This window comes from Tursiops truncatus, chromosome 13 (genome assembly GCF_011762595.2).
Source record: "Tursiops truncatus isolate mTurTru1 chromosome 13, mTurTru1.mat.Y, whole genome shotgun sequence".
NCBI lineage: Eukaryota > Metazoa > Chordata > Mammalia > Artiodactyla > Delphinidae > Tursiops > Tursiops truncatus.
In genome coordinates, this window is record NC_047046.1 from 56,730,329 (window position 1) to 57,018,686 (window position 288,358).

At 36.8% G+C, this 288,358-nt stretch overlaps 1 protein-coding gene and 1 pseudogene across 10 annotated transcripts; both read left to right on the forward strand.

The window, feature by feature from the left end:
- Positions 1-81,829: 81,829 nt before the first annotated feature.
- On the forward strand, positions 81,830-236,856 carry PIK3C3 (phosphatidylinositol 3-kinase catalytic subunit type 3). 10 transcript variants are annotated; one of them, XM_019930360.3, is made up of 25 exons: positions 81,831-81,988; positions 84,979-85,167; positions 90,370-90,513; positions 96,274-96,403; positions 133,214-133,300; positions 135,281-135,376; positions 138,002-138,073; positions 142,299-142,403; positions 143,213-143,305; positions 151,600-151,818; positions 160,041-160,195; positions 161,793-161,883; positions 165,582-165,649; positions 172,065-172,170; positions 173,651-173,767; positions 179,110-179,241; positions 181,423-181,551; positions 182,210-182,279; positions 184,457-184,521; positions 187,188-187,272; positions 197,258-197,332; positions 218,548-218,716; positions 224,824-224,914; positions 229,269-229,394; positions 236,224-236,856. In XM_019930360.3, the coding sequence occupies exons 1-25, from the start codon at positions 81,921-81,923 to the stop codon at positions 236,236-236,238; spliced, it is 2,697 nt and encodes an 898-aa protein (XP_019785919.1). In that variant the 5' UTR covers positions 81,831-81,920; the 3' UTR covers positions 236,239-236,856. The 10 variants fall into 10 exon arrangements, with proteins under 10 accessions (XP_073646775.1, XP_073646777.1, XP_073646779.1 ...); XM_019930361.3 differs by having other exon boundaries at positions 151,600-151,785; XM_073790674.1 differs by lacking the exon at positions 133,214-133,300 and having other exon boundaries at positions 81,830-81,988.
- LOC109549190 (integrin beta-1-binding protein 1 pseudogene) lies at positions 161,894-164,668 on the forward strand (annotated as a pseudogene).
- Positions 236,857-288,358: the final 51,502 nt, after the last annotated feature.

Consider the following 288,358-nt stretch of genomic DNA (forward strand, 5'->3'; position numbering starts at 1 on the left):
TTTTTCACAGAACTAGAACAAAGTATTTCACAATTTGTATGGAAATACAAAAGACCCTTAATAGCCAAAGCAATAATAAGAAAGAAAACAGGAGCTAGAGGAATAAAACTCCCTGACTTCAGACTATACTACAAAGCTAGAGTAATCAAGACAGTATGGTACTGGCACAAAAACAAAAATATAGATCAATGGAACAAGATAGAAAGCCCAGAGATAAACCCATGCACATATGGTCACTTTATCTTTGTTAAAGGAGGCAAGAATATACAATGGAAAAAAGACAACCTCGTCAATAAGTGGTGCTGGGAAAACTGGACAGCTACATGTAAAAGAATGAAATTAGAGCAATCCCTAACACCATACACAAAAATAAACTCAAAATGGATTAAAGACCTAAATGTAAGGCCAGACACTATAAAACTCTTAGAGGAAAACAAAGACAGAACACTCTGTGACATAAATCACAGCAAGATCCTTTTTGACCCACCTCCTAGAGTAATGGAAATAAAAACAAAAATAAACAAATGGGACCTAATGAAACTTAAAAGCTTTTGCACAGCAAAGGAAACCATAAACAAGATGAAAAGACAACCCTCAGAATGGGAGAAAATATTTGCTAATGAAGCAACTGATAAAGGATTAATCTCCAAACTATACAAACAGCTCATGCAGCTTAATATCAAAAAAACAAATAACCCAATCCAAAAATGGGTGGAAAACCTAAATAGACATTTCTCCAAAGCAGATATGCAGATTGCCAACAAACACTTGAAAGGATGCTCAACATCACTAATCATTAGACAAATGCAAATCAAAACTACAATGAGGTATCACCTCACACCAGTCAGAACGGGCATCATCAGAGAATCTAGAAACAATAAATGCTGGAGAGGGTGTGGGGAAAAGGGAACACTCTTGCACTGTTAGTGGGAATGTAAATTGATACAGCCACTATGGAGAACAGTATGGAGCTTCCTTAATAAACTAAAAATAGAACTATCATACGACCCAGCAATCCCACTACTGAGCATATACCCTGAGAAAACCATAATTCAAAAAGAGTCATGTACCACAATGTTCATTGCATCTCTATTTACAATAGCCAGGACATGGAAGCAACTTAAGTGTCCATCAACAGAGGAATGGATAAAGATGTGGCACATATATACATTGGAATATTACTCAGCCATAAAAAGAAATGAAATTGAGTTATTTGTAGTGAGGTGGATGGACCTAGAGTCTGTCATACAGAGTGAAGTAAGTCAGAAGGAGAGAAACAAATATCGTATGCTAACACATATATATGGAATCTAAGGGGAAAAAAAAATGTCATGAAGAACCTAGGGGTAAGACGGGAAAAAAGACACAGACCTACTAGAGCACGGACTTGAGGATATGGGGAGGAGGAAGGGTAAGCTGTGACAAAGTGAGAGAGTGTCATGGACATATGTACACTACCAAACGTAAAATAGATAGCTAGTGGGAAGCAGACTCATAGCACAGGGAGATCAGCTAGGTGGTTTGTGACCACCTAGAGGGGTGGGATAGGGAGGGAGATGCAAGAGGGAAGAGATAAGGGAACATATGTATATGTATAACTGATTCACTTTGTTATAAAGCAGAAACTAACACACTATTGTAAAGCAATTATACTCCAAAAAAGATGTTCAAAAAAAAAAAAAGATCTTACAACACGAACAAGTGGGGTTTATTCCAGGAATGCAAGGCTTCTTCAATACACACAAATCAATCAGTATGATAAACCATATTAAAAAATTGAAGGATAAAAACCATATGATCCTCTCAATAGATGCAGAAAAGTTTTTGACAAAGTCAACACCAATTTATGTTAAAAACTCTCCAGAAAGTAGGCCTAGAGGGAACCTACCTCAACATAATAAAGGCCATATATGACAAACCCACAGCCAACATTGTCCTCTATGGTGAAAAACTGAAACCATTTCCTCTAAGATCAGGAAGAAGAAAAGGATGTCCACTCTCACCACTGTTATTCAACATAGTTTGGGCAGTCTTAGCCTTGGCAATCAGAGAATGAAAAGAAATAAAAGGAATCCAAATTGGAAAAGAAGAAGTAAAACCATCACTGTTTGCAGATGACATCATACTATACATAGAAAATCCTAAAAATGCCACTAGAAAACTACTAGAGCTAATCAATGAATTTAGTAAAGTTGCAGCATACGAAGTTAATACAGAGAAAAATCTTGCATTCCTATATACTAAGAACAGAAGATCAGAAAGGGATATCAAGGGAAGAATCCCATTTACCACTGCAAAAAATGGATAAAATACCTATGAATAAACCTACCTAAGGATGCAAAAGACCTGTACACATAAAACTATAAAACATTGATGAAAGAAATCAAAGACAACACAGATAGAAAGATAAACCAATGTCTTGGGTTGGAAGAATCAATATTGTGAAAATGACTGCCCAAAGCAATCTACAGATTCAATGCAATCTCCATCAAATTACCAACAGTATTTTTCACAGAATTAGAACAAAAAATTGTACAATTAGTATGGAAAAACAAAAGACCCGAAATAGCAAAAGCAATCTTGAGAAAGAGAAATGGAGCTGGAGGTATCAGGCTCCCTGACTTCAGACTATACTACAAAGCTAGAGTAATCAAGACAGTATGGTACTATCACAAAAACAAAAATATAGATCAATGGAACAAGATAGAAAGCCCAGAGATAAACTCACACACATATGTTCAACCTTATCTGTGATGATGGAGGCAAGAATATACAATGGAGAAAAGACAGCCTCTTCAATAAGTGGTGTTGGGGGCTTCCCTGGTGGCGCAGTGGTTGGGAGTCCGCCTGCCGATGCAGGGGACGTGGGTTCGTGCCCCGGTCCGGGAGGATCCCACATGCCACGGAGAGGCTGGGCCCGTGAGCCGTGGCCGCTGGGCCTGCGCGTCCGGAGCCTGTGCTCCGCAACGGGAGAGGCCACGGCAGTGAGAGGCCCGCGTACCGCAAAAAAAAAAAAAAAAAAATAAGTGGTGTTGGGAAAACTGGACAACTACATGTAAAATAATGAAATTATAACACTTCCTAATACCATACACAAAAACAAGCTCAAAATGGATTAAAGACCTAAATGTAAGGCCAGGCACTGTAAAACTCTTAGAGGAAAACAAAGGCAGAGCACTCTATGACATAAATCACAGCAAGATCCTTCTTGACCCACCTCCTAGAGAAATGGAAATAAAAACAAGAATAACCAAGTGGGACCTAAGAAAGTTAAAAGCTTTTGTACAGCAAAGGAAACCATAAACAAGATGAAAAGACAACCCTCAGAATGGGAGAAAATATTTGCTAATGAAACAACTGACAAAGGATTAATCTCCAAACTATACAAGCAGCTAATGCAGCTCAATATCAAAAAAACAAATAACCCAATCCAAAAATGGGTGGAAAACCTAAATAGACATTTCTCCAAAGAAGAAGACATACAGATGGCCAAGAGGCCCATGAAAAATGCTCAACATCACTAATTATTAGGGAAATGCATATCAAAACTACAATAAGGTATGACCTCACACCAGTCAGAATGACCATCATGAAAATATCTATACACAGTAAATGCTGGAGAGGGTGTGGAGAAAAGGGAAACCCTCTTGCACTGTTGGTGGGAATGTAAATTCATACAGCCACTATGGAGAACAGTATGGAGGTTCCTTAAAAAACTAAAAATAGAATTGCCATATGATCTAGCAATCCCACTACTGGGCATATACCCAGAGAAAACCATAATTCAAAATGACACATGCACCCCAATATTCACAGCAGCACTATTTACAATAGCCAGGACATTGAAGCAACCTAAATGTCCATTGACAGATTTATGGGTAGAGAAGATGTGGTACATATATACAATGGAATAGTACTCAGCCATTAAAAGGAACAAAACTGGGAGATTTGTAGTGATGTGGATGGACCTAGAGACTGTCATACAGAATGAAGTAAGTCAGAAAGAGAAAAATAAATATTGCATATTAACGCATATATGTGTAATCTAGAAAAATGGTACAGATGATCCTATTTGCAAAGCAGAGATAGAGATACAGACATAGAGAACAAATGTATGGACACCAAAGGGGGAGGGGGTGGGATGAAATGGGAGATTGATATTGATATATATATACACTACTATGTATAAAATATATAACTAATGAGAACCTGCTGTATAGCACAGGGAACTATACTCAGTGCTCTGTGGTGACCTAACTGGGAAGGAAATCCAAAAAAGAAGGGATATTTTTATACAAATAGCTGATTCACTTTGCTGTACAGCAGAAACTAATACAACATTGTAATGCAACTCTACCACCCCCCCCCAAAAAAAATAAAGGAAAAGAAAATTATTCCAGAACCACTAAAATTAAAAGCATTTTCTCTTCAGAAAACTCCAGTATAATACTGCTAGTTCTAGGAAGGCTAACAAATGAATCAAATAGTAGTCATTAAGCATTGGCAAAGCTGGACCCTAAGGAAATGGGACATGTTGCTCATACTGGGAAAAGTAGAGTCTGAATCCATGAGTGCTGCCTAGGGAGACAAACATATAGGTGGCATAAATATGGGTCCTAACAAAACCAGGTTACAACTTGAGGAAAGCCAGTAGCTGAGTTACTGAAGGAAAGAAAAAAATAAAAGAAGAAAACCCAAAATGAGCCACCTTACTTCATAATTTGAACTGTGGTGAACTTTGGATGATCCCCATGAAAATCATAGGCTAACACAAGCTTAATGATTAATTAAGCGAGTATTGATTTCATACTTCCTCTGTGTTACATTCGGTGAAGGAATACAGAAGGGAACCTCAGGTATGTGTTTCTTTCCTTAAGGATAGCAAATGAGTAAAAAGACAAAAAGCTAACAACAAAAGAAATGCAATGGCTACAGTTTAGAAGTATGGCCAACCAGCTGTGGACAAAGAATGTTGGCATTTCAGTAAACAACAAATGTGGCCATCAAACCATCAACCACTGCAGCTGCCCTAGATTATGTGCCCTGTGGACACTTCAGGATGGAGAAAAACAGGATACTGACCCTAGATATACAGTTAGGTTGCATATCAAAGGAATAATTTCTATGAGCCCAGACTCTTGCATCTTCCCATATGTAGAAAAGCACTAAAATCATTAACTTAAGATATCTGTTTTTTGTGATCAGCAGATGTTCAACTACATGTTTGTTTGTTTTTCAGCAAAAACTTCTATATAACCTGACTCCTCCCTTACCTCTTTGGAACAGCTCCTCAGAGCTATCTGAGACTCTGTCTCCTGGGCTATAGTCTTCAGTAAGGTCCCCAAATAAAACATAACTCTCAACGTTTAGTGAGTTATATTTTTTTTCAGTCAATACAAGATTCATTGAACCTTAATATGACTAAGGCTGTGATTTAAATATGTGGGAGTTCTTGATGCCCTCATAGTCTAATGATAGCAAAGATAACCTTGGTATACAAATAGCCCTAGTAGGATGGGACATGAAGTCCAGGCAGGAGATATAAGGAAAACCTAAGCCATAATTGTGTGTGTTTGTGGTAGAGAGGAGGATGTTACTTCTACTGCAGAAAGTCTTCATTGTAGATGTGTCACTAAACCTAAACCTGAACTTGAAGGAAAGGTAGACCTCAGTAGTTGAAGATCAGGGATGGAGCTTTAAAGAAGGCCATGGCAGCAGATATACAATATATGTTTTCAGGACTGTGAGCAATCCTGTTGACTGGGATGAAGAAAACAATTGAGAATTTAGGTGGGTCTTATATGGTCTTGGAGACCTTGTCCTTTTTCTACTTTTTAGGCATCAAGGAAACCTTGAAGGGCTCTTAAAGCCTAAGCATATTTCTCTAAAGTAGTAGAGTGAATTAGAGCCAACTACAAGGCTTGGGTTCCTCATTTAATGTGTAAATGACTCAGACAAATCATGTAACCTCCCTTAGCTTGTTTCCTCATCTGTAAAATGGAGAAATTTTTACTACTGGCTTTGTAGGGTTATGAGAGCCAAATAAGATAAAGTTTAAAAAAAATCCTAGACAGTTACACAAATATTCATTATCACCATTATTATGGAAATGTGCCTAGCATGCCTGGTGGAAGCCAGCACCAGGGCAGGACACTAGTCTGTCCTGAAAAGACCTCATATTCTGGGAAAGTAAATATCTATCTAAAATAGATATTTTAGACCTGACCTTCTAGAAGTGTTCAGATAGACAAAATGCTACAAGTGCTTTCATAAAGAACAACCAATAGAAATATTTTTCTCTACTTCTGATTGGCTAGTACTCCTTTGTATGTCATAATGCTAATAGGATTAAGTCTTTCAATACAACCAGTGTATTTTCTAATTACAGCATAAATACAACGCACAAGGTATTATATTTTCCTTTACATGTGCTTCAAAGACCTCAAGTACATCTCTGAAGAGTCTTGGGAAATCTTAAGGATAGTCAATGACCACTTCTGGGTGAGTGAAAAATAGATTGAGTGGTAATAACTGTGGAGATCTTTAACTTATTATAAAGATATTCCAAAGGATCTAGATAACAATATGTTCTCTTTTGATGTAAATGTCTCCTGTTGCTTTAATTAGCCCCATCCCTACTCTTCCTAATGAATACCATTATCTGCAGATTTCCCATACATTTTTAGAACAAATGAAAGGCAAGGGTGTAATCAGGCTTTGGGAGCAGTCACACAGGGTCCCACATTCAGAAAGGTTCCATACATAGTTTAAAGCTCTTATTCTTAATAGTAGTAATCTTTTCTTTGAACTTGTGTTTTATAAGCAAGTCTGATGGAACAATGGAGAGTAAGTTTGAGCAGAGGAGAATAAACAAAGGAAAAGAAAAAGTTTCACAATTTAATACCTTTCAATGGTGTATTTTGGCCTGAATTGACCAATGGCTATATTTGCAGAACAGCTCTTTCGACAGGATGCAAGACCACCAGGCTGACCTTGCAGGTATTGTTTCCTCATCTCCCATTGGGCCTTGTTCTTAAGGCCCTGCTATGCCTCTAGCCTCTTCCACTGGAGCCATAATTTGACACTCTGTGACCCAGACTGTATCTTCTTTTGACCACAAAGCTATGCTACACTTTCAGAACTATATTAGGGTGGTAATATGTATTAGCTTTGTATTAGCTTTTTGAATCGTAAGAATGGTGTTAATTTTCTGTTTTAATCTATGATGAAGAAATATTCCCTATCAAAATCATTCCAGCCATGTTTTCCAAAGTAATTCCTGAAAATAAAAGCCAAAGAAATATTAAACAACTTAGAAATTCAAAGTAAAAACAGTGAGTTAAGATTAAAATTCTGAAATGCCAAATTAGCTTCTGTTTTGGCGGGTTCTTATCTAATTCCCTTCATAGGACTAAACTTGGATTTCTTTTTCATTTTTAGTACTTCCAACACATTCTGATTTGTTTTAAATGGGTGCAGGACACACAGACACACACACCTATCTGTGCATTTGTTAAATTCGCAGTCTGTAGTTATTGATGTTCTATTTAGAAGCAAGTCAGACAATATATAAAAGCTGTACGGAAAAGTTTCTTTGCATAACAAAAGAGCTAATGCATCAAGTTATGTTTGTTAATAACATTCAATTAACATAACTATTGTTAGTTGATTAAAATTAACTGTGAATAACCATTTAACATTTAGCACTTACAAATGTTCCCTGATTTATTAAAATTGTGGGAGCTAAGGAGTCTGGGGAGAAACTAGAAATATTTTGATTTTTTAATGAAAATTTTAGGCACAATGTGCACTATTTCTTCCTAGTAAATATACATTTGCAAATCAAGCTTCATGTTTTAACCCCCTGTGAAGAATTTGCAGACCTCCTGTTTTAAAGGCACTTGAGAAATAAATACCTGCCAGGGAGAGAAATCCCATCAGTTTTCTTGCTGTTCCTATAAAGATGGTAGACCATACTGTGAAATTTGCTGTTCTTCGATTGCTCCATTCTGCACATGCCCCAAGGAATCTCAAAATTGTAGAAACTAGAGATGTAGTAGACTAAATAGGTCATCTATTCTAATAGAAAATTTACCAGAGTTATACAAGACTCTTTTGAATTTACAACACAACATACTTCCAAGGGGGTCCAAATGCTGAAAAGAAAATTGGCTTTTATTTTCCAGCCACCCTAGTGTCCTATATTATGTTCTATCATTAATCATGTGTTTCTTTTGTGAAGATAATACACTAGCAGAATGTGCACATGGAATTGCTTTCCCAACAAAAGGATTAGACTTGCAGTGATCCGTTTCCAGGCTCTCATCTGCACCCCCATCCCAAACCCAAACCAATGACTGTATTCTCAAGACAGCTATCTGAGGTCTCAGGAGTATTTCATGGCCTCAGAAAAATAAATGTACAGATAAATGACCTATGTATGCATAATATTCAACAGTTTGGTGTCTTTAAAAATATACCCTAACCAATCAAAATAACCAGCTGCAGACATATTACATAATTACTCCAAAATAATTTCAACATATGTTTGAACACCAAGTGTGTGTAAAGAATAGTCAGGGAAACAAAAAAATTGAAACACAGTCTCAAGTCTTAAAGTTTGCATTCTTAGGTGGAGGAAAAACCATTAAATACATGAGAATTTCATGTGGATGTCCATTGTTTTGTCTGCCTGCCTTCATTCTTCTGTTCCTACAGGGAATATTCTCTCTGTGGTTCAGATGGAACCAACCCCACAGTAACTCATACATGTTGCCATAACAACTGGTGCAGAAGTGATCAGCAATCTAAGTCGGCAAATCAGGGTTCTCCCAGGAATTTCATGCTAGAGGTCTCTAGGAAAATTTCCCTCCATCACCGGAAGTCCTAAACTTCCTAAACTGAGAGATGCAGAGTGAGAGGCTGCCAGTGGCAACTTAACAATGGGGAGCCCATCTGAGAAAGAAGCAGGGGTGAGAGAAGCCAAGAAACTGTGAGTCTTAACAATATCTTCTAAATTCAGCTGCTCCTGAGTCTACATCCAAATTTTTAATTTCTCTGTTCTGTGAACTCCCACAAAAGATCCCCTTCCTCTAGTTAAGATAGTTTGAGTTGGATTTCTAACACTTGTAACTGAGAAAGATCTAACTAATATGTAGAGACACCTGCCAAGTGAGATAACGAGAGTTATGGGAGTTCAGGGTAGAAGTTCAAGGGAAGATTTTCTAGAGAAGATGGAGCTTGAGCTATGCTTTTAAGAATTCGGGAAGATAGACAGGAGAAAAGAGGCACTGCAAGTGAGATGGTGTATAAAAATGCTGAAAAGTACAACCTGGTTTCAAGGGTCAGAGAAGATAAGTTTGGGTGAAATGGAAGCTATGTATAGGATAAGAACTGGAGGTAAGGACAAGAGTAGAAATAAGCTTAATAAATGTGGAATGTAATTGATAACCTAAAAGAGACAATGTTTTTGAATAAACTTTGAAGAGAATAAAATGTTGAACAAGTATCATTTCATCATTATTAAAAACTACCAAAAATTAGATTCATTCACAAAAGCTTTACCCTGCACTCTCTTTTCCCCTGAGAGGATCTTGGGAGCGAGTCTTGAGAAAGCAGCTTGTGGGTAACCAGCCTTGCACACGCACTCTGGCTCATCTACAGAGTCCAGGGCCATCTACCCAACATTTGTCATGATGACATAATCCTTTTAGAAAGACCAGTAGAATCGACTCCCTGTATGGATTGTAATTTTTCTCCTCTTTTGGTCTCTTATCCCTGGAAAATTATTCAGTTAGATACTCTTTCTTCTCCCTCACACCATCCTGATCTTTTGTTTTTCTATGTCTTACATTCCATACCCTAACTTTCTCTTGACCTAGTGTGTTGTTGCATGCACAATACAGAAGAGAAAGGTTTATAATGTTTTCTTCATCTGCATCTGAAAAGTTCTTTTGTACTTATATAAAGCATGGAAAACATATGTCAAATGTAAAAATAATTATCTAGCCATCCTGATTTTTGGGAGTAGTGGTGAGGAGTTTGCAGTAATTTATAAAGACAAATTTTGTAAGCCTCATTAATAGGAGCATATAGTTAGATATATATGGCTATGGCTATGGATTTGGATATGGATATGGATTTAGTTATATAAAGATATAGATGTAGGTGTAGGTAGAGGTAGAGGTAGAAGAAGAGGTAGGGATAGGGAGAGAGAGAGAGAATGAATATGTCTGTGATCTGAGATTACCAAGGTGATTTATACTGCCTTCTTCTCATCTCCCCTTTCCCAATGACTTCTGGTCAAACTGTACTCCTTTTAGTTCTATAAGAGCTGTTAAATATCCTATGTCTTTTATTAGAGTGAGCTCACTCAAGGAGGTAGTATATCTTCTGTATGTTAGACAATATTGGCAGAAAATTTGAACCAATCACTTGAACCACTTCATAATGTTGGCTGGGGAAAAGCAAAGGTTCAGCTATGTCTGACCAAGAAAAACATTAGGCAAAATCTTTTTCCACAAGTATCATTTTTCTCATCTACACACTTAGAGTTCATCCTTATGCACACATATCTAATCACCAGAGAGAAAAAAATTTGCAGTGGAGGCAGGGATTGGGATGAGAAATGGAAGCCAGTTTTACAATTTCTAAACAACTGAGTTATATTAATAATTTAGTTAACAAACATTGATTGAATACCTACTGTGTTCTAGGCATTGTTGGGGAAGAAGAAATTTTCCTCTATCTTTCTAGGTTCTCTGACTGGTCTAAGAATTAAATTGACACGAGACAGATTAACAGGAGAAAATCATATGGAGTTTAATGTGTACCTGTGTACATGGGAGAGACCCAGAAAAACTGAGTAACTCTCCAAAATGGCTGAAACTCTCACCTTAAATACCATCTTCAGCTAAAGACAAAAGAGGATGTTGAGGGTAAGGGTCTGGGACTTCAAAGGGGAGAAAGTCAATTGTCATGGAGGCAGCAAAGCATATGTTTGGTCAACAAATGTTTGTTGGGCCAGGCAGAGACAATGGAACACACAGTAGACTCTTATCTCTAGGCCCTGCCCAAGTTTCCCCCACCACATCAAGCCCATGTTCTTTGCAGATATTTCTAGTGATAGCTATATTCTTGTAATAGGCCCTCAATATAAATTCTTCAGACACTTAGGAAGAGGGTCAAAATTTCTTCCTGAATCTTTTGGGCCTTGATTGTTTTCAGCTTGAAATAATCTGCATGCTAAAGACATTTTGGGGTGGCAAATTTTTATTCCTCTACAACATCAAATTAGCTGCATGTTCATGCACCTGAGTTCCAGACCGTGAACTTGCTGAATGATCTACCCTGTGTCTCTCCAGTTTTGTATCATAGAACCAAAGCAATGTCAGATATGTGGTAGATGGTCAATATTTGTTCAACAGATTAGTGGTTTGATGATTAAATTATATTAGGCATGCAAATTATAGAATTAGTATTCCATCAATGTTACTGTCTTTAATATTGTAACATTTAAATAGTAGATAAAAGAAGAAGAATCTGCAAAGACTGAGAAGGAAGCGATAAGGGAATCAGAAAACTGTAACGTCACATAAGCCATGCCTTCTGGCATCATATATTTTCTTCTGTGGAATGCCCTCATAACCTCTTTTGTCTGACTTCTTTCTTTTTTTTTTTTTAAGTTTTACAACTTGTTTTTTTTTACAAGTCAAAACATTGCAGGAGTTTATTAGAGATCATCCAACTGGTATGGAAATGAAAGTTCTGGGTTTTTTTTTAACATTTTTATTGGAGTATAATTGCTTTACAATGGTGTGTTAGTTTCTGCTTTATAACAAAGTGAATCAGCTATACATATACACATATCCCCATATCTCCTCCCTCCTTCATCTCCCTCCCTCCCACCCTCCCTATCCCACCCCTCTAGCTGGTCACAAAGCACCAAGCTTATCTCCCTGTGCTATGAGACTGCTTCCCACTAGCTATTTATTTTACATTTGGTAGCGTATATATGTCCATATATACACTACCACTCTCTTACTTTGTCCCAGCTTACCCTTCCCCCTCCCCGTGTCCTCAAGTCCATTCTCTAGTAGGTCTGCATGTCTGACTTATTTCTACTCATCCACTAAGACGCAGTTTCCATGCCAGTAACCACCAGTCTGGGTTACATGCTCTCCTTTTCTAGTGGTGCCAGACTCCACATCTACCACCCTACATTCAGTATTTATAGTCTCTGGAGACCATCAGAGTTAAGATAATGAAGGCAGAAGTCTGATGAGTTTGTTTATTTAGATTCTCTGATGACCTCATTTATTTATTCGGACTATATTTATTGAGCACCTACGATGTGATATACACATCTCAAGGTCAGCCCAAAGAGTAAGCTTTTCAAAAAGTTCTATGCTAAGCCTATCTTCACACTTCACACCAGCAGCTTTTGCAGGTCACTCCTATTACTATAACGACGGAAGCCCATAATCAGCAGCATTATAAGGAAATTGAAGAAATCTTTTCATTTGTCCACAGGCATATTCAATAAAGTTAAACATTTCTGAGAAGTCAAGTAGCATGAGGCCTGAAAAGTCTTCTGGATTGAGACTCAGATGTTTGTTCACACTCTCTGTCAGGAATGTTGAAGTGAAGTGTGTAGAGATGGAAATCAGAAGGCAGTGGCTTGAACGTGAAGTCAAGAAACTTAACTCTCATCCAAAGGAGTGCGAGAAATGGTTTCTAGAGGGGAGTGTGGAATACAGAGAGATTGATCTGAAGATTTTTTGTTTGTATGTTTTTAAGATAGAAGAATCTTGAGCACATTTATAGGATAAAGAAAAAGAACCAATAAAGAATGAGAGGTTGAAAATGAGGAGAGAGGCAGAAAATGACAATGTCTTAGGGGACACATATGGGGAGGGATTCACCTGTTCCTCAGGAAAGGAGAGGAGCCTAGGTGAAAATGTACCTTTCTCAGAAAGTGTAAGTCAAGGTGACCTGCTATGGCAGGGGCAGATTGGGGGCTGGGGACTTTGGAGACATGATGAAGTGACCCTTCAGGATGTTAGTGCTTTGGGAAGGCCAGAATTAGGCCTTACCTTTGTAGAGATGCTAACCTTACCATGGAGCTAGGCTGGCCAGGGAAGGAGGTAAAATCATGCTGGGTAGCAGACTGGGAAAAAAGGAGAGGGATTGGAAGTCCATCACTTTAGGAAGGATGGAGGAAGGGTCAGAGACCACAGAGCCAGTTTAAGATTTTAGTTGATTAAAAGAAACAAAAACCCAAGGTATGATCTTAGAATTATGAACCTGAGGTAGAAGGGATAAATATCATTTTAAGTTTGAGACTAGAGTAAGGGGGTTAAATATGTTTTGTTTCCTGAAGTGCTACGCTGACATGGGTGTTGAAGTCACCTAAGATTTTAGAGAGAAGAGCAATGGGGTGAGGCAGGAATCGAAGTCCCCAGTGACAAAGAATGGATAGATGCTGGTTGCATGAACTCAAAAAAGAAGGGACTTTTTCCTGTAATCGTGTAAGACAAATGATCTCAAAACAGCAAAGGGAATTAACAAAATACTGACAAAACATTAGAAGATAAGCAGTTCTGCTAGGATAAAGGAGATGATGGCCTTAGGGGAAATTCAGTTTTCCATTAAGAACATTGATGGCTTTGGGTTTACCATGTAGAAAATTTGGTTTACTTTTGTGCATAAATCACTTAGGTGTAACAAGAGCCCTGAATCTGATCTGTGGGGGAAAAAAATTTGCCACCCCAAAATGTCTCTTTGGCATATGAATTATTTTGAGCTAAAAGCAATCAAGGCCCAAAAGACCCTGGAAGAACTTTGACCTTCCCCCTAACTGCCTAAAGAATGCAAGTGGAGAACCTGTTCCAGTAAGGAAGCTATCACCATAGATATGTATAGTGTGAACTAGGTGTGTAGACAGGGAGGAACCTAGCAAGTCTGTTTGTTAGATTTCTGCTCTGTGTCTCATTGTCTTTGTCTGGCCCAGCAAATATTTATTTACAAACATTTGCTTTTCTGTCTCCATGTGAATTGCCTTCCTCCCCTTTGAGGTCCTAAAACACTACCCCCAATATCCTCTTTTGTCTTAAGCTGAAGATAGCATTTAGGGTGAGGCTTTCAGCCATTGTAGTGAGTTAGTCAGTTTTTCTGGTCTCTCCCACGTAAGCATGTTATTAAACTGTGTTTTATTTACTCCTGTTAATCTGTCTCGTGTCAATTTAATTCTTAGACCAGCCAGAGAACCTAGGAGGGTAGAGGAAAATTACTTCCTCCCAGACAGATTGTACGTGGGTAAAGTGGGTAACAATCATCTGAAAGACCACTCTAAAATGACACTCTTTGATTCAAAAACTTTCATTGAAAACCCATATTCCTTAGCCTGGTTTCAGTCTAGTTTTACATTTTTTTCCCACCACTCCCCTAGCTAACTTTCTGCCCTAACCAGGCTGATGTGTCCACAGCCAATGCCTATTCCCACCTTCTCATGCTCATTCCCTCCTTTCAACATCATCCCCATCTCAGGGGCCCTTTGTTTCTTTCTGGCAATTAAGATCTTTCCTGCCCTTTCAAGCCTAGTCCACCACCGACTTGTTTCATGAGCTCTCCCTTTGATACCAGAGAATTATGACATCACTCTCCTCTGTAATCACTTGCACCCATTTTTTTTCAGTTGTCACTTTTTTCATCACCAACAACCCTATTAGATCCTTGCATGAAAGAACAATCCATGTCTCCTACTTCGTTTCATCCCTCGCAATACCTGACATATACTAGATACTCAGTAAATAACTGATGGATAAATGAGTGAATGAATTAAGGAAACAACACCTATATTACTTCCACCCTGTAAGTTTTACCTTCTTAAGGGAGTGGAATGTGGGGGGTGGGGGAGAGGGGTTGATGGACCGCATTTGGGATCCAGAGACTTCAGCATGATTCTAATAGGGAGAGGGAGGCAGAAATTCAACTTTAATCTGACAGCTGCAGAGTGGCAGTGGGAGGAGCTATAACCATCTGAAGGACAGGGGTGAGGAGGGGCGCAGCCTCTCCCCCATCGTCAATCACCAGAGAGTGTGCAGCACTTCTGGCAAGCTCCCATTATCCCATCACTCTCTCAGATGGTGGGCAGTGGAATCGATATTCCCAAGGCTTTAAAAAGCTCCCAAATGTGCTGCCATTCATTCAACAACAGGGGGAGAAATAAGGGAAGAAAAAACTGATGTTGGCTTCTTATTTTGCTTATGTTGTTAAAAGCTGCTCCGATGCTGTGGTTCTGGAATAGGTCTCCTCTTCCTTTGAAAGCATGCTGTGTGATAGACTGTCATTTGTCCCCTGCCTCCAGAAGAGCCAGCTGGCAGCTAAGTGCCAAAGCCAGTGACTTGCATGTGTTTTTCTGACATTTAACAAATGGGAACAGCTTGCAAATCTGCATTAACTCACTCTGTCTCACAAATAATCAGGGCCTATGCAGTGTAGACGCTGGGAACATTAGCTCTGACACAAAAGAGTGAGAGGCTGGGGGATGGGGGGGGCAACAGAAAACAAGTCAGCAAATAACGGATGTTTTAACGAAGAGATGAATGTAACATTCTGGTTCAGAGGGAAGAGTTTTGAAGTCATTTTTGTTTTTCAACAAGCCACTGCTAATGGTGCTAAATCTGTCTGTCAAGGCCCAGCTTTGCAGCTTGAAGTCATCTTGCCTGCACTTCACAAATGCTGATCTGTTGGTTGCTTCCATCTTGCAAATAGCGTTTCAAATTCCTTATGCTTCAGAGCCAAGGATCTTTCAAAGGGGCTGTGCTTGACCGCAAGTGGACTTTTGCAAGTCTGCACCACACAATTAGATTGCTGCCCCTACTCTGACCCTGAATGAAGGAAAGAAAAGATATCACAGTTAAAAGGGCACACACAAACATGCATTTGCAGGAAAGTTGTTAAATGCATGTTCAGGTGTCTGTTATATGACTTCCTCACACAAACATGTCCCCATAAATTGAGGTACAGGTCCAGCTCATGTTAGCACTGTGCATTTATGATAAATTTAGGAGCCTTTCTCATCACGGGTGATTTGGCATTTGGGGAATGCACTATCATTCCCTAATGTTTCATTCCATTTAGAAGATAACTGTATTTGTGATGTTCCAACATCTAGCCTCAAATATCCAAAGAAAATAAATCCCTAATCATGGATAAATAGAGAAATAGATACACTGGGGACTGTATTTGGCAAAGGGCTTGGAAAATCTGTCTTCTAGGAGAGGAGAAATAAACTTGTACTTTCCTTAAACTTTCAGGAAGGGTTACTCTGGAGCAGCATAATCCCCATCCTCCTATTGGGGCCTGTGAGACACCGAGACAGGCCCTCAGACCCTCTGGAGGAACCCATGAAGAGGACTAAGGGGATCATAATTAGATCACTGGACCACAGAGCTAGGAGATTTTCACAAAGAAGAGGAATACAAATACCCCAATGACAGGCGTGAATGCCTGGGAAGACAGTCGCCTGGCCCGAGGGAGGGAAATGTCATAGAGCATGGCCCAGCCTGAGGCCTGGTCATGGTCAGAGCTCTTGAGGTGCCATCTCTCTGTGCTACCCCGGGACACAAGGAGAGTTTCCCAGTGAGGACTTTCCTCCTTCCCAGGTGCCTTGATAGAGGGAACAAAATCCTTGAAGACCAAAACAAACTTTCAGGGATCGAAAGACCAGGAATTAGAATCCTAGTTGATCACTGCCAGTTGAAAGAACAGCCACACTCAGAGGCAGAGGGGCAGCTGCCAGTGGAACAGATAGCGATTGGCAGCCCTACAGCTGAGGCTGCAATATTTTGGCAAGAGCTCCAGCTCAGCAAGGAAGCAGAGGAGAGTACAACACAGAGTTGAGGTTCAAGGGCATGAGGCCAGGTAGTCAGGATTAGGGACCCTGTGGCCTTGAGACTCTCCAGCTTTTTCTACAATGCTTTTGAGTCATTTGTGATGCTGGGAAGAAAGACCAGAGAAAAGTGTGGCCCATTCCCTTAGTGCAGGGCATAACGCATGCAGCCACCATGGCACTGGACATGACCCAAAGGCCTCTCTGCAATTCCCATGAATCCTGATTCATTCCATGATAGGAGTCTGGGGTAAATAAGGGTTACAGACAATTTTTATACATAAAAGATTAGCAAATTACAGATCTTGCTCGACTTACAATAAGGTTAACCTTACAAATAGGGTTACATGTGAAAAATCCATTGTTAACTGAAAATATCGTAAGTCAAAAATGCATTTAGGGGCTTCCCTGGTGGCGCAGTGGTTGGGAGTCCGCCTGTCGATGCAGGGGACACAGGTTTATGCCCCAGTCCGGGAAGATCCCACATGCCGTGGAGCAGCTGGGCCCATGAGCCATGGCCACCGAGCCTGCGCGTCTGGAGCCTGTGCTCCGCAACAGGAGAGGCCACAACAGTGAGAGGCCCGCGTACTGCAAAAAAAAAAAAAAAAGCATTTAATACACCTAAGGTACAGAACATCATAGCTTGGCCTAACCTACTTTAAATATGCTCAGAACACTGACATTTGCCGACAGTTGGGCAAAATCGTCTCTCACAAAGTCTATTTGACGAAGAAGTGTTGAATATCTCACGTAATTTATTGAATACTATACCAAAAGTGAAAAACAGAATGTTTTTTTGGGTACAGAATGGTTGTTTACCCACATGAAATGGTTGTTTACCCACATGATTGCATGCCTGACTGGGAGCTGCGCTCACTGCCACTGCCCAGCATCCAAGAGAGCATATCACTAGCCCAGGAAAAGATCAAAATTCAATATTCAGAGTACTGTTTCCACTAAATGTGTATCGCTTTTGCACCATCATAAAGTCAAAACATCGTAAGGCGAACATCATAAGTAGTTTAAAATGCAAGACAGCTGCGATATATATCCCTGCAGCTAGATCAAGCAGAGCTTGTTACAACATAATATATTTCAAAAACATTATATCCTAAAATAAATAATTGTGGGTCCAAATCCTTTATTTTCCCTGCCCTTGCTCTCAACCCAAACCTTGTGTTTTGATGGCTTTTATTTTAAATAATATTCAGACATACTTCTTCATTTCTGTTCACACTGTGCTAGACTAAGATGCCATCATTTTACTTCTCTACTGCAACAACATTTGAAGTCATCCTCTCCAATTCCACTTTTGCTTCTGAACAATCCACAGGCCAGAGGGGTTTCTTCAAAACAAAGGCTCGGCATCCGAATGTTCTAATTAAAACCTTTCAATTGGTATTTCTCAAAATGTACTCCATTAAAAACTCACAAGAGTGTTCTGGGATATTTTTAATTTTTTGAGGGAAACAGCAATACTCTACATCAGACACTACAATTTCAACATTAGATCACACTACATTTCTTTCAATGACATCATATCTTTTAGAAGTCATTTGCAATGATGGTTATGATAAGAAAGCCAATACCATATGAAAATCAATGTGGGACAGAAAATAAGGGTGGAGGTGTCCAATCTGATTCCAAGATTTGAGAAGCTGTGTGGTGTCCATCTGGCAAAACATCCAATTGATAAGTCAGGACACAGACTGCTACACCAGGCCTGGGTCCTGTTAGGGAACTAGCAATGCCTAGTGTGAGCATAACACTATAGTTTCCTGTAGTTAACACTCCCTGCAGCCAATCCTTTATCCATATGATTGGCCTTCTGGCCTGGTTTCTTGCTTGTATTCTTGCCTGCACCCAGAATGAAGTCTTGCTGTAAACCACCAAGCAGGCAGCCAGGGTCCTCAGCACTGCTTCCCCACTCTGCCTGGGCCTTTCTCCCGGAACTGGTCCCCATATCTCTTCTCCCAGATTAGTCCTCTTTGAACTGAAGCAGTGAGCCAGAAACTGCAATCTGCTGCCACTGAGAAGCCCTTTCTTTCCACTGTACCCCCCATCTTTCAACAACAATAAAAAGTTATTGAGAACTACTGTGTGCCAGTCACTGAAAAAAACGTAATATTCATACAAACAAAATTTAAATATGCACAGTGCTGGAGACAGACAATAAGCAAGTACAAAGAAATAATGTCACTTTCCAGTTGGTATTAAATGATCCCATTTGTTCATCAACATCAGCTTGGACTGCACTTGAGTTAACTCTGCCTTCCATCCCTGGTATTTTCTACTTCTGTCTCCTCCCAGAGAGATAAGAGACTGCTGCAGCTGCCACAGCCAGCTTACTGCCCATAGCTACTGGGCCAGTCTCCCTCATTTATTTCTGCTATGAGCTCCAATATCCTACAAACTCGAGTTCAAATTATTTAGAATACCCTTGCAGTGGTTAATTTTATGTGTCCACTTGGCTGGGCCACAAGGGGTCCAGATATTTGGTCAAACATTATTCTGGGTATTTCTGTGAGGTGTTTTCCTACTATGTGCCAGGCATTGCGCAGGATGCCAGTAAGATTGCAGGTATTCCATATAAACAAATAATCAATGCAAAAGCCAGAAGACACTGAGTTTAGAAACACACACCTCAGTTGGAGAGGCAACCTAGTATGCTAAACCAGGGGGCTAAGGTTCTAAATTTGGACCTGCCTTTAAAAATCTGTCTATATTTTTATTTTTTATATAAAAATTTAGGCAACAGGACTGAATGAGGAATGTTCTTTCTAGCTCTAAAATTTTAATTTAGAAATCTATTCAAGATCTCCTGAAACTACCCATGTTCCATTACATAGAAAAATAATTTACTTGTACTTTATTTCATCTCATATTGGCTATCAATGTTCTCTTCATTATAGTGCTATTCTACCTTTCTAATAATTAGATAAAATCTCCTATAATTTACCTCTTATACCTACACTAATTTGCCTCCCAGTTTAACCCTTAACAGTATCCTAAAATCATCTCACATTATCCCATCCAAATGCTTTTGCTATCACTGTTCTTTCAATCTGAAGTGTCTTTTCCTACCATCTCTATCAAAAGGCCACACTTTTCTGTGTGACTCAACAAAAAATGTTTCCTAATCCATAAACTTTGCACTCCTTGCTTCAGTTAATAATGAGAAAGAAAGAAAGAAAGAAAGAAAGAAAGAAAGAAAGAAAGAAAGAAAGAAAGAAAGAAAGAAAAGAAAGAAGGAAGGAAGGAAGGAAGGAAGAAAGAAAGAAAGAAAGAAAGAGAGGAAGGAAGAAAGGGAGGAAGGAAGAAAGGGAGGGAGGGAAGGAATAAAGGAGCTGCAAGGAGAAGGGTGCTGGATGGGCTGGTGGTGTGTAATCCCCTCACTGGCTCTCAGCTCCCTTCTGTTGATGAAATAAGGCTCTCTCACTGCCACAGATGACAGGAAACACCACTGGGATCTTGGGCAATTGATCACCCAGCAGGGATACTCCTCTCAGAATTTTGCCATGGAAGCTGCTACATTTTCAAGAAGCTTGTTTCACATTCCCATTTTTTCAATAGTCTATATTATAATAAGTAATTACCAGAAGCATGGACTATTTGGTCAAGCTATATCCCCATCTGAAAGCAGCAGAGGGTGGGGTTTTTCCTCCCCATCAGTCATCCATATTCAGCAGGTAGCCCTCTGTCTTGATAAGTGGTCCCTTAGTGTTTTGGATGAGGTTTCTCCTGAATACTACCTTAGCCTTCAACTTACTCTTAACATTTTTGTTAATACCCTCCTCTGTCATAACCTTTGGCAGTTTACAAGGAAACTTAGGCTTTATGATATATTGATATTATGCTCTGACAAATACAAATAACTTTCTACTTTATAATTTCCACTCATAGCAATTCATTCTCATAAGCGATGTTTCTAATACTTTCCCAAGATGATGCTGTAGGTAGTAAAAAGAATATACACATGCTAGTGGTGGTGCATGAAGTAAGCACAGTAACACAGTTACATACAATCAGTGATCTGGGTCTGCCTTTCCTACAAAACAAAGAACTCATGGACGTTAAGCCCACGCTTCCCAGACCTCATAAATCCATGGAAAATGCAATCATAAAATATCTGATTTAGAACCCCTGTCAACAAAAAGATTGTTAAAACCCTGCCTACCTCTCACACTACACCCACATCCTTTTGTCTCTCCTCACTGATTACCTCACAAGTCCTACACGTAGCCAGTAGAGAATGGCTGTAGGACTAAGATTCTCAGGTAGACAGAAATATGTACACTTTAAAAATGATGGTATGTTGAAAACCATTCATTAGCACCAAACTGAATCATCATCCTGACCCAGACAAAGTCAGTGAGCCCCCACCCCTCTGTATAGGAATAACTATTTTACACATTGCTTGCTTGAAAATTTCAGCACTAGGGGTAGACTGTGATGAGTGCCACCCTCTCTGGAATATCTAGTCATTCCTTATACAAAAGTTTCCTGAGGGTCCAGCCAGCAAAAGGTGTCCATATTGTCCAACCATAATACCCTTTGGGATTCTCCCTAGATAGTGCAATAATTATACACATGAAAGGAGGAAATGGTCTTATTGTATCATCACTGACCTGCAGCTTTCAAAGAGCCAACTGCTTCCAGCACTGCCTAGGAAGCACTCAACAACAATTTATGAGGCAACCCACACGACCCCCATTTTTCACTACCATGTAAATGTAACCCATCTGTGTCTTAGAATTTAGCCCATCTCAGAATCTTCTGAAGAAGTCAACAAGAAGGGTATTTTTAAGAGAGAAAACAAAAATAAAAAGAAGAGAGTATTTTTCCCTTGGTATATTTACTTCTGAAATATTTCATGTTGTTCTGAAAGATCCAGAAAATACATTTAAGATTTTTAAGGAAATAGAGAGTTCCTCTATAATGTCAAACTGCAAAATCCAAAGGAAGTGCAAGAACTGACAAGATATAGTTGAAATCAACTGGGTTTTTTTAATCATATGTCATATTAGTTTTACTCCATTACAGTTTACCATATAGTTTCATGTATGTTAAGTAATTGCTTTTCAGAGTCTACGCAGAAGGCAGAATTTATCTCTATTTCTCAGAGGTGGAAACAATGTCAGAGAAGTTAAGTGAGCTTCTCATATTTATCCAAATAAGTGTTGGTGGAACCAAAATTGGAGGACCTTCTAATTCTTAAACAAATGTGCTTCCATTTCACTACAAATCCTTTTTCACAAAAGGTTTGGAGTGGTGGTGGAGAGGGGGTTTATAACACTGCAGAATATCAGAATTTGGAAAGGTAGAGTGAAGAGATTTAAAAATAGAAAGAAACGATTTTAAGATGAATAGACTTGTTATTAAAGCAGTTTAGCAAACTTATCATGCAGACAAATTCTGCAATCAGAATACCTGTTTTAGGATTCCAGCTCTTTCATTTACTTTAAGTGTGTTCTAAGGCAAATAACCTTCCCAAAAGTCTCAATGTGATTGTCTGTAAAATGGGGGTTATCAGAGTATCATCCCTTTCAAGGTTGTTATAAGGATAAAATTAGACGATGCACATAGTGTAGTGAATCACATAGTGTAGTAAAACATAATAAATATTTCATACACTTTAAGAATTATCATTGGCATCTCACAAGTTGTAACACCAGCTAGAAATTTAAAATAGCTCAAAAGTGGTTGTTATGAATTCATAGATAACAGATCTAGAGATGTTCTTGAGAAGAATCAGAGTACTTGGAAAATGTTCCTAACTTCTTAACTCCAAGGAAAAGGGCTACAGCCCCCAACAATCTCTCCTTTTGTGCCTTGCTAGAATAAATCCTAGGTGGATGGAACAGAGCTTAATATATGTATTTATAGAAAATTTTTGTCTTGGTTAATACATACTTAATGCTATTGACTTCTGGAGGGCAAGGACGCGGAGTCTTCCTTAGATCACCTAAACCCCTCCCAAAGACCAATACACTGCTCTGCATGCAATGAAATGATTTTAATCACATATTTATTGATGGGAAAACTATGAGGTATTTGGAGACATGCCAACAACAACTGATTGTGAAAAACAGCAATTAAACTTTATCAAGCAAAATCAATGGCAGGCAGAAACCGAGGAAATAAGCACTAGAAATTTGGAAATTGAGGCAACAATTGCCTGATATAGAAAATTACCCATAGAGGAGCATTTATTCTGTAATTTTACATTAAGCATTACAATTGATCCTCTTGATAGCCCTGAAAGGTAGGGTAATGTTTTCACATATGATTCTGAGATTCAGAGAGAGAAAATGACTGGCTTAGTGGTACACGGCCAAAAAATTGATATAAAAAGATAAAGCCAGATTGGTTCGAGATGGCAGAGTAGAAGGATGTGCTCTCACTCCCTCTTGTGAGAACACCAGAATCACAACTAACTGCTGAACAATCATCGACAGGGAGCCACAGGAACCCACCAAAAAAGATACCCCACATCCAAAGACAAAGGAGGAACCACAATGAGATAGTAGGAGGGGAGCAATCACAGTAAAATCAAATCCCATAAATGCTGGGTGAGTGACTCACAAACTGCAGAACACTTATACCACAGAAGTCCACCCACTGGAGTGAAGGTTCTGAGCCCAACGTCAGGCTTCTGAACCTGGTGGTCTGGCAATGGGAGGAGGAATTCCTAAAGAATCAGACTTTCAAGGCTAGCGGGATTTGAATGCAGGACATTAACAGGACTGGGGGAAACAGAGACTCCAATCTTTGAGGGAACAAACAAAGTAGTGTGCGCATCAGGACCGAGGGGAAGGAGCAGTGACCCCATAGGAGACTGAACCAGACCTGCCTGCTAGTGTTGGAGGGTCTCCTCTTTGGGGAGTGGCTCTGTCTCACCATGAGGACAAGGACACTGGCAGCAGAAGTTCTGGGAAGTACACCTTGGCATGAGCCCTCCCAAAGCCCACCATTAACCACACCAAAAAGCCCGGGTAGACTTCAATGTTGGGTCGCCTCAGGCCAAACAACCAACAGGGAGGGAACCTAACCCCACCCATCAGCAGACAAGCAGATTAAAGTTTTACTGAACTCTGCCCACCAGAGCAACAGCCAGCTCTACCCACCACCAGTCCCTCCCATCAGGAAACTTGCACAAGCCTCTTAGATAGCTTCAGCCACCAGAGGGCAGACAGCAGAAGCAAGAACTACAATCCTGCAGCCCATGGAACAAAAACCACATTCACAGGAAGATAGACAAGATGAAAGGCAAAGGGCTATGTACCAGATGAAGGAACAAGATAAAACCCCAGGAAAACAACTAAATGAAGTGGAGATAGGCAACCTTCCAGAAAAAGAATTCAGAATAACAATAGTGAAGATGATCCAGGACCTCGAAAAAGAATGGAGACAAAGATCAAGAAGATGCAAGAAATGTTTAACAAAGACCTAGAAGAATTAAAGAACAAACAAACAGAGATGAACAATACAATAACTGAAATGAAAAATACACTAGAAGGAATCAATAGCAGAATAACTGAGACAGAAGAACGGATAAGTGACCTGGAAGACAGAATGGTGGAATTCAGTGCTGCAGAACAGAATAAAGAAAAAAGTATGAAAAGAAATGAAGACAGCCTAAGAGACCTCTGGGACAACATTAAATGCAACACATTTGCAATATAGGAGAAGAGAGAGAAGAGAGAGAGAAAGGACCCGAGAAAATATTTGAAGATATTATATCTAAAACTTCCTAACATGGGAAAGGAAATAGCCACCTAAGTCCAGGAAGCACAGAGAGCCCCAAACAGGATAACCAAAGGAGAAACATGTCAAGACACATAGTAATCAAATTGGCAAAAATTAAAGACAAAGAAAAATTATTGAAAGCAGCAAGGGAAAAACGGCCAATAACATACAAGGAAACTCCCATAAGGTTAACAGCTGATTTCTCAGCAGAAACTCTACAAACCAGAACGGAGTGGCATGGCATATTTAAAGTGATGAAAGGGAAGAACTTATAACCAAGATTACTCTACCTGGCAAGGATCCCATTCAAGTTCAATGGAGAAATCAAAAGCTTTACAGACAAGCAAAAGTTAAGAGAATTCAACACCACCAAACCAGCTCTACAACAAATGCTAAAGGAACTTCTCTAAGTGGGAAACACAAAAGAAGAAAAGGACCTACAAAACCAAACCCAAAACAATTAAGAAAATGGTCATAGGAACATACATATTGATAATTACCTTAAACGTGAATGGATTAAATGCTCCAACCAAAAGACACAGGCTTGCTGAATGAATACAAAAACAAAACCCATATATATGCTGTCTACAAGAGACCCACTTCAGACCTAAGGACACATACAGACTGAAAGTGAGGGGATGGAAAAAGATATTCCATGCAAATCGATATCAAAAGAAAGCTGGAGAAGCAATACTCATATCAGATAAAATAGATTTTAAAATAAAGAATGTTACAAGAGACAAGGAAGGACACTACATAATGATCAAGGGATCAATCCAAGAAGATATAACAATTATAAATATATAAGCACCCAACATAGGAACACCTCAATACATAAGGCAACTGCTAATAGCTATAAAAGAGGAAATCAACAGTAACACAATAATAGTGGGAGACTTTAATACCTCACTTACACCAATGGACAGATCATCCAAACAGAAAATTAATAAGGAAACACAAGCTTTAAATGACACAATAGACCAGATAGATTTAATTGATATTTATAGGACATTCCATCCAAAAACAGCAGATTACACTTTCTTCTCAAGTGCGCACAGAACTTTCTCCAGGATAGATCACATTTTGTGTCACAAATCAAGCCTCAGTAAATTTAAGAAAATTGAAATCATATCAAGCATCTTTTCTGACCACGATGTTATGAAATGAGTTACAGGGAAAAAAATGGAAAAAACACAAACACATGGAGGCTAAACAATACGTTACTAAATAACCAAGAGATCACTGAAGAAATCAAAGAGGAAATCAAAAAATACCTGGAGACAAAGGACAATGAAAACACGACAATCCAAAACCATGGGTTGAAGCAAAAGCAGTTCTAGAAGGGAATTTTATAGCTATACAAGCCTACCTCAAGAAACAAGAAAAATCTCAAATCAACAATCTAACCATACACGTAAAAGAACTAGAGAAAGAAGAACATACAAAACCCAAAGTTAGCTAAAGGAAAGAAATCATATAGATCAGAGCAGAAATAAATGAAATAGAAACAAATAAAACAATAACAAAGATCAATAAAACTAAAAGCTGGTTCTTTGAGAAGGTAAACAAAATTGATAAACCATTAGCCAGACTCATCAAGAAAAAGAGTGAGAGGATTGAAATCAATAAAATCAGAAATGAAAAGGAGAAGTTACAACAGACACTGCAGAAATACGAAGCATCCTAAGAGACCACTACAAGCAACTCTATGCCAATAAAATGGACAACCTGGAAAAAATGGACAAATTCTTAGAGAGGTATAAACTTCCAAGACTGAACCAGGAAGAAATAGAAAATATGAAAAGAGTAATCACAAGTAATGAAATTGAAACTGTGATTAAAAACCTTCCAACAAACCAAAGTCCAGGACCAGATGGCTTCACAGGTGAATTCTATCAAACATTTAGAGAAGAGCGAACACCCAGCCTTCTCAAACTCTTCTAAAAAATTGCAGGGGAAGGAACACTCCCAAACTCATTCTATGAGGCCACCATCACCCTGATATCAAAACCAGACAAAGATACTACAAAAAAAGAAAATTACAGGCCAATATCACTGATGAATATAGATGCAAAAATCCTCAACAGGGATTCCCTGGTGGTGCAGTGGTTGAGAGTCTGCCTGCTGATGCAGGGGACACGGGTTTGTGCCCCGGTCCAGGAAGATCCCACGTGCGGCAGAGAGGCTGGGCCCGTGAGCCATGGCTGCTAAGCCTGCACGTCCGGAGCCTGTGCTCCGCAAAGGGAGAGGCCACAACAGTGAGAGGGCCGTGTATCTCAAAAAAAAAAAAAAAAATCCTCAACAAAATATTAGCAAACAGAATCCAACAACACATTAAATGGATCAGACACCATGATCAAGTGGGATTTACCCCAGGGATGCAAGGATTCTTCAGTATACGCATATCAATCAATGTGATGCACCATATTAACAAACTGAAGAATAAAAACCATATGATTATCTCAATAGATGTAGAAAAGGCTTTTGATAAAATTCAACACCCATGTATGAAAAAAAGCTCTCCAGAAAGTGGGCCTAGAGCGAACCTACCTCAACATACTAAAGGCCATATATGACAAACGCACAGCAAACATCATTCTCAATGGTGACAACCTGAAAGCATTACCTCTAAGATCAGGAGCAAGACGAGGATGCCACACTCTCACGGCTATTATTCAACATAGTTTTGGAAGTCCTAGCCACAGGAATCAGAGAAGAAAAAGATATAAAAGGAATCCAAAATGGAAAAGAACAAGTAAAACTGTCACTGTTTGCAGATTACAAGATGCTATACATAGAGAATCCTAAAGATGTCACCGGAAAACTACTAGAGCTAATCAATGAATTTGGAAAAGCTGCAGGCTACAAAATTCATGCACAGAAATCTCTTGCATCCCTATACACTAATGATGAAAAATCTGAAAGAGAAATTAAGGAAACACTCCCATGTACCACTGCAAGAAAAAGAATAAACTATCTAGGAATAAACTTACCTAGGGAGACAAAAGACCTTTATGCAGAAAACTATTAGACACTGATGAAATAAATTAAAGATGATATCAATAGATGGAGAGATATACTATGTTCTTGTATTGGAAGAATCAATATTGTGAAAATGATTACACTATCCTAAGCAATCTACAGATTCAATGCAATCTCTATCAAATTACCAATGGCATTTTTTACAGAACTAGAACAAAATATCTTAAAATTTGTATGGAGAAACAAAAGACCCCAAATAGCAAAAACAGTCTTGAGGGAAAAAAATGGAGCTGGAGGAATCAGACTCCCTGGCTTCAGACTATACTACAAAGCTACAGTAATCAAGACAGTATGGTACTGGCACAAAAACAAATATAGATCAATGGAACAAGATAGAAAACCCAGAGATAAACCTATGCAACTATGGTCAACTAATCTATGACAAAGGAGGCAAGGGTATGCAGTGGAGAAAAGACAGTCTCTTCAATAAGTGTTGCTGGGATAACTGGACAGCTACATGTAAAAGAATAAAAGTAGAACACTCCCTAACACCATACACAAAAATAAACTCAAAATGGATTAGAGCCCTAAATGGGAGACTGAACACCATAAAACTCTTAGAGGAAAACATAGGAAGAACACTCTTTGACATAAACCACAGGAAGATCTTTTTTGATCCACCTCCCAGAGTAATGGAAATAAAAATAAACAAATGGGACCTAATGAAACGTCAAAGCTTTTGCACAGCAAAGGAAACCATAAACAAGATGAAAAGACTACCCTCAGAATGGGAGAAATATTTGCAAATGAATCAATGGGCAAAGGATTAATCTCCAAAATATATAAACAGCTCATGTAGTTCAATATTAAAGAAACAAACAACCCAATCCTAAAATGGGCAGAAGACCTAAATAGACTTTTCTCCAAAGACATACAGATAGCCAAGAAGCCCATAAAAAGCTGCTCAACATCACTAATTATTAGAGAAATGCAAATGAAAACTACAATGAGGTATCACCTCACACCAGTTAGAATGGGCATCATCAGAAAATCTACAAACAGCAAATGCTGGGGAGGGTATGGAGAAAAGGGAACCCTCTTGCACTGTTGGTGGGAATGTAAACTATTACAGCCACTATGGAGAACAGTATGGAGGTTCCTTAAAAAACTAAAAATAGGATTACCATATGACCCAGCAATCCCACTACTGCATATATACCCAGAGAGAACCACAATTCAAAAAGACACATGCACCCCAATGTTCATTGCAGCACTATTTACAGTAGCCAAGTCATGGAAGCAATGTAAATACCCATCGACAGATGAATGGATAAAGAAGATGTGGTACATATATACAATGGAGCATTACTCAGCCATAAAAAGGAATGAAATTGGGTCATTTGTTGAGACGTGGATGGATCTAGAGACTGTCATACAGAGTGAAGTAAGTCAGAAAGAGATAAACAAATATCGTATATTAATGCATATATGTGGAACCTAGAAAAATGGTACAGATGAACCTGTTTGCAGGGCAGAAATTGAGGCACAGATGTAGAGAACAAATGTATGGACACCAAAGGGGGAAAGTGGTAGGCGGTGGGGGTCGGGTGGTGTCATGAATTGGGAGATTGGGATTGACATGTATACACTGATGTGTATAAAATGGATAAATAATAAGAATCTGCTTTATAAATAATAATTTTAAAAAAAAGAAAACTAATATTAGAGAAATGAGACTACCTCTGTCACTGATGTAGCCTGTGGTTAGTTAATAAACCAGGAGATGAAACCACACACACACACACACACACACACACACACACACACACACATACAGAGAGAGAGAGAGAGAGAGAGAGAGAGAGAGAGAGAGAGAGCGCCAAAGCCTTGAATTTGAAAAAAAAAAAAAGGTAAACAATGTTTGGGGAAATGATCCTCTTTCAAATTTTTGTGTTTAAAGGCATCTATACTGACAATAGTTTTCTGGTACTTTAACTGTCAAGCTAATAATACTTTTCAATAGCAGGTGAATTTTGTTTTTTAATGTAGTTATAGTTGCTAAGGTATAATATTTGATAACTGCATGGCATTGCCCTGAAAACCTGACCCCATAGCCTGAAATGTTGAAATATAAATGTAAATATATATGCATATTCTCACCTACCACCACTTCAGTCCACTCTTAATAAGGTCATGTGAGAGAATAATACTGTGAAAGACCTGGGAGCCCCCAGCAGAGTAACCTGAGCAGGGAGGAGTCCTGCTCCTCTCAGCCCCACATCATGGAGTCCCACCCAGCAGTGCTTCTGAGGGCCATGCTGATCTGATCTGATCTGCCCAACTGTCCTGAAAGCCCCTTAATATCAGGTACAATTCCTTCTCCTTTTGCTTAGACAAGAGCAGGTACTTGGCAAATATTTGCTGATGAATATGTTAGGGATGGGGAAATCTAATGAAACTTATTAATTCTTTGTGGGGAAACGTGAAAGAATACTATACAAATACAAATAAAGAAAAAAATATTTCTGATTCAGACTAGACGTTATAACATAGCATTTGAACTGGGCCCTAAGGGGTTACTGGATCACCACAGAATGAGGACAGTTAGGTAAACAGAGGTCTAGATAGAAGTTTAATGGTAATGCAGTCCAGCAATGCTTTTGATATGATAAAATCCCTCCATAATTTGAAAAGTGAACTCAAAATTTCCAATCACATAAAATGTCTAGGCTGATTATTGTGAAGTTAATGAAATAACAAGTGTGGCATTTCATTTGGTGGCATAATCTGGATCTATCCAGATCCCAGTTATGGTTTAGTGCCACCTGATGGTGGTTATCTATTCCAGATTAACATTAATGAGACAATTCAGGGCTTGGGGCTGGCTGAGACGTCTAAGATTGCTGTAGCAATTCCTGGAATCATTTAATGAAATGACATCTGTTCCTTAGGTCTGGTCAGGAGAGATTAGACCAGAACATAGTCCTGCTTTCCTGGATGGGTTGCCTCCTATTTCCCTACTTAACTTCCCTCCCCTGTTTACAGCCCAGTGATATCTCCGTTCCCTCCACCTCTAAAAGATAACAAATTTAGCCAGTCCATGTTGAAGAAAAGAATGGACAAAGGGGTCAATTGTCAAGTATATTATATTTTAATCCCTATCCTCATGGAGTTTATTATCACAGGATTTTACTATATTTGACTCTCTTATAAGAGATCAGTCAAGTTACTCTGTACACCCCAGTTACAAAGCAACCCATTCCATCCATGGATGCTTTTAATTGATGGAAAGTCATGGCCTAGACACTACACTATTTTAACATACATACATTAGTACTAGCTCTGTGATCATTCAGAAGGATGCTACATCCTTCAAATATTAGAAAATAACACATATTTGCTAAGTTTTCTCTTTTACAGGCTAGTTCTCAGTTCCCTCTGGAATTACTTGTCTGGTGTGTTTGCTGTTGTATCCCAAGAGCAAAGAGAAGTGCCTGGAACACAGGAAGCACTAGTAAAAATGTACTGAATGAGTGCTTGAGCCGAGGAGTGGTTCCAAATGCTTTTGCCCTATGATGAGCATGCCCTCTTCTGTGTCTGTTCCTCTTAGTGTAGCACCCAAAATAGAACGTAAAAGTCTCAGTATCATCCAGCAAGCACAGAGAACCAGAATGATCTTCTCTCATCCTGGATACTAAACACCCATGAACACGACCTAAGACTGACTTCACTTTTTGAACAATCCTTTTACTATGGATTCATATCAAGTTTATAGTCAGCTAAGACCCCCCTCCTGAGATTTTTTTCACAGATCTACTGTTAAACTACATCTCCTTCAATTGAGTTTTCAGACTAAAGTGCAAGACCTCACATTATTCCCTACAAATTTCATATTATTGAATTTAGACCATTACACCAGCATCTAAAGACCTTTTTGAGCTCTGATCCTGGCATATTAGATATTCATATTAGATATTTAGCCTAGCTTTGCACCACTTACACATTTGATCAGCATTTTCTCACTGTCTTCAACAAGTAGCTGGACGGTGTCCTGGTCAGAGCTCTGAGACTTGCTTCAAGAGACTTTCCTCCAGATTCATGGACATATATCTTGCAGCTGCATTATTGTCTAAGGCCACATGGGAAGTCATAAAAAAGCGAAATAGTATAGCACCAGAGCTTAAACAGACCTACTTTGTAGGTCTACCCCAGCTTATCATTAACTAATTGTGTTTCTTCTGCCAAGAGATAAGGAAAAAACACAGTATTTATTGCACATTTATGGTTCATATGTCAGATATTGGTAAAGGGTTTTGAACTCATAAGTTCATGCCATCATTAGAACAATTTACATAAGTATCATGATACAGAAAATTAAGGTTTAAAAAGGTGAAATAACTGTAACTATTTAAGTAGGAGAGAGCAAAGGCAATATTAGAATCCAGATCTTCCTCAGTTTAAAGCCTATGTTCTTTCCACTAAATCTGTGCTCCATACAAATCTAATTTTATAGGACAGACAATTTAGAAAACTTAGCAGTGGAGGAACCAACAGACACAACCTCAGTATAATCGTATATTAAATCTTTGGGGCATATATGACATCTTTCGGCCTTTGGGGTGTTTTTAAAATCTCTTGAACATTTTTTAACTTTAGAAATAAATTCTGGCTTTAAGAAAAAAAATTCTGGGAAATTAATCATGTTACCCAGAGACATAGGGTGGTTGGTAACAAAGCCCATTTGGCAAACACCTAATGAGAAACAGACTTCCATCTCCTTCTGACTCTACCATGCTTCAGGATAGGAAAACATCTGCCTTATCTTAGGTGGAGATCAAAATCAATCAACAAATACTTGGCAAGTATATTCTTTGTACAAATTTCTTCCTTATGAGTTTCTGAGAGCACACAGAGAATAGTAAGATATGGACTCTTCCTTCAAGATGTTCACATTCTAAATGGGGAGATATAATATACATGATTTGATGCTATCTTATCTACATAATTCAACACCCTTGTATTAATGGTCTACCACAGGTAAGATGGGATGAATTGTACAGGTATAAGTAAGAGGCAGCTCCTGTGGGGAGAATTTTTATCCACCAGTAAAGTACTTAAACTAAGTAAACCATAGGATGAGGTATAACAGTATACATGTACCCAAGAGATATAGGCAAAGTGTTCCAAGGACTCAAGGAAGAAGTAGAGGCCTTCCTAAGATCTAGCGTGGTGCCTGGATCTTTTTTGGTACTTGTGGCAAAAAGGGTTTTCACAGTAACAAAAATATTAGCTCAGTAGGAAATATTTTTGACCTGCAAAACATAGGAAAAAATATGATGGGAAAAGGAAGTTTTATTTTGATCTTGAGAAACTGGTAAGACTTGACAATACTGGAAGGCTCTTCATCTGCACTGCCCAATGGCTACTTATGGCAATAAATCACTTGAGATGCAGCTTGTCAAAACTGAGATGTGCTATAAGTGTAGAATGCATATCAGATTTAGATGACTTAGTACAAAGAGAAGAATATAAAATATACCATTAGCAATTTTCTATATCAATTACATATTGAAATAATAATATTTTGGATATATTGAGTTAAATAAAATATATTCTTAAAATTAATTTCTACTGTTTAAATTTTTTTATGACTACTAGAAAATTTTAAATCTCACGTGTGGTTTGCATTCTGTTTCTGTCAGACAGCACCAGTGTTGAGAGTGTCTGGCACAGAAAAGATGTTCACTACATGTGTGTTGAACTGGACTGAGACATAGGAAGACTATTCCAAGAGATGCAAACAACAAAAGCAGTGGCACAGAATCAGAAAACTAAGGCATTCCAGGGGACAGGAAAAAAATTATGATGTGATGGTGCTTTGGAAAAAAGATAAGCTATGAATGCACCATTTTCTTTCCATTTATGTTTATATAAAGATTGCCTCCATTTTTCACCTATTATTGGGGCTCATTAATTGGGAAAATAACTCCCTTAAGTGATAACAAAATAATTTCTTTTAAAACAAGTTTTTATGTACAAGTTAGCGTATCAAAAGAAGACAGGGAGTTCTGGTTCTTTGCAAACTTGCTTTGTGACATTGGCTAAGTTGGACTTAAGGTCCCTGCATTTTACTGTGGAGGGGTAGGTTTGGGCAAGGGGTTAGGGAGTAGACTATGGGGACAAAAAACAATAAGTTACCTTCTAGTTCCATCTGATGCATGTTTTTCTTTCCTCTAATCTTGCTGCTGTTAAGCTTAAGCTGCCTTGGACTCTAAAAATCCTCCTTCCATTCTACTTTTTGCTCTTGTTAGGAGAAAACACCTGAATATTTTCCAGCTCAGCACACTGCCAATCATCATGGTAGTTAAGAAAAAAATCCCAGTAATTGATGAAAAACACATTCACTCTAAATTCCCCTATGAAAATGTGGTAAATTGTTGCAAATATTATTTGATTCCATCCTAAATAATACCTCTTGCAGGGACAACTAATACATGTGCTTCAGGTCATAAAATGATCATGAGTCAAGATGACCAAAATTTGAACTGTAGTTATATTTTCTTCTAAAGACATTGACTATTGTCTCTATTAGAATAAGATGGCAAGCTGAGCCAGAGGTGTAAAATAATTTACTTAATGAAATTCCTAGTAGCAACACATGTGCCATATTAGAAGACCCAGTTGGACTGGCTGGGGATATATTAGTCAATATTCTCATGCTTTCCAGTAAAAGAAACCCAACTCAAATACTTTAAGCTAAAAAAGGATTGCATTGGATCATATAATTGGGAAGATCAGAGATGGAACTACTTCATCATCTTTCCCTTTGCTCATCTCACATCCCTGTTTCTCTCTGCAGCCTCATTCATTATAACTTCAGACAATTTTGTTTCATGTATTGATTGAGGAGAGGAAGTAGCAAGACCACCAAAAGTTCCAGGTTTGCATCATCCCAGCTTTACTATTCCAGAGAAAGAGATATCATTTTTCCATATATAAAATCCCAGGGAAGAACTCTAATTGGCTGGTTTTGGATTGTAAACCAGTTATATGCCAGATACTATGATTGATGAGGCCTGGTAACATGCTTAACCCATAACCAGAAGTTTGAGAGACTGTGATGCACATGATTCTCAAGCTTCTCATGCATAATTTTCAATGTATTTGCTATTTCACGTTCTTATATGTGTCCCTCCCCAAACTCCAGTTCTGGCAGTTTACCAGTAATTCAGCCCCTCTATTTCCTAATCAAATTGAGCATATTTGGTGCTATGGAAACCAAGAAACTAACTAGGTTCCTGGTGGTACATTAATTTATGTGGTCAGGGATGGTTTTGCAAAAAAAATTTAGGTAGCCTAAATGATGGCTTCACAGAGGAAGATATCACTGGCATTGCTTGCAAAAACTTACATTCCTACCATCAGAATTTGATTGCACTGCTTATGAAATTCTTGCATTGTCTCCTGTTAAAATGGAAATCTTCAGTTGAAATTAGTTTATCAATCCTCTTCCCAAGGCATGATTTGATAAGAACTTGGAAAAGCATAAAAGCTCCAACTAACCAAAAAGAGGACCAAAGGATGCCATCCTGGAGGTCAAAGGCATAGGACCACAGACACTAAAGACAGCTCCTTCTCTGGCATTGCACTGTCCCAGCACATACAGTTCTGTTTCTGATTTCCCTTTATTCCTATGACCTAATCCGTTATTTTCCTTTTGCTCTATTGGGGCTCCCTGAGGCCACCCTAATCTTCTTTAGGACAGATGCCCCTTTTATATCAGATCTGGCGATACTTCGAAATGTGTGCTTACAGCAGCTTAGGCTAAACAGGAAAAAGCTGAGGCTACTGAAAGGCCAGATTAGATGAGACCCAAAAGAGATCAGCATCAGCACAGTGGTGACAAGCTAATGGGGTTGCCAGAGCTGTAACTGCCAGATTGCCAGCATCTTACCTTCCAGAAAGGGAGTTGTGTATTGCTAGGTGGTTCTAAATGTTGATTATAGCTCCAGGGCCAGAGAAATAAAGGACACAGGTCAGACAAGATTATCAGTTCCACTGGCCCTCCATTGGGCTGTCTTGCATTATTAAGGTTTTGCTCGTTTGCTATTCTCTCTCTTTTTTTTTGAGGCTGTGTCCTACACTGGTCTAGATATGGTTGTTGATGATGTTCACAGTTGCTATCACCCTTTGCATTATCTGAGAATGTCCTGATGAGTTGGAGGCAGCAATGAACAACCAGGCAGCCAACTCTCATAAAGATGAATCAAACTACGGTGATCTGATAAGAATACTTGTGAGATCCATGTTTTTCACCCAGAAGGGTAAGAGTTATTATATCTTCTGAAATCGTCAGTGTGATAAAGTAACCAACTGGAAAATACGCTATACATGCTTCACCCAAATCCACTGACTGGGTAAACAGAGAAGCATGGCTTGTACCACAACCATAAATTTAAAGATAGTATTTCAGGTCTATATCTAAAGAATGACAGAATATCATCTCTCCTGATTCATCCAGCAAAAATGCATCATCCTTTTTCTCCCGATCTAATCAGGAGCACTTCTGCCATGTTCATTTTTCTTTATAAGTCAAAAAAACACAGAAGAGATTTAAGCCCTCTCTTCTACACCTCTCTTGACTCTGGGTGGGGGAGGAAGCAGGCTGCATCAGAGCAAAACCTCTGTTTCTACTCTGACCGCACCATAGGTACTCGTTTTAATAATTTCAAATGCTGTACACAAGTGCCATCTAGTGGTTAGTAAAATTCACATGACTCTTCAAGAAGGAAGGAAAGATTTAATGCTTCTCATGAATAACCAAACATCTTTTTACCTTTTTCACTTAAACAGGAAGATTTTTTTAATTTGTCTTCTTTTTTAGAGGAAATTGTTTCTTTCATCTGTTTCTCTTTGGTCAGAATAGAAGTATCTTGGCTCATCTTCTGTCAAAGTGTGCTTCGAGCCATAAAATGTATGCTGGGGTGTATTCACAAGGAAACACACTGAGAATATTTTCTTTATTGCCAGTCAGTACCCTGAGGAATAAAATAGAGGTGCTTCCATTGACCCTGAACTTTACTTTAGCAGACAATATAGGAATGAGTGGCTAGAATGAAAGAGAAAAATAAGAAATGGGGATGGAGCAAACCACAGTCAATACCTTCAGTGGTATTGTATATCGGATGACAACAAAATCTCCCACCCCAAAGTCAAAATCTCTACAGTCTGACTCACATTCACTTTTCTAGCCTGTTTCTCCTTCTGCTCCCCAGTGTAAAGTTTTATCTTCACGTTAGCCTATCCACTGACTCCTGAATAAATAGAGTTGATCCTTGAACAACCCTCCCCGTAGTAGAAAATTCCCATATAACTTATAGTCAACCCTCTGTATATGCAGTTCCTCCATATTTGTGATTCTGCATCGCAGAATTCAACCAACCACTGACTGTGTAGTAATATAGTACTTACTATTGGGAAAAAAAAAGCATTTATAAGTGGACCTGCACAGTTCAAAACCATATTGTTTAAGGGTGAACTGTATATATTTTAACTGCTCTTCATTTTCTTACTATTGTCCCTTCTCCCCAGTCTGTGGTATTCTTCCTCTCCTTTCCCTGCTTATTCAACTCTTTTCATCCTTCAAGTTACATATTACTGTAATAGGATATCAAAATAAAATTATTTTAGTCTTGATTATCACTGAAACCTGTATCAATTAGTTATTGCTACATAACAAATCACCCCAAAACTTAGTGGCTTTAAACTACAAGCTTTAAGTATTGTCCACAAGTCCGTGGGTTAGGTAGGCAGTGCCAATCTCAGCTAGACTTACTCACATATCTGTGGTCAGTGGTGGGTCATGATGGCAACTCTGCTATTCTTTGTCCAGCTCTCTCACATGTACATTAGTATGAAATAATAAGAACTACATATTTGGTTTCTGTTTGTGGTTCCTGACACAGAGCTCCTAAAACCCTTGGAATATCCTTGGTGATAGAAGAGTCTTTTGTTCTAAGGAGACGGCTCTTGGTGGGCTTCCAGGTAGCTTCAGGATGGAGGCTGGTTACCAGAAAGACCAAGCCATGATTAGAAGCTTGGAACTTTCAGCCTTACCCCACAACCTCCGGGGATGGGAGAGAGGTTGGAGATTTAATTAATAGTCTATCAGGCCTACATGACGAACACTCTATAAAAATCCCTGAACTATGAAGTTTGGAGAGCTACCAGGTTGATGAACACATCCATATGCTGAGAGGGTGGCACAACCCAACTCATGGGGACAGGAGGTCTTATACTCAGGACGCTTCCAGACCTTGCCCTATATAACTCTTCAGCTAGCTGTTCATTTGTATCCTTTAAAATAAATCAGTAAATGTAAGTTAGCGTTTCCTTGCATTCTGTGTGTCCTTAAAGCAAATTATCAAACCTGGAGAGAGGGTTGTGGGAACCACAGATTTATAGCTAGTTAGTCAGAAGTACAGGTGACAACCTGGGACTTGTAAATGGTGTCTGAAGTGGGGGGCAGTCTTGCAGGACTGAGTCCTTAGCCTGTGGGATCGGCACTAACTCTAGGTACTTAATGTCAGAATTGAATTGTAGGACACCTAGTTGGCATCCAGAGAGTTGTAAAATTAATTGACGTCAGGAAGAACCCCACATACTTGGTGTCAGAAGTGTTATAAGTATAGTATAGAAAAATAGTTCCCTACTTAATTAACTAGCTGACTCTAGGCTGGTCTACGATGGTCACAGCTGGGACAACTGAACTCTTCTTCTAATGCTCTCCCATCTTCCAGTAGGCTAGCCTGGGTTTGTTCACATGGTGGTACAAGGTACCCAGAGATAACAGAACCATTCAAGACCTGTTGAGTTCCAGGCTTGAAACCAGCACTCTGTCATTTCCACCACAATCAGCTGGCCAAAGCAAATTACAAGATCAGTTGAGATTTCAAAGGAATAAATGCCACCTGCTGATAGTATCAATATGAACTACAAAGTCACTTCACACAGGGTGTGGATACAACGAAAAGTGAAGAAAAATGGGTATTTTAGCAATCAATCCACTTCAACGTCCCCATAGATGCTACATTTCACAGTGACCTGAAAGTTCCTCTGTAGAATTTTAAAGGGATTCTCTGAAATTGGGATGTAGTTTTTTTTTTTTTTTTTTTTAATTTTGGGCCATTCTTCTCGGCTTGCAGGATCTTAGTTCCCTGACCAGGGATTGAATCCACGCCCTCGGCAGTGAAAGCGCGGAGTCCTAACCACTGGACTGCCAGGAAATTCCCAGGCTTGTCGTTCTTAATTCTCACTCTCATCCAGATTTGGAGCTCAGATGAGGTGTTGTGCTTTGAATATAACTAACACTCCCTCCAACACACACACCAAGATTAAGTGTGAGAAATACCTGCCCTTAAACTGAGGTCTACAAAAGAGGTAATTCAGTTGGAGCTTTTAACAACCTTGAAATGTGTCTCCTAAAATCTGGAGGATGCTGTGAACTGGTGTCTGACTCAACATGGATAAGTATTAAATAAGAACAGTTGGATAAAGCACTGTGGTTTGTGAAATTACTGCATTCCGGCCAGTGAGGGGTCACACATGCAAGGCTTCCTGTAGGAAATATGTGAACCAGAGATTTTCAGAGAGATGATACAATGTTGTCTTGGATCTCCCTCTAGAGGGCCATGAAAACCTAAAAACTGTGAAGAACTCAAGCATAAGAAAGCAGAATGTGCTCCACAGAATGCCTGGAAGTTAAGTGACCAGCTGGGAAAAAATGTAATTACCCATTTTGAGGAACCTGATGATCAGAGATGCTCAGATTGGGAGGAGGGGGGAAAAGGTGGAGTTCTCAAGAACAACAGGCACACTCCTATGAGAGAAAGAATCAGCCTTTGGTAAAGAAAACTCAGATCACAGTGATACTTCTAGTCAAGTAAGAACTTTCCTGCTGCCACTGACTCTCCTTCTTCTCCTCCCCAACCCCCAACCCATTATAATTCATATTAAGGAAGATAAACAAGAGGAATAGCACTAGGTGAAGAACCACAGCAACTTCACTCTTTGCAAGACCTAGTCTTGGGAGAGGGAGGCAGAGGAGCTGTAATTTCAAGAGAAGTTTTACTTTTTTATTACTGTACTAGACATACTAATTACTGAGCTGGAATCACTTTTATAGCCTCAGATCTAGAAAGTCATGGACCATGCCTTAGTTTCCACTCAAAGGTAAAGAAAAATATTAGTCCTGCAGCATGTGTTTGAATGGGCATTGGAGCAATAAATCAATTTTTTTTTTTTTTTTGCCGTACGCGGGCCTCCCACTGTTGTGGCCTCTTCCGTTGCGGAGCACAGGCTCCAGATATGCAGTCTCAGCGGCCATGGCTCATGGGCCCAGGCGCTCTGCAGCATGTGGGATCCTCCCTGACCGGGGCACGAACCGGTGTCCCCTGCATTGGCAGGCGGACTCCCAACCACTGCGCCACCAGGGAAGCCCCAAACTGTTTTCTAATTACATCTCTCGAGTGCTGCAAGTTCACTGTAATGATTTCCTTAAATTTCCTCCTTAGTGTAGCTGTCCCAGGTGTCTCTTCAGCCACTGTCCTCTCTGCCTTCTCTGGTTTGGTCTGAGCTTTTCTTAAAAGAAAGCATAAAGTCTATATAGAGCTAGAGAATCTAAATTGGAATTCTAAATTGGAATTATAATTTATTATATGACTGTGAGCACATCCCATAACTTCTCTGATCCTGTATTTTCTTCCTTTTATTAAAAGTAAAATTAGTAAAAGTAAAATATGATAATAATACTCATATTCATGGTTATTGATAGTATTAGATGAGGTAGTACAAATGAAAGAGACTTTAAAATATCTACTGTTTTAGCCATTAAAATATGTTTTTAAAATATTTATTAAGTCATTTACAGGAACAATAATAAACCCATTACATATTTATGCAGTATAAGTAATATATTTGTATGAAAAGTAACTATACTTTCCAAAGCAAAATAATTTAGGGAGATGAATGTCATTGATTTCATTTTTACAAATCTTTTTAATGTCTGCCCTAGTAGAAGACAGCTAGATTCTTATATCTGCTTTTGCATTAAATACTGCAAAGTGTGATTTTTATAGTACATGAAGAAAATAGTACATTTTATAGTACATGAAGAAAATTTGGCCTCAGACAGGTAGGTGAAATAAGGAACAGTATATTAATAACAACTTCAGATAATTCTAGATATTCTTCTTTGATACTACACCAAAACTCAACAAATGGTTATTTCTTTAAAGTTAGTTACAATGTGGAATCCAAACCCTATCAATGATTTTTGTACTCTACATAAAAATTCATTGGTTTATTGTGTACTTTGAGCAGATTTTTTAACCATGATGATTTTATAACATAATGTATTGGCCATTTGGAAAATACTGGCTCATTGAGTTATACAGATCATCCAAATGTTGACACATTTCATTATACAATATTTTTTAAAATCACATTTGTTAATAATATCACCACTGACCTCATCAGAAAGTTCTTTAAGTATTGGGACGCTATCATGGTCATGTGGCAGATATAAAGGGTTCATATTGCCAATTTTTGTTTAAAATCTCAAATGTTTTCACTGGCAATAAATATTGTTCATGTTTTCTTGAAGTGACAGATTTACATTGTTCATTTTCAGAAAATATCTGCCAAATTCTCGAGTCTGAATAATCATAATTTGTCTGTCATGTTTGATTTCAAGCAAAATGGTGTCTCATGAAAAAAGCTGCTAGTTAGATGATTGCAAAAGTGCTTTTCCAGTGGGAAAGGGAACATCTACAATGTTGGACACATTGTTCATGCCTCTTGGCCAAGTTAACAGTGGTGGCCTTCAGTCATATGGCTCAGTAAGAATTTTATTTTGGCTTGAATCATCTAGAACAGCCATAGTAATAATGCCAAATTTAGTGAATCACAGAATTAGAAAATATTTTAAACATCATCTAGCCCTTTCTGAAAGAAAATCTTCTCTACAGCAGGCTTGAAGGTCACTCAGCTTCTGATCAACTACTTCCAGTGATTTGAATCTCAATAGTTCTCTAAGCAGCCTATTCCAACATTCTTGGAGAGCTTCAATTATCATTCAGATCTTTGTCATACTAAGCCAAAATGTTCCGTTTTTGGTTACATGATGCAGAAGAGAATGAATCTACTTTCTCTTCCATATGGCTAAACTTCAAGCACTTAAACCTTAAATTTCTTTGAGTTTTAAAGACCACATTAGTACATACCCTTTCCCACTTCCTATCCGCCCCTGCCCCCCACCCCGCTGAGACACACACACACACACACACACACACACACACACACACACACACACACACAACCTTCCCTCATCATGCTATTTCTTCTCAAGGACAGAACCTGGATTCTTTAGTACTCATCCTCAAATAACAGTTTCTAGCTCCCTGTCATCTTGTCATCCTGGACTCTTTCTGTTCACTCACGGGCCTCTTCAAAATAATGCCAGAACACTGTTAAAAGACTCTGAATTAAGTATTTCTGGATCAATTCCTTTCCTTCCTGTACACTTGTACTGATGCAGTCTACAACTGTATTTGCTTTTTTGTTTGATTTTGTGCTTGTTTTTTAGGAAGCACCTCAAACTGTGGGCTCTAATTAGTCTTCAAGCAAAATCTCCAGCTCTTTTTCTTGTATGAACATTGTTAATTTGTCTTTCCTATTCTGTACTTGGGCAATTCATTTTTTTTTTTTTTTTGGCCTAAATGAAGGTACTTATACACTATAAGATAAATTTTTATCTTGTAGGTTTGCACCCACTTAGAAAGTGTAGACTGTTTAAATTTTTATCAATTTCAATTTTGTATTTATGGCAGAGAATACTTGCTAACCACCAAAACCTAGTCTCTCCTTCCCGGGCACATGACTGGATTACATTTCACAGCCCCCTTTGTAGTTAGATGCTGCACTGAGACTGTTTTCTAGCCAACTGAATGTGGATAAAATACTGTACTTCTTTGGGGGGCTTTAGGGTAGCAGCATGCCTACTTCATCCTCTCTCCCTCCTTCTACTCTTGAACCCAGACATGATGACTCACCTTAACTATACTGTTGACAAAAAATTGGGGGGGGTATGACAAAGCCATAGGCAGAAGCAGCCTAGTTCCCTGAATCTCTGTGCAGAGAAGAGCTGCATCCTGACATGGGATACCTGTCCTGGAATTACAAACAAGAAATAAACTCTTCCTTAAGTCACTACATTTAGGCTCTATTTATTATAACAGTTTAGCTTAATTAACTAGTATAATATGCAACATATTAGTTGTAGGTATGATTATTAGGATATTTGTCTTCAACCAAATTATGTTTTTCTGTGGTAGGAATAATGGAGAGAAATGTAATGCTCACTAATAAAATTAGGCCTTCTATATGTCTATGCTTCATTTCAGCTCATGAAACCTGTCTTTTTTTCTAGAAGATACCCTAAGCCCCTGATTCTGGTTGTAGTGCTTTTATTATAAGAAACCTCCTCTTTGAAGTCTCTTCTGTCTTCCCCAGGCAGAGTCAGTACCTGTCTCTACCAATGCTCCCACTGAAACTTTGCCCAAGCCTCACCACTCGTTAATTCCATTAAAAATGTTTGCCTGCTCTCTTTTCATTAGACTATGTGCTCCCAAGGATAGGGACCACATTTTATTTATCTGTGTATTCTCAGTGCTGTGTCACAATGTCTGACACATAATGAATACTCAATAAATGCTTGAGAATGAATAAGTAAACAACTGGATACTTTTAGATTTGTACCTATAAGAAAAAGAAATCATCAGGAGCCATTGGTTCTAATATCACTATGTTTCTATTACTGTCAAAAAAAGACTGAGTCCCTGAGTACAAATTTACAGAAACAGAGCAGTTAGTTCTCTGGAGAGTCTCTCTGGTATTCTGAGTTCTTTAAATTCTTTTCTAATCCTATTTTTGCTTTGGCTCTCTAGAACTAGTTATGGTGTCATCATCACCTATGACTAGTCAATGTTACATGTTGCAATGAACAAGCCTCTGAAAACCACAGCATATTTTTCAAAACTTGTACAATCTCTTAAGATGGAACATACTATCTCCTTAGATATTTTTTACTTTTGGTTCGATTTATTTAAGACTATTCATGATGGCCATTTTGTCCACACTAATTTCAGACAATTTATCACGGTGCCCAGCTGTTGCATTAAATCTATTTCTTAAAGAAGAAAAATAATTTATTATTTTAACAAGAAGAGAATAGAGCACCAGACCTGCGAAGTAGCCTAGATGTCAGTTCATGGCTCCCTGATCTTTACAATCTTTATCTAGAACTTATCCGATTGGCTCAAACTCCATTCAGTATCCTGTGAAAATACAAAGCCCTTACCAGATTTTCTCCAAATTCTTGGAAATATGGGAGTGGGGGGGCAGAATATGTCCTAATGGTGACCTCTTGCTTGGAGGTTTTCCTTCGCAACATCTCAGGTATACTCTACCTTCTGCATAATGTCAACCCAGGTATGGAGTTAAACTCCTTTCTCAATTCCCTCTAAAAATCCCATCAAATGTTATCGATGATATGGGGGAAAGGGAAGGAAAGCCAACATTATTGAATTGCAAACAACTTCAAAATGAATGTTAGCCTTTCAAGTAGCCTTGCTCTCTCAATTTTTTTTAACACACCCAGGGATTTTTTGCAACTGGTCACTTCACCTGCTGTGCATTAACCCTGTGTCTTCTCACTGGCTCTTCTCTCCTTCCCGCTTCTTAGACCTCTTCTCTCTCCCATCTCAATTTCTATTTCTTTCTAACTCAGAGCAATGTGGTTGTTTCATTTTTGGTTTGGGTTTCTACAGACCCAGTTAAGATCTCACCTTTCTCTCTTAATCTTACCAAGGTACTTTCCCAAATAATAACATTATTTTTTTTAAATGAATTCCAGACAATAAAACTTAAAGCCCGTTACAAACATATCCTGGGTGGTGGGGAAAGATTACTGATATCTGGACCTCAGTCATTCTGTATAGAGACTTGTCCAGGAGAAGCCTAAAGTATATCAGCTGCAGAACATAGCCCTGCCTCTGGGCCCCCTGACTCCCAGCCGACTCCTCACCACAGACCATATCACCAGCCTCTGCAGTGTGGAGTGAGTGACCACTACCCTAAGCCCAATCAACATGCCTCTATCCTCCTCCCTTTATGCCCCAAGTTCAGTAACAGTGCACCTTTCTCATTCTCTGATCCCATGTTCCTGTCTTCACAACCTGCTCACTACCTCTGTCCATCTAAGACTGGGACTCTGATACCCCAATGCATCCAAGATTAGAACCACAGTACCAGCTCTTGTTATTTCACTGTTCCCAGATATTATGATATTTCCATGTCCTAAATTACTATAGTTTGTTCATGTTTTTCAAAATCAGATCTGTATGATTTACATCTTGAGTTAAACTTAAAAATCATTCTGACTGTATCTTCTCCCTCTTTAAAATCCCTACATTGTATCTTGTTATTTTAATTCACATATCCTGAGTAAGTAGGGAGGTAAGGCATGTTTTCTAATCTGTATTTATTGGTCATTTGAATTCATTTAGGACTAGATGACTAGATTATAAATTGTTAGAAGTTGGGATGGAGATGGGGGAAGCCAAGAAAAAGGAGAGGTGGTTATATTGTTTAATTAACCATTACCAGGATGAAATATTCAATATTAGATATCCAAATAGGGTTGGGCATTAGATAATCAGCCTTCATACATATGCTGAGATAGAATTACCCACATTTTGTCAATAAAACCACATATAATATGGACTGTACATAAACATTCCTCTAAACTATATCATATATGCTTTATCTCAGAGATGGGTACAGGAGGGGTTAATAATTGTTTCAACATGACATCAATATGTCTCCTCAAAAAGTTCATACACACACACACACACACACACACACACACACACACACACACACATCTTCCAGATGTGTTACCTTCATGTTCTGGGCACCTGGCTGTTTCTAAATAGCTGAGTGCATGGGCTCCTGCAGGTGGAACATCTGGGTGATTGACTGTATTCTTCCTTATTCATCCAAAAGTTTTGGCAGCTACCTGCAGTCAGATTGAAAATCTTCCCCTGAAACAAGCAAGAGTAGCCTCTGTCAGCTGAATATTGACAGGATCCATTGGAGAGTTTCTTTCCCTAGTCTTGGCTACCATCAAAATGTTATTTTCCAGCTGCTAAGTGCTGATCTTATATATTATAACTCAAGAACAATTATATTCAGAATGAAACATGAAAGATAAATTTAAAAAAAAAAGAAAAGAAAAATACATTTAGTGAGATTTCAGTCCTCTCAGAGGTGTTTAGGTAACAGATAAAGTCATAGAATGGTACATAGGGCAATGTGTTTGTGAATATCAGACTATTTGACATCTGAAATATTCCTTCATGACTAATTTAGGCTTTATGTATTTAGGAAGAATTGTAATTGGTCATCTATTGGCAATTAAATTTATGTTGGTCCAGATCTGTGTGTGTCCATTTATTCTCATAAATTGTGAAATACTAAATTAAGGAATTTTCTGAGTTCCAATGGAATAAACAGGTGTTTTTAGTTGATTACAGATTGTCTGGCATTAGCAATCACAAATAAATTGTGTGAAATATACCTATACAGTAAAATATACATATATTTTTTCCTGCATATGCATACATTATTTAGCTGTATGGTTTTGTGGGTAAGAACATCTGTTTAGCAATCAAGCTGGGGTTGAATTTTGGCTCTAACATCTACTATCTACATGAACTTGGGCAAAGTACTTAACCTCTGTGTGACTTTACAAAATGTGCATAACAGTAGAGCCTGCATCATAAGGTGATTTTATGAGGGTTAAATGAGATAATATGTGTAAGCCATATGGGAGGTGCCTAGAACACAATAAACTTTCAATAAACATAATAGGATTGTATCTGTGAGTGTGAATAAGACAGAAAGGGAGTGTGTGTGTGTATGTGTGTATGCTTACGGTCTAGATATATACTAATTTCTTCTGAATAATGAAAAACTTTTGGCATTGATTTTCTAAATTTTACCCTTCGCCTGCCAATGCGGGGGACACGGGTTCGAGCCCTGGTCTGGGAAGATCCCACATGACGGCGGAGCAACTGTACCCATGAGCCACAACTACTGAGCCTGTGCATCTGTAGCCTGTGCTCCGCAACAAGAGAGACCGCGATAGTGAGAGGCCCACGCACCGTGATGAAGTGGTCCCCGCTTGCTGCAACTGGAGAAAGCCCTTGCACAGAAACGAAGACCCAACACAGCCAAAAATAAATAAATAAATAAATAATACAGGAAGAAAAAAGCAAACTTAAAGAATGGAAAGAAATTTTGTTCAAAAGCAACACGCTATTAGAGCTTATCTCTAAATTGCTAATCTTTCTTAAATATCACTCTGATCATTTCACTTCCTGGCTCTAAAACCTTCAGTGGACTTTGATCAAGTTCTTGCTTGGCCACTTAAAATATATTTGACTTTGGGCCAGCTACTGTATCCTCATCAACGGATGAGAATGGGAATCCCAATCCTACCTGCCTCTTGGAACTGTTGTGAGAATCACGTGGGAAGCTTTAACAGATATTTGCTGCTCTTGTGTGCCTAGCTCCTTCTTTCCTTGGAGGAACTGCCCTCTTTCTCCATTTGCATGTCTCCTGTGGGATTGATCAGCACGGGGCATGCTTTCTCCTCATCTCAGACCTGGGCACGTGGTAGAGGCCTGATCAGTTGTGGTACTCCATTCCCTTGTCCTCATCACGTAGTCCAAGGAATAGACATCCAAGGAGAATAAAGAATAGTTTACCCATGAATTTAGATACAAACAGACCCTTGGTGAGAAAACATCCTCTTCTTGGATCACCATTTGTATAGAGGATGGAGGCTGGATCTTTTGCTATCACTTCCCCAGACACATAAGGGAAGCTCTCAATAATAGTAGAGAAAGAGGGCAACCAGTAAAAAGAAGTAGATATGAACAAAAGGACACAGAACAAGTCCATAGCAGAACCACTTTTCCAATCTTGCTATAGAGCTACAAGGCATCATTTACACTATTTCTCGCTACCCTATATCATGCAGCCTACAGGTTTCTGCCTTTACTCAGCACTGCTCTATTACCACTCCTCTCCCCACACCCCACTTCCAACACCTAAATCTCTTTTCCTGTTGCATTTTTAAATCTTGGACACTTTAAATTCTAGATTTCTTTTACTTCTCCACCCCTTACTGATTTCCTTCTCCTCTGAAATTTTACCAAATATTACCATGTACTTCATATTTAGACACAATGATATTTATGCTATAATGATACTTTTGGATGTTTCATGTATCAGTCTGGGTTTCTGATGTACACCTGCTTCTGTATTCCAGTCCCAAGACTTCTCTTCCTCTGTAATAGAAGTCAAGGCTGCTTGCTTGCCAGCTGCTTCCTAACTTTTAAATATCCAATCCTGTTCACAGCAAAATTAACAGGTCTTTAATAGATAGTGCTTAGTTAGAAAGTTTTAAAAAACCTAGAATGTTAAACCAAACCATTTACAGACATTAAACATACTCACAGACAAACAAAACATGCATCTTATAAAAACAGATATAAACAAAAAGGTATATATTATACAGAATAAAGTGGATGTGGAAGAAGGGCATAATTGTAGGAGTAGGGTATGGTGATGAAAGACTTCTTACATGAGTTAATGGTAATGGTGTGCTATAAACTGAATTAATGGTGATGGTGTGCTGTAAACTGAGGAGGATTAAAAAAATGTCAACTCTCCACATCTAAGATCCTAAATACATTCATACATGTATACCTATATTCTGGGTCACAAGTATTACAGAATCCCTCAACAGTTTGGAGAATTGAAATCAGAACCTCCTCACGTACATGTTTTGTTACATATACCCTGTTTATACAATGAAGCAAAGAGATTGCACATTAAATGGATGTCAAACTTGAAGAAAATCTAATGTAAGAAAATATGGATTAAAAATTCTAAAACATATATTAAAAAGGTTGGGAAGAAATTATTTCTCCTGCCAAAAAAATGTGTCCTATTTAATAGATAACTTGCTGCAAGCTTAATTTAAAATTGAGCAGTCCAGTTCATGTAAAAGCATGTTTCAGTTAAATCGTTCTATTTTAAGAAATTTCACTCACACCAATATTTCATAAAAAGGAGCAGCTCTTTTTGTTGTTGTCGAAACTCTGCTTTTCCAACTTTAGTGTACATGTTTCACACCTTAATAATGAAGAGTATGCTGTATAAACTGTATACTAGAGAAGTCTGAGAACTTTCATTTTAAAAGTAATTTAACCAATTTTAAAATACATTTTCCAGGGCTTCCCTGGTGGCACAGTGGTTGGGGGTCCGCCTGCCGATGCAGGGGGCGCGGGTTAGTGACCCGGTCCGGGAGGATCCCGCGTGCCGCAGAGCGGCTGAGCCCATGAGCCATGGCCTATGCTCCGCGGCGGGAGGGGCCACAGTTGTGAGAGGCCCGCGTACCGCAAAAAACAAACAAACAAACAAACATTTTCCAAGTATTTGTTGAAACTTATTTTTCCATTTTTTGTTTGTTTTTTGGTTTGGGTTGTGTGTGTGTGTGTGTGTGTGTTTTAAATGCTGTATAACAAAGGCTCTCAAGAACAAAGGCACATGGTGCCTTTTTTGTGTGAATCCAGATTTGCAGGGTCTGATGATGGCGATGATCACACTAATGATGTTAATGACAATAATAATGTTGGTGGCAGAGCAGTCAAGACTGGCAAAATGAAAAATCTTACATTTGAAATGGGCCTTTTTAAATTGTCATTTCTTCCTTCTTTTTTTTTTTTCTTTGTCCTTTTCTCCATTGGCAATAATAGATAGAGAATCACAGATAATTTCAAACTATATTATGTTCCTTGACACAGGAGAGACCATATCTTAAAGCGCAAGTTGTCATAACATACTCATTTGCTCATAACGTACTCATTTTTCGTAACAACTGTGAAGTACTTTAAAATAAATCATAGTGTGTGATATAAGTAATTAGACATTAATAGGGAAAATACTTCAAAATGTGATTTTTAATAAAACAGTGTCTTTAAGGCTCTACCATGAACAATGTCACTTTCATTCATTTTCTTTCAAATATGCTCTTTTGAGAGAGGAAAAAATGAAGATATAACTAGTATGTTAAAAATTGCACATAAAGCCTTTCTATTTTGTCCATACCACAACCCCATGCTGAAAACCTTCATGGATCCTCATTTTAAATGTACTGTCATCCCCCAAACAAGGAAAGATTCCAGCATTCATGTTACTATCTCACAATCTAAATCTAACGATGTGCTTCTCAATGGTAGAATTGGCACAAAAATCTTTTGTCAAATTCTAGATCCTGAATTTTTTTTTGAAAATTATGGTCACCATGAAAATCTGCTAAAAATAATACAATGTTTGTTTATTGCCATATAAAAGAGAAACAGAACCAGAGAACCACTATGCAGACATTTAATCAGATATAAATCAGGCATAAACCAGTAACATATGAAAACCCAGGTTAAAAAAAATTCTCTTCCATCAGAGCAATGCATTTAACTGATAATTTCAAGAATCCCCATCTCCAAACTCTTTTTACTGTGTCTGTTAACAAAAAAGAAAGAAAAAAAAAAAAGAAAAAGGAGAAACTGCAAAGGTCATTCAAGCTTCTAAGAATTTGTAAGACCAAAACGGGAGACATTTAGCTATATTCATACCTGCAATAGAGTGCCAGTCATTTGCAGTGCACTGAATAAAGAACTGCCATTTTCAATTCACACTGGGGAGAGAGAATGGGAAAATTCTAGAGGCAAAAAGGAAAATGTCACATTCACACAAAATACTAAAGATATAAAGTTGAGTGAGAAAAAATGTGGGAAGAAAAAGGGAAAAGAAGACTGTGGGTGTTGGGGCAAGACGGAAGGAGCAAAGAGACGAAATTGAGTTTTTAATTTTAAGAGGAGGAGGAATTAAATTCTCCACCAGAAAAATAAATCAAGGGAACTTTTATAGGATGCCTAATACATTAATAACCTACAGGAAGAGCTGAGCTCTCAGGCAAAGCCAGTTCAAGGACAAAAGGGCGAGCTCTCACTCTTCCAATACTGTCAAGGGATCTTCAATGAATTCACAGAGCAGAGACACAGAATCCAGAATTCTTAGACATGCTCATCTGTGTCCAGAGCATCTCTTGTGTACATCTCTGAAAGGCCTTATTATTGACTAATGAGCTTGTCTGAACCACCTATTTGCTTTATTATTTGCAGGCAAACATACAATTATGCCTGAGCTAATTTGAGATTCCAACTTTTCATTTTTTATGCAGCTTAGTTAATGCATAAAACCTTTCACAGTGTTCATGACAAAAAGGTTACTCTTTATTCCTTTGTGCCAGTGATTTTTTCAAAGCGAGCTTCACTGGATGTCATTTTCTCTACAAACTTTTTTCCCTCCTTCCATTAGTGGAACAGTCGAATTACTGCATAATAAAAAAGAGAGGCACACAGGGCTGCCTGGCTTCACCACATCCACACAATGGTGCCAAATACGTCTTAACAGTCCAGTGAACTGTCAGCCGCAAATATAATTGGAAATTGGGGGCTATTTCTTCATGTACTGGTAATGGGAGTTGTGCTTGTTAATAGGCAAATCACTCTCCAGAAGTAGGGAGTCTATAGTTAGTTTGTAAAGACTCTTTATAATGTTAAAAAAAAAAAAAAGGAAAGAAAGAAAAGAAGAAGAAGACACTGCCTTACTCCCTCCTAAAAATTTTTTTTCAATTACATATTAAATAACTTGGCATTGAGGTAATGTTATCTAGCTTTAATTCACCTGTTAGGAAATTGCCTCTCTCTAGAACCTGGGGTTAATAGAGTACAAAAGACCATTCTTATCAAGGGGTGGGAGAAAGGTGATTAATTTACACTATAAATTAAAACATAGAAAATGGAAAGAAAACAGACTCCAAGTTCTGGCCTCACTCCTGAAAAGCTATTATGTTTTGTTGTTTTTTCTGTTTTTATTCTGTCATTTTTGTTCACTTTAGCAGGCCTCTAATCATTCCAGGCAGAACACACAGCATGGATGAAACTACATGAAAGAATATGCTTCAGGAAGCAAAATTAATTGACATTTCAGGGAACATATTCACAGAGTCCATGGAGTTACAGCTGTGTGACTTCTATTCACATCACAGTAGAATCATTTGTCTGTTTAATATTTGCAAAAATGCATTGGAAAAGGAAAACCATGAAGTGCTAAGTAGCCTTACTGACAAGCATGAATCTTCTTTATCATATTTCATCTTTAATAAAAATAGTGCTGCTTGTAGATTTTTGAGTCTGTCATACAGAGTGAAGTCAGAAAGAGAAAAACAAATACCATATGCTAACACATATATATGGAATCTAAAAAAAAAAAAAAGGTTCTGAAGAGCCATGGGGCAGGACAGAAATAAAGACACAGACGTAGAGAATGGACTTGAGGACACGTGGAGGGGGAAGGGTAAGCTGGGATGAAGTGAGAGAGGGGCATTAACATATATACACTAACAAATGTAAAACAGATAGCTAGTGGGAATCAGCCTTATAGCACAGGGAGATCAGCTTGGTGCTTTGTGACCACATAGAGGGGTGGGATAGGGAGGGTGGGAGGCAGATGCAAGAGGGAGGGGATATGGGGATATATGTATACATATAGCTGATTCACTTTGTTATACAGCAGAAACTAACACAACATTGTAAAGCGATTATACTCCAATAAAGACATTAAAAAAATATAATGATGCTAATACTGATTTAATCCATTTGTATCACATTCAGAACCCATTGCAAAGCAATGTAGGTCAGAAGATGGTTTCCCACAAGTGAGCCTGGAAATAATTGTTTATGGACCACTATGCTGCTGTTGGTGAAGATCAGTTGTTATAAAGTCTCTGGTGAATTAATAGTAAAATAATAAATAAATAAAGACGGACACATAAGCTATTCATTTTCATTTCAGGAGACAGGCCTTTGCTCTCTACTTCACCTACCTCTAACAACTAAAGGTAACAGCAAATCTGATCATGTGCATATATAAAATATGCAAACATCACATGGTTTCCAGAACAACATAATATTTTAGACTGGTTTAGTTTTCTTCCATGATAAAGCACAGATTACTTAGACAAAGGATACATGCTATCAGTAAGGTATTCGAGGATATACAATTATTATTAGCACTTGAGAAAACATGGAATGGTCCCCATCATTGTTGCCTGGGACTATGTGAATTGTAGTTGGTTAATAATGAGTCACTCTTCAACTAACTATTTCAAATGGTAGTCCAAATAGATCCCTTTGGCATCCATTCTAATCGGTCTATTGTTGAAAACAATGACTTTTTAAAAAATTAAGACTGTAATTAAGAAATTTCAATGTATCACAAAGTAAGTATTAGAAGGTAGAAACTTTAAAATGTCCCTGATAAATTGGGAAAATTGTCTTTAAAAATAGTACAAAAATCAATGGGAATAAGGAGATACTTTTAGAGAAAATAAAGAAAAAGAACTGGATAAAGGAAAAATCGCAGAGGAGAAGAGGGGCTTTTAAAGAAAATGAATTTTGATTTGAATAAAACTCCATCACTTCTTAGTTCTATAGCTTTACATACATTACTTAGACTCTTTCAACCTCAGTTTTCTTATCTTTAAAATGGAAATTATGTCTCTGCAAGTTTCTACTGAGAATTAGAATAATAAATATTCCAGGCACAGAGTAGCCACCCAGTAAACAGCAATAGTGGAAGAACGGGTGGTGGCGGCAGCAGCAGTAGCAGAGAAGCAGCAGTAGGAGTAGACTAACCTTTGGGGAGTCATATTTAACTATAGGCTAAATACAAAACAGCAATTTCATGCTGTAGGGAAAAAAACTAGTATTCCGAAACGTAATTTTTAGGCATGTAATGGAAGGGGGAAAATCAAATGGCTAATAAACATATGAAAAAAAAGTTCAATTTTACTCGTCATCAGGGAAATGCAAATTAAATAATGAGGTACCATTATGCACACATCAGATTGGCAAAAATTAAAAAGTGTGATAATATCAAATACAACTGAGGATATGAAAAACAGGAGCTATGAGAAGCACTTTGGAGAGCAATATGCAAATCTACTTTAAGAGCTGTAGGTCCTCCGCTGCTCTCCAGCGGCATTGCTCCACTGGAGACATGCTCTCATCTGAGCAGGAGGACAAATGTACAAACATTGCTTATAACAGAATTAAAAAAAAAAAAGGAGAAAACCTAAATGTCTCTCAACAGGAGAATGGATATACAAAAATGGTATAATCATTAAATGGAATGTGTTAGAACATTTAAAATGAATGAATCAAAGCTATGTGTATCAACATGAATAAACCTTAAAAACAATGCTAAAATGAGAAAAGCATGTTACTAAATAATAAAAAAATTAAACTGCTTTATATTGGTTCTGGAAAAGTACAAAAACATGAAATGGTACACACTAGATTCAGAATGCTAGTTTTTCCCAGGAGGGAACGAGAAGAACAGGAGTATAGACTCCATGATATTTGATTTCTTTCAAAAAAATCTGAAGCAAATATGACAAACAGATAAGATTTCTTGAACTTGGTACTATGTGTGCAGAAAGGCCCATATAATCACATCACGTAGACAAATCTCTGGGGCTTAGAATCACCATCTGTAAAATGAAATAACTGGACCAGCTAATCACCAAGTTCCCTTCCAGCTGAGATATTCCATAACTCAAAAAGTGATAAGAAGGACTTATAATGATGGGGTGGGCCAGTCAACTTGTTCTCTCTGGCATAGAAAAGGAAAATCAGTTTAAATTTGAGGAGAAATACTAGAAAGCTACAGTAATCAAGATAGTTTGGTACTGGCATAAAGATAAACATATAGATCAATAGAACAGATTTGAGAGTTCAGAAATAAGGCCTTATAGCTATGGTAACTTGATTTTCAACAAGGGTACCAAGACCATTCAATGGGGAAAGAATAGTATTCTCAACAAATGGTACTAGGACAACGGGATATCCACAGGCAAAAGATGAAGTTGGACCAGTACCTCACACTATACACATAAATTAATTCAAAATATATCATAGACCTAAACATCAGGGCTAAAACTATAAAACTCTAAGGAAAAAAATTATGAATCTTTGTGACCTTGGATTAGGCAGTATTCTCTTAGATACGACACCAAACGCACAAAAGGCAAAAGAAAAATAGATACATTAGATTTCATCAAATTAAAACCTTTTTCATTTCAAAGGACACCATCAAGAGGATGAAAAGACAACCTACGGAATGGGAGAAAATATTTGCAAATCATGTGTCTAATAAAAGTCTTGTAACAAGAATAAATAAAAAAGTCTTATTACTCAACAATAAAAAGACAAATAACCCATTTTTTAAATGGGCATGAGATTTGAATAGACATTTCTCCACATACAAACATACACATGGTATACAAAGGAGCAATAAACACATGAAAAGATGTTCAACATCATTAGTCATTAGAGAAATGCAAACTGAAACCACAGAGGGATACCACTCCATACTCACCAGGATGTCTATAATAAAAAGATGGCCAATATCAAGTGGCAAGGATGTAGAGAAATAGGAAACCTCATGCATTGCTAGAGGGAATGTAAATTGGTACAGACACTTTGGAAAACAGTTTGGCAGTTCCTCAAAAAGTTAAACATAAGAGCTATCATATTACCCAGCAATTCCACTCCTAGGTATACACAAAAGAATTAAAAACACATGTCCACACAAAATTTGTACATAAATGTTCATAGAAGTATTATTCACAACAGACAAAGAACAGAAACAATCCAAATATCAATGAACTGACGAATGGATAAACAAATTTGGTATAGCCATACAATGGAATATTAGTTGGCCTTAAAAAGTAATGAAGTACTGATACATGCTACAACATGGATAAACCTTGAAAATATGATGTTGAGTGAAAGAAGATAGACACAAAAGGTCATATATTATATGATTCAATTTATATGAAATGTTCAGTATAGGCAAACCCATAGAAACAAGAAGTAGATTACTGATTGCCAGGGGATAAGGGAAGGGGGGGATGGGTAGTGACTGCTAATGGGTACAGGATTTCTCTATGAAGTGATTAAAATGTATTAAAAATTAGATAGTGGTAATGAATGCACAACTTTGAATATGCTAAGAAACACTGAATGGTATTCTTTAAAGGATGAATGTTACAGTATGTGATTTATATCTAAATAAAGCTGTTATTTAAAAATTTAAGGGGGAATCTGGGTTTTTTAAAGAATATCTTAATTAACAAAATTATTAGCATTATTAGAATTTCCATGGAAAACTCTGAGCAAATATGTGGGAGCATTGCAGAGGAGTTTCAGAAGAGAATGTCTTACTGTCTTAATGCCTTTAGACATTTTTTTATCTGAAGACATAATGTTGGTTCATAGAATTTTATAAGATTTCTTCCAGTTTCATTCAATAATGAACCTAAGACTTCTGTTACCAAATACTGATTTTTTTTTTTGTTTCCCTCTTGGGTTTTACTTCTAAATACAAAATGTATTCTGTTTCTCATCAGATTTGAGGAAAATTCTTTGTGGAAATCAAAATTCAATGATACTATATTCACCTGTCATCATTGAGGAAGGAATTTTTCCATATAGGTAAATATTACAAAATAACTGAAATTTATCTGCAGCCAAGCTCCACACTGTGTTTTCCTTGATCACACCTGATAGAAATATCTCAAAAATGCTTTATTTCCCTGACTTCTGAAGCAGAGAATAGTGAACATACCCCTTTTTCTTCATGAAATGGGGTCAGCATTATGGATACCTATCCCCTGTAATGCACTGCCAGGCTCTGCATTGGTTTTGAGTGTCTTATCCTCCCAGGCTGTCAACAGTCACTTCTACTGTCATTACAGAATGCCTTCCGTGAAGGCTTTTCATAGACTAACAGAGGGATTATTTCACTTCTCCCTAGCCTTCTCCCATGTATCATCCCAATAAACTCTTTCATATCAGTCACTTTTTGGGGTGGCGGGCGGAGGGCTTTTTATAGAGATAAAATGAAAATAGAGGACAATTGCCCTGCACTCCCATAACTCGAATTCATCTCAGCTTAACTGATAGGTGTAAGGCTCTTGAGTTCAGCTATTATTCCTCTTAGGATGGATGGCTTATGGTGAGCTCAATGTTAACAAATGGATGAATTCCCATCTTTTCAGTCCCAGGGAGAGCCAGGGGAGTTGAGATGGATACCAGGACTTTATCCTAATAAAGTGGATATAATGCTACTCCCAGCAGCCTCATTCTATGACCAAGACCACTTCTCCCACCTTCTTTCTCTTCTCACAAGTGTTGGTATCATCTCCCTAAAGATAGTAAGGGGCGGGGGAGGTTTAGAGAACAAGGGGGCACAAAGGAGGCAGAAACAATGTTCTTAATATTGACATTTCCTTCTAAGACATAAGCAGAAGCATAGGGATTAATTATCATAGTATTAGCTTCTTAATCTTACCTAAAGACACAACTTAAATAAATTAAGTAAGTAATTAAATAAATTCCTCTGCTACATCATGTTGACCAGACAGGACTATTTTTTATTCATGTACTGTTTTTCATCTTTGAACCCTGAATACTGATATTGTCTTGGCTTCTAATTTTTCTAAAGGAAGAAAAAAAAAATCTGCAGTGAAAATTTTCTCCCAAACTGGCCGCCACCTATTTTCCTTCTTTTGTCTTCCCAACACTTCAGTGTTAGAAAATTACAAATAAAACTTTAATAGCTCTTGCATCTTCATGGGTAGGAAATAATCAGATTAAGTATTATAACAAGTATTTTCGAATCTCAGTATTCCTGTTCACTTTTTTTCTTGGTCCACAGAAAGGTGAGTATAGCTGGAGTCTTGTTTCTAAATAAATCAGATATTATATTCCAGAAATTATTTGGAGGGAACAAACCTAATTTCAGTAATTAAGGTTACTGAGTGTTCCAGATGGTACAGCTATTATTTTTTCAAGTGTTGGTTCCTGATCGTGTGGAAGAGAAATATCTGCTGACCTTTATTAGAAATGTAACATGGGGCTTCCCTGGTGGTGCAGTGGTTAAGAATCCGCCTGCCAATGCAGGGGACATGGGTTCAAGCCCTGGCATGGGAAGAGCCCACATGCCACAGAGCAACTAAGCCCATGCACCACAACTACTGAGCCCGTGGCGCCTAGAGCCCGTGTTCCACAAGAGAAGCCACTGCAATGAGAAGCCCTCTGTAACAAGAGAAGCCACTGCAATGAGAAGTCCGCGCACCACAACGAAGACCCAATGCAGCCAGAAATAAAAAGAAATAAATTAAAAAAGAAATGCAGCATGAACAAGCAATGAAGATTTGTTGAATGATTGATATTTCAAGGTAATTTGTTGCCACAACATAACCTACCAATCTTGACTAATGTAAGCAAGAAGTCTAAAGATAGAGAAAATCTGTATGAAAAGGGCATTCAGCTTCATCTTTGTCAAGACTGGTTGTTGTTTGGAAAGAAAGAAAGCATTTGAGGCTAAAATATACAATTTGAATTCTTGCCAGGAACATCCCAAGAGAGATGACATTTGGGTGCTGCTAAGGTCAGATTCCCCCACCAACCCAATCATCTGTAGGCCAAAATGGACGATCACATCACACTTACAGGGATGCTGGGAGCTCACTCTGTGAATCAAGGATTTCCCACAGGGCCATGGCCTTGTGGACAGACTGGCCCCCAGAAATTGCTCACTACAAAAAGTAGATAAGGGCTTCCCTGGTGGCGCAGTGGTTAAGAGTCCGCCTGCCGATGCAGGGGACACGGGTTCGTGCCCCGGTCCGGGAAGATCCCACATGCCGCGGAGCAGCTGGGCCCGTGAGCCAAGGCTGCTGAGCCTGCGCGTCCGGAGCCTGTGCTCCGCGACGGGAGAAGCCACAACAGTGAGAGGCCCGCGTACCGCTAAAAAAAAAAAAAAAAGTAGATAAATTCATATATACTAGCTTGTACAACAATGCAATGTAAATAATATGATAAAAGCTATTTTAGAAAATTTTACTTTGAAATTAATGAGCAGACTAGATCAAGATCAACATAGATCAGAGACAGAATAGATCAAGAAACATACATGTGAACATGTATCCTAGTAAAATTAACTGCTTATTTCAAAACAAAAGTAAATATGAAGGAAAATTCAGTTAAATCCTATCAATAATCATGATTATTTCTTGTTTGATATTCCAGGACTTGAATACTGAGTGGACAATATATTATTCAGTTAAAGTCATATTTTTTAATGGAGCCAATCAAGTCAGTTCCTCAAATTTTAAAGATAAATACACACAGACCTCATAACATTAGTAAATGAAACATTAATGCTTTCTACCTGGTTGATAATGAGAATTTCCTCCTATCCTTAAACATTTAAGTCAGAAGGGTTTTATGTTTAACTTTTCAAGCTATGAATAATACATTTTCTCATATATATTTTTTCATTTGGAATTTATATCTTCTTTTGATTCAATCTTGCAAGAAATGATAGTTTGATAAGGTAGAGAGGGCCCTAGCCTGATAGTTATAGACTTGCTCTGAAATCATAATTCTACCTCTCTTGGTTTGGAGTCCTTGAGCAAAGGAATTAGGCAGTCTGAATCTTTGTATCCTCATAAAGGTATTGATTTTTAAAAATATTTAACAAACAGGGCTTTGAGCAACACCAGAAAGCATCATTTAGTTCAGGCTGGACACCAAATGCAGAGAGTTGCATATGTATGGTCTCCCCATTTCCCATGCCATCCTGTGGACCAGTGTGATTGGATGAGTTGCACTGGTCCCACCATAAGGCTGGACTCCAAGAGAAGGATTCTGCCCTCTGTAGCTGTATTCCCTTCCTGTGGTTCTCTGCATTGTGGAGGATGGCGATATAGTCTAAATGAGGACAACAGAGTCTGAACTTAGGTGCAACTGTTCTGGAGTTGCTGAATGCCAGCAGCCCTATGCAAAGCTACCCATAGGAAGTTGATCTTTTCATAAAGCCAAGCCTTAATTACTTGCAGATGTGAATAATTTTCCTATTCCAAGGTAGCAGTGTCTGTCACTATTTATCAGCAAATATAAAGACACACATGATCTAAGTATTCTTTGCTGCCGTCACTTGATGATAGATTGGCACTTATGTTTTCAAATAAACATATGTTCTCCCAGATCTACAGTACTGTAAGCCATGACTCCATTTGGCACATCTTCTACTGACATCTCTTTTCACATGGTCATATCAATGTTAGTGTCCCCCATTGAACCCTGAAACCCCAAGGGAAGATAATTTGCCTTTTTCCCCTTTGTGTTACCTGAACATTTTACAGTGTTTAGAACAGGATATATTAGATGTTCAATAAATATTTATTAGACTAACAAAATACAAAATGTTTCCTTACAAAACAAATATCTAAAAGAAAGAAATGAAGGGAAACAGAGATTTAAAAAGCAGGCAAACAAGTAGCTTGAGACGTTAATAAAGTTCCAAGTGGATTTCCACCTGCCCTAGGAAGTGGTTTTTTTTGTAAAAAGGCCAAAGGGATCCTTCAGCAATATGATGTGCCCTTTCTTTCTAGTCCAGTTGCTTTTACCCTTTTCAGCTAATTCCTATAATTAGAGGGTGTGTGGTTCTTTGGATTTACTGTATTTGATATTCACTCAGCTCTTCAGTCTGTAGGTTTATATCTTTCACCATATTTGGGGAAATTTCAGCTATTTCTTTGATTAAGTTTTTAGTTGTATTCTCTCCTCTCTTTTGGGGACTCTAATGACATAAATGTTATCTCAGGTTCCTGAGATTCTATTCATTTTTTTTACCCTGTTTTCTCTCTATTGTTCAGATAAGGTGAATTCTACTGATCTATCTTCAAGTTCACTGATTTTCTTTTCTGTCATCTCCACTCTACTACTGAGCTCATCAACAAGTTTTTCATTTCAGTTACTGCATTTTCCAGTTCTATTAATCTCCATTAGATTCTTTTTTATATCTTCTATTTCTTCACTGAGATTTTTTATTTTTTCATTTGTCTCAAGAGAATTCATAATCATTTATTGAAGCATTTGACAATGGCTGCTTCAAAATCTTTGTTAGATAATTTCAGTATATTCATCTTGGTATTAACAAGTGTTGTCTTTTCTCATTCAGCTTATGATTTCCTGCTTCTTGGTATAACAAGTGATTTTCAAATGCATCATGGATATTGGGATATTATAGACTATGGATACTACTTAATCCATTTTTTTTTTAAACAGGTAATCCACATGTTAAGGTGTAGTGAGAGGTGCCTGTTTCTCTAGACACCACCTCCCATCTCCACACCCTCTTAGACCACTCCTGCAAAAGTGCACCCTGATTCCTATTGCCTCTTTGCAGATGTATGAAGTGGAATCTCATCTCTCACTTTTGCCAGGTTGATACCTACCCAGGAAAGAGAGATAACACTAGCACCACAGCATTGCCTCCAGTGGGACTATAAACGCTGGGCCTCCTGCTGACACTGGAAAAGGAGAGGAGAGAAAGTAGATTGCCAATTATCCCTGCCTCCTATCAAGTCACTCTGCCTTGTCAGATGTCAGGTGATGGTGGAGATTGACTCCTCACCAGGCCTTACAGATCAGAAGATGGAAGGGAGAGGGATGTGGGAGCAGGAGAGGAGGAGGGGAGAAGGGAGGCTAGTACAGACTAGCCCTGTTTTGCACTGTTGCATTCAGTCTCATTGCAGCCAGGTGGATGTAGATGTTCAGCTCCCCACTCAGCCCCACTGACATGGGTTAGGCTGGGGAAGAGTAAAGCGTGGTGATGCTGAACCACCACCTCCACCTCTCCAAATCCCCCACACCCGCCTACCTCACACCATCTCTTTAAGTCTTGTTGCTGCCTGCTTGGAGTGGAGACTCAGGACCATAAGGATCCTGCTGACAATACCCTGTTGGAAAGCTTCCTTCCCTGGGAGGGAGGCAAGGAAGACCAGTTCCCCATTCAGCCTTGCTGAAACCACAGTGGAGGCCACTCTTTTTGTGATTCTTTGGCTAGGAGAAACAAGCTTTTCTTGCAGCTTTTTTGTCTCCAACTGTTTGTGGTTTCAAGGTTGGAAGTTCCTGCCAGCCAAATCCAATCCAGGGATATATGGAAGACAATAAGGAAACCCAGGGAACTAATTGTCCTGTGGTTGCTCAAGTCCCAAGGTCCCTAGGTCATTTCTTTCCACCTTTCAGAGTCTCCTTATGCTTGTTTGTTTTGCTATGTCCAGGGTATTTCAGTTGACCTTTATTTCAGTCAGTACCAAAAGTGTGAGGTATGATACTTTAATTCAGACAACTGAGACACTCTCCAGATTCACAGGTGGGAGCCAGCCCAACCAACAACCTTCTTAAGCAAAAATATTTTAGAGGAACGAATGAATGCATGCATGCATGAATATCATATGCTCTAAACTTTTAGTTGTTACCACATAATTTGAAGAGAAGTTTCATCCCACTATCATCCACTTTCATGTATTTTTAATATAACCATTCTTACTTTCACTCTAACACAAAAAAAAGACATTTTACTAAAACAACCAGACAGATTAACATAAAACATGCTCCAGTTAATTGTGATGTGTATATATATATTTGTTTGTTTGTTTGTTTTATTTTGTTTTTGCGGTTCCCGGGCCTCTCACTGTTGTGGCCTCTCCCGTTGCGGAGCACAGGCTCCGGACGCGCAGGCTCAGCGGCCATGGCTCACAGGCCCAGCCGCTCCACGGCATGTGGGATCCTCCCAGACCGGGGCACGAACCTGTGTCCCCTGCATCGGCAGGCAGACTCTCAACCACTGTGCCACCAGGGAAGCCCGAAGTATGTATTTTAATATTTTAAACAGCAAATGCTGGAGATGGTGTGGAGGAAAGGGAACCCTCTTGCACTGTTGGTGGGAATGTAAATTGATACAGCCACTATGGAGAACAGTATGGAGGTTCCTTAAAAAACTAAATCTAAAAAAAAAACAAAAACAAAAAAAACTAAAAATAGAATTACCATATGACCCAACAATCCCACTACTGGGCATATACCCAGAGAAAACCATAATTCAAAAAGACACATGCACCACAATGTTCATTGCAGCACTACTTACAATAGCCAGGTCATGGAAGCAACCTAAATGCCCATTGACAGAAGAATGGATAAAGAAGATGTGGTACATATATACAATGGAATAGCCATAAAAAGAAACGAAATTGGGCCATTTGCAGAGACGTGGATGAATCTAGAGACTGTCATACAGAGTGAAGTAAGTCAGAAATAGAAAAGCAAATATTGTATATTAATGCATATATGTGGAACCTAGAAAAATGGTACAGATGAAGTGGTTTGCAGGGCAGAAATTGAGACACAATTGTAGAGAACAAACGTATGGACACCAAGGGGGCAAAGCAGTGGCGGGTGGTGGTGGTGGTGGTGTGATGAATTGAGAGATGGAGTGACATGTATACACTGATGTGTATAAAATGGATGACTAATAAGAACCTGCTGTATAAAAATAAACAAATAAAATAAAATTCAAAAAAGAAAAATAATAAATACTTAGTTATTGATCAAATGCTGAGCTTGTCTCCAAATCTGATTTAAAAATCTTTTTTCTTTAACTTTTAAAAAGCTCATTTTAATTTTTATTAGAAAGGTAATACATGCTTACTATGGAAATCATAAAAGTATAGAAAAGTTTAAAGAAGAAATTAAAGGTATCTTTAATCTTACTGCTTTTAATATTATACTGCTTTTAATATTATTCCTTTCTAATCTTTTTTTTGTATGTGTCTACTTAGGTGCATTAATTGGATTAACACAGTACATATAGATTTAAATCCTCCTGTTTTTCATCTAATACTGTATCCTGACCATTTCTTATGAGACCAAACTTATTGGGAAAATTCATTTTAAAGGCAACAGAATTTTCCATCTCAGAGATAAATCTGAATTTATTTGGACAATCCCCTTTTGTTGAACACTTAGATTGTTTCCTTATTTTTTGCTACTACAAATTGTGCTGCAAAGAATAATTTTTAAATAAATGTTTATTTTTATATAATTGTGATTATTTCCTTAGGATAGATTTCTTGCCTTCAATCTTTATTTTGAAGGGGAATTTCATCCCATAAGTTAATGCCAGTGTTTTGGTCTGTTCAGTAAAGGTAGAAAAATAGTCAAGATCCTAGTTCTGAACTTTTCAATATGTTGTAAAAGCATATAAAAGTGTACACATTTACATGGAAAGCGAGAGCTTCATGTTTCTAGTACGTATTTACATCTTTATGATTAGATGCTTTAACAGAGCTCATGATACTTTGATACTTTCAATAGTCTCTGTACTTATGTAGAATTAGTGATGAGTGGCTCTTACCTGACATATTTGATTTTCCCACTGCAGTGTGAGGATTGCATTTGAAATAGCAAACAACATCTTAAAGATATACTTGAACACATTTTTTTTTTCAGTTTTAGGTCTTGATGACATCATGAGAAAAATGTAATAATTTTTTCTTGAATTATGTGTAGGAAAAACATTGTTGAACACAAGTTGTTTGAGAATAGTCATAGGTAGCATGTAAGTTAGTGGAATTTCTAAAGGCCTTTGGCTTATAAGAATCATATGGTTTTTAAAAGAAGTGAATTTGTTTATCATTGTAAAGCATAATAATTAAGCTTTAGTAGAAAGTGGTACAAGGAATATCACAAAACATGAAAAACACATTATTTGAGTTCAGCTGACTTGAGGATGAAAACAAACTGGTTATAAGGTAAAGTTCTTCATTTCCTAAAATGCTTAATGGTAGAGGAAATATTCACATAAAAGAGTTTAAATATTAATTCACTTTGTTATAAAGCAGAAACTAACATACCATTGTAAAGCAATTATACTCCAATAAAGATGTTAACAAATAAAAAAATAAATAAATAAATAGCCTTAAAATACCTTTCCTTCCTTTAGAAAATAGACACAATATGGCTCTTTATAGCAACACATCTCTTCTGTAATTGAAATGGTAAATAAATGGAGCTGGGCAAAACCCAAGGTGGTTAGGAGTTTGAGCTAGCGTATTGCATTTACACTTTCCAAGCTTCCTTTCTTAACTTGTGACTCTGGAGCTGAAATAATGATCTCTTTTTTTCCCTTTAAAATAAATCTTTCCCTGCTTCTAACTACCAGGGGAATATTATGAAAACATTCAGAACTAACATTACAGAACTAACATAGCTAAAAACCGTGCATCAGCATTGTGAAAAGGCCTATAATCCCAGAGAGAGAAAAACTCCAAACACTATCAGCAGTGCAGGGCTCTGTTGATTCTGAGAAACAGTAAGTTTGGGGTTCATTTAGCAAAAATAAACTTTAAAAAGGAGAAGGAGGAGGAGGAAGAAAAAAGAATAAACAAAAGGAACCACATAGAAAACACTTCCTTGTGCTACCCTCCACCTTGGTACTTCATGACCAAACTCTCACAGAATGAGAGTGGATTTAAAAGATGGTACGGTGGAGAGCATGAGCAGAGGGAGGGACAGAGTAGAAGCATCAAGCTTCTGGGGTGTTGCTTCCTCCTCCATGCTGCTTTGCTCATCCAGAAAAGAATATATATGTCAGACACCAGTTTTATTCCGCTATGCCTTCCCAGCCGGTGTAGAACTGAGCAGGGGATCTTAAGCAGCTCCAGTTAGAAAAGATGTTCTCAGAACAATTATGACTTCCACCTACCACACACACACGCACACACACACACACACACTAAACCAAATGCTTACATCTCACCATGAGTTCTCTGGTTCCTTTTGGTATTTAGTTACTGTCACTATAGTTTCAAAGTCCACTGTGCATATCTCTATCACAGCATGCACGACTTGTGCGTGTGTGTCTGTGTGTGTGTGGGGGGGTGTTGGGGGGAGGGGTAATTCTTTGTTTCACTGTCTCACCACTTGATTATGAACTCCTTAAGAATATCCTTGAATCCCTAAGATGTTGCAAAGTACTTGGCATGTAGTAAGCATTCAACAGTAATAATAATTCTCATCTATTGAACAACTACTCACTCCCAGGAATTGTGCTAAGTAATTTTAACATAGATCATAAACAGAGGTTTAAAGAAATGAAATAACTTGTCCAGGGTCAGCAACTAGTGGGGGCAAGTCTAGCCCCAGGAGCTAAACTCCTGACAAGCAATAAACCCTCACACATTCGTTGAATGAATATAGGAAGCTCTCTACCTCTACCCCCATTGTGATAACTAACTATGACTACAGATAGCTGATAGTTTTAATTTAAGAATCTGAAAAATCTATCTTTTCACTATCATCAAAACACTATTCGGCACTTATATATACTGAGATTGCCTTAGAAATGTTTCCTGCCTTCTAGGAAGCTAGAATCCAGGGTAATTACATTATGGGAAGCGTAGACACATAAAGGGTATACAGCCTGAGAATAAAAGCATTATCCTATACATTAATGAACCATAATCTACTACTCAGAGGGCTTCACTTTTCAAATTACACTTGAAACTACAGCAGGAACATCTGATATATATTTATATATATATGTATATATGTATGCATATATAATATCAATCTAAACACACTTCTGTGTATGTATATCTATACTTCTGTAATTATATACACCTATGTATATATGTATATACATATATACACATTTCCCTTGCTATCCAAAAGTAGAGCATGTCTATGAAACTTTTGTAAACTGAAATGGTATAAAGCAAAGAAGCAATTACCTTAGGACACATCTTGCTAACACATGCACAAAATAAATCAAGATAAAGCACAGATGCTCACAAACACAGCTCAAAGATATGGTGTCTTGTTGCTGAGATGCTGAGTATTGTTCCCAGAAAGGAGCTTGGCAGTGCCCCTCTTGCTGCTCTGGGTGGGAGCTGCCTCTATAACAGCTCGCCGCAAAACAAACATTGAACACTAGCTATTTTCATTTTTCCCCTTTTTTCATAAAACCAAAAATCCTCTTCGGATTTCTTTTGGTTATTGAAAGCAAGTAGTAATGTAGGTCTTTTGTAAAATAAAATGGCCTAAAGCAAACTTTGGAAAAGCAGGGGATACCTGTATGCATACATATACGTATACATGTGTATATATACATATACACACACATGACAGAGTCATTATTGAGGAGTGGCCCCTAGACAAGTAACTACCTCTTTATTTCTCTGATCTCTCCCCTGTAAAATGGGTTGTTGTGAGAATTAAATGAGATTAAAGCATAAAACTGTGCTTTGAATGCAGTCTGTACCCTCTCAGTCATTTTACAGATTATCACAGCAGGAGGGAACAGTCCCTGTGTGGTTAAAGTTAGCAGTCCGGTGAGCTGAACTCCCAGAGTAAGTTTTCCAAGGACCATCTACGTACTACTAAACAGCTCAGGACTTCTCCAAGCACATAGTGCCTCACATTCAAGTTTCCCCTCCCACCAGAAATCCAAGTCATCTATTATCACCCTAATTCTCATTTCCATTTGGCCACACTACCCCTAATCTGACTCAATTCCATCTCTTCTCCTCTGAATCCTTTCCCTGGGCCTTCTGGAATCATCTTCTGTAATTAAACGGCTGCAGCCTCATTTCTGAAACTTTCCTTCACCTCTATACCTACGGGTAACATATTTGTCCTTGAGAATCCCATTCTCCCTTTCAGATGAAAGCTGCTGTTTCTTTCTTCCTCTTACACACCACTTACTTCAGGGCCAGGAGGTAGATCAGATATACTCTTGATCCCACTGCTGCCTCCAACCATTTCTCCATCATCCCCCTTCAAACAGAGACTGATTTATCCATTAGGTACAGAAGCACAGGACCTAGAGTCTGTGCTGCTTTTAGAGAACTTAGGAAAATATTTTGATTTCTTTTAAAATCAGAAGGAAAAGCTGAATATAATCCAAGTTGGATTATATTCATCTTTTATTAACACAGTTATAAAATATACATTGTAGTATTTTTTATGAAGGAAGGGGCTAATATGCTTAGGGCCCAGGAAAATAAATAATGTGGCCCTGTTGTAAACCCCTAGCTCTTTCCAAGTTCCTTCCATGAGGGTCTATCACATCTACTCCCCTACTTGTCCATCTAAGGGCCAAAGTTCTGCTCTTATTTACTGAGCACATGATCTCCCATCCACTGCACTCCTCTCCATCCAGAATCTAACATCCAAGATTGGCCTAGCTGAATACTGAGTCATTAATGCAAGAAGCCACGCTTCTAGATCAGCCTCCCCACTAGACTGGAGAAGGTATGTGTTTTGGGGTGGGTGCAGGGGTGAAGACGAAGGAAAGAGTCAAGGCTAAGGGCTGGAAAATTGTAAGTCTTTCCTATTCGGTCCAGATGATCTCAGACTTGGGGAAGGATTGAATCTTCTAGTAGGGGGCCTTGGCAGGCCTGATGAGAAGAGCTAGGAATGGCATACGGAGGAATAGCAACTGAGGCTGAGGATAGTACAGCCATTTGGGGTTCTTCACCAATATTCTCTCCCTTTCTGTAGCCTCAGCTACTCTCATTTACTGGGCTGGGCTGGGTAAGCCAAGCAAGGGATGCCAGGAGGGTGTGCTCATGGCCAGTGCTTCTAAGGGCTTCTTTGTGCTCCAGCTCTGGATCAGCAGACCACATGCCTATGCCTCTGAGTGCCCCATGTCCCAAAAGCCGTGATGTGAATTTTCAAGGTGCTTCAACGCATCCTGTAGGGAAAGCAAATGCTCATCACAATAGAGGGGAAAAAAAACTGAATCCTTATTTCCCCTGAAGCTTCCTAAGTTCTTGAAGTGCAAAGTAGAGAGAAAAGCTCAATGTGTGTGCAGAGGGCTCTTCAGGCTGTAAAAGCCAGCCTGAGAGTGGCAGGCGGCACTCATTAGGCAGGCATGGGAGAAAGCCTCTTCTTCAAAAGGCAGGAGGCTAGATAGCAGCTGATGGGGCAGATGTGTTTGTTTTAGCATGGGCTTGGTCCTGGGACTGCTCTGTGGGGAAGGACGATTGCCTGGGGTCAGAGAATAACCTTGCCCCAGGCGGTTCTCTCTCCTTCCCTTTTTCTCTCTTTGTTAAAATACAGATTTATATCAGGAGGAAGCCCAGCTTCATAATGATGGAGACTACCTCCTTGCAGATATAATCTGTGATTGAGGGGTTGTAGGGAGGGAAGGAAGAAGACAAAAGAGAGTTTATGAATTCACTCTAAGATTCAAATCACATCAGGGGCCCTGTCAGTCTCCTTAGGCATAAAATTGGGCAAGGCAGAGAGCAGCAGTGTGTGTGTTGATATTTTGCTTGCTCCCCCTTTGCTATAAATCTCTATTTACTCACTTAACAACCTACTGAACTTTCAGAATGGAGCCTTACTACCCCTTCTTACCTAAGGCGAAACAGAAATAAAGATTCTTGCTTTTTTTTCTTTTAATCACCATTATTCCCTGGGGACACGAGCAAAACTGAACTTATTGGTTCACTTTTAAAGAAACTTTTATCTAAGTTGCTTCTAGTGGGATGTTCTGACGTTACTTAGTTTACTATTTGTCTCAGTATTTAAAATATTAATGTATTAATTACAAATGGAAATTTGCAAATGCTTACTGTCACTCACCTAGAAACAAATACTCAAAAGATAATCAATTTAATATCAATACTTCTTTTTTTTTTTTTTTTGAGTGCCAAGATTTGTCTGGCACTGTTCTGGGACCTTTGGTGAATATAAGGAAATAAAGATTATAGTCCTCTGATCAATGTGGGATGAAAAAGCAAACTGTGAAACAATAGCAAAGAAAGTAGCACCTTAAATTTAAAAAGTACCAACAGGCATAACAATGCACATTACACATTCTAGGTGTTCCACACATGTATTGAATAAATAAGGTTTATATTTTCTGTACAGTAATACTGACCTGTAAATACATTACGCCATTTCATAATGCTGGTTACCTCACCCATATAACATGAAAATCATCTGGTTCAAATGAAATAAAAAAGGGTAAGGTCTTTTTCCTTTTGCTCTGAGATTTGTGATGCTAAGAGAAAAAAAAAATCAACAATCATAGAAAGATTCTAAGTAATGCAGAGCTATTTAAATCAGTGTAAGAAAAACTTGCATTTTAAAGGGGTGTCTTCTGTAGAAAGGGGAATCCATAGCTTCTGTGCATTGCACTGGAAAACACTTTCAGTAATCCTAAAGTCAGCTGGGAACACAAATACTAAAATGCATATCATCAAATGTTCATCTCATACTAAAAAACTTTTTTTGTGCTCTTTATTTTTTTTATTAGTTGTCTATTTTAAACATATTAGTGTATATATGTTAATCCCAATCCCCCAATTCATGCCACCACCCTCCCCCCGCACTGCCCACCACTTTCTTCCCTTGGTGTCCATACGTTTGTTCTCTACATCTGTGTCTCTACTAAATAACTTCTTGCAAAAAGTACCTTTAAAGACAAAATAGCATGTTGTATAATTTTGACTTCAGAATTTTTCTCTTTCTTCACATAATTTTGAACTCTTTTCATTGTACATATATAAAATTTAATTTAATTATAAATAGTTAAATCCAATAAGAATTTTAAATTTTTTATCAGAGGATTGTAGTGCAGAGAGAAATCAGCCCTTTTGCAGTGTCCCAAATGTGATAGATACAAAAACTATGGATGAGACTCCAGGTATGGAATGGGAAGAGAGAAGCCAAATAGAGTTGACATGGGAACTAAGGTTGAAGAGGAAACAATAATTTCACTGAACTTCCAAGTTGTCTATTACATTCTAGATTTCATTCCAATTTCAGGGCTATTAGGAAGCACTTGGAATCTGGGAAGGAAATTACTTTTATTCAGACTATTACTATGGGGAGAACATCGCAGATCTGAAGATCAGAGTTTCTCATCAAGGTGGTTTCATCTTAGACTTTTGTTGGGAGAAGTAGAAAAATTATAGGTATGATGGTCTTGCAGTTTGGATTGCTTTTGTAATCAGGGGGATTTTCAGTCGGTCACCTGAATAGGAAATATTTTTTCTCTGTGTCTAGCTAATTCGGGGAAGATAAACAGTTCAGTTAATCATTTATGAGACAAAAATAGAAGTATAGAGGGACTGTGTCTGGTCTTTTCATAAAGAAAAAGTTGTTTATTAGTAAGTTTTACCTAAGTCACAGAGAGAAAAGTGTGGGTCTTTGTGTTGTAGTAAGCCATTTCCCTGGGTCACAGAGAGTAGAGGTTTTCTTAACCATCCCTGTATTCCAGGAACACAGGGCTCAAGATGAAGTTCAACACTGTCATTCTCAATCTGGTTATTAATTAGAACTAAACTGTCTTGCCTCTTGAGAGTTTACCTACTAGGCAACCTGACTTATTCATGCAGTTGTTCATTTACTGATTTATCATCCACTGAGGGATCCATGCTCCTGTAAAAGGTAATTTTCAGAAAGAGGTAAAATGTTGACTCTCATACAGATATAAAAATAAAGACACGTTAACAATTTTATTCTACTCATTAACTAAGGAGGGAACCAGGAAGACATCCTAACCAGCTCAAAAGAGAATTCAAAGATTACTCCTGATATTTTTAGATCAAGAATATTGACATGAATATGCAAATTAAGGCAAAACTGTTTTTTCCAAAGGTGGTGGAGGGAAATTAATTTGGATTTGTCCGTAGGAATTATTTTGCATTGCTATTAGTTGCCTATAATCTACAAAGTGGTAAACTATCTCAAATACTATGAAATACTAGAATCGTATAACCTGGAGGAATGTCAGCAGAAAATGCATAATTCTTTGTTGAAGCACAGTTTTTGCTACATTACCTTTACAGTGAAGCCTTAACATTTTAGTGTTCTTTACCAGGTCCTGGTCCTATCTCTCACTCTCCTTCATTGCCTTTGCTTGTTGTTATTGGTTGAATTGTGTCCCCTCAAATTCTTACGTTTAAGTGTTAACGCCCAGTAAACTCAAATTTGGAAATAGGGTCATTGCAGATATAATTAGTTACAAAGAGATCACACTAAAGTAGGGTGGGTCCTAATTCAATAAAACTGGTGTCCTTATTAAAAAGAAAAAGGAAATTTTGGACACAGACATACACACAGGGAGAATACCATGTGAAGATGAAGGTAGAGTTCAGGGTGATGCTTCCCTACACTGAGGGACACAGAAGATTGCCAGCAAACCACCAGAAGTAAGGGAGAGATGAGAAAGATTCTCCCCCACAGACCCCAGAAGGAACCAACCCTGCCAACAAGTTGACCTTAGACTTCTAGCTTCCAGAACTACAAGACAAAAAAATGTCTGTTTTTTATAGCACCAACTTTATGATACTTTGTTGCAGCAAACCTTGCAAACTAATATATTCCCTTTCTATTGTGTTCTGTGCTTTTTACAATCATCCTTTTTTGAGAAAACCCAGGCTGTTTCCTCTGCACAGAACACTTTTCTTCCTTCCTTCCTATCTATGTTTCTCCCCAGTCACCTGGTCAACATTTACTCATCCTTCAGATCTCTGCTTCATCCTTTCTTCCTCTGCAAAGTCTTCTTTGTCCCATCTGATCCCCACAAATGTAAAGAAGCACTATATCGCCTTTCATACTTATCATAAACAATGAGTCAGTTCTGGTTATTTGTGGTACTTATATTCTATAAAGTAGTCACAACCAATGAATTAGTGAATATGAACCATTGTTCCTAGGGGAAATACAGGGTTAGGCTCCTGTGAGCCTCTGGTCACATTTTCATCAATCAATACATAATCTTGTTTTATATGTGTTTCTGTTTAAATACACCTTATTTAATATATATTATTGATTCACTAATATTGAAGTCATGACCAATAGCACTGTAACTTATACCTGAATGGAACTTTAAATATTTTCTCCATGAGACACATCACAACCTATCTACACTTAGGAACATATGACAGCACGTCAGCACTACATTTGGGGGCCATTTTAAACAGTGAAGTCTCCAGTACAAAACACAAACATGAAAAACAATGTGACACTAAATAGACTGCAAAAAGAACACTTTACAGTATGCGAGCTGAGGGCAGAGCATTGCTTTGTTTGACCTCACATGGGAACGTGCACTCTGGATGCCTCAAGATTTTTCCCACTCTTCATATGTTTGTGAACAACCACAAAAGTGCTATGAGTATTAATTTGGGGGTTACAGATAAATTTTAGTGGGTAGGTAAATTCATAAGTATAGACTCTGTGAATAATGAGGATTAACTATACTTGTTCAGTTTTCTGCCTTCCTATGAGACTGTACGTTGGAGAGAGCAGAGGTAATACCTACCTATGTCTACTTTATTTCCAGTGCTATCCCTGGTCCATGGCAGATGCTCAGTAAATATTTGCTGAAGGAATGAATGACAGATGCAATAATAAATCTGCATGCTATTGTGCTATGGAAAATACAAAGATAAGTTAATTTAGGCTCTGGGTTACTTCTACAAGATAACAAATGTGCATGCATATGCATGTCAATGAGTGTAGAGGTTTCAAAGGTACCTAAGAGTTTGGAAAATCTGTGCCTGAAGATTAAGGAGGGCTAAATAGAATGCAACTGTTTCTTGAAGTAAGTGGGACAATGATGTGTCAACAAAAAAATCCGTCAATCTAAGAAATAAGTGGAAAATTTTATTTGAGCCAAATTGAAGTTTACAACCTGGGAGCAGCCTCTCAGAAAGCTCCAAGACCTGTTCCACCCATTAGAAGTCACAGCTCCACCCATTAGAAAGCACAGTTATATAAGTGTTTTGAAACAGAGCTCATTAAATGACGTATCACTGACAGTTTACACAATCCAGACCTGCAAGTACAAAGTGGTGAATCATCCTGACTCCTTACGAGATCAAGAAGGAAGGTTATCTTTTAAGGAGCTGTCTTCTTTGTTCTAGGAGAATGTCACTATGGTTAAGGAGGTATTTCTGCTGATAAGAGAGGTTTAGTCAATGCAGGTACATAGCACGCGGTAGAGGGAGAAGGGGGGCTAAAGGACAGAGAAAATTTTTTATGTTTAATTTTTCCTTGTCTTGCCAAAAAATATGAATATTATTTCACAGAGGGAAGAGGTGACTTTTAGGGAGAAGACAGCATAAGCAACAAATATGTGGGGAAATACAGGTTGCAAGAAGACTGCAGTTGTCTGGAGCCTAAGCAGAGGGTCCATCTTGAGAAGCAGTAGAAAACAACATGCCAGAAGGAGGCTAAAGGAAGAATCTGGTAGATAAAGCAGTCCCTGGCAAGAGACCTGATTTTTATTCCATCAAATGTGATGAGATTTTAAGGGTTTTGAACAGGGGAGCGACAAACTTGTAATATATATTAAATGTATGCATGATAGAAAAAAATAGAATGGACCCTTATCCTGACTTATTAGAAACTCTATTAGAAAATTTTGCTCTTTTTAAGAAATATTAAGAAGACCCTCATAGCACAGAGGTGGCCTTTAAAAAATGCAAAGAGATATGCGAAAGGAATGGCACAGGGGAGAAGCAGAGAGAAGCCAAAGCAGATCATAGCTTCCTAGGAAGCGCAACCATAAATTTAATTTGGTGCCTGTTAGCATCAGAGGTCCATCTCCTTTATAAAGTCTTATGGAACACTGTACTCAAGTTCCAACTTTATAATTATCAGTATGACCTTGGCAATTTTCTTTATCTCTGCAGGATTCAATTTCTGTGTTTCTAAATGAACCGGAATGGATGGTGCAGATTAGTACTGCTCAAGACAGACTTAGCCTCAATCACTAGAAATGAAACCTCTCAGGCCCCACCACCCAAACCTACTGAAACAGAATCTTCATTTGGTGAATCATATGCACACTGGTCTAGAGAAGCTCTTCATTCTCTTCTGAGAACAAATACAGTCAAATCTCATTATTCACAAATTCTGTACTTGAAAATTCACTGGCTCACTAACATTTATTTGTATTTCCAAAATCAATACTTGCAGCCATTCATGGACATGCATGGAGCAGTGAAAAATTAGAGTCACCCAACATACATGTCTCCGGCTGAGATCAAACAAAGAAACGCTCTGCCTTCTTGTTTCAGCTCTCGTACTGTAAAGGGGCCTTTTTGCTATTTAGTGTCATGTCATGGCTTTTTTGTTTGTTGTTTTTGGTTTCTGTGCTTTTTATTAGTGATTTCACTGTTTAAAATGGCCCCCAAGTGTAGTGCTGAAGTGCTGTCTAGTGTTCCTACGTGCAAGAAGAATGTGATGTGCCTCATGGAGAAAATACATGTATTAGGTAAGCTTCACTGGGGCATGAGTTATAGTGCTCTTGGCCATGAGTTCAATGTTAATAAATGAACAATGTATATTAAATAAGGTGTCTTTCAAAGAAACATAGACAAAACAACATTACATTTGTTTATGTTTGATAAAAATGTGATCAGAGGCTTGCAGGAACATAAGCCTTTAATTTCACTATGAACAATGTTTCAATATTCACTAATTCTGTGCACTGTGATTTTATAGATCATAACTACCATCAGCAACAAGAATCAATTCTACTACTGGGTGAAGATAAAGGCAAAATCTGAATATAGAATAAGAGAAAGGATGTCATTCAGAATTGATATGTTCAAACAAACATTGAGAGAAAATAGAAAATAATTTCAAAAAACAACTAAAACTTAGCTCCAATTTTAAATAGTCCATGAAGTCCTGGAAAGCCTCCCTTTCCTCTTAACGCCTGTAAAGAGCCCTGGTATGGAATAGTATTTCTGTGTTTTGTCTCTGTTGGTTTGCTTCTGAGTATAATCTGAAACTGGCTTCGTACACGGAGGGCAAGGAGAGACCAAAGAAAGAGGCAGCTCTTGGTAGGTGGTACTCCCAGGAGTGGATCTGGTCTACCCACCAGCATCTTAAGAATTTATAGAGAGGCCTTGATGGGGTTCAGTCACATACACCATCCAATGTGGTCTCAACAACACATTGCTCTCTCAGTGCTGTATCCTTGAACCTGGCTCTCACTGTGGGAACAGTGGGAAGAGCACACGTTCCAAGGATGGGGGAGGGGCAAAGAGCCTCCTATCGCCCAGGTCCAGCTCTAGGAATGACCAGTGGTCAAGTCCTCTCCTGACCTCCTCCAACAGTCTTTTTTTTTATTTTTATTTTTATTTTTATTTTTGGTTGTGTTGGGTCTTCGTTGCTGCACGCAGGCTTTCTCTAGTTGTGGCGAGCAGCGGCTACTCTTCGTTGCAGTGAGAGGGCTTCTCATTGAGGTGGCATCTCTCGTTGTGGAGCACAGGCTCTAGGCACGTGGGCTTCAGTAGTTGCGGCACGTGGGCTCAGTAGTTATGGCTCATTGACTCTAGAGCACAGGCTTAGTAGTTGTGGCACACGGGCTTAGTTGCTCCGCGGCATGTGGGATCTTCCCGGACCAGGGATCGAACCCGTGTCCCCTGCATTGGCAGGTGGATTCTCAACCACTGCGCCACCAGGGAAGCCCCCTCCAACAGTCTTTAAGACAGAAAGAGAGACAAAGTTTCACCTTTGGCCTATAGGCAGACTAATTTTCTTTGAGACGAAAGTTCAAGTGTTTTAGTTCTCACATTCTCTAATTTAGTCTTTCTCTGCCTATTCGCTCATCAAATCCAAACTCCAGCCTAAGCATTCCTCTCTGAAAAGAGTATTAACTTTCATAACTCTCACACTAATGCACAGCTCAAATCCAAGCTGACTTTCAAGCAAGCAATTCTCCTTCTTTTCCTTCCTCTTTTTCATTCCAAGGTTTCTTTTAGTGTTTACATAAGATTTTTGTTTTGTTTTTCACTGAAAGATAAATTCTTACAACACAGTGAAGTCTTTCCTCCTTTTTAGGGTCTCTGCCACTCTTTCCCTGTGCTTTTATAGAATTTGGGTAGGTGGCAAAGTGACTTAGAATGATTCCAGGGATCCTGAGGAATTAGTTGTGTCACTAATTACTGTCTATGGACTCAGGCTCTGATAGCTCCTCTTCCTTTTGTCTCAGAGAAGCAAGTCTGAATGTTGGGTCAACAACTTTTCTGTGATTAAATATTCATGCACAAACACAAATGCATACAAGCAAGGCAATAAGAAGTGCCAAAAATAACAGCAGTATCTCTGTCCTTTGGAGCATGTAGAAGCACAAGGAAAGAATGAACACAGACCAGAATTGCAGATCAAACATAATGTGGGCTGAGGTTGTACTTATTGTAATGGGTTTTCTAACAACAGTGGGTTCTCGGAAATGTCTGAAGTCATTATCATCCCACAATATTTATAGAACAAGGGAAATAAAGCTCTTTGTCACCTATGATATTAGAGGATAGGTTGCATGTGACATAGGAAACATACACAGAGGGATGCCAGGGTTGGCACCACATGCAGATGAGGTATACTATCCTCTAGTGAGATTGGACAGACCAATGTCTAATCCAATGCTTGCTGTAGCTCTTGGCACATTTTAAGCGGTCAGTAAAAATTTGTTAAATAAATGGATGACCTGTAAAGATGCTGAGTGGACCGAAATCTCCTCCCTCCATGGAGTTAATCTGTAACGAGTCAAGATGTTTACCTGAGAATATAATCTATAGAGAGGCAGAAGGATCAATAGCAGTGCTAAATAACACCAAGGATCCTATAGAGACTGCCATTAATATTTTTTCTGTTGCAGAAAGTAAATTTAGGAATTATTCTGGAATATTCCTTCATAGTTTGGTAAAATATCATGTGTTTTGAAGTCAGACACATCTGGCTCTGCCATCTATTAGCTATCAATCATATATAAATCACCTAACCTATATTAGAGTTACTTTTCTGTAAAATAGGGTAATGGCACCTACTTCAATATTTTGTTGAAATAATTAAATAAAGTAATATATGAACTGGCCTAACGTGCTGACAGATAGTAGTTTTTCAAATGCTAGATTCTTTCCTACTTTTCTTATTCAATATCTGCTCTGTGCCAGGAACTAAAGTAGAATACAGTGGTAAATAAAATTCACACAAATCCTTCCCTTGCACAGCTTGTAGTCGAGTGGGACAGCATCGACTGAATAATTATGATAGAAACTCTTGAAAATACTATGGAAGAATAATACAGGAGGAACAGATTTTCAAGTGAGGTGACTTAAACTAGTGTTGGGGAGGAAGGTGAGGTCAGAAGAGGCTTCTCTGAAGCAGCGATCTCAGGCTTGCAATACACAAATCTAATAGTTTTTTAGCAAGGGTAGGGGAGGAAGATGGAGACTCTCTCAGGGTCTAGTACGTTTTGTAAAAGTCCAGAGTTTATGGGGCTCAGAGTTTTTAAAATCTTTAAAAATCTTGAATCAAGAGAATATAAATAACACCAGATATTTCTCACAGCTTTATAATTCTCCTTTCCAAGGTCTGAGTACTAGAGAGCCCTCCTCTTATTAAGTGACGGGGGTGAGGAGGCACAAATCGCTCAACCCACAACCATGTTCCTTGGGTATGACCTGATCATGCTTTCTGGGAGAGATATGATCCAATTCCTCTTTTATAGCTGAGATTCTTGACAGTGATGTCATTCAACTATCAGGATTTTTTCCTCACTTGTGACACTGAGAGAAGAACTTCTTTTATTACAGAGTAGAAGGAGCTCACACACAAAATATACTTTTATTATTTTTCAGAAAATGCATTCTTTTGATCCTTTCCCTTTTGCAGCTGATAGGAATTACCTTTTTGAATGGAACCACCCAGTCTTTGTGGGTTCCTACTCCAGGATCACTAAGAGACATTCTCAAGCCCATCTTTTCCACACTGTCACTTGACAAATGGCCGTAAGTCTTGGCTTACGATGTAGGATTTTTCAAGTTTCCTGACAATGCTGTCTGTTCTAACATGTGATTAGGTTCTAAACTCCTGGAGTTTCTAGAAAACTTGTAAAGGCAATTTTTTTAATTGGAGAAAAAGCAGTTATGAGGTTATTTTAATCTCACAATATCATAGTCATTTTATCTTGATGGAAGGCCAATAATAGATGGTTGCTTTTCTAAGCTACGAGTCAATTTTTTTTGTGTGTGTGTGTGTTACGCGGGCCTCTCACTGTTGTGGCCTCTCCCGTTGTGGAGGACAGGCTCCTGACGCACAGGCTCAGCGGCCATGGCTCACGGGCCTAGCTGCTCCACGGCATGTGGGATCTTTCCGGACCGGGGCACAAACCCGTGTCCCCTGCAACGGCAGGCGACTCTTAACCACTGCACCATCAGGGAAGCCCACGAATCAATTTTTTATTACAAGCTAAAGAGAATAAATTGGGTGCAGAGCTGGCAATTATCATGACATGAATCCTGGGCAACTAGAAGGAACAGACCATTATCAACAAGTTTCTCAACCAACATTAAGATTTGTATTTTGAATCATTAAACATGAAATTGAAAAAAGATGACAAAGGAAACACAGAATAAAAACTGCATCTACAAAGGTGAATTACATGAGACAAAATAGTCAACGAAGTAGCCTACCACACAAAGAAAACACCTATGCAAAAAGTTATTTTCCTACAGACAGTCAGTGGTCTGTGGAGCCGTGGGTTCTTGCAATGCAAACTGTGTTCTATTAATTATAAGTGTCTGTTATATTTATGAGTTCACATGGGAAAGATTACATGGGAAAGAAAACATAATTTCTTTCCTTTCAGAATAAGATGCCTAAGACTTCCATTTCCCATGGTCTTGCTAACTGGAGTCTGATACTCAGGTCTGCTAACCACACCTTCCTGATCCATGGTTGGTCCAGGAAAGGCACTGCCAGTTTTGGTTTCTGTGACTTTTAAAATGCTTCTGCGACCTGCCACAATCCTCCTCACTGGCACATTAGTTTTCCTTGTTTTTTTTTAATGTGTGTGTGGTACGTGGGCCTCTCACTGTTGTGGCCTCTCCCATTGCGGAGCACAGGCTCTGGACGCGCAGGCCCAGCGGCCATGGCTCACCGGCCTAGACGCTCCGCGGCATGTGTGATCTTCCCGGACCGGTGCACGCACGAACCCACGTCCCCTGCATCGGCAGGCGGACTCTCAACTACTGCGCCACCAGGGAAGCCCAGTTTTCCTTGTTGCATTAATGTCTTTGACAGTTACAGTCCAGTCTTCTAAGATTCTCCCATAATACATTCTTAATGTTGTTTTTTTCTTGATGATTACCTTTAAAAAGTTAATATAAGTCTATCCTGGATCCTATGAATGAATATCTTGGAACTAAGTATTGATATTTCATTTTTATATCTTTATCTGTGTTCTGCCTTTGACTGTGTTGGGACTTTAACTGTTATGGGCTAATGAAAAAAGGACAGAGATAGACCTAAGACAAAAAATGCTTTGGGGGGCAAGCAAAGGCCAAATACCATCATGGTACTTATACTAATGAAGAGTTCATAGTAATTTGAATAGAAAATGAGGCAAGAAAATTGAAGTGCCATGTGGTATACAGCAGTATAGATGTCTTGAATTTCAAAGAACCAGTCCTGTAAGAGTAGTCAATGCCATATTCATGTTGCAGGCAATAGAGTTTCAGCAAAAAGGCTAAGCATTGTATTAAGGTTGTTAATTTGAAGTTTTTATATTCAATTTGTAAATTTGATTTTTAAATAATTTATAAGAAATATATACGTGTGTACTTATATGAAGTTTACTCAGGTTTATACATTAAATACCATTATAATAAAAGTAATTTAAGTCAGCACTGGGATCAGAAAATTTAGTTCTTTACAAATTGTCAATATTTTATTCAAGTTTGAGAAACCTGTTTCACATCAGACCTGACATCCACCGCTGGAATTATGACATAGACATGGCACTTGTAACTATTTGTTTTACTGTTAGGAGCTCTGATGATTAGAAAGTTCAAGTTTCTTTGCTTGCTGAAATTACATTTCCTATAAGTTCCAACCATTGGTAATAGTTAAACTTAGGAACAAATCAAGTTGGCTCTCTTTTTGTTGGAACTGTAAGTAATAGGAGAATAACTATCATGCTTTTCCCTAGTGTTGCTTCCACACATATTTCTGAAAATTTACTTGGGACAAAACATTGTGCATTAGCCATTGTTTTTGGATTTCTAGGTTAAACAGCTACACTCCTTTCAATCTTTCCTTGAAAGTTTTTTCTTCTCCCCTAATTATAGTAATTTATATATACTCTAGCAATGTCCCTCTTACAATGTGGCACCTAAAAATAAACACATAGAAAACAGAGAATTTATTGAATATCACCAATAATAATGAATAGGAATTATTAAACGCAACAATGTATTAGGCACCAAGAGGCACACTATTCTTGCCAAGAGTTTTGGATCTAGTTGGAAATGCACATTACAATTTTACATACTATTAAATATAAAAATAAACATTGTAGGAGTTTAGAGGTCAGAAATCTGAGTCCTAGAGCTGTTACTGGATGTTTCTAGGTTCTAACAAGGGTTAGGTCTTCAAAGATATATTGGGTCTGAATACACCCTGTGTAAACAAGCACCCAAGTACTTTGATTAAAGTAGACTATATATTTGTAAGTCCTTCCTCCACTCTTTATAACGGAAAGAGGAAATCTTTGCTTGAGATAGCAAATACATGATTAAATCTACACGTTTTGGAAGGGGCCCTGAAATTTAAACTTGTTAAAACTCTAATTCCTGTGATTGTTCCCTGGTTAACCAACCTCCAGCCAGTGAAAGTCGTGATAATTCTTTTTGAACTGCATTTCCTTTTGGACTGATTTTAGAAATAGCTCAGGCTCAAAAGACAGTTTCTTATTTTCTTTAAAAAACAACAACAAAAAACAAACAAGAAACAAACCACCGCTAACACTGGAAGAACACAGGAAGTCTGGTATGTAATCAAATAGGCGGCGTTCCCGAATTCTATTTACACTCAAGAAGATGGTGGGCTCCCTTTGCACATGCGCAAAGAACGCTTGGAGGGGCGGGCAGTTCCGCTGCGTGGGGTCGCGCTCCCGGCCGGGATTGGCGGAGCCAGGGCTGAGAGGCGGAACCGGAAGAGCCTGTGTTGTGCGGCTCTGCAAATTCAGTGCCGGAGTCGTCCCAGCTTCCAGTTTTCAGCATTTGGTGTAGCTCTTGGCCGGCGGTGTCATGGGGGAAGCGGAGAAGTTTCACTACATCTACAGTTGTGACCTGGACATCAACGTGCAGCTTAAAATGTAAGAGAATTTGGGGACCGGGACTGGGATTGCTGAGCTTCAGGGGCGGGGAGGCAGGGGCCTATGGGTTGGGGAGAGAAGATGCTTATTAGCTTGATGGTCGGCCTGCGGACGGCCCGGAAGGCTGAAGCCAGGGAAACAGAGGTGAACGGGAGTTTGGAGAGGGGCCGTGTGCGCGGACTGAGGACGTGGTCTCAGTGAGCAGGACAGCTGTAGGAATAAATTCGTAAGTCCCACAGGGTTTATTTTGAAGAAAGCGTTTTGCTGTTCACTGCAACCTTTTGTGGGATTATTACTGCCTCATCTTACAGATAAAGAAATTAAGTCTTGGTTAAATCGTCGTCCTGCCGTTAATAATTGGAAGATCTTACTTTAAAACGGGGCTGGAAGGTGGAATAGAGACTGAAGAAATTATGAAGAGGTAGATACAGGCAGATAAGGTAGCTGAGCACATGGAGGTAGTACTAAAAACACGAGAGGTGATAGAGGATTAGGTTGAGTCTTACGACAGTCTGGCATTGCTTAGCCAGGGAAGTTGGGAGTCAGTCAAAGATGAGGAGGGCTCCAGGTGTAAAGGGACTAGAATATATAAGAGAGCCTTGCAGGAAAATCTTGGGATACCACAGTTGAAGTAAAGGTCCAGGGCATGACATCTTGAGATGAGAATAATGGAACTGAGATGGGGAACAGGTAGCACCAAGTTGGAAATTATGTCCATTGGCAGTCTCATAGATGTATTTTCATATGTGAAAACTATTATAAATTATCACAGATTATTAATCCCAACATCATTCATCATATGTTTTAATCAGTATTCAACAAATGTGCCTCAGACATAGGGCTACATACCTGTAGTAAATACATTTTCTGAGTCATTAGACGCTCCTTTGAATGATTGTTTCCAGAAGTTACTTACTTCAGACTCTGACAAGTCCTTTACTGTTCATTTCGTGGTGGTAAGAATAATATGCCAAACTGTACCTTTGTATAATACTTTACACACCCATTTAAAGTAATTTTACAGCATACACCAGTAGATGTTTATACAGGACCTGTATTGCCATCATCTGGTAAAGGACTTTCCTTCAGTCTTATTCCTCTCAGTATTTCTTGGACATATGAATGTTTTTTTTTTTTTTGAAACATTTGAACATTAAAAGGAAAGAAGAACATTTTTTTAAAAATTTGTCCGTTATTAACAGACACACATTGAGTATTTTGAGGAAAAGATAAAGCATAAATTAGAAGTTTGGCAAAATTCAGTACAAACCACCTTTTAGCGTCTGAGACTAGTTTTGGGGAGGGCAGGAAGTATCAGTTTAGAATCATATAGTCAGAGAATAGTAAATTTTAAAATTCTGTTTATTTTCCCCAGGCCGTTTCATCTGTGTCTGTGGTTTTAATAAAACTTGCACTTTGATGTCTCTTTTCTTAGTGCCATAGTTGAATATCAAACTGCCCACAAGACATGGTCACTTTGGATGTCCCAAAGCACTTCAAAAGCAGCTTGTCCAAAATGGAGCACATCATTAGCATGCCCTCTAACTCTTATCTTCTCTCACCCTATTTTGGTGATTGTTAGCATCATTCATTGATTTTGGTTAAGACAGGAAAGGAGTCATACGGATTCACACAGACAGCCCCTCTCACCTTCTCTGTTTAATCCTTTACAAGTTGTCTTGAATCTACCTGCTCAGTGTCTTTGATCCATGCCCCCTTTAAACCCCATTGCCCTAGCCTTAGTCTACCCTTTTCCTTTTAATTTTGATTGAAAGTCTTCCAACTGATCTTGCTTTCAGTCCCACCTATCCATTACTTTCTTATACTCCTGCCAAAGTATTATAAACACAAATCTGATTATATTTCTCTCAATTCAAATTGTTCAGTTAACAGGTTTTTGAATTTTCATTTTGCGTGAGGCACTGTACTGAATTTGATGGCTACTTGGCTTCATTGCCCCCCCTACACTTCATTCTCATCTCTAGCTTCTTCTCCACATGAGCTTTGTGCTTTAGCTATACCAACCTGTAGTTCGTCAGACACACTGTCTTGCCTTTTTTCAGTTGTATATGCTGTTCTTTTATTCTGGGATGACTCTCTGCCTCTGGCTCTCATCTTTCATATATTGTTCAGGCTCATTTCAGGCATCTATCTGGGTTACGAGCCCTACCTCCAAGCCACGTTAGGTGCTCCTGAGACTTTCTGATATATCTTTTGGTAATGGGAAGAACATTGGCTTTGGCTTCCTCTGTCCTGGTTTTTATTCTCAGCTCTGTTACTTACTTTGTGATCTTGGATAATAAGCTTGGTCTCTGAGTCTGCTTCATGTTTTATAACATGGTAATATGGTGAAAAGTAAGTAAGAAAGTCTCTATGAAATGCCTGGCACAATATATGATGTAATCTTGATTTCCAAGTAATGTTCCTACCTCTTTTATAATTTTATGCATATCTTTTACTACTTAAAACACTGTATTTCTTAATTTAAAGAACTGATTAGATATCTACATAGTAAAAAAAAAATGAAAGCATAAAAAATATGCATTAAAAGTAAGTTTTCTCCCTAGAGCAAGGACTTAATATTTTCCTGTAACACTGTATTGTTTATCTTGTCTTTCATTTCTGGACTTCTGTGCTTAGTACAGTAAATGTTGTTGAAAGACTACAGGAATAAGTGGTCAACTTGAAGTTAATAAAATGAAACTAATGCTTGGAAAGCTGGTGACATCTAGAAGGTAGACACAAGAGTTGATGACAGGGTTTAAAATTAAGAAGCCTAAAATAAAGAAATATGTTGATGAAGTTAGGAATGATCTTAGGCATGTTAGTATTTTAGGAGACCTTTAGTAAATGAAAAAATGACTTTAATTTCATCTATAGGAAAATGTTCAGGTAGCATAAGGTTACTGTGACATAACCATAAGCTCTTAGTATTTGTTGTGTTTGTCTTTTAAAAATGTGTCTAAACATTATTGCTTTTATGCTTTCAGAGGAAGTTTGGAAGGGAAGAGAGAACAAAAGAGTTATAAAGCTGTTCTAGAAGACCCAATGTTGAAGTTTTCAGGACTGTACCAAGAAACATGTTCTGACCTCTATGTTACTTGCCAAGTTTTTGCAGAAGGGAAGCCTCTGGCCTTGCCAGTGAGAACATCCTACAAAGCATTTAGTACGAGATGGAAGTAAGTTATTTTCTTGAATATGGTGGGTTCCAGGCTATTCTCCCATTTGTTTATAGATGTTGAAAGTATTATTTGGGATTACAGAGGAATTAAATTCTTTATTTAATACCTATAAGCAGTGATCGAATAGTTTAAAGTAGGAACCTACTCAGATAAAGTAGGTGGAAGTGAGGTGGAAGTGAATTTATTTGCCTAATTGAGGTGGAAGTGAATTTATGTTTGTATTGAGTATATTGACATATTTTTATGAGAACTTGACTGATTCACAAAATGACCCAAACCAAAAACACGTCTCTAAATTTGCTCCCATTCTACGCCCTTGAACACAGAAACACTTTTGGATAGTCTGAGAATGTTGTCTAAGCTGATGTTTGGAACTCAGATCTTTAGAGAGAGATATGTTGTCATCTGTTTGGATCAGTTGTTTATGTTAAATGTGAAACTAACTTTTTTTTTTAAGTTTATTAAGCATGCTGCATTAGCAAGCCATTGTTGGAATTCGAGGTAAATGTAATGAACATGAAGTTCCCGTTTATCCAGGATAGTATTGTAGGTCCTTAATATAATCTCTTGACACTTCTTATTTGATAGATTGTGTGGTGTAGTTTAATGTTTGATTCGTGAGTATTATTCAGTACCCTGGTAGGCTTGGTACAGGATACACAGGTTGTGTGCCTCTCAGTGAAGGAGTTTATGCCCACAGTATTCATGGAGGACAGGATGTGGCCACATGGACTCCCAGGCGGTACTGTTGAGGATACAACCCTTTGTTTACCAAGTGTGGCCCAGCAGACTGGGAAAAGTTTTGTGGAGAGATCAGAAGCCTAAGCTCTGATGATCTGGCTACACTGAAACCAACTGTTTTAATGGTGTAATTTCTTTAGTAGTCTTTTTGTGGCTAGATATATATACACACGAGTGTATATATGTATTTGTACTTATTATTCTGGAAAATTTCAAACCTGTAAAAGTAGAGAGAATAATATAATGAACTTCCAGGGCTCCCTCACCTACCTTCAGTAATTACTTACTCAGGCCAATCTTGTTTCAGCTATACCCAATGTTATTTTGAAGCAAATTCCAAATATTATATCATCTTAACTTAAATATTTCTTTATGTCTGTAACATAGCTACATATCATCATTACACCTAAAACAACCCACCAAAACTCCTATAATTGTATCAGAGGTTCTTAAACTGGAATCAGGAAATCTACAAAACCCTGAAATTGTATGCAGAATTTTTTTGTGTCTTGCGCATTTTTACGGGGACAGAGCTCAAAGCTTTTATTAGACTTTTTGAGGTGGCTTGTGACCCCCCCAAAAGATTTAGAACCACAAATTTAGGTCTAGGAAGTCAACATTTATGGAGAATTCCACTTTTCTTGGGGGAAATTGTATGGTGGTTTTGTTCCATGCCTTGGCAATAAAAGAGATTAGAGCAAAAGCAAATTCCCAGTTATAGGGAGATGAACATCTTTCTCCTCTTCCTCCCATTTACCAGCTCCTCTCTGCATTGTTTATGTATTTTCAAGGATATAAAAACTTTCATATTTGCTCTCTCAAGGTTTGAGGTTTTTAGTTTATATATTTTTTTAATTGTGAAACTAACAAAGTACTCTAAAATAATTAGAATGGCTTTATTTTTTAATTAAAAGGTTTAAAACAGCTGTGTAGAAGATAGATTGAGAAAATACCTTACATTGGGTAAATATATGAGGATAGGTTTTTATCTTTTTTTAAAATTAATTAATTTATTTATTTTTGGCTGCATTGGGTCTTCGTTTCTGTGTGTGGGCTTTCTCTAGTTGTGGTTAGCAGGGCTACTCTTCGTTGTGGTGCACGGGCTTCTCATTGTGGTAGCTTCTCTTATTGCGGAGCACAGGCTCTAGGCACGCGGGCTTCAGTAGTTGTGGCTCGCGGGCTCTAGAGCGCAGGCTCAGTAGTTGTGGTGCACAGACTTATTTGCTCCACGGTATGTGGGATCTCCCTGGACCAGTGCTCGAACCCATGTCCCCTGCATTAGCAGGTGGATTCTTAATCACTGCACCACCAGGGAAGTCCCTATCTTCTTTTAAATATACTCTTTGGGCTTAAGGGAAACATTTGCAGATTTTGTACATCCTGCTCTTTAGTATTTAAGAGTTGAAGTTTTTACCAATTCATCAAAACAAAAATAGCACTTCTAAAATAAATAAGGGCAAACTTTATACAGCCCTTATTTTCTATAAGCACTGACTTAAAAGAAGATTCTGTAGACTGGGGCGGGGGGGAAATAAATTATACCACAAAAGGATCTCTTGCTATCTTAATTTTTGCACTTCAGAAAGTATTTTGGGGTAGTATGAGATTCCAAGTTGTCTAAATCTATTTCTGAGTTTCTGATAGTGAGTTGTGAGAGTTCAAATAATGAGAAGCTCATCCAAAATTCATCCGAATCTCTTCTACCATATTCTATTCTATCCTGTCCTATAATAAGAGAGCCCATGAGGAGGACACCTATACTTTCTTTAGTTACACTTAGGGTAAAATTATCATCTTTAGGTGTGAAATACTGCAAATTTTTAAGTTATATATATGAATATTATTCTGCAGGCAAGTGGTTTAATTTTTTTTTAATTTATATTTTGTCTTGTCACATGGAGGATTTGAAATGGCTTTAGACATAGACTATCTAATATAATTTTAAAGTTAGAAAGTTAGGATTTAGGAGTGCATTAATCACACTAGAGAATTAGTACACTGGTGTATGGGTGTGGGGTACGTGGTGGGAAGTCATACCATCCAGAATCAAGCTTTAGAATCCTGGAATATTTTGAAAGTTGCCAGGTGAATTTAAGCCTAATTAGAGTTGGGGCATGAAAAAGGGATGATTCATGGGAAGGGAGAGAACAAAATGGTGTTCAAAATACACAGTTCTTTGATATCTGACCAGATCTTTTCATAATTTCTAGAATATCTTGAGTAGTTTTCAAACTATTTTTTAGCTGCAGATTCATTTTCTTCAAAAGAAATCTTCTGCAGAAGCCCAGTATGTAAAACAGGTAAAGTGTTTTTGCTTTAATTTAAAGAGGTATGGGGGTCAGGTGTTGGATGGCAAAAGGTTTGAGGCAAATGATTGCTTGCTCTCATGTATTCTCCTAGTCAAAGGACAGAATATAAGGATGAGTATTTTCACAGCTCATTTTGGATATTGTTACTGACTTTTCTCTTTAACTTTAGCCTGTGTTAACTAATCTTTGTGGTTTGTTCATTGGCATAAGGTTACACTGCTTAGTATTTACCTTTTTATTCTGGCCTACCATGTGAATAGTAATTAAATAAATTCATTTAGTTTCTTAAGCTTGTCTGTAGGGGAGAAAGGCTTTTTAAACATGTATTTTATTTCTTTAAGAACTTCATAGAATAAAAGGATTTAATGATGTTTAGAGTCTCCTTTAAATCAAAAGCCATCTCTAATTTTCCTGTAGGTCCTTGAATTTATATGGTGGATGTAAATGTTTTGTTCTTTAATAAGTTCGTGAAATTCTGTTCAGTTTCTTACTGATGCAGGTGTATTTGACCTAGACTGGGATATGCCCTTTGAGAATAATTTTGAGTAAACAGAGAGAAGCAGTTCTGTGTGTCTGCTGGGTATTACTTTGTGTGTTGTTTGCATAGTTTTCTTTTGGGATTTTAAAAGCCATCTGTTGTTTAAGGAAGTTGAGATGATCAGATAAATCCAGTGTTAAGTTTGAATGCAGAAGAAAATTTGCAGAGGTGAATAGAGAGTAAAAAAAAATGGGAGAACTGTGCTGTCATTACTGTTAGTAAGAACAAACATTCCTTAGTGAAATCATATGTAAAAATATGCTTTGAAAGCATTAAAAAAATAGCTAAGCATTATTGGTATTTATGAAATAACTTGAGTGGAAGAAAAATCTCATGTAAAAAGTTGTCACATATCTGTCCAGAGCAGTCTAGTAACTTCATGTTACAAAGTTAGTGGATGGTCTCCTTTGATCTCTTTAAAATTTTGTTTTTTTTCTGCTTTATTGAGATACTGATGTATATTATAGGACCATGTTATACCTAGCAGCATTTTGAGTATAATATGAGTAATTCTGATTTCTTTCTTTTCTTAATAAAAAACTGTTCTGGAGAGTGCTTACAGAAAAAAAAAAAAAATCACAGTTTAGTTCTAAAACAACTTTGGTTCTAATAGGTTTATGTGTTTTCCCAGATTTTTATTAGCTATTATTATATTCTTTGTGTCTTAGTGATATCGTCTGTTTCTCTTTTCTTCATTGAAGTATAGTTGATTTACAGTATTGTGTTGGTTTCAGGTATATAGCAAAGGGATTCTGTTATACATATATATGTGTATATCTTTTTTCTTATTCTTTTCCATTGTATTTTATTACAAGATATTGATTATAGTTCCCTATGCTATACAGTAAATCCTTGATGTCTGAGTTTCTTGATTAAAGAATTTACCAGTGTTATTTTTCATGAGCTTTGTTTTTCAAAATATTTTTTTTCATGTGTTCTATAGGTATATCTTGGAGATATTGCAGGTTCAGGTCTAGATCACCACAATAAAGCGAGTATTGCAATAAAGCAATTTTTTTGGTCTTCCAATGCATATGAAAGTTATCTTTATACTGTAGTCTATTAGGTGTGCAATAGCATTGTGTCTAAACACAGTGTTCATACCTTAATTAAAAATTACTTTATTGCTAAAAAATTCTATCATCTGAGCCTTCAGCGAGTCATAGTAGTAACATCTAACATCAAAGATCACTTACAACAGATCACCATAAAAAATATATTAATAATGAAAACGTTTGAAATATTGAAAGAATTACCAAAATGGGATAGAGAGACACAAAATGAGCAAAAGCTGTTGGAAAAATGGTACCCATAGACTTGTTAGATGCAGAGTTGCCATAAACCTCAATTTGTAAAAAATGCAATATCTGCAAAGCCCAATAAAGTGAAGTGAAATAAAATGCAGATATGCCTGTATTTAAAATTGAAGTTGCGTAGAGCAAAATTGAGGTAAGTGCCACGTTATTTTTTGTACTACTAACTTAATCTTTTGACATTTTCTCTGGACAAACCTTCTTGTATGGTTTGTTAACTTAAAAGAAAGTTATACACATATGTTTATGTTGACTTTCTTTCCTTAGCTTTATGTTTTTGTTGACTTTATTTCCATAGCTGGAATGAATGGCTAAAACTGCCTGTGAAATACCCTGACCTGCCCAGGAATGCGCAAGTGGCCCTGACTATATGGGATGTGTATGGACCAGGAAAGGCAGTGCCTGTGGGAGGAACAACAGTTTCACTGTTTGGAAAATACGGGTAAGCGTTTTCTTTTCCTATGGAAATGTTGTTGCTTTCTGGCCCTTTTCTTTCTTGACCTTAATAGTTTATGCCCAGTCTGGTTCTCTGTGCTAGGAAGTGAAACCTGTTGGATACATATTGGATACATATGATTCTGTAGTACTTGAGGCTGAAGTTGACACATATTTCCTTCAGGAGATGCAGATAGATTAATTAAAAAACACAGTTTGTATTTCTCTACTGTTAATGATTGGTAATGTGATTTCTATTAGGAAATAGTCATTGGAAACTAGAACCTTATTTTTAGGAAAAAAAGCCTATTTGTCATATACTGTAACTGCTTTGTTATAGGGTTTTTCTGCTTTGTCATAATAGTGACGAAAAGGACAATAAACAGGGTTTAAAAAGTACTAAAGCACTAATTTGCTGTAATGGTAATGATTATAATAGGAAAGTTAATTTTGTTTTTAAAAATTTACAGATAATAGAAGTTAATTGTAAAACAAAAACAAAAACATGATAGTCCTTTAGGGTGTTTTTTCTCTATCCCTTTTCTCCTGAGCAGAGAGATCACTCTTCATCTTAAGAAAATTGTTGACATTCTATTCTTTCTATGTTTATTAATTGGAACTTTTCTCTAAAAAACTTGGTCTTTCATCATATATTGAGTTACCTTGGTATACAGTTCATATAGGAAAGGCAGATTAATGTTTAATTTTTTTTCCCCTTTAACAATTTTAAGAATGAATTGGTTGGTGCCTTGGTCACCTTGAAAGTGACGATTGATGGTTTTTTGGTTTTTTGTTCTTAAGTTTCATCATGAACTTTTAAACAGTTTTGAAATGTTTCAATCCATTGTTCTTTTTATTCTTTATAATTCTTAAAAATTCCAATTTTTGGTCAGTAGGAGCCCCTTCAAGTTGATCCCATGTTCTTTTGACAGTATAGCACACCAGTAGTCATTGGTAGCTTCTTTACTTTCTGGAGACAAGCTATTCCAGGCTCATTGGGAAATTTCCTGCCCCAGACCTGGACTTTCTGAAAGAAGTCCTAGTTCCTTTAGGTATCAAATGGTAGAGACCATAATCTAGGTATTATCAAACTTCTTAATTTTTGCCCATTTTAAAATTGAAAAATATTATCTCCTAAATTAATTTTCACATCATTAAATATGAGTGAAGATGATTGTATTGTGATATTTCCCTTTACATTTGTGTTTATGTTTCTGTGAATTGCTTTTTCATATCCTTTGCCCATTTTTTAAAATTGAGGTATAATTCACATACCATAAAATTCTTTGTCTTTTTTTTTGAGTTGTCATTTTTCTTATTAATTTGTAAGGGGTCTTTGTAGATTAGTGAAATTAGCCCTTTGTGTGTTACATGTTACACATATTGTTTTTCCTGTTTGACATTTTCTTTTGAATTATATATTTGTTTGTTGCTTATTTACTTGCAGCTCATGAATCTTAAATTATGATGTTGAATTTATCAGTTTTTTATAAACCAGTGGGGGTTAGGAAGGCAGGTAGAACTAGATTGTCTGGGTTTAAAACCTGGTTCTTTTGCTTATTATCTGTGTACCCTTGGGCAAGTTATTTAATCTCTTTATGCCTCAGTTTCCTTATCTGTAAAATGAGATATTAGTATTTACCTCACAGAGTAGTTGATGATGATAAATTACTAAAGACATGTAATGAGCTTAATAAGTGCTCAGTAAATATTAGCTGTCATTATTTCTGAACTATTCTTGTTAGTTTTGAATACTATTAATTATAAAATGTTTTAATATTAGAGACGGATAATCTTCCTCATTCGTAGTCCTTTCAGAATTTCTCTGGATAGTCTCTATATTTTATCAGATAAATATTAATATTATTTCCTCAGTTAAAAAAAAAAGCTCATTCTTATTTTGTTGGGAAACTGTATTGAATTATATATGTGAATTACAGAGAGAATTGATATCCTTATAATATTGAATTTTTCTGTTCAGGATAGGATGTCTCAGAAAAGCTTCAACTCATGAATAAAATGTAGATGTAATTTCATTGAGAATAGCTTGATTGCTTAGTAATGTGTAGGTATTTTACTTTAATGTATCTATTAAAGAAACATTTATTATTGAAATCCATGCAGGAACAATAATTTAGACATAGTCTGAGACATCGTGGCCTCCAGTTTTAAATATGTTTTTTGATAAAATGGCAGGTTATAGTAGAATGGACATATTACAAAATGAGTATGTTTCTTTTCTGGAATGTTTGTACCTTTTTACTTTCTCTACCAGGGTGGAATTTGCTTGCCATATAGAAAAAAAATGCACAACAGATTATTACTCTTACTGTAGTCTTAGTGGTTAAATCTTCTTGAGAAACAGCCAGATAGACCTCTTGGTTTTTCTTCCTGGCCTCTTCATTAGTGGTTTACCTTCTGAAATAACAGCGGGAGTTTCCCTCATGAAAACACCTCTTTTAACACTCATATATCGATACATTTTCATTGACCTTAGGATGTAGTTTCAGGAGACAATCTGACTAGACTATAGGTGTGAGACAATAGAAATTTCCATAGAAGTACAGTGAAATGACCTGCCTACAGCCAAATCAATTCTCAGATTGACATTTGTGACACGGTTTTACTTGGCCTTTGACAAGTTTTTATAAAGTACGTGAAATCAGTAGTAATCATTGTGTGTACGTGTATGTATAATAACTCATGTTAGATCACCTACTGTTCCCTCTAGGCTGATGCTTATAGTGACCTGCACCTCAGAAAAAGGAAATCTGAGAAGCCCTATGAAATTAAAATAACTCCTTTTTCTCTCTGTGTCCTGGGGCCTTCCCTTGAAGGCTAACTGGGATGCAGTGGAGACAAGCCGAGGCATTCCCTCGCAAGATACTGGACTTCCTGTGCACCTTTGGATTGTGGAAGAATATGATATTCAGGATGTTCCAGGTGCTATAGCAGAGTGCAGACATCCACTTGTACTGCTGGGTCACAGCTGCTTCTCTGCATGGTGTTGCTGACATTCATGGTGAGAAAGTAGCATGAGTCTTCTGTGTGATCTCAGGAGGAAGCCTGTGCAAATTTTTTTCCACCTACCATTAAAAATCATGTCATGTGCCACCACAGTTCTCATGACTTAGGGAAATGCTGCTTTAGACCTTCATTTCCTCAAATGTTTCTTAGGCAATGAAATAACACCAGTTGTACCGCACCTTGTTCCTTAAATAGTCCTGGTATGAACTTATTAGCTATTTAAAAGTGGTCCTCAAAGTGTGTAATAGCTGTGTTATAGTATCGGGAGTCCTGTGACTACCAACTCTTGCTGTTTGCTAATACCTGTTTTGTATTCTTGAGTCAGTGTGAAGCAGTGCTTCTTGGAGGATAGTGTAGTTAATCTAAAGACAGATGTGTTAGGATATGGCTGGAGTAACTAATTGTCCTCATTTTGAAAGTCTAGCTTGTGAGATTCCTAAGTAGCTAAAGAATTGATTGATCATTAGGTTAAATTGGCAAAGGATCATACGCAAGCTGTATATTTCTCTTGCAGATGTTTTTTCCAAATGTGAATTCTGAAGTCAGGCCAGTTGTTGCTGTAGTGGTTTGGCACTGGGAGCTGGAGCATCTACAGCAGCTGTTGCTGGGGCCTCTGTTTGTGTCTGAGGGAGAGCCTGCTGTACCGTTTTCTTTCTTGCCTGTTTGGCTTAATTTCCCAAATGGACTTGATGCTCTGAGCATCTTCTGGCTTGCCACCTGGAGGCTGTGTAACTCTCTGTAAAGGTTCCATTAGTGTCAAAAGAAAGTAATATGTTCACTTGATCATTTGAATCACTTGGCATCACCCCTACCTTCCATGTCCCCTTATCCTTAAATCTCTTCTCCAGATCCATCCCAAGGCACCTAAATTATTTAGTAAACTGGCTTCCTGCCAAATGTACTTATTTTTGATTTAGTTAAGTTCAGCCAAACTATTCACTTGGGGGCAAGGAAGTGGAGAGAAGGAAGGGAAGCTTTCTGCTGTTTCTGAAGGTATATTTAAGGATATTCATGGAAAGTGGTATTATGACCTTACTGTACCCAGTTTCTTAGAGACTAAGGTCTGCTTTATGTTGAATGTCTCTCAGTTGAAAGGGAAAGAAAATGAACTTTATAAAGGCTTTTTAAATAATACCACTTTTTTTTTTATCTTTAACATGATAGATAAATATTGGGTGTATTGAGTCTTCACAACCAGTCAGTACATTTTGTGTTGGGCCTATAAAGTAAGCTTTTGCAAATATGGTTGCTGGATATTACCTGTTTATTTCCAAACTTAGACCTTAACATATTTGGTCCTTAATCTTATACTGCTCATCAGCTTGTAGCTGTCCTTTATAGTTTCCAATCTAAATGTTTATGGCATCATTACTTACATACATTACATAATATTCAGTGAAAATTCTCTTTATTACCTCAGGAAAATCTGCTAAGAAATTTTCCATTGGTCAGATCATGATAATAATGGTTTAAAAATTAATGTGAACCTTTTACAGTTAAGTACAGTGGTTTTAAAGATGGGAAAAGTGCATCACTATATCCATCGTGTACCTAATTAAAAAATTATTTAATATGGGAGTCTTTGGACTTACTACTCACCTGCACACACTTCTAGTCTTATTCTTTTCATTGCGATTGACAGCTTGGCCTTTCAGCTTTGGGAGGATGCTGTTTGAATAGACTTTATATTGTTTGAAAGGCCTTGTTAACACTTAAAAAAAGAAAACACACTAACAGAAGACTATCTCTAAACCTCTTCAAAGAAACAAAACTCAGAAACTTGACAGCGTATTTAAAAAGCATATTTGTCTAGAGCTTCTTTTATGAGTTTGTTCAGCCTTTACTGTGGGTCTTCATGGTAGCTTTTTGAAAGAAGCAGAAGCAGAAGCATGACAATCAGAGGTCATGTAGTCTTTTACTTTAAAGTAGGATCATCCAGCTCAGGCTGAATTTCAACAATATGTTAAATTTCTGACTTGTAGACATGGGTATTTTTTCTTACTGAATCCACTACTGTATTCCCTTTTAGACATCTTTCTTATGGAAAAGAAGATGGGAGAAAAATAAGCCTGTACCCAGTGAAAAGGAAAATAATAGCTAACATTTATCGAATACTTATTACGTGGTAGACACTATTCTAAGTACTTTTTACTTCTACTGGTTTATTTAATTTTTCTAACAACTCTGTGAGATACAGTTCCTCTTTATAATCTCATTTTATAGATGAGGAAACAGGCACAGAGAAGTTAAGTAACTTACCCAAAGTCTTGTAGGTAATAGGTGGCACAGCTGGGATCCAAACCTCGGCAGTTCAACTCCGCTGTCTACTATGCTGAATTGTCACTTAAAGTAGAAAGTTATATAATTATTTTAATTTGGTTTCAATCATTGTAAATGTGACATTCTTTCGCTGGGTAGAAATTTGGTTTCTGTTTCTAAGATCTCCACTGACGTGTTGAAGTGCATGTGGTCCATTACTGATGCTTCTCTGTTTCCAGTTTACCTTTAGAATCTCTGTAATAGTTCTAACTGCTTGGAGGAGAAAAGAATGGCACGTGAAAAACAGTGTTACATGGATTTTAGTTGCTTGGTTAATTGCTTTACAGCCCACTGGAGGCTTAAAGCTTGGCAAGAGAGACATGCATTTCCTTGGTAGAATTCTCTCTGTTTACGAATCTGAAATTTCCCATAATGAACTACATTAATTTAATTCTGTCCTGAACATTCTCTTTTTGCCTAGCATGTTTCGCCAAGGGATGCATGACTTGAAAGTCTGGCCTAACGTGGAAGCAGATGGATCAGAACCCACAAAAACTCCTGGCAGAACAAGCAGTACTCTCTCAGAAGATCAGATGAGCCGCCTTGCCAAGGTAGAAAAGAAGCTATTGGAACAGGTGGAAGGCTCTGAATGATGTCTGTTGTAGTATAAATTGACATTATGAATTCTGTCACATTACTTTTTAATTTAAATTTAATCTTTTAATAATAGTTTTATTGAAATATAATTCACATACCATAAAGTTCACCCTTGGAAAGTGTACAGTTTAATGGTTTTTTAGTGAATTCACAAAGTTGTACGATCATTACCACTATTTACTTTTAGACCATTTTTATCAAAAATATAACCATGTACTCATTAGCAGTCATTCCCCATTCCCTCCTTCCTCCAGCCCCTGTCAACCACTCATCCACTTTTTATCTCTGTAGATATTCCAATTCTGGACATTTCACGTAAAGAGAATCATAATGCATGGCCTTTTGTGTCTGTAATTCCAACAGATTTGAAAATGTAGAGCTTTTGGTGATACCTTCAAGATGACCACCTACTTCTTTGGTAACATTGTCTTAAAGATGCAAGTGCTAGAGATTCTTATATTCTTTGAAAGTGAAAATTTCTTATATTAGCCTGTCTAAATTACCCTCACTCCACCCCACCTCTCTTTTTGTAAATTGACTGAGTTATTACCTCTTTTTTTCAAAATTGTGTTAATGAAGTGTTTTCATTTAATGTTTGTATTTCTAAGTTCAATTCTATTCTCAAATCACAGTAGTGTAACTTATGTTGTGAATATCTGTTCAAAAAGTACTATGTTAGATACTGTTTAAAGATGCTTTTACAATACTTTTATTAAGAGACTTTCTTTTAATTTTTACATGTAATTTTCCTTTGTGATCTTATTAGTTACGGATGACTCTATTACGTCTGGAGAAAGTTTTAATGCCAAGCACTTTACAACTTTTTTGTTTTAGATTCCATATATATGTGTGTTAGCATACAGTATTTGTTTTTCTCTTTCTGACTTACTTCACTCTGTATGACAGACTCTAGGTCCATCCACTTCACTACAAATAACTCAACTTTGTTTCCTTTTATGGCTGAGTAATATTCCATTGTATATATGTGTCACGTCTTCTTTATCCATTCATCTGTCAGTGGACACTTAGGGTGCTCCCATGTCCTGGCTATTGTAAATAGTGTTTTAATGACCGTTGTGGAACATGACTCTTATTGAATTATGGTTTTCTCAGGGTATATGCCCAGTAGTGGGATTGCTGGGTCATATGGTAGTTCTGTTTTTAGTTTTCTAAGGAACCTCCATACTGTTCTCCATAGTGGCTGTATCAGTTTACATTCCCACCAACAGTGCAAGAGGGTTCCCTTTTCTCCACACTCTCTTCGGCATTTATTGTTCATAGATTTTTTTTTTTTTTTTTTTTTTTTGCGGTGCGCAGGCCTCTCACTGTTGTGGCCTCTCCCGTTGCGGGGCACAGGCTCCGGATGCACAGGCTCAGTGGCCATGGCTCATGGGCCCAGCTGCTCCACGGCATGTGGGATCTTCCCGTACTGGGGCATGAACCTGTGTCCCCTGCATCGGCAGGCAGACTCTCAACCACTGTGCCACCAGGGAAGCCCCTGTTTCTAGATTTTTTGATGATGGCCATTCTGACTGGTGTGAGGTGATACCTCATTATAGTTTTGATTGCATTTCTCTGATGGTTAGTGATGATGAGCATCCTTTCATGTGTTTGTTGGCAGTCTGTATATCTTCTTTGGAGAAATGTCTATTTAGGTCTTATGACCATTTTTGGATTGGGTTGTTTGTTTTTTGGATATTGAGCTGCATGAGCTGCTTGTAAGGTTTGGAGATTAATCCTTTGTCACTTGCTGCATTTGCAAATATTTTCTCCCATTCATAGTGTTGTCCTTTTGTCTTGTTTATGGTTTCTTTTGGTGTGCAAAAGCTTTGAAGTTTCATTAGGTCCCATTTGTTTATTTTTATTTCTATTTCTTTAGGAGGTGGGTCAAAAAAGGATTTTGCTTTGATTTATGTCATGGAGTGTTCTGCCTGTGTTTTCCTCTAAGACTTTGATAGTTTCTGGCCTTACATTTAGGTCTTTAATCCATTTTGAGTTTATTTTTGTGTATGGTGTTAAGGAGTGTTCTAATTTCAGTCTTTTAGATGTAGCTGTCATTTTCCTGGCACCACTTATTGAAGAGGCTGTCTTTTCTCCATTGTATTTTTTTTGCCTCCTTTATCAAAAATAAGGTGACCATATGTGTGTGGGTTTATCTCTGGACTTTCTATCCTGTTCTATTGATCTGTATTTCTGTTTTTCTGCCACTACAATACTGTCTTGATTACTGTAGCTTCATAGTATAGTCTGAAGTCACGGAGCCTGATTCCCCCAGCTGCGTTTTTCTTTCTCAAGATTGTTTGGGCTGTTCAGGGTCTTTTGTTTTTCAACACAAATTGTGAAATTTTTTGTTCTAGTTCTATGAAAAATGCCATTGGCAGTTTGATAGGTATTGCATTGAATCTGTAGATTGCTTTGGGTAATATAGTCATTTTCACAATGTTGATTCTTCCAATCCAAGAACATGGTATACCTCTCCATCTGTTTGTATCATCTTTAATTTCTTTCATCAGTGTCTTATAGTTTTCTGCATACAAATCTTTTGTCTCCTTAGGTAAGTTTATTCCTAGGTATTTTATTCTTTTTGTTGAAATAGTAAATGGGACTGTTTCCTTAATTTCGCTTTCAGAGTTTTCATCATTAGTGTGTAGGAATACAAGAGATTTCTGTGCATTAATTTTGTATCCTGCTACTTTACCAAATTCAGTGATTAGCTCTAGTAGTTTTCTGGTAGCATCTTTAGGATTCTCTATGTATAGTATCATGTCACCTGCAAACAGTGGCAGCTTTACTTCTTCTTTTCCGATTTGCATTCCTTTTATTTCTTTTTCTAATCTGATTGCTGTGGCTAAAACTTATAAAACTATGTTGAATAAGAGTGGTGAGAGTGGGCAGCCTTGTCTTGTTCAGGATTTTAGTGGAAATGGTTTCAGTTTTTCACCATTGAGAAGGATGTTGGCTGTGGGTTTGTCATATATGGCCTTTATTATGTTGAGGTAAGTTCCCTCTGTGCCTGCTTTCTGGAGAGTTTTTATCAAAAATGGGTGTTGAATTTAGTTGAAAGCTTTTTCTGCATCTATTGAGATTATCATATGGCTTTTATCCTTCAGGTTGTTAATGTGGTGTATCACATTGATTTGCATGTATTGAAGAATCCTTGCATTTCTGGGATAAACCCCACTTGATCATGGTGTATAATCCCTTTAATGTGCCTTTGGATTCTGTTTGCTCGTATTTTATTGAAGATTTTTGCATCGATGGTCATCAGTGATATTGGTCTGTACTTTTCTTTTTTTGTAATATCTTTGTCTGGTGTTGGTATCAGGGTGATGGTGGCTACCTAGAATGAGTTTGAGAGTGTTCCTCCCTCTGCTATATTTTGGAAGAGTTTGAGAAGGATAGGTGTTGGTTCTTCTCTAAATGTTTGATAGAATTCGCCTGTGAAGCCATCTGGTCCTTGGCCTTTGTTGGAAGATTTTTAATCACAGTTTCAATTTCAGTGCTTGTGTATAGTCTGTTTATATTTTCTCTTTCTTCCTGGTTCAGTCTCAGAAGTTTGTGCGTTTCTAAGAATTTATCCATTGCTTCCAGGTTGTCCATTTTATTGGCATATAGTTACTTGTAGTAATCTCCCTTGATCCTTTGTGTTTCTGCAGTGTCAGTTGTTACTTCTCTTTTTCATTTCTAATTCTGTTGATCTGAGTCTTCTCCTTTTATTCTTGATGAGTCTGTCTAATGGTTAATCAATCTTGTTTATCTTCTCCAAAAACCAGCTTTTAGTTTTATTCATATCTTTTATAGTTTTCTTCATTTCTTTTTCATTTATTTCTGATCTGATCTTTATGATTTCTTTCCTTCTGCTAACTTTGGGGTTTTTTGTTCTTCTTTGTCTAATTGCTTTAGTTGTAAGATTAGGTTGTTTGAGGTTTTTCTTGCTTCTTGAGGTAGGATTGTAATGCTATAAACTTCCTTCTTAAAACTGCTTTTGCTGCATCCCGTAGGTTTTGGGCCATCATGTTTTCAGTCATTTGTTTCTAGGTATTTTTTGATTTCCTCAGTTATCTCTTGATTATTTAGTAGCATATTGTTTAGCCTCCATGTGTTTGTATTTTTACAGTTTTTTTCCTGTAATTGATATCTAGTCTCATAGCATTGTGTTTGGAAAAGATACTTGATACAATTTCAATTTTCTTAAATTTACCAAGGCTTGATTTGTGACCGAAGATATGATCTATCCTGGAGAATGTTCCATGAGCACTGAGAAGAAAGAGTATTCTGTTGTTTTTGAATGGAATGTCCTATAAATGTCAATTAAGTCCATCTTGTTTAATGTATAATTTAAAGCTTGTGTTTCCTTATTTATTTTCATTTTGGATGATCTGTCCATTCGTGAAAGTTGGGTGTTAAATTCCCCTACTATTATTGTGTTACTGTCAATTTCCCCTTTTATGGCTGTTAGCATTTGCCTTATGTATTGAGGTGCTCCTATGTTGGGTGCATAAATATTTACAATTGTTACATCTTTGTCTTGGCTGGATCCCTTGATCATTATGTAGTGTCCTTCTTTGTCTCTTGTGGTAGTCTTTAAAGTCTATTTTGTCTGATACGAGAATTGTTACTCCAGCTTTCTTTTGATTTCCATTTGCATGGAGTATTTTTTCATCCCCTCACTTTCAGTCTGTATGTGTCCCTTGGTCTGAAGTGGGTCTCTTGTAGACAGCATATGTATGGGTCTTGTTTTTGTATCTATTCAGCCAGTCTGTGTCTTTTGGTTGGAGCATTTAATCCATTTACATTTAAGGTAATTGTCAATATGTATGTTCCTATTACCATTTTCTTAATTGTTTTGGGTTTGTTATTGTAGGTCTTTTCCTTCTGTTGTGTTTCCTGCCTAGAGAAGTTCCTGTAGCATTTGTTGTAAAGCTGGTTTGGTGATGCTGAATTCACTTAGCTTTTGTTTGTCTGTGAATGTTTTAATGTCTCCATCGAATCTGAATGAGATCCTTGCTTGGTTGTAGGTTTTTTAATTTCATCACTTTAAATATGTCCTGCCACTCCTTCTGGCTTGCTGAGTTTCTGCTGAAAGATCAGCTCTTAACTTTATGGGGATTCCCTTGTATGTTTCTGTTGTTTTTTCCTTGCTGCCTTTAATTTTTTCTTTGTATTTAATTTTTGATAGTTTGATTAATATGTGTCTTGGCATGTTTCTCCTTGGATTTATCCTTTATGGAACTCTCTGTGCTTCCTAGACTTGATTGACTATTTCCTTTCCCATATTAGGGAAGTTTTCCACTATAATCTCTTCAAATATTTTCTCAGTCTCTTTTTTTTCCTCTTTTTCTTCTGGGACCCCTATATTTCGAATATTGTTGCATTTAATGTTTCCCAGAGGTCTCTGAGACTGTCCTCAATTCTTTTCAATCTTTCTTCTGCTCTGCAGTAGTTATTTCTACTATTTTACCTTCCAGGTCACTTATCTGTTCTTCTGCCTCAGTTACTCTGCTGTTGATTCCTTCTAGAGAATTTTAAATTTCATTTATTGTGTTGTTCATTATTGTTTGTTTGCTCTTTAGTTCTTTTAGTTCCTTGTTAAAACTTTCTTGTTTGTTCTGCATTGTATTTCCAAGATTTTGGATCATCTTTACTATCATTACTCTGAATTCTTTTTCAGGTAGACTGCCTCTTTCCTCTTCATTTATTTGGTCTGATGGATTTTTACCTTACTCCTTCATCTGCTGTGTGTTTCTCTGTCTTCTCAGTTTGTTTAACTTACTGTGTTTGGGGTCTTCTTTCGCAGGCTGCACGTTCTTAGTTCCCATCGTTTTTAGTGTCTGCCCCCAGTGGCTCTGGTTGGATCAGTGGATTGTGTATGCCTTCTGATGGAGGTGACTGGTACCTGTCTTCTGGTGGATGAGGCTGGATCTTGTCTTTCTGGCTGGCAGGACCGTGTCCGGTGGTGTGTTTTGTGGTGCCTGTGACCTTACTGTATTTTTAGGCAGCCACTCTCCTGATGGGTGGGGTTGTGTTCCTGTCTTGCTAGTTGTTTGGCGTAGGGTGTCCAGCACTGTAGCTTTCTGGTCATTGAGTGGAGCTGGGTGTTATCATTGAGATGGAGATCTCTGGGAGAGCTTTCGCTGTTTGACGTTACATGGAGCCGGGAAGTCTCTGGTAGACCAGTGTCCTGAACTCAGCTCTCCCGCCTCAGAGGCACAGGTCTAACACCCGGCCGGAGCACCAAGACCCTGTCAGCCACATGGTTTAGAAGAAAAGGGAGAAAAAAAAGAAAGAAAGAAAAAAATAAAATAAAGTTATTAAAATAAAAATAATTATTAAAAATAAAAAAAAAGTAATTAAAAAAACAGTCAGAAATAACCTTAGGACAAATGGTAAAAGCAAAGTTATACAGACAAAAATCACACAAAGAAGCATACACATTCACACTCACAAAAGGAGAAAAGGGAAAAAAAAATATCTATATATTGAAATAGAAACAGGAAGTGAGCAACCAAATCAATAAACAAATCTACCAATGATAATAAACTCTAAATACTAAAACCAGAAACAAATTAGATGCAGAAAGCAAACCCCAAGTCTACAGTTGCTCCCAAAGTCTGCCGCCTCAATTTTGGGATGATTCAGTCTCTTTAGGTATTCCAGAGATGCAGGGTACATCAAGGTGATTGTGTAGATTTAATCCACTGCTCCTGAGGCTGCTGGGAGAAATTTCCCTTTCTTTTCTTTGTTCGCACAGCTCCTGGGGTTCAGCTTTGGATTTGGCCCTGCCTCTGCGTGTAGGTCACCTGAGGACATCTGTTCTTCACTCAGGACGGAGTTAAAGGAGCAGCTGATTAGGGGGCTCTGTCTCACTCAGGCCTGGGGGGAGGGAGGAGTACGGAATGCAGGGCTAGCCTGCAGTGGCAGAGGCAGGCGTGACTTTGCAACAGCCTGAGATGTGCCATGTATTCTTCCATGGAAGTTGTCCCTGGATCACAGGACCCTGGCAGTGGCGCCCTGCACAGGCTCCTGGGAGTGCAGGTGTGGATAGTGACCTGTGCTTGCACACAGTATTGTTGGTGGCTGCAGCAGCAGCCTTAGCGTCTCATTCCCGTCTCTGTTGTCTACGCTGATAGCTGCGGCTGGCGCCCATCTCTGGAGCTCGTTTAGTCAGTGCTCTTAATCCCCTATCCTCGTGCACCCCGAAACAGTGGTCTCTTGCCTCTTTGGCAGTTCCAGACTTTTTCCCGGACTCCCTCCCATCTAACTGTGGCACACTAGCCCCCTTCAGGCTGTGTTCACGCAGCCAACCCCAGCCCTCTCCCTGGAATCTGACCTCGGAAGCTGGGGCCTCAGGTCCCAGCCCCCAACCGTCCAGGCAGGTGAGCAGACAAGCCTCTCAGGCTGGTGAGTGCTGGTCGGCACTGATCCTCTGTGCGGGAATCTCTCTGCTTTGCCCTCTGCATCCCTGTTGCTGCACTCTCCCCTGTGGCTCCGAAGCTTCCCCCACCCCCGCCACCCCCATCTCCACCAGTGAAGGGGCTTCCTAGTATGTGGAAACTTTTCCTCCTTCACAGCTCCCTCCCAGAGGTGCAGGTCCTGTCCCTATTCTTTTCTCTCTCTCTTTTCTTTTGCCCTACCCAAGTATGTGGGGAATTTCTTGCCTTTTGGGAAGTCTGAGGTCTTTTTCCAGCATTCAGTAGGTGTTCTGTAGGAGATGTTCCACATGTAGATGTATTTCTGATGTATTTGTGGGGAGGAAGGTGATGTCCACATCTTACTCCTCTGCCATCTTGAAGATCTCCAAGAATGAACGTTATAATTCATATAATAATGAAATTCTGAATTTGAGGGGGAATGGTCAGAGTCAAGAAATATAAAGCTATATAGTTGTGCAATTCATCCACCTAGGTTCTCTTATATTAAACAAATTATATAGGCTTCTATTCACATGTTCCTAATTTTTTCCCATTTATTTATTAAAAAATTTTTTTTTGCGGCACATGGGCCTCTCACCATCACGGCCTCTACCATCGTGGAGCACAGGCTCCGGACACGCAGGCCCAGCGGCCATGGCCCACAGGCCCAGCCGCCCCGCGGCATGCGGGATCCTCCCAGACTGGGGCATGAACCCGCGTCTTCTGCATCGGCAGGCAGACTCCCAACCACTGCGCCACCAGGGAAGCCCTCTCATTTAGTTTTGATGCAGATTTCAGAAATAATTTTTGTAACAACTGATTGACATTTTTCAAACAGCAGTAAATGCGGCATTGGAATTTGAAATGGACTCTTTAATGTAGCACAATGTTATAGTATACATTTATCTTTTGAATTTTATAGTAGGAGAAAAAGGTGTGACTTGATAATGATCAGCTTTTTTTATCGTTGCAACTATAACTCCTAAAGAGTTGTTTGGGTTCATATTTATTCTTTTGATTATCATTGTACATTTGCAGCTCTCAAAATGATGAGTAAGCATATGCAGCGCTAAATGAGGTATTGGAAAGAAGCCTTCTTAACAGTTTTGTTAATGGGTAGCAATCATCAACAGTCTAAATTCTTTATATTGGAGAGGATGGGAAGTAAGGTCCTACTTTTTCAAGAGGTATGTATTAAAATTTATACACTGACTGTTACCGAGGGTGGCTAATAGTTTTTAAGTGAGTATTTATGCATTTGTTTCTCAATCTTTAAAATGGGGATAAAAATTAATGAGAATAAGTCTTTCTTATGCAAATTGGAGATGAGCTCCTTTCAAAGTTCTTTTTCCCTAATAGAATTCTATTTCTTACTTCTGAGTGGAGTGGAGCCTTTGGAGGTTGCTGTGCTGTGACAGCTTGCATTAGTGTTTAACTCATGTTCCCCAGAGACTAAATGGAAACCATTAAAACCAATAATTACTCTTCTTAAGGGGAAAAAGGCATCATGTTTGTAGCATTTTTGAAGGAACTGCTCTCCCTTTGAAGGAAGCGTTTTTTAATTTTTTGGCACTTGGGCTAATATGTTTTATTCTTTTCTGTACAGCAGTTGGTCATGCTGTTTGAAGTTTCAGAACTGTTATATCCCTGCTGCTGTTGAAGTTGAATGTGTTTTATAAATGATGCTTTGGTTTGATGAAATTGGAAGCTTGGGCATTTGGAAGCACTTTTCAGTGGGAAGAGCACTGTAGTATGAGGCAGAGATTTGGCCATCCTACCAGCTCTGGGAAAATAATTTCTAAGCCTGTAAAATCAGAAGTTTAGAATGGATGATATTTGAGGTCCCATGTAGCTATTCACATTCTATGATTCTAAAAGTACTGCAATAGTAAATAATTGGGATTTTTTATTTACCTGGATTTTATAGTTACCACCTTAATAGAGAAACAACATGCAGTCATCAGTTGGCAATTATGGAATCGTTGTTCATGACGTTCCTTTTCATCTGTAATACATAAGCCTAGAGTAAAGCATCGTTCAGGACCTGCCTAATGTGAATGATCTGGCTGTGCGCTTAGATTTTGTTTTTGTTGTTTTTCTTTTTTGGTTAGTGACTGCTTCTTAAATTTTTCAGACTGGCTTCCTTAGTATTTCCCTTGCCTTATACCAGAAAAAGTATACTTTAATATTTGTTGTGGTCTTAACTTATAAACTTACCAGAGAGAGTATACTTTGATACTTGGTATACTCTGAATTTAAAATGATACTTTGGTATTTGTTTGTTCCTTAAAATTATGCCACAGTAGCTCTCTCCCTCCTTTTCTCCTCCTCTCATTTTTCTGGTTCCACATTAAAAAGTTTGTTGAGTTAGATTGTCATTCTCTTCCTCAAAACATTTCGAAATTGTCTTTGGTACCGTATTACAATATTTTGAAATTGTTTTTGGTTCTTTAAAAACCTGGAAAAAAATGTCTATGCTATTGTTTCCATTTTCATATAAAAGGAACAGATATTTCATTTTCTCACACTGTCATTTTAAGAAAAGAAATGAGTATTCAAATAGATGAGGTTTAAGTGGTTAGAACTGAATGGTTTCTTTCTTGTTGTACTTTGATTTTTCCAGTGAATTTACTCTGTTTCTAATTGTTGAGAAAGGTGGCTTAAGAGTAAAAACGTGTATATTAATCTTAATAATAGCAGAGCATAGTTACCATGCATTGTACCCATGAGCCAAAATAAATAGCATAGTGATGATTTTCAAACTGCAATTTAAGGGAGTTTATTCAGTTAAAGAACTGCTTTAGTCCTGGCTGCCTGGGGATAATAGGACAAAAGGGCTGTGAAATGAAGATGAGCTATTTAAATGGCCTATAAAGAGACAATGTTAGATAATTATTAAGCAAAGAACCTCAAACTCAAGCTGTACTGAATATTCTTACTCTGACTTATTGATAGAACTGAAAGTTAAATTATAAGTGCAGTATGAATAATGGAATTTTAGAAGACTGATTTCTAGGTTTAACATTTTTTAAAAAGTCAAATCCTTTCAGAATAGTTTTAGTGGAATTAACCTCTAATGATTTTATTTTGTGGACATGCCTAGTTTTCCTTTGAGGAAAAATTGAGTGTGAGAAAAGGAAACAAAACTGAATAGTCTTGGGACTTCCCTGGTGGTGCAGTGGTTAAGAATCCACCTGCTGGGCTTCCCTGGTGGCACAGTGGTTAAGAACCTGCCTGCCAATGCAGGGGACACGGGTTCGAGCCCTGCTCTGGGAAGATCCCACATGCCGCGGAGCAACTAAGCCCGTGAGCCACAACTACTGAGCCTGCGCATCTAGAGCCTGTGCTCCACAACAAGAGAAGCCACGACAATGAGAAGCCCGCGCACTGCGATGAAGAGTAGCCCCCGCTCGCCACAACTAGAGAAAGCCTGTGCACAGAAACGAAGACCCAACACAGCCAAAAATAAATAAATAAATAAATTTAAAAAAAAAAAAAAAAAAAAAGAATCCACCTGCTAATGCAGGGAACATGGGTTCAAGCCCTGGTCCTGGAAGATCCTACATGATGCGGAGCAACTAAGCCCATGCGCCACAACTACCGAGCCTGTGCTCTGGAGTCCACAAGCCACAACTACTGAAGCCTGCGTGTCTAGAGCCTGTGCTCCGCAGCAAGAGAAGGCACCGCAATGAGAAGCCCGCTCACTGCAACGAAGAGTAGCCCTCGCTCGCCACAACTAGAGAAAGCCCGCGGAAGCAATGAAGACCCAACACAGCCAAAAATAAAATAAAATAAGTAAATAAATTTTTAAAAAACTGAATAGTCTTTCGTTTAGTTCTTATTTTTTATGACTTGCATTTCTTAGACTTAGTAGAGAACAGGAAGAAAATTAATATATTGAAATATACTCTTTCCCCCATCTTCCTCGTTATCTTCTCTTTCCCATCTCTAAATTTCCCTAATTAATTTTTTACTAACATAGTAACTTTCTGTTTGAATTGATTTGTGAAAATAATCAAAGCCCATACCTCTTGGGCATTTATTACTCTTTGATTGTCCATGACTGGCCTTTTAATGATTGTGGGCCTTAATTGAGCAAATTTGCCCATTGTTCCCATCTGCTCCATTTTTCAGCTTGTCGTATTGTAAGAGTTTTATGACTAGGATACATATCCACCTGGGGTTTTGGATGTGACTACCAAGCTTTAGTGTTTGATTTATATTTGAATCCATGTCTTTAGACATGAAAGGTTAGTGCAAAAGCATGCTTCTCCACTCTCTTCTCTTCATTTTAGCAGCTCTGCTTGATGTCTTTGGAATGTGCTTTAGTTTCTGTCAGTTTGATTAAGAGGAGGCAAAGAGAAAGCAATGACTATTTGAAAAATGCGTTGTGGTCTGTGTGACGCAGATGGGGTGGAGAATGTTAGGTAGAGTATATAGGTGAGCATTGCTACAGGGAAGTTGTGGTAAGATGTGGTGATGTTTCAGGCTGACCCTCAGAGTGCCTACATGGGGTCATTCTGGGTCCAGGGTCCAGACTCAGGTTTATAACAATAGGAACTGGATTTTTTTTAGTTCATCCAGGAAAAATTAGTATCTTGAGAATAGGTTCATGCCAATCAATTCAAGGGGTTATTTTTAATCTAGAGCTGTACTGTCTAAGATAATAGCCACAATTCACATGTGGCAATTTAAGTTAATCAAAATTAAATTTAATTTAAAATTCACTTGCTGTGTTACCATAATCACATTTCAAGTGCTGAATAGCCACATGTGGCTAGCAGCTACCTAGTAGACAGTGCAGGTGTGGAGTATTCCCATTATTGCTGTTCTATTGAGCAGCCCTGGTCTAGAGTACCAATTTACTAATTTGTATTGGGTGAGTAACCATATCACCTTTCTGGTAGCCATAATACTTGTGTCTGCTATCCAGGACACCATTTTTTAAGGCAGTTTGGAAATTAAATTAGTCTTCAGGAGTTATTAATTTCTTAGTGAGCCATGAAGGAGCCTGAAGGAGCTACAAAGTTTTGTGAGATATTTCTCTCAGTATGGGGAAATCTTAAAAGGACTCTTCCTCTTTCTCTCATGACATTGTCTTTCTAGTTGCAGGATTACGTGAATATGCTGGCTACACTGTATGTTTTGAATAAACATTGACAAATAATCATGATCACAAAATAATCCTTTACAATTGAGATTAATATAACAAGAAGTTTTCTGGTTACATACTTCTGTGAAATGGGATTGAGGCTATTTATTTTAAATTATTTTATTGTACTGTTTGACCTGCCAAAATATTTGCCCTTGAAAGACAATATTTTACATTGAATGCACTGCATTGAATGGGTACTTGTTTTGAGGTATTAATTTAGAGGAGCTCACTGAGATTTTTATTTTAAGTATGTGGAAAAGTCCTCTATATCCACCATCATCACTTGCTATGTTGAAGACACACTTCTAAATGCTGGAGATTTAAGAATTATGTTACTAGGTTGAAGCTGTCATTATTACTAGTGCCATTATGAGGAATAATAATAATAACTATAATAATCTCCTTACATGCATAAAGTGCTTTAATAGCTCTAAAACCCTTTACATGGATCAAGAACTAAAAATGGAGCTGTGATTAAAATCATGGCTTTGGAGACCATTTTTCATTCAGATTCCAGTTGTGTTCTCTTGTTTACATGTGATCTCAGATTAGCTACTTAACATTTACTAAGCCGTGAATTCCTCATCTTTAAAGAGGAATAAGGGTTATATCTACTTTTCTGAGTTACTGTGAAGAATAAATATAAATGAGATAAAATATTTAGTTTTTAACATACTGTGGGACAGTACTGAGCACTAATAAATGTTAGCTGTTGTTACTTGATCTTATTTGCTTTCATTTAATTCTAACAAGTTTAATGATAGACTTGTAATACAGTATGTTTTTTGTCTCCCTTTTATTTATGTATTTATTTATTTAACATCTTTATTGGAGTATAATTGCTTTACAATGGTGTGTTAGTTTCTGCTGTATAACAAAGTGAATCAGCTATATATATACATATACATATATCCCCATAACTCTTCTCTCTTGCGTCTCCCTCCCTTCCTCCCTCCCTATCCCACCCCTCTAGGTGGTCACAAAACACCGAGCTGATCTCCCTGTGCTATGTGGCTGCTTCCCACTAGCTATCTGTTTTACATTTGGTAGTGTATATACGTACGTGCGTGCGTGCCACTCTCTCACTTTGTCCCAGCTTACCCTTCTGCCTCCCCGTGTCCTCAAGTACATTCTCTAGTAGGTCTGCGTCTTTATTCCTGTCCTGCCCCTAGGTTCTTCATGACGATTTTTTCTTCTTTTAGATTCCATATATATGTGTTAGCATATGGTATTTGTTTTTCTCTTTCTGAATTACTTCACTCTGTATGACAGACTCTAGGTCCATCCACCTCACTACAAATAACTCAAACTTCGTTTCATTTTATGGCTGAGTAATATTCCATTGTATATATGTGCCACATCTTCTTTATCCATTCATCTATCGATGGACACTTAGGTTGCTTCCATGTCCGGGCTATTGTAAAAAGAGCTGCAGTGAACACTGTGGTGCATGACTCTTTTTGAATTATGGTTTTCTCAGGGTATATGCCCAGTAGTGGGATTGCTGGGTCAAATGGCAGCTCTATTTTTAGTTTTTTTTAAACTTGCTTTTTAATTAATTAATTAATTTATTTATTTTTGGCTGTGTTGGGTCTTCGTTTCTGTGTGAGGGCTTTCTCTAGTTGCGGCAAGTGGGGGCCACTCTTCATTGTGGTGTGTGGGCCTCTCACTCACAGCCTCTCTTGTTGCGGAGCACAGGCTCCAGACGCGCAGGCTCAGTAGTTGTGGCTCACGGGCCTAGTTGCTCCGCAGCATGTGGCATCTTCCCAGACGAGGGCTCTAACCCACGTCCCCTGCATTGGCAGGCAGATTCTCAACCACTGCGTCACTAGGGAAGCCCATATTTTTAGTATTTTAAGGAACCTCATACTGTTCTCCCTAGTGGCTGTATCAATCTACACTCCCACCAACAGTGCAAGAGGGTTCCCTTTTCTCCACACCCTCTCCAGCATTTACAGTTTGTAGATTTTTTGATGATGGCCATTCTGACCTGTGTGAGGTGATATCTCATTGTAGTTTTGATTTGCATTTCTCTAATGATTAATGGTGTTGAGCATTCTTTCATGTGTTTGTTGGCAATCTGTATATCTTCTTTGGAGAAATATCTATTTAGGTCTTCTGCCCATTTTTGGATTGGGTTCTTTGTTTTCTGGATATTGAGCTGCATGACCCACTTGTAAATTTTGAAGATTAATCCTTTGTCAGTTGCTTCATTCGCATATATTTTCTCCCATTCAGAGGGTTGTCTTTTTGGCTTGTTTATGGTTTCTTTTGGTGTGCAAAAGCTTTGAAGTTTCATTAGGTTCCATTTGTTTATTTTTGTTTTTATTTCCATTTCTTTAGGAGGTGGGTCAAAAAGGATTTTGTTTTGATTTATGTCATAGAGTGTTCTGCCTATGTTTTCCTCTAAGAGTTTTAAAGTGTCTGGCCTTACATTTAGGTCTTTAATCCATTTTGAGTCTATTTTTGTGTATGGTGTTAGGGAGTGTTCTAATTTCATTCTTTTACATGTACCTGTCCAGTTTTCCCAGAACCACTTACTGAAGAGGCTGTGTTTTCTCCATTGTATATTTTTGCCTCCTTTATCGAAAATAAGATGACCATATGTGTGTGGGTTTATCTCTGGGCTTTCTATCCTGTTCTATCTATATGTCTGTTTGTGCCAGTACCATACTGTCTTGATTACTCTAGCTTTGTAGTGTAGTCTGAAGTCAGGGAGCCTGATTCCTCCAGCTCCGTTTTTCTTTCTCAAGATTGCTTTGATTATTCGGGGTCTTTTGTGTTTCCATACAAATTGGGAAATTTTTTGTTCTAGTTCTGTGAAAAAAGCTGATGGTAGTTTGATAGGGATTGCATCGAATCTGTAGATTGCTTTGGGTAGTATAGTAATTTTCACACTGTTGATTCTTCCAATCCGAGAACATGGTATATTTCTCCATCTGTTTGTATCATCTTTAATTTCTTGCATCAGTGTCTTATAGTTTTCTGCATACAGGTCTTTTGTCTCCTTAGGTAGGTTTATTCCTAGGTATTTTATTCTTTTTGTTGCAGTTGTAAATGAGAGTGTTTCCTTAATTTCACTTGCAGATTTTTCATCATTAGTGTATAGGGAAGCAAGAGAATTCTTTGCATTAATTTTGTATTCTACTACTTTACCAAATTCTTTGATTAGCTCTAGTAGTTTTCTTGTACCCTCTTTAGGATTCTCTGTGTTTAGTATCATGTCATCTGCAAACAGTGACAGCTTTACTTCTTCTTTTCCGATTTGGATTCCTTTCATTTCTTTTTCTTCTCTGATTGCCATGGCTAGGACTTCCAGAACTATGTTGAATAATAGTGGTGAGAGTGGGCTACCGTGTCTTCTTTGTGATCTTGGTGCAGATGGTTTCAGTTTTTCACCATTGAGGACAGTGTTGGCTATGGGTTTGTCATATATGGCCTTTATTATGTTGAGGTAAGTTCTCTCTATGTCTACTTTTTGGAGAGTTTTTATCATAAGTGAGTGTTGAATTTTGTCAAAACCTTTTTCTTCATCTATTAAGATGATCATATGGTTTTTATTATTCAATTTGTTAATATGGTGTATCACATTGATTGATTTGTGTATATTGAAGAATGCTTGCGTTCCTGGGATAAACCCTACTTGATCATGGTGTATGATCCTTTTAACATGCTATTGGATTCTGTTTGCTACTATTTTGTTGAGGATTTTTGCATCTGTGTTTATCAGTGATCATGGCCTGTAGTTTTCTTTCTTTGTGACATCTTTGTCTGGTTTTGGTATCAGGATGATGGTCACCTCATAGAATGAGTTTGGGAGTTTTCCTCCCTCTGCTATATTTTGGAAGGGTTTGAGAAGGATAAGTGTTAGCTCTTCTCTAAATGTTTAATAGAATTTGCCTGTGAAGCCATCTGGTCCTGGGCCTTTTTTTGTTGGAAGATTTTTAATCACAGTTTCAATTTCATTGCCTGTTATTGGTCTGTTTATATTTTCTCTTTCTTCCTGGTTCAGTCTCGGAAGGTTGTGCTTTTCTAAGAATTTGTCCATTTCTTCCAGGTTGTCCATTTTATTGGCATATAGTTCCTTGTAGTAATCTGTCATGATCCTTTGTATTTCTGCAGTGTCAGTTGTTACTTTTCCTTTTTCATTTCTAATTCTTTGTTGTGGTCATCTCCCTTTTTTTCTTGATGTGTCTGGCTCTTGGTTTATCAATTTTGTTTATCTTCTCAAAGAACCAGCTTTTAGTTTTATTGATCTTTGCTATTGTTTCTTTTTCACTTATTTCTGATCTGATTTTTATGATTTCTTTCCTTCTGCTAACTTTGGGGTTTTTTTGTTCTTCTTTCTCTAATTGCTTTATGTGTAAGATTAGGTTGTTTATTTGAGATGTTTCTTGTTTCTTAAGGTAGGATTGTATTGCTATAAAATTCCCTCTTAGAACTGCTTTTGCTGCATTCCATAGGTTTTGGGTTGTCGTGTTTTCATTGTCATTTGTTTCTAGGTATTTTTTGATTTCCTCTTTGATTTCTTCAGTGTTCTTTTGGTTATTACGTAGTGTATTGTTTAACGTCCATGTGCTTGTATTTTTTACAGATTTTTCCCTGTAGTTGATATCTAGTCTCATAGTGTTGTGTTTGGAAAAGACACTTGATATGATTTCAATTTTCTTAAATTTACCAAGGCTTGATTTGTGACCAAAATATGATCTATCCTGAAGAATGTTCCATGAGCACTTGAGAAGAGAGTGTATTCTGTTGTTTTTGGATAGACTGTCCTATAAATGTCAGTGAAGACCATCTTGTTTAATGTATCATTTAAAGCTTGTATTTCCTTATTTATATTCATTTTGGATGATCTGTCCATTGGTGAAAGTGGGGTGTTAACATCCCCTACTGTGATTGTGTTACTCTCAATTTCCCCTTTTATGGCTGTTAGCATTTGCCTTATGTATTGAGGTGCTCCTATGTTGGGTGCGCAGATATTTATCATTGTTATATCTTCTTCTTGGATGTATCCCTGATCATTATGTAGTGTCCTTCTTTGTCTCTTTTAATAGTCTTTGTTTTAAAGTCTATTTTGTCTGATATGAGAATTGCTACTCCAGCTTTCTTTTGATTTCCATTTGCATGGAACATCTTTTCCATCCCCTCACTTTCAGTCTGTATGTGTCCCTAGGTCTGAAGTGCGTCTCTTGTAGACAGCATATATACAGCACTCGTTTTTGTATCCATTCAGCCAGTCTATATCTTTTGGTTGGAGCATTTAATTTGTTTACATTTAGCTAATTATCGATATGTATGTTCCTATTACCATTTTCTCAATTGTTTTGGGTTTGTTGTTGTAGGTCTTTTCCTTCTCTTGTGTTTCCTGCCTAGAGAAGTTCCTTTAGCATTTGTTGTAAAGCTGGTTTGGTGGTGCTGAACTCTCTCAACTTTTGCTTGTCTGTAAAGTTTTTAATTTCTCCATCAAATCTGAATGAGATCCTTGCTGGGTAGAGTAATCTTGGTTGTAGGCTTTTCCCTTTCATCATCTTAACTATGTCCTGCCACCGCCTTCTGTCTTGCAGAGTTTCTGCTGAAAGATCGCTGTTAACCTTATGGGGAATCCCTTGTATGTTATTTGTTGTTTTTCCCTTGCTGCTTTTAATATTTTTTCTTTGTTGTTAATTTTTGATTGTTTGATTAATATATATCTTGCCATGTTTCTCCTTGGATTTATCCTGTGTGGGACTCTGTGCGCTTCCTGGACTTGATTAACTATTTCCTTTCCCATATTAGGGAAGTTTTCCACTATAATCTCTTCAAATAATTTCTCAGTCCCTTTCTTTGTCTCTTCTTCTTCTTGGCACCCTATAATTCTAATGTTGGTGCTTTTAATGTTGTCCCAGAGGTCTCTGAGACTGTCCTCAATTCTTTTCATTCTTTTTTCTTTATTCTGCTCTGCAGTGGTTATTTCCACTATTCTATCTTCCAGGTCACTTATCTGTTCTTTTGCCTCAGTTATTCTGCTATCGACTCCTTCTAGAGAATTTTAAATTTCATTTATTATGTGGTTCATCATTGTTTGTTTCCTCTTTAGTTTTTCTAGGTCCTTGTTAAACGTTTCTTGTATTTTCTCCATTCTATTTTCAAGATTTTGGATCATCGTTACTATCATTATTCTGAATTCTTTTTCAAGTAGACTGGCTATTTCCTCCTCATTTGTTTGGTCTGGTGGGTTTTTACCTTGCTCCTTTATCTGCTGTGTGTTTCTGTGTCTTCTCATATTGCTTAACTTACTGTGTTTGGGGTCTCCTTTTTGCAGGCTGCAGGTTGTTAGTTCCCTTTGTTTTTGGTGTCTGCCCCCAGTTGCTAAGGCTGTTTCAGTGGGTTGTGTAGGCTTCCTGGTGGAGGGGACTAGTGCCTGTGTTCTGGTGAATGAGGCTGGATCTTGTCTTTCTGGTGGGCAGGTCCGTGTCTGGTGGTGTTTTTCGGGGTACCTGTGAACTTATTATGATTTTAGGCAGCCTCTCTGCTAATGGGTGGGGTTGTGTTCCTGTCTTGCTAGTTGTTTGGCATAGGGTTTCCAGCACTGGAGCTTGCTGGTCGAGTGGAGCTGGGTCTTGGCATTGAGATGGAGATCTCTGTGAGATTTTCGCTGTTTGATGTTACGTGGAGCTGGGAGGTCTCTGGTGACCAGCGTCCTGAACTTGCCTCTCCCACCTCAGAGGCACAGGCCTGGTGCCTGGCCGGAGCACCAAGACCCTGTCATCCTCACAGCTCAGAACAAAAGGGAGAAAGAAAGAAAGAAAGAAAGAAAGAAAGAAAGAAAGAAAGAAAGAAAAAAAATAAATTATTAAAATAAAAAATAATTATTAAAAAAATTTATAAATTAATTAAAAAAAGAATGAAAGAACGAAGAGAGCAACCAAACCAGAAGACAAATCCACCAATGATAACAAGCGCTAAAAACTATACTAAAAGAAAAAACGGAAAGACAGAACCATAGGACAGATGGTAAAAGCAAAGGTATACAGGCAACATCACACCCAGAAGCATATACATACACACTCACAAAAAGAGAAAAAGGAAAAAATATATATATACCTTGTTGCTCTCAAAGTCCACCACTTCAATTTTGGGATGATTCGTTGTCTATTCAGGTATTCCAGAGATGCAGGGTACATCAAGCTGATTGTGGAGATTTAATCTGCTGCTCCTGAGGCTGCTGGGAGAGGTTTCCCTTTCTTTGTTCACACAGGTCCTGGGGTTCAGCTTTGGATTTGGATCCGCCTCTGCATGTAGTGTCCTGAGGGCCTCTGTTCCAGCTCAGACAGGATGTGGTTAAAGTAGCAGCTGATTAGGGGCCTCTGGCTCATTGAAGCCAGGGGGAGGGAGGGGCACGGAATTTGGGGCGAGCCTGTGGCGGCAGAGGCCGGCATGACAGCAGCCTGAAGCGCACCGTGTGTTCTCCCAGGGAAGTTGTCCCTGGATCACGGGACCCTGGCAGTGGCGGGCTGCACAGGCTCCCAGGAGGGGAGGTGTGGATAGTGACCTGTGCTTGCACACAGACTTCTTGGTGGCTGCAGCAACAGCCTTAGCGTCTCATGCCGGTCTCTGGGGTCTGTGCTGATAGCTGCAGCTCGCATCTGTCTCTGGAGCTCGTTTAGGTGGCGCTCTTAATCACTGCTCCTCGTGCACCGCGAAACAAAGAGGCAAGAAAAAACCTCTTGCCTCTTAGACAGTTCCAGACCTTTTCCCGGATTCCCTGCCAGCTAACTGTGGCGCACTTGCCCCCTTCAGGCTATGTTCACGCAGCCAACCCCAGTCCTCTCCCAGAGATCTGCTCCCCGAAGCTGGAGCCTCGTCTCCCAGTCCCCACTCGTCCCAGGTTGAGTAGACAAGCCTCTCGATCTGGTGAGTGCTGGTCAGCATCGATCGTCTGTGCGGGAATCTTTCTGCTTTGCCCTCTGCACCCCTGTTGCTGCTCTCTCCTCCATGGCTCCGAAGCTTCCCTTCTTCCGCCACCCGCAGTCTCTGCCCACGAAGGAGCTTCCTAGTGTGTGGAAACCTTTCCTCCTTCACAGCTCCCTCCCACTGGTGCAGGTCCCATCCCTGTTCTTTTGTCTCTGTTTTTTCTTTTTTCTTTTACCCTACCCAGGTACGTGGGGAGTTTCTTGCCTTTTGGGAGGTCTGAGTTGTTCTGCCAGTGTTCAGTAGGTGTTCTGTAGGAGTTGTTCCACGTGTAGATGTATTTCTGGTGTATCTGTGGGGAGGAAGGTGATCTCCACTTCTTACTCTTCTGCCATCTTGAAACTCCTCTATACAGTATTTTGTAACTCATGAAATATACATTGTTTTTAAACTCCTGAAAAGATGGAAGCTTAGAGAAGTTAAGTGATTTATGTTAACTTTTCAAATAAACAGTAAGTTATAGAACCAGGATCTAAAATCAGGTCTTTAAATCCTTTATGTAAACATCGTTCCAAAGAAAAGTATCAGTGAAGTGTTTTAGGTTTAAGGATTGTGAAGAATTAGTTTGCATAGAGAACGTGTCGTTCTTATCAAGAAGATTAAAGTGGAAAAATAGGAGAAAAGGCAGAGGGAGTATGAAATGAAACAATATATATTCCTGCAGGTCCTTAGGTATAGCATAAAAGATGGTGCCTAGTGACTCAATAAACAGTGACTTGCCTGTGGTGAATGAGCACCCATTAAATATTTGTGCTATAAATGAACTCGTGTTACAAATAGTACTTAGGCTTCAGTTGTTGTTACTGTTACCTAGTGCAAACACCTAGTGCTTGCCACATAACAGGCCAATTAATGGAGAGACTAGGTGTTGGGGCAAGGAAAAGTGATTTTACTTTGAAAGCCAACAGACTGAGAAGATGGTGGACTAGTGTCCCAAAGAACCATTTTGCCCGAGGTAGAATTTAGGCTTCTTTTATACTAAAAGGGTGTGTCTGGTTGTTACAAACTTTTTTTTTTTTAATTGAAGAATCGTTCATTTGCAGTGTTGTATTAGTTTCAGGTATACAGCAAAGTGATTCAGTGATATATGTGTGTACATATACATATACAGACACATAAACTTTTCAGATTCTTTTCCATTATAGGTTATTACAAGATATTATAGAGTTCCCTGTGCTATATGGTAGGTTCTTGTTGTTTATCTATTTTATATATAGTTGTGTGTATCTGTTAATCCGAAACTCCTAATTTATTCCCTCCCTAATTTCTCCTTTGGTAACCATAAGTTTGTTTTCTATGTCTGTGAGTCTGTCTCTGTTTTGTAAATATGTTCATTTATATCCATTTTTTGGGTCCATATGTAAGTGATATCATGATATTTGTCTTTTTCTTTTCTTTCTCTGTCTGACTTACTTCCCTAGTATGGCTAATCTCTAGGTCTATTCAATGTTGCTGCAAATGGCAAAATTGTATTCTTTTTTATGGCTGAGTAGTGGAATATAACATATATTATATAATATATATAATAGAAAATATATATGCATGCCACATCTTCTTTATCAGTTCATCTGTCTATAGACACTTAGGTTGCTTCCATATATTGGCTGTTGTAAGTAGTGCTGCTGTGAATCTTGGGGCGCATGTATCTTTTTGAACTAGTTTTTATCTTTTCCATATATATGCCCAGGAGTGGGATTTCTGGATTACGTGGTAACTCTGTTTTTAGTGTTTTAAGAAACCTATGTACTGTTCTCCATAGTGGCCACACCAATTTACATGTTCACCGACAGTGTGGGAGGATTCCCTTTTCTCCACACCCTCTCCAGCATCTATTATTTGCAGACATTTTGATGATGGCCATTCTGACTGGTGTGAGGTGAGGTATCATTGTAGTTTTGATTTGCATTTCTCTAATAATTATCAGTGGTGAGCATCTTTTCATGTGCCTGTTGGCCATCTGTATGTCTTCTTTAGAGAAATGTATGTTTAGGTCTTCTGCCCACTTTTTGATTGGGTGTGGGTTTTGTTTTGTTTTGTTTTGTTTTTGATATTGAGCTATATGAACTGTTTGTATATTTTGTAAATTAAGCCCTTGTTAGTCACATTGCTTGCAGATATTTTCTCCCACTCCGTAGGTTGTCTTTTCATTTTGCGTATAGTTTTATTTGCTGTGCAAAAGCTTACAAGTTTGATTAGGTCCCATTTGTTTACTTTTGCTTTTATTTCTTTTGCTTTGGGAGACTGATCTAAGAAAGTATTGCTACGACTTAATGTCAGAGAATGTTTTGCCTATGTTCTCTTCTAGGAATTTTATAGTGTCATGTCTTATATTTAAGTCTTTAAGCCATTTCGAGTTTATTTTTGTGTTTGGTGTGAAGGAGTATACTAACTTCATTGATTTACATGTGGCTGAAAGGACACTTTTTTTTAATGTAAAGAGACATTACAGAGAATACCAACTTTCCCCGGAAAGCCCTAACATAAAATTAATTGAAGGTATCTCTAGGAACTTCATGTTATATTCTGAAAATAGTAAATTACATAATTATAATAAGGGAGACAGATCATTAATAGGTCCTATTAATAATTTATTTTCTTAAACTGATTTTACCCAGAATGTCAGTTTATTCATGAAAATTATTTCACAAAGCTACGTCAGGGTAGAAATGTATTCAGAAACCAAGAAAAGTATACTTAATCAACTTGCTATACTATAAAGAAAATGGTCTCTGAGGTTGTTTCCTTTTCAGAATAGCTGAAAAAAAATCATCATGATGATGACACTGTTATGATTCCTGTAATTAACAGAGAGAGTAGAGTCCAGCTGACCACATTCTATCAATGAAAAATGTCCACAAATACAGAAATAGCTGGTTATTCAATGAGCCACTGTGAGAGCTATAAATCAGGGTTTTTGACTGCCAGTCTTTCTACCCAGTTATAAGGTACCTCATTACTATTTAAATCTTCCATAAATTTTGTTCCATTAATTTTAAAAGCATAAATTAAAAGGTTATGCTTTTAATTACCAAAACACCTCCCTGAAAATTCCATGTTCCTCATTTCTCTAAAATCTAACTACAAATATCATGTGGGTACTGTTTTAAAAGTCCACGTAAGTCATCACTTTGATAATCTATTCTTGGATTTATAAACAAAAATGATATCTAGCTTATAAATCACATTTATAAAACTCAAAACATTTGCCAACCTTACATCTCTTTCTTTCTCTAGGTTCCTCTAACATCAATAGCAGATAAGCAAATAATGTTTGGTTTGGTTTCTGGTTTCAGTAATGTGGAAGACTAAGATAAACTGAAATTCCTCCCCCAACAAACAGCTAATAATATGAAGTAGCAGTAAAATAGGTATAACCACTTAGGAAGGTAAGCCCTACAAAAGATGAGTTTGCAATCTAAAATTTTAAACCAATGGAAGCCAAAATCAGTAATCATAACAAACAACTGGAATATATGCACCAGAAATTCAGATAATGGAATACTGAAAATTAAAAAAAACTATTTAAAAATAAAACAGTAATATAAAACATAAAGAATCAGAACAAAAAGGAACAAGATATTATTTACTACTATAGCTATATAGTGAAACTTAATATTGGTTAGAGTAGTTCTTCCCCCTTTATTCTCCTTTCTTCAAACTCAAGTGGTTTTATAAGCTGGACCTACAAAGCCTGCTGAGCTCAATATGACCGTGATACCAAAGCTAGAGAAGAAAAGTGAAAGAAAGGAAAATTATAGACAGTTCTCAGTTATAAATACAGATGCAAAATTTCAGCATAAAATTAGCAAACTGAATCAAGTGGTTAAAAAATATATCATGCCCAAACAAGATGTATTCCAAGAATGTAAGAACAGTTTAATACAGAATATCTATTAGTGTACATTATTATCACAGTATTGAGTGTTTCAGGGGTCCCCCAAGATGAGATGATGAAAGCACAGGACTTAGAGGCAGTTGTACAGCTAAGATTGATTATAAGCAACACAGTAAGAATATACAACTAGATGGTTCAGTAAAAGAAAAAGATGTAGGTGGGGTCTGGAGAAATCCATGCGCAGGCTTCCTATGCTTCCCCTTCCCAGCCCAGGAAGAGACACTGAGTGTGCTGCTTTCTTCAGGAAGAAAAATGAAGCCTTTTAGAAAAGCCCATTTGAGACTCAGAAATTAGGTTTTTTACTGGGGGTCAGGTCACACAGGCATTCTCTGCCCTCAACTACCAAAATTCTGGCCTCCCAGAAAGAAAGCAGGTGCTTACCATAAATCACAGTGTACAAACAGCCTAGCCACAGTGAAACATCTATACCCGTTAGAGAATGTTTCAGAAGTCAAGTTCTCACACATTTGCTGAGGGTCATCCTTGCAAGCAGGTCCTTCTGAAGATAGTGGCTTCAAACCTGTTGTGTTAACTATCTCCTGCATATTAAATTAAGGAGAAAAAAACATACGGTCAAATGGATTCCCAATCTTACCAACTTTTTAGTGAGTTTCAACAAACATTCATCGTATAAAGTTTTGGTAAAATAAAATAGGACTTTCTTAACCTGATATGAGAAATATACCAAGAACTGATAACCAGCATCTTACCAAATGGTTAAATGTAAGAAACATTCTCATTAAAGTCAGGAACAAAACAAGGATGCTTCTATTACTGTTCCGATTAGACATTGTACTAGAGTTTCTTGTACTAGTCAGTATAAGAAAACCGTATATATAGAGGTAAGAAATAAAAATTATTTACAGATGATGATTACATAGAAAAGTCAGAAGAACTATTAGACAAACTGTTATAAATAATAATGTTGTTAGATACAAGATTAATAACAGAAATCAGTTATTATTCCAAAATTCCTATTATTGCCGTTTTACCAATCTAAAAATAAAATCTTCAAAAGATATTTACACTAGCAACAAAAACTACGTGAAATTTAGAAATAAACCAAACAGAAAATGTATAGATTTTTATCTTGGAAATCCAACAATTTCACACCTAGATTTCTACACTAAAGAAACTCACTTATGGGCATAAGGAGATATATACACGTATATTCACTTCAGCCCTGATAATAACACAAAAAGTTGAGTTTGTTGGGAGAATAAATAATAAACTGATTTACTCGTACAGTGGGATACTATACAACAGTTTAAATGAAAGCATTTGAGCTGTGTAAATTAACATGGATAAGTATCAAAAACAGCATTAAGTTTAAAAAAGCAAATTGAAATGAAAGAATTAGGGAAGTCTTTACAAATATCTGTGATTTTTTTCATCTTTTTTAAAAAGTGTGAAACAAATAAGGCAAACAATACATGTTCAGTTTTGACAGTGAATACATGGATATCTCATATTATTCTGCATACTTTTGCTTTATAATAAAAATAAAAAATTTAATTATATATATACATAACTTTAAAACTCAGACCTAGTACTGGGAAAACAATAAGTCAACAAGTCCCATCTTACTACCTCTTTTCACTAATCTTGGAATTCAGTTACTACTTAGCCAAGTTATTTGGTTAATTCCCTTACGCTGAAGAGCCCTTTGATGAAGAAGATGAAAGTCAACTAACTCAATTAGGTTGTCTAACACAGAACTACTTCTTCAATGTGCCTTTAGTGGGAAGGAAGGGAGGGAGGAAGGGACGGAGGAAAAATATGAATATTCGTTATCTTTAGGGATTTTTTTCTTCTAAATGTCAGACAATTCTTAGTGAAATTATTCAAGGCTGTAAAACTTATTTAGTGGCACCATCTATGTCATCAAAAATGCATCTTGGGCTTCCCTGGTGTCGCAGTGGTTGGGAGTCCGCCTGCCGATGCGGGGGACGCGGGTTCGTGCCCCGGTCCGGGAAGATCCCACATGCCGCGGAGCGGCTGGGCCCGTGAGCCATGGCCGCTGAGCCTGCGCGTCCGGAGCCTGTGCTCCGCAACGGGAGAGGCCACAGCAGTGAGAGGCCCACACACCGCAAAAAAAAAAAAAAAAAATGCATCTTAACTACAGGTTTTTGTATAAATAATAAGTGTAACTTTTATAAACATAATGTATTGGATTTGATTCTGTGTTGCTTTTCTTTTGTGTCATAAAAGAAGAGTTTGGCAATCTCTTATAAATTTATTCCTAATGATACATGGTAGAATCTTTTTTATCAGTCACTTTGATTTGCTTACTGTTGTCTAAGACTGTCAAAACTTTTAGATTTGTCTTGAAATCGATGGTAGCAAGTAGACTAAATTAGTTTTTGCCAGTGAAAGATTGAGCCCTAAAAGAATATCGATTCATGTTCTGTAAATCTGTTGCTGTCTTTACAGCTATAGTTTCTGCCAGAAAACTAGAAAGTAACCTGCTTTTAAGACTACATTAATCTCTGAGGAGTTAAACTGAATGGTTTCATTAAGAGGCAAATACCACTCTTCCTGAATAAGGTACACATGTAAAATTTCAAAGTAAAATTGAAGATTTGAGTCTAAGACTTCATTAATCAGGAAGGTAGAAGCTTTGTAAGAATTAATTATAATAGGTGTGGGTGCAAACTCTAACATACAGATACAACTCCTTTTTTTTGTTTGTTTGTTTGCGGTACCCGGGCCTCTCACTGTTGTGGCCTCTCCCGTTGCGGAGCACAGGCTCCGGACGCGCAGGCTCAGCGGCCATGGCTCACGGGCCCAGCTGCTCTGCGGCATGTGGGATACTCCTGGACCGGGGCACGAACCCGTGTCCCCTGCATTGGCAGGTGGACTCTCAACCACTGTGCCACCAGGGAAGCCCCGATACAACACCTTTTAAAATCTCAGCTTAAGTGAATACTTTTTTTTAACATCTTTATTGGAGTATAATTGCTTTACAATGGTGTGTTAGTTTCTGCTGTATAAGAAAGTGAACCAGCTATACGTATACATATATCCCCATATCCCCTCCCTCTTGCGTCTCCCTCCCATCCTCCCTATCCCACCCCTCTAGGTGGTCACAAAGCACCGAGCTGATCTTCCTGTGCTATGCGGCTGCTTCTCACTAGCTGTTTTACAGTTGGTAGTGTATATATGTCCATGCCACTCTCTCACTTCATCCCAGCTTACCCTTCACCCTCCCCGTGTCCTCAAGTCCATTCTCTACGTCAGCATTTTTATTCCTGTCCTACCGCTAGGTTCTTCAGAACCATCTTTTTTTTTTTAGATTCCATGTATATGTGTTAGCATATGGTGTTTGTTTTTCTCTTTCTGACTTCACTCTGTATGACAGGCTCTAGGTTCATCCACCTCACTACAAATAGCTCAATTTTGTTTCATTTTATGGCTGAGTAATATTCCATTGTATATATGTGTCACACCTTCTGTATACATTCATCTGTCGATGGACATTTAGTTTGCTTCCATGTTTGAATAAACACAACCCTCTATGATCATGCTGGAAAAAAATTAGTCTTGTACATGGTAGTACCAAACATTTTTATTGGCCAGTATTCCTATAAATGTGTCAAGAGAGATTTTGAACATTCACATAGGCCCTCTGAATCTGAAAGTTTTCCATCTGGTGACAAGAGTAGACTGGGTTTTTTTTTTTGTTTATTTTTTCAAGTGGCAGAGGGAAAAAAGGAAAAAAGAAAATACAGCTTTGTCATGTTTTTCTCCTAAGATTTCCTAAGAAAGCATAAGTGTATCTGGCCAAAGCATCACCTATTGCATAGCTACTTATTTTGGAAAATCCACTTATCTTGTAACTCCCCTCTTACAGTTTCTTGATGTGAGTAAAGTTTGAAACCTTAAGCCTGTACATTTTTTTATATAGGAGTTTTTATTAACTGCATATTGAAAAGTGGCAGCTTTTAATTTATATGTTTTTTTTTTTTCATTTAATTTATATGGGTTTTTAGTTGGACCCAGTTGAAAGGCCCTTGGAAGAAATAATTTGAGAGAGAACAATTATGTTGATACCTGGTTTTCATTTCATATGATTGAGTTAAATTAATCAGATGGGTCTTTATTCTTTGAGTTTATTATGAAGTAATGTAACTTTATTTAGCATCGTCTTGATAAATGCTAATCTTTTATGGTTTTCTCAACAGGGTTTTCTCCACAGTTAATTGTTCTTAAAATAACTTTAGTTTTTAAATAACTTATCTTTTGTTATTACAAGCTAACATACATCTACAATAGAAGAAGATTGTTAAAGTTCAAAGACTGTAAAAATCACCTCTAATCCTCTACTCACAATAGTCATCATTAGTATTTTAGTTGATATGCTTTTGGTAAATAAATAAATAAATGTATGTATGTATGTATGGAATGTATGGAATGTATGTGTATTTATTTTTAATTTGGGATCATATTGTGTGTGTGTTTAAATGAATCCTGCTTTTACGCTTAATAATGTTTCAAAATTGTTCCAGGTCATTTAAGATGCTTACATAACATGATTTGTAACGACTGTCAGGTTTTGCATAGTATGGATATGCCATAATTCATTTCAGCAATCCTCTATGGTTGGCTGTTCAAAGTATTTGCAATTCTGTGCTGTTGTAAAGCCTTTATCCACTTTAAACTTTCTACTAGCTTGAAAATAGAAAGTGAGAATTGTTCTTCTAAGTTATTTTTATATGGCTCGCTTGATATGTGCTTGTATGCTGTATTTCCAAATTATCAGACATAGTCATAAGGTGTATGTGGGTGCTTAAAACCAGGATCAGAGTTTGGTGTACATCTTTGAATTCTTTTATCAGTTATATTCTGTCTTATGTTCATCTTATTCTTCATCTTGTTTTCACAGGTAGATAATAAACTCTGTGAATTACCATACCGTGTCTTGATAAACCAACAAAACTAGCCCACCTTTCATAGTATATGTGAACTTGGGCCATGTGTCTCGTATTTTGATTAATACATGTTAATTGATGCCTTTTGTAAAGATAAAGTGGGTATATGAATATGGAAGAAACTGGCCAGGGAAAAATTTGTAAAGCAGAAACCATTTTCTCTCCAGTTTCCTTTTGAGTCTGTCTCTCCCCATTTACCTCCCTACAAATTCCTAGGCAGATTTGAAATAGATAAACATTTTTCAGTTCTTTTCACTCTTCCCTTTCTTCCTTTAGGCTGTAAGTGTGGTATCTACTATAAAGAAAAATCTAGATCATGATGAACCTCAAGAAAGATGATTCCCAGTAAGCATCTTATGTATGTGTAGATCTTCCTACTGTCCACCTCACAGAGAACTTGATTTACTTAAATATTTACCGAGGACTACCATCCTAGTCTCTCTTTAATACCTGGGTACATCAAACTCCCTGATGTGCTGACAAATAAGCTATTTCCTCTGCATGGAAGATTTTCATCCTGTTTGTTTGACTTACTCCTTATCCTTCAAGTCTCTGCTTTAATGTTACTGCCTGAGAGGCCTTCTCAGGAACTCCCATTATTTTCTGTCACATCACCCTGTTCATGACTTTCATATTACTGTTTCAATTTGTATATAGACATATAAGCATTTACCATATGGGCATATAGGCATTACCATACAAATGGCTCACCCCTACCTTAAGTTCTTGAAGGCAGGGAACTTGCTTCTTTTGTTCAACATTCTGTGCTTATCTCCAGAGCAGAGGACCTGATGGAAGTTTGTAACTTACAACAGCAAATTAAGTAATATATATTTATGTTGAAAGTATATAAGTACTAGGGCAAAGTGACTAAGAGCATGAATCATTCTTTTCTCCAGCTTCCTTTTGAGTGTCACTCCCTTCCCCTTGCTCCCCATTTACTCCCCAAAGCTCTTAAACAAAATTGCAGAATATACAAGCATTTGTTTTCTGTTCTATCACCCTTCCACATTAGAAGTCCTGTCAATAAATATAAATATTCATTGAATGGATAAATGCTAGGTTCTGTCAACCATTCATAGCTCTAGCACTCAAGAAGCTTATGGTCTAGTAGGGCAGATACAAATAAGGAGCAAAGAACTGTGACTTGTGGTGATCATGGAAGTCTATCTGTTCCCAGGGATAGCTATCCAGTTTGACGTTCCTTTTCTCTGCTGTTGCTCGTCTATATACAGTGTAGCAAGTTGGCCTACTTTTAGTTCTGTCCTTGGTACTTGTATTGAACACCTACTAATCTGAGGCATCTTCCTCAAGCACGTATCTGTCCTCCCATTAAATCTGATATACATGATTAGTACTCCAAGCAGTTTCCTGGGCATGTTCTTATTTGGTTCTTACACAGATTCTTTTATTTAAGTAGCTTGTAAAACCCCTTGCTATTTAATTCTTGGAGAAGTTAGAGCTCAATAATTATGCTATTATGTCTGTGACAGTGGGCTTCTCTTCCAAGCTCTATACGATTTCTTGTGAATTCTGTAGAAACTTATGTTCCTTAAAAAGAGAGAATGACTCTTTTACTGATATCTTGACCTAGCTGCTTTCTAGGATGGGCACCCTAGTGAGGATTATCTCTTCACAAGCAATTTGAAACAGATTGTACTAGTTTTACCCTGCTGTTTAACAGAATGCAGATTTTCTCATTTGGAAGATCTAGGTCAGACCCCAAATGAAATATAAACTGTTCAAGTTCATTTGTTGGTCTTCATTATCCATAGACATTCTCAAACTGGAGACAAGTGGAAACTGCTTTGGACTGGTGAAAACCACCCAAGTCTGTCTGCATAGTCATCAGCACCTATAGAGATGAAGTGACATAGATTATGGGCTAATAACAGCTGCTTACAGTTTGCATAGTGCTTTATAGTTCTCTAAAATTTTTAGTAAAAAATTTCATCTAATATTAAATTATTTAATCTGCATTGAGTCTTAGAAGTAAAAGGCCTTGCTGTCTGAAGAACTGAAATGGGTGGCTGGAGTGTAATATATCAGTTGGAGAGTTGTAAGAGCTTATTTTGGAGGGGAAGGCAAGGCCTAATCATTTAGGAATTGTGGGAGCTAATTCTAGACTTTACCTGATACCTAAAGTCCAGTCAGGAGCTAGCTTTGCCATCTTCAAATTCTCTCCCCTTGCTCTTCTGCAATTGAGCAATCTACTGTATGCTTAGACTGTCCAGTAAATGCTGTGCTAGCTAGTCTCCAAAGGTGACCCTCAATGAAATATGTCTCCTGATACTCAACGCTTCCATGTTGGATCTGCAGTAGCTCTGTGACTCATTTTAACTAACATGATGCAGCTGAACTGATGCTATGCCTGTTCCAGGGCTAAACTTTAAGACAACTTGAAAGCTTCTGTTTTTTGCACTTTTGGGGAATAATGAGCCACCACGTAAGAAGTCCAGCTACCTAGTTGGAGTGACTATGTTGAAAGACTACCTGGAGAGGGAGCAGCACTGAGAGTGCCTTCAGAAAGAGGGGCCCCACCACTCTGGTTTCCCACCTGTGCCCATCCTTGCCCATGAAGGCGTTGGAAATGTGAGTGAAGCTATCTTGGACATTCTAGCTCCAGCTACCACATGACAACAGTCTCATGAGAGACTGTTAGACTAAGAGAAAAAAAATATCCAAATGTCCTCAAGAAAATGACTTCTTGATGTCTCCAAGAATCATGAAAAATATTAAAATGAGTGGCGTTTTAAGGCACTGAGTTTTGTGGTGCTTTGTTACATAGTATCAGATAAATAGCACAAGTAGCTAGGGGACATTTTGAGTGGTAACTTTCTAGTGCAACAGAAATTATAAAACTGATTCAAGCAGAGAAATAATCTAGAAATTCTGCTGTCAATCTCAAGAGTCTGGTGTGAGACAAACTTGTAAACAAACAGTCATAGCATAAGTGGTACCTCTCATTCTGCAGTTGCTTTTGCATTCAACAGTGTCATAGTGATGTTTCCTAATGGGGTACATGGATTTTTCTTTCTTTTTGATTATAGTATTTCTTAGTGTGTGTGCCATAGTTTGCTTAATAGTTCCCACTATTGATAGACATTTACATTCTTTTATGTCTAAGTTTTCCATATTGCAAACAGTGATGCACAAATATGAATATATCTCAGGTAATTTAAACTTGTACTCCAAAATGGCTTTACCAGTTTATGGTACTACCATCCTTGACCATGCATTCTTTGGTTGCTATTTGTAAGGTTGAGAATGGTCATCTTTTACTATTCAAATACAGAAGGTAAGAATATGCTATATAGGAAGTAATATTTATTGGCAGCAAACATGAATTCTGGAATTAGTGAAATGCCTTCAGAAAACTTTCGATTTGTCTGATTATTTAGTAAGGGAGAGAAAAATGCCCAACACATTCTGCCACATCTAAACTCAATATGCTATTGTCAATTTTTTCCTCAAAGGAAACTAGTGGAGAATCAGCTACTGTATCATAAATATGAAACGTGTGTTTAAAAAATTACAGAAGTTAATTAGACTTAAATCTTTTACTATGAATGCATCAATAGAGGAGATAGCAAAGACTGATAGAAGAAGTATGAACTTTATAGACCTGGGGTTTAAATCCTAGCTCTGCCACTTCAGTGTGGTAGTTGATGTGATATGACCCTTTATATTTTTATTCATTTAAAAAACTAGTTTGGACATGTGGCAAAATGAGTGAGAATATAATTCTTTATAAAGACTGTATGGAATAATACTACCTATCATATTTTGCATCCATTATTCTATTTGAATTTTGCTAGCAGAAATAGAAATTAATACTTCTTTTTGTACATGAGGGTTCAAAAATGACAGAATTCGAAAATGGAGTGCTAGGGTTAGAACCCTGGTCTAATGGCTCCTAGTTTAGCACTCTTTCCTTTAGGTCACATTGCCTGGTGTTCTTTTGGTTCCCTTGTAACTAATTCTTAGTGTTTCCATGTTAGTGTATTTATCTAATGTTCCACCAGAGCCAGCAAAATGTTTAGTCCCTGCTTTGTGAGTAATAATGGTAAACACTTTTTTTTGCCTCATCCATTTTCATTTAGAGATTACCTCAAGTGAAAAGGAATTTGTTATTCAGAAGAAAGCTAAGCTGATAATATTTTTATATTACAGTGATCCTCAGACTTTTTGTATGAAGCTACTATTTTCATTTCTGAAATAGTATGACCATGTAGTTGTGATAAGAGTCCCTTAGTTGAGGAATATAAAGAATATTGACGAAGATTTTTAGTTCTGTGAGAGAGATAATAATTGGTAGAAGTGTTTGGCATCCTTGTAGGAATACCATCATAACTTGTATAATGGAAATGAAGACAAATCATAAAGACAAGCTACCACTGAAGTCCTTAATGCTCAGTTTTGCTTTATGCTATGAATTTGTTTAGAAAGAAAGAAGGGATTTGATACATGAATAATGCTGATGTTTAAAATTACACTTTCTAAGACAAAATCTAGTTTCAGTTTGAGGACCTTGGAAATTATCTTGAATTCTCTGTATATTTGAAGGGTCAATGTATTATTTAATTTGTGAAACCAAGGGTAGGTTAGTATGTAAGACCTTCAGAGGGTTCTACCAACTGCAACTCTAGAAATTCTTTTACCACTGGTTCTTTTATTACTGTTAATTATTTCATTACTCCTTCTTAAAAGTAAAGCACACATGCACACTTATGTGCTTAAGTCTTAGAGTAGTAAATTATAGGCTCCAGAGAAACGCCTTATGTATGTAACTTTGTTATTTTTCATATTGAGATGTGAAAAAAATAGTTTATTTCCAATTTGAAGAACTATCATTATAATTCTCTCCCTTTGTAGTAATCAAAATGCAAGAAATATAGAACATGGAGATACTTTCAGGAAAGGCTTCATTATTTTTTAGCATGTTTAGATGGCAGATTGTAGACCATTTAAAATTTTTTGTTTTTCTGTAAAAACTATGATGATTCGTCTCTAGCCAAGTCCATTTCTTATCTTGATAGTTTTGTGTGGCTTCTGTTGTGTATAGGAATGTATCAAATGTGAAGGTGACATAACACTTCTTTTTTTGATTTTTTAGATTTTTTAAAGATTTTATTTTTGTTGAACAGTTTTACATTCACAGCAATACTAAGAGGAAGGTACAGATATTTCTCATATACACTCTGCCCCAGCACATGCATAGCCTCTCCTATTGTCAACACCTCTCACCACAGTGGTACATTTGTTACAATTTGTTACAATTGATGAACCTATACTGACAACTCATAATCACCCAAAGACCATATACCTCAGTGTTCTCTCTTGGTATTGTACATTCTATGGGCTTTGACAAATGTTTAATGTCATTTGTCCATCATTATAGTATGATACAGAGTAGTTTTACTGCCCTAAAAATCTTCTGTGCTCCACTTATACATCCCTTCTTCCCCCCCAACCCTGGGCAACTAGTTATCTTTTTATTATCTCCATCGTTTTATCAATACCTTTTCTTTAGTTGTAATCATACTGTACCTAGCCTTTTCAGATTGACCTCTTTCACTTAGCAATGTGCAAGTAATGTGTACTTAAGGTTCCTCCATGTCTTTTCATTGATTGATACCTCCTTTCCTTTTAGCACTGCATAACATTGTTTGAATGTATTCATTTATCCATTCACTTGGTGAAGGCCATCTGAATTGCTTCCAGGTTTTGGTTATTATAAATAAAGTCGCTATAAATATCCATGTGCAGGCTTTTGTGTGGGCATTAAGTATTCAACTCCTTTGGGTAAATACCAGGGAGGGCAATTCCTGGACTGTATGGTAAGAGTATGTTTAGTTTTGTAAGAAACTGCCACACTGACTTCCAGAATGGCTCTACGTTTTTGCATTCCCACCAGCAATTAATGAGAGTTCCTGTAGCTCTACATCCTCACCTGCATTTGATGTTGTCAGTGTTCCAAATCTTGGTCATTCTGATAAGTGTTTAGTGATTTCTCATTGTTTTAATTTGCATTTCCCTGATGGTATATGATGTGGAGCATCTTTTCACATGCTTATTTGCCATCCATATCTCTTCTTTGGTGAGTTGTTTATTAAGATCTTTGGCCCATTTTTTAAATCAGGTTGCTTATTTTCTTGTTGTTGAGTTTTAAGAGTTCTTTGTATATTTTGGCCAACATTCCTTTATCATATGTGCCTTTTGCAAATATTTTCTCCCGGTCCATGGCTTGTTTTCTCATTCTCTTCACAATGTCTTTCACAGAGCAGAATTTTTTAATTTTAATGAAGTCCAGCTTATTAATTATTTCTTTCATGGATTATGCCTTTGGTGTTGCATCTAAAAAGCTGTCACCATACCCAAGGTCATTTAGGTTTTCTCCTGTGTTATCTTCTAGGAGTTTTGTATTTTGCAATTTACATTTAGGTCTGTGATTCATTTTGAGTTAATTTTTGTGAAGGGTGTAAGGTCTTTGCTTATATATATTTGTTTGCATGTGCATGTCCAGTTATCCCAGCGATATTTGAAAAGACTCTTTGCTCCATTTTATTGCCTCTGCTTCTTGGTCAGAGATCATTGACTCTATTTATGTGGACTTTTTCTGGACTCCATTCTGTTCCATTAATCCATTTATCTATTCTTTTGCCAGTACCACAATGTTTTGATTACAGTAGCTGTATATTAAGTCTTATAGTTGGGTAATGTATAGCTTCCAGTTTTGTTCTTCAATACTGCGTTGGCTATTATGGAGCCTTTGCCTTTCCATATAAACTTTAGAATCAGTTTGTTGATATCTACAAAATAACATGCTGAGATTTGTTTTGTTTTGTTTTGTTTTGTTTATGGACTAGGATTGCTTTGAATCTATAAATCAAGTTGGGAAGTACTGACATCTTGACAATATTGAGTCATCTTACCCTGAGCCCATTAATTTACTTCTTCTTTGATTTTGTTCATCAGAGTTTTTTAGTTTTCATCACATAGATCTTGTACATATTTTGTTAGATTTATACCAATTTGATTTTTGGGAGGCACTAATGTAAATGATACTGTGATTTGATATTGTGTTTTTAATTTCAAATTTTACTTATTGATTGCTGGTAACAATATATAAGAAAGAGATTGACTTTTATATATGAACCTTGTATCCTCCTTGCTGTAATTGCTTATTAGTTCCAGGAGCTTTTTGTCCATTTAAAAATATTTTCTACATAAATGATCATGTCACCTTTGAATAAAGAAAGTATTATTTATTTCTTCCCAATCTGTATATCATTTATTTCCTTTTTCTTTGCATTAGCTAGTACTTCCAGTGTCATGTTGATGATCATTTCCATTCTTTATCCTCCTTTCTGTGAGATCTATCTCTTAAAATTTTCTGCATTGTATATTTTTTGCAGCTCACCAAAGCTCATCGACAAGGTCACATGGTGAAAGTAGATTGGCTGGACAGATTGACATTTAGAGAAATAGAAATGATAAATGAGGTGGGTTGTATCCCTCTTTTTTATTTCAAAATATTTTCTCCAGAATTTTAACTGAAAAAATTTTTAGAAGACTATTTATTGCCAGGTATCTCTCAAATGTGGGAGCATTGAGGATTACCTCTAGTTGTGAGCTTTATGCTAATAAAAGGAAAGCTTAGGATATCTGCCTTTCTTATATTTTAGTGTTCTCTTGAACCCTGAAATAGGTAGTGGATATCATAAGTGTACTAAATATCATATAAGTGAAGCCCATGTTAATCTTGATGCCTCACCTGTATGTTCTCTCTTTCTCCATATGGCAGTTTATGTCCAAGTTGATTGGATAAATCTGTCAACATAGTGTCAAAACAACCTCTTCACTTCAGTTACCTTAAGTCATCAATAGCAATTCCTCTCCCCAATTAAGATATTCCTTGTCTTATTTAGTACATATAGGGCTGTGCACACTTAATGAGGTTACATGGTTCAAGTAATTCGTGTGCTTTCTTGATCTTGTGTATTGGTCCAGAATATGTTCAATGAAAAGATGGCTTCAGTGAAACTCTTTACAAAAGTTAGAACGACAAAAAAGTTTTTTATGTACACTAGCACTGAAATACTAGATGTTTGGCCTAACACTCTATGTCTAGAGAGCAGAAATAATGCTTATATATTAATCACATTAGGAGAGAGGAATAGCAATTTTGTGAAATGCGTAGCTTATAGTGATCACCACATGGCACAACTGACTTGATTTGTGTTCTTTCAACAGTTTTCAGCAGGTGGAAAGAGAGAAATTTGTCATTTTACAGTGAACACTTAGAAAAATAAAATTTTGACATTGTTCATTTTTTAAAAACAAATTAGTAGTGTCTAACAACATTTATATTCAGTATGAATACTGGGCATCTTTTCTAAATGTATTCATAATACATTCTTATATACTGAAACTGGAAGAAAATTTTACTTTTTTGAATTTTGATAATAGTCACATTCCAAAAATAGTTTAATCAAAATGCTTTTTTCTTTTTCCTATTTTTAATTAAAAAATATTTTTAATTTTTCTATTCTTCAACTTAGATAACCCTGGGTTTAGAAAATGTAACATTAGAGCATACTTTGCCCATCCTTTTTCACTCACTCTATCTGCACTCTTTAAAACATAGGAGGCTATCTATTATCATACTAGATTATAATATGCTTCATAAAGCTGAACAGTTTAAGTGACCTCCTTAGATCTTTATGATTATATACATATAGATTTAAAGCCATTTTTCAAACTGTTTTGGGTCAGGACTAATCACCCTTTTAAATTTAATTTTATTTTCACTTCATTATTAACATAATATTTGCTTTTTTAAGGGGACACATTTATACACACAATCAGCATTTTATATGTTGGGGAAGAAGTAACTATTCCCAGTGTATTTAAAGTATATTGATCAAACTTTACAAATGATTACAAGTTACTTTAAGACCGTTTATAAATTGTGAAAAACTTGTAAATGTTTTATGTGTTAAGCTCAAATGACCTCTGTCCTTAGTTACATGCACTTTGTTTTACTTTTGTTTTTTTGTTATACTTATATTAATTTCTACAGTTAGATTAGTCCATATGGTTTAAGGGTGAACTGTTCTTTGCTTAAAATTATTAGAAATACAAATTTTTTTTTAAATAAAATAATTCTCCTGCAAATGTATATGAAATACCTTTAAAATGTTATATAATAGAATTCATACTACTGAATAAACCAAAAATGTCATTAAGTTTGAGGAGGGAGTTATAAGTGAGTAGTAGACACTTCTGGATAAAACAGTAGTGCTGTATATAAAGAAATAGTAGTGCTGTGTAAAACAGTGCATTTATAATAATGAAATAAAAATTTGTTACAGTTTAAATTATATTTGATAGAATCCATGTATTACTGAATTGGGAATAATGATACAAACTGAGGTTGAAGAAAATCATTTTTCATAAAAAATCTTGTTTTTTTCTTTTAGAGTGAAAAACGAAGTTCTAATTTCATGTACTTGATGGTTGAGTTTCGATGTGTCAAGTGTGATGATAAGGAATATGGTATTGTTTATTATGAAAAGGTATTTTCCTTGGAACTGTTTATGGTCTCTAAAGTAGAAGGGACGGGAAACATTAAAAACAATTTACCGTTTTTCCTGCTGGGATGAATTCTTTGGCTGCAGAATGGCAGCAGACAGCTGTCAGCAGCAGCTGTTTGTATATACACAAATCAAATCATATAGCTACAACAAGATTACAAAAGCTGATCACTCATGTAATGCAGTTCTGGGTTATAGAATTCAATAAATATACAAGAGATTAAAAACTTTTTGATTAATTGTTCTGTAAATTGGCAAGTAAGACATTAAAGCAGTAGCTTCATAAACAATTAGTGTCCATTTGAAAAGTAGAAAGAGGGAATCATATGTTTTATGTGGTAGGCTATTGAATGGTAAGGGTATGTTTGTTATTTGAATGTGTATGTAATGTGTTGGAATTGTATATGTAACAATTCCAACATAAGTATGCTTATGAAATACCTTATAAATGTTCATTTATATAATATATGCAGAATTAAGAAAACCATGTTATCAGTAGGCTGAGTGGTAATGAATATGAAGTTATGAATTTGCTCTGGTCTGTTCATTACCAAAAGAAAGTAGTTATATATTTGATATCTAGCTACTTGAAAAATATCTGTGCCTTAAATGCTTATTTATGGGTCTTCATTTTAGTACTACAGAAATAATAGTATGCATAGTTCAAAACCACATAAATTAGGTACCTTCTGTTATTTTGGAAGTACTGAGACAAGTGCTTATGAGGACAGTGCGAATCAGAATCAATGTGAATGAGGACAGACTTTCGATACATGGCATAATAGAATAATATTTCTTCTAGCATAGAGCTAAGCTATATGCAGTTTATTTGTTCATTAGAAGCAGCACTTTTAAATTACCTTTACACATTAGTGTTATTTGTTAAAGTTGTCACAAGTGATTTTTTAAAAATATATGTTTTATAACTATTAAATTACTATTTGAAAGATGTTTTCATAATGAAGGTTTAGGGTTTGTATAGTTAATTTGTGATCATTTTTCTGGTACTTTTCAAGTTAATGTATTTTTCCCTTTAGCTTGTACCCCTTCCTAAAGTAAAAGGTTAGGAAAAGCGAACTTGTTTCAGCTTTTTATTTTATAAATAATACTCTCTGGGGGAAAAAAAAGATAAGAACATAGACTATTTAATATTGTTTGCTAATTCATTAGAAAGACTACATTAAAAAGGGAAACGTAGGTGAGTGAAATTGTTTTGTTACCAATACATTCTTAATAAAATCACTTTTTACATTTTTACTATATGTAATTTCATTAAAAGCAATATTTCCTGCCTATATGGAGTTTATAGTGCAGAACCATGCTAATGGTTATGGTACTTTCAATCATTAGAGACTTGAAGGATCTTTTGAAAGACAGCTTTGTTGATAGATGAAATAATAACAGAATAGAAATTAGAAGAATTTCAAGTATTTTTGAAAAGGTTCTTGACCCCTTTCTACTGCTTCTTGAAAATTGCCCATAAATTAATGCCTGTCTACCTACCCTGTCATATTTCCACTTAGTGTAAAGATTGCTGGGCCAGTGTATTGAATCTAATGGAAATAGACTTTCTTGTCACCTGTCTTTTGTGACAGATAGCCTTAGTGAAGATTACTTGTCACAGTTGGGCTGATAAATGTGTTTTCTGATGTTGTGACTGAGAACCAGCTTGTTAAACAATGGCTGTGGGAATTTGTGTTTTTTTCTAGGACTCAATTACTGAACCTAAAGTAAAGTCACAATACTTGCCTTCTTTCAGTCTCTCCTGATTTTGTTGTTCATATTTAAAATTGGAAATATGCTAGCATTTGGAAATTGACAGAAAAATTTGACGCTAGGTGTACAGTTGTGAGGAAATGAATTTCAACCTTAATTAGTTTATCCTTTTCCAGGATGTATGTAGTGATATTTATTATGCAGAATTACCTTTCTTGCCTGAATTGGATAAAAGTAAAAGCCAAAATTCTTCAAAAATGATAATACCAACAAAATAAGACAGATTTATTTCTTAAGAATTGATGGATTGATTCTTGCTATTCAAATTTGCATTGCGTTAAGTATCCTCTGAGAAGCAATGCTGCTGAGTTTCTAGTCGTATGTAAGTTTGAGTAATGTTAACCCACATTTAAAATTCTACTTATCTGAGTGGAACTTAATTGTGATAATTTGAAAAATTACCAAAATCCACTTAGTAGTTTTTGCAAATGATGTGACAGATCCATTGTGCCATATTTTAATTATACTCTTTGGTTTCTTGTTCTCAGTTTGAAAATTAGGACATACTATTTTGACTCAGTCATTGTAAACAAAGTTTAAAACAAAATCCGGACAGAGACAATCTACTAATTTCCAGACCTCATATCTCTAAAAACTATAATACAGATTTTTTTTATTGTTAGAGTTTATTTTTCTCAAAATATTTTATCAGCAACAAAAGGTAAAAAATGGATATGTATTTTTAAAATATAGTTGAAAGAAGATAATATTTTAAAGGGAGGAACGATGTTCATTAAAAATTAAAATACATTAGAGTGCACATGATCATGTATGACGTTTTAACCATTTGGTTAAAAATTTTTTTTTTAAACTTGTTATGCTGTAATCCAGGATGGTGATGAGTCATCTCCAATCTTAACAAGCTTTGAGATAGTGAAAGTTCCTGACCCTCAGATGTCTATGGTGAGTCATTGTCAAATTTCTTATGAAAATTCTTTTTTCCAGAGTGATTATGACTTAGATCCGCATCATACACTTTCTTTTTAAAAGCTATATCTGTAACTACATTGGTTATTTAAAGGTGATTCATAAATTCACTTCAGCTATTGATATATGTAATCAGATTCAGATGGAATCTTTGCAAAAAATATTAACACCTTCAAAAAAGGTCAAGATAGTATAGTGTTGGGGAACCATTTTGTTTGAATTATTGAAAAAGCTATGGAATGTAGTCTTGAAGGACTTGGGGTAACAAGTATTTGAAAGATTGTCATCATAACAGAAGGGAAATTTATTTATACCAGAAGATAACACTAAGATCAATGGATGGAAATTTTAGGGAGACTGATTTTGTTGAAAAACAGGGAAGATTATTGTAGCTACTAGAACTATTCAATTTGGATTATGGTGTCTTGGAGGATTTTGATATACCTGCATTGGATTGTTGAGATGATAGCTCTCTCAGGAATAAGAAAGAGGAAGAATTCCTACTTTGCAGCAGAGATTTAATTTGATGACTTCAGATTTAGAAAGTTCCAGGCAAAAAATCCTTATAGCAACATAATAGATACTGTGATATTTACACTTAGAATTCATTTATATCACTCTGAACTATTTTCTCCTTATTTTATACATTTCTAATTAGATTAATTACCTTCCTAATCAGAACAAAGTAGATAAAAAGTAGTACATGGGAAGTTGAAAACATGATGACTGGAGTAAATACAGTTCATTAGAGCAGGAAGTAATGGCTGATGGCCTAACATCAAAGGAAGAAATAGGGGGGAAAAGCGAATAAAAAGTTAGAAAACAAAGGTCATTCGGGAATCTTAGAAACAAACACCTAAGTACCTTCACAGATCCTATGCCTAGCATAATAAAATAAAGTTAATAGATCTAAAATTGACACCGTGGATTGGAAGAATCAACATTGTGAAAATGACTATACTACCCAAAGCAATCTCCAGATTCAATGCAATCCCTATCAAACTATCACTGGCATTTTTCACAGAACTAGAACAAAAAATTTCACAATTTGTATGGAAACACAAAAGACCCTGAATAGCCAAAGCAATCTTGAGAAAGAAAAACGGAGCTGGAGGAATCAGGCTCCCTGACTTCAGACTATACTACAAAGTTACAGTAATCAAGACAGTATGGTACTGGCACAAAAACAGAAATATAGATCAATGGAACAGGATAGAAAGCCCAGAGATAAACCCACACACATATGGTCACCTTACCTTTGATAAAGGAGGCAAGAATATACCAGGGAGAAAAGACAGCCTCTTCAATAAGTGGTGCTGGGAAAACTGGACAGCTACATGTAAAAGAATGAAATTAGGTCACTCCCTATCACCATACACAAAAATAAACTCAAAATGGATTAAAGACCTAAATGTAAGGCCAGACACTATCAAACTTGTAGAGGAAAACATAGGCAGAACACTCTGTGACATAAATCCCGGCAAGATCCTTTTTGACCCACCTGCTAGAGAAATGGAAATAAAAACAAAAATAAACAAATGGGACTTAATGAAACTTCAAAGCTTTTGCACAGCAAAGGAAACCATAAACAAGACCAAAAGACAACCCTCAGAATGGGAGAAAATATTTGCAAATGAAGCAACCAACAAAGGATTAATCTCCAAAATTTACAAGTAGATCATGCAGCTCAATATCAAGAAAACAAACAGCACAATCCAAAATTGGGCAGACGATCTAAATAGACATTTCTCCAAAGAAGATATACAGATTGTCACCAAACACATGAAAGAATGCTCAACATCATTAATCATTAGAGAAATGCAAATCAAAACTACATTGCGATATCATCTCACACCGGTCAGAATGGCCATCATCAAGAAATCTACAAACAGTAAATGCTGGAGAGGGTGTGGAGAAAATGGAACCCTCATACACTGTTGGTGGGAATATAAATTGATACAGCCACTATGGAGAACAGTATGGAGGTTCCTTAAAACAACTAAAAATAAAACTACCATACGACCCAGCAGTCCCACTACTGGGCATGTACCCTGAGAAAACCATAATTCAAAAATAGTCATGTACCACAATGTTCATTGCAGCTGTATTTACAATAGCCAGGACATGGAAGCAACCTAAGTGTCCATCGACAGCTGAATGGATAAAGAAGTTGTGGCACATATATACAATGGAATTTACTCAGCCAGAAAAAGAAACGACACTGAGTTATTAGTAGCGAGGTGGATGGACCTAGAGTCCGTCGTACAGAGTGAAGTAAGTCAGAAGAGAAAAACAAATACCGTATGCTAACCCATATATATGGAATCTAAAATAAAAAGAAAATATGGTCATGAAGAACCTGGGGCAAGACGAGAATAAAGATGCAGACCACTAGAGAATGGACTTGAGGACACGGGGAGGGGGAAGTGTATGCTGGGACAAAGTGAGAGAGTGGTAATATATATATGGACATATATACACTCCCAAATGTAAAATGGATAGCTAGTGGGAAGCAGTCGCATAGCACAGGGAGATTAGCATGGTGCTTTGTGACCAGCTAGAAGGGTGGGATAGGGAGGGTGGGAGGGAGGGAGATGCAAGAGGGAAGAGATATGGGGATATATGTATATGTATAGCTGATTCACTTTGTTATAAAGCAGAAACTAACACACCATTGTAAAGCAATTATACTCCAATAGAAACGTTAAAAAATAAAAATAAAATTGACACTGAATTTTCATTATAAAATCAAATTGTATTTTGCATTCTGGATATTTGAAACACACTAATGGTTACCTTCAAAATGGTTGAGAGTATTCAAGTTTTGTCATACTGGGACCATATTAACTCCTACCAAAATGTCAGGTAAATGAGATGTCTGTATATTTAGTGTATTTTTTTCTAAAGAAAACGCTCGTCAACAATTATAGGTTTAATATTATGGATGCTGTAATTAAAAAACAAAGATCTAGGACCTCTGTCAACAATTTTTAGTTTTAAATACAATCAAGGAAAAACAAAACAAAAAATTAAGAAAAAAAGCTACCCTCCTTACCCCCATGTTAAAAAATTTTAATTTGTAGCCATTAGTATTAACTAAACAGAGGAATATATTTTAACAAACATTGAGTGCCGCTAAGCTGGTATATTACTGTATCAGACAATAAAACAGACTCTACAGTTACAAGTGTGGCAAATGGACTGGTAGAACTGACTAAAAATCCCAGAACTAGATCCAAGTACATATGTAAATTGACGAAGGTGGCATTTCATCACTGGAGCATAGTGTTGGGGAATGAGCCATTTGGAAAAAGATGAAATTGAATCAAATCCACACATCACACCATACATAAGGAAAAACTCCAAATGAATCAGGGATTTAAATATTATAAAATGAAACCTTACTAGTACTTTACTATCAGTGTAGGGAAAGACTTTCTAACGTTGAGTCAAAATCCAGAAGCAACAAAAGAAATGATTGATAAATTTGACTATGTTAAAAAATTTGCATGGCAAAAGCACTGTTAAGTCAAAAGACAATTGACAAACTGGGAGAAACTATTTGTGACATACATCACAGACAAAGAACTGATTTATCTAATGTGTAAAGAACTCTTAAAAACTGAAGAATAAAGGACCAAAAAGCAAAATTAGGAAAAAAACATGAACAGACAATTCACACATGAAAAAGTGAATAAAATAAAGTCTCTTAAGCAAAGACAGTATGTTCAAAACTAATGATTTTGGCCATAGGTAAAATAGTTAAGCATTTTGGTCATTCATTGTCCCTGCCCTCAGTTACTACTGGCAGTTAAACTCTAAGATGATAATACAATTATATCACGAAGTCACTAGTAGCTCATAGGAAGCGGGAGTGCTTTAATCTGAGCTGCCAGGGGAGATTTTGGAATGAAGGTAACATTTGACTGGGTAGAGGGTATAAAACCCTGAATACAATGGAGAGTTAAAACAAGAAACTGGAATGGCATGCTCAAGTGCGCCTGGTGAAGCATAAGTTATGCTTACTTTCCCTATCACCACAAGATACATAGGAGACTAAAGTTGTAACACGAATAAAATGTTAAATATTATAAACTGGTCTTAAATAAGTAACTATTTACTTTTCTATTTCTAAGTGGCTGTTGAAACTGCTTACTGGTGAAATTTACATTGTTGCTTAATATTCTTAAATAATTTATAGGAAAATTTAGTTGAGAGCAAACACCACAAACTTGCCCGGAGTTTAAGAAGTGGACCTTCTGACCACGATCTCAAACCTAATGCTGCCACAAGAGATCAACTGAATGTAAGAGAATTTATAAAATATTAATTTAAAAATAATTAAGTGGGTATTTTGGTTGCAACTGATGCGATAGCACATCACTTAAAAGTGATTCAGACACAGGTTAATGAACCCTATGTAATTTCAACAACTTCACATTTCTGTAGTTTTATATCATTTGGGGGCTTTCAGGAAATATATTAGCCCTAGAGACAGAACTGCAAATAGTATATGCTTTCTTGATATAGTGTTCTTAGAAACTGGCCCTAAGATACATTGCCTGAGCTTCCGCTGACTTAACAAGAGAAATGTTTATCATTTGGGTGTTTTTTTTTTTTTTTTTCTTTTCCTTGTGTGTGTGTTGGGGGGAGGGGACTTTTTCCCTCATTTTTATTTTTTAAAAAATGTTTTATACAATTTTTAAGGGTTACTTTCCATTTGCAGTTATTACAAATTATTGTCTCTGTTCCCTGTGTTGTACAATCCTTGAGCCTATCTTGCATGCAGTAGTTTGGTGGGGGCGAGCTTTTGTTATTTGGATTTGTTGTGTCTTTGGTTGAAGTAAATTAGCTCTGCAATTACATACTTTTTTTCTAATATGGAACTTGACTTTTTTTTATCTTATCTTTTTCTCCTCTTATACTCTAATATACTTTTTGAACTGATAAATGCAGCAAATTTAAGTCTTACTTGGCTGCATGTATATTCTCCTTGCTTCTATAATAGTTCAATTATAGATATATTTAAATGAATGAAAAATTTTGAATGAAATGGAAATATATAGGAAGACTTTTTTTATTTGACAAAAGTAGTTTTTTTTTTCTTTGTTGTAGATTATTGTGAGTTATCCACCAACCAAGCAACTTACATATGAAGAACAAGATCTTGTATGGAAGTTTAGATATTATCTTACTAATCAAGAAAAAGTGAGTTTCTTGAATATTTTCATATATAAAATTATCTATAAACTTTGTTGCTAATGAGCAAAATGAAGTAAAACTGCCATAGAAATACAGACTTATTGTCAAACTTGAAAAAAGAAAGGTTTATAGAGTAATATATATTGTTACTCCATTTTTTAAAAAGTTAAAACACAAAGACACAGGTACCTATTTGTTGATGTATAGACAATATCTGAATGGGTTAAGTCAGAGAGACTTGGGCTCAGTTTCCAGCACTACAACTTATTCTTACTGGGTAAGGTGAGGCAAGTTGCTTTGGAAGGTTTGTTTCCTCGTTTTTCTAATTATGACAACTCTCCTTCACAGGTGAGGTAATACAGATGAATAACCTGGTTGGGTACTTAATGCATAGTAGGTGCAGAGTAAATGTTGACTCACTTTATCTTCATTCTTCTCACCTCTTTGAGCCTGGGTGGCCGGCAAAAGATTTATGTTATTTAAAGAACTATAGAATTCTGGAGGAGATGTGGCTAGAGAGAGAGTATGAGAAATGTAATTTGAAATGGTAAATTGAGTTGGTGGAATGGCATCCAGCTTGGCAAGAGGATAGAGGCTAGGTCAGAACTAGACGTTTGCTTTCCATAATGAAAGTATGGAGTAGATAAAGTTTCTGGAGAGAGAGAATTGGGATGAAGCACTAGACTTGAGTGTAGAGACTTAGTTTTGAGGCTTACTATTTATTACTATTTATTGTCACAAAGAAGCTTTTTGACTGCTTTAGTTTCCTCATATTTAATATGAGTCCATTAAATTATAGTGAATGTTAAGTCTCTTCTAGTTCATAAAATAGTCAGTAAATTCTTAGAACATAGGTTCAAAGACTGTTAAGGTATAATAATAATAACCAGCATTTATTAAACAACCACTGTGTGTCAGAGATATTTGATATCCCACAACAACCCCACAATATAGATATTATTACTATTCTACAGATGAGGAAACCTGAGTCTTAGAGAGATTAAGGAACCTGTGCAGAATCAAAGCTTATAAATGCTGCTGCTTGATAGGCTCACATTTATGAGTTAGTAGAGAAGGTAGTCATAGAAAAGAGGATTATACAGAAAATACAGCATCATGCATGCCGTAACAGGAATTCTGAAATGCATTGTGGGCAAAACAGAGAAGCATCAGGAAAATTAATATCTGTCAGATATATAATTATTTGAGAATGAATGAATGTTTACAATCTTATGAGATTGTCTTTAGCTACTTTGTTAACTTGTTTTTCTGAAACAATTGTATTTCCTTTAGTCTCTAAAGTAAAGATAAAAATCCAGTTACAGCTCACTTTAACTCTTCAGCTTTTCTTCTTTATGTTTTATTGATGCCTTGGGAAATTCTTTGTAGATGAATCATATCCATTCTCTTTTATATCTATAACAAGAATGAGAGAGGAATTTTAAATTTGCTATAGCTTTTGAGTGTTATTCTCTTTATCCCTGCAAAGAAGGAAAGATTCATCAGCAGAAGCACAGGTTTATGATTTTTGTGTTTTATAAAAAGATTGAGTTAGTATCGTGATACTCTGTTAAATGAATAACCTTGGTCACAGAAATTGCATCTTGAATGCAGCACAGTGCTGTCTAAAAATACGCAGTAAGATATTGAATTAAACTTGTTAGAATGTATAGGTTCAAGAAGCATAGAATAGATTTACAAAGCAGAACTCCCTTAGATAGAAAGGCTTCCAAGGAAAACTATGTTTTAACAAGTCGTCACTTCCCACTGAAATTCAATTACTTCTAGATATGTGTAAAAGAAAAATGCTCAAGTGATATAAAGTGTGTGACAAGTTTCATTTAACTAATTGATGTCAACTTTTTGAAAGGTAGGTGATGAAACTTCACTTCTCAGGACATATTACAGGATTCTTAAGATCACTAGAGTAGAGTAAACACTGTTTTTTGTTTAGGAAGCACTTTTCAGAAAGCCAAATATATATTGGTCTTGAAGTAACCAAAGGAATTATTAAAATAGCTACATTTGTATCTTTGTAATAATTTAAAATGGGTTTTGTAGAAAATAAATACTCCTGTACCATTGTCCTTTAATTTATTTATAAAAGAAATTCGTTCAGTGCCAGTTTCTCAGGAACTGTGATTTAGGCTATTTGACAGTTGAGCCCTAAGGCTGAAAAGATTTCGTAGAGAGAAAGCAGTGCTCAGGAAACAAGTTGGTGGAAATTGGTTCTTACAAAGTTGTACTTCTTATTTATTTTTTTAAATAAATAATTTAAATAATAATAAATTTGGTCTTTCCACCTATTTTTTTCTAAATGACCTGTCTTAAGTATTTCGGATAAAAAGCCCTCTAGTCTAGACTTGATGTTGTACCTGAAAAGTTCACAGTAATAAGTTTGTCCAACAAAATCAGTTGAATTTATGAAGTATTTTTAATTTTGTGGTCCATAGCATATAGGAAGTGACTCATTTTTGCAGAACTCAAAATGTGACTATTGTAACTTTTTAAATTCAACTTTAAAAAAAAATCAGCTTTTAACATGGTAAATGGCCTTTCTTATTAAAATGTTAATGAAAAATAACCGTTATATTAATGCCTTTCCATTATGCTTAGGGAACAAAAATAGTAGGAAGAGTCATAATGGTGAAGGTAATAGTGATGCACACTGAATGCTCTTATGAGGCTGCTTCTGAGACAGTGACATCATGACAATAATATTTGTGCCTCCTGGCAAGAAGTTGATGGCAGACAATAGCAGAAATGAATTCAATTCAGCAAGCATTTGGTATCAACTCTTGGCCTAGAGTTATTTAAGGCTCTGAGCTTCGAGGTATTATGTCCCTGTAAATTTCATATAAATTAAAACTGTTTTGGGGAAACTGTTAAAATTAAACTGTTTTGGGGAAAACCAAAATAGAGAAGTAGAGGATAGTAACTGATAAAGGGTCACTGTCTTATTAGTAAACAGTTAGGTAATTACTATAGTAGAGATGTGAAGGAGAACAAGATCAGTGTGCTAAGATATGAGGGAGGTTTTACAGAGCCAAGATTTGTCTTGAAGTTTGAACAAACTTTGATGGTCATTCTTATTTGATGATCATTTTTCATGGGAAAGAAAAGCATGAATAAGGCAGAGTGCTAGGTTCAGGAGACAGAAAAGTTTGTATGAAACATTCTTTAAATAGAAAAGCTGGAATCAGATTGTAATGAGCCTTGAATTCTGTGGTTCGGAGTTGGATATCACTGGCAATAGGAAACCCCTAAAGCAAACAGAATGTGTCTAAGTAAGTGATGTTTTAAGGAAGATGAACCAGGTGGATTGGAGCAGAGCTGAGAATGAAAAAAGAGACATAATTAGGAGGCTTATGTATGGATTTTGAGAGCTGTATTGGAGAGCAAAGGAAGGGGAGGATAATGTGTAAAATGACTTGGAGGTAATTCCCAAGAATTAGGCCTGAGTGACTGAAATAAGGAAATATGGCAAGTGGAAGGGGCAGAGTTAGGAGATATTTCGTTTTTGAATGTTTTGAATTTAAAATATTAGAATAGCTGTGATACGGTGATATAATAAGAAATCATATATTTGGTCTTCATCTCTGGTTCCTGGCACAGAGTTTCTAAAACCCTAGGAATTTCATGAGTAGTAAGGATGAGAGGAGTGTCTTTTGTTTTTCATAATAAGCCCCTTTCAACTATACTTGTATTTATGGTAATGAGGTGACTCTTGGAGAGTGGGGCTCATTGCCAAAAGAACCAAACCTCTGATTAGAGGGTTGGAATTTTCAGCCCCACCCTTGACCTCTGTGGAGGGAGGAGGAGAGATCGTAAAGGGGCTGGGGATAGAATTAATAACTCAAGAATGGCTAATGATTTAATCAATTGTGTCTACGTTATGGAATCTCTATGAAAACCTATAGAGCTTTTGGGTTGGTGAATGCATCAGTATGCTAGGAAGGTGGCACATTCCTAACTATGGGGACAGAAGCTCCTGTGCTTAGGACCCTTCCGGACCTCGCCTAATGTACCTCTTCACCTGGTTATTCATTTATATCTTTTATAATAAATTATATCTTTTATAATAAAAGATATATCATTTATATCTTTTATAATATATTTCTCTGAATTCTTTGTGCCATTATAGCAAATTATTGAGCCTGAGGAAGGGTCATGGGAATCCCCAATATGTAACCAAGCTGGGCTGAAGTATGGGTACCTGAGAATCCAGTGTTTGCTCTTGGCATCTGAAATGGGAAGCAGTCTTATGAGACTAACCCCTTAACCTCTGCAATCTGCACTGAGTGTCAGAATTCAGTTAAATTGTAGAACACTTAGTGTCTGCAGAGAATTAGGGATTTGGTTCATGTGGACAACCCACACATTTGATGTCAGAAGTGTCTTGAGTAGAACAGGTTTTCCTTTAACAACATGGTAGTAATTTCCAATATTTAGTTGGTAGAAGTTAATATTAGAAATATATATGACAAATACAGTGTTTTCAGCTCTGAAATGTGATCATGATTCTAAAAGTAGGAGATAACAATGAAGTGATTCTAAGATCAGAAAGGAGGTTAACAAAATATTTATTGCTATTCATATAAAACATGGTAATACATACAATAATGTTAACATTTGATGCTGGACTCAACAACAAAAATAGAACAATAATATCAGAGTTGAAATAATTAACATTTATCAACTATTTATTATATATATATATATATATATATATCCTGTTTTAAGCATTTATATTCATTAACTTATTTAATTTTTACCACGACCTTATGAGATAGATCACTTAAAAGTTAAATAATGTGCTCCATGTGACACAGTAATAATTGATGGAGCTGGAAATTAAGATTTAAACCCAAACACCTTGGCTTAGTCTAAAGCCTATACTATCTGTGGAAGCTCTAGGGATAAAATTGCATTTGAATCCTATACCTTTGTTTTACATAGATCAATAAATCATCTTTAAAGGACCTGAGATTAAGTATCATCATTATTATCGCTGTCTTCAAATTGTTACACTTCCTTTCTTTCTCATTACTCTTCTTGTTTCCTCCTTCATTCTATTATCTCCTTGTTTACATTTGTAACATTTAGCATTATCAAGTTGTGAAATCTTTGTACAGTGTCTTAAGTTCCCTGGCAGCATTGTATTCCGTAAATCTTACTAATAAATCTATAAATCTGAGAATCTGGGAGTTAGATTGTTTTGGTTGCTGAACTGAGTACATCGGCCTGCTGCAAGATTTGCTTATAATAAGTACATACCTGCACATTTCTATTAAGACTACTGATGTACTGTGAAATGGCAAAGCTTTCACTGTAGTTGTTTAAGAAGTATTGCTTTGTTTCCACATTCAGTCTAGAAATACATTTTGGAAGTGAAAAATAAATGCATAGAATAAGTTAGGAGGGCAGTCCATGTTTTTATATGGAGAGCAAGCACTGCACCAAATGGTGTGCAGGAGGTGCAGAAGAAATGGATAGCTATCCTTGGGGGATGCAGACTCCAGTTGTAGGCATAAGAATGCCCAGAAAAGCGTTTGGTAGTTAGAAGAGCATCATTTAAATGAAGATAGTAAAACTGAGGCAGCTACTAAAAGAAGAGCTGAAAGTTGCTGAAAACTGCCTGGAAAAGTTGAGATTTTGACAAGCTGGCCTTAAATAAGATGACACTAAAGTTTTGGCGAAGAGTATAAGGAAGGAAGGAACTCCTTGTAGACGGAAGTTAGACAGTCATTATAAAATAGGTTAGCTTGGTTGAAGCATAGAGGGGCAATGAGAGCTTAATGAGAGTTACAGATTTGGATTGTGGTGAAAGGTATCAAGGAATGTTTTGAGAAAGAAGCCAAGGTTTAAAAAACAACAAAAATGATTTCACTGTCTAAATACAATGAGTACTTTGGAAATTAGTCACTGGAATTACTTAGGTAAATATTGGGTCTCTTTTGGTCAGAGATATTATAAGGTAAATTTCTGCTGACAGTGGAAGTTTGTGCTAATAAAATCACTTCCAGCTTGAGTGTCTGACAGTCTGTGAAATGATTAGAAAAGAAACTGGTGTTGAAGCTCTTAGCTAGAAGGCTGTGCCAAACTCTAGGTGTTTGGTATAGTGAGAGTCAATCTGAGGGGAACAACAGGAAATATTGCCAGGAAATAATTGACCGGAATTGGGAATGGATTTGAGACAGGAGGGAAGTGGGCAGGGCACAACCATTAAAAGAATGATACAACCATTAAGAACAGGATACCACAAAAACTGGTTAGAACCTAATAGGCCCAAGATGGCAGAAGATTTGACTTCCGGGAGACCTTGAGCCTCATTATATACTCATTGTAATACATTAGCTAAATGACACACCCACAGGCGCCATGACAGTTCTGAGGCCAGCCATAAAAGGCCAGAAAGTGGGCGGTGGCCCAATTCCTGGAAATCTCTGCCCCTTCCCTAAAATAGTTGGAATAATCCTCCCTTCTGGTAGCCTATGAAATTACCCAGCCCATAAAAACTAACCACCCTCACATTTCTGGGCCACTCTTGCCTTTTGAGACAGACTGTGTTCTGTCTATGGAACGTGTATCTCCCATGACCACTCTCCTCAGACGGCCCACTCTCTGTCTGTGGAGTGTGTATCTCTCTAAATAAACCTGCTTTCACTTTACTGTGTTTGGCTCTTGAATTCTTTCCTGTGCGAATCCAAGGACCCTCACTAGGTGGCCAGTCCCAGGGACTCACTCAAGACCTGGGACATGACCCTCCTCTTGCACCCCATTTTTTTCCTACAACAGATTTAGGAAATAAGTGTTGGTGGAGTAATGGCTCCAAGGGGCATGGGCCTAGCTAAGTAGGAGATGCAGTGCCTTAATGATAAGGAGGAGCCATCTGGTGTAACATGCATAGGCTGGGGGTCAGTGGATTTAGATTCTGGGTCTAGCCTGTCACCATTTTGAGACGATGGGCAAGCCACTTCACTGAGATTATATACAAATTTGAGCACTGGACTAGATCATCTCCATAGTGCCTTTTTCCTTAATTTAGTTAAATTAAGAGTAAGTTAGGGAATGGGAATGAAGATTCCTTTTATGTCATACTAACGAGTAATTGTGTTTTATTGTCCAAGTGAACATTTTTGAGAACTTGATTAGTTTACTAATGAAAATATTTTTAATTGGGCAGAGCAGGAATTTAAAATTTTGAAGTTATCTTTGTTCAAGAGATGAATTCATAGAGGAAGAGAAAAGAAAATGTCTTGGGATCAGCCAGGAAAGTGTTGCCAGTAGGGAGATCTGGCAATAGGGACTGCTTTTTATGGAAAACAGGTATAAACCTTTCTTTAAAGAGCATTTATTGTTATGCAGCCATTAATGATATGCTCAAAGGTAGTTTACTTACCCAACAGTCTTATGAAGACTTCGCTACCTTTCTAAAGAAGTGAGGCTCCAGAATGATTCTGCAAACAGCCAGCTGAATCAGAATATATATACAGAAGCTGGAGCTTCTATGTATTTATCTATTTTTATTATTGTTACTGTGGAATTTTTGTCTTTTTTTAAATGTTTTTTTAAATTGTGGTAAAAATCACATAATATAAAATACTATTTTAACCATATTTAACTGTACAGTTCAGTGGCACTAATAAGTACATTCACATTGTTGTGCAACTCTCACCATCATCCATCTCCCGAATTTTTCACCTTCCTAAACTGAAACTCTGTCCCCATTAAACACTAATTCCTCAATAGTTACTTCTCTGTGTAAAAGAGACATACATATTTGACTTCATTTGAGTCCTTGTATGTGAGTATCTAGGAAAACCATTGACTCTGGGAGGTGTTCAAGTGTGGGGTTCTGCCCTTCTTGACTTTGGGCTCTCATTCACTGGCTGCAATCTCTTATGTCTCACATGTCGATGTTGTAAAATGAAGGTTTTCTCTAAGGTATCTCAGAGTTCGTGAGACATGCATCAACTATTTCCCTGTCTTGAGGTCTGCAGTGTTTTAAAATAACGAAAGCAAAATGAAGAAAAGCTGAAGAAAATTTAAAAATTCACAGTGGTTTGACCTGAAAAAAACATAGTTACAAGGAACATGATTTTTTTTTCCTCGTTCTGCAGTGTTTTTCTAGGATTGTGTGTATACTAAACACTAAACAAAGTGTTTATGTAAGGAGTCAATCGTTGACTTTGTGACTCTGCCATCAAGTCCAAGCTGAGCTCTGCCTAGTCACCCTTGACCCTTCCTATCCCAGAATAAGCTGTTACTTCTAATTCTTAAACCTTTTCTGATTTTAGGCTTTGACGAAGTTCTTGAAATGTGTTAATTGGGATCTACCCCAGGAGGCCAAACAGGCATTGGAACTTCTGGGAAAATGGAAGCCAATGGATGTAGAGGATTCCTTGGAGCTGTTGTCCTCTCATTACACCAATCCAACAGTGAGGCGTTATGCTGTTGCCCGGTTACGGCAGGCAGATGATGAGGTCCATTGTTATTCATTACTCCTCTTCAACTGGGTGAATTTTAAACTAGAGCCTGATTATGGACTCTGTGTGTGTGTGTGTGAGAGAGAGAGAGAGAGAGAGAGAGAGAGAGAGAGAGAGAGAGAGTGTGTGTGTGTGTGTGTGTGTGTGTGTGTGTTTGTGTGTATGAGAGAGAGAGGGGGAAATTTTTAAAAGGGAACTGGATATACTATGTGTGTTTGCAGAAGCAAAATTAAACTATTCCTCCAAGGACTCCTCTGAAATGAAAATTTACTTCCTGATCTGTTACGTGATAGGCCAGTCTCTCCCAGGACATTTACCTGGCAGTAGAGCTTGTATTGCTCTGTCTGGAAAAAGGAATTCTAGTGAAAAATGGTTTAATGCAGTACCAGCTAGGGAATAATTCGGATTCCCTCTATCAGTCAGTCTACAACAAGCCACATTTAATTGTAGCCTTGAAAAGCCCTTGGGGCCTTTAAAGCATAGAGGTGCATGGTCATCGTATTCTCTTTCAAACCCCTCCTTTAAACTTTGAGCTACTGACAATTATGTGTATATGTAGATTTTCTGAAGGTGGTTTTGAATCCTCTGGAAAGGAAAGACTACAAACATTATGGTGGCTATTTATATACATATAAGGCCACCAGGGAAGGTAGAAAACTCTGTTGACCCAAAGCATTGCTGGATTTTGAATTTTAGTAATTTCCTAATACGGTAGATGAATTCACTAATTTTTTTACTTACTAATTTTTATAGAGGGAATGTGTTCTCAAACATAACCTAATAGTTTATGCTAGCCTGCAAGGCTTATGGAATATGGGATGACTCTTCTCAAGCCTCAATATATATAGGAGTGCCAATCATTATTTTGAATTCAAAGTGGTATCTGAATTTCAAGAAGCAAAATGCAGCATTTATTAAGGTTGATAGTTGTATATGTATTTAATTACAATAAAATTTAAACACTGAAGTAAGTAGTATAGTGAATGCTCATACATAATTTACCCATCTTCAGCAGCTGCCAACTCATAGACAATTTGTTTCATCTCTAACACCAATTATTCTCTCCTCCCCATTCCCTACCCTCCTCTAGATTATTTTGAGGTAAGTCTCAGATATTGTATAATTTTATTGGAATAGGATGTTTTTCACTCTCCTATCAAAGAGCAATTCCTAGCATTGTGATTCAGCATATTATCTTCTCTGTTATTGTTTTTACTATATCACAAGTAAAAAATTATTACAATATTTATTTAAAATAGTGAAATGTTTGTTTTGAAATTCATTAGAAATTTCACTTTAGTCATTAAGTCTTTATCTACGTTTGACATGAGTCAAACAGAAAGGCCTCTGGGCTATAGTTAAGATAGTCCCCCTCAACATGGGTTCAGACTTTAAATAGAAATACTGTAAATCATTGTTTTTGATTGCCTGACTTTGTTGCCTTACAAGCTTAGAGGCTAAGCATTTGATTGTCTCTGGAGTTAACAGTATTCATGCAAGTACTGAACTATTTCTAGACCATTTTATAATTTTTGTTATGACGTAAAGAATAATGATAGAAATACTGCATGCATCCTAAACTGCAAAATATGGTTGTTAGTTTTGGGTTTTTTTTTTTTGTTTTTTTTTTTTTGCGGTACGCGGGCCTCTCACTGTTGTGGCCTCTCCCGGAGCACAGGCTCCGGACGCGCAGGCTCAGCGGCCATGGCTCATGGGCCTAGCCGCTCCGTGGCATGTGGTATCTTCCCAGACCGGGGCACGAATCCATGTCCCCTGCATCGGCAGGCAGACTCTCAACCACTGCACCACCAGGGAAGCCCTTGGGGTGTTTTTGAGGTTTGTGTATACTTAGCTTAAAAATAAAAGGTCTTTTAGTTCAGTTTCTACTGACTCTTCAGATGGATATTAAGATTTGAATTTTGTCTTTTCTCTGACTATGTACCTGTATGTCTTTGGGAACATATATTATTCTCACCTCGGTTTCCCATCCAAAAAATAGTGATAACAGCTGCTTATGTCACTTGACAGTTATGAAGAAAAAATTATCTGGGGCAGAATTTTGAAAATTGTACTCATACAGTTATGCTGAAGGATTGTAAATTTATATTATGTCAATTTTGTACTAAAATCATTCATGTTGTACCTTTCATTTCTAATCGTTTTAAAATTTCTCCTTGCTTTTGCTTTGTCTGTGGAATAGCATAACATTTATGGTTTTATAAACTTCAAATGTTTTTTGGTATTTCAGAGGATAATATAACCATATATTGGGTTGGTCAAGAAGTTCCTTTGGTTTTTAAGTAAAAGACACATTTTTCATTTTCACCAAGAACTTTATTGAACAGTGTATTCACCATTTTGTTCCACCACCATCTGCCATTTTTCAGGCAACTTCATAATTCCATCTTCCCAAAACTTTTTATCTTTTTGAGCAAAAAACTGTTCCAGGTGCCTTTTACAGTCTTCCAGGGAATTGAAATTTTTTCCATTAAGAGAATTTTATAATGACCGAAATAAATGGAAATCCGAAGATGCAATGTCTGGTGAATACAGCAGATAAATCAGAACTTCCCAGCTGTAACAGTTTTTGACTGGTCATCAAAGAAACATGCGGTCTTGCATTATCCTGATGGAAGATTATGCATTTTCTGTTGACTAATTCCGGACGCTTTTCGTTGAGTGCTGCTTTCAGTTGGTCTAATTAGGAGCAGTACTTGTTGGAATTGATCGTTTGGTTTTCCGGAAGGAGCTCATCATAGAGGACTCCCTTCCAAACCCACCATATACACAACATCACCTTCTTTGGATGAAGATCATTTAGCCTTTGGTGTGGTTGGTGGTGGTTCATTTCACTTTTCCCACGATCTCTTCCATTCCACATTATTGTACTACTTTTCATCTACTTTTCATCTCCCGTCACAATTTGTTTTAAAAACAGAACGTTTTCGTTACATTTAAGTAGAGAATTGCATGTGGAAATACGGTCAAGAAGGTTTTTTTTGCTTAACTTATGTGGAACCCAAGCAACAAAGTGATTAAGATAACCAAGCTGGTGCAAATGATTTTCAACGCTTGATTTGGATATTTTGAGTATGTCAGCTATCTCCTTCATGGTATTATGTTGATTGTTCTCAGTTAATGTTTCGATTTGATTGCCGTCAACTTCAACTGGTCTGTCCGACCATGGAGCATCGTCCAGTGAGAAATCTCCAGCATGAAACTTCGCAAACCACTGTTGACACGTTTGATCCATCACAACACCTTCTCCATTCACTGCACAAATCCTTTTTTGCATTTCAGTTGCACTTTTACCTTTCTTGAAATAATAAAGTATAATATGACGAAAATGTTGCTTTTTTTTCTTCCATCCTCAATATTAAAATGGCTACACAAAAATTCACCAATTTTGGTAAGTTTTTTTTTTAAAGGCACACTTGATATGACAGCTGTCACAATACGATCTAACAAAATTGTTTTGAAAGAAGTTAAAGACAACTAAGTGCTACTAAAGCCATCTTACGGAAAAAACATGAGCAAACCTTTTGGCAAACCCGTAATGATATATAATATAATTATATAATCATAGCATCAAAGATACGTCAAAGGTCACTTTGTCTAAATATCCACATCTTGGATGACCAAAAAACTTGAATGAAAAATACTGTGTTTTATATTTGGGCAGTCTGATATTTTCAATATGCTGTAGTCCTTCCAGTAGCTAGGCCTGCCAGGCCTTTATATATGCTACTTCATTGTCTTAGTGGAGTCTTCCTGCTGTTCATCCTTAAAGCTGTAGCACAGACCTCAACATCTCTGAGAAACCTCTCTTAACCATTCCAGGAAGCAGATGGCATTTTTGTTTGTTTATTTCCTGATCCCACAGCATTTGGTTTGTTCCTTTACTATATGATATTATCATCTTTTGTTTTCTGATGCTCTTTGCTTTTAAATTGTAAATGAAATAGTAACATAGAAAGTAATATTCCTTTAACAACTCCACTTCTCCAGCCGTTTTTTATCCCTAGAAAGGTAGCCACTCTTTTATCTTTTCATATATTTTCTATGCAAATTGCAAGCATATACATGCATGTATGGTATATATTTACACCTCTTTAAAAATTAAGAAAAATAGGAATATCCTATACATATTGTTAAAACCTTGCCTTATTAATTGAACAGTATAATCTTGGATATTTTCTCATCTTCAACACATATATTTGGTGTCCATAAAGTCTGGAAACATAGGCAAATGAATATCAAGGCAAATGATGTCAAAGGCACGTTTAATCTGTAGGAAAGCACTGTGTTTTTAGACTTAATGGAAACCTGTAGATGTACCTTATTCCTTTCAAACAGCAGCATAATATTTTGCTGCAAATTTATTTTATAATTTATTTAACCAGTCAGCTCCTTCTGGTAGGCAGTTGTTTTCTAATCTTTTGCTGTAACTATTTTAGTGAATAGACTTTTGAATATATGTTTTTCCATATTCTTGAATAAGTAGCTTACATTGGAATTATTGTCACAATATATATGCCTTTTACATATGCTTTTTTCTGATAATTCTTTGTGAACCTTCTGTTTTTATGCTTGTATCATACTTTTAAAAATTGCAGTTGTTTCATAATAACTTTAAATATATGATTGGATAAAACCCCTCCCTTTCTTTTTTTCTTAAACAATTTTCTTTATAATTTTTGTATATTTATTCTAAATTTAGAACAATTTTGTCATTTTCTTAAAACTCCACCAGAATCTTACGTGGAATTACATTACATTTATATATTATATTAGGGAAGATTAACATCTTTATGAGATTAAATCTTCCCTCCTGGAGATACACGATTATTTCAGTCATAATTTTATAAATTTTTTTTCACATTTTAAAACATTATATTTATTCTGTGACAATTGTTACTATTATGAACTACCTCACCCCTTTTATCTCTTATTTCTGTTTGTTGGTTAAATGTAAAACTGTGTTTTTATTTTAATATTTATGTTTTATCTAATTTCTGTAGTGATGTTTCTTGATAGTTCTGTTAAGTGTTAGGTGGGTCCCTGTAATTTGTAGGTATAGCATCATGCTGTCTGAAAAACATTGATATTTAATAATACTATGCATGAAATAGATGCTGAATTCCTAATGTTAAACTCACCATACATTTATAAAATAAATATTAATCAGTCTTTTAATATCTTTCTGAATTTGATTTGTTTAATGTTCTGTTTCAGAATTTTTAAAAGCCATATTTCTTACTATTGTGTGGCTCAAAATGAGAGAGATTCCCCATTAGAATTTGAGGAAGAAGTGGCATTTGAGATAGACAATGAAGGAAGAGAATTTTCAGAGTTGAACATGAGTTTACATGAGCAATATGAGCAAAGGCAAAGAGATTGAAAAGTACAGGAAAAATAGAAAATATTTCGCTTTAACAGAAGTGTGGGATATATGTGGCTGTCTGGGAAGCAAGGTCAGAACCCATGTATCTAACTGTAACTGTCGAACTGTAAATGTCTATATGAAGAGTTACGCTTAATTCAATAAGAAATGGGAGTGATTTTGACAGTGAACGTTGCATTTATATTCTGAAGCATTAGAATTAACTTTTTCTTGAGAAGAATGGTGATTGCTATCTAGATAGTATTTCATAGCTCTTGGGAAATTTTTACTTAATTGCCTGAGATAGAAATATGATTTTTTGTTTGTTTTGTTTTACTTGTATGCTTATGTCCTTCATGCTTGGAGGAATTTTATATTTTCCAAGATGTGCCTGTTTAATGAGCAAACAGACTTTGTACTTACTACTGAAGTTAATTCATTTTCATACAAATGAAGGAAAGTGTAGTTTGAATACAAAATACCAGATGGCTAACATAATCAGATTGTGATGAATGACTTAAAAAGAGGAGTTTTCTTCCAAATTTCTCCTTCCTGGGGAATTTAATAGCAATGCAGCGTTTTTGATTTCATGTAGTAAGTCTTTTCTATACTTGGGAAAACACACTAGGTGATACATTCAGCAGCATTTCCAAAGCATTCAAGGCTAGCAGTGAAACTGAATTACTTATACCTCCTAAGGAGGATACTTGATTAATCTATTTTCTGTTATGTAATTTTGTTTCTTAAAATAAGCATATAAGCATACCTAGCTGTTAGATGCCATAAATCTCAAATAAAATAATAGAAAATCAAACATTTATTGATCCAATTAAAAATTGTTTATAGAAACAGAACACTATAGAGATGCTTTGGTAGTCATTTGATTTCCCTGGCCACTGATGCTGATATATTTGAGTAAGAATTAATAAACCAGTTAATGTTTCATTTAATTTTTTGAGAAAAAATGGTATTTAGTGGTAAAATCATGTATATTGCTTTTCGTAATTAAAAGAAATGTTGACTGTCAATATAAGAAAAAAATATGAGAAGAATATATTTTGATTTAAGTAAGGGAAAATACATTTTTGGGAAGTAGTCTGTCCTCATGGAATTTATAAAATAGTAGAAATGACAAAGAGTAAATAAACAAGTAATTACAAATGCCATAGTTGTTATAGACATGAAAGGAAAGAGTGGTCCATGAAATATTTACAAGGGATTTAACCTGGTTTCTGGGGTTAAGGAAAGGTGACTAAAATTGAACTGATAGTCACGAAGTCTCAAATTATCTAATTATGAGTTTTAAGTGCCTGAGTGGCAATTGGAACTGGAAGACAATAGATGCTTTAAATTTTTTTTTTGAGTTTTGTGAGTTTCTTCAATTTGTAATTATTTTTTGTTTTGTTTTTTTTAAATTTGTTTATTTATTTATTTTTGGCTATGTTGGGTCTTCATTGCTGCGTGAGGGCTTTCTTTGGTTGCGGTGAGCAGGGGCTATTCTTCGTTGCGGTGTGTGGGCAGCACAGGCTCTAGGCACAGCAGGCTTCAGTAGTTGTGGCACGTGGGCTCAGTAGTTGTGGCTCACGGGCTCTAGAGCTCAGGCTCAGTAGTTGTGGTGCACGGGCTTAGTTGCTCCACGGCATGTGGGATCTTCCCAGGCCAGGGCTTTAACCAGTTGGCAAGGCAGATTCTAAACCACTGCACCACCAGGGAAGCCCTGTAATTATTTTTAAAAGCAAAATTTTTGGAGTTTTCTTAGTAGTCATTGAGAAGGGCTAAGAACTACATTTATAGAGTAAGATAGGAAATATTTCCATTCTGAAGATTAAACCTAGAGTTTTTTTACATTAAGGGAAAAACTCAGGTAAAAACTACTCTGTTGACACTTTTTTAGTCCAAATTATTTCGATTGTCAGTAGAAGTATGAGAAATTTAGATTTAGAAATTTGTTTTCTTCAAGCCGTTATTGGTAGTTGGCAGGGAAGTACACATTTCCTTTAAGCAAGAGTGTTAAAATGTCTGTTTCATTGTATTTTCCATTTAAGAAGCAACCCAAATTCTCTAAACTCTGAACTCTTTAAACTCCAAGTTCTCTTTAAAAAAAAAAAAAAAAAGGTAATATTTTTAAAAATCCCAACCAGAAAAGATTATGAAACAGAAACTTAGAAAACTTGAAAATTTGGAGTTTCTTATGTAATCTTAGACCTAAAATGCCATTATCTGATCTATTGCTGAAAAAAGGAACCTTTGTTAATTTCTCAGTTTTATATGAACCATCTCAATCTTTTTTCTTTGTTTTCATTTTCACCTTGATTTTGAGATACTATTTTTTTTTAATTTTTTATTTTACATTGGAGAATATTTGATTAACAATGTTGTGTTAGTTTCAGGTGTACAGCAAAGTGATTCAGTTATACATATACATGTATCTTTTCTTTTTCAAGTTCTTTTCCCATTTAGGTTATTACAGAATATTGAGCAGAGTTCCCTGTGCTATACAGTGGGTCCTTGTTGGTTATCTATTTTAAATATTGCAATGTGTACATGTCAGTGGGATACCATTTTAAACAAGACATTTACTGGTCACTTAGTCTGTGCCAGGCACTATTCTGTGACTTTTTTCTATTAATTGATTTAATCCTCACAACTCAATCTCTAAGGTTTATATGATTATGGCCATTTTAAAGGTGAGGGCCCAGTGAGGCACCAAGAGGTTAAGAAACCTAGTGATCTGCCCAAGGTAACACAGCTGATAAATGGTAGATAAAAGTAAATTGTTAGCTTGATATTTAGGAATAATTAGACGTAACTTGTGTATAATCATATTGCATTTTTTCTAATATTAGCTTATTTTTTGTTTGTTTTCCAGGATTTGTTGATGTACCTATTACAGCTGGTCCAAGCTCTCAAATATGAAAATTTTGATGACATAAAGAATGGATTAGAACCCACCAAGAAGGATAGTCAGGGTTCAGTGTCAGAGAGTGTGTCGAATTCTGGAATAAATTCTGCAGAAATAGATAGGTACGGATATACAGGGAGGAATTATTTTCAAATCTGATAGTTTTCCACCTTTTCAGATTGTCTTCTTTTCTTTTTCCCCAGATGTACTGAACCCTAAGTTGGAAGTTTTACCAGTGAATATGGCATGTGCACTCACAGAACACAAACCACTATATTACAGGGCAGTGTTTTGCAAGCTATACAGTCAGAATTCCTTAGTTAAAATCTTTATTCTGCCACTTACTAGCTGTGTAAACTTGTGTAAATTAAATATTCTCTGTGTGGCCCCAGTTTCTCATCTTAAAAACGGGGATATAGCAATAGTAACCTTTAAGGATTGTTGAAAGATTAAATGAGTTAATACATAAAGCATTTAGAAAAGTGTCTGACACATGGTGCTTTGTGTCAGATATTGCTATTCACGCAAAAAAAAAAAAAAAGAAAGATGCGGCAAGTTAGTGGACTCAAATATTTTATTGTAAAGTTGTATTTTTTACTGACTGTTTTTCACCTCTTCAGTAGTTAAAACAACCTGTTAGTTGAATTGAAAGTCAGCTATTAACAGTAATAACAATTAAGAACTCCCACCTCTGTAGCAGACACCAAGAGATGGTCCACATATATTAAACCTGTTATTAGTAGTCCTCTGAGGTAGGTATTCATATCCCTAATTTAGATATGAAGGACTTAAGGAGAAGTTAAGTAAATTGCCCAAAGTTTTTTATTTTGCAAATTAGGTAGAGTTGACTCCATAGCCCTTGTTCTTTCTGTTTTGCCATTTTGCTTTTCATAAAATCTTAAAATTTGAGATAAATAGGAACATTTGGGTGAGAAATCTGAGGCTAAGGTATAAAGTTGTTTTGTGAAGGTCATGAGATTTGTCAGTGACAGAGGAGGTCTAGAATTCAGATTATCTGAATTAGTACAATTATTTTGATTATCATGTGAGTTCAAGGTTATATTTCTGAATTTTTCGTAATGATAATGCTGTTTTTATCTTCTGTTTTTCATTTGCAGGAGAACTGAGAAACAGGAAAAAAGCATTTTTTCTTACGTAGGCTGCTTTGTGTTTTTCTGTTTTTATGAGAAGAGACCCCTTACATTTTCTTCCACTGTACATTGGAGGCTTTCAGTCTCTAGTGATGCTTATTTAACTTTGTCTTACTTATGCCCCCTAGAACGTTTTATTGGAAGTCTATTTAAAATTTCATGATAGGTTGTAAACTATAACCCAGTATTTCCCAAATTATGGTCTGCTGGTCACTAATATGTATGTTTTCTAAAAAGGTTAAAAAAGGTAGGGGTTGTCTTGTGGTCAAATATGTTTGGAAGATACTGGCTTAAAGTAAAATGTACTTTTTTAAAAAAACTATAGTATTTATCAGAAACTTTAATACATGCAAACTTGCACATACATCCAAAGAGGCTATTACCCATATTCTCTGACTATGCAGCCTCTTTTTCCAGAACATAATGTGACTCTAGTGCTGCACAGAACATACTTTAGGAAGTAGTGCTTTAACCAGACACAGTTGAGGTGAACTATGCTAAAAATGTGTATCTTCTCTTACAGAAAGAATATTTTACATATCAGTGATATCTCCTATTATTTTTTCAGCTCCCAAATTATAACCAGCCCTCTTCCTCCAGTGTCTTCCCCTCCTCCTGCATCTAAAACAAAAGAAAGTTCAGATGGTGAAAATCTGGAAGTGAGTACAAAGCTTTTCAGGTTTCCTATAGGAGAGATCCTACAAGATAAACGTTTAATGTTGGTCTTGAAAATATTGATTTTGATTAATAAACTAAATATTACAACTTTATTAAATAACCTGGTTTATGATGCATGTTTATAACTTTTCCTCCCAACAAAAAGTGCCATCTTCAGTTCAAGGCATTTTATTGGTGCTTTGGACATATAAATGAATTCAAATGCAGTGTGAAAATAAACTGGGCTTAAATATTTTTTTAAGGAAACTCAGAATATTTATTGTTAACACATTTATGAACATTACTGTAATTGTTGGTGTTTGTGATTACATTGTAGAAATGTATGACTTTGATACTAGGGGAAATACACTAAGCTGCTGTTTTTAGCTTATACAGAAAAATTAAGTTCTTTTAGCTAAGCAGAGTAATTTTTGAGGTACGACAGGTCTTTTTGGCTAGTGCTACTCTGAAAATTATATTTGGGAGTGCATTTGCAGAAGTTGATCTAGTATGTATTGTTGATTTTTCTCCCTAAGACTTCTAATTTGAGAAGAATCTTTCATACCCCTGATGTTGAAAATAAATAATACATACTTGATATTAGAAAGAAGATTGATTTTCTAAATGTATATATTATTGCTTTTAGTAAAATTTTAGGAGTTAATGTTGATAACTGAGTGACGTTTGTTTTCAGTATTAACTGTTAACCAGAGTTTGCTTGTCTACCTACCTCTTGATGTATTCGAAAATACTGAAAAAAAGAATTTTAAATTACAGGATCATAGAATCCTTAGGGGAGCCCTTTGAGGAACCATTCACCTCCAGTTTCATTATTTTGCCCTTTCAGAACTAAGGGATTGATTCAGTAATCAGTTCATTCACACGTTTTTGTTTTCTTTGCTTTTTTTTTGTTTTTTTTTTTGCGGTACGCGGGCCTCTCACTGTTGTGGCCTCTCCCGTTGCGGAGCACAGGCTCCGGACGCGCAGGCTCAGCGGCCATGGCTCACGGGCCCAGCCACTCCGCGGCATGTGGGATCTTCCCAGACTGGGGCACGAACCTGTGTCCCCTGCATCGGCAGGTGGACTCTCAACCACTGCGCCACCAGGGAAGCCCGAAAAACTAACTCTTCATGGTTTGGATGATACCATACATCCCTTGTTTTCCTCTTCACCTCTCTGGCTGTTCCTTCTTGGTTTCCTTTGTCAGCACTTTCTCCGCTGCTTGACACTTTATTGTTCCTCAGGGTCCTCTTCTTTTCTCAATTTATCCTCTTGCACTAGGCTGTAGTGATAAACTCAAATTTATATTTTTAGCACATTTCTCTCATCTGAGTTTTAGATTCATATATTCCAAATATGATTTCTACTGTATATCTGACAGGCATTTCAAACTTGATGTTTCAAAATACATCTCTCTCCCCCACACACTCTTGCCTGTTTCTCACCTGGAATTTCCATCTGTGATGTAACAAATCAACCCGTTTGCTAAATCCATAAATTTGGGAATTACTGTCAATTCTTTTTTTCTTCCTACTTCCTCTCCATCAGCAAGTTCTATTAATTATATTTCCAAAATATTTTAATGATCTGTTACTTCACTCTATCTCCACTCTCACCGTTTACTCTTCTAGACTACTGTAATAGCATCCTGACTGATCTCAGGTCTGTACTATTCAGAGCAAATAGAGTCATCTTCAGAAAATGTAAACCAGATCATCTCACTCTCCTGCTTTAGATCTTTTGTTGAGTAGCGATTGCCTTGAAAATAAAATCCGGAATGGGGGTGGCTGCCGTGGCTCTGGCTGCCCTGGCGATGGGTGTCTGACCCTGATCGCAGGTGGCGGTGAGGTACCTTGTTTTTCTGACAAGAATTGACCATGTTGGAAGGAAAGGAAGCTATCTGTGCAGACTGCTGTCTGTGGAACCTTTGAAGACGATAAAATAGTGTTCGATTCTGTAGGGGGCGCCTCTGGATCAAGCTATGGTGGAAAATGTTCCAGAAAGACAAAAAGCGACAGAGCAGTAGCAGCTCCCAGAATACTGAAATCAGTACTAAGAGCAAGTCTGTAGATTCCAGCCTTGGAGGGCTTTCTTGATTCAGCACTGTGGCAAGCCTTGATATTGATTACACCCAGAGCTCAGTACAAAGCAACAGTCATTCAGATACCTGTGCAGAATTTCGAATAAAGTATGTTGGTGCCATTGAGAAACTGAAACTCTCTGAGGGGAAAAGTCTTGAAGGGCGACTAGACCTGATAAATTATATAGATGTCACCCAGCAAGATGGAAAGTTGTCTTTTGTTCCTCTGGAGGAAGAATTTATTAGTTGTTTCTAAGTATGGTATAAAAGTATCCACATCAGATCAGTATGATGTTTTGCATCGGCACACTCTATATTTTATCATCTGGATGATCTGTTATGATGATGGTCTGGGGGCAGGAAAAACCTTATTGGCTCTGAAGACCACAGATGCCAGCAACGAAGAATACAGCCTGTGGGTTTACCAGTGCAGCAGCCTGGAACAAGCACAGGCAATCTGCAAAGTTTTATCCACTGCGTTTGACTCTGTATTGTCATCTGAGAAACCTTGAATTGTGCAATAAGGGGAAGTAGACTTCATGTGCAAGTTCAGCTGTTTTCTCAATAGTTCTGTTTTCAGTCTGTGGTGTTGAACTATTATAGAAATATGAGCTATCCTTTGCTCTAGATTTTCTGTAGAAAATGCAGTGTATAAAATAGCAATCATTTGTTTTTCTGTTAAAATGTGTCTTTTTTTTTTTTTAATAAAAAAGGGACTTCCCTGGTGGTCCAGTGGTAAAGAATCCACCTTCCAGTGCAGGGGATGCGGGTTCCATTCCTGGTCAGGGAACTAAGATCCCACATGCCGCGGGGCAACTAAGCCTGGGCGCCACAACTACTGAGCTCACGCACCTCAACTAGAGAGACTGTGTGCTGCAAACTACAGAGCCCATGCGCTCTGGAACCCACTCACCACAACTACAGAGCCCATGCACCCTGGAGCCTGCGTGCCACAGCTAGAGAAGAGAAAACCCGCATGCCACAACTAGAGAGAAGCCCGCACACTGCAGTGAAGAGCCCGTGCACCACAACGAAAGATCCCACATGCCTCAACGAAGATCCCACATGCCGCAGCTAAGACCCAATGCAGCCAAAAAAATAAAATAAAATAAATAAAATAAAATCCATACTCAGTAGTGTGACCTTAAAGGTCTTCACAATTTGGCTTTTACCTACCTTTTCAGCATCCTTTACTTTAGTGTTCACCATATTTCAGCTACATTGAGCCTTTTAAAAGTTCCTTGAACAGTTAGGTTCAGGGCCTTTGTACATATCGTCATTTTGGTCTTGCCTAAATATCACATCCTCATTGCTGCCTTCTGACCTCCCAATCTAAACTATTGCTGTGACTTCCTTTAATGCTTCTTTCCTCCACCAAATGTTAAGCTTCCAATAGGACAAGGAACTCTGCAAACCATGGCGTCCTTAGCCTCTCACATATCCCCTGGTTTAGAATAAATACTGGATGGTGGGATGGAGGGATAGATGGATGCATGAAAATATGATCTGTGACATAGATATGTAGATGAAAACCGATAGGCAAATGTAGACTCTCTTATTTCCCCCTTGTTAATAGCAGATGGTAATATAATATGTATACATTTCTTTTAATTCTTTCAGCAAGATCTGTGTACCTTCTTGATATCAAGAGCCTGCAAAAACTCAACACTGGCTAATTATTTATACTGGTACGTGAAATAATTTTTTGTTTATTTTCTCATCACTGTTCAAGACTGTTTTTTCCCATACTGTAAACAAAAAGGTAGTTTAAAATAAAGTATGAGCAATCATCAAAAGCCTATGCAGTATTTATATCTAGCTGTATTTCTTTTTTTTTTTTTTAACATCTTTATTGGGGTATAATTGCTTTACAACGGTGTGTTAGTTTCTGCTTTATAACAAAGTGAATCAGTTATACATATACATATGCTCCTGTATCTCTTCCCTCTTGCGTCTCCCTCCCTCCCACCCTCCCTATCCCACCCCTCCAGGCGGTCACAAAGCACCTAGCTGATATCCCTGTGCCATGCGGCTACCTAGCTATCTACCTTACGTTTGTTAGTGTATATATGTCCATGCCTCTCTCTCGCCCTGTCACACTAGCTGTATTTCTTTACAACTGTGCTAATGGAAATGCTTATTAGCACCACAGTTTCTCTTCCTTTCACTAACTTTCCAGGATCTAAGATAAAACTGGGTAAGATAATCGTTTTTTTCAGTTTGATGTCTGCTTGCCTTTTATGCTATTTAAGTAGTGTAAGTATGATACTTCACTGTCCTTCAGGATTATGTATTTTCACATTATTTACTAAAACACTGGAATCATGCAAGGACAGAAAATTAGAATTTGAAGTTACTTATACATGAGGAAACTGAGGCAGAGGCATGATGTAGCTGAACTTGGTAAAACCTGAACTAGGATTGGATCATTTATCTCACATTTTGCCATTTACAGAGTATTGTCAATGACCTTTTCTCATTTGTTCTGTGAAGTTAAGTAGGGCAAGTGTAAGTATCTATTTTACATGAGAGCAGGTTTCCTGAGTGAGTTACATGAAAGAAAGAGAGGAACTGAGGTATAGAAAAGCTAACTGATTTACTGAGACACAATTAATGTGAAGCATGGCTCCCTTTATCTGTCATAGAATTCTAAAGTGTAAAGAACAAGTACCTTAAGCCACAATGAGAAATATTTTGGTTCAGTTAAAGAAAGCACTAGGATTAAACACTAGACAAGAGAGCCTTATCTAGTTTTATAGAGCAAACAAAGGGCAGAGCCAGTTGGGTAAGCTCTACCTGAAGCTTTCTGTACATTTGAGAGAACATTTTTTTAAACTTCCTGAGAGACTTGATACTTTTTTGTTGTTGTTGTTCTTGTTGTTTTTGCGGTGTGCGGGCCTCTCACTGTTGTGGCCTCTCCCGTTGAGGAGCACAGGCTCCGGACGCGCAGGCTCCGCGGCCATGGCTCATGGGCCCAGCTGCTCTGCAGCATGTGGGATCTTCCTGGACCGGGGCATGAACCCGTGTCCCCTGCATCGGCAGGCAGACTCTCAGCCACTGTGCCACCAGGGAAGCCCAAACTTGATACTTTTTTTAACTGTAGAAATGATCTCTGATCTAATCTTACTGCTCAGTTTACTGCAGTTAACTTAAACAGTACAAATTAATAGCTGTTCATTCTGAAAGGTAATTGTTTTTGAAGAATAGTGAGGTGTTTTGCTTTCCGTGTTTTAGACTGAGTTGGAGAACTGTCCTGTAGGTCAAATCATTAACTTCATTTTCCCACTCTCCAAACATAATCTTATCTGGATACTGCTCTTGTAGCCAATAAGTAGATAAATAAATCAAGGCTCTTTAATAAACGTGGGTGTTCATTACTTACATAACAAATATTTCTTTAGTTTCAGCCTTCACGGTTCTCTTCTCATTGAAGAAAAACCACTTTCAACAGTCTTAACTAAATCACTCATTTTTTCCCCTTTCAACAATCTTAACTAAATCACTCATTTTTCCCCCCCTTTGGGACCTGTAATTTTATTTTTCCTGTTGTCCTTAGTAGTGGAAGGAAAAATAGTTCCTTGCTTTTACTTTAGAATTTAATATAATATTCATAAACCACGTTTCCCTCACCGTAACTTTCAGTGTGTCCTTGAAAATACTTCCACAAAATGTTTTGGCTAGTTGTTAATCACCATTTTTACTTTGAAAATTTTGCTTAGAAATCATTGTATTACCAGATAGGTACTATTTCCTTTTAATGTAACCTCTTGCTTCCTAATTTTCTCCATATTCTAATCTGGATTCTTAAGTGTATGTCTATTCACTGGTGTTATGGAAAAATATTTCCTCATAAAAATCTGGGTAAATAATTCAATGGAAATTAAAAAAAAATGTGTGGGGCACAGTGCCAAGGTTTGAGTAAGTACTTTTAAGCTTCTTAGGTATTTAAAATTAAGGTTTTATATATTTTAAAAATCATTTACTAAGAATTCCTTTATAGATATTTTTATTTCCTTGTGATATTCATGGAAAGTTTACTGTGGCTCAGAATTTATAGTCTAGAGTAGTCACTATTATAAGAGCTATATGTATGTATACTGATTATGTGTTGTTTAAAATTATGTGTTCTTTGGATTTGAGTATAGACCAGATTTCATTGTAAAATTTGAAATTAGTTGCGATAGCATCTTTGATGTCTTATTTCAAGTAGGAAGAGTTTTCAAACCATTCTGAAAGCAGCTGAACAGTAGGAAACCTATTAGATGAGCAGTTTCCAACGAGGCAACAGTTTCTGTTCAGAAAGAGCACTTTGTTTTCTCCATAGATAATAAACAAAGTACAGCCCTAGCTCCCAGTCTTATAAGCATTCCATCAAACTTAAATTTGATTTGTGTTTTCCCACTATGTCTCTGATTCACTGATGCAATAGCATGTGCTATGTCTATTCATTCTCTGAGGAGTAATTGTTTTTCCCATATTTATAATCTGCATATTTCATATTCAGAAACACTCATGGGGAAGAAAAAGCTATTGATGTGGACTTCTGACTTTGGTACACACCACTTTTGTGATTGTAGGGTGAAAATATCGGAAATAATTTCAAATAATTGACTTAAAATAATCATTCTATTCCTTTGAACCTGGACAGAATAGTATAAAAATATTAATCACATTTAACAATTTATATGCCTCTCAGTCTAAACTTACTCTGTTATAACAGATGTATTAAAATATAAATTTTACTTGATTGTGCTATTTCCTTTTGAACATTTTGAATTTCCTTGTTCATTTGTTCCCTTTCCATTGATTTAAACAGGATTCCTGCTATAGTTGAATCCTTAGAGGCCTACAGTAGTATAGACAATCCTTTTAAAATGAATAGTGTCAACATTTTAAACCTCAGAAGGGAGTTATAGTCTCCAGTCTGTAAAGTGTTGGGCATCAGGATCTATAAATTGTTGCAGTTTTTTTTTATTTTTATAGCTATTCCAGTATGTTGAAATTGAAAGTAAACTTTGGCTGCCTTGACATGTTTTTCTGTAACTTTTAAGACCTTTCAAGGTAATAAAGGTTATTTACCTCACAAAATGAAATTGCCAGGAAACAGGTAGCCCACTGATGTCATCATATGATGGGTACCCAGGCAATTTTGTCTGCATTTCTACTTGAAGATGACAGGTTTCAAGGAAGCACCTGAGAGTGCTTTGTAGAGTCTCCTTACTGCTGAGAACAGAGAATTCAGAAGTGACTCAAATCTAGGTCGTCTAGTCTTGATCTAAATTTGTCCTTCATTTTGGAGATGACACTGTCATTTTTATTTTAGATGGACTTTTCCTTTGCATAAGAACTTTGGCTTGAATGATTTTGAGAGGTGTTTGATATGTGACCTTTATCACGTAGCTGCAGCCATTGTGTTTACTTGGCAGTCAATGGGACCTGAACAAAGCAGTGGAGCCGTATATTGTGGTCATCTGTATTACTCCTTTAGAAAGGAGTTGCCGTGTAAACACAGGAAAACACAATGAATATACTAAGGTGATGGGAATAGTCAAGGACTTTAAAGGGTTAGAGAGTATGGACTGGGTTTGAATCTGTATTGACAGTTTCAAGATTGAAAAATGCTTTCTTGAATTTTTGGTTTAGAACTCTCATTCTATAAGGTAGATATAGTGTCAGGGTTTAGTTCCTCATACCACTTTACAGAAAATTCTATTGTTAGGTTATACAACTCTGAGGACTTCCAGATCACCTGGGAAGTCAGTGGGAGAAGGCTCTTAACTTTTATCAACCTTTAAAACATTTCTTTGTGTAAGACTATATTGTGTATGTCAAGGGCTACTAAAGATTTTTAAGATACGGAATCTGGCATCGGTTTCTTCATAATCTCTGAAAGGAGCTAGGAGTAAATGTGTGAAACAGTGACGAGCAAGGTAACATTATCAGCACAAGTTGTATGAGAGGCTGTGCCTGTTTTAGGAAGGCAGAGGAGAAAGAAGTTGTTAGGGTTTGCAGAAACTTCCTGGAAGAGACGGAGTGTCACCTGTATTTGAAGGGTGGGTAGAATAAGGAAAGGTGGAGGTGGGAAGGTGTTTCTAGACAGTACCGAAATATGAGCGAAAGCACAAAGTGGGGGTGGTGGGGAGTCGAGCTGATTGGAGTGTGAATGCATGAATTGGAGATGGTGGAAGTTTGAACCAGAAGCTTATGGCCACAGAAACTGTTTTAAAATAGTAGAAAAGCGGGAACCATTGATGTTTTTGTTAATATAGGTGGGACATGATGAAGGTAGTTTAAAGAAGAAAAATTTGGATGATTGTATTGATCAATAAGGGGTTTGTTTTTAGAGTTAGAGAAGCTAGGTGAGAGGTATCTGCTGGTTGATTCCAGACAGGGCTTGCTAGTGGTACAGTACAACTACAAGAAGCATTTTTTAGGAAAAAATCAACAGGGCCTAGTGACTAATTGGATATAGGTGTTTGAAGTGAGGGAGTGTAACCTAAGTTTGGCTCTAGATGCACAGACCACAAATTAAACACAAAGTGCCGGTTATAGTTTTAGGTAGAACCTGTGTTCTCTGGTTTGGTTACAACCTCACGTGATTCAAACTGTAGCCTAAATGCCTGAAATATTGATAATGCCTTCAATTGAGATAGAAAAATAACTCATTTAGTGTGATAACTTCAGTTTTACACATCTTCAGTTAAAAATGACAAGCAGTGTCTTGAAAAGGGGATCTGCTGCTTGAAAATTAGGGTAGTTGAATATAAAAGCAGATCACCTAATGACATACAAAGTTAGGCCTTAGATGTGGGAAAAGGGATATATATTAATATTTGAGAATTATCAACATTGAGATACTTGTTAAATCCATGAAATTGTAAGCTCTCTGCTCTTATGATGTTTACCTTCTAGATGGTTAACTATTTTCTTTCCAGAAATAGTATAGAGGAAAATAGTAAGCCCTGTGATTTGAGATTTGTGAAATACTATCAGTTAAGGAAGTTGAAAAGTTTCATGTGGTTTTTAAAGGTCAAACTGTGAGAGTAAGCTTAGTAGAAAGAATTCTAGCCGAGGACCCCAGAGTCCAGGGTTCTGATTTCAGCTCTTCAGTCAACCAATTGTGCCACCGTGGGCAAGATACAGCCACCTCTAAGTTTCGCTATTGATAAAATAAGCAAGTTTGAAACTGCACATCATTATCCACTGAAATCAGTTTTAAGGCTCACAGTCTAGCATTTGTTATTTAAAGAAAAGTGAAATAGAACAGAGTAACAAATATTAACATATTGTTCATAGAATATTGCTTTGTGAAATTTTTTTCAGTTTTATGCATCTGTGTGCACACATGGGCTGTGTGTAACGAGTTGTGATCTAAAATGTATTTGTTAGTATGGCTTGTTCCAATCAGAACAGTTGGAAACACTGGATTAGACAACCTCTAAAATCTAATCCAGTTCATTGTTTATATGATTATATGAATTGTATAAGCAGTTTAGGTTTAAGACTATATTTATATTTAAAATTTTTTAACTCTCTAAAACCACAATTTTATGATGGAAAAATTGAAGATTATATATGGAATTTTGAGAAATGGGGAAATTGGATATGAAAGGAAAAATTAAGATTTTAATTTATCTTTCAGAGGTATGTTAATGAAAAAAGCTTCAGTGTTGTTGTTGTTGTTTTTCCCCAGAATAAGAGAGCCTTATGTAATACCAAAAGTATTACATATATTTTGAAAATATTTTTGTTCATGAGTTACTTGGTAGATTTGTGAGCTTATATAATTTCTGAAGATGTTAATGCTCTGTGTACCTCATAAAGCATTAGGAGAAAATGCTCATTTTGATGCCAAATTTTTTAGAAAGTCTAGGATATTGTACACATTAAGGCATTCTGTTATTAATTTACCTTTATAGAAGGTTATATATGTTGTTCCTGAATTTTCAGCTTTAAAAAGAGTGATAATAAAATGTGTTTCATTACTCCCATTAATTATTTTTGCAAATGTGAATTGATCTGTTTTAATGGAAAGGCATAAGTGTTTACAAAATGATTCTGAGTTTCATTTCACATTTACATGAATGACTTAACATTTTTAAGGTATGTGATAGTGGAATGTGAAGATCAAGATACTCAGCAGAGAGATCCAAAGACCCATGAGATGTACTTGAATGTAATGAGACGGTTCAGCCAAGCATTGTTGAAGGTAACCATTTAATGTAGGGGTTGGCAGACATGGTGCATGGGACATATCCGGCCTATTGCCTGTTTTGGTATGCCCTATGAGCTAAGGATTTTTATTTTTAAATAGTTGTAAAAAATCACAAGAGGAATAATACTTTGTGACACATGAAAATTATGTGAAATTCACATTTCAGTGTTCATAAGTAAAATTTTATTGGGACATAGTCATGCTCATTTGTTTTCATATTGTTTGTGGTCACTTTTGTACTCCAATAGGAGATAAATATCTGGTATGGAATCTCTATAGTCAACAAGACCTAAAGTAGTTAATCCTTGGCCCTTTATAGTAAGTTTGTTGACCCCTGATTTAGTAAAATAAACCCATACCTGGAACAAAAAACCCCCAAAGCTTTGCTTTTTTATTTCACTCTCTGTTTTCTGTTTTTATTTTTAAGACTAGGTTTATTTATATAAATCTGGTAATGATCATATTACAGATACTTTCTATATAACTTATATTTTTGCTTTTATAGTTTCTAGAGGTATGTAAGCCATTTTTCGCCCGGTATTCTTGTGATTGTTAAGGCAGTGTCACAGTTCAGCCAGCAGAAGGTGCACAGGCAATGAAAAGAAAACTGTCACGACATTAACTGTGATTTGCTGTAGAAATGTAATATTTTACTTCAGAACATCTTTATCTGCTGTTTCATGTTTCATTTAAATTTTCTTAAAAACTTAAGTCACATCTTATTGAACTCTTTGAGTCTAAACTTTTGTACAGTTCTCAGAGGCCAGAGATTCTCTATATCTAACTGACTAGCAGATAAGCAGTTGGTCCTCTCATAATCTCTGTCACTTATAACCTTTGTCATCCTGTGAGGAAATTTCACTTTCTTTGAGCATAAATTTCCATCTTCGAAATAAGGATGACAATTGCCAAGCTGCCTTTATCAATGTAATTGGAGAGATTAAATGAGAAAATGTTATTTTATAATATTTTATGAACTGAGAATTACTACATGAGACTTTATAGCATTTAGTTTTTATGACTTCTGTTTTACTAAGCAAGCATATCATATTACTCTTTGAGAACTTTTTTTTTTAAGTATATATTTATTTCCTTGAGGATAGTATTGTTTCTACTGTATGCCCAGCACATTTTTGAAGAAATTATAGGCTTCCAGATATTTATTGAACTGGTGAGTGAATACATTTTGGGTGAATGAATTCTGTCTTGTCACATGGTTGCATGTGGGAAAAAAAGTACAATTTTTGATAGACCAGTATTCGCTGAAGATTCAGTTAATTTTCAATTGTGGAAGAGTTGGCGGTGTTTAAGATAACAGATTTATCATTATCTCTGAATAAAGATAATTTTTTTCAATACTACTTTGTGGTGAAGTTTGTGGCTATTAAAAGAATAAAGATCACCCATGCTATTGAAGAAACCCTAATCATTATGCTACATAGAATTAATTTTTCTTTCCTTTGAATCCCTTGAGGGTGATAAGTCTGTCAGAGTTATGCGTTCTTTGTTGGCTGCACAGCAGACCTTTGTAGATCGGCTGGTGCACCTAATGAAGGCAGTTCAGCGTGAAAGTGGAAATCGTAAGAAAAAGGTAAACCTTTGGGCTTTGCTTTCTGTTTATGACTAATAATGTCTTGGTATCATAAAATACTGAGTTTTGGTACTGTCTCTTTGGTTGATATATTTTATGGAATTCTTATCATGCAATTACGGCCATACCTCGGAGATATTGCAGGTTCTGTTCCAGACCACTGCAGTACAGCAAATATCACCATAAAGTGAGTCACATGAATTTTTTGGTTTCCCAGTGCATATAAAAGTTAGGTCTACACTATACTGTATAGTATAGACTATACTGTAGTCTGTTAAGTGTGCAATGGCATTATGCCTAAAGAAAGCAATGTATATACCTTAATTAAAAATATTGCTAAAAAACGCTAGCCATCATCTGAGCCTTCAGAGAATCATACTCTTTTTGCTGATGGAAGGCCTTGCCTCGATGATGTGGCTGCTAACTGATCAGGGTGGTGGTTGCTGAAGGTTGGAGTGGCTGGGGCAATTTTGTAGAATAAGACAACAATGAAGATAATTAATCTTTGCCACGTCAGTTGACTGTTCCTTTCACTAACAATTTGTTTTCACTGTAGCATGCAGTGCTCATTGGCAGCATTTTTACCCATAGTAGAACTTCTTTCAAAATTGGAGTTAGTTCTCTCAAACCCTGCCACTGCTTTATCAACAGACTTTATGGAATATTCTAAATCCTCTGTTTGTCATTTCACCAATATTCATAGCATCTTCACCAGAAGTAGATTCCATCTCAATAAACTACTTTCCTTTGCTCATCCCTAAGAAGCAGCCTCTCATCTGTTAGTTTCATCACGAGTTTGCAGCAATTCAGTCACAGTTTCAGGCTCCCCTTCTAAGTCTAGCAAATCTTGCTAGTTACTTCTTCCACAGAAGTCTTGAACCTCCCAAAGTCATCCTAAGAGTTGAAATCAACTTCTTCCAAACTCCTGTTAATGTTGATATTTTGACCTCTTTCTATGAATCACAGTTATTCTTGATGGCATCTAGAATGGTGAATTCTTTCCAGAACATTGCCAATTTACTTTGCCCATATCCATCAGAGGAATCACTAACACTCACAGCCTTATGATAGTATTTTTTAAGTACTGAGACTGGAAAGTCAAAATCAGACTTTGATCCATGGGCTGCAGAATGGATATTATGTTAGCAGGTATAAAAAACATTAACTCACTGTACATCTTCACCAGAACTCTTGAGTGACCAGGTGCATTGTCAATGAGCAGTCATATTTTGAAAGGAATCTTTTTTTTTCTGACCAGTAATCTCAACAGTGGGCTTAAAATATTCAGTAAACCATATTGTAAACAGATGTGATGTCATCCAGGCTTTGTTCTTTATTTATAGAGCAGGCAGTAGATTTAGCATAATTCTTAAGAGCCTTAGGATTTTTGGAATGGTAAATAAGCGTTGGCTTAAACTTCAAGTTGCCAACTGCATTAGCCCCTGACCAGAGAGTCAGCCTGTCCTTTGAAGCCTTGAAGCAAGGCATTGACTTCTCTCTAGCTGTGAAAGTCCTAGATGGCATCTTCTTCGAATATAAGGCTGTGTCATCTACCGCTTTTGTTAATTATCTTAGCTAGATCTTCTGGATAACTTGCTGCAGCTTCTACGTCAGCACTTGCTGCTTCACCTTGCACTTTGATGCTATAGAGATGGCTTCTTTCCTTAAACCTCATGAACCAAGCTCTGCTAGCTTCAAACTTTTCTTCTGCAGCTTTCTCACCTCTTTCAGCATTCATAGAATTGAAGAGAGTTAGGACTTGCTCTGGGTTAGGCTTTGGCTTAAGGGAATGTTGTGGCCGGTTTGATCTTCTATCCAAACCACTAAAACTGTCTCTGGATCAGCAATAAGGCTGTTTTGCTTTCTTATCATCCGTGTGTTCATAGTAGTTTAATTTCCTTCAAGAATTTTTCCTTTGCATTCACAATTTGGCTGTTTGGCGTAAGAGGCCTAGCTTTTGGCCTGTCTAGGCTTTCAACATGCCTTCCTCACTAGCTTAATTATTTCTAGCTTTTGATTTAAAGTGAGAGATTTGTGACTCTTCCTTTCACTTAAACACATAAAAACCATTGTAGGGTTGTAAATTGTCCTAATTTCAACATTGTGTCTCAGGGAATAGGGGAAGAAGAGAGAGGGAGAACAGCTGGTCAATGGGGCAGTCAAAACGCACGTAACGTTTTATCGATTAGGTTCTCCGTTTTATAGGGGCTTGGTTCATGATGCCCCAAATCAATTACAATAGTAACATCAAAGATCACTGATCACAGATCATGATAACAAGTATAATAATAGTGAGAAAGTTTGAAATATTGTGAAAATTACCAAAATGTGACATAGAGACACAAGGTGAGCAAGTGCTGTTGGAAAATTGGCACCGATAGTCTTGCTTGACACAGGGTTGCCATAGACCTTCAATTTGTAAACAATGCAATCAATATCTGCATAGTGCACTAAAGTGAAGTGCAATTAAATGAGGCCTGTTATAGTAATAGGAGTGGTTAGAAGTACAGATTATGTATGGGACTCTATTTTATGAGTTTATATACATTGATTTTTATCCACACAACAACCCTATAAGTTAGGTACTATTATTATCCCAATTGTAAGGAAAAGTAGGTAGTAGGAGGTTAAGTAATTTGCCAGATGTCCTCAGTTAGTAAGTGTTGAAATTAGGATTTGTACCCAGACATTCTGAGTCCATATTTTTATCTACAGTGCTTTTCTGGCTCTCATTTTAGAATCTTAGTATCTTAGAATACAATTTATTTGACATGGAAAGAACCTCTAGAGATTATTTAGACTAGAATTTTTCTGAGAAAAAGAAGGTCCAGAGTAACTCACCCAAGGTTGCAGAACTAGTGATAGTGACTGGCAATGTGTTCTCATGGCCAGTACATTGATTTTGCTCTCAACGGGGTGAGGTTTCTACTTGATGATAATAGATGAGCATCTGTTCTTCAGATGTTATTTTTCCTGATCTTTTGCCCAAATGATATGAAGGATTCATCTGATATCTTCTCTTTACCTAATCCCATAAATGGAAACTCTTTCTTGGTGACATTTGTAAAACACCACAACACATTTTACTGTCCTTCAGAATTGTGAGAGGAAGGCGGAGAGACTAAAAGGTGAAAAATTGAGTCAGGAATTTAAAGGCAGGGGATCAGGTCTGGCAGAGATGTGTGCAGGGAATAATGTTAACGAGGTTAGGGAGGAGAAAATAGGCTGCAGAGAAACACATGTTTATTGAGTCGGCGTTTTCTTTGTTTTTGAGAAGAATCACAAATCCTGGTTAAATAACTAAATTCCTACTGCTGTTCCTCCTTGAGCCCTTCTCTCCAGAGGTGCCCTGGTGAGGAGCAGTGTGACCCCAGTGCCCACCATCAGAAAGAATGCCTGTTCTTTTGACTGTCAGTTTGGGGCATGTATTTAAACCGCAGTTTGTTCTTATGTGACATACTCTTTTGTTCACCACCCATGAGCCTCTGGATACACCTCAGTTTTCGCTGTTCTGGAAGTTGACTCCCTACTGGAGACAGCACTTATAGTCCCCCCAAATAAATGTTGTTTTTGCCACATATTGCAAAACACATATTGTTTTTTCCTATATTTTAAGTCAGACAGTCCTAAATATAGTATCAACATTGGCTAAAAATCTTTTCAGACAGTTTTTCATGATGTGATAAAAGACAAACATAGTTTTATTTACTTAGTTTTACTAGAAACAAGCCCTCAAGTTTTAGTGAAATGCCAAGATGACTCTCTACCACCATTATTTGTGTTATTACTAGGAATAATGAAATGACTACAGCTAATAATTTGCAATCATATGTAATAGTACTTTTCCATCCCTCATAACGAAGTTGGGAGAGAGTTGCCTTGGTGAGTGCAACGGCGTTAAATGTGTGGCCAGGGGATCCATGAGTTAGGTGTCAGATGGTAAAACAAATAATAATATTGTTGCCACCTTCTTTCCTTTGCTGATCTCATTTAAGGAAAAATTCTCTTGATTGAGGTCTTTGAATGTAGATATTTGAGTTCCAATAAAAATGCATTGATGCCACACTTTTAAAAAACAATTAAAGCTTCCATTTTGAATGTTCAGTAGTCTCTTTTCACTTTGTGTTTCTTTATGTTATAATATTTATTCTGTAAAAATGTATCACATGCCTACTGTGTGCCAGGCACTTTTCTAGGTTCTGAGGATACAGAGGTGAATATAAAAATCCCTACCTTTAGAATGTAAGGACCTTACATTCCTGTTGGAGGAGAAAGTTAACAAAATAAGTAAAATATATTTTATGCTAGATAGCGTCATGTGCTTTGGAGAAAAAGCTGGAAAGGGGAATAGGAAGTGCTGGGTTCGAGTATTAAGGCAGCTTTTCACTTCTCAATGGAATAGTCAGGAAGGCCTCACTGAGAGTTGACATTTGGACAGAAACCTGAAGCAAGTAGGGGAGCAAGCCACTGAATAACTAGAGAAGACTATTCCAGCCAGAGGAGCTGCAAGCACAAAGGCCCTGATATGGGAGCATGTGTGACATGTTTGAGAAATAGGAAGAAGCCCAGTGTATTAGGTCAAGTTTTCTCCCTTTAAGAACAAGCTCACCTGTTTAAAGAATGCAATACTCTCACAGCTTTCAAAGGAAATAGATTGTTATTTTGAAATTGAATAGATGGGCTTGGTCTAAACACTATAGATGCTGCTAAATGACAAAGCTGTTTCATCATGGCTTGAATTTCTCAATTTCTGAAATCTTGGCTCAATGCAGCGTGCATGTGAGCTAAAGGAAATAAATAAATGGTGATATCTTGGGAAAAGTTCGATCAGACAGAGTCAATGAACAGTAAAAGGTAAGGTCCAAATTCCTCCAAGTAAATTGAGTTTACTTTCTAAACCCAATACATGCAATGGAACAGCTAATGAAATTCTTGCTTAATATTTGGTCATGAGAAATTAAGCTTCAAATGAAATTAGTTTCTCCTTGTGACTTCACAGATCCTTTGAAAATAGAAATTGCATCTTTAAGTCCAGCTTGAGTATATCCCTGATTATCAGTTGCAGCAAGAGAAACATATTCCCTAACCTTACGAAAGTCCAACTTTCCATAGGTCAAGGGATTGCTCCTTTTAAAGCATGCTGCTGCTTTTGTCAGGTGGATTATAAGTGCTTGTCTCTCACACATACTCTCTCCTTTATGTTGTATTACTTCGCATATACTTTTATGGTGCTTTGCAAATATTTTAAAGTTAATAGAATCAGTCTTTATGTCTTTACCATATGCTTTAAAAACCCCTTTTCCATTTTAACCTAATTAGTACTTTCTAACTTGTTCTCCTAGAATGAGAGACTACAGGCATTGCTTGGAGACAACGAAAAGATGAACTTGTCCGATGTGGAACTTATCCCATTGCCTTTAGAACCCCAGGTGAAAATTAGAGGAATAATCCCAGAAACAGCTACATTATTTAAGGTAATTGTGGTGGATCTTTAGACACTACCTTTGAAAAAAGATACCTTTTATTTATCAGTGTGTTTTAAGATCTTTTTGTATTATCAGTAGACATTTTTATGTGAAATGTATAAAATATTTTTATATCTGGATTTTTTAATCTTTAATTTTTGAACTATTTATTAATCACCTGATTTTTCTCATGTAAGCTTTTTTTTAAAAAAAATTAAAAGTTAAATCGCAAACTTAGGCGTTATAAGTTCCCGTGGTTAGATATGAGTTCTAGTTAACCTATGACTTAAATTTTTTCTTGTATTTTCAAGTGTAGTAATTCTCTTTAGTCCTTAATAGCATGCCAGACTTTCTTTTGGCTGGCCACCACCTGGATAGTTAGAAAGAACTGGTAGCAGCTGCCTTCTCTAAGCAGGCCAAAGGGCTGAGCATCATTACTTGTGAAGAAGCATCATTATCTGCTGGGCATCATATTGAAAGGTCTCTCTGAGGCATGATGTTTTAGGTCTTCTGATTCTAAGGGTGGAAGGGCATAAGTTGCATTGGGATATTACTTTGTATCAGATAAGAAAGGGCTCATAGATCAACAACTTGGGTATATGAAAAGGGGTGTGATTACAGTAAAAAATGGTTGATTTTTTTAAGGGTGTGTTTAAAGGCAGCCCATGGCAGCCCAGCTCACACAACTGCAACGTAAGTTTCATAAAGCAGTACTTAACCTTACTGCATATTATGGACTCTAATAGTTTCTATTCTTTTAAAAACTGTTCTGTTGCATTAATTTTTAAATGTTTGCAACGTATTTAATTGGTTTTAAAACTCATTATTGAATTATATCTTGCAATTTGAAAAATGCTGGTACAGGAGAGAAAATGCAAGTATTTCTTAGTTCTTGCTAGAACTCCCAAATAAGACGTGCTTCTAATATTCTCATTCCCTTAGGACTAATCAAAACCAGTGAATCAAAAAAGGAGTTTTATTATTTTTTTGCAAACAGGATAAAAAAGAATATCTAAGACATAGAGCAGGAGTTGTAAGAGTGGGGCATAAGAATCTATCATTATTGTTAGGTGTATTCTGGATCCATTTTTTCCTTAATAATATAATTTTATAATTATGTCTTATATACACAAAGTAGATGGTCAATAAAATATCATGGGACATCTTTTTAATCCTAATATTCAGTGCTGATTTTTTTCTTCCAGCTCTTATTAAGTATGTGGGCATTCTTAAAAATTCTGAATTGCAGTTAGCAATTAATGGTTCTAGAGTGTTTACTACATAACTCTAGGATTATAATTCTTAACCATTTTTGAGTCATGAATGTCTTTAAGGATCCAATGAAAGTGATGGATTGGATACTTTAGAATGTTACCCATATGCTTGTACATACACTGAAATGTCTGCACAGAGTTGTAGGGGAATCCATGAATTCCTGTTGTCTTTTTATGAACTCCTTAGAGCTGAAAAGGTTATGCACCTAGTTTTCAGTATTTTTAAACAGTATTTTGTAGACCTTAGCTTAAGAATGAAAGCTAGATCTCCATGGGGAGTGAACCCCTTAAGGCACTGGGATTAGTGCTTAGTTATCCTGAGATTGTCAGCTGCTTGCATTAGATTTCAGATGAAATCTAAATTTCAGAATCAGATCCGAATCTGAAAAGGGAAATTACAACAAAGAACCTCTTGCTTATCATTTATCTTTAGGAAGATCACTTCCAGTTCTTCTTGAGCTTTTGTGAGCTAGGGTACAAGGTAATTTATAAAATAAATTTTGCCTGAGGTGATAAAAGGATACTACAAATTTAAGATAATTTGAAGTTTGGAGTTTCAGTCCACTAGAGGTTGTAGGTTCTAACCATGTATTCTTTGAAGCATTTTTGTTGCCTTTTCCCCCAACATTTTATATGAAAATTTTCAAACATACAGCAAAGTTGAAAGACTTTCACAGTAAACAACTGTATACCCACTTCTTCTATCCTGTTATTAACATTTTACTGTATTTGCTTTGTCACACGTCTGTTCATCCCTCTGTCTGATACTTTTTATGCTATTATTTCTCATGGCCTGTATAAATTAAGGTTATTATTATTTGTTTTCTTTATTAGACTCATTTCTTTTCTTTAGATTATTATAAATTTCCCCACATTTCCATCTTATATAATTTGAAAATAATATTTTTATTTCCAGAGTGCCCTTATGCCTGCACAGTTATTCTTTAAGACAGAAGATGGAGGCAAATATCCAGTTATATTTAAGCATGGGGATGATTTACGCCAAGATCAACTTATTCTCCAAATCATTTCACTCATGGACAAGGTGAACATAACCTTATGTTGGTAGGGAACGTATTTTCATTTTAGAAATTGATGATTTAGTGGATATGCTGTGCATGGACAGAATTGTTTTGTAACATTCAGATGCAGTCCTAGAAAGCTGAACAATCTCCACTTGATCTTGAGCAAATTTAGTTGTTTTTGTACACTGCAGGATGGCTCTTATGATTAGTATAAAATGAAACTGCATGTGTTCCTTTTTATAAAAATGTTTTTCCCAGTTAAGTTCTTTCAGTGTTAAACTTAGTAATTTTCTTCCTCTTAGTCAATTAAATCTTCTTCTTTTTAAAATCCTGTTTCTGTCCCTGGCTTATAAAGGAAAATATTTGTCCTCATTTCCTTTTTCTGTGTTCTAAAATACTTTGTGACCAGTAAGGCCTGCATAAATCCTTGGGAGGAACCCTTCTGTTCATCAAAAACTGACAGTGATCTAGAAAAAGATAAGAAATTTGACATGCCACCGTGTAAAGTGCTTAATACATTTATTTTGATGATCAAAGTTAAATTAACTAATTGATTTAATTAAGCCTTAATTTAGGTTTCCCTTCTAAATCTCTGTGTATTAAAGTTCTATAGTACTTGCGTGCAAAACTATTTTATAACATTCTTTTCATTTGGTTAATATAACTTTTGATCTTAAGCTGCTACGAAAAGAAAATCTGGATTTGAAGTTGACGCCCTATAAAGTATTAGCCACTAGTACAAAACATGGTAAGTTTATTTTATAACATTATTATTTATTTCAGTGTCCAATGAGTATACTTTTCCTCTTTTATTTATTTATTTATTTATTTATTTATTTATTTTGCGGTACGCGGGCCTCTCACTGTTGTGGCCTCTCCCGTTGCGGAGCACAGGCTCCGGGCGCGCAGGCTCAGCGGCCATGGCTCACGGGCCCAGCCGCTCCGCGGCATGTAGGATCTTCCTGGACCGGGGCACGAACCCATGTCCCCTTCATCGGCAGGCGGACTCTAAACCACTGCGCCACCAGGGAAGCCCTACTTTTCCTTTTCCAATTGAAAAGTGTTAAGAATGTTAGAGATTGAACTCATGTGTAACACTGAAGACCACTTGGGCCTTCCTGACTGCTGGCCTACCTTCCGTCTCTCCCTCCCTCCCTCCCTCCGTCCCTCCCATTCTTCCTTCTGTCCTTCCTTCCTTTTATACCTCTTGGAATCATTAAACAACATATTTGGAAGAAAAATTAGCACCTTTCTGATGTATTTCTTTGCAGTAAAAACTTTCAGTAGCTACAAACTACAGTAGTTTTCTTCCATGGTGATCTGTATCTGGAATCATTACTGAGAGTTACTAAAACCCAGAGAGGCTGTGCCCTGCTTATACAAGCCACTCAGCAGATGATGTTGCCTTATCCACTAATTTTTTTTTTAATATATATCTAAGTCTTTTTGATATTGAGTAACCTCTGGAAGTTTGGCAGAAGATTCCCTAGGGATGCTTGCCTAATGCCTATTGTAAATTTTATAATCTTGTTACTCTTAGAGCTTCTTACCCTTAGGTATCTTGAAGAAACAAGTACCTGTTTTATTTTAGGCTTTCTGCCCTTCTCTGGGCCACCCCCAAATCTTTTTGATGGTTTAATTCCTGTTCCCATTTTTCTCTCAGAATGATCTTGTTAAAAGTGCAAATATTCTACCATCCTACATAGATTGATTTATTTAGCTTTCATTTGCTCTTGGGACAAAGACAAAAGCCTTGGCTTAGTTTACAAGTTCTTGCATGGTATGACATACTTCTGCACCTATCTCTGTCACCTCTTTCTTGCCACTCTCCCCCTTGCTTCTTAGGCTTTAGCCACACCAGCCACCTTCCATTTTCTCAAATGTACCATGCTCTTTTCAGTCTTATATGATCATTGTCTTTAATATCCTTTCCGCTTTACTAATTAATCTTTATTATCCTTCAAAACACGGTTCAGATGTCAGATGTCCTCTGATCCCTGTTGTAATATAGGTTTCCCTATGCTATTCTCTTTCGTTCATAGTTTTTATCCCAATAAAACTTGCAAGCTTGTAAGATCTTTGAAAGCAGGGTCAAGGCTCTATTTTTGCTTATCTGGCGAAGTTCTTGCTACATAGTAGAAAAACTATAAACGTCTGTTAAGTGCATTAATGCAGACTGTTCAGTATTTATAAGAATAGATGATACATTTCTTACTCTAAAGAAATATACAGTCTCCTAATTTGCATGTGAATGATTATAATGTAAGACTTACCAAAACCAGATCATGGTTATGATCCTGAAATAGTTTCCATCATTCAACGTTGATTTTTTTTCACAGATTTGTAGTTTTATACTTCTTTTGTTGTCCCTAGACTTACCAGATTTACTTTTTCTCTTTATTCTCCTGTATACTATCTTCTTTCCCTTCTTTTTGGTAGTTTAAGGGATTTATACTTCCCTCTTATATCATTTCCAGGGAATGGCAGAAGATGGAGTATTACACAAAGAAAGCCAATGAATATACTATAATTTTAGGGTTAGGTGATTGATATTCCACAATTCCAGATTTCTTAAAATGATTTTAAATTCAGAATAATTTTAATTGACATATGTTATAATACTATAGAAAGAAATTTTTATTCCAGATTTAAGAAGCCTAGCCTATTACTTTGTGTTCCTTGTGTATAATAATAGAAATTGGCCTTGAGAAGCATACAGATTGTCAGCTAATTTTTTTTTAAAGTTTCCTTGTATTTCCTATGATGTAAATGCCAGTGTATACTAAATACAATGTTTATAGACCTCTTTAAGCTATTAGGTTTGTAGTGTATACATTTTCAAATGAAGACTGTTCTTAGCAGAATCTTTATTTTTATTGCTTCACCAATAGCTATGCTTAATACAATGCATCTGTTTCTGTGTAGGCTTCATGCAATTTATCCAGTCAGTTCCTGTTGCTGAAGTTCTTGATACAGAAGGAAGCATTCAGGTATAGTATCTATTTTAAAGATTTATAAATTTCATGAATATATTCTTATTATAAAAATTTCAATCTTTATAAAAAGTATATAAAGTTAGAAATGACAGTCTCTTTTTATCACCTGTCTTCCCTAAAGTTGTTTTCCTTTCCTGAGAAGTAAATAATGCTAACAGTTAGAAATGCTTCCATGGTAGATGTTCAGTTCCTTAAAATGGGCCTAACATATAATAGGAGATCAGGAATTAACTGGTAAACAAATTTTAAATTTGTTAAAGTTTATGGTTGTATTATATTTCAAAGTATGGAAATACTATAATTTATTTAGCCATCAGTGAACATTCTGATTATTTCCGATTTTTGTTGTTTGTCAGAACAGTCCTACGGTGATATTTTTGCTTGTACATGTTTTGCACAATTATTTTTTTAAGACCCTTATCCCCACCTCCAAAGTCATTTCTCTCCTTTAGTATAAGAAAAGACAAGTTTTTTCTGGGACTAAGCCATGTATATCTTTGGATTTTTTTTTGTACATTTTAAATATGTGAATTAGTGTTTAATTCAGAATTCTTATTACATCTTAATAGTTTATTTTGTTAATTTTTAAATATAATTTTTCTTTTTCCTAAGAAAAATGTATATAATTCACACAGAAAAATTGATATGCCTGAGATGAAAAATAATACAGTGAAAGGCTTGATGGAGGATATTTGCTGTAGTGTGTTTTTGTGTTTCTCAGTTTAGAGTGTCTCAGTAATTCAGTATGGAGTTTAGATTTTCAAGAAAGCGTTACTCTGTTTTGTTGGCAAAACAGGTGGTTGATTCTGTTGTTTGGTTTGGGATACAGTCATGTTCAGTGGTTAAAAGCTCACACTCAAAACATCAAACTGCCTGAGTTTGAAGTTTGGCTCTGCAGCTTTCTAGCTATATTTTGTGTAACCTTGCAAGCAGGTTAGCCTTTAGCTGGTATTTGGCTTTCTGTGAGAACTTGGCTTTTAACTGATAAGGGTGGTTCACATACCTAGACTGTTTGTACAAATAATATGATTTATAGCAAACAACCTGCTTTCCTTCTAGAATTTTGATAGTTACTGAACTAAATAGACTGTAGAGGGTGCCTGTATGACCAGCCCCCAGTAAGTACGCTCAGTGTATGCCTTCACAGAAGACAGGAAGGAGGATTGCACATGGAATTCACAGGCTTTGCCTGTGTATTTTTCCCACGCTGATCCTGTTGTGTATACTTTTACTGTAATACACACTGCTGTGGTACAACTGTAAGTTGAGTCTGTGACCCCAACTAACAAATCAAACCTGTCAGAGGTGTAGGGGACCCCCTAACATACCCTTCAAGTCTCAGTTTTTATATCTGTAAAATTTGGATAATGATGAAGAGTACCTAGCTCTAGAATTGTTCTGAAGATGACATGAAATGTATGCAGAGCTTTAACACAGGTTCTAACTGAAGTAATTGTTTAATAAAGTTATCAATTATTATGTTGCTCTGTGCAATTATGATTTTGTAAATTAAACCAATGACAGTTTGTGTCCTGATTCTTAGTTTCATGTGTGATCTGTGTAAATAATTTTGCTGAGTCATAGCTTATCTTATCTTCAACTTTAGTAGATAATTAAAAATTGTTTACTAAATAATTGTTTTTATAAGCAACTGTTTCTCATTGCTACCCATCTTTGCCTAATCTTGGTATTGTCAAACTTCTAAATTTTGGTATTTATTATTGTTTAGTTTTCATTTCCCTGATTACCTGAAAGATTGAGTATTTAAAAATACGTGTAGGCCATTTATTTCTTCTGTGAAGTGCTTGTTCATATCTTTTGCGCATTTTCATGTTGGGTCATTTGTCTTTTCCTTATTGATTTATAGGAGTTCTTTATATATTCTAGATATAGATTCTTTGTCAAACTTACAAAGTGCTCCAAAAAGCTTAAAACATAGGATAAACTTACTTTTTTAATAGTATGTTAGTTGTATTTTCAAATAATATACACTGTGTATTTTTCTTTAACATCTAGATGTAAGGGAATAGGTCCAGTTGGTAATCTGGGGGAAAAATAAATAAATGCATGATTTTCCCCAGTGTTTCCAGACTCTTTGGACACTCTAGTGTATTTATTGTGCCCCTATAATTCTTTGGTTCAGTCTTCATCTCTTATATTTATCTTTCTATCACTTTCCTCTGAATCTGAAAATTCTTAGCATTGCATTCTAATTATTTTGAAAATTGGAATGTAACTTTATTGAGTTTATTAATGGTAACAGTGTTTCAGTGGCCATACTTAAAAGGTAATTTTTAAAACTCATGTTCACTTTTAGGAGAATGTATGATACCCAGAAAACCCCTCATGTTTACATTCAAGAGAAAGGTGAAACAAACTGGTAAATTAAGTATAGAGATATAGCAGTAAGTTTATTTAATGTTTTCCCCTGTGGTATAGAAGGAGCAGGCTTTTATTTATTTATTTGTTTGTTTGTTTGTCTTAGCCTATAAGCATAGTAATAAGACTGATTCCTGAGGAATATGCTTCCTAAAGTCCACATTTTATAATTACTGACTGCTGTACACCAGACACCTTTTTGTCATTATTTACAATTTTTAAATGCTAATTTGTTTAAGGATTGTATTGAATTTATAAACATGAAAATAATATCTTTTCAGAACTTTTTTAGAAAATACGCACCAAGTGAGAATGGGCCAAATGGGATCAGTGCTGAAGTTATGGATACTTATGTTAAAAGCTGTGGTAAGTATTTCAACTTACTACGTTTCATTGATATGTGGAAATAAAGGAAAACAAGCTATCCTGATATTACCATACTCATACACATTTAGAACATGTTAGGATTTTTTCTAGTCCATTTGGGCTACAATAACAAAATACCAGAGACTGGGTGACTTACAAACAACAGAAATTTATTTTTCACAGTCCTGGGGGCTGGAAGTCTGAGATAAGATGCCAGCCTGGTCAGGTGAGGGCCTTCTTTGGGTCAAAGACGTGTTACTGTATCTACACCTGTTGGGAGGAGCTAGGGAGCTCTGTGGGGTATCTTTTATAGGGGGCTAATCCCATTCATGAGGGCTAAGCACCTCCCGAAGTTCCCACCTCCTGACACCACTACCTTGGGCATTAGGATTTCAGCATGTGAATTTTGAGGGGACACAAACATTCAAACCATAGCAGTTTTAAATGCTGTGCAAGAAGATTAAAAGATAGAAAATGTGAAAAAAGAGGTCATTAGTGTTTTGACATAATAGTAGGAATAAGGTGTAAATTCTGTTTACTCTTTTATAGATGCATCTTTTTTTTTAAACATCTTTATTAGAGTATAATTGCTTTACAATGTTGTGTTAGTTTCTGCTGTATAACAAAGTGAATCAGCTATATGTACACATATATCCCCATATCCCCTCCCTCTTGCATCTCCCTCCCATCCTCCCTATCCCACCTCTGTAGGTGGTCACAAAGTACCGAGCTGATCTCCCTGTGCTATGTCTCTGCTTCCCACTAGCTAGTTATTTTACATTTGAGAGTGTATATATGTCCATGCCACTCTCTCACTTCATCCCAGCTTACCCTTCCCCTTCCCTGTGTCCTCAAGTCCATTCTCTACATCTGTGTCCTTTTTCCTGTCCTGCCCCTAGGTTCATTAGAACCTTTTTTTTTTTTATTCCATATATATGTGTTAGCATATGGTATTTGTTTTTCTCTTTCTGACTTACTTCACTCTGTATGACAGACTCTAGGTCCATCCACCTCACTACAAATAACTCAATTTCATTTCTTTTTATGGCTGAGTAATATTCCATTGTATATATGTGCCTCATCTTTATCCATTCAATTGTCAATGGACACCCAGGTTACTTCCATGTCCTGGCTATTGTAAATAGTGCTACAATGAACATTGTGGTACTGGACTCATTTTGAATGATGGTTTTCTCAGGGTGTATGCCCATAGTGGGATTGCTGGGTCATATGGTAGTTCTATTTTTAGTACTTTAAGGAACCTCCATACTATTCTCCATAGTGTCTATATCAATTTACATTCCCACCAACAGTGCAAGAAGGTTCCCTTTTCTCCACATCCTCTCCAGCATTTATTGTTTATAGTTTTTTTTTGTTTTTTTTTTTTTCGGTAAGTGGGCCTCTCACTGTTGTGGTCTCTCCCGTTGTGGAGCACAGGTTCCGGACGCGCAGGCTCAGCAGCCATGGCTCATGGGCCCAGCCACTCTGTGGCATGTGGGATCTTCCCGGACCGGGGCACGAACCCGTGTCCCCTGCATCAGCAGGCAGACTCTCAACCACTGCACCACCAGGGAAATCCTGTTTATAGATTTTTTGATGATGGCCATTCTGACTGGTGTGAGCTGATACCTCACTGTAGTTTTGATTTGCATTTCTCTAATGATTAATGATGTTGAGCATTCTTTCAGGTGTTTGTTGGCAGTCTGTATATCTTCTTTGGAGAAACCTCTACGTAGGTCTCCTGCCCATTTTTGGATTGGGTTGTATGTTTTTTTCTTATTGAGCTGCATGGGCTGCTTGTAAATTTTGGATTTGTCAGTTGCTTTGTCAGTTGCTTCATTTACAAATATTTTCTCCCATTCTGAGGGTTGTCTTTTGGTCTTATTTATGGTTTCCTTTGTTGTGCAAAAGCTTTGAAGTTTCATTAGGTCCCATTTGTTTATTTGTGTTTTTATTTCCATTTCTCTAGGGGGTGGGTCAAAAAGGATCTTGCTGTGATTTATGTCATAGAGTGTTCTTCCTATGTTTTCATCTAAGAGTTTTACAGTGTCTGGCCTTACATGTAGGTCTTTAATCCATTTTGAGTTTATTTTTGTGTATGGTGTTAGGAAGTATTCTAGCTGTCCAGTTTTCCCAGCACCACTTATTGAAGAGGCTATCTTTTCTCCATTGTATATTCTTGCCTCCTTTATCAAAGATAAGGTGACCATATGCACATGGGTTTATCTCTGGGCTTTCTATCCTGTTCCATTGATCTATCTTTCCGTTTTTGTGCCAGTACCATGCTGTCTTGATTACTGTAGCTTCATAGTATAGTCTGATGTCATGGAGCCTGATTTCTGGGCTGTGTTTTTCTTTCTCTGGATTACCTTGGCTATTCGGGATCTTTTGTGTTTCCATACAAATTGTGAAATTTTTTGTTCTAGTTCTGTGAAAAATGCCATTGGTAGTTTGATAGGGATTGCACTGAATCTGTACATTGCTTTGGGTTGTATAGTCATTTTCACAGTGTTGATTCTTCCAATCCAAGAAAATAATATATCTCTCCATCTGTTTGTATCATCTTTAATTTCTTTCATCAGTGTCTTATAGTTTTCTGCATAAGGTCTTTTGTCTCCTTAGGTAGGTTTATTCCTAGGTATGTTATTCTTTTTGTTGCAATAGTAAATGGAAATGTTTCCTTAATTTCTCTTTTGGAGTTTTCATCATTAGGGTATAGGAATACAGGAGATTTCTGTTCATTAATTTTGTATCCTGCTACTTTACCAAATTCATTGATTAGCTCTAGTAGTTTTCTGGTAGCATCTTTAGGATTCTCTATGTATAGTATCATGTCATCTGCAAACAGTGACAGCTTTACTTCTTTTCCCATTTGGATTCCTTTTATTTCTTTTTCTTCTGTGATATCTGTGGCCAAAACTTCCAAAACTATGTTGAATATTAGTGGTAAGAGTGGGCATCCTTGTCTTGTTCCGGTCTTTAGAGGATATGGTTTCAGTTTTTCCCCATTGAGAATGATGTTGGCTATGGGTTTGTCATATATGGCCTTTATTATGTTGAGGTAAGTTCCCTCTATCCCTACTTTCTGGAGAGTTTTTATCACATGTGGGTGTTGAATTTTGTTGAAAGCTTTTTCTGCATCTATTGAGGTTATCGTATGGTTTTTATCCTTCAGTTTGTTAATATGGTATATCACATTGATTTGCATGTATTGAAGAATCCTTGCATTCCTGGGATAAACCCCACTTGATCATGGTGTATGATCCTTTTAATGTGCCTTTGGATTCTGTTTTCTAGTATTTCGTTGAAGATTTTTTGCATCTATGCTCATCAGTGATATTGGTCTGTAGTTTTCTTTTTTTGTGACATCTTTCTCTGGTTTTGGTGTCAGGGTTATGGTGGCCTCGTAGAATGAGTTTGGGAGCGTTCCTCCAAGTTTGGGAGTGTTCCTCCTTCTGCTATATTTTGGAAGAGTTTGAGAAGGATAAGTGTTAGCTCTTCTCTAAGTGTTTGATAGAATTTGCCTGTGAAGCCACCTGGTCCTGGGCTTTTTTTTGTTGGAAGATTTTTTTTTTTTTTTTTTTTTTTTCTGTTTTACGTGGGCCTCTCACTGTTGTGGCCTCTCCTGTTGCAGAGCACAGGCTCTGGACACGCAGGCTCAGCGGCCAAGGCTCACAGGCCTAGCTACTCTGCGGCATGTGGAATCTTCCCGGACCAGGGCACGAACCCGCGTCCCCTGCATCGGCAGGTGGACTCTCAACCAGTGCGCCACCAGGGAAGCCCTGTTGGAAAATTTTTAATCACAGTTTCAATTTCAGTTCTTGTTATTGGTCTGTTTATATTTTCTCTGTCTTCCTCGTTTTGTCTCAGGAGGTTGTGCTTTTCTAAGAATTTGCCCATTTCTTCCAGATTGTCAATTTTATTGGCACGTAGTTGCTTGTAGTAATCCCTCATTATTCTTTGTATTTCTGCAGGGTCAGTTATTACTTCTCCTTTTTCATTTCTAATTCTGTTGATTTGAGTCTTGTCCCTTTTTTTCCTGATGAGTCTGGCTAGTGGTTTATCCATAGATTCATCTTTGCAATCACTTAACTGTTTTGTAATTATAAGTTATTTCTTCCTGGAAGTTGTAATTTTTCCCTTGATTTTCCCTGAGTTTGAGTAAGCAATTAAGTAGACTGTGGGAAAAGTGTTTCAGGAATAATTATATTTTTGATAAATCTCTAGAGCTAAGATAACAGTGCTCTGTTAGGAGGTGCCTCTCATGGTATTTTAGATTAGTACTTATGGTCCCTTTCTGGAAATAAATAAGTAGTGACATGCCATAGGGATTAATTCAAATGTTTCAGCCACTTATGCCTATTCTCATGAAGTTTATATTCTAGAGGATTATTTTTTATTGTCTTGAGAGATTTTTTTTTTTAATAACTAGATTGTTTAAGGGAGGGTTAATAAAGGAGTTGACACTAGAGTTGAGCCCTGAATAGTATATGGCATATATCATGTTATTCCTGTTTTACATAAATATTATATTTATGTTTATGTCCATATTTCTACTTAAGCAGTCAAGCTTGGGGAAGCAAGTAGAGGATTTTCTAGACATATAACAACTATATTTAAACTTTCCTATCATTTTATGGCTTATAAATTGCTCTCTTATACATGACATTTTTTTATTTTTCACAATGCTCCCATGAGGTAGTATTCCATGTTATTTTGTACTACATAATTTATTCCGAAATTTATACTTGATACATTTTTGGCTGAGAAGTATAAAGAAAATGTAATATTCCTAGGAACTTTTAAAATACTGAAATAAAATGTGTGTATGTATATTCATATTCCTTGTGGTTTTAATTCTTATTTTAACCTAAGGAACATTACATGTGTTACGTGTAACTGTGCTTACCCATAAAAATGATCGCATACAGTGTATTTAGATTTTAAGACTAAAAAAAATTGAAGCATCTAAGAGAAAATGTTTCCCTTTTCTTACTCACTCTGTATTTCTCTCTCCTGTCCCTCTTTCCCTTCCTGCTTTACTTCCTTTCTTCTGTCCTTTTTTCCCTTTTCTCTTCCATTCACTTTTTTCTCCATTAAGTCTGTGTTTTCTAAGATCTGAAAAAATTAATATACTTCTAAAGTCTTGATAGATCACTCACATGGCTGGCAGCTTATACTGTTTTTCAGCAAGACTTGTCAATCAAGGCAACCATACAAGGCTTACCCTATGGCTTGTGTTTCTCAGAGCTGGGTTTCAGAAGGAAGTATTCTAAGAGACAGGAAGTAGAAACTTTTGGTTTCTGAAGGCCTGGATTGGGAAGCTGGCAGTTTGTCACTTCTGTCATATTCTGTTGGTCATAGGAGTCACAGAACCTGCCTGGATTCAAGGGGAAAGGATATAGTTCCCATCTTAAATGAAAAGCATGTTAAAGAATCTTTAATCTGCCACACCTAGTTTTCAGTACTTTATTACCTGAGATATTTTGTATACCCTCAAGCAATTACCTCGTGTCTTTTTACTTAACTTTCTGATAGTTACTGTAAATTTTTTTACCTTGTAAATCTATTTAATAAAGAAATGTTAACTTTTTCTACTTAAAGTATATATGCACACAACCTATAAGTATTGACTAAATTTTGAAAACCCTGCTCACTTAAAAAAAGTACTGGAACAATATTTCATAATATGTGCTAAATGTCATAGTATTGTGTCTTTTATATAATGTTCCATTTTTTCCCATGAGCTAACGAAAATATGCCTTTTTTTTAATGTAAAAAAAAATAGCCATTTAGATTGTACCTGGACAGTTAACTTCAAATTAGATATTCTTCCTAATAAAAGCATTTCATATTTATTCATATCCTGATAACTGATTTGATGGCAGGCCTTCTCTTCATCTTATTTTGAATTCCCTTCTGTTTTCTATATATACTGCTGTGTTACAAAATAATTTTGTGTGTTTCAGTGAGTTTGGTAGCATTCCAGGTAATGTTGCAAGTTGAAAGCCATTTGAATTTTTCATTAGAGGATTCAGTGCTTAATAAGTTGCAACATTGTACTAGAATCTGATTGTTGGGCATTATCACATAGATGCATGTATTATAACTTTCATTTTAAAAAGTAATGTTTTAGGTTTTTGGCAAAGTGTAAGAAGAATGCGATTAGTTATGGTGACTTTTTTTCCAGATTACGCAGGGTGTCAAATCTATATTATGCAAGTAAATGTGGGAACACTGATTATTCTCACACTCATATCTTTACTAGTAAAGGGAGATAGTATTGTTTAGTTGTCTATATTTCTCTGTATTTTGCTTTAAGTCAAAGTTGTTTTATAAAACCAGTTTCAAGATGTTTGTGTGTGTATCTCACATGAAGTCCAAATACTAATGAATAGCATCCTTTTGACGAGATTCTCTTGGACAGGTATAGTGTTTCCATTATAGTTAAAAAATAACTTCATTTTTCCTGAAATTCTTCTGATCTACTCTGTGCCATCTCAAATCATTCTGAGTATTGTTTATATCCTCAAAATTTCGAAGGATCATCCTACTCTTGCCTCAGATACCTTTTTCAAGATGTAATCTTTTATCTTTTAAGTGTTGACATTTGAATTATTGAAACACCCCAAATTCTCATCTCCACCATTTATATATATGAAAGAGAGAAAGATCATATGCTGTCTCACTTGACTTAAAAAACATTTATTGAAATGATCATCCAACATATTTATGACCTTAACACACTGAGGCAGGGTAAAAGGCTCTTTTTCATACATTTTCCATTTCCATTGGAAAATAATCCAGTAATAACAATGAAATATTACTGAAAAACCAAATTTGATGATAAAGAGTAGTTTATAAAAACATCTTGCTGGGCTTCCCTGGTGGTGCAGTGGTTGAGAGTACTCCTGCCAATGCAGGGGACACGGGTTCGTGCCCCGGTCCGGGAAGATCCCACATGCCACGGAGCGGCTAGGCCCGTGAGCCATGGCCACTGAGCCTGCGCGTCCGGAGCCTGTGCTCCGCAACAGGAGAGGCCACAACGGTGAGAGGCCCACGTACCGCAAAAAATTTTAAAAAAACCATCTTGCTTTATCAGCAGAGACAGGCATAATTCATACATGTCTAGTTACATGAAAATTTTAGGTCAAAAATACTGTTGCTGTGTATGTGAATCATTACTTTCCTAGAGATAGCTAAACAACTTGAAACAAAGTAAATAGTGATAAAAATTAAACTAATTGTAATTTATAATTAATAAGAAGGTAACTGGTACCATGTAACAACTCAGATGCACTGATAACACAATGTTGTTCTTTGTGAAAGTTGCAGGAATTTCAGCTATCTTCATATGCATATTATCAGTAGGAGTTTTGTATCCTTGACAAGTGGCAACCAGATTTCTAAGTGAATCCCTTATTAGAGAACTCAGTGTGCTAAGTTCTAATGTGTTCTCAGTTCTCTTTACCAATATCAGATTTAATATCCTTCAGTTAAGTCACTTACTAGTCTTTTAGTGGAGAGCCTTTAGTCATTTGTGGAACTGCATATTTTACAGCAGTTTTAGAGCAGTGCTACTACAAGTATAATCCAACAGCATTAGCTTCACCTGGGCACTTGTTCGTATTACAGACTCTCAGGCCTTTTCCCTGCTGTTTGGATCAGAATCTGCATAGAGGATTCCCAGGGGATTCTTAGATGCATTAGAACACTAGAGAGGGCTTTTCAAACTTTGATATATATAACAATCACTCTCTGGACATTGCCCCTGGAGATTCTGATGCAATAGGAATGAAGTAAGGCTTAAGAGTTTGCATTTTTAACAAGATTCTAGGTGGTAGTGAAACTGTCAGTCTGTGTATCACATTTTGGGTAGCAATGCCTTAGATCAAATGTCAGTCAATTTTTCCCTAAAGCCTTTCAGATAGTAAATTAATTTATACTTTTCAGGCCAGGTGGTCTCTGTTGCAACCATTCAACCAGGCCATTATAGTGCTTAAGAAATATTGAAATAAATGGGCATGGCTCTGTTCCAATAAACTTTCTTTATAAAATATAAAAACAGAGGGGGACCAATTTGGGCCATCAAGCTGTATTTGCTCATCCTTTATGTAAATGACCCTCAAGTCCCCCAGTGGCCCAACTACCAGTTTCATTCAGCATCAGTTAACATAATCTAACTATAGTGGTTTACACACGTAACAGTTATATTCTTTTTTTGTAAGAAGCCCAGATGTAAGCCATTACTGTTGTTGTTTTAACTCTTTAGGGATGTTAGTGTCAACCAAGGTCTCTGATTCTCTTGGTCAGCTCCCTCTATAAAAATACTCACCACAAAACTACATTTGCTTTCTGGACAGGCCTAACTTCAAGTGAGGCTGGGAAATGTAGTCTTTTATGTAGGTACAGTCTTGCCCCAGAAATCTTAGTTTGGTCTTCTTTTAAGGAAGCAGTGTACATAGGATATTGTGTTTTTGGCAAACTAGTAGTCCTTGTCACACTACAGACTATATTTTGAGAATAACTGATTTGTTTAGTCAACTGTAACTGATTTGTTACAGTTAAGTGAAAATTATTAGTAGACCAGTAATATGATTAGAAGCATTTTTTTGAATGATAGTATGCTATCTTTCATTCATTCTCTACATATGGATATATTTTGAAATATATATAATATATAATTTTATCTAGAATCAGGGTATGGTGAGTTATTCTAAACAAATATACTTGAGCTTAAATATCTTGTAGAATGTTGCATCCATCAAAATAACCACTTTGGGAAGGAGGAATTACACAGAGTACAGTGCAAAAGTGGCATAAGCAATGATGTTAGAGTCTAACTTAGGTTTAAACCCCAGCCCAGTGACCTTCGACAATCCTGTTAACTTCCGGAGCCTTAGGTTTTTTAATTTGAAGGATGGTTATAATACTTAACTGACATCATTAAAAGGGTTAGACATGATGAATGTAATGTGCCTAGCTAAGAACCTAGCCTTCAATAAATTGTAACTTTGTTTATAATTATAATTGAAGATTAATCTGATGATGGATGTCATTGCTTAAGCCACTTTTGGACTTCCATAATGGCCTTCAGAACCTGAATCAAATGAACTTTAATATTAATGAATTTAGACAGGATTAATTTGGTTATTAACAGGTGGTCCGATCTTTTTTCTACATAGTGTCTGAAATAAACATGTGTTTGTAAATACTGGCATAGTCATATGTGTGTTTGCAAGTTGCATTTGTTCTTAAGTTACTAATGCGGGAAACAGAACAGAAAAAAAACGGCTTCAAACAGGTGTTGTTTGCTTAAATTTTTTGAGCACTTTCATCATGCGCCAGGTTTCCAGACTTTAGAAGAGAAAGAAAAAGAGAATAAAGGTAGAGACAGTGACTCTGCCCCTTGTCCTGCTCAGGTAATTTTTCTTAATTTAGAGGATTATGCTGTGAACTTCATACATGCCTTTACCACTCACGTGAATTCATTTGTTTTTCTATCTGCTGGCACTTCAAGATTGTTTCTCTAAAGATTTTTTTTTTAATTCTACACTTACTTTTGTTATAGTGTAGATAAGATGGTTGTGGGATGGTTGACTTCATTATGTGTGTTTCTGCAGACACTTTTTCACTGTCATTCTTAACATATCTACTTTGAAATGAGAAACAATAGACACATGTTATAATTAAGGTTTCTGAAACCTCATTTAACTTTTGATTAAAGTGACTTTTATAATTTGACAGAATTCTACAGGGTATTTTCTCTGTTGCAAATAATAATTTGAGTTTCAAGTGATAACCTCTTCATAGAGTCAAAGATTACACATTTAATTTGAGAATTTAGGTAAGAAGTCAGAAAGAGTAGTAATCAATTTGAAATTAAAGTAGCACAAGCTGCTGTTGTATTCAGTTGTATGTATAACCTGGTTTGCATGTGTTTTTCACAGTTCTTTTGTCTTTCGTTTTTGAACTGTTATTGCAGCTGGATATTGCGTGATTACATATATTCTTGGAGTTGGAGACAGGCACCTGGATAACCTTTTGCTGACAAAAACAGGTAACAAATAATGGCTAGTAGCAAATATACATTTTATATGACAGTGATTTTTGCCCTGGAATCTACTTCATAAGAAAATAAGTTGCATAAGTGAATTTAAATTGAAGTCCCTTTATATGGTACCTTGGAAGGACATGTCAGGGAAACTCCCATCCCTTGTAAGAACTGCTTTAGTAGAAATCCTACAGATGGTCATCTAGCCCTTACTTCTCGAAATGCCTCCTTTAGTGGGAAGCCCATAATGTATGCAAGCAGTCCAATCTCTTACTGTACAGCTCTAGTTAGAATGTTTAAATGTTCTTTCTCTTATCAAACAACACTGAACTCACATTAACCTCTATCTTTAATTCTTTACCTTTTCCCCTTGGAGTTAGGTGGAATAATCATTCTCATCCTTCTTCCTAATAACTCCTTGGCCCCATGGCTTTAAACACCATCTCTGTGCAACTTCCAAACTTACTCTATTTCAATCCATTTCATTAGCTGTTTACCTGAAATCCTAAATATTATACAGCTAGTCATAAAAGTTGTTTTCTTCCTCCACTACCTGCCTGATAAGCTGCTCCTCACTTGGTTTCCTCATCTTAATAAATAGTAACATCACCTACTCAGTTGTTTAAGCCCCAGACTTGGGAGTCATTTTTAATTGCACTATTGGCTTCATCTTACATATCGAATCTATTATCAAATTGTATCTACTGCTCACCAAAATAAATCATGAAGTTACCCCCTCTTCATTTCCACTGCTTTTATCCCATTTGAAACCACCAATATCTTTTGCCCAAACTGTATGATTAAAATCTGAACTCTTTACTGTAGCCATTGTGGCTTGCCTACACTAACAGGTTTGAATGTATGAATGTAAAATCACTCCTGTCTTGGGCAAGTACCCTTGTTGGTTCTTCTTCCTGGGAAGCTCTTCTCTCAGATCTTTCAAGACTTCGGTGAGTAAGTCTAAGATTGAATGGCATCTTTTTTTTTTTTTTTTTTTTGCGATACGCGGGCCTCACTGTTGTGACCTCTCCCATTGCAGAGCACAGCCTCTGGAGGCGCAGGCCCAGTGGCCATGGCTCACGGGCCCAGCCGCTCCGCGGCATGTGGGATCTTCCCGGACCGGGGCACAAACCCGTGTCCCCTGCATCGGCAGGCGGACTCTCAACCACTGCGCCACCAGGGAAGCCCTGGCATCTTTTTAGAGTATCCTTTTCTAACTCTCCAGTCAAATAATATTTATATACCTGCCACCCCACCCCTCTCCATTACTCTCTATTTATTATTCTGTTTTGTTTTCTTTATAGCACTTATCACTAGCTGAAGGTATCTTTTTAATATAATTCAACAAATGCTTATTGAGCACCTACTATATTTTAGGTATTGTTCTAGGTGATGGGGATACCAAAATAAACAGGACAGAAATCCTAGCCCTCGTGGAGCTTGTTGACTTCTTAATCATCATCCTCTCCCATTCCGGATGTAGGTTCCATGAGAGCAGGGACCTTGTCCATGCACTTTGCCACCGTGCCTCTAGAGCCTTGAACAATACCTAGCTAAAATGTTTGATAAATCATTGTTGAATTAATTAATAAATATTTCTGTTCTTCTGTGTAGCCTTTTCTTCCATATGCCAAATAATCCAAGTTTCTTCAGCCCTTCACAGAAAATAGATTTTAAAGTACACTTAAAATAGTCTCTCAGGTAAGGACATTATGTAGTTTGTTAGTATTCCTCCAAATTTTGATACCAAAATTGAGTGTAGCCTGACTAATTATTAATATAGTAACCATGTTAATTCATGTAGTCTGGAATTTCATATATTCAGTTTTAAATTATTAGTGTGAAAAATTATCTGGTAAAATTTGCATGTGGGAACCATGTCTGTATTAATGCCAGGCAGTCCCTTTAATTACCAAAGCCTGAAGGAGTATAATCAGATTGCATTGGAGGTTCTTGCCAAATTTACTAATTTAGCAAAAGATATTTATAAAAGGTTATGCTGCTGGGCTTCCCTGGTGGCACAGTGGTTGAGAGTCTGCCTGCCGATGCAGGGGACTCAGGTTCGTGCCCCGGTCGGGAAGATCCCACATGCTGCAGAGCTACTGGGCCTGTGACCCATGGCCACTGAGCCTGCGCGTCCGGAGCCTGTGCTCCTCAACGGGAGAGGCCACAGCAGTGAGAGGCCCGCATACCGCAGAAAAAAAAAAAAACATTATGCTGTGTTTGGAAAAAATTATAATTTGGAAAAAGTTTTCCTGTGTTGTTTTCTTAGCTCTCTTTTTCAGTTGAATCTTTTAACCACAAGAATCAGATTTCCAAAATAATTCCATTTGTTTTTATATTGTTATCATTATAACCACAGTGGAATTCTTTAATGTATAGAGTAACATTAGATCTATGTTATATTCACAAATCTTACTTGTCTCTTCTTCTGGAAATTGATAAATAATAGAACATTTTCTGTTGGACTTTGAGAACTGCTCTGTCTTGTGTGTGTCTGTGTGTATTGATGGGGATACTTTAAGAGTAAGATTTGGAAAGAAAGGTCTACCTAATATACTTTTTTGGCCCAGGTCATAGATACTTGTATGGAAATTGAATTATAAAATTTCAAAAACAGGTTTTAAGCTTCTTGTCACCAGTTTTCCACTAGAGGGTGCTCTAAATTTTGTTTTAAGCTTACCTAAAAATGTGCTAGATAAGAGGCACATTCTCTCTCTTTTAAAACAGCATTTCTTTGAGTTATTTCTTCTTAACTGCTCTTTAATAATTTCATACACTTATATCATACAACAAGCATTTTACATCTTCCTCACTAGGATAAGTGTTTTAAATTTTTGGATTTAGTTTGAATGAAATTGGATTGTATAAGGAAAGACCAATTATGTCAAGACAAATGGAAGTATATAATACATTCCTCAACTTCAAGAAATTTATAATGATTTATTTTAAAATGTTTGTGTGTCTACTCATTTTTTACTAACAGTCCATATTTCAGAAGAGTTTCGAGTTATATTAATTACATATGTTATAATTTGACTTTGTATAGTTTAGACAACTATTAACATTTTTTTTTTTTTTTTGCTGTACGCGGGCCTCTCACTGTTGTGTCCTCTCCCGTTGCGGAGCACAGGCTCTGGACGCGCAGGCTCAGCAGCCATGGCTCACGGGCCTAGCCGCTCCGTGGCATGTGGGATCTTCCCAGACCGGGGCACGAACCCATGTCCCCTGCATCAGCAGGCGGACTCTCAACCACTGCACCACCAGGGAAGCCCTAGACAACTATTACATATTTAAAATGAATTTTGAAGGTGTTTCATTGCAGGAAATAGATTTCAATGCTTGTACTTAAAAATGCCTTGAATATTATGAAGCATCTTCCACTGTATATTTTGGATCCATTATGCCTTCAACACAGACCATAACATATTAAAAACTTAGAACTTTAGATTTTCTTATATAACTCTCCAGTCTCTCAGTGTTGATGGAGCTTTTATTAATGATAAATAGCATTTCTCCCATTCTTCAAAATAAAATACCTTTTGTCTTCTATTCTCATTTTCCAGCTTGGGCAGGTTTGTGTGTGTGTGTGTGTGTGTGTGTGTGTGTGTGTGTGTGTGTGTGTGTTTCTTGGACAGGTTTAGATGGTTTGGAATTATAATCAGAGTACTACTGATTTGTCAGTGCCCAGTTCCCTGATATGAGAGATGGAACAGAGAGGAAGGAGACACCCAGATTTCATTTCACTGTGGTCTTTTGGGGATTCACCCTAAATACACACTGTTCCGCCTGTAAATATAGATGAGACAGAAAAGGGTCAGACTAAGAACTTCAGGAATGTGTGGAGGAAAATGTTTCACCTCTCATAGAGAATTTCAAAATCTGTACAATGGTAATGTACAAAAATGCAAAATATAAGTCTCAATTTCAGATTTCTCAGAAATTTTTTGCCCATGCTTTAATTGGTTGTGGGTATTTTTAACTTGGTTGAAGTTTCCTCAACTTGTGCAGCAGAGGGCGTTGTGTGTCTATCACAAATGTAAAAGTCTGGAAATTCCTTTGTCAATATTATGGTTTTCTACAAGCATATTTTGGGGTGAATGATATTTCACTTATTAATGCATTAATATATTATTTTGGCAAGAAACTACAAAATTTAAGCTGTGATACAGGATAGGAAAAAATGAATTTTTTTCAGAGTTGCTGTTCTTTGAGGAAGTTTTAAGAAGTTTATTCAGGGTAATTCAATTGTGGCAGGACTCAAATGAAATTAGACTTGAGTTTATCTCAACTCTTTGGAAAAAGTTTTGTTTTGCTTTTCTTTTTGAGAATTTGAGGGGGGAAAAAAAGGACCAGTATAACTGAAAAACGTGCTGTTTGTTTATGATATACAGACTGTATGATATAATTAACATATAAAATTAATATGTAAATAATTGAAAAACATTCACAAAAGAGAAGTAGGAACTGGGTATCTGTAGTAAATGGAAAGTTTTTTGTAGGTCATAAAGATGGCCTTGTTAACCTGGGCTTATCTATTTATATAGTGAGAGGAGTGGTAGCTTTTTTGTCTGTGGTGGCACTTCAGAGTAATACCCTTTGAGCCTTTTGTCAGAAAGCTCACAGCAAAGAAAAAATAGTCATTTTAATCCTAATTGCACATTGCTTTCAATACATCTCCTATCCTGATCTTCTTTATCATTCTTTAATTTTATGTACAATTGATTCACTTCCCTTTTTTTAATTCTGGGGAACAATTTCACATAGGAGTTAATATGTCAGGCTCTAAAGTCAAATTCTTTGTGTTTAAGTTGCCCCTCCACCATTGTATGACCGATCAAGTTATCTAATATATCTGTGTCTCAGTCTCTTCTCCTCAATGCATAAATAATAATAGAACTCTCTCCTGATGTGAGGGTTGAATGATTTAATATGGTAGAATTTTGTATGGTACTGTGCACATAGTAAACATTCCTTGTGGGCTAACTATTACGGTTTTGTTTGTGTATTTCACCACCAAGAAATAAGAATGCCTTCCTTATTTAGCTTATTTAGCTGTTATTTGTAATCATAATTTTAGAGATAAGGAAATAATATATCTCAAAAACTTTTTCTACCCTAAAATCCAAACTCCTGTAACTTACTGCCCTCTAAAATCTCTTTTGAGTGGCTCATTATTTTAGTAGTATATGTGCTTGTTTACTCTCTGGAACATGAGAGAAAGGAGTATAAAAAGCTCTGTGTGTAGTAGGCACCTAGTAAATGCTTTGAAAATAAGTAAATGAACTAGGTTTTTTCATGTCATTTTAATCTATGCTCAGGGTTTCAGAAAAATCTGTTTCCTGTCAAAACTTAGTTTTACTATAGATTGTGGATATACTATTACTTACCAGTTTGATTTGTATTTCTCAGTTGATATATGGAAAAGAGAGCCAAGCACATAAGACCTGCCCTTTTTATCGATAAGTACTTTTTTAGTCTTTATTGATCATTACTTTAGATGTTTAAATAACGAGAACTTGTCTTCATGTGAATAATTTTCTTTTTAACATTATTTAAAATCTGATCTTTTGAAAGTTTCTTAAATATTTAGTATCAGGAAGTCAGTCTTTATGTTAACTGAAACCTATCATAAGGAAAATGTTAATTTTTGTAGAGGCTTTTTTTTTTTTTTTTTTTTGCGGTACGCGGGCCTTTCACTGTTTTGGCCTCTCCCGTTGCGGAGCGCAGGCTCAGCGGCCATGGCTCACGGGCCTAGCCGCTCCGTGGCATGTGGGATCTTCCCAGACCGGGGCACGAACCCGTGTCCCCTGCATCGGCAGGCGGACTCTCAACCACTGCGCCACCAGGGAAGCCAGAGGCTGCTTTTTTTTTTTTAAAGTTTGTTTGAGAAGAACATTGTATCTTCTCATTAGAGGTAATAAAAAATGATAAAGGGCTATACTCTTTTTACCTAAGGAGGTGCAAATTACTTTATGGATAGAGTAACTTAGACTGGGTCATGAAGAATGTGTTGGATTTGTATGGGATACAAATAGAGAAAAGCACACATTCCAGTAAAATATCCGGAAGCTGAAATAAGCCATGCCTTTGCAGGTAATATATATAGGCTGGTTAGAAAAATTTGACATCAGATTATGGAGGGAAAGCAATCTACTTCCTTTCGGATTACCTTTTATATGGCAAAGCTTAATTCAGTCACTGAAGTAAAAGTGTAGATTAGCAGTAAATTTTTTAATGTAAGTTTTTTTTGTTGTTTTTTATTTATTTATTTAATTTTTTTTTTTTTTTTTTTTTTTTGCGGTACGCGGGCCTCTCACTGTTGTGGCCTCTCCCGTAGTGGAGCACAGGCTCTGGACGCGCAGGCTCAGAGGCCACGGCTCACAGGCCCAGCTGCTCCGCAGCATGTGGGATCTTCCCGGACTGGGGCACAAACCCGTTTCCCCTGCATCAGCAGGTGGACTCTCAACCACTGTGCCACCAGGGAAGCCCTAATGTAAGTTTTATCAGATGATATATTCCTTAATGCTGGCTAGACACTGTTTTGCTTCGAAATGAATAATTTGGGGAGAGATTACATTTTAATGTATTTTAAAGCATTCAAAGTTTCATAAACTAAAATATTAAAAAAGTTATGTTTATAGTAACCCCAGAACAAAAAGAAGTGCCAAATTTTAAGGTAATGATGTTGAACAACACAAGGAAACTAACCTAGTTAGTCTGAATATGAGTTTTAATTCATTTAGGTGATTCATCTTGCCACTGTCCCTTCCATGATGACCTGACTGAGTCTGAGAGTTGTATTAGTCAGTATAAAGTAGATCAGAAGTCCTCAAGCTTCTGAGTATATTAGAATCATCAAGAGAGCCAGTTAAAATACAGATTGCTGGGCACCAGGCTCAGAGTTTTTGATTTAGTAGGTACGGTAGGGCCTGAGGATTTGTTTTAATAGCCAAGAAAACGATCAGTAATTCTCTGAAAAGGTTATTAAGATTCTTCTCCCCTTTTAAAATCCATTTCTATTTAGAGGCTTTGTTCTTTCACTTCAATCAAAACAATATATCATAATAGATTGAAAGAAGAAGCAAATATGAGAATCCAGCTTCTCCTATTAAGCCAGACATTAAAAAGACGTGCAGGGCTTCCCTGATGGCGCAGTGGTTGAGAGTCCGCCTGCCAATGCAGGGGACACGGGTTCGTGCCCTGGTCTGGGAAAATCCCACATGCCACGGAGCGGCTAGGCCCGTGAGCCATGGCCGCTGAGCCTGCACGTCCAGAGCCTGTGCTCTGCAACGGGAGAGGCCACAACAGTGAGAGGCCCGCGTACCGCAAAAAAAAAAAAAAAAAAAAAGATGTGCAAAATGTAAGGCAGTGCCACTCTTCTCATTAATTATATTTAGTTTTGGAAAGTATTATTAATAGAAAACAAATTTATGTTAAAACATTATTGAATTGTTATTTTTAAGCTAATTAATATTTTTTAAATGTCTCAGTTTCCATTTCAAATGTAGTAAATATCAATATAGGTAGTCCAACTAAGGCATTTTTGGGGTTCTGAATAATTTTTAAGAGTATAAAGGGTCCTGAGACCATGATCTTTTAGAATTGCTTTTTGAAGGCCATTGTTTTTCATCTTCAAAGGGTTAATAACTGTTCTGCTTCAGACATTAAAACAGTTCTCTAGAAGAAAAGAGTGTTTCAGGGAAAAAAAACTTTGTTTTAATGACTGTAGGAAAAATGAAAATATATAACAGTTAAATAATCGTTTTTCTTGAATGGAAATAGACTATATAATCAGAGATATAAATAGACATGGTTTTGCCCCCTTTTCATTAGTTAGCTTAATGTTATCCCTGTTTATAAGAAGCCATCTTAACAATTGAATGTGAAGTGATAATAAATTATGTGAAAAATTTAGCAGGTGACTGTAATGTCTATGCTAATCTGTACTTATGTATGACTTATTGTACTTTGTTACTCAAAAACTAGTTTTGAAAAATATTTCCTCATTACTATACTTTTTAACTGTAAATGAAAATACCTCTAACCAAGTATATCATAAGGGTTTAACTAATAAGTGTTGGGAGCAGTGGGAGTGTAGGTGTAGGGAGCATTTTTAATTCTAAAATATAAGTTCCATTGTATCAATAAATAGTTATTCACACCCTTCTTTTTTTCTAGGGTTTGTGGTAGGGCAACAGGAAAGATATAATGTTCATGTAAGAAATAAAGGCATTCTGGGGAAAAAAATAAAATGTCAGGTTATATACAAAAAAAATTGAGAGTGGGAAACTTACTGGGGAGTAGAGTAGCAGGGAAGAATTTTTGAATTTGGGAATTGTGTGGGATTTTCAAAAAATTAGAGTCTAGTTTATAGGAGAGATTACAGGAGAGAGTCAAGTAGAAGGAATAAGCAGTGTAAAAAATGGAATAAGTACAGTTTTGAGATTGGTTGCATTTAATTATTAAATAGACAAAAGGGAAATTAAATAAATAAATAAGAAACTCTACCACTAAATACTATTAATTTTGGCAGTATCTAGTCTCTTTAATCCAAGAACTACAAATGTCTTCAACTACAATTTAAAAAATATTTTCATTTCACTTATGCAAATAACAGGAAAAATTAATTAACACCTCTTATTCCCTTTATATTGCAAGGCAGGGACAAAAGAAGGTAGTTACAGTTAACATTAAGTTTGTTTTATGTACACTTTGCTCCTTGACTATTTAATGTAATAGATTTGAATAAAACCACATTCCCTGAATTTTTTTAACATTTTTTTAATTTTGTGAAGTGTATTTTAAAAATTCTTAAAAGTTTAATTTACAGATATTAAGTTTAAAAAAGCCATTCCCTTTGGTATGAGGATAAGTTTTCTTAAAACGTTGATAGCCTCTTTTCAAAATACATTCCTCTTTGAACTTGCAAAGCATAGTAATGGTTTCATAGTTAGATACTGAATCTTTTATGCCTTATAATTAAGTAGTAATCCTGTTCTTTGAGAATTTTCTTACAAGAAGGATAGAAGTATACTCTTCATTTGGAGGCAGTGATGCATAGATGACATTGGAATTCCATTAATGCCTGTTAGGAAATGAAGAAAAGTGGGGCTAGGTTTCCTATTAAAAAGCACCAAGCCCGTTAAATAAACTCTGTGTGATGGTTGATACCATTTGATACATGATTTATTAAGGGTAGCAGTTTTGAATCAAAGATTGGTCAAATAGGTTCTCTGCTCAAGTGGTGGGTATCAGTAGGAAATATATTGATAACAAAGCATTATTTAAATAAATAGAACTAAGAAAGGTTTATCTGTACCCACGATATTGTAAGCTTCTAATTTCTTAACTCTTGAAGGGTAGAATGGTATTTGTCTAACAAGGTAGATAATAAATGGGAAGTCCAGGATGAAAATAAGCAGAAAATGAAGTGCTTAGCCTAGTTGAACAGAGGACATGTGTTTAGCTGAAGGCAGTGAAACCTTTAACAGAAGTTGATCATGAACTTTTCACCAAATCATGAAAAATTCAGTGATAGCATCCTCCCTTGAACCTTAAGAGATTAGGAGATGGTGCTTTCCCAGTAAGTACCAAATTTTCAAATTACTTATTCCAAAACTGATTTCTCATCTTTTGGGAATCTTGGACTTCCCTTGGGAAATTGGTGAAGTCTGTGAACTTCCAAAAATACTGATTTCATTGTGTTTAGAGACCCTGAAGCACATTTTGGAATTCTGAAAATGTGTTTTTCAATCAAGAGCAATACGTAGGACTGTTTTAAACAGAAATGAAACCCCCCGTGTTGACATATTACATTTTATAATCTTAAATATGTACAACATAAAACCTGATCTTAACTTACTATGCATCTACTCATACATAACTGTAAAATACAAACAGATTTATAAGATAATGTTACAAACTAACAAAATTTAACCTAACAATATTAATGTGACAGAAAAGGAATACTGAAACTAAATTGCCACTTGCTAGTGTGAATATGGTATAGATAATATAGTGTGAGTTTCAATTCAGAGTGCTGTTAATGTCCTGTCCCATGCTAATATTCTTACACTACTTTCCTCGAACTGCTTCATAACCTTCATTTATTCCAGATGCTGTAATGTAATTTTCAAGGTACTCTGCTTCTGTTAGTATTAGCCTGCAACAATTAAAGTAGGTTTGTTGTTTGATACCAACCCAGTCAAAAACACTGAAATCATAGGACAGTATTAAGGAGTAAGGTAGCATCCAGATGATCCAGACTCAGCCTTTATTAATTTCATTATAGATCTTCACAGAAATGAAGACACAAAATTTTTAAAACATGACAACGTCTATAAGAATTATCAGGTTTCTAGAAGAAAATTTCTCACATCAGTAATGTTATTAAAAGTTGTCTAAGGGCTTCCCTGGTGACACAGTGGTTGAGAGTCCGCCTGCCGATGCAGGGGACACGGGTTCATGCCCTGGTCTGGGAAGATCCCACGTGCCGCAGAGTGGCTGGGCCCATGAGCCATGGCTGCTGAGCCTGCGCGTCCAGAGCTTGTGCTCCACAACAGGAGAGGCCGCAACAGTAGAGGCCCGCGTACCACAAAAAAAAAAAAAAAAGTTGTCTAAGCTGTAAAGGTGAAATTGAGATGTCATTGGTTAAATAAATGCAGAATAGCCAACATTGCATACTCCTGTATGCTAGGCAATATTCTAGGTTTCAGGACTATAACAAAAATAAATGGAACAAGGTTCTTGAGTATAAGACTCTTAATGATTCATTAAAAGTTTAGTGTTGGGGAGAAAGAGGAGTGAACAAATAATTTCAATATACACCTCAGCTAAAGTGTTTTGATAGAAATAGGTGAGGTAGGAGCCTCATTAATAACTGCTTACCAAAAGCATGCTGATTTAGGTAGCCCTAGTGTGAGCTATAGGAAGCTTTTAGCTAACCTGTTACTGCCTTTGTTTTTTGGGGTGGGGAGACAAAACCACTTTTCAATTCTCCACAGGCTCCTTGCTATCTATATCTAATTAGAATTCCTTCTCATTTCACCTCCTCCATTTGTCATTTACTATACTAGATAGATCCAGATATATCCATTTAGAAAAATTCTTAAGAGACTATTGGGGAGGAAGAAATTTTCCTCTAACCTTCTAGTTTCTTCTGGCTGGTCTAAGAACTAAATTGACATGAGATTATTGACAGATTAACAGGAGAAAAACTAAAGTTTACTAACACATGTATATGGGAGAGACCCAGAAAAACTGAATAACTCACCAAAATGGCTGAAACCCTCACCTTAAATACCATCTTTTGCTAAAGACTAAGGAGGATGTTGGGGATAGTGGTTTGGCACCTCAAAGAAGGAGAGGCAATTGACAAGGAGATAGAAAAGCAAATGTTTGGTAAATGTTTGCTAGGCCATGCAGAGACAATAGGACACAAAGGAATTTTTAACAAACTTCGCTAGGTTCCTCCCTGTCTGCATACATAGTTCATACTATAATTAATCTATGGTGACAGGTCCCTTTCTGGAACAGATCCTCTACTGACATTTTTTTAGGTAGCTGGGGGAAGGTCAAGTTTCATCCTTTTGGGCCTTGATTGGTTTCAGATCAAAAATAATTTTCATGCCAGAAAGACATTTTGGGATGGCAAGTTTTGCTCCCCTATAAGACTTTAACCAATTCTCCAGTTTGAACAGAATATTTTAAACCTGGTATATCTTTTAAAAAAAATTAAGATAATTTTGATAAATGGAAAACTGGTATTCAGTGCAATAGTTACATTGATGATGGTGCAGGGGAACAAAATTAGCTACCCCAAAATGTTTCTGGCATGCAGTTTCAAGCTGAAAACAATCAAGGCCAAAAAGCCTCTGGAAGCACCTTTGACCTTGCCCCTAACTGCCTGAAGAATTTAGATAGAGGACCTATAACAGGAATAGAGCTATCACCAGAAATATCTGCAAAGAATACAGGCTAGGTGTGGTGGGCGAGACTCTTGGAAATTTAGAGTCCACTCTGTGTCCCATTGTCTCTGCAAGGCCTAGCAAACATTTGTTTCCCAAACATTTGCTTTTCCATCTTCATGCCTTCCTCACATTTGAAGTCCCAACTCCTACCCCAACATCCTCCTTTGTCTTTAGGTGAAGATGGTATTTAGGGTGAGGGTTTCAGCCATTTTGGGGAGTTACTTGGTTTTTCTGGGTCTCTTTCATGTTTACATGTTATTAAACTTTGGTTTGATTTTCTCCTCTTAATCTGTCTCATGTCAATTTAATTCTTAGACCCGCCAGAGAACCTAGGAGGGTAGAAGAAAATTTCTTCCTCCTGGACAATGGCTACTTTTTCTACAGCCAGGTGATGACAATGTTTAAATCTCTGGTTAGTTGTCATTATGAGCACTCTTTTGTAAGCTGTTATTTCTCTTTGTATATGAACTCCATGTCCCAAATTTAGTACACCTTCTGTCAACTCCAGGTAATTTGCAATATAGTTTTCTTTACTGTTGTGGGAAAATAGTGCCAGTATCTATCTTGAATTTTACTTAAATTTAATATTATTATTGCCTAAAATTTGTACTTTTTATTACCCAGCCTTGGCACATTTGAAGTTCTTTCTCATTTTCAGAGTTTTATAACATTTCCAGTTTAATGTATTATTTAGTTTTTCTTTGTTAAGAAAGATGCCTGAAGAAGTTGCAGAAAATAAGATTGCTTATCTCTTTAATATTTAATTTTACTAATTTCTGGCCGTTGTGATCTCAGGTATCAGGGACATTTTAAGCATGTTTAAAATGTATTTTTTTTTTTTTCTCGGTACACGGGCCTCTCACTGTTGTGGCCTCTCCCGTTGTGGAGCACAGGCTCCGGACGCGCCGGCTCAGCGGCCATAGCTCATGGGCCCGGCCGCTCTGCGGCGTGTGGGATCTTCCCGGACCGGGGCACGAACCCGTGTCCCCTGCATCAGCAGGCGGACTCTCAACCACTGCGCCACCAGGGAAGCCCAATATTTATTTTTGAACAAAGTTCAGTATTTAAAATTTAGAGTGATTACTGTCTATCAAGTACTGTGTTAAGTATTAGCTATATTATCTCTTTTAATTCTTCCATAGAAGGTAATTATCAGTATTAACTTGTTTTGTAGTTTAGAAAGTGAACCTTAGAAAGGTTAAGCAACTTTATAAGGATCACGTACCTGATCAAGTGAGATGTGAAAGTGTTTTAATAAAGGGCCATTATGCTCCTGACTCAGAGTGCCTGCCAGGGCATCACTGTTACCTGGGACTTTGTTACCACAACTAGAGTCAGTTCCATGCCCATTGTTGTTTATGTTTCCAACAGTGACCTAATGATGGTGTATAAAGTTCACAGATAACAGTGTTAATGCTCAGAGGAAGGCATAGACAGAAGGGTATAGCTTAACATTTTAACTGGATAGAGTCACTATCAAAAAATATTTTGCAAGATGGCAAAAGTGTGTAAAAACTCAATATATGTGCCTCAAGAACAATGGCTTGTGCCATTGAAGGAAAGAAATCGAAGCTTCCCCAAAAATGATGGAGGATAGGTTTCCACATAAAACAGGTCAGAATGCATTACAAGATAAATGAAAGTGGGCAGGTTGCATTAGGGAAATTTTGAGTTGGCTTTTTAAATGAATTCATTTCTTTTTTTCTTTTTTTTTATTGGTTCACATGGCTTTATTGGATGAAAATAAGTAAAATGAGCAAAAATAAGAGAGTTGTTAACAAGAATTTTTGCAAAATATTTCAAGCACATAGCTACTACATCAGTAAAAGTACTGAACAATTCATTTGGATAATGTCACAATCATGCTCCTATAGTTATAATAAGAAAATAAATTCTGAACATTAAGAAAATAAATCTCATTTCATATTTCTCTCAAGTTCTAATAAGGTAATGGCTATTTTAATTCATATGTATAGATGCAAATGCATTACACAGAAAAAATATATTTGTTGTAACTTATCAGCCTATCTTGATCTCATTTATAACTGCATACTTGATTTTATTATTAAGATTTTTAAAAATAAATTCCCTCACTAAAATATGTGAAAGAATTATGATAAGCCATTTTAGGAAGGCTTTTAACTATTTGGGGTTGTTATATAATAATCATCACCATAATGTTTTAGAGATTCAAATTCTAAGGAAAAAAATAACTTGTGTATATAAGCAAAAGCTTTTTTTAATTTTTAAATTTTATTTTATTTTTTTATACAGCAGGTCCTTATTAGTCCTCAATTTTATACATATCAGTGTCTACATGTCAATCCCAATGGCCCAATTCATCACACCCCCACCGCCACCCCCCGCCGCTTTCCCCCCTTGGTGTCCATACGTTTGTTCTCTACATCTGTGTCTCAATTTCTGCCCTGCAAACCGGTTCATCGGTACCATTTTTCTAGGTTCCACATATATGCGTTAAAATACGATATTTGTTTTTCTCTTTCTGACTTACTTCACTCTGTATGACACTCTCTATATACATCCACGTCTCAACAAATGACCCAATTTTGTTCCTTTTTATGGCTGAGTAATATTCCATTGTATATATGTACCACAGCTTTTTTATCCATTTCTCTGTCGATGGTCATTTAGGTTGCTTCCATGACCTGGCTATTGTAAATAGTGCTGCAGTGAACATTGGGTGCATGTGTCTTTTTGAATTATGGTTTTCTCTGGGTATATGCCCAGTAGTGGGATTGCTGGATCATATGGTAATTCTATTTTTAGTTGTTTTAAGGAACCTCCATACTGTTCTCCATAATGGCTGTATCAATTTACATTCCCACCAACAGTGCAAGAGGGTTCCCTTTTCTCCACACCCTCTCCAGCATTTGCTGTTTGTAGATTTTCTGATGATGCCCATTCTAACTGGTGTGAGGTGATACCTCATTGCAGTTTTGATTTGCATTTCTCTAATAATTAGTGATGTTGAACAGCTTTTCATGTGCTTATTGGCCATCTGTATGTCTTCTTTGGAGAAAGGTCTATTTAGGTCTTCTGCCCATTTTTAGATTGGGTTGTTTGTTTTTCTAATATTGAGCTGCATGAGCTGTTTATATATTTTGGAGATTAACCCTTTGTCCATTGATTAGTGTGCAAATGTTTTCTCCCATTCTGAGGGATGTCTTTTAGTTTTATTTATGCTTTCCTTTGCTGTGCAAAAGCTTTTAAGCTTCATTAGGTCCCATTTGTTTATTTTTATTTCCATCACTATAGGAGGCGGATCAAAAAAGATCTTGCTGTGATTTATGTCAAAGAATGTTCTTCCTATGTTTTCCTCTAAGAGTTTTATAGTGTCTGGCCTTACATTTAGGTCTCTAATCCATTTTGAGTTTATTTTTGTGTATGGTGTTAGGGAGTGTTCTAATTTCATTCTTTTTTTTTTAAATTTATTTATTTAATTTATTTATTTTTGGCTGTGTTGGGTCTTCGTTGCTGCGAGCAGGCTTTCTCTAGTTGCAGTGAGCAGGGGCTACTCTACGTTGCAGTGTGTGGGCTTCTCATTGCAGTAGCTTCTTGTTGCAGAGCATGGGCTCTATGCACGTGGGCTTCAGTAGTTGTGGCTCACAGGCTCTAGAGCACAGGCTCAGTAGTTGTAGCACACTGGTTTAGTTACTCCGCGGCATGTGGCATCTTCCTGGACCAGGGCTCAAACCCGTGTCCCCTGCGTTGGTAGGAGGATTCTCAACCACTGTGCCACCAGGGAAGCCCCTCTAATTTCATTCTTTTACATGTAGATGTCCAGTTTTCCCAGCACCACTTATTGAAGAGACTGTCTTTTCTCCATTGTATATCCTTGCCTCCTTTGTCATAGATTAGTTGACCATAGGTGTGTGGGTTTATCTCTGGGCTTTCTATCTTGTTGCATTGATCTGTGTTTCTGTTTTTGCACCACTACCATATTGTCTTGATTACTGTGGTTTTGTACTATTGTCTGAAGTCAGGGAGTCTGATTCCGCCAGCTCCGTTTTTTTCCCTCAAGACTGCTTTGGCTATTCGGGGGCTTTTGTGTCTCCATACAAATTTTAAGATTTTTTGTTCTAGTTCTGTAAAAACTGCCATCGGGAATTTGATAGGGATTGCACTGGATCTGTAGATTGCTTTCAGTAGTATAGTCATTTTCACAATATTGATTCTTCCAATCTAAGAATGTGGTATATCTCTCCATCTGTTTGTATCATCTTTAATTTCTTTCATCAGTGTCTTATAGTTTCCTGCATACAGGTCTTCTGTCTCCCTAGGTAGGTTTATTCCTAGGTATTTTGTTCTCTTTGTTGCAGTGGTAAATGGGAGTGTTTCCATAATTTCTCTTCCAGATTTTTCATCATTAGTGTATAGGAATGCAAGAGATTTCTGTGCATTAATCTTGTATACTGCAACTTTACCAAATTCATTGATTAGCTGTAGTAGTTTTCTTGTGGCATCTTTAGGATTCTCTATGTATAGTATCATGTCATCTGCAAACAGTGACAGTTTTACTTCTTCTTTTCCAATTTGTATTTCTTTTTCTTCTCTGATTGTCGTGGCTAGTACTTCCAAAACTATGTTGAATAATAGTGGTGAGAATGGACATCCTTGTCTTCTTCCTGATCTTAGAGTAAATGGTTTCACTTTTTCACCATTGAGAATGATGTTTGCTGTGGGTTTGTCATATATGGCCTTTAGTATGTTGAGGTAGGTTCCCTCTAGGCCCACTTTCTGGAGAGTTTTTATCATAAATGGGTGTTGAATTTTGTCAAAAGCTTTTTCTGCATCTATTGAGATGATCATATGGTTTTTATTCTTCAATTTGTTAATATGGTGTATCACGTTGATTGATTTGCGTATATTGAAGAATCCTTGCCTCCCTGGGATAAATCCCTCTTGATCATGGTGTATGATCCTTTTAATGTGTTGTTGGATTTTGTTTGCTAGTGTTTTGTTGAGGATTTTTGCATCTATATTCATCAGTGATATTGGCCTGTAATTTTCTTTTGTTGTAGTATCTTTATCTGGTTTTGGTATCACGGTGATGGTGGCCTCATAGAATGAGTTTGGGAGTGTTCCTTCCTCTGCAATTTTTTGGAAGAGTTTGAGAAGGATGGGTGTTAGCTCTTCTCTCAATGTTTGATAGAATTCACCTGTGAAGCCATCTGGTCCTGGGTGTTTGTTTGTTGGAAGATTTTGTATCACAGTTTCAATTTCATTACTTGTGATTGGTCTGTTCATATTTTCTGTTTCTTCCTGGTTCAGTCTTGAAAGGTTATACCTTTCTAAGAATTTGTCCATTTCTTCCAGGTTGTCCATTTTATTGGCATACAGTTGCTTGTAGTAGTCTGTTACGATGCTTTTATTTCTGCAGTGTCTGTTGTAACTTCTCCTTTTTCGTTTCTAATTTTATTAATTTGAGTCCTCTCCCTCTTTTTCTTGATGAGTCTGGCTAATGGTTTATCAATTTTGTTTACCTCCTCAAAGAACCAGCTTTTAGTTTTATTGATCTTTGCTGTTGTTTTTTTTTTTGTTTCTAATTCATTTATTTCTGCTCTGATCTTTATGATTTCTTTCCTTCTACTAACTTTGGGTTTTGTTTGTTCTTCTTTCTCCGGTTCCTTTAGGTGTAAGGTTAGATTGTTTATTTGAGATTTTTCTTGTTTCTTGAGGTAGGATTGTATAGCTATAAACTTCCCTCTTAGAACTGCTTTTGCTGCATCCCATAGGTTTTGGATCATTGTGTTTTCATTGTCGTGTGTCTCCAGGTATTTTTTGATTCTTTGATTTCTTCAATGATCTCTTGGTAATTTAGTAATGTACTGTTTAGCCTCCATGTGTTTGTTTGTTTTTTTACGTTTTTTCCCTGTAATTCATTTCTAATCTCATAGTGTTGTGGTCAGAAAAGATGCTTGATATAATTTCAATTTCTTACATTTCCAAGGCTTGATTTGTGACCCAAGATGTGATCTATCCTGGAGAATGTTCTGTGTGCACTTGAGAAGAAAGTGTAATGTGCTGTTTTTGGATGGAATGTCCTATAAATGTCAATTAAATCTATCTGGTATACTGTGTCATTTAAAGCTTCTCTTTCCTTATTTATTTTCGTTTTGGATGATCTGTCCATTGGTGTAAGTGAGGTGTTAAATTCCCCTACTATTATTGTGCTACTGTCAATTTCCTCTTTTACAGCTGTTAGCAGTTGCCTTATGTATGAGGTGCTCCTATGTTGGGTGCATATATATTTGTAATTGTTATATCTTCTTCTTGGATTGATCCCTTGATCATTATGTAGTGTCCTTCCTTGTCTCTTGTAACATTCTTTATTTTAAAGTCTATTTTATCTGATATGAGTATTGCTATCCAGCTTTCTTTTGATTTCTATTTGCATGGAATATCTTTTTCCATCCCCTCACTTTCAGTCTGTATGTGTCCCTAGATCTGAAGTGGCTCTCTTGTAGACAGCATATAGATGGGTCTTGTTTTGTATCCATTCAGCAAGCCTGTGTCTTTTGGTGGGAGCATTTAATCCTTTCACATTTAACGTAATTATCGATATGTATGTTCCTATTACCATTTTCTTAATTGTTTTGTAGGTCCTTTTCTTCTCTTGTGTTTCCCACTTAGAGAAGTTCCGTTAGCATTTGTTATAGAGCTGGTTTGGTGGTGCTGAATTCTCTTAGCTTTTGCTTGCCTGTAAAGCTTTTGATTTCTCCATCGAATCTGAATGAGATCCTTGCTGGTAGAGTAATCTTGGTGTAGATTCTTCCCTTTCATTAACGTATACCATGCCACTCCCTTCTGGCTTGTAGAGTTTCTGCTGATAAATCAGCTGTTAACCTTATGGGAGTTCCCTTGTATGTTATTTGTCGTTTTTCTCTTGCTGCTTTCAATAATTTTCCTTTGTCTTTAATTTTTGCCAATGTGATTACTATGTGTCTCAGTGTGTTTCTCCTTGGGGTTATCCTGTATGGGACTCTCTGCCCTTCCTGAACTTGGGTGGCCATTTCCTTTCCCATGTTAGGGAAGTTTTTGACTATAATCTCTATAAATATTTTTTCTGGTCCTTTCTCTCTCTCTTCTCCTTCTGGGACCCTTATAATGTGAATATTGTTGTGTTTAATGTTGTCCCAGAGGTCTCTTAGGCTGTTTTCATTTCTTTTCATTCTTTTTCTTTATTCTGTTCCACAACAGTGAATTCTCCCGTTCTGTCTTCCAAGTCACTTATCTGTTCTTCTGCCTCAGTTATTCTATTGATTCCTTCTAGTGTAGTTTTCATTTTAGTTATTGTGTTGTTCATCTCTGTTTGTTCCTTAGTTCTTCTAGGTTTTTGTTAAACATTTCTTGCATCTTCTCGATCTTTGCCTCCATCCTTTTTCCAAGGTCCTGGATCATCTTCACTGTCATTATTCTGAATTCTTTTTCTGGTAGGTTACCTATCCATTTCATTTAGTTGTTTTTCTTGGGTTTTATCTTGTTCCTTCATCTGGTACATAGCCCTCTGCCTTTTCATCTTGTCTGTCTTACTGTGAATGTGGTTTTTGTTCCACCAGCTGCAAGATTGTAGTTCTTGTTGCTTCAGCTGTCTGCCCTCTGGTGGATGAGGCTATCTAGGATGGTTGATGGGAGGAACTGGTGGTGGGTAGAGCTGACTGTTGTTCTGGTGGGCAGAGCTCAGTAAAACTTTAATCTACTTTTCTGCTGATGGGTGGGCCTGGGTTCCCTCCCTGTTGGTTGTTTGGCCTGAGGCGACCCAACACTGGAGCCTACCTGGGTTCTTTTGTGGTGCTAATGGCGGACTCTGGGAGGGCTCATGCCAAGGAGTACTTCCAAAAACTTCTGCTGCCAGTGTCCTTGTCCCCATGGTGAGCCACAGCCACCCCCGCCTCTGCAGGAGACCCTCCAACACTAGCAGGTAGGTCTGGTTCAGTCTCCCCAGGGTCACTGCTCCTTCCCCTGGGCCCTGATGCACACACTACTTTGTGTGTGCCCTCCAAAAGTGCAGTCTCTGTTTCCCCCAGTCCTGTCGAAGTCCTGCAGTCAAATCCCACTAGACTTCAAAGTCTGATTCTCTAAGAATTCCTCCTCCCATTGCCGGACCCCCAGGTTGGGAAGCCTGATGTGGGGCTCCGAACCTTCACTCCAGTGGGTGGACTTATGTGGTATAAGTGTTCTCCAGTCTGTGAGTCACCCACCCACCAGTTATGGGATTTGATTTTACTGTGATTACACCCCTCCTACCGTCTCACTGTGGCTTCTCCTTTGTCTTTGGATATGGGGTATCTTTTTTGGTTTGTTCCAGTGTCTTCCTGCTTATGATTGTCCAGTAGCTAGTTGTGATTCTGGTGTTCTTGCAAGAGGGAGTCCATTTCTTCATTCAACAATGATTGCTTAGTATGTGCTAGAAACTATTCTGAGGCTGGGGAAACATCAATATACAAAATGCATAAGTCCTTGCCTTGGTGGTACTTAGATTGTAGAATCCAGGGTGTTACTTTTAGTGTTATAATGTATGCCTACTTTATACCTACTTGTAAATCAAAAGATGCTTTATGATTTCAGTGGTGAATCATTCTCTAAGGTGATTGATCAGTCACATTCTTACATATGTGACCTACGAGTTTAGATGACTGCTCAAGGGTTTGTCTTCTTGGGCACTATAGCTGTATTCAGCCCTTGACAGAGGTGAATACTGTGCTTGGTTTCCTAGTCTGCAGCTAATGAGTAACACAGATTAGTTCGAAATGATTCAAATGAAGCTAACAATATAATTTGAAATTTGGGGGGATGTTTTTGAAGGTGGGGAGAATAGTGATAAGTTAAAGGAAGGATTCATCTCAGGAATACTTAAAGAAGTGATCTTCCTTTAGCATAAGAAATTTGCTACAAGATACTAATTTCTACTAATACCTTTAAAAGTTGTCCAGCCTTTAGCTATCTTTGGTTCTGGAGATCTAAAAGTAGGATTTAAATTTTAAAATATTACTGTGGGATGATTTTAAGTATAGTTTCATCAGAATGAATGTGAACTGAAGGGAAATAAAATATGCTCTGAAGGCCACTCCCTAGCCTGTGGATACAGGATCAGACAATTTAATAGACTTCATCATGAACTAATATTCTTTATGAAGAGACACTGCTTTACCAATTATATGACATATCTATTTCCCAGTTCCTTAATATAAAATTCTGGAAACAAATGAGTTTTTTATCAACATCCAGGCAAACTCTTCCACATAGACTTTGGATATATTTTGGGTCGGGATCCAAAGCCTCTTCCTCCTCCTATGAAGCTGAATAAAGAAATGGTGGAAGGAATGGGGGGCACACAGAGCGAACAGTACCAAGAGTTCCGAAAACAGTGTTACACAGCTTTTCTCCACCTTCGAAGGTAAGTTGATTTGCTTGACATAGAGAATTTTGGTAAATTGATTTCACAGAGCAAGAAAAATATTTGTTCAAATGTATACATTCTTTAGCATCACTCTTTTTAAAATGACACAGGCAGCAGTATTTTTTAATGTACATTTGATAACTATTTTGATAAACAGTCTGATATCAAAGGAAAAAGACAGTTTCTTGCTTTCTCACTAATTATTTGACTGCTAAATCCCACCAGGTGGGAAGCTAGCATTACACAAGAATGAAGCATTTAGCTCACTTGGAGTGATTAGTCAAGTAATTTTTATTTTTTAGCACCTTTATCAACCTTAGTTTGGAGCATTCCGAAACAGTTGAAGAATAAACGTTACATATGATTTTGTCTCTCTTCAGCACGTCATCAGTCATTCTGCTTAAAAAAAATGTTGATTTTTTTCTCTATCCCTTTTTCTCTAAGGCCACTGTATCTCTGCTTCCTTCATCCAAATTTACTTAGGACTGGACATCATATATCATCAGGAAAAAGATAAATTAAAAGTCATGTTTGTTAAATTCAGGACATGGCTCTGATGGTTAGTCAAAAATAATGGATCATTTTATTCTAACTCCATTTTCAACTTAACTATGCAAAATGAATATTCTTAGTCCACCAGAAAAATCCCAGCTCAGGAGACACCTGTATGCTCTTCCAGGTGAATATGTAACCAGTAGAAGTGAGTTGCCTATGCATGTGGGCCCTGTCTTTTCTGTCTTTGTAACCTCAGCTTATAGACAGTATATGTATGTTGAATAAGAACCTTCAGTATTTGTACGAACAGTTCTGCATCACATCTGGAGTGAGGCCATGTTCCCTGGTGATATTGATACTACTGGTCCCAGGTGAATGGCTGTCTTATATTAATAAGGTTTCATCTTTGCAGTGGCTCAATAGGCCTTCACTGTTAACTCAGTCTCGACCGCAGGTCACAAACTTTAACGTACATTTTACAAACAGCTGCATTATTATCCTATGAGTGGTAGAGTGGCTCAGTTTTACTCTCCAGAAATGCTAAAGGAATAATGAGAAGATGGGTGTCTGGATGCAGAAGCACTTTCAGAGATGAAAATTCCACTTTAATACCTAGGATTTTTAATTTAAAATAGAGCCTACAGAAAGCTAGATGAAACTATGGTGATCTCAATGAGGAGGCAGACAAGATGATATGCAATGATAACTAGAGAAATGTCAAAGGTGCTCTATCTTATTGAAAGCAGAAAGAAAACAATGTGTCTTATAAACTGTCATTGATAATGGATTAGTAGCAATTCAGCAAAATGAGAAAATAGGCAGATTATTAGTACAGAGCCAAAAGTTAACTTTCCTCACTACTAAGAAAAATCATAAAGAGATTAATCTACCTCACTTTATGTTAAGTCTTCATGAAAATTGTTTTACTTTTTTATTTTCAAAAATTTCACTGTTAAGATTAGCTAGACCCTAATATTTTGATAAACATTTATTTTTTAATGTTGTATTTTAGAATATGGTTCAGTTAGTAAAAATTTCTCTTAGGACATAAGAATTAACCAGATAGCCAAAAATTTGTTTGGAGGTAAGGATATTTGACACACTTATTATTAGAGTTTTTAGGTGTGACCAACTGTGTTCTTTTCATGGTTTTTGTTGATTGCTGATCAACAAGAAATCATTGAATAAACTGTGGACCACAAACAGAGCAGTCCCTTTTGAATTAAGTTATGAATGTTACTTGTACAGGTGCCGGAACACACTTTATGGTGTGATTTTCATATAACAAAATACACTGTTATACCAATAATAAATTAGAAAATTTATTTTTTGAATACTCTTATGGCAACTCTTTAGTAATGCTAAAACATTTTAAATATTAAGTGTTCAAGGAAAACATAACTTCTCTTAATCCATGTTTATGCCAAACACCATGCTAGACACTGATGATACAAAGAGGGCCTAAACTTTTCAGTAAAAATATTGAAATTTGGAATGCATTTTGCTGTATCAAGCAAAGTTCTTACATTGTCTTAGAGGATGTTTGCCTAGTCACCAAACAGCAGTGAATCTATTGATCACACTACTTTTCATCATTAATCTCATTGTTTTCCCTTCTAGAAGTAGTACACTTGTTAAATAAATATTTTTATAGGATTCTACTCTGATATTTGTTGCATGCAAAATGGATAGATTGTAGGGGAAACAAGATGTCTGAAATGCTGTTAAGAACCTCACTTGTTGTAGTTAATGCTTTTTATTCTTAGTATTGAAGGTTTTTACTGAAAAATTTAGACCATCTTTGTATACCCAGTGAGTAGCATGGTGGTTGGCATAAACATGGGTATGAGAAAGAGTTCATTTTCCTTGAACTCTGTACTTAACCTACTCCTTTTTAAAAATCTAATTTATATCACATCCATCCTTACATCTTTGTTTAGACTTGGTTTTGCCCACTTTGCCCACTCTATCATTTTTTTAAACTTAACCTTATATTTTCTTTTGATAATGGCTTTAAAGATTTCTGGTAACCTTTCTGTTTTTCTGGATAGCATTTGAATGACTAATATATAATTTCTGTTTTGTGTAACTGGTTCTGTCTTAAATGGAAAATGCAGGTTAATGGCAACAGATGTAAAAGATTAATACAGTTAAGGTAGTGACAGGTTATCCACAAAGTAATTGGATGTTTAAGCTTCTTATAGAATATTCCATTTTATATTTATTTACATTGTTTCCCTTTGCCATAATAATAGAAGCATGGGTGGTTATATGTATACCAGCAGATAATGGAGAAAACATTAATATTTGCCTTTTACAAAAGGAACACACATGCTTCCATAAAGGCAGACATTTTAACATAGATCCTGGCTGACCGTTAAAATCACCTGGGGTTCTTTGTGGGCTAAGGGGGGACCAAAACAGTTCTGAGCCCCATCAGATTTAATTGGTCTGGGATTTGGCCCAGTCATTGGTATTTTCAAAGAAGCTTCCCAAATGAATTTAATGGGCAGCCAGGTATGGGATATACTTTGAAATATCCCTTTCAAAACTGAACCTTGTATTCCTCTCCCTGTGTTACCTTGTGGTAGATTCCTGAGATCCCCCTATGGTAAGGTTGGGACAAACCCTATATAGTCAACAAAACAGAGTATGAATAATTAAGGGTTCATTGAAAGAATATTTTTTCGTAACATAATATGTAGCAGTTGGTTGTATCCTACTGACACCAGTCCTTACAAGCCTTCTCAGTGGACCCTTTTCTCTATTTCCATTTCCTACATACCACAGAGCTTAGAGAACGGCCTGGTGCCCTTTTTGCTCCCTAATGCCACTTCCGAACCATTTCTTCCCATTGCCTTCTTAAAGAAGGAAAGCCTAGACACACACCGTGAAATCAGATGAATTACCTACTGCTGACCATCAACTGCCTATTTCCCTGTCATTTTCATTCATTGAAAATTTTGTCTTCTTCTTCAGGCCTGCTTCTGTGACTTCAACATCTGCATAAATGGTCCAGCCATGACCGGACCCCTCTCGGGGCTGTGTCCTCCTCATGTAAAGCCAACCTTGGCCACTCCCTCTCATCAGTAGTAAATTTACCTCTCCAAAATCTTGATCCCCCACTTTTCACTTACTAGCCTCCTTTCTTCCTTCAGGTTTCGCCAGTAAGTCTTCCAGTCCTACTCTGCTATTGAAACTAATTTTATCAAAATAAACAATTACCTATACCAAATCCAGTGGCCACTTTTGCTTCCTAGAAGCTTTGACACAGTTGACCATGTCTTTGTTCCTAAAAACATTTCTTTTATTTGGTGTAACCTACTCCTCTATTTTCTTTTTGCCTTACTGGTCACTCCTGCTTCTTTGCTGGTACCTTCCCTCTTCTTCCTGACCTCTATATATTAAACTATCTACAAGTTCCATATCAGTATAAAGAGTTCTGGATCTTTTTCCCCTAAACTCTCTCCTTAAGCATTTACATCTAGACTTGTGACTTTAAATAGGATCCAAATGCTGATGATTCCAAACTATTACCACCAGCCCTATTATCTCCTCTGAAATATGTCTAACTGCCTATTTGACATCTCTACTAAGAATGTAGTAGGGATCTCAAACTCAATATGTGTCTAAAATGGAACTCTTGATTCCCTGCCCCAAATCCTGTTCTTCTTTCATTCATTTTTTTTTTTTAATTTTGATAAATAACCATAGTTCCCCATGTAGGCTAAATCCTTGGTGACATTCAGGTTCTCTGTTCTCCCCTTTATTGAAGGCATCTTGAAGCAAGTGATATCCAGTCCATCTCCAAAATATAGCCTGATAATGTCCATATTATTTATTTTCCACCTGGACATCTGTAAAATAGTTTCCCTTCCTCCATTCTTATTCCCCACAAGATAGCCAGTGTGGGCTTTTACAAAATGCATATCTGAGTATGTCACTCTACTCTTTAAACTCATTTATTTCAGTACCGTTAGAATAACATCATACCTCCCTAAGATGACTTTTCTCCCCACCCCATCAGTCTCTGACCCATTTTGCTGTTTTTTCTTTATTTTTAAAAATCTTTTGTCAGTCAAGTACTCATGAAATTATCTTCTTTGTCAGTTTATTGTGTGAGTCCCCACCCTCCTCCAGAATGTAAGCTTCATGAGTATGTAGAGACCTTGTTTGTTCAGTTCACCACTATACCCATAGTGCCTAGAACAGTGTTTAGAGTGAGTACTCAATAAATATGTGTTGGTTGAATGAATAAAATTATTATGTGGGTAGAAATGGAATAAGCTGTGACATGGTTTTTATCAGTTCCCACAAGGAAATCAGTAACTTTTAAAACTATAAGTTCAAGCTGTTTAGCTATTATCATACTTTTTTTAAAAGAGTATAATTGAGTTAGGGCCTAATTTGATTAGAAGATTATATCAAGGTAGAATTTTTTCATTATAGTGCCTGATTTTCATGGGTAATATAAAATTCAAAAATGATGAAATAGGTAATTTGAGGTTCATATGGCTAGTCATTTTTGTCTACAAGTTCTATTTTCATTACAGTTCAAGTATTAGTTTTTATGTACTTTTTTATATTATGGATAAGTAGATGGCTGGAATAAAGGTTCTGCATAACCTAAAGTCCTGACTTCCATCCACTCGAGAAGACAATGCAAGGCACTTGTGTTGACACTTCTACCAAGACCAGCTAGAAACCTTCATTGCCTAAAACCAAAGCTTTCTTCACTTACATCCATCCCCAAAGTCAAACCTGGACCTCCTTTTATCACTACAGTGCTGCAGGGCCGCTCAGGGCATAACTGTCCAAGGGGAGAGTGTTCTGGAGCAGGAGGTGGATTGCACCCAGTGTACACTTAATGATACCTTTCCCCACATGGCTGCACTCCTGGAAATGAGATTTGGAATAGTAACATTCTTTATTCTTGTTTGGAGGAGGATGAAAAGTTTGATGATTGATGAGGATAAACCTTTAGTTCCTACAGGGGCCAGCATACTCCAAAGGTGAAGTTATTTAGATATCTTGCACATATTTAGTGTAGAAGAGTACAAGCTATTTTCTCCTCTGTTTAGGGTTGCTTATATCCAGGCCAGTCATTATATTTTCGAAGATGGTGGGATTAGTGTCCCTAGAGGATATTTATGAATGATTAGTGAACTCACACTATTTCCCTTTGACTCATTTACCCATGACATACTGAGGTAGTCTTAAGGTAGCAGATTCTTGTCAGCATTGAGCAAAGACAGATCTTCATTGCTTAGTAATGCTAATTAATGGTATAAAGCAGATTCCCCTTAGATCCCTTCTAAAAAGAATATACTTACTAAAGAATGAAAAACTGTCATTATTAGATGGTTACTCCAAAAGTGTGTTCCCTAGTGGGGGACCTAGAAATGGCATTATATCAAGACCTTAGAATAAGATATGTTTTCAAGGCTTGCTTTTCATTGAGACAGCTGGTGAATAAGCTCACATTCTATTTTCCATAGGAGTAATAGTAATCATTATAAAGCACTACTTCTAGGAGTGCTCTTAATATGAGAAAGAATGGCAAAATTCTAACACATTGCTATTTATTTTTCTTTCCCACTCTCCTTTAGGTATTCTAATCTTATTTTGAACTTGTTTTCCTTGATGGTGGATGCAAACATTCCAGATATTGCTCTTGAACCAGATAAGACTGTGAAAAAGGTAATTTTTATACATCCTCAGATATCATAGTCTACTTTTCATATGTAAAAAATAACAGGGTTTTAACAACCCATTTCCCCTTGTCCTGACCCCTAGACTCTTAAGTAACATGAATTAAGAAAGAGACCTTGTGTATATTTTTGTTTCACATTCCAGAATATGACAGCCTCTCAAGTCCTCTGCAACAAGTTTTATCCCCTTGCCTGTTTGTACCCACAGTCACATGAATAGGTCACTACACCAGGAGAGGGAAGCTTACTATCACAGCCCTTGCTCTTTGTCCTGAAAGTTTAGCTTCTCTTTAATATTCCTACTGGGATACCTGATTCCTGGTACTCCCAGACTAAGCCTACTAAGCCCAGACTCAGAAACAAAATATTGTAATAGTATGGAGAAGCAGAAGCAAACAGCCATTCTTTATCCTTCCCATTCATACCCTTGCTTACAGGGGTTTCTTACTGTGTCAGGAGAATAGAGACCTGCCTTAACTTAACCTGCAAAGAGAAGAATGAAGGAAAGCCATCACGTAGATGAGCAGTTATTCAGAACAATCGTACCCTGAGTTGCAGCAGGAGATGGGAGGAAGGGTAACAGATTTGAAGATTTTTATTCAAATTAATTTCTTACTCTCTGATTAATTGAGAGGGATGTATGTAGTGTACTTTATTTATCCAAGGTAACATAAAATGATCTTAAATATCAGTGTGGTTATTAATACTGAACTTCAAAGTTAGTGTAGTTTTTTAACTTACAGAGGTATAAAATTACTAAAATTAAAACAGTCTCATAGATGGAATTGCCCTGGTGGTTAAATTAATAATTGGCACCAAAATCCCTAAGTTCTGATGTAATTGACTCTGAGCATTATTAGAAAGGTACCTCTGTGGTTTCAACATTGTCTTGGTCCATTTGGGCTGCTATATATAACAAAATACAAGAGACTGCATGGCTTGTAAACAACAGAAATTTATTTCTCATGCTTCTGGAGGCTAGAAGTTCTAGATCAGGGTGCCAGAATGGTCAAGTTAAGGCCCTTTTTGGGTCGAAAACTTGTTGCATCTTCATAGAGTGGAAGGCACTAGGAAGCTCTGTGGGATCTCTTTTATAAGAGCACTAATCCCATTCATGAGGGTTCCACCCTCATGACCTAAACACCTCCCAAAGGATCCACCTCCTAATACTATCACATTGGGCATTAGTGTTTCAACATGGATTTGGGGGATACAAAAATATTTACATCATTGCAAACATGAATGAAGCTAATCTCTTTTACCTAATTTTATGAGTCATTGGCAAGCAATGAGAGGGATTTTAATGTAAATATTTTATTGCTTAACGATTTAAGGAAATTATGTTCTTATTAAGATTTCATTTATTATTATCCAGGAAGCACTGTTTCAGCACCCCCCACCCCCAAACTAGGCAATGGACTACTTATCACACTAGGTTTTGGCCTGGGTTATTTTTTGTCAATTTAAGCTCATCCATCAAGAAACATGGTTGATGAACGTTTTCTTAGCTAAAGTTGATGACTGCACCAGATTTCAAATGTTGTTGCCTTTTTTTTTTGCTTTGCTGTTTTCAGGATCTGTTTTTGCTGTTTATTTTAAACCCATCTATCTCTGTCATATGTTCACTGTTGCCTGACTTCACTTGTGTTCAGAAGTCATTTATGAAAGTTCTAACAGTATTTGTCAAACGGAGTCTTCCAGTTTCTTCTGCCAGTTATATAGTTACTGTTCTTTTGTTTCAACTTTTGCTTCTCTTTTAGAGAATCATGATTTTATTGTTTAATTTGTTACCAGCTCTCTTTATGGCATCATCCTTTAACACATGAAGCAATTAATTTATGGGGAAGAAAAGCATGTACCTTAGTCATTTTTCTTTACACTGTTTACTCCCTAGCTGTTTATTCTAGTTTCAATTAAGTGAACCTTGAACAAAAAGTATTTTACCATATTTTTACCCAAAAGGGTATTCCATAAAGATTTATTTGCTTGCTACTGTTTTATCAAGAATGTGAAGTAACCAATTGCAACATAAACTTGACTTTAAAGTAATAATAATATTGGAAAGTTATGCTGCAATAGACTAAAATTTATGTTTCATATTGTTTGGCTTTTTTAAGAAGTAGAAATAGGTTTTAATACTTTGTGAAATAACACTTGCTGGCATTACTTTGAAGTCTTACTACCTAGAAAATTTTTGCATTGATCTCATGAATGAAAGCCAGCTAAAGAAACAGAGTAGCACATTTGAGGCTGAAGTCTTCAGAGAAGTACATATTATTCAAATTATTTAATCATAACAAAGTTCAACAATATTTTCCTTTTTTCTAACATATTTTAGTACATATATATCAATTTCTTTTTACTTCTTTTTAAACTGTCTACTCATTTTATGGTGCTTCATAGATAATTGCGTTTCTTACAGATTTTGAAGGTTGTAGCAACTCTGTGTTGAGCAAGTCTGTTGGTGCCATTTTTCCAACAACATTTGCTCACTTTGTGTCTCTGCATCACATTTTGGAAATTCTCACGATATTTTAAACAAAGGGCATCTTATCTACCTTTGAAAGACAGTGCAGAGGCTGAGATTTACAAGTGTGTATCCTTTTGCTTAAAGGCACTCTCCAGATTGTTTTGAGTGCAGCCTTACTAATGAGGTATGAAAGGAGAGGGTTTGGAGCTGGTAGGGATAGCCAAGAAGTCAGGGGGGAAATTCTGGAAAGGTGAAAGTCACAGAGGTGACTTAGGGGACAATAACAAGTAGCCTAACATAAGTCAGTATATACGAAAACAGATCAACCATTTATATGTTGTTAACCTTCTTTGTTATAAAAGAGAATATCTTCATATTTGGCAAATAACATTTTCTTTATATGCTAAATACATATCTTCTGTTTGTAATTTAAGTACTTATGTAAGTATGCAAGTTTTGATAAATTGGGTTAAAGTTTTATTTTGATTCTCCTGCCCTACAGTTTTTTGACGTTCTTAAAAAATAGTTCCAAAATTGTCAGACGTGACCTCTCTAAGTAGAAATCAAGGAATATAATGGATTAAACTCTTTAACTGGGACCCAGAAATGGGAGAGAGAGTTGATTGAAAGTATACTTTTAGGTCTCCCTCCACCAAATTGTCCTTCACTTATTATATTAACCTCTCTTTTACCTCCTCTATCCTGAGGCTGAGGGCTGTCGGATCAGCTGGTATACTTCCAGTGCAGTGAAGAGAAAAGAGCACTGAGCAGGGCCATGGGTTGTCATATTGTCTGCCCTTTCTTCTTCCTGGTTTTATAGTAGTTAAACTCTATACTTAAAAGGAAATACTAAATGTGGACCACTTTTTAATCCACTTGGAAATCCCATTTTCTCCTAGCCTGTCTTTTCAGAAATATATATGGGTTATTTATAAGAGGAGAAAGGAGTTAGTACAATGGTTAGTGCAGTAGGATGCAATTGTCTGGAAGTGCAAGCCACTTATCATCAGTTAAAGGTCCCTGGATTGGCTGCATAAATTCTGTGTCTCAGTTTCTGCATCTTATAGATGGAGATATTATCTACCTCAGAGCCATCTGAGAGTTGAGTGAAATACTGCATGTAAAGTGCTTTGCACAGTGTTTAGCACAAAGTAGTCATTCAGTAACATTGGCTTTTGTGTTTTAGGGAACTATTCTGATATATATCTCTACTAAGTTTTCTAGTACTTATTGCTATTGAGAATCAACTGTATGTTTTAATATGAAACAATAAAAAAGTCCTCTGTCTTTGGAAATTATAGGCCAGTTGAAGTAGTTCTTTGCAGAAGTACAGGGAACTCCTATAGGAAAGGGGACATTTTAGAAGATCTAGTTTAGTTCATTTTGCCAGCAATTGACATAGTTCCTGTTCTTGTGTAGGCAGAGAAGGTGAGGGAGAATAGTAATATAAGCTTACCTTGCTATATCCATTTCATAAAGTGAAGGGGATTGTTAATAATTATTATGTCACAATTTAAATCTTATAATTCTAGCTTTGAAATGCAAATACTAAAGCACACCTTTGAGTTAAAAGAACAATTTTTGTCTCTTTTTAAATTTGCAGGGTCTAACAGAATTATATTTTCTATTCACTTTGTTAATTTTTTTCTGCAGAAATATTTACAACCAACAAAGATAGGGTGATATAAAGAGCATATAGCAAAAAGTAAAGTTCCACATTCAAGAGAATAGTATTCAGAACTCCTTACAGGTTATGAATCATTTCTTTGGCATAGAATAGTTCATTGTAATAATATCTATATCTGTTTGTTCTTGTCTTTTCGAAATGTGTGTTTTTCTTTATTCGAAAGCTAATAAGACTGTGACCTTGTAGGTTCAGGATAAATTTCGTCTAGACCTGTCTGATGAAGAGGCAGTGCACTACATGCAGAGTCTGATTGATGAAAGTGTCCATGCTCTGTTTGCCGCGGTGGTAGAGCAGATTCACAAGTTCGCCCAGGTAAGTTCTCTGAGGGCAGTGTGTTCATCTCAGCTTCTCCGTGTACTACCCTAGAATCCTCACAGAACCATACCTTTCCCTGCCAATGACATCTTTTCTGTTTTTTTTGGTCAAGCCTTCTTGACATCTCACCAACCTGCCAATGTGAAAGTGTTCGATGCACTAGTAACATGCACTAAAACATCCCACTGAAATGTTCTTAGTAACTAAATTGTGGAGTGTCAGCATAGGTGTATCTGTCCTTTTTAGTCAGTGGTGACTATAAACCCTTCTTGAGAATAATCTTGGGTCTAGCAGAGGCCTTGACAAGTGAGACTTGGACATTCGTTGGATTTTGGTAAACTGTGAAGTGCTAGGAAAGGAGTTTAGAAGCTGAGAAAAGCGATGTGTAGCACATACAGATCTATTTGTAGACTTTTGGTTAGCAGACTCTTTCCTATAAATGTTTGAGGGAAGACTTTTTGATGATAAACCTCAGATTTGAAAACTGTTTTAGTTTTAAACTTCATAATGAGGTTGATGCTGGAAGTGATCAGCAAACAGAAAAATTAGGCCGCTTTCCTCTCCCACATCCTCTCACTCCTCTCCTTGTAAACTCCTTCCTGACTTTACACATTCAGTTAATAATAATTTTACAAATAACCCAAGCTCAAAGCTTGTCTGTTTTAACTTCTCCCTCACTCAGTATACAGAATGTTACCAAGTCTTGCGAGTTTCTTTAAGCATTTTTTAAATCATCGTTTTCTGTCATTTTCCCATTATAGACATTTTAACCCAGTTGTTTTTCACTTTATGATACCTTTGGTAACTAAAATCCTTCATAACTGTTCTCTCTGTTTTAGTATTTTTTTTTCTTGCAGCATTCTTATCTTTATTATGCTAAATATTTCAATTAGATATATCTTCACAAAGTACTGTTTTACACTGGGTTTTGTTTTGTTTTGTTTTAAATTTAAATGTGAAAAGTGTTTCCCTAGTGCCTAAAAGTGACATCCAATCTCTAGGAACTCAAGGCCTTCCAGACTGCTGTGTTCTAAACTTCTTTCTAAGCTATTTTCCTAATACTCTCTTTCTCTCAATATTTTTATCCTCTTCCATTTCTCTGGCTACTTTGCTGTTCTATTTCTTCAGCCCAGAATATCCATCTTCTTAATAATGAATCATCTGTAAACTCCTGCTTGCTAAAATCCAGTCTGTCCTTCCAAGATCTATTCTTAATGCCACTCTGATTCATCTTCCTCTGAATATTAATAGTACTTTGTACTTTTATTATAAGTTGAACTTATATTTTGTTTTCTATTACAGATATTTGGATACTTACCTTATAACTCCTAAAATGCAAACTTCTTAAAGGATGGGATGTATATCAGTGACCCAGAAACACAGTGCCTTTAAACACTTAAGAAATATCTAATGAGCATAAGGGAATTTTTTTCCTGTAAATGTTAGCTGATACTCTTTCTCTCTCTGAACAAAACATGTTTCTTCTCTCTGAACACCAGTCTGAGTCATATTTTATTATAAGTGCCAACTCAAGGTTTGATTCACATGTCATTAATCATAGTCACTTCTCAAGAGAGTAAACTGTGACTCAGATAGTAAGTAAGTGACTTGTCAGAGCCACCAAGCTAGCTAATGGCAGATCTGGATCAGCATATAGCACAGCAGAATATTTTAGAGCTGTAAGGGAAAAAGACCCAGAGATGTATAATGACTTAACCAACTTCATGTGTCTAACAAGGCACAGAATCAAGGCTTGAACCCAGATCTTTTGACCCCCCATATCCAACCAATGATAATCTAGATTACTTTGTAGTTTGCCGAACTCGAGTCTTCTTTATCAGAATCCCATATTCTTTTTTATTTTCTACTGAGGTATAGTTGATTTACAATGTTATATAAGTTTCAGGTGTACAACATAGTGATTAACAAGACTCCCATATTGTTTATCCCAAGAAGTTAACCTGAAAATATCCATGCTCTTAGGTTTCTTTAAATATGTCATCTCTGCTCATACTTTTGTACAACTAAAACAATATCAACATAAGAGTAACATAAGAGGGCTTCCCTGGTGGCGCAGTGGTTGAGAGTCCGCCTGCCGATGCAGGGGACACGGGTTCGTGCCCTGGTCTGGGAAGATCCCACATGCCGCAGAGCAGCTGGGCCCGTGAGCCATGGCCGCTGAGCCTGCGCGTCCGCAACGGGAGAGGCCACAACAGTGAGGGGCCCGCGTACTTAAAAAAAAAAAAAAAAAAAAAAGAGTAACATAAGAATATTAAATTTAATTGGAACTTGCTTAGGCATTGAAGGGTACCAGAGATACTAAATGAGGTCTTAATTTCACATAAGTCTTTTCAAATTATAAAATTATAGATGCATACTTGTTTCTTAACTAATCTCTGAGGAAGTTTATTTTCCCTTCGAAATTCACATTCCTAAATATACATTTTCTAAATATTGATACTAATAAATCACATGCACACTCAAATTTTGATGATCAACATCTGTTTTTTGTCACTCATAGCATTTATTATAAGGATGCATTTTGCTAATTGAGTTACGCTAATTTTAGTGTATTCCTGTTAATCATTATGGATTATAGAACCCAGTTTTTAGAAAATGGAGGTAGACAGATACATGCTAACAAAAGTTCTTTCTACATAAAAGAAGTATTCTTTAAAATGACTAAAAAATTGCCAGATACAACTATTATGTTGAAATGCTGAAAAGGCTTATTTTATTCCATCACGCCAATTGCTAGTAAGGGTAGAGATTAAACATTGCAATATTTGTTGCCTAGCAACACCCACCTATTAGTGGTAGAAATTTTCCACTGAAAAACACTTTTATTTGGGTCATTGTCTTTGAAATTGCATCATCAGAACTCTTCTTCCCAGCAGAAAGGTGGAGGTCACTTAGTTTGGATCACTTCCTGCTCTAAAACTATGCCTTTCAATGGAAATCTCTCACATTGCAGCCCATTCCTTTCCAGTTTCTGCTTTTTCCTGTCTCTCTTCACTGATTGATGGTAGAAGTTTGGAGAAAGGGGATGTGATTTTCATTAATCTTAATACATATTAAATCTAATTAAATGAATCTTTATAGATTAGGGTTAGAAATATATATTTTTTTGCACACTAAATGTTAAAAAGTAAGAACAGATTGCATTCAGAAATTTTACCTAAGTCCCAGCTCAGGATACTAAGAACAAAGATCACTGTCATCCATCTGGCAAGGACCCTTCCTTAGCCCCTGGATGTTCAAGGAGGAGGACCACAGGTCCGAGTGGAGGGTCACATGAATGTGCAGTCCCATCTGTGCACCTTTAACTTAAGAGAAGCCAGCTATACACACACACTCTTACACTTGAGGGGGTTAATAAAAACAACAGTGAAAGGAGGAAAACAGTGTGTTCCTTATGCCTGATATTTCCCATGTGTCTAGTAAATGTGTCAGGGACTCCCTCCGAAGTGTTTCAGATCCGACGTTCCTGCCATAACGTAACTTCTTACAATGCTGAATGTCATTCCAATATTGAGGGTTCTCATTTTTTTTTGTACAACATGGCCTCAGTACAAGCCATCTGCCCCATCTACTGTTCAAACAAAGAAATAGGTTTTTTGCATCAGTGCTGAGGGGAAAGCTTCCTATTTTGGACTCTTTGAGAAATGACTCCAGTATGTTGCCTTCTGAAGGGCTTTTCTTGAGTAATTTTGTTTATTTATATTCTGTTTTACCTTTAGGTACTGATCTTAGTTCTTAAACCCAGTGTAGGATGTTTCCACTGTAACTGTTCTACTCTCATCTACTTTAAGAAGGCATGGATGCAAAAGATGCCCTAAGGAGAAGAGACTAGAGCATCATTTCTGATTTTACATTATATGGATCTTATTTTACCATTAGGAATAAAGAAGAGCAATGTAAAATATTTCATTGATCAAAACTTAAAAGTATTGAATTATGTGACCAAATAGAAATTCTTCAGTTCTAAAACAAAGTGATTTTTAATTTAGTAAATATTTTTCTAAAGAGTCAGATGATTCCCAGATACGTGGCTTAAATAAATAACACCAGTATATCATACAAAACTATTTTTTATCATTTTGTGTGCCAGATCTAGCCCTAATATATTTGAGTTATCCTGTAAGGAATAAGAAGAAGAACAACAACAAAAACACAATAGTAGCAATAATAGCAGCCTATTGAACACTTAAATGTGCCAGAAATTATGTAAACTTTTCTCTTCAGTACCTCCTTTAATCCTCATACCTGTAGAGTAAATGTATCACTAGGCTTGTTTACAGATGAGAAAGCTGAGGCTTAGATAGGTTAAATAACTTGCCCAAGGTCTCAAGGTGAACAGGTGAAAAAGTCCAGATTCAAACTCAAACCCTGGATTGTAGAAATAGACAGTAGTTTCTAAATAATGTTTTTCTCAATTTACATCTATGTCTTAATTTATTAGGTATGAATAGATTATGTGGTGAGTGGTGAGTTTTAAAAATAGACTTGTAAATTTTAAAAATGATCTTTTAATTTTCTCTCTTTAATCTTTCATCTGAGCATCAAAAGAAAAAAAATCCATGCAGACAGCCAATAGTGTATGACATAAAAAGGAGTTATTGGGAACAGTTAATCCCTGATAAATATGATAAATATGGGATATCACTTATCTTTATCTTGTACATTGGCCAAAACCCAGTCTTGAATTTTATCGACTCACATGTTCTCTCTTGTTGCACTGCAGTCAGTACTGCTGCATAACTATGTTAAAACCTATGATGTTATAAACTATAATATAGGCACTTGGTACATTACAAATGTTTTAAGGTTTTAAGATTAGTTATCGTAATAGCAGCACTCAGCAGAATGCTCCATAACTTTCAGCTAAAATTCCCTACAGTTTATTTTTCATCAGTACAAATTTAATTTCCTTATCTTTTCTAAGGAAAGTTTTCAGACACTTGAATGCACTCCATGGTAAGATTTGCCTGTTCGGTTCATTATCGGCTTTAGTAAGTTTATTTGTAATACTAACTATTGTTTTCCCTCCCCTCTGTTATATCGAACTTTTATGTAAGTTCTTTAAATGTGAAGGGAGTGGAATATTTTGGGCTGGCTCTACTACATAGTGTTACTAATTTTTTCCCCCATAGGTACAGACACTTTGAAATATTTATGAAATCTCTTAGAGACCATCTGTTTAGTAGCAGCATTTTTCTCGCATACAAACATACGTATACACAGGTGTGGATACATAGGTGTGGTTTTTCTTTGTTTCCAGGGTATTTAGACTTCCTAGCATGTCAGTGAGGAACTTTCGCAGTTTGCCTTTAATCTGCATTTTCAACTTTCATCATCTTCTACCAGCCTTCTAAAAGAACCTTCTTTGTAACCCTGATGAGCTACCCCATGACACTTCCTATACCCAATATCCCTACTTCCCCAAGTAGTACACCTTTTTCTTTGCCTAGAATGAGTCCCCACCCATTTGTCTAACTTTCAGGTGTGTGCAGGGGAGGGGTTGCGGGTAGGGGTAAATAACTGTTTCTTTATATAAGCATTTTGTCTTAAAGTAACTTGGGGTCTCCCATAGAAGCTGAACTGTTCCTGGTACATAGTACCAAATAAATGTATGTGATTTTATGTAAGTGCCAAGGACCATTTGAGAAGTTTATTTTCTCTGATACTACCTTTAAGAAAATACTTAAATAGCTTCTTAAATTATAAATTACATTCCTTTTATTAGCATTAAAAATAAATCTTACCATATTCTTTCTAGAATTGCCACTTTAAATTATATAGATTAAAATCAGTCAGCATCTTTCACATTTATAAGCATATACATGCATGTGCACATACATACACAAACCCACTTGTCAGCACGGTTCTTTTTCCTTCCCGTTTTCTTTCAGAGTAATAATGAGGTGAAGTTCATAGAAACAAAGTTTTGTGACCCATAAAAAGCATTCTTAATTCCTCCAAGATAAGCCAGCATATATTTGACTGAATCAGAGGGCACATGAGGTGTGGATGACTCACCCCAAAAAGGTGCCCAGAGTTGTTCTTACTGAGAGAGTGGGTGATTGTACATGTTAAAGACAACAACCTTTAACTGTTGTACATTACTTTGAGATAATTGTGAGGGTGCCTAGCACAAAATAGGTGTTAAAAATGTTGATATCTTTTATTTTAACTTGATATTTTAATATTGAACACTATTAATGTATTGGCCCCAAAACAACTCTTGACTGGGCCTTTCTTATTCTTTCAGGACTGCTTCCTTTGATTTTTTTTTTTCCAGACCATTTCTGTACTCTGTATTGTGCATTGGCTGCACTCTGGAATAAATTATACATTTTCACAGTCTCTAAAAATGTCATACCAAGAACTAAGCTCACTACTCAAAATATTAATCATCTGTCACTGCAGAATTCAGTGGAATTTTTGCCTTCCTAGTGCTAGATTTGTCTGCCGTGTAATAATGAGATCATCTTGAGCTTACAGTTAGCAAACATTCCCTCTCCCAAATATTTGCTCATATAAACTGATTTTTAAGCCAAGTCTTAGGAATCCTGTACATTGTAGTTAATTTAAATCCTCTTCATGACATGTAGTAAAGTAATAATTTCACCTTTTTTTTTTTAATAGACTTTTTTTTAAAAAAATTAAGGACTGGAATTACCTGAGGGTGTTTTGGGTTTTTTTTTTTCTATTAAAGAATTATATGTCTCTTTCTAAGCAGTTTTTAGAACTATAAACTTGTTTCTCTTTCTTTGTGAACAGTGAAGCTAATTATTTTCTGTTTCTTTGTTTTTAATTTTTGTAGTACTGGAGAAAATGAAATTGGTTTGGCCCATCAAGATGCTTGTCTCTGTAAGGAAACTACTTTAGAAACAACATGTGTATAACGAAGACTTCAGGCTAACGAGCAAGGAAGAGAATATTAGTCTTCAAAATACCATATATCCTAAATGTTACAGGCATCCTAAATGCCTGAATTCTGTTTCCTTGGTTGTCCTTGCTTAAATATGGTCCTGAAGGGTTTGTTCTGATATATTGTATATATTTATTTTCAAATGTACACATTGTTAATAAGCTAAGAAGTAAAAATTTTGTTCCAGAACTACGTACATATTATGAGAGCTCTGAAGGAATTTCATGTTGACATAGTAAAACATTTTAGTCTTCAAGTTTGAAAGTCCATTTTTTTCTTCATCTTTTCACATCAGATGAGCAGTTATATGAATCTGGACTGTCTTAGTTTTGGTTGGTTGTTTGTCTCTCCCTCCCTTGTTCCCTTTCTCTCTTCTTCCTTCTCCTCTCCCCCTACATTTTTTATTTTTTAATTTTTTGTCCTAACCTATAACACTTAAAGTTTTACACTTTATGGCCTATTCATTTATACGTTGAGAATTGTATATATTTCAAATAAGATAGTCATTTTTTTTTACAAATACTGTATTTTGTTTCTTATTTTTTTTGTGGTTCACATTTCTCTTAGGTTTTAAGTACATAAAGCAGGTTATAAAAATGTGGCTATCTGAATAATTGGCCAAAAGGTAATATGGCAGCAGCTTTTCATATTGAGCCTAAAATATTTTTACATGTAAGCATAAATTGTCTTTCTGCAATAATTTTTTTTTTGTAATGAAAACTTAGTTTTCAAGAGCTTCTAAAAATAGCTCCCCTAGACCTGTTAATGTAATATATCCTTTCTGATTAAAGCAAAATAATTTTTGGTCTTTTAAGACTAGAAGTCCTACTAATCCATCTAGCTTTTTTGCATCATGGAACTTTAGGGAAAAGGAACAAACACAAACGAAAAGAGCAGCACAGTAATAATCTTTGCAAATTAATGTGTTGCAAGGTCATGTGATTTTGTTTTGGAAGATAAATAATATCTCATTCTTCTGGTGCTGAATAAATATTTAATATCAAATGACAGAAAAGATTAAGAAGGTTAAATTTAGGCAGAGTTTCAGAGAATGTCATTAATTATAATGTTTGTCACCAAATTCATATCTGTGAGTCTGCCTTGTTGGGGTGGGGTTCCCAGCTGGAAAGCAAGCATATAATTAAGAGATATCTTAGAAGCATATGGAATGTGACTTGTATAAAACATACATCAGATTAGAAAAATGGTAAAGATGAAAAGGCCTTTGCAAATTATCGTAAGAGAATAATGATTAACCTAATTGGCAAGCTTCATCCTCTCTTGCTTTTTCTTTGCTTCACATATTTCCATCATTTTTTGTTGCCTAGAAGTTTATAACCGATCTGCATTCTTATTCTTTTAGTCCTATTTCTATTGGTACCAAAAAGTTCTCAAAATGGCGTTGCTGAAAGTGACCACTCCAACTTTCTGAACTCTTTTAATTCTTTATTTGTAGCTTTTTAATTGACACTTAGTGGGTAGTTTTGTTATAGTTACAGAGGTTGGCCCTTTTCTCTAAAGGGCCAAGATAGTAAGTATCTTCAGCTTTGGAAAGCATATGATCCTGGTCACAACAACTGAACTCTGCTTTATGAGTAAAACAGTCATAGACAACATGTAAACAAATGGCATGGCCAGATTTGACCCTCAGGCCATAATCTGCTGACCCCTGTTTGAATTAACTATAGGGCAAACTGGGTCATTTTAATTATCTTTATAAAATCCATAACATTTTGCATAGATAGTAACATGTATATTTATATTACATGCTCTATATTTTTTGGACTAGTATGAAATTGTATAATGGCAAACACTGACAACTAGTAAGGAGGGTTGATCATGAGTAACCTTGTAGTCCATGCAAACTTGGTAGGGATTATGAGGGAGATAGAGCTTTCTAGGAAGGAAGACATGTATTGACCGAAGATAGATAGCGGCTTTGGTTTTGCAAAGTATTTTGGCTCTGGGTGGTGAGCCTACATCAGAAAGAAAAATGATTCATCAGTTTCAATTTCTATTGCTCACAGCAACCTCTGTGCTCTTACTATTTTCCCCAAATGCCATTGTTTTTTATAACGTAGTCTGTATTTTCCTTTACTATCATTGCCATTCAGATTCTTTGGCAAGTTTTACAGTGTTTCAAGCACAATGCTTGCTTTGAGTTTGAAGAAAGTGTTTGTGAGGACACAGTGCTTTAATTAAAAATTATGAGTGTACTATAGTATTCAGAGTGGTATTTCTGAGTTAGGGAAAGAAAGTGTGGATAGCAGCCACTGTGAGTGGGGCTACCAGAAAAAAGTAAAGTGTGGTTCACATCCCTAAATAAGGGGTTGATACAACCTGATTTTTGTTATTCTCCATATACTAGGGTTGTATGTTATTCTCCATATACTAGGGTTGTATGTTCCCCAGCTCATTTGTTTTATGTTTTGGGTATATATTATAATAATAATAGTCAACATTATTTATAAGGGCTTACTATTACATATCAGGATTATGCTAATTGCTTCATATGCATTATATCACTATTCTGTATAGCAGTCCTGATGGAGAATTGTCTCCCCATTTTCCAGAACTTTAAGGCAAGTGAATCATCTGCCCAACGTAAGGCTGCAAAGTGAGAGCAGAGTTAAGTGTTTTAAGTTGAGTTACTCAGATTCCAGTGAGCACAGTCTTGACCATCAAAATCTCCTGGCCTTCATTTCTCACTGAGAGGTAATGGTACTGACCTCTAGTATGCGCATGTATGTGTACGTATGTGGTTCATTAGACTTGAATCCCCCCAGACAAAGCCTGTTCCTTATTTTTTTTTTTTTTTTGTCATGAACAGGATTACCAAAGGTATGGGCAGTAGTCAACAAATTAAACAAATTTCTAAGAAACTGAGTTGTGTCATCATGCCACGTGTTCATACTTGCCTTGAAATAGGAAATAAGTCATTCAGTAAAAGCATACAGGCAAAATAAATCTTAAACATGTAACTGTTAACCTATAATCACAATGTACTTTATATTTTTGCACATAGATCTAACATTGCAATTAAAAATAAACAGATTGAGACTTAGGAGGATTGGGGGGTTGGGGGTAGGCAGGTAAATTTCAAAAACAACATGAATTTTCTATAATTAATACAGAAAATACACTGGTTTTTCCAAATGAATAATTTGATATGTTAACACTTCACCATAAAGAATGCATGCCACCTGGATAGGATCCTGGCACAGGAAAAGGACATTAGCTAAAAACTAAATAAATCTAAATAAAGTGTGGACTAGTTAAAAACAAAACAAAACATAGAATTAGTAGCCTCAAAGGCAGGGAACTTCCCTGGTGGTCCATTGGTCCAGTGGTTAAGAATCTGCCTTCCAATGCAGGGGACACGGGTTTGATCCCTGTTCAGAGAACTAAGATCCCACATGCTGTGGGGCAACTAAGCCTGCATGCCACAACTAGAGAGACGCCTGCAACGAACAGCCCGCACACCCCAACAAAGACCCAGCACAGCCACACACACGTGCAAAAAAAGTATAAGGCAGTTACTTTGTAGAAAACCCCAGTTTGAGTTTGTCTAATTTTCCTCAAGATTTGTTCATTTTTGGTGGGCCAAAAATGCCATGTACTTCTCAAGGCCTCTTATCAGAAAGCACATGATGTGAATTTGTCCCATTCCTGTTGGTAGTTACTTTTATTACTTGGTTAAGATGTGTCTTCCAGCTTTCTTCACTCTGAAGTTAATTTGTATTTTATACTTACAAATTAGTGAGCAATTTGTAAGTGTTTTATGGGGAGATACTTTGAAACTATGCAAATATCTTGTTCTTTACCACACTTGTACCCACCAGTTTTAGCATAGATTGATGATTCTTGCCTGAATCAAGTATTACTATGGTGAAAGCCAAATGGTGATTTTTTTTTAATTCAATTGTTCTTTCTACACTTGTTAGTGATCTCCTGTTAGGTAGAGCTTTCCTTTCTCCATTATTTATTCATTTATTTATATTAGGATGGACTCTTTTATTTTATTGTACAATGCATTCCTATCATCACTTATTTTGTTGGTAAAATTACCCCAGGACTGACCTGACTTCAATCTGGTGCATATGTCCCTGACATGACTCGGATGTTCTTGAGCCCTTTCTTCCTTTTTGGCACAAGATGATCCAGGCTCACCTTATGCTTTATGTGCCCCAGCCCTGGAGTAAGCCATTCCTCTAAAGAGTCCTAGTTCTTTTCTCGTTCGATTTTACCAGATAGCTCCCCAAATAAGGTGTCTAACTTTTCTAAAATAGCAGTTATTATAGCATCCCAGTATTGCCATTCTAAAACTCTGGAGTCTAAACAGGGGGGGATGTTGATATAAATAAGCTCAATAGTAGAGTAATCCATATCTGAATGAACCATAGAATTTAGCTATTTCTTCAATTCTTCTCAGCTTTAGATCATCACCACCACTATCTTCCTTGAGACCATCAGGGCCAGTCATCATGTTCTTTATCTCTGTTTGTTAGCACAAAGAAAACGAGACCTCTGTAGGTCAATGAGAATGGTCTCTCATTCCCGTACAGCTTTGTACAACCCCCATCTCTCAAACCTCTGGAGTTCCTTGGACCATCATCAACAGAATCTATCAGTGTCAAATTTACCTTCCATGCTGTAAAACTAGATACTACACACATTTTTTTTTTCCCTGTTCTCTCTTTTTAGAAGAAAAATACAAGTAAAACCAAGCAAGTTAGTTTAAGGAATTCAGTAAAGTCAACTAAAAAAAAATCTCAAAAAGTATATCCATCCTAATGTACACACAGATTTCCAGCCATCAAGGAAAACCAATGATGTGTAGTTAACTTTAATATTGAATGGTTAGTACAATGGCTAGCTCAAAAAGTGTTTGAAAAATGAGTAAAAGAGTGGTTAATTCCAAATTAACAAGAACATTAATTAGAACTTCCTTCACCAACTTTAGTTTCAATAGGCTAGTTTCTTGATCAAACATTTTATTGTCAATCTAATAAAAAGAGATCTGAGACATTGAGAATAAAAAAAGGTTTAACATAAACTTAGTATACAAAACTGCAATTCCACTCCTAGGTATCTACCCAAGGTAAATTAAAACATATCCACATAAAGACTTGTATACAATTATTCCTAGCACGATTCATAGTAACTCCAAAGTGGAACAACTCAAATGTCCAACTGATGAATGGCTAAACAAAATGTGATACATTCATACAATGGGTACTATTCAGCACTAAAAAAGAACTACTTATACTGCAACAATATGCTAAGTGAAAGAAGCCAGACACAAAAGACCACATACTGTAAGCTTTCATTTACCAGTGAAGGTAAATCTTCAGCAGAAAGCACATCAGAGGCTGCCAGGGGCTGGGTATGGAAATGGGAATTGATTGGAAACGGACACTGAGGGAACTTTATGCAATGATGGAAATGTTCCAAAACTCGAACATTTACTACATGTGCTAAGTTTACAACTACATTTACTAAAAAACATAGAATTATGTTTTATGACATATAAGTCATACATCAGTGATGCTGGTTTTAAGATAAGCGATCCTAAGCAACTCACGGTCTAAAGCCAGGAAACACTGGCTTTCTACCTCACAGGAGCCAGGCAGACGTAGCTCGCGGCAGTCCCAAGAGGTACTTTCACGGCGACTTCTTCCCAAACCACCCCTTCCAGCCCGTGTCCGCCTGGACGTCACCAGGATCTCCAGCTTCACCTGCGATGTAGTCGCTGCCCTGGCAGACACCGCCTCCTCCAGCACTGCTCTCCCAAGTCGTGGGAAAGCGACACGATACACATTTCCAGGGTTTCTGACATGGCAGATAAGGACCGACCAGCCCACGCCGCTGCAGGGGAAGGAGAGGAGCCCAGGAAGCGATGGAGGAGCCGAGCGGGGTGTGGGGCTACACAAGCCCACAGACGCCCAGTTCCTTAAAAGTCCACCTGGCTCAGTGCAGGATACCAAGTCCAGTTATGAAAAGAAGGCCGATTTGGTATTCTAGGACAATTGTAACTCTTCTTTTTGGACCAGGTGAGAAATTTGTATGGCATTCCAAAACATATGCTAGGAATGCCCAGGGTGCTGGTCCATTTACAGTGTTACTGCTGTAAGCAGCTACCATCAGCTGCCGGGTAGAGGTTTTGTCTTGTCTTTCCTTTGGGAAAAAAGCCACAAACACATGCTGCCACAGAACCAGCAGAAACAGAATTAGCCTTCAAATAGATGCACCTAACCTCAAGAGCATCTCTGTGAATCCAAAGGCTATTTAAGAACTTGTTCTCAAATGCAAATCAAAACCACAATGAGATATCACCTCACACCTGTCAAAATTGCTATCATCAAAATGTCTACAAATAATAAATGCTGGAGAAGGTGTGGAGAAAAGGGAACCCTCTTACACTGTTTGTGAGAATGTAAATTGGTGCAGCCACTATGGAGAACTGTATGGCGGTTCCTTAAAAAAACTAAAAATAGGGCTTCGCTGGTGGCGCAGTGGTTGAGAGTCCGCCTGCCGATGCAGGGGACACGGGTTCGTGCCCCAGTCCGGGAGGATCCCACATGCCGCGGAGCGGCTGGGCCCGTCAGCCATGGCTGCTGAGCCTGCATGTCCGGAGCCTGTGCTCCGCAATGGGAGAGACCACAACAGTGAGAGGCCCGCGTACCGCAAAAAAAAAAAAAAAAAAAAAAAAAAAAAAAACCCTAAAAATAGAGCTACCATATGACCCAGCAATCCCACTCCTGGACGTATATCTGGAAAAGATGAAAACTCTAATCTGAAAAGATACATGCACTCCAATGTTCATAGCAGCACTATTCATAATAGCCAAGACATGGAAGCAATCAGTCAACAGATGAATGGGTAAAGAAGCTGTGTTACATATATACAATGGAATATTACTTAGCCATCAAATAGAATGAAGTGTTGCCATTGGCAGCAACATGAATGGACGTAGAAATTATCATACTAAGTGAAGTAAGTCAGACATAGAAAGACAAATACTATATGATATCACTTATATGTGGAATCTAAAAAATAATACAAATGGATCTATTTATAAAACAGAAACAGACTCACAGACAGAAAACAAACTTATGATTACCAAAGGGAAAAGGGACAAATTAGGAATATGGTATTAACACACTACTATATATAAAATAGATAAACAACAAGGCTTTACTGTATAACACAGGGAAAAATACTCAGTATCTTGTAAGAAACTATAACATAAAATAATCTGGAAGAAAATTATATATATATATATATATATATATATATATATATATATATATATATATATATATATATATATCTGAATCACTTTGCTGTATACCTAAAAGTAACATCATGTTGTAAATCAACTATACTTCAATTAAAAATATATGTATAAACTTGTTCTCAAACATTATTGTGCTTCCCTGTGAGAGCACTAATATCCCAGTCCACCTCAATTAAATGACTCATTTCTGCCTACCCACCCACAGTACTGGTAGTTATACCAGAATCTCAATAGTGAGCCCCTCACACATCAGTGCCATCCCATTTAGTCTGTCACTGAATGGGAGTCCCAAAAAATGCAATTAGAGAATCGTGGCCAGGTAGTCTCATGTCTTCCTACCTTCCTGGCTGCTTTCTCAGTCTCCTTTGTGGACTGTTTCTCCTCTGATCAATCTCTAAATGTTGAACTAACACAGTGCTTGTGGCTGGGACCATTTGTTCTTTCTATCTTCTCTCTCATGGGTGATCTCATCCAGTCCTGTGGAGTTAAGTGCCAATTACATGCTGATACCCAGGGCCAGCTTCATGGGCATAGCACTACCTGTGCAGTTGCACACGACTCCACATTCACAAGTCCCTGAGCTTAGTTTAGTGGTATGCTGATTCTGTGTTAAAAGCCTTAGTAATTTTATCTTGGTGTTTTGTTAGTAAGTCTGATGGGGTAGTGCAGCATGTGCAGGGGGCAGAAGAGATACCTGTGATATGTGGTCTACCACCATTCCTTGCCATCCGTTAGCATCTGCAGTGCCCCAGGAGCACAGAATTCTGGTAGGCCCACCATACACAGGGTTCAGTGAGACTCAAAGAGAGAACAAGATGATTGTGGTATATCTATGACTGAAAGTGGGAGCACTGACTGCTTCAAGAAGCCACACTTACCATTTGAACCAGAACTTACTTTGAACACAGAAAAAAGACAATGGTGTTCTAAGAACACAAACAGCCAAGAAACTCTACACACATCCTGAAATGTCAGGGAGCTCTGTGTGTGTGTGTGTGTGTGTGTGTGTGTGTGTGTGTGAGTGTGTGTGTGCGCTGTGGGGGCCAGATGACAGTATGAAGGTTAAGGCCCATCCAGTGCACAGCAGGGCCCAGTATGAGACTTCCCTCTGCAACTATATATATATATATTTTTTTTTTTAATTGAGGTATAATTGACACATAACATTGTGTAAATGTAAGGTGTACAATGTGTTGGTTTGGTGCATTTATATATTGCAATATGATTACTATAGTAGCATTAGCTAACACTTTTTTCATGTTACATATTTATCATTTTTTTATGTGATGAGAACAGTTAAAATTTAGTGTCTTAGTAACTTTGAAATTCATAATACAGTATTGTTGACTATAATCACTATGTTGTGTATTAGTTCTCCAGAACTTATTTATCTACTGGTTATAAATTTGTACCCTTAAAACAATTTCTCCCCAATTCCCCCACCCCCTTATAACTTCTACCCTCTGTTTTTACAAGTTCAGTGTTTTTAGATTCTACATATAAGTGATATCATACAGTATTAGTCCTTCTTTGTCTGACTTATCTCACTTAGCATAATGCCTTCAGGGTCCATCCATGTTGTCACAAATAGTAGGCATTCCTTCTTTGTCATGGCTCAAAAATATTCCATTGTATATATATACCACATCTTCTTTGTCCATTCATCCAATGACAGATACTTAGGTGTTTATCTTGGCTATTGTGAATAATGCTTCAGTGAACATGGGTATGCAGATAACCCTTCGAGATACTGATTTTAACTCATTCAGATATATATCCGGGAGTGGGATTGCTGGATCATATGGTAGTACAATTTTTAGTTTTTGAGAAACTGTCATACTATTTCCCATAATGGCTGCACCAATTTGCATTCCCACCAATAGGTTTCTCCACATCCTTACCAGCAATTGTTATTTCTTTTTCATAAAAAACATCCTAACAGGTGTGAGGCGATATCTCATTGTCGTTTTGATTCATCTGCAACTCTTTTAATTTCACATACTCCTGGGTTTAGTCATTTTCTTCTAGGACCAACAGCTGTCAACTCCCTAAATCAAGCCAAAAGTCCCCTCCCATGCCTTCCTGGTGTACATCAGTGTAGCACAGTGGTTATGAACATAGGTGCCAGAGCCAGAGTGCCTGCATTCTAATTCCAGGTTTACTCATATCTTGCCTGGGTGACATTGAGGAAATTGCTTATCTTCTCTGTAACCAGATTTCCTCTCTTTAAAAAAATAGGATAATAATAGAATTTACCTCATAAAGTTGTTGTGAGGTTTAAATAATTGTTCCATGCAAAGGGCATGTAACAGTGCCCAGCCTATACTAAGCATTATGAAACTGTCCTCTATTATTAATCTTTAATGGGTAAAAATGAGACATTTATTCAAGTACTGATTTAATGAGCACTTATTGTGTGCTTAGCACTGGGGATACAATGGTAAAAAGAACAGACATGGTTCCTAGCTGCATGGATCTTACAACTTAATGAGAGAGACAGAAAATAACCAAGCGTATAAGCAATTAAATTAATACAAAGTATAATAAATGTGTTAAAAAGAACAACTGTGTGCAGTGAAAGAAGATATGAGAGAGACCTAATTTAGATATATAGTCACCAAAGAAAAGTTCTCCTAGGAGATGATACTTAAGCCAAGAACAGATGGGTCAAAGGAACTATCCATGGAATAGTAGGGAGTTGAGGTGGCAGGAGGAGCATTTTATTCAGAGGAGACAGCATGTCTCAAACCAAGAAGAAGGTTGTCTTGTGTGAGAACCTAAAAGAAATCTGGTATGTCTAGAACCTGTGAGCAAGGGGAGACAGCAAAAGACAAGGCAGGAAAGGTAAGTGGATTCAAATCATGCAAGGGCTTATATGTCATGGGAGAGATTTGAGATTTCATTTAAGTGTAAAGCACATCAGTGAAAACTTTTAAGAGGGGGACCAAAATAATCTGCTTTAAGTTGTTAAATTATCACTGTTTCTTGTGAAGAAAAATGGATCTTTTGGGAAAAATCAGGGAAACCAGTTAGTAATCGAGAAGACAATTATAATGGCTGGATTAAGGTTTTAAAAGTGGATATGGGAACAAGTGAATAAGTTTGAAGTATGGTTTGGAGGAAAGATGGGTGGGACTTGCTGAACGATTGACTGTGGAGTGAAGAAGAGGGAGGAGTGAAGACTGACTGTCAGTTTCCTGCATGAGCAATGGGGTTAATTGTGGGGACACGTATAGTAATTAAGTGTAGGTGGCAGAAGAAATGCGATGGGGTGAGTTATGTGGATGAATTTTCTGTTTCATTTGGACAGTTTGAAATAGCTGTGAGACAATTCATTGGGACTGCCAATTAAAGGCATAGCTTCAATATGAGTCACAGCTTCAGAAAATGATTTGGGTAATATAATTTGGGAGTTGTCTGTTTATGAAATGGTATTTAAAGGACAAAAAATGATGAAGTGCAAGTGATCAAAAATGCCCAGAACATTCTTGAAAAATAACAAATTTAGAGGACACAAACTTCCTGATTTCAAAACTTACTACAAAGCTACAGTAATCAAGTTAATGTGGTATTGGCATAAAGATAGACATAGAGATCAATGGAATATAATTGAGAACTCAGGAATAAATAATTAATTTATATTCAATTGATTTTTGAAAAGAGAGCCAAGAAAATTCAACAGGGTAAGGGGGGAGGATAGTCTTTTCAACAAATGATGATGTGACAGTTGGATAGCCATGTGCAAGAGGATGAAGTTGTAACTGTAACTCACACTATACACAAAAATTAATTCAAGATAGATCATCGACCTCAATGTAAGAGCTAAAACTTGTGACACTGGATTAAGCAGTGACTTTTTAGATATGAATCCAAACCCACACACAACAAAAGAAAAAAAATAGGTAAACTGGACTTTATCAATATTAAAAACTTTTGTGCTTGAAAGTGCACCATTAAGAAAGTGAAAAGACAATCCACTGAAAGAGAGAAAATATTTGCAAATCATATATTTGATGACGGTCTTGTATCTAGAATATATAAAGAACACTTAAAATTGAACAATAAAAAGACAACTCAATTGAAAAATGGGCATTTTTGGTTATTCTTAGTCATTGAGGAGATTACCACTTCATACCTACTAGGATAGCTGTAATAAAAAAGACAATAACAATTGTTGATGAGGATGTAGGAAGATTGGAACCCTTATACTCTGCTGGTGTGATTGTAAAATGTTTCAGCCTGCTTTAGAAAATGGTTTGGCTGTTTCTCAAAATGTTAAACAAAGAGTTTACCATATGACCTAGCAATTCTACTCCTAGATATATCCAAGATAAATGAAAACATATGTCCACACAAAAACTTATACACAAATGTTCATAGCAGCATTATTTATGATAGCCAAAAAGTGGAAACAGCTCAAATATCACAAACTGATGACTGAATAAACAACTGTGATATACAAAACAATGGAAATTATTCATCAATAAAAAGGAATGAAATTCTGATACATGTTACAATGGATGAACCTTGAGAACATGCTACGTAACAGAAGCCAGCTGCAAAAACACCACATATGATAGGTTCCATTTATTTGAAATATTCAAATCTATAGAGACAAAATGGATTAGTGGTTAGCAAGGGGTGGGGGGAAGAGAGAATGGGGGTTGAGTGCTTAGTGGGTATATAATTTCTTTGGGGGATGATGAAAATATACCAAAATTAGGTAGTGGCTATGGATGTACAACTCTGTATTATGGTAAGTGAATTACATTTCAATAAAACTATTATTTAAAAAATTGATGCCATCACATTTGGAGAAAAATGTTAAAAAAGGGTACAGTCTTATGGGTACATAAGACTGATGTGTGAGAAACTACTATATATGGAGGTCGGGTAGGGCAGAGGGGCAGGAGAAGGAAACTGAGATGGAGTGGCTAGGGAAGTAGGAGAAATACATGAGTGTGTGACAACACAAGCCAATTAAAGAGGGTCTCAAAAACAAAGCAGTGGTCAATGTGAATGGGGGAGGAAAGGTATAGGAAGTTTGAAGGGAGAGATTATTTAGTGAAATGATTGCCACAATAAGGTTAGTTAATATATCCATCATCTCACATAATTACAGTTGTGTGTGTGTGTGTGTGTCTGTGTGTTGAGAACTTTTAACATCTATTCTCTTAGCAACTTTCAAATACACAATACAGTATTGTTAACTATAGTCACCATTCCCAGAATTTTTCTTCTTATAAGTGGCAGTTTGCATCCTTTGATCATTTTCACCCATTCCCCTACCTGTGGCAACCACCAATTTACTCTCTATTTCCATGAGTTCATTTTTTGTAGATTCCGCATATAAGTGAGATCATACAGAATTTGGCTTTCTGTGACTTATTTCACTTAATATGATGCCCTTAAAGTCCATCTATGTTGTTGCAAAGGGCAGTCTTCCCTTCTTTTTATGTCAGAATAATACTCCATCCATCCATGAACACAGTTTGTTTCCATTTCTTGGCTATTGTAAATAATGCTGCAATGGACATGGGAGTGAATATATCTCTATGAGATAGTGATTTCATTTGCTTTGGACACATACCCAGAATTGGAATTGCTGGATCGTATGATTGTTCTATTTTTAATTTTTAAAGGAAACTCCATAATTTTTCCATAGTGGCTGTACCAATTTACAGTCCTACCAACAGGGTTTAAATGTTTCTTTTTGGGCTTCCCTGCTGGCGCAGTGGTTGAGAGTCCGCCTGCCGATGCAGGGGACACGGGTTTGTGCCCTGGTCTGGGATGATCCCATATGCCGCGGAGCGGCTGGACCCGTGAGCCATAGCCGCTGAGCCTGCGCGTCCGGAGCCTGTGCTCCGCAAAGGGAGAGGCTGCAACAGTGAGAGGCCCGCGTACCGCCAAAAAAAAAAAAAAAAAAAGTTCCCTTTTTTCCACATCCTCACTGACACTTATCTCTTGTCTCTTTGATAATAGCCATTCTAACAGGTATGATGTGATATCTCATTGTGGTTTTGATTTGCATTTCCCTGATGATTAGTGACGTTGAGCATTGTTTTTCATGTACCTGTTGGCCATTTGAATGTCTTATGTGGAAAAATGTCTATTTAGGTTCTTTGCTCATTTTTAAGTCAGATTTTTTTTTTTTGCTATCAAATTGTATGAGTTTTTTTAAAAATATATTTTGAATATGAATCCCTTATTAGATATTACAAATATTTCCTCCCATTCCATAGATTACCATTTCATTTTCTTGATCATTTCTTTTGCTATGCAGAAGCTTTTTAGTTTGATGTGGTCCCACTTATTTATTTTTGCTTTTGTTGCTTGCACTTTTGGTCATATCAAAACATAATTGCCAAGACCAATTTCAAGGAGCTTTTCCCCTATATTTTCCTTTAGGAGTTTTATGGTTTCAGGTCATATGTTTATGTTTATACTCCATACAAGTTAATTTTTGTGAGTGGTGTAAAATAGGGGTTCAATTTTATCCTTTTGCATGTGAATATCCAGTTTTCCCAATACCATTTATTGAAGAGACTATTTTTTACCCATGGAGTATTCCTGGCTCCCTTGTCAAATATTAGTTGACCGTATAGGCATGGGTTTATTTCTGCGCTCTAAATTCTGTTCCATCATTCTGCATCTGTTTTTATGCTAGTGCCATACTGTTTTAATTATTATAGCTTTGTGATACATTTTGAAATCAGGACGTGTGATGCCTCCAGTTTTGTTCTTTTTCAAGATTACTTCAGCTATTTGGCATCTTTTGTGGTTCCACACAAATTATAGCAGTTTTGTTTTCTGTAATGATGCCGTTGGAATTTTGATACGGATTACATTGAATCTGTAGATGGCTTTGGGTAGCATGGACATTTTAACAATATTAACTCTTTGATCTATGAGCAAGGGATATCTTTCCATTTATTTGTGTCTTCAGTTTCTTTCATCAATGTCTTGTAGTTTTCAGAGTAGAAATCTTTCACCTACTTGGTTAAATTTATTCCTAGGCATTTTATTATTTTTGATGTTATTGTAAATGAGATTGTTTTCTTTATTTCTTTTACAGATATTTTGTTGTTAGTGTATAGAAAGACAACTGATCTGTATGTTGATTTTGTATCCTGCAACTTTACTGAACTTGTTTATTAGTTCTAAGAGTTTTTTTTTTGGGGGGGGGTTGATTTTGTTATTGTGGAGTCTTTAGGATTTTCTATATATAAGATCAAGTCATCTGCAAATAGAGATAGTTTTACTTCTTCCTTTCTGATTTTGATGCCTTTAATTTCGTTTTCTTGCCTTATTGCTCTGGCTAGGACAATTACTCCAGTAAATAATTGTCAGTATTGATTACCCATTTCAAGATTGTGATCATGAATAAGGTGAAGACAGTTGTGCAATCTCTCCTTTTCTAACAAACTTCAGCTGCAAGCACAGAAAATCAGATTGTTGGGGTTGTCCAGAGCTTGAGTTTGGTCTCATGAAGGCCAAGAAGGTAGGGAAGAATAAGAGAATTCAGTATTTTTAAAGGGACTGCTTGAATTGATGAGGCATATCATCTACGCTCCTCAAAGAGGAATGTGAAGCTAGGATAGTGGGTAGATTGTGAAAGTGATGGAACCAATGCATTGGAAGTATCCAAGAGATTTAAAATGTTGTAGTGGCAATGGGTGAGCAGGTGAGCTAAAAGGTAGGTGGTAATAATCATGGAGTGGTATGTTTCATGCCAATATTTTAGAGACAATGGAATTTTAGGTGTTGACACTGCCTATGTAGGATGGAGCAGTGTGAGTGTGTAGCTAAGAAAGAGTTGAGGGAAAAAAGATAAAAAGTATTCAACTGAGAGGCCTGGGAATTGGATAGACTATCTATGTGCATATGGAAGACAGTGAGAATTATGACCCCTTAAGCTACTAATGGTGGAAGTGGACTGCTCTCTCAAAATCTACTTAATGGTGACACCTAAGGTGGCCTGAACAAAGAGCAACTCACAGCATCTTTATCTAAAGAAAATTGGCCTCACCATTTGCACATCGGAAATATTTTCTGGTAGTCATATCTAAGTGTGTACCAAGGACGTTCATGCAGTCTCATTTAAAATTTAGAAAATCTTGAAGATTTTCTTTGTGGAATAGTTTTAACAATCCCTGTCTGAAAAATGACACTTTATTATTCTGTGGTCCTCTCTAGTTCTATAGTTTTCCAATTCATTCATTCATTCATTTGACAAATTTTTAGTCCTTGCATATGCTGTGTCAAGAATGTGCTAGCACTGAAAGTTCAGGTGAAAAAGATATACATAGTGGTGGCCCTCAGAACTCCTGGTGTGATAAACTGTAGTGGTATCCATTGTGTGATCAAGTATTATGTATCATTTGCATAATTCTCTTGTGTTGGTTAAATTTGTGGTTTGTGCATCAATAGATGCTTTATAACCCATCGTTAGGAACTGAAGGTAAGTAGAATTTTTTTGTAGTGTTGACATCACCATACCCGGCCATATTCATTATATGTATTATTTTTTCAATGTTTGCTTTGATTTGTTTGATTTCTTTGCCTTCTAGACTTTGACATTTTACTGGAAGACAGTGAACTAAGAATGTCGTGGAGTGACAACACATGATGGTCTTGTCCTAGAGTGTGTGTCACTGAAGTCTGCAAAATTGAAAGATTTTCTAAATCAGCTGTCAGGAACTTGTTGCTAGAGCTACTTTCCCTGATTTCAAATCAGGGTCATTGAGCACATTTCCAAATGCTCCTCAGGGTTGTACAATTTGCTGAGAAAGTGGAAACACAGATTCTTTCAGCTCTTCATATGAGGCAGTCTGAAGCTGCCTTTGATGATCAAAAATTCCTTCTTCTTTTCAGCCATTTAAAATGTTACTTCAGCCTGCCCACAGTTCAAATGTTCAGCCAGGGAAGCCAGCTCTTTTCAGTATTTCAGTCAATCAAATATCAGCTCTTTTCAAGGTCCCAGTCAATCCAATTTCTTGGCACATACTATAGAATCAAGCTTAGCAATGAAAGGCAATTTGTTCTTCATTCAACTTCTTTAGGGATTTCATTTTGCAAACCCACTCCTGCCTGCTCTAATAAAAAGGAAAGAGTTGTAAACGTGTTTGCACATATATTACCCTTGTCCCTGTATCCTAGTATTCCTTTGGACTTCAAAAAATGTTTATATTATGCTTTGTAAGGGAGATTTTGATAAAGAAAACAACTCTCTCGCCCTCCTCATTCTCACCATTTTCCTAAAGTTAACTCCCGCAGATTTCCCACTTGTACATATTTCTGCTTAGTTGAGAATACTTAATGGTGATTAAAAATGAATGTGACATTGAAATTTATCATGCTATTAAAGTATTTCCACAGATCTTTATACAGAATTTATCTTCACCTTATCAGTGGGATTTAAAATTTTTCAGATCTCAAGCAACTTAGATCTTGAGAATAAAGTACATACTGGGGTAAATAAGTTTGCTCATATTGCTTATAGATATGAATCTTCAACTTCTTTACACATGAATTGAACTTTCCACCATTTTCCATAAAATGCCAGGTAGAATGTTCATTGTCAGAGAAAATATTTTTAAAGTACTATTTTCTTATGGCAAATGATTTGAAAAAGTAAACAAATTAATCTTTATGACCCATAATTGCAATGCCTGAAATCATAAAATGATTAGAAATCATGGAGTCCAAACTCTTTATTTTCTGGAAGAAACTGAAGCCCAATAAGGTTAATTGAGTGTCTGAGTCATAGGGGAATTTGTGCGGGACTGAGACCAGGTGATGTTTTCCCAGTTCCCAAACTAGCTCCTCCCAACATGGTGAAGAAAGCCCTTCCCTATGCTAGTTGGTTCACTGATGATGGATGAGATATCATTTCCTAATCTGTAAAATGAAGGGATTGAGTTAAACCTCTAAGATTCTAGCCTGGCTAGAGAACAGTTGATCTTAGTCTCTGAATTTAATAAGAAATAATGTAAGTGACCGGAGGAGAATGTGTGAAATGGGGCTGCTTGACACCATCTCAAATTTTAGTCATGTTTTTTCTCTTCCAAATAATAATACATTTTTGTTTTACATTTTTGTACCATTCTGTGCAGATTTAGGGGACCTTTCAGTTACAGTGCACAGCACCCCCAGCAACAGAGATGGCTATGTGACTCACACCTGCCCTAATCATAGTACCAAACTTGTAACATACATATGGGATTTTATGTGCAGTCACTGGGAGAGACAGTTAAGAACTTTCCTCCAGGATGATGTAAACCTGGAGCTATCTGTGGATCTGTAGTCTCAACCCTCCATGCCCAACCCCAGCCCCAAATCTCTTGACATGAAGGAAATCTAACTGGTGGAGGAGAAATAAAGGGCAAATGAGAGAAAGGGAAGGAGGAAAGGAGGGAAGGAGGGAGAGAGAGATAGAAAATATGAGAAAAAAGGGAGAGAAAGAGAGATAATCATTTGAACCCATGGATTTATCTATGCCTGAAGTGTCTTCCTGGTCTTCCCAATTACATGAAGCAATAAATTACTCCTTTTTTGCTTAAGCTAATTTGAATTGGTTTTCTGTCACCTTTATCTGAAAGACTCCTGACAAATGCACTTACCTATGCCCAATATAAGGAAATTTAAACTGGGTCAGGAAAAATGCTTAAAAAAAATAATCCCAAGAATAGTGAGCAATATTGGTTGTGATCCTTAGTTATTTTTATTTACTCATTCATTTACTGAGCACTTTCCAGATGCAAAGCACCCTAACTTTGGGGAGTTAAACTGAGAACAGAAAAAAAAAAAGAAGCAGCAGAGCAAGTCAGAATGTGATGTGACCAACATCCCAACTTCAAGACACATAGTCTATGGAAGGTGGGAAGCAGTATCAACTGGGAAATCTGGGGAAGGCCTCCAAGAGAAGGTGAAGACCCATTGGGACACACCCAAGTGATTGGGCTGAAAGCAATTTGGTTGAAATGAAGATTGGTGAAAACAAAATAAAACTCTTTTGGCTAGGATTTTCTAGTATTGGTAACTGTGGTGCACCATGGGATAGTTTGATAACTTTTAAAGTGACCTTAACCATTTTTTTTCTACTCAGAATTTATGTAGTTTTCTTCTATCTTGCTTTAAAATTTTTTATTACTAAATGCTATTCTTAATGGAGAAAAGCTGGTACAATATAGTTGTGTAACAACTGATGGATTTTTAAATAAATTAAAATAGGTCATAAAACATACTGGATTGCATAATCCCATTTTTGAAGAAATTAATACATGTATATACTGAAGGATCTAAAAGGAGATGCACACCAGTGTATTAGCAGCTGGTGACTCTGGGTGGGTAGGTGGGCATCTTGGCTATTCTTTTTTTTTTTTTTTTAACATCTTTATTGGAGTATAATTGCTTTACAATGGTGTCTTAGTTTCTGCTTTATAATGAAGTGAATCAGCTATACATATACATATATCCCAATATCTCCTCCTTCTTGCATCTCCCTCCCTCCCACTCTCCTTATCCCACCCCTCTAGGTGGTCACAAAGCATCTAGCTGATCTCCCTCTGCTATGCGGCTGCTTCCCACCAGCTATCTGTTTTATATTTGAAAGTGTATATATATACATGTCACTCTCTCACTTCGTCCCAGCTTCCCTTTCCCCTTCCCTGTGTCCTCAAGTCCATTCTCTACATCTGCATCTTTATTCCTGTCCTGCCCCTAAGTTCTTCATAAAATTTTTTTTTTTTTTTTTTTTTTTAGATTCCATATATGTGTGTTAGCCTATGGTATTTGTTTTTCTCTTTCTGACTTACTTCACTCTTTATGAGAGACTTTAGGTCCATCCTCCTCACTACAAATAACTCAATATCGTTTCTTTTTTATGGCTGAGGAATATTCCGTTGTATATATATGCCACATCTTTTTTATCCATTCATCTGTCATTGGACACTGAGATTGCTTTCATGTCCTGGCTATTGTAAATAGAGTTGCAATGAACATTGTGGTACATGACTCTTTTTGAATTATGGTTTTCTCAGGGAATATGCCCAGTAGTGGGATTTCTGGGTCATATGGTAGCTCTATTTTTACTTTTTAAGGAACCTCCATACTGTTCTCCATAGTGGCTGTATCAATTTACATTCCCACCAACAGTGCAAGAAGGTTCCTTTTTCTCCACACCCTCTCCAGCATTTATTGTTTGTAGATTTTTTGATGATGGCCATTCTGACTGGTGTGAGGTGATACCTCATTGTAGTTTTGATTGGCATTTCTCTGATGATTAGTGATGTTGAGCATCCTTTCATGTGTTTGTTGGCAATCTGTATATCTTCTTTGCAGAAATGTCTATTTAGGTCTTCTGCCAATTTTTGGAATGGGTTATTTGCTTTTTGATATTGAGCTACATGAGCTGCTTGTAAATTTTGGAGATTAATCCTTTGTCAGTTGCTTCACTTGCAAATATTTTCTCCCATTCTGAGGGTTGTCTTTTCGTCTTGTTTATGGTTTCCTTTGCTGTGCAAAAGCTTTGAAGTTTCATTAGGTCTCATTTGTTTATTTTTGTTTTTATTTCCATTTCTCTAGGAGGTGGGTCAAAAAGGATCTTGCTGTGATTTATGTCATAGAGTCTTCTGCCTATGTTTTCCTCTAAGTGTTTGATAGTGTCTGGCCTTACATTTAGGTCTTTAATCTATTTTGAGTTTATTTTTGTGTATGGTGTTAGGGAATGTTCTAATTTCATTCTTTTACATGTAGCTGTCCAGCTTTCCCAGCACCACTTATTGAAGAGGCTGTCTTTTCTCCATTGTATATTCTTGCCTCCTTTATCAAAGATAAGGTGACCATATGTGCGTGGGTTTATCTCTGGGCTTCCTATCCTGTTACATTGATCTATCTTTCTGTTTTTGTGCCAGTACCATACTCTCTTGATTACTGTAACTTTATAGTATAGTCTGAAGTCTGGGAGTCTGATTCCTCTAGCTCCGTTTTTCTTTTTCAAGATTGCTTTGGCTATTCGGGGTCTTTTGTGTTTCCATACAAATTGTGAAAATTTTTGTTCTAGTTCTGTGAAAAACACCAGTAGTAGTTTGATAGGGATTGCATTGAATATGTAGATTGCTTTGGGTTGTATAGTCATTTTTACAATGTTGATTCTTCCAATCCAAGAACATGGTATATCTCTCCATCTGTTTGTATCATCTTTAATTTCTTTCATCAGTGTCTTATAATTTTCTGCATATAGGTCTTTTGTCTCCTTAGGTAGTTTTATGCCTAAGTATTTTATTCTTTTTGTTGCAATGGTAAATGGGAGTGTTTCCTTAATTTCTCTTTCAGATTTTTCATCATTAGTATATAGGAATGCCAGAGATTTCGGTGCATTAATTTTGTATCCTGCCACTTTACCAAATTCATTGATTAGCTCTGGTAGTTTTCTGGTAGCATCTTTAGGATTCTCTATGTATAGTATCATGTCATCTGCAAACAATGGCAGCTTTACTTATTTTTCAATTTGGATTCCTTTTATTTCTTTTTCTTCTCTGATTACTGTGGGAATCACTTCCGAAACAATGTTGAATAATAGTGGTGAGAGTGGGCAACCTTGTCTTGTTCCTGATCTTAATAGAAATAGTTTCAGTTTTTCACCATTGAGTATGTTGTTGGCTGTGGGTTTGTCATATATGGCCTTTATTATGTTGAGATAAGTTCCCTCTATGCCTAATTTCTGGAGCGTTTTTTATCATAAATCTGTGTTGAATTTTGTCAAAAGCTTTTTCTGCATCTATAGAGATGGTCACATTGTGTTTATTCTTCAATTTGTTAATATGGTGTATCACATTGATTGATTTGGGTATATTGAAGAATCCTTGCATTCCTGGAATAAACCCCACTTGATCATGGTGTATGATCCTTTTAATGTGCTGTTGGATTCTGTTTGCTAGTATTTTGTTGAGGATTTTTGCATCTATGTTCATCAGTGACATTGGCCTGTAGTTTTCTTACTTTGTGACATCTTTGTCTGGTTTTGGTATCAGGGTGATGGTGGCCTCGTAGAATGTGTTTGGGAGTTTTCCTCCCTCTGCTATATTTTGGAAGAGTTTGGGAAGGATAGGTGTTAACTCTTCTCTAAATGTTTGATAGAATTCGATCTTTGCTATTCTTTATATTGTTTTGCCTGTCTGCATTTTCTGATATTTTTGTAATTATTATGTGTGCTGAATTTTTTAATAAAAACATGATGAGAAACACAGACATTAGAAAATATAAAAATGGAAGAAAACTGAACACAAACAACACAGCAAGTAGCAAGGGCTGGATTAATGAAGGGTAAATGTGGAAGGGCACAGGCAGACATAAGATGTGGAAGTGTCACAGGCAGAGATAGGATGTGGTAGTGGCACAGGCAGAGATCTGGGCACAGGGCAGGGGGTGGGGAGCATCTTGTGTTGGGTGTTTAGGAGGAAGGAGAAGCAATGAGCAGGACTTTTTCTGTTATACCTGTTTTGGGTCATCAGCATTTTAAATAGTAAAATTAATTTTATTTTGAAAGGAAATTTTAAATGAAGAGATATCAGTAAAAATGCACTGCTTTGGGCTAAGAGGGGTTAGGGCAGGTTGAGACTACAAGAAAGGGTCATAAACTGAGGTGGACATTACCCCTTGAATGGAGGCCACTGCCTTTGTCACCTTGCTCTTGACTTTGAGATAAATACAAAACCCAGTGACAATTTGAAACAAGTCATTTAGAATGAGAGACTGAGAATCAGGAGCCTCAACAAAAGGGGACGAGGCTCTGCCAAGGGTTTGTTAGGACTCCAGAGTCTCCAGAACTTAAACAACGACTTGGGTTGCTGGAAAGGAAGTGCGTCTCTTTGAATGTGACTGATGGAAGGGATCAACAGCAAGAGTCACCACAGGTTTGTGAATCTAAATAACCTGCCAAATGTTGCTGAATACCAGAAAAAAACCCAAACCAAAAAACAACCACAAAACCTATTTTAAGCTTGCTTCTTGAAAGTTCAAATAGAGAAGAAAGGCAAATTAGCAGGGACAACTCTCTGTGGACTGAATAAGAGCATCCTAACAGAGATGGGAAAAACTAAAGTCTTCGCGATAACGTTCTCTATGTAAGATTTAAAAAAAAAAAAAGAAAAGAAAAACAAAAAAAAAACCAGGAAAATAAAAAGCTTAAAATGTTGGAACAGGCTTTGAATGTATATCCCTTGGAACTGGTGATTATGCAAACCATGTTCTAAAATCTACAAATTATCTGTCAATAGTAGAGTTTCAAAAAATGTTTACTTTGGGGTCGCTTCTCTAATTGTGGGTTAGAAAGAGCACAGGAGTGCTTAATTGAAGAGAAAACAGAATTTGAGATTCAAAAGTGTTAAGTGAAGAGTCTGTGATATCAGACTGTTAATTGAGAAGATACTATAACGTTTCTTAGCACTGCACAATTCCATAGTCAGGACAAATCCCTGCTGAGTTAACAAGGTTGGAATCTATGTAACTCTTGATGGGACCCAGAGTTCCCTTCCTCCCGCTACTGCCCCACCCTTCATTTTCTGTGACTCAGACTTAAGTCCAAGCCCTTGTACTTGTGCCTACTGTTGGGAGACAGTACTACTGCTCCACTCATTTGCCCTCTTCAGACCCTGTTATGTGAGATACTGTTTTTGTCAAGGGACACCTGTGGTCACGCCCCTCTCAGTGCAGTTCAGCCTATCAGATTCTCAGCTGGTTGCCCAGAGACTCTATATTTTACTCCACAACAAAGGACCTCCACATGTGGACAAGAAGGCTCTTGCTCAAATGTCCGCTGTCGTATTCTGAGTACTTGTTCAGATCAAACTGCTGTTGTTTCCTGGCTGTCAGCGTTTTTTAAGACCCAGAGAGCATGGTTTTCTGTTTCTTTTTCTCTAAAGCAGATCAGGACTTTCCCGTTTTTCCTTTCTCACACTCTCTTCTGCCCATCATATCTCAAAAGACAAAGTTCTGGAGTCACAGATTTCACCTCCTTCCTCCCTTTGGTACATGATCCAAATCTCCCATCTAGTTGTTTGCATCTGTAGCCAGTGCAGTCTGTTGCACCCTCAGGCAGAGAAACCCCATAATGACACTAAGAATTTTGCTCTTTCATGCCCATAAGAACCTTAAATCTGGTGGTTAGGTGTGGACCAAAGAGTTGACATTCCTGTATAATAGTAAGTAGAGAGATTCTCTAATTCAGCCAAGAGTGGTTGGAAATGACTGAATCTACACTCTGAATAGCAAACTACCTATACCTTATTGAGCATAGTTGATATTTAAGAAATTATAAAGGGCACTAGTGGAACAGGTGATAACCCTGAATAGGTGCGTCTGAGGGAGCAGTTTTTGATATGTTTATTTTCCTTTGTAAGTTCATGATGCTCTTATCATACTACTTATTGCTTTAGGGACTTGTACCCTTGCTAAAAATATAGCCCTTAAACACTGGTTCTCTCAGGTCACTTCTGGGGAGGTTTTGATTTTTCACCATGCTTCTCAGAGTGTTGGCTGCAATGGTAGGGTACATGGTGTTTCTTTTTCCCCCCTCCCTAGCTCCCTCCCTCCACGCCCCCAGGGTAATTCCCTCCCTCTCTCCCTAGGACAAATGTTCTCTGCAGTTGTATTATCTTTACTATGATATTTACCTTCTGATAGTCTGATGTAGTCAAGAACCTGATAACCAGGAAGAGGACAGTTGGAGGGATCCTTATCCATCTTCTCTATACACCTCTCTTATCTCCTCTTGCTAAAATATGTTTTGAACCCTTCCAAGGTAGGTAAATGGGGAGGGAGCAGAGTCAAGAGCCAGAGAAGTCATTACTTGAATGGTCCTGCCCTGAGAGAGCTTTGTGATTGGTAGGCCCATAGGTGTTTAAGTCTGTCTCTTTCTCAGGTGCGTGCCTCAGTGGCCTTCTCAGAGGCCCCCCTTAGGGACCACACTAACAGTGACTTCCTCCAGCTGCTGCCTTGCCCTCAGCCCTTCTTTCTTGACAATTTACTTCAAAGACACTCAGTCTGCCAGAACGCATTATCTTTCCTGACTATTTTCTTTCGTGGGATTTCACATGGCTCCCAGCCAGCTCTCCTTCCCGTTTGGACCACGCCTGATCCATGAGAAACTCTTATGCAGCCTTTGCCCCAACAAAGCAGAAACTCCCTGTTCTTCTCCCTCCAAAGCTGTGAACTGGCCATATCTCATCCCCTGAGCTTGCTAGAGTCAGAAACTAGGCCACTGAGTACTCTCCTTATGGCAGGGGACCCATCGAATTTTTAGTTGTAGTTTCTTCTCCTTAATGCTTAGATACAGGGCTGGACCACAGGAGAAGCTGAGTGAGAAATACAACTGGGCTCAGAATCTCTTCCTTTCAGTCCTGAGTAAATGTCATTGAACTAAGAGTTTCTTCTCTCCCCTTTCCTGAGACTGTACTTCCCCTGAGCAGGCCACTACAGAGACCCTCTAGACATGTAAAATGAAGGTAATAATAGTTCCTACCTCCTAGGGTTGTGTGAAGGTTAAATGAGTTAATGTGTTTAAAGCACTTACAGCAGATGCTAGCACATAGTAATTGCCATGTAAGTATCAGCTATTGTCACATTTACAGTGCAATGAGGATGAACCCTCTAGCTCACACCTCTAGTTCTGTAGATCTGAGGCAGAGGGATGGAGCTGGAGGTGGGATAAGCAAGGATTAGTCTTGAACAGGAAGGAGATTTGGGACTTGGAGTGGGAGACCTAAGTACATTAGGTTTATTAGCTGTACAGGAAGTAACTAATTAAAAACATTATTACTGAAATTTCTTCAAGCTAGGCTTCATGAAGAGGAAATGTTGAATAGCCAGACAAGTGAGATATTAAAATTATGCATTTGGCTAGACTGGAAGAAACAGTCGATGGAATATACTGTCTTGTTAAATATATACAGTAATTAACCCTTTACTCAGTGAAGTAGGTGAACTTTTAAAATCCAAGTTTATGCCTCAACAGTATCTAAATGATTGGCTGAGATTCCAAAGGGATTCTGGAGCCCAATAGAAATTAAGGTGCCAACTCATTACCTGTCAGCAGTTGAGTTATCGTCCATTTTAGACCTTGAACAGCGATCATGTTCTGTGTTTTTAGGCTTCTGAAAGGTGCAGAGTATGCAGACACAACCCAAGTACAGTAAGTGCCCTACATACAAACAACTTCCATCCCGAGAGTATGTTCGTTAAGTCCAATTTGTTTGTAAGTCCAACGAAGTTAGCTTAGGTACTGAACTAACACAGTCGGCTATATAGCACTGTATTGTAATAGGTTTATAATACTTTTCACACAGATAATGCTTACATAAAAAACAAACACAAAAAATAAAGAAAACATTTTTAATCTGACAGTACAATACCTTGAAAAAGTACAGTAGTACAGTACAACAGCTGGCATACAGGGACTGGCATGAACGTTCACATCTTTGAAAATTTGCAACTTGAATGTTCGTATGTGGGGGACTTACCGTAATTCAACAAAAGTCCTCCCCTGTTTTAGGAGTCCTATGTTTTCCAAATTTTATAAGATTAGCACATTCTTTACAATCAGATAAAAGACCCCTGCAACCTGAACTAATAAGCACTGTGATGGTTATCCACCTGCCTTGATTGTTATTTCTGCTTACTTGCCTGCCTGGGCTCTCTCCAGCTTCCGCTGGCCTCCCTGTCTGCCAGCTTCAGGAGCCTTGCTGACCAGATCAGCCTTCACATGCTATCAGATCCCATTGGCTATGTCTCCTCTCTCCCAAGAGCTGCATGTAAAACACGGGATGTTCTGCACATCGATTCCATTGATGTCTTGTCAAATACTTTGAAGCCCACAGCCTCATCAGCAGATCAGAGATGGCCCCTCTGGTCTTTTGACCCTGATTATTCTTTCTTTTTATTCTGACTTTCTCTTGGCATTATAGAATTATGTGGCAAAGGAAAGCCTGAGGGAGGGGGAAGGAAGGAAACAAGGAGGAAGGAGGAGGAGGTCAATGCTCACAAAAACACAAGAACAAAAGAACTGCAAATTGGGACTTCTCTACACAGGCACCTTCCTTTCAGAAAGTCAGTGTGAACCATCCATCATCTCCCAGGACTCCCAGCTCAGGGCTCGCTTGGACCAAGTGAGAGCTGCCTAGTCAGTTACTCATCAGGGTCCCCTCTGTGCAGTCATCCCACTTTCCTCAGGGGTGCCTCCCACTGCCTTTGGGGGCTTCACATCCCAAATATTTATTAAGGAGACAAAAAGGAATAGTTAATGGAGCCTGTGGTTGGAGAGTAGCAGGTGGCCCAGGGCTGCAGCTGCAGAGCGGGCTCTTGCTTGGCGAATGTTTGACCAGGTTTGTTTTCTGTTGTTTTTATTTTGTTTGGATATTTGTCATTGTTGTTACTGAACACATCAAGAGATGATATGTGCCCTAATTGCACTTCCGGAGTACTTTCTAACAATTCTGATAATCTACTGTTTTCAAAATTCAAGCCTTGGCATTGGAAGTTCCTCTAATATCTGAGTCTGGTTTGTACATGAAGGTGGGTTGAGACTGAAGAATCTATGAATAATATATGCAATTTGTAACAATCTGTGGAGCTGAAAATGAAATGGATTGTATGTGTGTGTATGTATGTATAAAATCTCTGTATTTGCCTCCTGTATTTGGAATTTAGAGTTTTAAGTGAAAGTTGGTGCATTTATCTGACTTGTCAACATTATAGATGATACAGTATATTTATAAAGATATTTGCATATCTTTTATCAGACAGATGCTCTTAGATGATTTAGTGTTCTAGCTTATATTTGGAAAAGAAATTAATACATGAAATGAAGATGAAAAGCTCAGGGGATTTGGCTCACTCTTAGTCCTACGTTCTTATTGCACTTGGGTTGTGCGACCTTTTGGGGTCAATGCTGGATGTGGGCAAATTAGTGAAATAGGGGCCCTCCCACCTCTTTCTCTTTTGTTACTGCCCACCTGCAGACTACAGTGTATCCTAATCCTCAGAGGTTTATTTTGGGCCTTGCAGTTCACTGGTTATTTAAAATGCACCTCCCTTCTATTGAGTTTTAAATGGACAGTCTTGAAAACCTAAAGTATCAAAGATTAAAAAATTGGAGCTCCTTAAGAACTTCTGCAACAAAAGCAAACCTGGTTGAGAAAGTGCTTTTGCACATATTACCTCATTCTGATTTTTCTTTCACACTTACAGAAGCCCTATGTGATAAGGACAGTTTTTATTAGGTATGTTGTACAGATGATAAAACTGATATTCAGCACTGTAAGGCATTTAAAGCCACAATAAGCCTCAGTCCCAAGATATGAGGGTTCATCTCCCTTGAAGTGCTTTCCACCCCTATGATATAGCTACTGCCTCTGCTCTCTAATGATGGAATTTCAGGCAGTAGGACAGAAGAGGGAGAGAGAAGAGGTCAGGGAAGCTTACTCATCTCCTTGAGGATTGCCCTCTGTCCTACCTCTTCTGGAAGAATAATATGGTAGAGCAAAATCTACTTAGAATCGGACAGAATTCAGTTCTTAATCCAGCTCTGCAACTTGCTAGCTGTGTGATCTGGGCAAAGTATTTAACATCTCTGAGCTCCAATTTTGCATTTTGTAAAATGGAGAAACATTGAAGAATTTGAAATGTGCATATAATATTCCTGGTTTATATTGGAAACCAAGGTGATATTTCTGTTTAATACCTCACATTTGCTTTCTCCCTTTTGGGAATGAGGAAAACTCAAATGAAAGGACAATTCAAGCTACACATACAGGTGTTTACGCACAAGTTGGCTTCAGTTTAAAGAGAAAACTGGTCTAATTCAGATAAGCAATGATTTTTCTATTATCAAATAGTTGATTTCATCGAGTTTGAGTTTCCCAAATGAGTTTTAAGTGGAGATAGAGTCTCATTTCATTGAGTTTTCATACTTGGCCACCTAATATGCTCATCTGGAGGACTCATTTTGGGGGTTAGAACACAGACTCGAAGCAACCATGTCAACAAATGTGAGGGGTTTGAGATTTTTTTCCCTACTTGCAAGCTAACAGGTTGGTCAACCACAGTTTCATGGGCCCTGGTGGAAGACTCAAGTGTCCTGACTCGGAGACAAAGGACCTCATTGCTCACAGCACAGCGAGCAGCAGAAGCTTTATGTTAGTGTCCATTCCCCTTGGCCTCAAGTTCTAAAGCAACACTGGCAGCCCAGGAGGTGCTGCACAGATAGCGGTAGGCATCATGGCTGAAAACTCCTAAATTTAGGAAACCACGCATTTTATAATGGGCTGCAAGTAAATCTTCTCAACTTTTACCACAGAGGCAGTTATTATCTTTATTATACTGGGCAGTAAACAAACCTGCCCTTAGCTTTGGAGGAAGAGATCTTCTAAGGCTAGTTGTTATACAAACATCCTTAAAAAGATAATCTGGGTGGGGGGGGCACAAATTAGGAGTATGGAATTAACAGATACAAACTACTATACATAAAATAGATGAACAACAAGGATTTACTGTATAGCACAGGGAATTATACCCAATATTTTATAATAACCTATAATGGAATATTATCTGCAAAAAAGCAGAATCACTATGCTGTACACCTGAAACTAACACAATAGTGTAACTTAGCTATACTTCAATTAAAAAAAAAGGTAGTCTAGAACAAAGAGAGTCAGTGCCTCTACTTACAAGATATGCAGCAACAAGAAAGACCCATAGAGAGTTGTCTCCCTGAAAATGACATACACAATCATTGCCGATTACACGTGTACTAATATCCACTAAGAGCACTAAGCCACTGCTTGTTTTGTGATGGGTCAGGGAATTGCTTGGAGTCTCAGGGTCCTCCACAACATCTTCCAGAGTTTCTCTCCTTTGAGAACACTGATAGTTTTCTGCATTGAGCTCTTTCTCCCTTACCAGTAAACTGGCCACACTTTATATTTTTAAAAGTTACCCCCTCCCCAAGTATTTAAAATATTTGTTACTAAGCTCTTCCTATGTGCCAGGCATTGCTGATGCTTCTCATAAGTTACTCTGATCTCCATTCCACAGATGAAGAAACTGAGGCCCAGGGGTTAAGGCAGTTTAACCAGGATCACATGGGTGATTAGTGGCAGGGATTGGACTGAAAGATCTGGTTCTTTGCAATCTCACTAAAATAATAATAGTAATAACAATAATAAAGATAAGCAAAATGTGTCTTATGCAGTTCTTCCTTATTGAAATATACTTGGAGAGGGGGATAGAGAATTAGAAGCAGGAACAGAAAAACTGGGGGAAAAATTCTCTTCACATTTTACAGTCACCATTTAAGTCACTATATATACAGAGAATGCTTGGAGGAACCTGTAAAATAATGAATAGCATATGGGAGAAACATTTATATTTCAATTGTCTACATTTAAGAAACACTTTGCATATCTGTTCAAGGCTTCCAGGCATGGTTTTGAATATGAATGAGAGAGGAGGAAACAAAGGAGGCCCAGAGGCAAGAAAAGGTAATTAGAGGGCCTCAGACAGGGCACATCAAGGGAGGTAGAGGCTTTGGCCTGACCTCATCACCAAGCTAGGTGAAGTCTAAGTCTACTTTTGGCTGTTTTCTAACTGAAAATGGGGTCTCCCTTCATGGCCTCCTCTGAGACTTACCTGGGATTACATCAGAACTTGGGCCATAATTTTCCTTCATAAATGGCTTGTGTGGCTGCATGCAATATACAAGTTATTGGACTGTAACCAGTCACTTCATTAATTTTCAGATGCATTGATTAGGTTAATATGTGCCACAATCCTAGAAGGGGAGAAAACTATTAGGCTTCAACCAAACTTACCTAAATTCATGGGATCTTGATGAGTCTGCTGTTAGAATTAGAGCAAAAATTAACTTTCATCTTTCAAGTGAAGCTATGAACTAGTAATAAAGACCCCGAGGCTTTGCATTGCTTTGTATTTTAACCCCTGTAGCTGAGAGAGTAAATAAATAGAGCAGGCACTCTTACCCCAATTTTATGCATGAGATGGGGATGCAGAGTTAAATGACTACTGAAACCAGCTCATTGCTGGTAAAACCGAACAAAGTCTTTCCACTAGATGGCGCTGCCCACTAAGCTAAAGGCTTGGCGTTGTGCCTGCTGTTCACGGATCTTGTTTCTCAGTATATAATACTGCAAGAATTTCTCCCCCAACCCTTAAATAACTGAAAGAACAAAGCCTCATTAAAAGTTCTGTTGTCCAGCTTCCCTGGTGGTGCAGTGGTTGAGAGTCCATCTAAGATCCCACATGCCGCAGAGCGGCTGGGCCTGTGAGACATGGCCGCTGAGCCTGTGCGTCCAGAGCCTGTGCGTCCAGAGCCTGTGCAAAAAAAAAAAAAAAAAAAGTTCTGTGGTCTTCCTTGACTTCTCTCTGCTCAGCCGTAATTTAATGTGGTTAGTATTAAGGTTCAGATCTGAACACGGTATTCCTGGAATAGCAGCCTTTTGAAGGCCACATTTATAAAGCAAATTTCTGAAGATTAGATCATTTTTTTAAACACTTTGGTTTACGTGATTAAAATTGAGATGGGTATAAAGAAAGAAATCTGACATTCCAGACAAAACATGGACATAGAAACAAGGATAAACAATTGAAAATAATACTGCTGGAAGAAAAATCATACCCTTTGGATGAGGCTTTGGCAATAGTAACTCAGAATAAGTCATAAAAAGAAATACTGTTTTGAAACTTCATTGTCTCTCATTTGTGAATATCCTAGAAAAAATATAATAGTATGTGGAATTCTGGCTTCTTTTGTTCAATTAATATGCTCTATTCCAAATATTATTTTTTTTAAAAAGCTATTGTTTATAAATATAAACAAATATTGGCCTGTACTTGGGTTTAGTCTGGGTTACTGCACAGCTATCTCTTTGCTGATAGTTTGGATGATAAATATTCCTGTCCTGCTTACCGTTGTGCTAGATTTTTTTATAAAAAAGAATCTTGTTTTTTATATTTAATGGAAATCTTTTTAAAGCAATTTTAGGTTTACAGAAAATTTACACAGAAAATGTAGAGAGTTCCCATAATCTCCTCTTCCCCCTTTTCCCCTATTATTAATCTTGTATTAGTGTGGTACATTTGTTACAATTGAGGAACAATACTGATACACATTATTCTTAACTAAAGTCCATAGCTTAATTAGGGTTCCCTAGTTCTTTGAGTTATACAGTTCTGTAGGGTTTCACAAATGTATACTGCTATGTATCCACCATTATAGCATCATGAAGAATAGTTTCACCATCATAATTCCCTGTGCTCTGTTAGAAAAAAACACGATTTAAGAGAGTAATTTGAAGATCTAATTGGCTTCATTAGATGATTCATGAGTCGGGCAGCATCCCATCTAGTAACTAAAAGAGTGCTCAGAAGGGTTGTACAAAGTGGAAGTTTTTTATAGGAAGAGGGGTGGGGCAAGGAAGCTATTAGCAAAAGAAAAGATTATATTTAGGCCAGGACATCTTTTTGGGGGTGAAGGGAATGACACAGGCTTTATCATGCCTCTTCTTCCTCTGGTGGGGTGGAGAGGGCCCATTTGACAGATTGCCTTATTGGTGCTGACTAGAAAATTCCAAACAGTCTGATTAAGATAACATTTCTAACCTGCAATTAGTTAGGTATTAAATCTGCATTTGATATCCTGGACATTAGACAACTGATGCCATTTTCGGCCTGTGGTTTTCTTTTTAACAGCTCTGTCTATTCATTCCTCTCTCCCACAGTCACCAACCCTTGGTAATGACTCATTTTTTTCCCCTGTCCTTTTGCCTTTTCCAGAATGTCATATAATTGGAACCATAGAGTTCCAATTAGCCTTTTTAGACTGACTTTATTTTCCTTAGTAATATGGATTTTAAATTCCTCCATATCTTTGTGTGGCTGATAGCTCTTTTTTTTTACTTGCTGAATAATAATGCATGGATGTATCAGTTTGTTTATCCATTCACCTGTTGAAATAACATCTTCATTTCTTCCAATTTTTGGCAACTATGAATAAAGCTACTATAACCATTTGTGTGCAACTTTGTGTTCGGACATAAGTTTCTAAGTCATTTGATAAATACCTAAGAGTGCAATTGTTGGATCACATGATAATGAACGTTTAGCTTTGTAAGAAATTGCTGAACTGTCTTCCAAAGCGGCTGTACCATTTTGCATTCCCACCAGCATTGATGCTGGTTCCTGATGCTCCACATCCTTGTAAGAAGGCCGTTCTAATAGGGGTGTAGTGTTATCTTATTATTGTATCTTATTGTTGTTTTAGTTTGCAGTTGAGCATCTTTTCATTTTTATTTGCCACCTGCTATCTTCTTTGGTGAGGTGTCTGTACTGATCTTTTGTCCATTTTTTTATTTGAATTGTTTTCTTACTGTTGAGTTTTAAGAGTTCTTTGTTTTATATATACATATATCAAAAATATATATAAATTTAAAAATATATATTAAAATTATATTTATAAAATTAAATATTAAAATTAAGCATATATATTAAATATATGTATATATATGTTGTTGTTGTTTTTTCAGCTGCACCATGTGGCTTGCGGGGTCTCAGTTCCCTGACCAGGGATTGAACCTGGGCCATGGCAGTAAAAGCCCGGATACTAACCACTAGGCCACCAGGGAACTCCCTTCTTTATATATTTTGGATACATGTCTTTTTGCAAATATTGTCCCCCAGTTTATTTTGTCTTTTACTTCTTTTAAAAGACATGCTTTTTAGGCCTATTTTAAAACTGTCTTACACTAACACAAAAACTTGATTTTTTTTTTCTCTTCCTTCTTGTAGTCTCTGCATGTATAAGAAGCCTCTGGATTTCAAGGGAGGCTCTGCTTCTAAATAGAGAAAGTCACCTTTCTCCCTAAGCATCAATATCCTTATATGTAAATACAAAGCAATTGAATTAGATTGTTCCTAAGGTTGCATGCAGCTTGAGATTATATGATAGAACTATGAATGTGTTTGATGACTACAGATTCTAAACAGCCATGGATTTTTCTGAAGCTCACTTTTTTCCACATGGATGTTCTTATTGGAGACTTTTATGATTCCCTACATATACTGATGTCAGAAATGGAGAACTCATTTTCCTTGGAATGGGTATTGATCCTGTCTTGAAGTGTTTATATTTCTGTAAGGTAAATAGAAGAATGACATTGGAATACAACACACAAACTCACAAAAAATGACATGGAATCCAAGTTTGTAAGGTTGAAGAAAGAAGAGTATCAAGAGGGGTAACTTAGGAAACATGGAAGAAAGTCTCTTCTTTCAGATTTTTGCAGGCCTGTCATTTTTGCTTCTTCTTCCCCTTCTCCTTTTTGCCTCTGTTAGACTGACTGGCAGTTTCAATATCCATTTTTACTTCTACTACTACTTTGCGAGTTATCCACATGATTTGCATTCTACTGGTGGTTAATCTTACATTTTAAACATGTATAATTTCCCTAAAAAAGGTTAAAATTAATTAGTATATTTCCTGCTCTGAAACACTCTCCAAAGTTTAATCATCATCTTTTCTCTTTTTAATCCTCAATACATATTTATGTTTCCTAATGTGTTTAACATCTCCTTTGCTTCTTGCATTCTGCTTCTTTGTCATGGGTTTAATCTTCTTCTTGTAGAAGTATATCTCTTATATAGGTATTTTATTAAGAATTTTTAAATAGTCAACACTTCCGGTTTCTGTATTTCCGAAAATGTTTTTATTTTGCACTTTACTCTTGAATGATCATTTAGTTCCCTGTCAAAATTTAGTCTGATGGTAATTTCTACCTACTTTGAAGATATTAGCATTTGTCTTCTGGCATCTATTATTGCTTATAAAAATATTATTAGTCTAATTACCATTCTTTTATAGAGAGACAGTCATTTCTTTCTGGTAGCAGTTGGAATTTCTCTTTTTCTGATATAGTCTGTAGCTTCACTAGGAAATGCCTAGTATGGATTTATTTTTATTTGTCTTGCTTGAGACCTATCGTGCCTCTCAAATCTCAGAATCCATATCTTTCTACTGCAATCTTTATTACTTCCCTTCTGTTTACATTTTGTTTCATTTATTCTTCTTTTTCTAGTCTTTCAATGGAAGTTAAGGTCATTAATTTGAGACTTTTGGTTTTTTCTAACATAGGCAACTTGTGCCATAAATTTCATTTTAAATACTGCTCTAGTTATGTCTCATAAAATTTGATATGTTGCTTTTACACTTTCACTCAGTTCAAAATTGATAATTTCTCTCTTGATTTCTTCTTTAATTCATGGGTTATTTAGAAGTATATTATTTAGTTTGCAAATAATGGAGTAGTTTCTAAAAGTCATTCTGTTATCTATTTATAATTTAACTCTAAATGAGGTCGGGAAAATATGTTTCTTTTTATTACTACTTTTGAAAACTTTGATTATGATATACCTTGGTTTAATTTTCTTCATGTTCTTATGTTTGGAATTTGTTGTGATTCTTGGACCTGTGAGTATATACTTTTCATCAAATTTTGAAAAGTTTCAGTCATTATTTCTTCAAATATTTTTCTGTCTCTTCCCCTAAGGACTCTAATTTTACATCTCTATTTATTTTTTTGAACATCTGGAATATAGGTAACTTTTAAAAGTGTTAGTGCTTAAGCTTGCTATTTTATTGTTTTCTGTCTACTTGTTCTGTTTCTTGTTCTTCTTTTTACCCTACCTTTTCTTCTTGCAAGTTACTTGAACTTATTTTTTTAAATTCCATTTTCATTTATTTCTAGTGTTTTTTAAATACAACTGTTTTTTAGTGGTTGCCTGTAGGTATTAAAAAATATATATGTAATATATCACAGTCTATTTGTATCAACATTTTATCACTTCGAATGAAATGCAAAAACTTTATTTTCATTTAGGTTCCTTTATATTTCTCACTTTTAGAACGTAAAAGTCTCTAGTATCTCCTCTGCACACAGTGAGTACAACATCAAATGATGTTATAATTTTTGCTTCACCCATCAAATATAATTTTTAAAAACTCACAAGGGAAAGAATAGTGTATTATACTTACCCCTATTTTTACCCATTCCATTGTTCTTTCTTCCTTTCTTAAGTTCACGTCTCTTTCTGTTCTGTTATCACTTCCTTTCTGTTTAGAAAAGTTCCTTTAGTCACTATTTAAGAACAGGTTTGTTGGCAAAAAAATTCTCTTAGTTTTATTTATTCTGAAAATGACTTTGTTTCCCCTTCATTGCTGAAAAATATTTTTACTAGATAGAGTTCATTGTTGACTGGTCTTTGATTTTAGCACCAAAAAAGTTGTGCCCTTTTTTGGTCACTTCTTTATGGTTTCCATGGTTTCAATGAGAAATCTGCTGTCAGTCGAATAGTTTTTATGCACTATAGGTAAGAGTAGCTTCTCTCAAGAGTTTTTCTTGGTCTTAGGTTTTAAGAAGTTTGATTATGGTATGTCTTGGTGTGAATTTCTTTGGCTTTATTCTGTGTACAGTTCACTAATCTTAAATTAGTATGTCTGTGCTTTTCAGTAAATTTGAGATATTTTCAGTCATTATATCTTTGAATATTGTTTCAACTCCCCACTTTTCCTCTCCTGTAATTCCAGTGATACAAATATTAGATATTTTGATATTGTCCTAGAGGTCCCTGAAACTCACTTCAGTTTTTTTTTTTTGTTTGTTTGTTTTAATCTCTTTTTCTCTCTGCTGTTCATTTTGAGTAATTTCTATTGATCTTTGAGTTCACTGATATTTTTCCTCTCTTGTCTCCAGTTTACTTTCAAGCCTGGCCAGTGAGAGTTTTTTTACTTAGGTTATTGTATTTTTAATTTCTACATTTTTTCTTTGGTTATTTTTTATATCTTCTATTTCTTTGCTGAGATTTTCTATTTTTCATTTGTTTCAAGAGTGTTCACAGTTGCTGAAGGAAGATTTTTATAATGGCTGCTTTAAAATTCTTGTCAGAGAATTCCAACATCTGAGTCATCTTAGTGTTGCTATCTGTTGAGTCTTTTCTCATTCAATTTGTGATTGTCCTTGTTCTTGGTATGAAGACTAGTTTTCAATTGTAACCTGGAAATTTTTGGTAATATGTTGTAAGACTCTGGATCCTATTTAATCTTCTTTTTTTAGCAGGCAGTCACCCTGTGTTTTGTTCCCTACTAGGCCCTGGTGACAGCACCCTGACAAAAGAGAAGTGCTTCCTCATGCGGCCTCACTGCACACAAGTGGGGTGCACAGTAAGCTCTGGTTGTTTCTGCTGACATCTCGCTCGAGGAAATTAAACACCAACTTGTACCTTCTTGCTGCTGCTGCATAGTCATGTAAGCCCAGCCCCTGCTTAGTCCTGCTATCACTACCTTAGTGGGGAATTGAAATGCCACCTCCTTTTACCACTGGGTGGGGGTTGGGTAATCAAGTGTCTGCTTGGTTCTACTGAAACTGCAGAAAGGAGGAAATGTGAGTGGTTTTCCATTGGTGTTTATTTTCTATTTTGTTAGGGTTATATTTTCTGAATCCACTGACCAGAGAGAACAGTTTTTCTTGGAACTTTGTACCTGTCTGGAGTTCTGGAGTTCCAGCTTCTCTAGCATCTTCTCTGGGATATATGGGAGACAGAAAGAAAACCCAGGGAACTCACTGTCATGTTGTTCCTCAAGTCCTTGCATCCTTTCTACCTGTCAGAGTCTCTTATGGCTGTTTTTTGTGTTATGTCAGGGTTTTCTAGTCATTATAATAACTATTTTAATGTTCTTGTTTGCTAATTGTAACATTTGTGTTAGTTATGGGTTAGTTTCCACTGGGTGATATTTCTCCTCATTAGGGGTTGTATTTTCTGGCTTCTATGATTGGATGCCAGACATTGTGAGTTTTATATTTTGGGGGGGTGGGTTAGACATTTTTATATTCTTACAAATTTTTTATACTCTGTTTTAGTATACAGTTGAATTTCTCAGAAATAGTTTGATCCTTTGGGGTATGACTTTTAAAATTTGTTAGGTGTGTTAAGAATAGCATTTTGTCTAGGTATAATTATTCCCCACTAATGAAGCAAGACCATTTCAAATATTCTACAAATTGTGTCCTGAATTATGAGGATTTTCCAATCCAGCATATGGAAACAGGTACTATTCCCAGCCCCCTATAACTGCTGGGCTCTGTTCTCTCTAATCATCTCAGATTGCTCTTTCCTTGATGTTCAATCTCTTTAAAATTGTTTATACACTACTTTTCTAAAAATTGTTTCAGAAGGGGGAAAAATCTGGTTCCTGTTACTCCATCTTGAGCAGAAGCAGAAGTCCCATTGGCATCCTTAAAAGGGGGAAAAATCACACACACAAAAATAAGAAAATGCTGTTTGGGGTGGAGGTGTGAGGAAATGAGAGAACACTAGTTTCAAATGAAGTTACAGGTGTTCATGATAATCTTTGATAAATACTTATCACCAAACAATCTATCTATCTATCTATCTATCTATCTATCTATCTATCTATCTATCTATATTTCTTCTATACCTACTTTCATTCTAGAATTAATACTTAATGCCAATAATGCTAAAAGATGCAGCTAGAACAACTGCCCAATGTCTGTTCTTAGCTTTCTCCAAGAGTCAATGGAAATAAATCAGGTCTTCTCTCATTTCCACTAAATCTTACTGCTTTTCCAAAGATAAATTCAATAGCTACTGGAATATTTTTAAAGCTAAACTTCCTTTCTCCTTCATACAATAATACCATGCATCCAATACTCATAATGCTTAATTTTACTTTCACAGATGCAGAGAATGTTATTTAGAAGGATGTTTAGACATCAAAAATCTCTCATTTTACATATGGAGAAAGGAAACTGAGGTGCAGATGAAAGTATTAATACAATGCAGTCAAATAACCAAGGAAGATATTATTCTTCATGTGTCATAGTTCAGGAAAGTCAGGCTCAAAGGGCTCAGATGACTTATTCAGTGTTATATGAAGTGATAGAGCTGGGGTCATTTACAGATAAAGAGTGTTGTGTTTTCATATTACTAGTCCTTTTTTGAAAATGGAGCTCTTGTTTCTAGATCCTCAAACCAGGACTCCTTTTGCAGCAGCCCAGGAGTAAACTATAAGTAGTCGAAGAACTATCTGACTCATATAATTCTGAGAAATATTGATATAGTGATATGATGTAGAAGCCAGGATGTAGACATAGCCATCTTATCTCTGTTATATAACTTATGAACAAGGCTTATATAAGGAAGAGAAAAACCTTTTCTCCACTGCAACATTTCACAATTCCTTTCCAATATCAGCGCCTTAATACATTGCAACCACTTGTACTATGTGATCTTAATTCAGAAATAGTTGCACTGGGTGGTTCCTCATTAACATAGTGGGGGAGTGAAGTTTTTCTAGACTTTCTGGTACAACTATAAACATTTAGGGCCTCCCTCTCCTGTGTAACATCTGTAGACCTGGCAGATATTGAAATGCATTGATGCCTTATAATTTATATCAATTGTGTTCGGGGTGGGGGCAAGGTGAAAGAAAACATTCCAAAAGAAAAGAATTGCAGGTTATAATTAGGTGTCTCTGTTTAATAGATTAAGAAAAATATTGGCAGGGCATGAGAAAAACTACCAATTAAATTGGCTTTGATTCCAGATCCCTGATATTTGAGCAGGGACTTCAGAACTCTCCTAATTCCCACAGTAGTCACCACACTCAACATTTTAGCCTGGTCAAGCACAATGATCTCAGAGAAAATGGTTTGAAAAAAACAGAAAACAGCAAAGAAAAAATTTGAATAATGAAATGATCTTTTAGTGTCAATTTATGGTTCCTTTGGTTCAAGGATTCAAAGTTTCAATATATATATATATTTTTCTTTCCAGCTATTCTTTTTTTAAAATTTATTTTATTGAAGTATAGTTGATTTACAATGCTGTGCTAATTTCTTATATACAGCAAGGTTATTCGGTTATAAATATAATATACATTCTTCTTCATATTCTTTTCCATTATGGCTTATCACAGGATATTGAATATAGTTCCCTGTGCTATACAGTAGGACCTTGTTGTTTATTCATTCTATATATACTAATTTGCATCTGTTAATCCCCTTGGCAACCACAAGTCTGTTCTCTATGTCTGTGAGTCTGTTTCTGTTTTGTAGATATGTTCATTTGTGTCATATTTTAGATTCCACATATAAGTTATATCATATGGTATTTGTCTTTCTCTGTCTAGTTTACCTCACTTGGTGTGATAATCTAGGTCTATCTATGTTGCTGCAAATGGTATTATTTCATTCTAAAAGTTTCAATATATTTTTTGGTAATATCTCAAAGAACAACATCCCTAAGATAGCTTTTTGGAGCTCTTATACCCAGACATATATTGGCCATGGGATTTAATCATTGACTCCCTCTGTGCCTGATTCAGTAGTATTCACATACTAGGGGTTCAGGCCGTGTTCGTGGTTGATACACATGTCATGGAATGGAGCGGTCTTACTGTCATGTATGAAGACTGATCCAAACAACTGATGCTGACTTTTTAGGTCTGTGGTTTGAGCTGTGATGCCTATTCAGAGTGGTCAATGAGATACAGAGCTCAGATGGCTCTGACATAATCCAACTATATGTCTCTGGAACCCCTGGGATTTTATGTACCCATTTAGAGAGGAATATCAGCTTCTTTATTTTTTAAAACAATTAAAACAATTTCATCAAAGTTACATATGTAACTATTTTGAGAAATAAGATAGTTTCAAAATCTTGTCCCAATTTTCCTCACCAGAAACAAAGGCTTAAGACTCTTAGTTTTCCTTCCAGCTTTCACATTTTCAAAATAATATGTGTGACAAATTATGTTTTTCAAGATGGCCTCAGTAAGATCTCCAACTCATGCACTCTTTTTGCAATGTAACCTTGGTACTTCTCCCATTGGTACTTCTCTATATTTTCTTTCCTTGAATCAGGGTATTCCTGTGACTATGTTGGAAGTGACACTATGTGACTTCCATGACTAGGTCATAAAAAATTATCTTGGCTTACACATGACCCTCTTAGGACACTTGAAGGCTTGAGCTACCACGTAAAAAGTCTGAGGCCACCACATTATAAAGAAATTCATGGCATATAAAGAGGCTATGTGTGGGTGTTCCAGCCAACAGCCTCAGCTGAGGTCACAACAAACTGGCAGAATCAATTCCATATATGTGAGAAATAATAAAATGATGGTTGCTGTTTTAAACTGCAAAGTTTTGGGGTAATATTTTTTACATCAATAAATAACTGAAACATTTATGTACATTGCTATCTTTTGATCCATCAACTGTAGACATTATCTGTTGTCTTTCTTTTAAGGTATTGACAATTTACCTCTCTTGCACCACCAACTCCTTGGTTTCCTCTCCCTATCCTTCTGATACAATCTTATAATTTTTGGTTAAATTAATAATTGTATTTAAATTCTATGTCTACAATATACTCTGATTGTTTCCTTTCTTACTTTTTATCTTTTAAGTGGTTCAGTAAGTAATTACCTTGATTTTTAATCTGCTTAGTTTTCTTTATAATAAATGGTTTCCATCTCATTTCAATAACTTACAGTACAATTATCCATAAGGGCTTAATAATGACAGCCCTGAATGAGACTATCTGGAATCCAGGTTGGAATATGTATGTGAAAATTTGAGGGACTTTGCATAAGATAATATCTTTTTTAGAAGTTGACATTAAAAAAAAAAATCAAGGTTTGCTCACAGCAACTTTGCCTAAGTTTGAATGGAAATTTTCAGCTTTGGGGTAATTCTGTGAGATGCCATAAGTAGGCACATTGATACTAGGTGCATTTCTGGGAACAAACTTAACTTGGACAAGAGAAGTAGAAAAAGGAGTGACCAGCCCCTAGTAGGGAGCCTTGCAAGGATTACTGCTTTCCAGACTAGGGCTGGGAAAGTACATAAACATATTAGGGAGAATAGTGTGTGAAATAAAATTGGAGAAATTGGAACCCTTGTACATGGCTAGTTGTGATGCAAAATCATTCAGCTGCTGTGGAATACAGCTTGTTGTTTTCTCAAAAAGTTAAATATAGGAGGTAGAGCCAAGATGGTGGAGGAGAAGGATGTGAGCTCACCGCTTTTTATGAAAACACCAAAATCACAACTAACTGCTGAACAACCATTGACAAAAAAATGCTGGAACCTACCAGAAAAGATCTCCTACATTGAAAGACAAAGAAGAAGCCACAGGAGGTGTGCAATCGTGATAAAAACAAATCCCATACTCACTGGGGGGGTGACCCACAGACTGGAAAATAATTATGCCACAGAAGTTCTCCCATGGGAGTGAAAGTTCTGAGCCCCACATCAGGCTACCCAGCCTGAGGGTCTGGCAATGGGAGGAGGAACCCCCAGAGTATCTGGCTTTGAAGGCCAGAGGGGTTTGATTGCAGGAATTCCACAGGACTGGGGGAAACAGAAATTCCACTCTTGGAGGGAACACACAAAGTCCCCTGTGCACCAGGACCCAGGGAAAAAAGCAGGGACCTCATAAGAGACTGGGCCAGACCTACCTGTTAGTATTGGAGGGATTCCTGCAGAGGTGGGGGCAGCTGTGGCTCACCTAGGGGACAAAGACACTGGCGGTGGTAGTTCTGGTGAGTACTCATTGGCATGAGTCCTCCTGGAGGCTGCCATTTACCTAAGACCTGGCCCCACCCAACAGCCTGTGAGCTGCAGTGCTGGGATGCCTCAGGCCAATCAAACAACAGGGTGGGAACACAGCCTCACCCATAAGCAGTTAGGCTCCTTAAAGTCCTACTGAGCTCACAGACTTCTTGACATGTCCCTTGACATGGCTCTACCCTTCATAGGGACAAGACCCAGCTCCACCCACCAGTGGGTGGGAACTAGTCCCTCCCACCAGGAAACCTGCACAAGTCTCTTAGACAACCTCACCCATCAGGGGGCAGACAGCAGAAAAAATAAAAACTACAACATTGCAGTCTGCAGAATGGAAAAACGACAATCACAGAAAGTTAGACAAAATGAGATGGCAGAGGAATATGTCCCAGATGAAGGAAGAAGATAAAACCCCAGAAGAACAACTAACTGAAGTGGAGATAGGCAATTTACCTAAAAAATAATTCAGAGTAATGATAGTAAAGGTGATCAAAGATCTTGGAAAAAGAATGGAGGCACAGATCAAGAAGATACAAGAAATATTTAACAAAGACCTAAAAGAATTAAAGAACAAACAAACAGAGATGAACAGTACAATAACTGAAATGAAAAATACACTAGAAGAAATCAATAGCAGAATGACTGAGGCAGAAGAATAGATAAGTGAACTAGAAGACACAGTGGTGGAAATTACTGCCATGGAACACAATGAAGAAAAAAGAATGAAAAGAATTGAGGACAGTCTAAGAGACCTCTGGGACAATGTCAAACACAAAAACATTTGCATTATAGGGGTCCCAGGAGGAGAAGAGAGAGAGAGAAAAGACCTGAGAAAATATTGGAAGAGATAATAGCTGAAAACTTCCTTAACATGGGAAAGGAAACAGTTACAAAGTCCAGGAAGTGCAGAGAGTCCCAGACAGGATAAACCCAAGGAAGAATATGCTGAGACACACAGTACTCAAATTGACAAAAATTAAAGCCAAAAAGAAATTAAAAGCAACAAGGGAAAAGCAACAAATAACATACAAGGGAACCCCCATAAGGTTATCAGCTGAGTTCTCAGCAGAAACTCTGCAGGCCAGAAGGGAGTGGCACAATATATTTAAAGTGATGAAAGGGAAGAACCTACAACCAAGAAAACTCTACTCATCAAGGCTCTCATTCAGATTCAACAGAAAAAACAAAGCTTCACAGACAAGCAAAAGCTAAGAGAATTCAGTATCACCAGACGAGCTTTGTATGCTAAAGGAACTTCTCTAGGTGAAAAAGAAAAGCCCAAAACTAGAAATGAGAAAAGTCCTAATGGGAAAGCTCTTCAGTAAAGGCAAACACACAGTAAAGGTAGGAAATCATCTTTATACAGAGATATCAAAACCAGCAATTGTGAGAAGAGGAGACCACAAATGCAGGATATTGGAAATGCATTTGAAATTAAAAGACTAGCATCTTAAAACAATCTTGTTTATATATAGAATGCTATATCAAATCCACATGGTAACCACAAACCAAAAATCTACAATAGATACACACACAAAAAAGAAAAAGGAATCCAAACACAACACTAAAGTTAGTCATCAAATCACAAGAGAAGAGAACAAAAGAGAGAGAGAAGAAAAAAGACCTTCAAACAAATCCAAAGCAATTAACAAAATGGCAGTAAGAACATACATATCAATAATTACCTTAAAGGTAAATGGATTAAATGCTCCAACCAAAAGACAGACTGGCTGAATGGATACAAAAACAAGACCCATGTATATGTTGTCTACAAGAGAGCCACTTCAGATCTAGGGACACATACAGACTGAAAGTGAAGTGATTGAAAAAGGTATTCCATACAAATGGAAATCAAAAGAAAGTATTCTCATATCAAACAATATAGACTTTAAAATAAAGACAGTTACAAGAGACAAAGAAGAACACTACATAATGATCAAGGGATCAATCCAAGAAGAAGATATAACAATTGTAAATATATATGCACCCAACATAGAAGCACCTCAATATATAAGGTAAATGCTATCAGCCATAAAAGGAGAAATGGAAGAGTAACACAATAATAGTGGGGGATTTTAATACCCCAATTTCATCAATGTAGAGAACATCCAGACAGAAAATCAGTAAGGGAAACACAGGCCTTAAATGTTACATTAGACTAGATGGACTTAACTGATATTTATAGAGCATTCCATCCCAAAGCAGCAGAATACAGATTCTTCTCAAGTGCACATGCAACATTCCCCAGGATTGATCACATGCTGGGCCACAAAGTGAGACTCAGTAAATTCAAGAAAATTGAAATCATATCAAGCACCTTTTCTGACCACAGTGTTACGAGATTAGAAATCAATGACAAGAAAAAACTGTAAAAAACACAAACACATGGAAGCTAAACAATATGTCACAAAACAACCAATGGATCACTGAAGAAGTCAAAGAGGGAATCAAAAAATACCTAGAGACAAATGAAAATGAAAGCACAATGATCCAAAACCTATGGGATGCAGCAAAAGCAGTTCTAAGAGGGAAGTTTATAGCAATACAGTCTTACCTCAGGAAACAAGAAAAATCACAAACAATCTAACCTTGCTCCTAAATCAACCAGAGAAAGAAGAACAAACAAAACCCAAAGTTAGTAGAAGGAAAGAAATCATAAAGAGACAAAGAAAACAATAGAAAAGATCAATGAAACAAAAAGCTGGTTCTTTGAAAAGATAAACAAAGTTGATAAATCTTTAGCCAGACTCATCAAGAAAAATGGGAGAGGGCTCAATTCAGTAAAATTAGAAAGAAGAAAGGAGAAGTTACAACAGACACCACAGAAATACAAAAGTTCATGAGAGACTACAAAACTATATGCCAATAAAATGGACAACCTAGAAGAAATGGACAAATTCCTAGAAAGGAAAAATCTCTGAAGACTGAACTGGAATAAATAGAAAATTTGAACAGACCAATCACAACTACTAAAATTGAAATTGTGATTAAAAAACTCCCAACAAACAAAACTGCAGGACCAGATGACTTCACAGGTGAACTCTACCAAAGTTAACACCTATCCTTCTGAAGCTATTCCAAAAAATTGCAGACGTAGGAAAACTTCCAAGCTCATTCTATGAGGCCACCATTGCCCTGATACCAAAACCGGACAAAGATACCATGAAAAAGAAAATTACAAACCAATAACACTGATGAACATAGATGCAAAAATCCTCAACAAAATACTAGGAATCCAAATCCAACAATACACTAAAAGGATCATACACCATGATGAAGTAGGATTTATGCCAGGAATGCAAGGATTTTTCAATATCTGCAAATCAATCAGTGTGATACACCACATCAACAAACTGAAGAATAAAAACCATATGATCATCTCAATAGATGCAGAAAAAGCTTTTGACAAAATTCAACACATATTTATGATAAAAATTCTACAGAGAATGGGCATAGAGGGAACATACCTCAACATAATGAAGGCCATACATGACAAACCCAGAGCTAACATCATACTCAATGGTGAAAAGCTGAAAGCATTTCCTCTAAGATCAGGAAGAAGACAAGGATATCCATTCTCGCCACTTTTATTCAATATAATTTTGCAGGTCTTAGCCACGGCAGTCAGAGAAGAAAAAGAAGTAAAAGGAATCCAAATTGGAAAGGAAATAAAATTGTCACTGTTTGCAGACGAAATGATATTATACATAGGAAATTCCAAAGATGCTACTAGAAAACTGTTAGAGCTCATCAATGAATTTGGTAAAGTTGAAGGATACAAAATGAACACACAGAAATCTCTTGCATTTCTATACACTAACAACTAAGAAATTAAAGAAACAATCCCATTTACCATCACATCAAAAAGAATAAAATACCTAGAAAGATAAACTTATCTAAGGAGCCAAAAACCTGTACACTGAAAAATATAAGATGCTGATTAAAGAAATTGAAGGTGACACATGGAAAGATATACCATGTTCTTAGATTGGATGAATCAGTATTGTCAAAATGACTATACTACCCAAGGCAATCTACAGATTTAATGCAATCTCTATTTAATTACCAATGGCAATTTTAACAGAACTAGAACAAAAAATTTTTAAATGTGTATGGAGATACAAAAGACCCTGAAAAGCCAAAGCAATCTTGGGAATCAGGCTCCCTGACTTCACATTATATTACAAAGTTACAGTCATGAAAACAGTATGTTTCTAGCACAAAAATAGATATATAGATCAATAGAACAGGATAGAAAACCCAGAAATAAACCCACACACCTATGGTCAATTAATCTATGACAAAGGAGGCAAGACTATACAATGGAAAAAAGACAGTGTTTTCAGTAAATGGTGCTGGCTACCAAACGTAAGGTAGATAGCTAGTGGGAAGCAGCCTCATAGCACAGGGAGATCAGCTTGGTGTTTTGTGACCACCTGGAGGGGTGGGATAGGGAGGGTGGGAAGGAGGGAGACGCAAGAGGGAAGAGATATGGGATCATATGTATATGTATAACTGATTCACTTTGTTATAAAGCAGAAACTAACACACCATTGTAAAGCAATTATACTCCAATAAAGACGTAAAAATAAATAAATAAATAAAAATAAATGGTGCTGGGAAAACTGGATAGCTACATGTAAAAAAATGAAATTAGAACATTCTTTAACACCATACAAAAAATAAACTCAAAATGGATTAAAGACCTAAATGTAAGTCTGGATACTATAAAACTCTTAGAGGAAAATATAGGCAGAACACTCTGTGACATAAATCACATCAAAATCTTTTTTGATCCATCTCCTAGAGTAATGGAAATAAAAACAAAAATAAACAAATGGGACCTAATTAAACTCAAAAGCTGTTGCACAGCAAAGGAAACCATAAACAAAATGAAAAGACAACCCACAGAATGGGAGGAAATATTTGCAAATGATGCAACCAACAAGGGATTAATCTCTAAAATTTACAAACAGCTCATGCAGCTCAATATCAGAAAAACAAACAACCCAATCCAAAAATGGGCAGAAGATTTGAATATAAATTTCTCCAAAGAAGACATAGAGATGGCCAAGAGGTACATGAAAAGTTGCTCAACATCACTAAGTATTAGAGAAATGTAAATCAAAGCTACAATGAGATATCACCTAACAACAATCAGAATAACCATCATCAAAATGTCTACAAACAAATGCTGGAGAGGGTGTGGAGAAAAGGGAACCCTCCTACACTGTTGTTGGGAATGTAAATTGGTATAGCCACTATGGGAATAGTATGGAGGTTCCTTAAAAAAATAAAAAGAGTTCATATATGATCCAGCCATCCCACTCCTGGGCATATATCCAGAGAAAAACATGGTTCGAAAGGATAGATGCACCGCAATATTCATTGCAGCACTGTTTACAATAGCCAGGACATGGAGGCAACCTAAATGTCCATCAAAAGATCAATGGATAAAGAAGATGTGGTACATATATGGCATACTACTCAGCCATTGAAAAGAATGAAATAATGCCATTTGCAGCAACATGGATGGATCTGGAGATTATCATTCTAAGTGAAGTAAATCAGACAGAGAAAGACAAATATCATATGATATCACTTATATGCAGAATCTAAAAAAGTGATACAAAAGAACTTATCTACAAAACAGAAACACTCACAGGCTTAGAGAAAAAACTTATGATTACTAGGGGAAAGGGTGGGGGGAGGGATTGATTGGGAGTTTTGGATTGACATGTACACACTTCTATATTTAAAATATATAACCAACAAGGACCTACTGTATAGCACAGAGAACTCTGCTCAATATTCTGTAATAACCTAAATGGAAAAAGAATTTGAAAAAGAATAATTACTTGTAAATGTATAACTGAATCACTTCGCTGTACACCTGAAACTAACACAATATTGTAAATCAACTATATCCCAATATGAAATGAAAATTAAAAAAATAACAAGCTCTGTAGAAAAAAAATGTTAAACATAAAATTATCATATGATCCATCAATTCCACTTCTAGGTATTTACCCCAAAGAATTGAAAACGGGTGTTCAGATAAATACTTGTACACAAATGTTCATAGCAGCACTATTCACAGTAGTCAAAAAATTGAAAACAACCCAATTTTAATCAATGAATTAAAAAAAATTGGTATATCCACACAATGAAATATTTTTCAGCCATAAAAAGGAATGAAGTACTGATACACACTACAATGTGGATGAACCTCATAAACACTGATCTAAGTAAAAGGAGCCAGACACAAAAGGTCACATGTTATGACTCCATTTACCTGACATGTATAAAATCGGTAAATCCATAGAGACAGAACGCAGACTGGTAGTTGCCAGTGGCTGGAGTAGGGAGTAATGAGGAGTAATTGCGTAATGGTATAGGGTTTTATTTAGCGATGATTAAAATGTTTGGGAACTAGATAGCAGTGGTGGTTGCACACCATTGTTAATATGCTAAATGCTACTCAAACATTCACTTTAAAATGGCTAATTTTGTGTTATGTGACTTTCACAAGCTCAATTTGGACAAAGGAAGTAGGATGAGGAGTGCCTTATCTCAAAAAATTAAACTGTAGGGAAGATTATTATTTTCTAGATTGGAGACTTAGCACATAAATATATTTGTGAGAATTGTGTGTAAAATAAAGTGTGTGTGTATGTATGTATATAGTATGTATATATCACATCTATTTTGACTGTCTAGAAAACTGTTTTGCTTCTTAATGCTTTTATATAATATAATGTTTTGGGTATAACAATATTATAGAAAAACAAGTTCTGGTTAGATAAGTTGTAACTGAGCCATGTAAGTATATTATGTGATAATAATCTAAAAATTCATGACCAAGTGAGAAGGAATATGTGGGAATAAAAATGACATTTAAAAATGTTAAGTCCAAAATAATATCTGGGGATTTCTACACTTAAGATAATATTTGCCAAATGATTTTAAAAGATTCTTAAAATAAAAGGAGGTGGGAAAAGCAACAAGGTGAAGAAGAACCTCATCTTAGAGGGCCTTCCTCTGGCCAGCTGGAGGACTCTGCCCTCTGAGTGCACTTATGTGCAGGAGTGAGTGTTGCTCTTCTAGAAACAGAATGAGTGAAGGCTTGCCAAGAAGCCCAGCCCAGCCAGCAGCAAAGCTGTTATTAAGTTGTAGCCCTACAGCCTCCCAGTTTTATTTTATTGTTTCTGGGTTGAGAGTGCATGTTGTTCTTACGCAACTTTCTTTCCAAGCAATTAAGTCTCCCATCTCCCCATCCCAGAAGGCACAAAAAGGAAGTAAATAAGAAGGGGGAGGCAGAGCCTTGGTGGGGGCTTCCAGGTTATTTATTACTTTAATAAATCCAGGCTCCTCTCAGCCTGCCTCCGACTCCTGTTTCTGTCAAGCTTGCGAGGACAAATGTTGGCTTAATTGTAGGGTTTGTGGGCCGAGGTGGGCGCCAAGCACAGTTTATTGTCAGGGAAAGGCTGTTAAGTAAGATGATGTGATAGTGTTCTGGCCAATAAGTCATTAAACAGAAATTAAAAGCAGAAAACTTGCAAGGCGCCGCTCTCTAACTTGCATTTATTAACCTCTTTGGTTGTGTTTGGAGCCCAGAGGAAAGTGGGAGAAGGTTTAGTCAGAGGGGCAGGAGAGCAGAAGGGGCTTTGGAATGAGAGTCACTGGAGTGTGCTGCTGCTTTGAGGACGTGGCCCTAACCTGTTCTGTCACTGCCTGGGGACCAGAGGCTGCCCAACACCTGGCAACACGTTCTCTTCTGTCATTTTACTTGATCTTATTCTCTCCTTGCAATATATGGGCACATTATTATTGCCACAGGAGAAGATGGCCAGGGGCCTTGAGACTTGCTCAGGTCACATCGTTGGGTGAAGGCCTGGCTGGGTCTGCCATGTGGCCACTGCTTCTCAGCTGCTAAGTTTCCCTGGGAGCAGAAACCTCTTACCTTAGGGAATCAGTCTGGAACTCCAGCTAGAGTTCATTTAGGCAGCATGGCATTCCCTTATGGATTAGATAATTTCTCCCCTCTGCGTTAATAGAGTAACTGAAGAACTTTGAATGATAGTCAGTAACTGACCACTGCTTCTAACAACGAGACAAAGAAATCCACAGAGCAAATGAATCATCAGGGAATGGAGATTTCAACTTGCTTTTAATTCTCAACTGCCATATCTTTGCCTATACCTTCCCACTTTGCTCTTTTAACCTCATCTCTTTTTAAATCTCTTCTGTATGTTGCTTCTCCTTGTTTGGGACTTTTCCTGATTCCCACTGTCTCAACTGTTCCCTTCCAATGTTCCTCTTAACCTTTGGTTTTGTTTCTTCTGTTCCTGTCTGGTAGTTTACTCATGTTTCTTCTTTCTACTCTCTTTTACATTTCTCTGTCTTTTCCTACCTTTCTGTCCCTTTCTTCCATTGCAACCTGCGTAAACATGAAATTGAAGGGTCAAATATATTTTCAGCACATATTGGTTGTATTAAACATATTAGCTAGCTCTTAATTAAAAATAGCAAATATTGAGCATTTTATATTTCTCTAAGGAAAACAGCACCAAATAAACCAAATTCCTTTTCGTATGTAGCTCTTGATTTATTTTTTCCATGGAATCAGTAATCTCAAAAGTGATTTCCTACCACATTATTAATCTGTTTGTAGCCTACGCACAAGGCTTTTGAGCAAATAGAAAAAAAAAATTGATGCTCAACATATTTCTAATCCTGTAAAAATTATCTGCTCAATCCTATATTTCTTAGATTGCAAATGAACCTTATCTTCTCTTATTCAGTCCATAGCTGAGTGTTGTTTTTCTCCTAATAGTACACTTGAGTGTATGAAACTGTCATCCCAGCTCTTCCTTCAGTTTTAATGATGTTTGTTTCCACTACTGCTCTCTACTTATATTCTGCCTTCGTTAAGGAGAATTATCCGAAACTTGAAATAAGGCAGAAAGAATCCTGCATGCCCTTTCAATGTCAAACTGGAGCATTTTTTTTTCTTTTTCTTTTGTGGTATGCGGGCCTCTCATTGTTGTGGCCTCTCCCGTTGCGGAGCACAGGCTCCGGACGCGCAGGCTCAGCGGCCATGGCTCACGGGCCCAGCCGCTCCGCGGCATGTGGGATCCTCCCGGACCGGGTCACAAACCCGTGTCCCCTGCATCGGCAGGCAGACTGTCAACCACTGCGCCACCAGGGAAGCCCTAAGTTTGTTCTTTTATTCTTTTTTTTTCCACTGACATATATCAGTTTTTGTGTGTGTGTGTGTGTGAAAACTAAGAGCAGTTTTATTTCTGTTTTCATTTTAAACATGTATGAAATGGTTAAGCATCCGAGGAGGTGAGTATATTATATATTCAATTTCATTTAGCCTTTAGGGAACTAGTTTATTTTAAATTTTTAATTTATTTTTATTTTTTTACTTGAATAGAATTTTATTTTTTATTTTATTTTGTTTGAGTATAGTTGATTTACAATGTTGTGTTAATTTCAGGTGTACAGTACAGTGATTCAGTTATACATGTACATATATTCATTCTTTTTTAGATTCTTTTCTCATATAGGTTATCACAGAATATTGAGTAGAGTTCCCTGTGCTATACACCAGGTCCTTGTTGGTTATATATTTTAAATATAGTAGTGTGTGTGTTCATCCCAGGCTTCTGATTTATCCCTCCCCACCTCATTTTCTCAACTCCTCTTTCAAATCAGCTTTGCCATCCTGCTGGTTCTTCATTAAAGTGTTAAATACATCTTTGACTCATCTCTATGAATTCATATGACAATGAATTTATTGAAAAATATTCTGATACCTTCAAATTTAACTTTAGTGACACCTTATGCAGACACCTTCCCTTATTACTTCTGCAACATCTATCTCACCTTTCACAGAGTTTTTGTAATTGATTTAAGTTAGTTAATATCTCTGTATTTACAAAAAATGTACTAGTTTAGAGACAACATCTGTGTTGTATACTCTTCTATACCCAATTCTTATCTA

Excerpts from the sequence above, each read along its gene's own strand:
- PIK3C3 (XM_019930360.3), top strand. The coding sequence starts at position 81,921 with ATGGGGGAAGCGGAGAAGTTTCACTACATCTACAGTTGTGACCTGGAC. Across the intron at positions 133,301-135,280 it reads AAATAGAAATGATAAATGAG|AGTGAAAAACGAAGTTCTAA; the intron begins GTGGGTTGTATC and ends TTTTTCTTTTAG. Across the intron at positions 224,915-229,268 it reads CAGATAAGACTGTGAAAAAG|GTTCAGGATAAATTTCGTCT; the intron begins GTAATTTTTATA and ends GTGACCTTGTAG.